The following is a 227,851-nucleotide window of genomic DNA, read 5'->3' as shown; positions in this document are numbered from 1 at the left end:
AATGGAGCCAGTGAGGCGGACGCCAATCCGACCCCAATGAGCGTTATCCCTGTCGACAGAGGCCATACGATGACTGTGCCCAAAAGTAATCGGGCCCAAATAAAAGCTGCGTCCGGCAAACGCTGACCCCCATAGAACCCAGCAACCTGGTGGGATTAATGCTGTGGAGGTGTGTGTGTGTGTGTGTGTGTGTGTGTGTGTGTGTGTGTCTGGGAGAGGGGTGAGTGAATAGGGGAGTTTGGGTGAGCTGGTTACTTTAGTGGCAGGTGGGAAACGTGTCACCCAGACCTGGAAAGTAACTGAGTACTCAAGTACTGCAGCATAGTTTTAAAGCAGCAGCAACTACTTTTTATTTTGTGAGATTACTTTATTTCAACTATACATTTATTTAATCACATCTGATAGATGTAGGAACTGTAGATTATGTCTGTAAATGTATGATGAGCCCATAAAATATGATGCAGTGTCAGTCACTGTGACAGATGGACTTATCTGAAATAAAATAAACAAATGCTGTAACACAAGACTAAATGTTATACATTCATAGTAATAGTTTCATCATTGCTCGATTGGACCATCGGAAATTTATTGTCTGTTTTTACCCTTTTAAAAAGCATGCGTTAACCATTGTTACACAGTAGTAAAAGACCGGTTTGCAGGTAAATATACGCCAAAACAACAAGAGATAAGGGTATCTTCAGCAAATACTGAGCCTACATCAACAGACCTCACAGTGTGTATCTTACTGGCTGAAATCATAACTAATCTTATCTACCTTTACTCTTTTGAGTCAACACAGGTTAATAGTACAGTGAACACCAGAAGATGACCATCTCGGAGTACCGTTGCATTGCTTTAAGTAAAGGAGAGTATTTGAAACCAGGATACAGTTTGTTTACCATAATGGGCTTTTTTTTGGCGCATTTAATTGTAACGTCACAAAAGAAGGGGGCGCTTTGCGTCTGGCACATGTATTTCTGGTGGGTCAAGTTTACTGTAGAAGCACACCAGACACCCTCTCTTTTTCATGTATAATCTTCGTAATGGGACATTTACATGCCTCACTCTTCCTTAATGTCACAAGGAAAATGCTTCTTTTTACCATGGCTACAGTCTATAATTATTTTACTTATTCTTGCACACACAGTATGCATGCTAACAGCATGTGTGTCTTTCAATTTATTACATTTTTGCCCCTCAGAGAGTCCATGCACACCACTGAATGAGAGACAGACAGGAGGGTGAGTGACACGAATGAGGTTCACACAGTTCATGCAGTTCTTGTTAAAAGGTTTGCTGTGTCTATACAGGATGTGCACCATGCTCCTAGACATACACTAATGGAACAAGGTCACCAAATAATTGCCCAGAAAGGAACTTTTGGAACACAATTCTGTGTATTTGGTCTTAATCTTTTTTTTCTAGCGTTTATATGCTCTCCTCTGACTATTGTTGATACCCTGAATGAAAATTTGATTCGTTTTTTGTAAGAGCTGCAATGTGAGTAGTATCTGTTCTCTGCCAAGGAGGCTAGAAGACAGGACCTCTATTATAGTGAGGCTCTTCAATCAAATTACATATCTTCTGCTAAAGGAATAGTTCAAAAAATTTTCCAGAGGAGAGCTAAATCTGAGTAGTTTTAGAGGTGCTGGCGGATTTTGTAGGCTAGCTGTTCCCCCGTTTCTAGTCTTTGAGCTAAACTAAGTTAATTTAATGGTAAATCATGAGAGTGGTATCATTCTCATCTAACTCTCAAAGTGAAGGCTATAAGCACATTCCTTTATCAATATAGGTTTGTTTGTAGAAAATGTTTTAATTTTGAAAATCTTAAGAATATCAGTACCCTGCTTATGAATAACCTGAGGACTTCACAGAAAGAAAAAAAAGCCATAGAGTGTCTTTAACTTTCAATTTTGATTAAACCATCCTGATGTGCATCATATAACTAGCACACATGAATTCTTAAATTAAGTTAAGCAGACTTACTATAAGTGCTGTCTATTTACAGTGGGCAAAATTAGTTTTTGTAGAGTTTACATTAACTCTCCATAGATAAAAGCATATCATAAGTCTTAGCTAACAGTGATTTGGAACTCTCTACAAAAAGCAGTGACTCTTGAAACTTCAAATACATCATACGGATAAGTTTGTATTCCACTCTTGTTCATGTGGGAACTCAAGATTAAGGTTTCTTCAGATTTTGCTTTATGAGGTTTTCTAATGACATGTTGCCTTGTACAACTGGTTTAAGCTCATTCTGCACACAAAGGTTAGCCTAAAGCCCACTCATTTAGCTCAGTCAGAGTGTCTAGTGGGTCGCAGGTTAAAGAAATGAACAAAGCATTGGTCAGTCGTCCGGGGATTTTGGGGAAAGAGGTCACTGTCGTCCTGTTTTAGAGAGTGGGGAGGGGAGCTGTCATGTGATTTATGTATAATTACTAAGGCTGTTTACGTGATGGTTTAAATCCATCAATAGGCTAGAACGCACTGTAATGAGAGCATCGGGAAGATTGTGATCTCGGCATTTAATGTTTCATGTAGTTCTTTACAGTCTCAAACAGGATTAGTCTCTTTAAATTGTTGATTTCATGCAGAGATCAAAGAGTTTATGATGTTTACACAGTTGTTCCTTTGCAGCGATATGAGCTTGTACCTTTTCAAATGAGCTCCTTGTATAGAATTAACAAGGGTGGGATAGTAAACCGGTGAATGAACCGCAGAAAATATGTTACTGGAGCAAAGTACTGAGAGGAAAAACGACTTCATTTGCTGAGACAGCAGAGGGAAGTGGTTGCTACCTTTGGCCCAGAGAGGAGAAAAATCCCTCTGAGATTATGTTGCTTTCTCTTATATGTGTAACAGTGAGAACTAATTAAATGAATTATGTCTGCTTCCCTGGAGTCCTGACAGGAACACCCAAGGGGAGAGCTCTCCGACCGGCTCCTGCTTCAAGCAAATTCTCCCCATTCCCCTCTTCGTCTCCTCATCCTTCACCTATAATCCTCTTTACTTCCTGCACCGTTAACGTCTTGCTCACCTCCCCCCCGCTGTTGGCACACTGTGGTGAGGAGGTGAGAGGTTTGTTCATGTACAGTAACAGTCCCATTACTCCTCTTCCTTTAAAAGCATGTTCCTTTCTCGCCCTTCCCTTTCTGTGCGCATGTGCCCAGCACCAAATGGTAGAAAGATAAAGCCACTAGCTGGTGAAAATAATCGAGCATTTGGCAACTACATAGCCAGAAATAGCAAGAAATTCGTATTTTCCTGCTACTTGTTCAAAACTTCAATTTCAGCAGAACATATCACTTCATTTTAGTGAAGTTTACGTTCTTTCTGCAGCTCCTAAAGCTCTCTATAGAGCAACAAAACAGAAAAAAACGTTTTCTACATGCTCTGCAGTCCAAATGATGAGTTATTCTGATGCCTCTGGGTGTTTCACTGTGTCTCCATTTAACCTCCATTGCCACCATCACCATCTATTCTTCCATTACACTGGTGACAGGATCTTGACTTTTAGTCACATGTTCCACTTTTTCTTCTGCTTTTTCCCCCTCAAAAGTGCCTGACAAGACAAAGAGCTAACAACAAGAGTTAGCTGACCCACAGAAGGTGCTTGTGTGTTTAACATGCAGCTGTGCATTGCAGGGAAGGCAGCTGAGTTCTTTCCCGATGCGTTTCACACGGGCGTCGACTCAAACAGCTGTAAACTCATGGACCTCAGATTTATGTTTATACACTGAAACTTCACAAGGTAATACAGTCCTGTTCCACAAATGTGGCTGCTTCAAAGCTTTTATGGGAGTGATGTTACTGTACACTGATAAAGCGCTTACAGTACAATCCATCGATTGTCCCATTTGGAAATAGACGTTGTAATAAACCACTAAGGAAAAAACTTTGTGGTGGTTTAATAAATCTCACCTGAAGGGCTTGGACAGGTTTTTCCCTGTTTGGGTTTATGTTGCTCAAAGGCCTGTTGACAAGCCACTTGGAGAAAGGTCAGCCAGTGACTAACAGCTTCCGTTTTCCTCCTGCCTATCAGAGGCAGTGGTTATCTCTCCAGTGCATTGTGGGGAAGTGCCTGTTGCCTTCAGCACGTCTCACACTGTCCATCAGGCAAACTTTTCCTGATGGCCTATTGTATTTTTAAGAAAAGTTTCCGAAGCCAATTCCAAACTGTCTGCGCGCAGTCAATGGCGGACTGTAACATCAATTACTTCATGTATACATAGAGATATTGACGTAATCCTGTAGATAAGGACTCAAGGTGGCATTTGGTTATAAATATGAGCTTCTAGAAGAAATTGCCTCTTTGCTTTAGTTGGTTTGCCCTGTTTTAAACATTATGCAGCTCATTTGAATACATCCTCTCAAGAAGTGGTGAACACACACCAGCTATACTAAACACCAAGATATAAACCTGACATTCAGAAGTATAAAGTCTGAGCTTTAGTCACTCAGGTTTCATTCTCTGTCTCTGTTTGCAGTCACATAACTGAAACCAGGGCAGACAAACAGCATAGTCTGACCTTTAAAATATCAACACCATTCAGCCATACCACCTGCAACAGAAGGTCAGTGTGTCTGTATGTGTGTCTGTGTGCATAGTTATGGCATAGAAAACCTAAAAATGTCTTTTCTATTTAGGTCACTTGAAATCTTACTCTGTGCTATCATAAGGAGTGCAGCAGACAGTCTGATGCATTGTCCTGCACAATGTTGTGAATGGTTCTTCCAGCAGGACAGTCAAACTTCACAACACAAGGTGACAGACACTGATGTAACAGAATATACAGACAACACAAAACAGTAAGACATAGCAAACAGAGGTTATTTGGATTTGGTTTAAGTTGGTTTCTTAGTTGTTGTTTTTTTTGTAGAGGAAGTATTGTACCTGTTTGCATGCATGTATTTAAATGGGTTATGTGTATTTGTATATATGCATAGGTAGAGGAGTGTGTAGGTGTATGCAAGGGATGGGGAAAAAGTAAATAAATATATATAATATATTAATATAATAATGATTGCAAGATGATTTTCAAGGGTAAGGTTGATTTTGTTTGCTGATTTTCATGTTGTGCAAATAACCATTAAGCTTACATATCACATATTAGTGCATTAACTGAGGGCTGAGTATGTAAAATGCATTCATTGTACAGTTTCACTGATTTGATTATGTAATAATTTAGTGTTTGAAGTTAGTTTCCCCTCACAGAAGTTCCTATCGCTCTTCATGCTGTGGCCATAAGATAAACTGCTCTGCATGTTACAGTCACTGAGTTCTTTCTGGGGGTCGAGCACAAAGACGGCTTGATGTGAACAAACAGAGATCTACAGCATGCTATTTTACATCTGGTTTAACACAGACACACATATATTCAAGCTCACAAGCATACACACACACACACACACACACACACACACACACACACAGATTTAAAAAATCACCCCATTCTTAACTCCCCCATCAACGTCAGCCCCTCCAGATTACAGATCACATGTCCTGTCACACAGTAGTCATAGGAGGAGGAGCAGATTAGCCCAGCACTATGACGACTTGTGGCGGATTCGGAGCAGAAAATACACACACTTCCTGAGTTTTTATTGCCTAGCAAGGCATTTCCTTATCTGCTTTTGAACAGAAATGCACAAGCATTGACTTATGGACCAAAGAACAGGCAGGTAAACATGCCCATGTGTGCATAAAAGCCAAAGTGGGTTGTAGTGCTCCCCAGGGGAAACCATTGTGTAGGATCTGATTTGTATAGCCTCACTTTAAAGATTTTCACCATCCTTCCTCTGAGCTTTACAATTATTCGCTGGGGTCTCGCTTAGCTTTTGGCAGGAACTCCTGGTGGGACGACTTGAAAAACAGTGATTCTTTGTGGTGTCCTCAAAGGCAAAAATGTATTTCCTCATATACAGTGCGGAGGCCCTTAGAAGTTGTATTTTGAGCTGGCTCTGCAAAACACCAGCTTTCCTAAGGATGTCATTTGAGGTTGACACATTAAGAAGATTCTCAACACATCAACCAACCAACTCATTGTTTATCAAGAATAATGCAAAGGGTTCGACTAAACACGAATATGGCTCAGACTAGTTGGCTTTCTATCCACATTCTTTAGCTGAGCCTGTGACCTCTGACCTCTCTGTGTGGGAGCCCAAAGAGAAAAGAGAATTTAAAGTTTTTTCCCAGTCACTTCATTTTGACTGACTTTAATCCCACTGAAGCAAAAATGTATAAATTAACTGTGGAACAGGGGAAATCATTGTGCCAATAAGATGCAGAATTAAGCACTAACGGCCCCTGAATATTGATGCGTAAAAAAAAAAAAAGATGCATAAAAATAAAATCAGTTGCTAATTTAAATGTTTTAGACTGATTGGTTGAATCCACAGCTCTACACTGCAATCTTTGATCCTAAACAGTGTCCCCTCCTGGAATCCCAGGCATGTCTCTCCGAGTGTTTTGGGGAGATAATAGGACAGCATGCCTCTGTGCAACCAGACAGGGCACAGCTTGCATAAGACTTGTTGATGAAATAAGAGTTCACTCTAAAGTATAACTGGATTGTGAGGTTCAGTGGAAAGAAAGCTTGTTGCACAGCAACCAGCCTCCCTTATAGTTCAGCGGGGGCCTCATCTGACATAGTTCTGTCCAGCTGTTTGGTTGCCCTTGGAGACTGATCTTTGGTCAGCATAGGTGCCATAGGTCCTGTGGAGAGGGTTTGAGGTGAAACTGATGTGTGTTTAATGTTTTGAGTAAATGTGGAGGCATATACTTGACAGCAACTCTCCTAGAGGCAGAGAGATGTATCTGTGTGGGGGTTGATCCCAAGGTCGTCCCCACCCTCCAGAAGAAACCTAAGCCGAAAAACACAAAGAGTGGGAGTGGGATTTGAGTTCTGTTTTTTATCTTAAATTTCCCTGAAACCAAAGGGGTTCAGACTCAACATCAAACCACAGCGAGAAAGCTGACATCAAGTTGTTGTGGAGTTGAAGTGCAGACAGATTTTAATAAATTTACATATTCAGTTACAGTCTTAACAAGGATTTTAAAGCTTAATTTGACAATAAAATGATTAAGAACAACCATAAAATCTATCCAGACAATTAAAGTTTAAAGCTAAACATTTCATTCAGGTCACTTGTCTTGATTTTACTTTTGTTTCTTGAAAAAAGAAACTGAAGTTCATCACACAAGAAAATTCTTTAAAAACTGTTGTCTGTCTAACTCACCTAATCTTCACATTTCTTCAGATGTGGAGTCTGAGTTTGTTCCTAACATTGTTTTATATTTCCTGCGATCCTTGATTAGAAAAAACTAAATTCTGTTCTCCTGCTTTACAGATTAGATTGTTGTGACTACAAATTTACAGCAACCAGACACAGTGATCTACACATCCTCCTCAGTCATTGTGCCCCAGCTCAGCATCCATGAATTAAAGAATGAATGAGTGGCCACATTTAGCAAATGTCTGGCCTTGGAAGCAGTTCCTCCTCAAGCCATGGCAAGTAAATAAAAAATGAATGAATGAATGAAATGAGCAAGTCTGATCAGATTTTATTACTAGAGCAGATTATTTTTGTATGTATTTTTGTGATGCAACAATAAAGGACAGTAAAATGAAGTCATACGTCATGTATGGCATGAGAATTAAAGCTCATCGTGTATCTTTAGCCCTGCAGATCCACTTAAACATGAAAGGTGATTGTGTGTGACAGAGTTTAAGTTAAGGACAAGCAGAGGAAGGGTGTCAACGCTGCAACTCAAGTGGAGCTTTCCAGATGTTATGCAAAGGATGTGAGTTCATTCTTCTAAAGTCCAAGACAATCTTTTTTCTTGACACAAAACAACCCCAGTGTCAACAAGATACCTTTGTCTATCGGGCATGAGAACACACACACACACACACACACACACTCAAACATATGGAGACAAACAGCCGCAGTTTACACTGTGTTAGTGTATGACTCACTTTCAGCAAGATAATGTATATACCACATTATTTATATGTATTTTCTTGTATATGACATTCAGTGGTAGTATGTAACTATGAATGCAATGACATTTACTCAAGGACTGTACTTAAGTACATATTTCAGGTACTTGTACTTGACTTGAGTTGTTTCTTTTCATATATATATATATATATATATATATATATATAAGTATATATTTTTGGGGGGTTTTTATTGCCTTTTTTATTATAGTGACAGCTGAAGACAGACAGGAAAGGGGGGCAGAGAGGGGGGATGACATGCAGCAAAGGGCCACAGGTTGGATTTGAACCCTGGGCCACTGCAGCAAGGACTGAGCTACCAACTGAGCTAACCGGGTGCCCTCAGAGGCAAATATTTAACTTTTTATTTTACTACATTTATCTGAAAGCTTTAGTTAGTTTAGGTTTTTGCATACAAAATATGTGAGGTTGGAATCTATATGTGTATGTATATATACACACATATGTGTAATATATGTGTGTATATATAATTATATGCAATTATTTTGATAATCATTTCAGTTATGTTTCATGCAAACAGATTTCAAGGTTCCTTTTTTGGAGATTTTTTAGGTTTATGGAACGAGCATTGTGTAGGTGTCACTTTGGACCCTATTTTCAGGGTTTTTTTACAGGGGACATTTTTCTGCATTTAATACTTTTACTTTTGATACTTTAAATACATTTTCTTGATTATGCTTTTACTTATGTTACGTTTTCAGTGCAGCACATTTAGTTGTAAGAGAGCATCTTTACAGTGTGGTAGTACTTAAGTAAAGGATCTCAATCTTACACCACTGATAACATTACAAGAAATGTCCTAACTCAAGAACAACAACACTGAATGTCACAACTGCAGTTCATCCTGCGGTCCTTCTCTTCCAGTTAACTCTCAACAGGCTTCTCACTATCATCCTCCTTCCTGAACAGTTTCCTAATTTGCACTCTGAAACCAATACGCTGATGTAAGGTTTGAAGGTGGAGGAAGATCAGGGCCTTTCCTCTCCAGTGGAATACTTCCCCTTCTATCCTGTTTGGCCTTAGAGTATTACTTCAGATAGTCTGCCTCATGCACACAGTTAATGTTTATGGCTGTATGTTCTTTATACGGTCCAGCTCCTACCTATTCAAATACTGAAGCACATACATTGAAGAATGAGTCTTTCTTTCAGTTGTCTTGAAGTTTCCACCTCCACTTCCCTGTTCTGTTTTAAATAATTAAGAAGCACCACAGACCTTCAAATCAAGATGTCTGAGATAAAACAGGGAGGTGGAGATCTGCCTCCTTCCCCACAGTTATCCAAACAAAGTGACGAGGATGCCTGTGGTTCATAAGCACTGCACCTGTAAGTCAATCCGTAGCAGATGTGATCTTTTCTCTCTCTGGCTGTGAGAAAATTATCGTGTTTTTACTTTTATCATGTGCACACAGAATGCTGAGCACTTTGAAAACAGACATTAAAAGTGTTCAGAAGCAGGAGCAGGAGTTAGGAATGGATTGCAGAGCTTTTACTGTATTTATGAAAGCAGCACGGTTTACTTTTAATAGTCAACAAGTAAACAGGACTAACCACCATGTTTTTATCATTTCCGCTACAGGTATGTATTAAAAGCCATCATACTGGTGGAAAGAAACATTTATGTTGACGTGCATCACATTCAAGATGTCCTTTCCTCATGTTCAACAAAGACAAAACAGGATCTCATTTTCACATGTTTGGAGAGTTTGTGGCATGGCCAGATTAAGCTGTTTGGGGGACCCGTATCTGTTGCCTCCAAGTTCCCAAGTACAGTGAACACAGCACATTATTATAGATGAAAGCTTCTGTACATTTTGAAGACCCAGAAACCAACCAGTACTCTTATATGTCAGTTTATCTGAGGTAATTTTCTAAAACACAACTTTATTTAAGGGAATACATCATGTGAGCCCAATATACTAAAACAATGTTGGAACTAGATTTTTTGACTCAGTGCCTCTTAGCAAGACAGGGCAATTAAATTTCATAATAATGTCAGATATTGTACTTTTAATGGTACAAATTCCCCCAATAAATTGGGGCCAGGGCCCTTGAACTGTTGCCAGCAGTGTCCGGTTGGTAACCACAGCAATCATTTCAATGCAAAGTTGCTTCTCTTTTGTAATGGATGAGAATGGGTTAAGTGTATGAAGGAAATTGTACCTCCTTTAAGTGATCCAGTGAAATGTCTTTTGAGGCACTAAAAACACGGCCAATGACACACTAATACAACTCTACACTGCTGACCTTTGCTTGCCGACCACTGTGATATTCTCATCCACTTGGCATCTTCCCAAAAGTTCAAACACTGTACGTCCTCGACTGCCAGCACCATTGTGCACGCAGAAAGGAACATAAGTGTTGGCCCACAGTTCCACCTGTTTCAGCTGTTTTGGCCATTAGGTCCAATCAGTGCTATCGTCTCCCTTTCCTGTCATGGGAAAATGGTTGTGGCCTCTGGAACAATCCCCCCCACCCCCACCCCCCAACACACAAACACTTGACCAGTGGCCAAAGGGTGGGGATGTCTGTGGGGACAACCCGTAATGCTTTCTTAGTTACTCCATGTACGTACAGCTGCCAGTACATGTGCAACGGGAAATGTTCGACCTCCCAAAAAGGAAGAGGGGATACATTTCCTCAATGACCCTTCTACATGATGCTCCCAATACTTATAAAAACAAAAATTCACATTCCTCAAGGAGCCCCTGCCAACACTCATCATACATCATCAGGATGGCTGACAGTCAACTTCTTGACCTTTAACGAGGAAATATGTTTGGATCTCTGTGCTGTCTTACAAAAATAAGGAAGCACAGAGGAACTGTGCAAGCCAAAGTAGCTGGAAAAAGTGATTGCACGGGGAATAATTACAGTAATATTCACCAAGCATGGGAATAAACCATTAAAGTCAGGAAATCAGCTTGTCAGATTAGGTGGTATGTTCCCATTAAAGCACTTTTTTTGTACAGCATTCCTCAGCACGCCCCGATGGTTGGAACGCTTTCAAGAATGTCATAATTAAATCTAGACATTACAGCATTTAAATAAACAGCAGAAAAAAAAAACTATTAAAATTCAATAAACAGACACCATTTCCACAAATGTTCATTTTTATTCAAATCACCGCAACAATTCCAAATGAAACCAGATGGGTCATGTTGGAGAACAGAGGCACAGAAATTTAATTTTGGCAACACAGTGAAGATAAAGAATATGAAGAGCAGAACACGCCATTACTTTTAGTTTGGTATTGTGCTCATTGAACTGAGCCTGTCATCCGACGATAGGGTTGATAAGGGACCCCATCACGCCTCCTTCACATACATCCTCACAGCGACCACGTCTCCCATTATGCATTTCTGTGGGAAAAGAGGAGATCGGGCGTGAAGAGCAAAAGAGGTGCAGTTGTAAAAGACAGGTGGAGATAGATTCCTGCATGTGTTTTGAGTCTAGGTAAGAATTTAGGCTGCAGCTCATCATGCAGAGGTAAATTCTTACATAACTCATAATGTGTGTATAATCTTTCTAGGGTTAATCAGTGTGTTCCTATTGGAGAGCCTGTCTGACTTTATCCTTTACAGAATTCTCTTAATGTCTTATGATGTAACTGTACTCTTCCTCAGGGGATACTTTGGGGGGGGTTGTCTTTGTTTCTACTACCTTACATTGCGCCACCAATGTTACTGTAGGATTTCCTGCAGTACAATGACATTTTAATTCGTTATTTTTACCTATACATGCATGTTTGCTCTCTCAAGTGGAATATGGGAGTTTACAAATCAGGATTTAGACAAAACACAATAACTGATCATGAACATATTACTTTTACATACATCAAAGCAAACGTGAAAAGATGCTGATTTGCTGATTTAAGAAAAAAGGAGTAAAAATTTAAGGATGCTTTTACGTGATGAAGTACTTTTGCACAAACTAATAAAATGTATTTAAAAAAGGTGCCTTAAAGTTGGTTGTTATTATTAAAATTAAAAATAAATAAATAAAAAAAAGTCAGGAGAAACTGAATCCTTACCGCTATCAATTTCCCATCTGCAATCTCCCTCTCAATATTCGTCTCTTTGCCATCCCAGCTCTGTTTCTGCACGAGTTTTCCGTTTTCCAGAGTCACCACGGTCTGCAGGGCACAGAACAGAGACAAGCCGTTAATTCCAGAACAGGAAAAAAAAAAAAAAAAAAAAAAAAAGACCCCCCCCAGGATTTATTTTGTTTTCTGCCCTCAGACCACACTAACCCTTGTCTTCCTATCGTCAGCGGTCGTCTCCTCGAATGGCTCGTTGAGCTTGAACTTGATTTCAGTAGTTTTGAAGGTGCTCTGAGACTTCATGCATACCATCCCTTGCTCGTCCACGGTCACTACCAAATTGGGCTTGGTCCGATTCCCCACCTGCCGGGTCGCAAAACCCACACCTGCAGAGTGGGAAGGGCAAGATCAGCAGAATGCATTAAATATAACGCACTTATGGTTCAAATACACCTGAAAGCTCCGTTTTTAATGTGTAACTAGACCATTAAAGCAATCAGATCAGTCAGGTAACTGGACCAGATTGCAGATTGCAGCCAATGTTACATTAAAAAAAAATAAAAAGTTAGCATAAGTTGCATTAAATTAATTAGCAGCTGACAGCCTGGGGCTTTAAGCACACACTATCCTACCAATCGCCTTCATGTAGTCGTCAAAGTTGTCGCTGGAAATCATCTTCCACGTCCCAACAAACTTCTCAACCATCTTTGCAAGTTTTTTTTCTGGGTGCGATATCCTCAACAACAAAAAACAACAACAACGACCCTGTGGAGTGACTCCGGATTCAACTCTCTTGCAGTGTGGGAACAGACTCGTTTTTAAAGGGCCAGCCCGGCATCCAGCGACGCAGCGGGAGCCAATCACGGCCTGCGACGTCACATAATGGAACGTTGAAATCCCGCCTCTAGCCTCACTGGCTAATAGCATCTGTGACTGAATGGGGATTTCTCATAAAGGGGGGGTTTAATTGTGTTTTCATAATAATTGTCATATCTTCATTGGTGTTTTTTTGTTTATATTCTGAGCTCAATTGGCACCTGCATGATAAATGTCAACATATTGTTAATTTAACCATGTTATCATGCAACAACTACATATGAGTTGTAATACAGTCAAAGCCTCATGGGAGGTGTGGTGGGTGATTAATAATCATTATTTATTAATCACACTCCCCTGGGATTATGAATGGTTATAAATAAAGGTTAATCACAATAATTATACATCTGTTATAAGCCATTAAACACATTTATGTTGCAAGGTTGGAAATATTTATTTCTACAAACATGCAGACAATCTACGATAAAACGAATACAACCTGATGATGATTAAAACCCTTTGTTAATGATTTATTAACATTCATATTGCAAACTTAATGGTTGGTTTAAAGGGGTAAGAATCATTATCTTTTAGTAATGGATTAGTAACATTTATGTCTGTATTATTGTAAAAGTTAGAATGGCTTATAATTAAGAAAAAAAAAGGCACAAATGAATTATTAACAAATTAAGACATTAGTTACAACATGTAAAACATTTTACAGAGGGTGACCCATTAGGTGGTGGTAGCAATTTTACTTGCCAGTATAGTAGAAGACATTAAAGTTCTTTAGCTTAGAATATGAATGCCAAACCCCATCAGGAAAATGCTTCAGCTAATCTGGAAAACTGATGAAAATACATTTTCTTTGTGAAAACGTGGATGTAATAATAACCCATCCATGGAGAAAAGCCATTAAGTTATGGATGCTAATGACACAGTGGGTAGCTAACAGGGGGGACAGGATTTCAGTGATCTGTGACTGGGTGAAAGGGTTTGTTTTCTTTTTTTTCAGCAGGGCTACATTTAAAACTCTGTGCCAAATTACATTTAAGCCTGCTGTGTCAAAGGTTGTAGCTTGCATAATGTTCTCTCTAATGCTGGAATGGTCTCTTTTATCAGTAAAATGGCACATTATGCAAGGACACACCATGACCCTGTACTGATCACAGCACGTTTTTTAGCAGTTAAAGCATTTCAATTGATGTATTTAATACGGAGTAAATAAGCATAGCTGATGGGGCTAATTTCAAACCTATTTCCCCTTAAGAGGGTGCATTGCTGTTGCAGTTTGATTGTAATAAAGTCTGTGTTGACAGTAGAAATCTGGTAGGATTTCATCCTTAAATTTGTGTGATTCAAGGGGAGGAACTCACTCAATACCGTGCGCGTCCAAATTACGTCACATCACTGGAGAGTAGCTTAAGTGAATCAAAGGTCAATTCACACCAGAACCGGCCCGTTTAAATGAAATACTTTTATTATAAACATCCAACAACACACTGATACGTACAGATAAATTCAACACATTTAACATGATGATCGTTATTTTTTCGCTGCTGCCTGTGGATCCTTGGCTGTGCACCGTGACTGAAATGCACTCAGCATCTCCTTGCTGGTCAAATTTGCTCCTTTCATCACCAGCCTCTCTCCATCAACTGTAACGGAGAAAGACAAAAGACACAATGACGTGACTCATAAAGACACAATACTGATCTCTCTGTATAAAGGAGTACAAGAAGGCAAAAAAAAAAAAAAGGTGGAAAGTTAACTCTGAACAGAAGTCAAGTAACACACAATGGGCAGCAGATGCATAACATTCTGCTGACCTATGGCAGACATCTCTACTTCTGGTAAGTATTTGAGTCATTGTGTGTGAGCGATACTTATTGTGAAATATCATGTGTATGCTAGGTGTTGTGACGCACGTACAGAGCCAGCCTTTTTCTGTGTCTAATGAACAAGCTCTTTTCCCCAATAACACCCACCGGTACACCACAGTGGTTTCTCTGCATCAAGTTCATTTACGTATAGATCGCCTCTCAACCTCGACATATCTCAAGGGAAGCTTTTAAAGACTTGGAGCCGACTGCAACTAAAAATTAAAAACAACCACACAGGTTTGCTTCATGGGGATAAGACACATCTCCAGTGGATTAAAACAATGGCAGCGCAAAACTCCAGCCACAATCACAATGTAAAATATATCTTCTCCCACACATTTGAATGTGGTTAGGTAATACTTACGGTAAGTAACATCCACTACAGGTTCAGATTTGTCATGTTTCACCATGGTTACAACCTCACAGTTCCTGTTGGTAGCTCTGGCCTTCTCTGAGCCCACCAAGACGAGGAACTCCCTGTGGGACAACAACAAACACAAGAGCATATTGAAAAGATTACTTACATTACAGCAGTGACGCAAAGGAACAGTTATTAAAAGTACCTTTTTCTGCTACTTTACACTTTGTAATGGAGTTTTTTTTTTAAGAAGCAGAGAGGAACACTTCTTCATCTCCTGCATTACAGGTAGTAGACACGGTGCTTGTTCACATATAGGGCTCACATCATGCATCAGTATAACATTTTTCACCAATACTAAAATCTTTTTATTCTTATTTTAGACTCTATGGTTGCAAACATTGTGACATAAAGCAGGAAACTCGGGAGTATTAATAATTGCTGCATTCCACTTAGGTCCTGTTATTGTGTGTGCTGGTTCAGTGTTAATAAGACAAAACGTCTGCTGTGCAACTATTGACAGTGTGTAACCAGTCCATTCAGGGCGTCTGCAGATAACAATAAGCTCAATGCCCTACACACACACACACACACACACACCCCTGCATTCCACCAACACAGGTGTTTTCACTTATTTTGCCTGATTAGGCCTCACCTGAGGACTGTGGGTGGGAAAGGTTACACCTTAATTATTCTTATTTGTTCATGAAATTTAAAATGAAAGATCTTCATATAATATGCCTTTTTCACAGGAGCCACTTCGACGTGTAATAGTCGGGTAAACACCAGTGCTTCCAATGATACTTGTGTTGCATTCAAGTCAGACAGAGACAGCGTGCTGTTACTGTGCATGTTGGCTCAGTGGGAAGGCTCTGCTACACTAAATGGAACTGGACCTTAATTAATAGTTAGCTATTAATATAATAGGTAACACCTGTGTTTACCCTACTGTTTCATGTCAAACTGGCTGCTGTGAAAAAGCTCTATTCTAACATAGTTCAGCTCACCTGAGCGAAATAATGAGCTAAAATTAAAGTGAAAACACCTGTGTACGTGTTTTAAATCAATTATATTACAGCTTTTCTTTCAGTTTCAGGCCAAAATATTGAAGAAGTTTGGACACATTTCAGACAAACCGTGTCCTATACGTCCATGGAAATAATGGAAGAGGGATATCCTTATGTCGTGGGTATTTAATATGTTATACCACAGACCATAACAAGTTATTAGCTCATTAAAATACAGTTTAAAGTAGTTAATATAACGTTAATGATCTTGTGTTGGCTGCTGTTCGGATGCACTGTCGCTAACGGTCGCCTCGTTGTCAAGTAACGGCTTTAAATCAAACGTCCAGTGACAGAAAACGACTCTCCGACACAACGAGACATTAAACACACACTTCTTACCGTGTGGACCGGACATTAGACTCAAACGGAGAAAACTGAATCGCTATTTTCTTCACAGCCTTCAGCACCACGGTCGCTTTACTGGGAGCCGCCATGTTTTCTGTTGTGACCTCCGGTGTGAGGGAACTTGTCGCCTCTCTTGTCGGCCACTAGAGGGCGCCAGAGGATAAAGAACTGACCAGCGCTGACTGGGAAATGGATGCAATAAGGTACAAAAGTGTCATTAATTGGCACATATAGAGATGAATTAGTCATGCAGGACTAATATATGTAGAATTCTGTGATGATAATGATAAATTAGGTTATAATCTTTATACCTTTTCATTAGTTTAATCTATTTTTAATTCCTCTGCTACTTGTTTTTTTTTAGTGATTTGTATTTTAAACCTCCATCTACATGGTTTCATAAACCTCTAAGCCATTTAAAAATATGTGTTTCTTCCTTTAAAATCCTTCAAAATTCCTTGATAGCATTTGATTTGCATCTTGTATTTGCTCTTGGTCCATAGGGAAGGGCAGTAGTGTTGGGGCTTCTGCCGGTGTCAGTGATGTACAACCATATTCCTGCTCTCTCCTATAATGTCAGGTGTATGTAAGCACACCGTGATAGTATAATAACAACGCTAGTAGTAAGATAACCGGTCTTTATATAGGAATTTTACAATACAACACAGTTGTAGTGGTGCGTAAACAGCCTAATCTCGTTCACAATGACGTGGCAAAGCTCATTAAAGCAAACTCACAGGGAAACCGACTGTGGCACTTTCCTGTAATCATCTGACAAACGATGTCACAGAGCAGAATTACGTTAGCAGAGAACGAGTGGGGGGGGTCTGTCAAGCACTAAGTCAATAAAGGAGGTGCTGCTCTCCAAATAGACAATCAAACAGACACATCTCATAATCAAATAGATGAGGATGGGCAAATGGTCCCCAGCTACTGCTGCTTCCTGCACTCAGCAGATGAAAAAAGGTCAAAAGCCTGTCAGGGTATAAAAAGTCAGAAATGGAAATGCATTTGAATTTTGACTGCGTTAGCACTTCAGTCAAATCTAATCAGGGCATAAATTGCTTCTGTGAAATAAATAAGTGTCTGTGTGTAATGGAGGAGTTCGCGGCATCAAATCAAAACAACAATTATGCACTTTTTGTGAGGGAGGGTTGTCATATTTAATTTTCACAGTGGAGAGCATATCTCTGTGTGTATGTGTGTGTGTGTTTATCTCTGCAGTAAAAGTTAGTGTATATAAGAAATATATCACTCTTTAAATTACTCGTTTGAAAAAGACTCTCCAGAAAAATGAGAGAAAACACTGTATACTAATCACCTCATCTACCCATTTTGTAAAAAAAATAAACAAAAAAAAAAACTTGAGCATTGCGTTTGCACTTCCCTGACCTCTGGTCAGTATAGCTGGGTATTTATAGCCACGCTCTTTTTTGGGGCGTGTGAATAACAAATGTGTTATTCTCAGATCAGCACACCCAAGCTTGTACAATTTATCCTAACTTAAGCATGCCTCCAGTCTCTTTCCTGAACGGCCGACAATCTGACCCAGCCTGTGACAGTTGGACAGTGAAAGCACGGGGCTCTAAATATAGACATACGGCTACTGAGAGACAGAAGCATTTCCTATACACTACCCACACCCACACACACACACAGATACTTCTTAAGTTATTGTACAGTGAGTCCAGTAATAAGAAAGCGGGGGAAGAGGGCGCTCCGAAACAATGAATGCTCAAGGGGATGGTTGACCTCAAAGAAAATAGTAGTATTGTTTTAAGCAGGGTGATAAATTATGAAACACATGACATAATTAGATACACTGGTGTCCTTTTTAAAGCTAAAACACAATACTATAGCCATAACAGTATAACATGTTTCAATGTGTCACAACACTGTCAGTTTAAGAGTTCAAATATTATCTGACATTCATAATTTGGGTGACACCCAGTTTAGGTGTGAGTATTGAGTATAGAAGCTGTGATATTCTCAGCATTAAACATGAAGCAGCTGCTCCTGGTGAACAAACAGGGGAAAGATTGTAACAATGTATGTGAGAACACTCAAGAGTTCTCTTGGAAAATACCGGTGCATTTACTGTTAGAAGAAAGGTATTTCCCCCTGGAGACTGATACACAGTGTGCAAGGAAGTTGGTAGCACTGTATTCATGACTCCAGTCACTATTCGGTTTCTGCATCTCTGAGGAGCTCCTCAGGGTCTCCCCAGGAACATAAATTCCCAGTATCACTGAATATTACTGATAGACTTTGAATTATATTTCTCACGTATGTTGTGATTATTTCTAGATGTGAAATATAACCAAACATATTGGTCATAAATCATAGATTCATTATCAGTAAAAACACAAATGTCATCTGTTGAGCTCCTCGAGGCAATCTGTTCTGTTTAAAGCTGCTGCTGTGAAATACTATAAATGTCTGTTATTGTTTTTATTCTATATATGTACATATTACGTGTGTTTCCTATTGTCATTTATTTTTATTTTGTTTGTATTTCACCAAATCATGTTGTAATTAGTTCCTTTCCTTTCCTTTAGGCCTATCTCTTTTTAAGTTGACAGGAGGATAATTATCTTGTTTATACTGTTGTACACATGGACAAATAAAAAAATCTATAACTAAACTATTGTCTTACACATTCTTTGGTTTCATATTAATATCTCCAAATAATTTCTCCTACGGGGATGAATGAAGGTACATCTTATCTTAAACCCTATATATATATAATAAAATATTAGAATTAAAATGTATACTAAATTATGTGCCAGTAAATAAGGCTCACCCACACATAATTATTTCTATATATCTATCCCTTGATGCAGTGGTTCTCAACCTGGGGTCCAGGGACCCTGAGAGGTCCTTGAAGGGTTTCAAGCGGTGCCCAGAAAATGGTGAATATTTTACTTTATTATTTAACTTTGATTAAAAGTAAGCTCAATCAGGGGATGTATGAAAGTGACTGTTCTTCCTTTACAGTATAGACAGTGATGGAATAACTAAATCAAATCAGATGAAGATCTGTGAGACTACATCTTATTAAAAACAGGTCTGCAGCCTGATGTGTATCAGTTAACATTAAGATTAACACCATCATCTGTGGGCATTCTCAATGATGTATTTCTAGCTTGTGGGGGCAATAAAATTCAGCTCAAAAACAACTTGAATCACATCTCCTAAAAAAGTCCCCATGTGAACTACACTTCCCATGAAGCACCGCAGCCGCAGCTCTCAGGGTCTCCTCCTCCTCCTCCTCCTCCCAGCAGCGTCCTGCCTGGCGGAGCTCGCAGCGGAGCAGATGAACAGCTCCGTGTCTCTCGCGTCTAGAAAAATGTGCGCAGGGTGAAGAAGGAGTAGCAGCTCTGTGTCTCTGTAGCCTCCACACACACACACACACATACACCGCTGACACTTCTCTGCGGCAGCACTGCGAGCTTCACGAGGAGGACGGGCGAAACACACACTCAACCACTTTCTGCCGCTGAATGCTGATTTCTAGCGGATAGTGCTCCTTTCGCTGGTAAGCGCTCGTTTTCTTATCTTCTACATCTGTGCGTAAAAGTTCTTGTTTGGTTATCCTAACAGTGCTGCACCGGGCTGAGGATGTGTGTGTGTGTGTGTGTGTGTGTGTGTGTGTGTGTGTGTGTGTGTGTGTGTGTGTGTGTGTGTGTGTGTGTGTGTGTGTGTGTGTTAGGAGGGAAACTTCACTGACAGACAGACAGCAGGCTATAGTTGTGACTGACTGCGGCAGCCTCAGTGGTCGCAGTGAAGCCAAATTTGAGTAGCGGTGACAGTAGAGGCGGAACACGGGACTTGTTGCCTTAAACTAAAACATTTCTTGTTTCCGGTTCATATTCAACACTGACACTTGGATATTTTGGAAGCAGTTGTCTCTCTCTCTCTCTCTCTCTCTCTCTCTCTCTCTCTCTCTCTCTCTCTCTCTCTCTCATCTGCCTTCTTTATTTAATATTGGCTTGTAGTCTTCTGTCCATCTCTCCAAGCTGCTGCATCAGGTTCATCTTAAAGGGAAGCTGACAATATATTGCTTAAAAACATATAGGTGACAAACCTTAATATCCAGTAATATTAATGGACTTATATCTGTTTATTATCGCCTTGTCTAAAGCGTGTGTATTCATACAGGAAATTAGATATATTTTGACCTTCTTCTTCTTCTTCTTCTTCTTCATATGTGCATTTTAAAGACTCATCACATCATTTATGGGAAACTGGTCAATCTTTATCTTTAAGTGAAATAGACCTGTACTTGTGTGTGAGATGCTAATCACCTTCCCCCATTCTGACACATGGACTGGTTTTAGTCACAGGCATGCTAGCCCACACACACACACACACACACACACACACACACACACACACACACACACATTATACCATAAACGGTATGTTTGTTTGTTGCAAAGCCCTCTGGGTTATCCTCAGACATGCATAAACAGCACTGTCCTCACTGACACGGAGAAGTGTACGCAGCCTCTCCCCTCTAAATGCATGCACACGAGCAAACACACGTAACACGTAAGGTGAAGCACACACACACACACACACACACACACACACACACACACACACACACACACTTGTTCACACATTGTACATCCACCTTCCTCTGTAATTGTAAATATGAAGTTCCTCTCTGCTGACCTGCCAAATAAATAAACACCCCTTTTCACACTCTGTCAGTTCTCCTTGAGCTCTCCCTTTCTACCCCCCCCAACTCTCTTCCACACACACACACACACACACACACACACACACACACAGTAGAAACCCCCTCCCTCAGTCTGTGTTGATGCTGTTGAATAGGAACTGTTGGCAGGCCATCTACCCTGCAGCAGCCTGCCTTTCACAGAAGTTGACATTCACTTCAGCAAACACAATTTGCACGTTGTTTTAGCTTCCCTTTACTTTCAGTGAACTTCCTTCTGTTACATGCTTAAACATTAATGAAATGGCATCTTTTTATAGGAACCTGGTAAATTAGTACCCGGCACAACCATGTTTTGAAGCCTGAATCTTTAACCAAAGTCTAAACTGAGTGCAATGTTCTTTTTTTTGTGCTTAAATAAACCCCCCCAAATCCTCACCTTACTTTGTTTTCATGTCATTGTAATGCGTTTGGAAGAAAGTAGCTGGCAGGCTTCTTTGCAGCTTATAAAACGCACATGTCAGGGTCAGAGCTGGATGTCAGTGTACAACTAAATCTCTGTCACTCTATAAGAGATTGAGTGTGTAGCGGTGAATGTAAGAGGACAGCGGCATGGCAAATGCTTTGTGACAGTTTTAACTTTGGAGTATTCATAGCATGCCGCTAATGCTGGTATTTGGATGGAGACGAGGCCGCGTACGTGCAGCTGTTGCGCGAAAAGAAGGGAGATGAGTGAGGAGCAAAAAGGGCCGAGAGCGATCACCGAGGAGTTTACCGAACCACACCAACAAGTAGAGTTTGTATTGGGTTGATATGGGGGAGCCTTTTGTTCACACACCCCTTCCCTGAAAGGATCGCACTCAAGCTGTCCAAACATTTTCTCATCCAGCTCGGATAGGAGGGTCTAGCCACATCCACACTGAGCTCCGCTGAATCTGAAAGAGCTGCTTATGTTGTCTGCCTCAACTAAAGGTTCCTATGGAGAATGGGGAGTTAGTTCAATGGGACTGAAGCCAGAAGCTGCTTAGCTTAGCTTAGCTTAGCTTAGCATAAAGGCTCGACATTTGTGAAACCGCTAGCTTGGCTCTACCTACCCGCACCTTTAACACTAATGAACACATTATATGTTGTTTGTTTATCCGTACAGAACAGAAAGCGTAAAAGCAACAAGTGGCGTCTTTTGTCAAGCAATCAGCAGAAACAGGAAGTCACTGCTCCAGGCCAACAAACAGTCCGACACGTACCACCACCACCCGTAAAACTCAGCATGACCTATTGAGCTGACAGATATTAGAGGGGTGTCAATCCTCTCCTAATGTAACATACATATTAAGTGTATTTCCCCAGGTATCAAACTCTTCCTATAAGTGTTTGTCAGTTGCTTTCAGGAAATGTTTTAGAGCAAAACTATTCAAATTGGGGTTTTTTTAACCTCACCAGGCCTGTTCAATCCCATGTGTCGGCTTTTGAGTCACAACACCTCGTGGTTAAATTACTTTGTGGAAAGTCATTTGCATGACCTGAACTGTTCTCTATTCAGGAGGGGTGAGGCTGAACAGCTGCCTGTAATTCTGCACTCATTAAGACTGGTCCTAATGTGTCTGATGGAGAACACAGTGATGTTGCTATGTGCTGCGGGCCTGGAGGTCCTGCTGCTGAAAGGAGAAAAGCATAATCGCACTCTGTCTGACTGCTGTGAAAGTAGAGTTTCATCATAGGCTGTCAAGATGTCGTTTAGCAGACTACACACATTTCACACTCACTTAGGCTTTAACAAGCAAGAACCCCATCCCCATCATTGGTAGGCAAACAGTGGAGTGTTTGGCTCTGCCCTCCAGGTTTTGCAATTACCCTGCACGCCCTGTTTTTACACCCCTGTCCATCTGAGACACACACCTCTGGGGATTGGACTGAGGGTTGAGTCTGGAGGAAGCATGCGTTGATGTGACTACCAAGGATTTTTTTTGTTAAAAGCCAAGCTTGCTTTGGATTGAGCAGGATTCTGAATGTGAAAATGGAAAATACTGTTGTTTTTTTTTTTCTTTCATTGATCTGGAACAGAGCGAAAGCGAAATTATTTTCCATTTAGATCTAGTTCCATGCTGTGCTGGTCAGGAGGGGATATTTACAGATTTGAATTTCTGTGTTTTTATGTTATTAGCTGCCAAACTACATGTCTTTCATGGTCATAACAAAACCCATACAATGTGTTCCAAGTTGGCTTCTGCTTTATTTTCACATTACAGCTGATGTTTTGTTTTTAAAATGTGAGTTCTCACCTTATATGTGTGGTTCTAAAAGGAAAGAGGAAATAGCTCATGCAGACCAAAATCATTTAGCAGTCGCACTGTGGTCTAGGGGTGCCTCTGTGGGCAACTGCAAACTGACAAGGAAACACCCATTTGTGTTTCTGTGTAGCTATAATGAACATTTACAAGCATTACATAAATGCAGCGCGATGAGCTACGCCAACAAGGTCTCTGACTCCACTCCCACCTCTGGGTGTACACCACACGCATGTATTAAAGTGATTTTTAATTTAAGGCCCCACTGAGCTGCACTCAGGTTGTGCTATATTTCGCTATGATTTAAGGGCTTGATCATCATTAGCAGGATTTGGCGTCTTTTAGATTCAGCCCTTTCATTAAGTGTGACAGCATGGAGTGATGCTCATTTATCTTCAATCTGTAATCTTGCCATATGAGGTCTGTCATTTTTGAAAGCAAGACGAGCTCACTGCCGGTGGAGAAACGATCATTAACTTTGCACTTATTTGCTCTAGTCGAATTAGTCTCTGCAAAAGCCTTGTCTGCTCTGCTTGTAAAGATTACGGGGTTCAGTGAAACAGGGATTGAAGCAGAGATTAAGCAAGAAAGAAGCACTTAAATGGAGGGTATGACAGAAGCAGAGAATAAAAAATGAGATAGCACTTCTAATAATAAAAACAGCATATTGATCTACAGTGCATCAGTTCGGTCACTGGTGCTCCTCTCTGTCTCCTCAACACTATTGACCCTTGCAGGATTGATTTTTCATTTGTTCTGTACAGTGTAAAGGGCACTTGTTATGCTTTTTGAAATCCCATTTGTGGTAGTTATTAGAGCACCCAAAGCGCCTCTCCTGCAAGTACACAATCTTCAAAGGGTGCACTCGACAGAGTTAACGGATATTCAACAGGTTTACAGCAGTGTTCAGCTCAGAAATGCAAATTCCCGCAGTGAAACCAGCACAGGTTGAGAAAGATAGATGAGAAATGTCTTTTTTCACACCTTGGTAAGATCAGTAAATGCTCCTAGCAGCTTGTTTAAGACAGGGGAACTACCTAATGTGCTGCTGAGCTAAAATGTTACATTAGTTAATCAATGATGGATCGAATTGTTGAACCATGATGAATCTCTTCTCTGACAAAATGCGGAGCTTCAGACTTTGGAAAGATTTATCATCCAGGAGGAGACTTTGTAGTGGAGATAAGCGTTTTACTTCATCACTTTGATGTTATTAAATACATTTAATTTCAGTACAGGGAGTGCTGTCAGATCCATATATTACTTCAAATACCTGTCTATTCTCTGTGTTTATGGGGCGTAAGAAAGTGATCACCTTTTTTTTTTTTAAACGTGTGTGTTTGCGTGTGCGCGTGTGTGTGAGAAACTTCACTAATAGCAATAGGCAACACCTTTTGAGGTAAGAAACAGCTGAGCTCATTATGTAAACATACCAAGCTGAGGAATGCTAAATCTCGTGTGAGTGTGAGTGTGCGTGTTCGCATGTGTGTGTCTTTTTCAAGCAACACGTCACACATTGTTGAAGACAGACTTGTTTGTCCTGACGTACAGTAGTTGGAATCCTGCCTGATCTCACCCTGAAACACACACACTTAGCAGCCAAAAGACACAAAGTGCTAACTGACACACAGCACACATGCACCCACAGGTTAGTCAAAAAAAAAAAAAAAAAAAAAAAAAAGTACAAGTCTGACAGACACACATGCATAACTTAGGAGTCTGTCCAATCTCAAACACCTACACAGATGCAAAACTTACCCAAACACACTCTCCTACACATCAGTTTCCACTTACACACACATTACACGATTGTTTACGTCTTTCATACATACAGTACACAGACCCAAACACTGTTATCAACTCAAGGTGGCCCTTAGCAATTTTCTCAAGGATAACAGTGTGTTTCAGCATGTATTCCACAGTTCTGCTACTCTGTGTTTGTGAGTGTGTTCAGATTCTCTCTCTCTCTACGCTCCAGCACAGAAACAGACTTCAGCTCTGTGCTGCTGCGTGACAGAGCAAAAGAGAGAGAGAGAGAGAGAGAGAGAGGGTAGAGGGAGAGTGTGGAGTGTTCAAGGCAAGTAAACACCGCGGATGCGATTAACTGAGATTGCCTTGGGGAAGCTCTAATGGGAAATCAGAGTCCCTCTTCCCAGGAATTGTGGGTAACACAGGTTGTTATGTATTCACTCCCTGATGTTAGAAGCTGCTCTGAGAGAGAGAGGGGACAGGGTTGAGGAATTTGAAATGACTTGTATTCTGCTACGCTGTCATTGACTTCTTGTGTAAGAAACAATTAAAGCTTTATCAAATGGTCTTCATCAACATAGAAAGCTAGTAAGTAACTCTTGAGTCAGCCATTCAGTCTTAAAGAAATAGTTTTTGGGGGAATTCTTACACGCATTTCCTTTTCTTCTTAGATGTAATGAATGATACCAGTCTCCTGTCTGTATGCTAAATATGAAGCTACATCCAGGAGACAGTTAGCTTAGCTATAGCTCCATCTGACAACTGAGCAAACTCCATCTGTGAAGAAATGCAGAAATGAATGAAAAATGAAGAAATAAGTGGACTTTGAGCTGTGACTGAAATGCCAAGAAAGAATCCTGAAAAGTATTTTCGTGCGTGCGTCTGGTTTGTAGCCATGCAGGTAGCTTTAGATGGGTTTTATCTGCTGAGATGCTGAGATCTGTCTGTGAGATGTCTGTCGCCAACCCAACACAATGGAGGTAAATGGAATTTTTGTTATGGCCCTCAAAGCAAAAAAATTACATTTGAAAAACTCACTAGGAACATTGGTTTCCATACTCCTCTTAGAAAACATAAAACCTACGTGTCCCTTGCTTTGGTGTCCAAAACATTTTAAACTCCAGAAGACTGATGGGCTCTGCGGTGCTTTTACACATCTTTTATTCAAGTTCTACTAATCCCAGGTCCGTGTTAGACTCTTGTTTTGCACTGCTTGTTCACTGCTATCATGGGCTGCTTTCTGCTGCTATTGTTGCCTCTTGCTCTTCAATGCAAATGGAGTGATGCCAAGGACTGGGAGGGGACGAGTAACAACACCCTATGTACCAGAAGCAATGCGGTTTATGGGAAGTGGGGTTTTATTTTTGATACACGCAACTAATGCAACTCACAACACCTTTAAGTGCCCGAAAATGCGCCGTGCATGCGTCGTGTAAAAACACAGCTATGAGATTAGGGTACTCAAATGATCAACTGCATGCAGGGTGCAGTGGAGGGGTGAGGTGAGGTGATGGACAGGCGACATGGGTGAACAGAGTGTGTATAGACCGTCCCTTGTCCTCGGTGTAAAGTGCTGCTGATGCAGCAGACGTTCACACACAGTCACACACTGCAGGGGTGGATGCTGTAATGTTACCCAAGGGGAGGATCCCCGTCTCACACTCTGCTGGCTAAAGCACTGCAGGGAGGGTTCACACACATACGTACATGCACATTAAGCACTCACATACAGCACACACAAAGGTCTGCATACACGTACGCCTTATCTGTATTCTGGGCAGCCTACTCGTTGTTGTTTTTTGTCTTTGTGAGAACAATATCTGTTTCCTTGTGTAAGATCCTTTTTCTGTCTACCTTTCTGTTGGACTCACCTGTGTGGTTTTCTGCATATACACTCAAGCCTTTGCCCTTGTCTGCATCTCTGTGTGTGTCTCTCCCTTAGCAAATTTGCCTACATAAACAATCCAGTTTTTCTAGAAAATAGCAAGCAAGTAATCATTTTTTTGAGAGAAATGCACAATACAGTAAAGCAGTGTTCTGTCAATGTTAATAAAGTCATCATGTGTTTGTGGGGTCAGGTGTTTGACATCATGTGTTTTGGAGAAAAACAGAATATCTGTTCATGGACAGTTTATAACTGGAGCTGAATGGGGGTCATTGGGGACATGATGAAAAGACAAAGAGATGATTGTTGGTGGGCTTTCTGACATCTCTCTGTGTGTATATTTTGTATTTGTCTAACATGCGTGCACTTGTGTGTGTGTGTGTGCGGCCCATGTTTATTCCATCCAGCGAGGCACATATCAGCTGATAGTGTGGTGAAGTGTGAGATTCTGTGCTCTACAGGGTGGTTGTTTGCTCTGTATGAAGGATGGGATGGCCATCGGATTGACTGCCATCCATCACCAAGGACCTCAGGCTGCCTGACACCATTTTACACCTTCTTTCTCTCTATCCATCTGTGTCTGTCGTTCCCCCCTTTCTCCCCCTCCTCTTTCTTTATTTCTTTGGCCATATCTGATATGAGTTTATTCCATTTTCTCTCCAGTCTGCCTTATTTTTCTCACATCCTTTTCTTTCTCCACCTGTCCCTCCTCTTCTCATCTTGTCTTACATGCTGCATACCTGCTCCTCTCTAACCTTCTGTCACCATGTTTCACACTTATTCACGTTTCCCCTTTATCTGTCTCCTTTCTATTCCTCTTTTTATACTTATCACCCCTCTCCTCTATTGTTGCACTCTCTTACCACATTCTCTGTCTCTCAATGTCTGAAAACGTGCATCCCTGCAACTGGCATCAAAGTTAAGCAGAGGCAGTCGTGTACACACACACACACACACACAAAGACAGTCTGTCCTGCTTACAATTAAAGCGTACCTCCCTCTTCCCTTTTCCCAAGCAGGCTCATAATAGGAAATGCCCCCTTTATCTCTACGGGCACCGGCGTATTAATATAAGCCGTAGACAAACAAGGTGTGGGTACATGCTCTGCTATGTGTGCACTCTGATAAAATGCAATAGTACAGGGCTGAAATTACATGGCCAGCCATTTCAAACTGTTTTTCCCAAGTGTTTTGTGCTCGTCAGTGTAGTAATGTGGTGAGAGAATGTGAAGAACAGACAGGTGACAAAAGAAAAGTGAGAAACGTGGGAAGTTAACTGAAAGGTAGAGCTCTCCTGGGTCAAACGTTTGGTTTTTAAAAGTGATTTGGTTTAATTCGCTCTCTGTGCCATTCAGAGTAAGGCTGCAACTAATGATTATTTTCCATTATTGATTAATGTATTCTTTCTTCTTTGATTAACTGCAGTCTATAAAATGAAAATTGTGATATTTTCTCACCATTTTCCAGGGGCCCGAGGTAACATCTTCAAATAACTTGTCCTTTGAGAAAGTCCTGGTAGCTACAGGGTGGGTGGGTGCGCACTGGATGTGACGCACTGGCTCCCATAGAGCTTCCTCTATTTTGGACTCTGCTTTTGATACAGTCACCATTCTTCATCAGTTCTGACTCTCTCAGTCTCTCTGACTGTGATATAATGTCAATAACAATCTTGTCACAGGTGGTAAGGTCACTTGTATCAAATATCTTGTGTTTGTGGGTTGATAATCGATGACACTTCCTTACACCCGAGGTCAGGGATTTTCTGACATTAATTTAACTTTCCTTCACTAAGGAACCAAGAAATCTGCCACCGACTATGAAAGAAAGATAAAGTAACTTCCTGATATTTTTGGTCTTTTTATTCGTCTCTTTGACCGCTGAGCTCGCGTCAACATTAGCAATAAAGGAAGTGATCAGATATGATTTAACTGCGTGGCCTTAGAGTGTACGGTTGTATGAAGCCATTATCTGGCTGGTACAGAGGAGATGAGTGGCTAGTTTTATTAAATTTTCTCTGGAGAGTAGCCTTTAGCCTGATTGCAAATGACTGTTTACTGCAGGGACAGTATTTGTTAATGGACTATGGGGCATTATGTCACCAGAGAGCATGATGTGTGTGTGTGTGTGTGTGTGTGTGTGTGTGTGTGTGGTGTGGGAGGATGAGAGCCGTCGAAGACAGTGTGTGTTTGTGTGGTCGAGTCTGAATGCAACAATTTGCAACATGAGAGTTGAAGGAAAGCTTGATGAGGATGCAATTATAGCCATTAGGACTGTGTGCACATTTTCCTTTGAAATTAGGGGGATTGCCTACTGATATTCAGCAAGTCATCTAGGGAATTTACTCTCCGTCTCCCTGTTTTTCCACACTCCATTCTCCTCCTTCCTTTCTCCGTCTATGTCACTGCTGAGCTCTTTGAATAGGCTTCTTGTTTGGGTCCGCTGGCTGCTGGTAAATATGCTTCGCTATCCAGGAGCAGACAATGGCAATGTCAAAACGTAAAGGAAAGGAGGGAAGAAAAAAAAAGAGGGAGATACGAAGAGAGAGTGACACAGACAGAGAATTAGACAGAGGGAGTTCTGAATGAATGAGTAAATAGATTTGGAGGAAGATGTTTGAGCCAAGTGGGAGAACAAAGAGTTGATTGTTGAGGTAAGTTTGGGGCCTTTCAGTTCCCGGACAGTCAGTCCCTGATGTTTTTCTTAGATTCCCTGATGAAACATTAGAGGGGTTGAGCACGTTCACTATGCTAACAGTCGCACTCCACGCTGTCCATCAAGAAAATGTAGTTTTATTTACTGAAAGAACTGTATAAAGTATAATTTTTAAATGTGTGTGTTAAACCAATACTTAAATAAGGCCTTGAATGATTGCTCAGATTGGTGTTATAAGTAACTAATGTCTTTGTGAATGATTAATAAATCATTTATTGATGCATTATTGGTAAAGTAATAATAAGCAACTCAAGAAAACTATTTTGTCAGGCAGTGAAAAATGCCTTTAGCCAGAGTTCATCCTTTCTCTTTGGTAATAATGCATTATTACCAGTATCCATTAATAAATGCTTCATGAGTTGTTAATAAAGGGATTGCGCTCCAGGTCATCTGAGGCTATTTTTTCAGACAGTAAGTGGTCATATGATCCAGTCAAGCATAGCCTGGCAACCTGAAAGCTGCTCCCATTAACTGTTTACAACTGATCAATTAAGCTTTAGTAAATAATGTAGTAAAGCGATTAGTTAGAACTTATTCTTTCACATTTTTTAATTTGAATAAGGCGAAGTTAGTGTACGCCTGCTTGTGTTTAGACAGCATTTGACATTTGAGTACTTTGGCCTCTTTTTCTTTTTCAATGAACAAAGGGAAGCAGATATGTTCCTCAAAGGAAGGCATGCAAATATGTTTTGTTTTGGTACGGGAACTGAAGCTCCTGTGTCAGCACTAGTTTAAATTAAGACCCAGCCTCGGATACAGTAGCAGAAACCACTTCTCGACTAATAGTCTGCAATCATTTTGATAAACAATTAAATCAATTTTTAAAGTAAAAATGGCCCCACCCTGTCACAAGTGAGGATTGGCTGCTTTCTTTTTTTCTGTGAGAGTAACCTGAACATATTTGAGTTTTTGGACTGTTTGAGCAAAACCTGCCCTCTAATGCAAACATACAGCTAAAAACTGACTACTGCATCTACACTCATCTTTGTCAAATACTTATATTTTTTTACTTGTGTACATTTTAGAGGGGGTTGTGAAGAGAACACTCTTGGCCCAGGGAGTAGCATGTTTGAAAAAAATGCCTATAAGGCTTAAATGCTTAAGTTGCATTGCGGAAGCTGCACCTCTTCTTGTATTGCAAGAGTGACAGTTTTGACAAGAGGAAGAAAAAGAGGGAGGGGAAGATGAAAGTGGTTTACCTTCCAGCTTCGGGTAAAGGAAGGGATCCGAGTGCCAGAGAGGGGGAGAGAGGGAGAGAGGGAGGGATGGACATTTTTAAAAGAGAGAGACGTGAGCTTGTAGAGACCCACCACAGCAGGGTGCCCTGCTGAGCTGTAGTGAACGGCAACATAAAAAGGGTTTGAACCTGAGCCAGGCCCCTGAGCTTTTCTGCAAATACTGAGGGAACAAGGAGAGGAGAGAAAAAAGGAGAGGAAATGATGGGAGGAGAGAAAAGTTAGAGAAAATGGAGGATTAGAAGGGAGGGGTGAAGATGAAAAGAGGAGCAAGGAGACAAGAAGTGAGGAGGAGAGTGGAAAATAGGAAAGGACAGGGGAGATGAGAGAAAAGTGGAACCCTGTGTAGTGAAGTGAAGAAAAGTGGTTTCCAGAGAGTTCTTTCAAGTCGACAAGCATGGAATAGATGGCCGATTTCTACCTTTTTTGACTCTCCGGCATACTTTCTTTTTATATTTAACAGCACACATTATTTGTACGTATGGGGAGACGCGTACATGAAGCCTCCCATAGTGGATGTGAGGGCACAAATGTTTATGAAAGCCTCCTACTTTAGGTGCACGATTGGATATGACTGAGAAATGAATTCTGTCTCTGGATCCAGAGGAATGTAAGAAGGATGGAGCAGACGATAGGGGAAGAAACGGAGAGGAGGAGGTGGAGAAGGAGGAGGAAGAATATGGGGAAATAAGCCAATGGAAACTCTCAGACAGACTAGGAAGTGACAGCAGGAAATCCCAGTTGTAATCAGTCCTACTTGATGCTGATTCACTAGACATAACAGACATAGCATTCTTAGCACTCAGATGTAAAATGTTTCCATCTATGATACCCTTGTAGCCAATTTTCCTAATCCTGAAGGGAGGAATGTAATCCTTTATAGTTTTTGGAAATTTGGATCATCTGTAAAATCTCAAAGCATCAATGAAATGTGTTTGGCAGTGAATGAATGTCTGATTAGAAAACTGGATCCTTGTGTTTGGCTCTAGGGAAGGCCAGACTGAAATCCAGCTCAGTCTCAACAACTATTGTTGGATTGCTATTAAATTTAGCACAGACATTCATGGTCCCCAGAGGCTGAATCCTACTGACTTTCATGACCTATTGACTTTTCCTCTTGCGCCACCATGAGGTTGACATTTATGGCTTTTAGACTAGTAGACTATTACATGAATTGCCATAAAATCTGGTGCAAACATTCATGTTCCCCTCAGGATAAATTGTTAAAACTTTGGTGATCCCCTGAATTTTTCTCTAGCAGCATCATCAGGTCAAAATGTAAATCTTTCATATACTAATATTATTATATAATAAATAGTATGGTAGATTTTCAGACATACATTTACTGTATACCTGAAAAGCTCATTCTTATATTTACTGTCATTTGTGTTTAATACTAATTAGAAAATGTTAGCATGCTAAAACACTGAATTAAGACGGTGAACCTGGTAAACATTACATCTGCATGCCATTGTAAGCATGTTAGCATGCTGATGTTAGTATTTAGCTAAAAGCATGGCTGCAATTATAGATTATTGTCTTGTTTACTGTTGCAACTAAGGATAATTTTAATAATGGATTGATTTGCAGATTATTTTTTTGATTAATCAATTTGGCTATAAAATAAACCCCAAAGATATTTAGTTATATTACATATCATACATAGATACATCAAAACATTTGAACCAGCTAAATGTCTTGCATCTCTGCTTGAATAATGACCGAAATCATTAATCAATCAATCAGAGTAGCCACTGATTTGTTTTTGTTTCTCTGTTTGACTAAAAGATATACTGAAGATTATCACGGTTCAAAAGGGTTATTAATTTAAACTGATTATGAATCTGTGCCTAAAGATGTACTGATGTAGCTGTTTGTAGGTGTTTCTCTTTCCATTGTGTGCTTTGTTGTTGCATTCTCGCTCTGATTTGAATAAATGTTCAGAGAATTGTTCCCTCTCAAGTTGTCAGTGGCAATAAAGGAAGTCTGATGAAGCCTGTTTTTTTTCCTCCTGTGTAGAGTTTGATTAAAAAAAAAAAAAAAAAGAGGCTGCAGTGGCTGCTGCAGTGCTAAAGCAGGAGAGACGCAGGATGGGGGGATTCCACAACAGCTATCACTGTACATTATTTCTCAGTTTGCACCTCTCCATCCCTGCACAATCACCTTTCCCTTTCCTTGTGATAATGCGCCCCCCACACACACACATACATACACTAACAATAAACACACACCCGGTCATAAACCGGTAAATTAAAAGCCTGACTCAGAGCGACAAATGAGGCTGGGGGATTAGCTTCTTTTCAACCATGTTATGAAGGTTATTTTTAGGCTCCTCTCAGCCACACAATGCCTCATAAAAAGACAAAGCGGGTAGGGTTTGGATACAGATCTCTGGCTCTGTGTTGGTTAGGTTTCAGTGGTATTGCAATGCTTTTGACCTCCAATAAATGGTACTGAGCAACTTACATGACGTAAGAGGGAGTTTCTGCCGACATAGCATATACATGAAAATTGATATTTATCCATCTAGTAAACTTGAGTATTTAAAGGGGACCTATCATGCTTTTCCTTTCTGCCACATATATAATGCTACAGTGTCAGATGTTGATATTAAACAAGGCCATTGAGTCAAATAATAAAGTAAACGTATGTAAAAGTAATCCCTGTGAGCAAGAAGCTCAGATTTCAGACTGCTCTGAATGCAACGTTTCCTGTATCTTCTTCAACCTTAGATTACTAACTGATGTAAGATTGTCACAGATTTCTTTATATGGTTATCTGTTCCATGCAGAACACGCCCACACTACAAGGTAAATTCCCATCCATCCTGTATTAAAATGCTCTGCTCAGGAGCCGGGACTAACTAAAAGTACCTTATTGATTGTGGAGGAAAGTTACATATTTCTGGTTTCCCCTCCTTTTTCCTCTAATGTCCTGTGGCATCTCTGCCTCAACTCTTGGGGATTTATTAGTTTATTGATGGACATAATAGCTTTACAAATTGCTGACTGCTGCTAACTGCTAACAGATTGGGAACTCTAGGTACCGGCCCTCACGGCGGTACATAGCTCCTATACTAGAGATGTAACTAAACACTAACACTTCCCCGGTACTCCCAGTCGGGGCAGATTAACCTAATAGCAGGACAAAGTTCACAAGCAGTGGGTGCTGCCTCTCAGCAGGCTTCCACAAAGTTGGCCAATCAGAAGAAAGTGGGCTTTAAGAGGCGGCTTGTTTCAGACATGGATGAACTGAGGGGCTGCATGAAGCGCCATTAAAAGATAACTTAGGATATTTTTGAAGAGTAAATCATGCTTCTCTAGTCTTAAACTAAGAATATAGAGCTGTAAATTAGCATAATAAGTCCCCTTTAAAGAAAAAAGTGGGGTTTTGTGTCTCTGCCTGTTTATCTCAGTTTTACACACACTAATAGGCGTTCCCCTCCTTCCCTCCAAACACACAAATGTACAAACCCCCTGCCTTGTGCACATACACACAAAAATCAGTGTTGGCCCTCAGCCTCCCCAGTAACTAATCACTCAGACAGCATGGCCTTGCCCTCTCATTAAGCATGCTGTACACTGAAAGCAACACTGCTAATGACTCTACATTGCCTGTTACACACACAAGACTCTCCGACTTAATGCCATAATAGCTAGCGTTAGCCTACACAAACTCTACAGGCAGACAGACGACACTCCTTCCCAGCTGTTTTTACCTCTGCAAAGATTTGTTGCAGAGGGATTTTTCCACCATCAGATATTAAAAATAGCTTAATAATAGCAGTTAGATGTCTGGAGAGGAGTGCTGTACTTTTATGTTTTCTATCAGTAAACAGAAGCTATGTAGAGATGGTAACCTAAAGCCCCCTGCAGTGCTCTCCCAACAATACCGTCACTGTTCCAGAAACTTCACATCCCATTTGTTCTGATGTCGGGGCTGCCGGTTCACTCTGAGCTGTTTTAGCACTTGTTTTCCACGCTGTCATCTTGCATCCGCTGATGGTTGGAACTTACCATATAGCTCGCTCATTTATTCTAGCAGAGTTAGCCCACTTGTGCTTCACGAACTTGACATTGTCAGCCAAGCATGCATAGATTCAATCAACAAGAATTTGCAGGGAAGCAGATCACAGTGCTGTTGAATCCAAGTCAGAATTGTACAATCTGCTGCTCCTTTTGCGGAGCTCTCCACAAATATTGGGGTGTGGCTCATAACTACAGAGATTGATTTGGCCGTCACATTTCCTCAACACGGTGTTATTAACGAAACACCGTGTTTTGGCTTTTGTTGAATGGCACAATCTTTTTTTGAATCGTCACGTTGAATTGCATGGATTGTTTAACGGCATCGATTCCTCTTTTCTCAATGTGAGGTAGCATATTGACTGTCTCAGTAACTCAATCACTTGGATAATAGCACAGAGAAACAAGTGTGTTTCTGTACACAAGTGTATACAGGCTTGTGCTTGACATTGTCTATCCCTTTGTGATTGTGTGCAGGTAGGATAGCATGTACCTTATGCATACCTGTTTGCAGGAGGTGTCAGTTCATGTCTTTGCATTGTGTGTTCAGACATACACAATGTGTGTTTTTTTTATGCCGGTCTGTGTGTATGAAAGGTCTACATTATCAGCCTCTTGGCAACAAGCAAATGGAGACCCACTGAGTTCTGTTCTGTCTGTTCATCGTCAAGGCCCTGTCGCCCCGGGTTACAGGGTTGCTAGGGGAGGGATGGACAGACTGGCATCACCTAAGTGCCAGCCAGGCATGTGGGCACTCCATATCCGGCGTTCCTGCTCTTTTTTTCCACCCCGCTGTACCTGGAGAAACCTGTGTATTTATTTTACCTTTGTGAATGTATGGGCACAGAATTTTTAATTGAACATACAAATAGGTTTTCTCAAAAAGCCACTCCAATAATCAATGATCACAGGCGCTAATACAGAGTCTAATACCAAAACGCTTTGGGGCTTAGGAGGCAAAGTTTGTGTGCTTGTGAATATTCGGCTGTCTGTTAAATAAAACTGCTGCACAAACAGAGGGTGTGTTCTGTCCTCGCAAACAGGAAGCGAGCAGGCTGTTTCATCTTCCTCCTCCAGTCAGAACCAACCCAGTGATTTTTATTCTGTCACAATTAGCAGATGAAAAATTGTACACCAAGAATGGAGTTCCTGTTGTTTTTCCAATTATCGAGTTGTCATGGTGATGAATACGCATGTTTGTGCAATATAGACGATTGAATCCTTTTTAATAGCTTTTAATAGACATGTCGTTTATTATTACTGGTGCGTAAATAGTCTTGATGTGCCATGGATGGATGTTCTTTTAAGATATGTTGTGGTTGTAGGGTGTGAATGTGTGAGAGAGAGAGAGAGAGAGAGAGAGAGAGAGAGAGAGAGAGAGAGAGAGAGAGAGGAAAGGAGTGGAGGTTTGAGGCGCCAGCAAAGAGGATATGTCTGGCAGCTGTGTCATTTCGTGGAGTAGAGGATTATGGGAGAATTACAACGAACGAGCAGGAGGACCCACACACATACAACTTTCCCTCTACATTGTGTTGTGTGTGTGTGTGTGTGTGTGTGTGTGTGTGTGTGTGTGTGTGTTAAAGAGTGAGTGAGAATGTGTGTCCTCACTGTATGTTCATTGCTCAGTTGCCGCCAGTGACTCGCTACTGTGGCATTCACAGCAGCTGGCATGGCTTTAGTCATAGTCTACCTGTGACTTCCTGTAAATGCACACACTGACATAACAACAACTTCATCAGTAAACTCCAAATCACAGCGAATGATGAATAGCGGAGCCATTCCTCCGCTGAGCTCTCCAAAGAAGGGGCGACAAAAGGGTTTAATAGATTATTTACTTTACATAAGCCTACCAGACATGAAGGGTAAACACAGGTTTCTAGCCTATAATAACTATAGGATTACTTTTACTGTTACAATAGAATTATTATAGGATCATTTTAACGCTATAGTAGATATTGACACTGACTTCTAAGCCTTACAACCAACCAGTCAGCTCTTCTGAGTGAACATGATTGCAGATTGTGAGCTATTACATTAACTTGTCACAAAACCAAACCCACACAGACATAAATACACACACCCCAGACACACTCCATTGATGTCCAAAGCCAGCCTGTCATCAAGGATTATCGGTGTGTAATGTGTCTGTGTTCTCTTTGTGTGTCATCTTTCATGCCCAATCTTACACCACACTTCCAAGGTTGTTTGATACCCGGCGAGGGATCTCTGAATGTCACAGAGGCTGCCGTTATGTCATTTTTTACAGACCATTATCGGGACACGCTGCTTTGGTGCGACGCGGCCTGCCGAGCAATAACACGACCTGGGGAGGGTGAATGACCTCGCAACATCAAGAGGGGTGTTAACAAGCTTTTCTTCATCTCCGGGTGTTTGTCATACAACACACACACACACACGCTCTTGTACAGATGTGCGGGTACACGCTGATTCTCGCCCATGACGGCATAAGTCAGTTGTGGATGGAGCAAATATAGACACACAATTCAGAATTAATTCACAGCTGAATAGAGGTCAGTCAGAGAACTTTAATATCCTGCAGTATCACAACTACTTGTCAAGTCAAAGTCATGGATTAATTTTGTCCCTACAACTTTTACTGTGCCCTCTGGATTTTAATAGACTGCTCTGTTGTTTTCAGTGCTCCAACTAAATCAATTATTTTGAATATGGTGATTTTTTTATCAATGGATTATTAATTTAGTAACTTAGTTTAGTTTTTAGTAGTAGTTTGGTAGTCAATACATAGTTTTTACTTGATAATTACTTTAAAATAATCCATAATTGAAAGGTTTATACATTAGGATGTCATGCATGATGTGTATTACCAAACTATTACTAGGGCTGCAACTAAAGATGTGTGCATTATTGAGTAATCAAAAGTAAATCAAAAAATGAATTGGTTCGTCTTGTAATGAAAAAGTCCAATTGTATTTTAAGAGATTTCAAGGTGACAACTTCATGTTTCTTGTTATGTCCAACCAACAGTCTAAAACAGAAAAGGTATTCAATGTGCTACCATAGAAGAAGAAGCAGCAGACAGTGAAAACAGATCTACATTTGAGAAGCTGAAACCAGTGAAGCATTTCTGCCTAAAAAATAGACTTACACGATTGTTTGGCTGTCAAAATTGTTGCTATTTCATTTTTGTCAATCGACTAATAATTTAAGCTCTCCGCGTATCTATATGACACACTTAGTAGGACTCCCCATGAGAGGCTATAAGCTGCGCTGTCAGCAGTTCCTCTGCATGGGTCAGTGCCCTAATGAATGCCATGTGTGTTGCGGGTTTGAGTCCAGGTTGTAGCATATGTCACATTTCTGCACATCCTGTCTTTGCTGTAGCTCCTAACTTTTACAACCAATAAAATCAATATTCCCCCAGAGACTGTGTGACGCTCCACTCAACAAATCCCAGGATCAGGCTATGGAGCTCATTATTGAATCATCATATGGATCAACAGCTCCATGTGTGATTAATTATTCATAGGAATTGCTCTGAGGTGAATAACAAGCGTCTGTGTGTTCAGTTAGGACCGTGTACGTGTGTAAAACATCAGCTAGAGATCTCAGGTCAATAACTTTCTATTGAGACTTTTTAGCCTCCCAAATGTGCTGAGATTCTGCATTTTTCTCAGGGGGGCAAAATTGAGTGTCCCAGCAGGTTTTTGTGCTTCAGCAGTCAATTCATGTCTTCCTCTACTTCCCTTTTACTCTATCTCCTTCATTTCCTGTATAAATCTCAGAGGATGAGGTGGGGGCCTTTTGGACTAACTCCAAACATCTGTCATAACTTTCTTTACCTTTACGGATCTTCACATGAAAGCTCTCTCAGCTTGAGACTTTACTGCTGCAGTCTGGATAATTTAATGGACCGTAATGACCTTACAGTGAAATATAAGGCCAGTATAACCACACAAACTGTGTTGTTTCATCATATTGAGTGTCTCTGTTCTCTCATTTTAATTGATGGAGTTAGGGGATCAATAGGGAAGGTACTTTTGAAGCTAATTGATTTATACACAGTAGTCAAGAAAGATTGTTATGATGAAACAAACCATCCAGTCAAGTTTCCACTTTTAGTCTTTTTCTTCAAATCTGGAAGTATCTCTTTCTTCTTGGATTTTAGATTACTGATTCACTAAGAGAGAATTCACTGTTAAAAGTTAAAAATAGATTTCCCTTTTCCTGCTAAAATCTTTTGTGGCTTTTGTATTTCCTCTGATGTATTCTTTTTTTCTCCTTCTCTCTAATGTGTCAGCCAATTTGCAAACAAAACACACTATAAAAGGACTTGAAAGCTGAAATGAACGCTGTTTCTCTCCAAGCTAAAGAAAGAATCTCCCACTTGAAACAATGGGAATCCACCCTTTCAAAGGCAGACAACTTCAAACTGCTGGGTTCCCTTCATTTGCAGCAGTTGTGGCTACTTTAGCCACAGAAACACAGGCAGAAACCAGCTGGTTATTAGTGGCCTGTCAACAATAGCTGCGGTAGCCACAAGCAAAGGGAAAGCTCACTCTGCTAAGCTAAGCAGCAAGACTAACCACAGGACACGGCCAGGAGAAGCAAAAACACAGGAAATTAGCTCCTGTTTACTTTCGCTCGTCTAGACTTGTTCCTACTAATTAAGTGCAAAGAGCCCCCTTGTGGATTTCTGATCTCCAAGGAATGAACTTTCAAGGTTACTGCTGGTTGTTTCATTGTTTGTGCCGCTTTGGAAACGAGGCAGCGTTTGACCCATTTGTGGCCCCCAGGACTGTGTGCTGCGGCGTTAGCCCTACAGTAATCCCCCTACGACCCAGAAAGTCATTTCTAGAGCAGCTGGTAATGTGGGCCATAGGCCTAATAGCACAACAATGGCGTCATATGGCTGAGAAAGTGTAAAAGACAGCAGGGGTTTGGCAACTCTGTGTGCATTATTAGAAGCACTATGTCCACCTCATGTCCCTGACCACCACACTACCCACAAAGTTTAGCTCTAGCTACAAGTGTAATTGATTATAGTCGACTGAAAGAAGCTGAAAGGCATGTTGGGTATGTGGACTGCCCCTGAGGGTTTATTAAAAGGAGAATGGCTTTCACTTATCCGAGCCATGCATAGGATTAGAATGAAGAATTGCGTGTGTGCGCCACAGGGATAATAGGAAGAAGAATATATGCTGTCTGACTTTTTCATTAAATCTAGGTACCCCTGCTTTAGCTTTAGCCTAACCACTAATGTTCTTGTGTGTGGCTGAACGAAGCTGCATCATTTTACACATAATTGTGTAACACTATATACACAGGACGTTTAGTCCAAAACAGGGTGAAGTTTGACGTATTTCCCAGCTTGCAGCTGCATTCTCGTAGCCTCTCATGGGGCGTTTCGGAGGACGGTGCAGGGACAGAGGGGGTAAACCAGGAGGACAGTCCCAAACAAATTGCACTGTTCTCTGGGGCATCTTTTTCCAGATGAGGCCTTCGTCTCACGGCCTCTGATTAAGCACTTTGAATGTGTGTGTGTGTGTGTGTGTGTGTGTGTGTGTGTGTGTGTGTGTGTGTGTGATTTTGTGTGTGTGGGTGGCCTGTTTACATTCCACTGATTCCTCACGGGAATCTCACTCTCTATCCTCTGTTCCCTCGCTTATTTGCCTGGGAAGGTACATGTGTGTGTATGTGTGTGTTTATGATATTTTTAGACTTCTCACTGGAATACAATTGGCAACTGTCCTCACACCAGAGCTTGCCCCTGGTCAACCCGCACTCCCTCACAAACACACACATCCTGACGGACTCTTTAACCTTCAGTGGACTCCTGTTGGAGTTTAAACGGGGAATGCGACGCTCATGTGTACGATGTGCACCTAAATGCATCATAATGTAGATAAAAGTGTCCACCGTATGTATTTTCAAAATAAAGTTTCCTAACTTTGTCGTGTATTTCTAGGAAGTCTTGCACAACACGTTTGTCGTAGGAAGTGACAGGATTGCAGATGTCATTTTTGTGCCCAAGCAGCTTAAGACAAAATCTGCAATCTCTTCTCTGGCTCTGTTCACACTGTTAATTCTCCTATAAGAGATGATTTCATGCTCCTCACTGTGTCAGCTGATGTAAACTGGTTGCCTTTTTCTATCTCCTCTTAATCTTCAGAAGCAACAATCATAGAAAGCTGTTTTTTTTTTTTTTTTTAAAGATTATTTTCATTATATCTGTTTTGTTGGATAGTAAACAGCGGAGGAAGGACAGCTGATAGAGAGGATGCTATGTTACAAAGATCAAGAGGTGGTTTACTTCACTCAGCATCTATTTAAAGACACCATGTCCGCTTTCCTTTAATTGACTTCCTCCTTTGAGAAAACCTTGCCATCTACACCGAGCAACATCCTGTCTGCTCCAATCGCCTGATTCACAGTAATTGATAGGACGCTGATAGACAGTCAGCAAGTTCTTAAGTAACCAAACCATAAAGACAAGTCATTATCACTATAATATGATGTCATATCTTGCATTACACTTTTCACCCAAGGTGACATCAACAGCAAAAAACGATCATCAGCGGCACTGAAGGGGTCAGAGCAGCGTGGAGTGTGTGTTGTGAACAGTGTGTTAAGTGTCCAGGGCTTTGCTAATGGCCAAATATGAGTGTGCGGTCAGGAGCACTGGGAGGTAATTTACAAATGCTGCAATGTAATGGCTCTTGATATCGAGGGGCACTCTGGAAGAGTGTGCGTATGGTTAGAGTTCAGACGTGTGTTTGTGCTGAGTGGTGCACAGTTATGACAAAAAGGACAAACAAATTAAAGTCAAAGTGGTGGAGTAACCAACGAGTCCTCCAGACAAATTATGTTAAACATCAAAATAACCACAGGGCGTACATTTAGTCATTTTGTCTATATGCAAGCACTGTACGTTCATCTTTGCAGATAACCAATGTAGTATGAACAGAACTGCTACTTTCATTGTCGATTAATCTGGCAAATATAAAGCTTGTCATCTTCAAAATGCTTATTTTTTCCATCCAAGTCAGAGATGGGAAGTTAAAAACAAAGAAAAGCAACACATTCTCACATTTGAGAAGGTGGAACCAAAGAATTTTTGCCATTTTTGTTGGAAGTATGACTAAAATCATTAGTCGATTATCAAAACTTCCAAAGACTTTTATGATTTATACCAAAGAACACAGCAGCAACAACACCTTACTAAGACACTGATGGTACCTCCGTCTGCATTGTATATACAGTTGATCAGCACCATTCATTTTAGGAGAGAATTCCACTCTTCCACCTCAGTCCCTTTGTGTCACTCTGTGAATAATATCAGTGAGTGTCCATCCCCCCCCCCCGTCTGTCCTGCTCTCTCCACACATTTTTGCCACATTATCCACCCACTGTGGCAGGATGGATTTGCCTCTGGCCACCTCAGCTTCCTTGAAAGTGTCAGAGTGTGAAGGTGTTTCAGTTGCATTTTCCCCGCAGACCGCTGCCTGCACACTGACTGCTTTAATGTATGCTATCACTCTGCTCACTGCCTCTTTCTCCCTCCATCTCTCTCTGTCACGCCGATGTCTGTCGCCTGCTAATTGGTTCATCTCTATTCGGATGACTTTGTGTGTGTGTGTGTGTGTGTGTGTGTGTGTGTGTGTGTGTGTGTGTGTGTGTGTGTGTGTGTGTGTGTGTCTTTTTCCTCCCTGTATTTTTGTGTCTAAATTCCCGAGTGTGTGTGTGTGTGTAAATAATTGTGTACATGTGTGTGTGACTGACAGCAGATTTTCCGCCACCAGCAGGCGTTCTGTTTGCTGCTCTGATGCACATTCAGTTGGTTCATTTGGTTTTCAGCTCTCCCTTGGGACACACTGAGCCGCCCCCATTAACTCATTTGAGAAGGGCTGTGGCAGCCACCGCCGCTTTGTAAATAAATATTCCACCGTGTTATATATTTATTATACATGATTTGGCCTCTAGTTCATGTAAGTGTTGAATATAGTAACCCGTTTCTAGAAAAGGGAGGTTTAGCTGTGTGAATGTTCAGTTTTTGGCTCCAAAGAGACATCTGCAGTGCATAACTGTTTGGTGTCTTCACTGGCAAACAACAGGTGATAGTAGTGGTAAATAGTCAAACTGTCTACTTTGACTGTTAGCTTAAAGACATATTGAGGAATACGCTTGTTCTCTTTCTTACTGAGAGTTAGATGAGAAGATTGACACCACTCTCAAGTCTGTACAGTAAATATAAAGCTACCGCCTCTGTCTGAACATGACAAAATCTGCCTACCAGCTCCTCAAATACTCACTAGTTAAAATGTTATATCTGGTTTGTTTAATCTGTACAAATGTAAAAATGACATGTTTCAGTTTTACAGGTATGTACAGACTTTTTATTGGCCGGGTGCAGTGACTTCCAGGTCCTCCACCTGGAAACCTCACAGTGACGAGGAAGGAAGTAACTGTGCCCGGCCAAGAAATAGTCCAAAAACCACAACCTGATGGATTTTGTTCCCTTTGGATGAAGGTTTCCAGTCTTTATGCAAAGCTAAGTTAACCGGCTTCTGACTGTACAGATGTGAGAGAGGTGTCAATCTTCTCATCCAACTCTAAAACAATCACATCTATATTATAATATTAAACAATTCCTTTAAAATAGGACCAAAAATAAAAACTGTGCACATTCTCTCCAGTTGCTGCTGGTTTTCGATTGCTGCTGAACACCCTTCCTACTCACCGCCATGAAATATGGAATAACTTCGGCTTGTGAAATGAGAAATCAAATGGAATTGTGAAAAAGGTGTGAGGCAAAGCCGTACCTGCCTCGTGCAATCTTCCAGAGTTGCTCAGGCGTACGGATTTAACCAGAAATCTGAAGATTGCTGTCTGAGGGTTGCCGTGTCCCCCTCCTCCCCTCCCCTCCCCTTCTGCCTCCCTCCTTCTAGCTCCATGTTGGCGTGTATGTTTGGATGCAACCCCCCACAGCCTCCCCAGCCGTCCACCCCACCCCCAGCCTCTGTTTCAGATTGTAGAAATGCCCTTTGAGTCCCTGCAGGCTTCCATATTTTACCATATCTTTATGGGCTTGCAGACGTGTTGAATATGCTATGGTCTGGAATGAGGCTCTGGAGGGACAGAGAGAGAGAGAGAGAGGTGAGAGGAGAGGTTGAGGGCATGAGGATGAAGAGAGAAAGGTGTAAGGAGAACAGACCAACAGAATAGACAAAGAGGAAGAACAAGAACAGAGACACAAATCGTAGAGAAGACACAACAGAGGACAGAGAAGACAGTGAAAGAACTGGTGGTTTATTTGAATTGGGTGGGAAAAGGAGATGTACACCGCCAGAGCCAGACAGGGAGGAAGAGGGCTGGAGGAAGAGTATGTGTGTGTGATATTAAACAATCCCAGCCAGTGGAAGTATGTCTTGTCTGAATAATGGCTCGCACCAAAAGGTCAGAAGCTGCATCAGCACGCCTCAGCCTCCCTCCAACTCCTTCACTTTTTCATTCCTAACTCTTCCCCATCCTCCCTCCTTTCTGCTCCTTAACCTCTCCTCAAATATGCACACACACACTCCCATTAGCACACCAGACTTGTATTCCCTTGTATCCCTCTCAAGCACAGCCACAATGTGTTCTAGTCTAACGCTACAGAGGGTTGAAAGGGTCCGACCCCCTGCCATTCGCCCCGTCTGGGTCGTCTAATAAACCCACCCCTGCTGTGGTTAGAGCCTTGTAAAGATGGATCACATTTCCATTTCAGTTGCTCATCTGCTCACACACATACAGACACACACCGCCTATTAATTCCCCCTATTGCCCTGTGCCTTTTGTCCAAAAGGCTGGTGTCACAGGAGGAGATAAATGAAGTGCTGCGTGGCAGTTTTTCAGAGCAGTGGCGACGGTGTGCAGCCTCCACAGCTTTTTGGGTGTGTCTGCAAGAATAAGGAAGAAGAAAAAGGATCATATTGGTGCTTGTTAAGGCATCTTTGATGGGGAGAAGTATGTGTGTATGTTGTCCATGTGTATTTTAGAGAGCGGGAATGAGATCATGCATGCATCTGTTGCATCTTATTAGCAGCTTGTAGAATGAATTACCTCTCACACACAAGCACACACACATACACATCCTTCATCCTTTTCCATCCACCCTGATAATCCCTTTATCTTGGCGGCTATTCAACACATAAAGGCCAGTGCCACTGAATAATGATGTGTTCGTATCTACTCCTCATTCACTCTAAGGCTAATCTTCATCTCAAGGTGACAATGATAGAGAAATTTTATGCACGCAGTCGTTCAGCGCTGAATAAATCCACCGCTTCCTAATCAGAGGTGTGTGTGCTCATGTGCCTATGTTTATATAAGTGCGAGTTCAGGAGTCCAAATGATACCCAACAAGACACTCACACGGACAGACGGACACCCTTTGTTAACAACCTCACTTCAACTGAGTTCAACAGTTCAGCAACCCCACCCTCCATTAGTGTTTGTAGAGAAGGTCACTTACAATGTGAGTGACAATCCCTGAAATCATTACAACAATCCATCCCTTTTTTCACGCTCCGCGCTCCCATTTACATATTTGGATGACACGCCTGGCTGGTTTGTTTAATCACAGAAAATTGCTCCGCTGCACAATTACTGAAGTTTTTTTGTTTTAGCATTTTATTATTAGCTGAGCGGCAGCGCCGTCACAAAGCTAATCAATTTGAGACAATGACAGAATGCATTTTCCTGCCGGAGACAGGGGAATAAAAGTGCTTTGTCAGAAACAAGTGGCTGGAGTGGAATTTAGCTCAGCTGATTAAATTTCAATTTAACTGATGTTTGCTTGCTAAGCAGCGTGGCAAAAAAACACAAGGGTTAAGGTTGTGCTGGGAAACTTATATGTCATAGTTTTTGGGAGTCATGTTTTTACTGATGGGAGAGGTTCTTAACACTGACACTACTGTACACTTCTCCTTTTCGAGGAGCGGAGGGAGTGTGAAATAAATCGAAAGATTTTTTCATGTGTAATGTAGACACAGCTAAGCCAGCCTGAGAAAGCTGTTTTTCATGAGGACGAAAGAAGGGAGGGAAGAAGAAAAGTGGAACTGAAATTGAATGGCTGTAAGTGTTTGAGGGTGAGAGAGTGAGTATTCTTTCTGTAGAGTGTGTTAGTGCCTCACACAGTCACACACTGTTGAGCTTAGTTGAACAAACGCTCACAGAAACCAAACGATTTAAATGCAAAGCAACGGCCTCGGGCAATGGCATAAAAGACGATAATAGAGTAGATAATGTAGGAAAAAGGAGGGAAAAAACCTACCAGAGATGCAAAAAATTTAAGACAATATGTGAACTATGCTGAAAAATAGTGTCATTTATATCCCAAATATAAGCTTTTTGTTTTTAAAGTGGGGTTGCCATACTCTGTTGCTCTCTGTGTCCTGAGAGTACCCTGAAATTCATAACTTAACATTTTACAACCAGCAGTCAGATAAGCAAATTGCCAGAGGATTTCCAGCCTCAACTGAGTTACAGCTTTGTGTTCATCCAATTAAAATACAGTACTTTCTGGTACTGTGTGCAAAAACATCTGCAGGCCTTTCAAAGACTCCACGGTCATCAGTGTCCTCGGAAATAAAAATAGGAGAGGAAGACAGGAAATGTTTGTTTCCCATGGGGCTGTGTGACATTAACGAGAGGCAGATTTTACAGGCACACACACACGTTTACACAAACCCTGAGCATGTACACAGAGCCTCTGTGTAGTGGGGTCTGCGAGGTCAGGACACAGAAATGCTAAAGGGACGTTGTCATTTATGGTGAAGACATGAGACACATGTTGCTGCTTCTGTGGCGCTGCAGCTGGGAGGGATTCAAGAGAAGAGAAGATGAAGTGGAATTCTTGAAACCAGACCGTTGTGAAGTACTTACCATAAAAAGAAAATATTTTCATTGTGGCACATAGAGAAAACGGAAAAAGAACGAACTAAAATATGTGCAAATGTTCCGTGTGCTTGAGAGTGAAAGATAAGACGCTTGGTTGCGTCGCTGTTGTACTTTGAATCTTCAGGGAGTGAAACATTTATCTGCTCGGGGGGAAAATGCTTCATATTTCGTTTATGTGCCCCCTGTGGGAGATCGATGTGAATGCTGCAGCTCGCAGATATAGTTTCTGTATCTTGTGAGAGAGAGAAGCACAGTCCTGCGTATGGATGAAGATATAACATGTATATCTGTAATATGAGAGGGAGAGGACAGGGAGGGAGAAAACGGGGGGCTTGCTAAATTATGCAGTTTCAATTTCCCCATTTAGGGAGGATAGATCAATTTCTCATGCTAAAACCATTAACCCTTAGGATGGGCAGCGTTGCCATAGCAACACGAATTATGTCCCTTCATCAGAAGCACCTGTTTTCACGCTCGTACAAGCTCACAGACACACGCACCGATTAGTAAATTAGACCACGCAAGACTGACTGGGACTAGATCTACAGTGACCTCTCTCTGGCTTCACACACACACGCACACGCACACACACACACGCACACACACACACACACACACACACACACACACACGCAGAGACACAGCCGTATCTGTTGAATTAAAGGCATCATTACAGAAAAGAAACCTACAAGTGTCAGTTCATAAATGAACAGTGTGTGTTTGTGTGTGTGTGTGTGTGTGTGTGTGTGTGTGTGTGTGTGTGTGTCTGTGTGTGTCTGTGTCTGTCTGTACTTAATTGCATTGTCTCAGTCAGGGCAGGGTCCCTTTTGCACTGGAGCCCATGGGGAGTTGTATTTCATCAACCCTCCCTGGGGATGGGTGTGTGTACGTATTTGTACCACTATGACTATGCACACATAGACACCTCTCTGCTCTCCTCCCAGTGTTTCATTTCCAACTTCTTTCCCTCTTTATTTTTCATCCCTTATTTCAGTCGTCCTCTCTCTTCTTCATTAAATCCTGTTTTCTTCTGTTTGCATTATGGTCTCTGAACATCTCGATGACCCCACCCCTCCTTCTCTCTTTTATCTTCCATTCTCTCCTCTCTTGGCAGCAGTCCCCTATCCTTCTTTTCCCCTCCCCCATTTCCCCCACCCCCACCATCCAAATGGCCCTCCGGTCAGAACACAAGATGGTCAGTGGGTTGTATATTATGTGGTGTATCCATGTTCATTGTTTTTCTGTTCTGTTCTCCCAAAAGCCCTTTGAAAAAATACTATTTGTCCATTTAATTTAAATGTTTATATATATATATATACAGTAAAAAAATCTATTGTTTAGAAGTGTTTATGTGCATTTGTTTTGCTTGTAACTTCTCTGTATGCACTTGTACCTATGTATGCACATACCACTTGAGCTGATTGGCAGGTCATTGATTAACCTTAGCCATGCCCACATTGCCCCATGGGATTATATTGTCAACAAAGGCTCTGACAAACCACTAGCTACTAGCCAACAATGCTGGGACACAATGTTGCATGCTGGGAATGATAAATGGAGATGATAAGGTGAGATGGATGTTAGGCGAAGCTTTGATGTGAAGAATTTATTTTCTGTTTGAATGGGATAGTTTTAGTTGGAATTTGGTACACGGTGTATGCAGCAGTATAGAGACCCTGCAGGGTTCTGTACTGTCTTGGGTGTTTGGGTGGTGCTTAGTCCCTGCTGAACTACAAGGAAGTGTGTATTGCTAAATGTGCATTGTGTGTATGTATGTATTCGTATTTGTGCAGCCCAGAAAGATCACAGAAAATTTTAAAAAGTCGGGCTTACGCATACGGTGCTTTTGTAACAGTAACTCCTGGTAAATTAACCAAACATGCTGCACAAAAAGCACATATTCACATTGTTTGAAATAAACTCCAATCATCACCTTCTTCTCTTCAAGCTCGTTTTAGAAATGTAGAAATGCTACTTTGAGCTTCCTGCAGTGCACCACACTACTGTAGCATGAATGCTTAAAGAAAGTTGAGGCTTTTTCTCCCCCTAAAAACTGGATTATTTATTATTGTGGAAATGCCTCTGGCTCTTCTGTGAGAAGCTTCCTGGGGCTCATTTCTCAGCAACCATCCAGCTGTAAACCTTCCCCGTCTGTGTGCACCCAGAGGACCCTGCAGAGGGAGGTGTCACACAGCCACAAAGGCATTCGCAGAAAAAGTGAAGCACTGCTCTGCTCTGTGGATGTAAATTCTCTCTTTCTCCCTCTCTCTTTCGCTGCTGTCCAACAGCTTGTCCAAGAGATGAAACTCCCACACACACAGGCACACACGTGTCTCTGCCTGGCTGGTATGCTTCACTGCAATGTCAGGTAGGGTCTTGTGCCTGTAGAGCAGCAGGGCTCAGATTGGATTCCTTGGCTCCTTGGCTCCTTGGCTCTAGTTTATTGCATGGAAGGTTATGCCTTGATAGGGCTTGTGGTTAGTCTCAGGTCTGTGTGTGGTGAGTGTGCTTGTGTGTACAGCTGTGTGAGGATAGAATTTGGATTTCTGCCTTTAATTCCCAAAACACATTCCTTTTCAAATGGCTTTTCCAGTCAGTTATTTTCTATGGCATGAAACAGAAGACAGCCATACTGATTGTCTGTCTTCCACGGCTTCTGTTTTTGTTCATTAAAGCCCCGAAAGCGCTGGGAGAAAGAGAATGACAGCATAAGAGAGTACAGTTGTATTCCTTGGCTTGCTGTCTTGTATCACTTGGTGGCTTGTGAGGAGTTTTCCACAGTGAAAAAGATACTCAGAGCTTTTATGTGTGGTATTTATCAAGTATTTAGGAATGAAGTGTGTCCTCAGAGGGAAGAATGGATGGTTTATTCCACTCATATTTTCTGCTCAGTAGGGAAATAGGTCAGCAATGTTATCCAGAGCTGGATCTGTGTTTGTACTTAACAGGTTCCTCATACCATTTGAGTTAAGATAGTGGGTTCAGAGATTTTTTTAATGACATAAAATGTGGTATACCAGAGAGACTGGGAATACTGGAATGAAAGGGGATGGATGCAAGTGCAAGGAATTTGTTGGAGCTCTCTGCCTTAGAGGGCAAATCTAACGCTACTGAAGCAAAACTATGTTATATGTACTAAACAGGGTAGTTACAGGATAATGGTAAAAGCCTAAATAAAGGATAACAGTAGGATAAGTAGAGAAGAGTTACAAAGTGAATAAACTGATTTAGTAATATCGTGAGAAAGCAATCTCTATCTTAAGTTTCCTAATAATAGCTAACATTAGCCACTATGAGCTGCTGGTCATAACAGACCAAGTAGGGTGTAGCTGGATTGAGCAAGGGAGCATTGTATTGATTGTACTCAGTTCAACTTTCATTTCTAAGAGGAAGAATCAGTTATTTTTATCTGTCAAAGGTTACAGAGTCAAAGCTTTTATGGTGCCTTAAGATGTTTTTTTGTCCAAATTATTAAAGTTAACAAAGTAGACAGCATGTAGCACACAGCGACCCCTGTGATCCCAAAAAGTACTATACAGTGTCATATGCAGTTTTTAAATGGAGGGAATTTAGATTACAATTGCTCTATATTTTTAGTTATTGTTTTTTTTTGCCTTCTCAAGTTAATCTTTTTTTTTTGGTTATTTTTTGATTGATTTACATGAACTAAACTAAACTCACATTATCTTGATATGGTGAAACAGCTCAACTGGCTAAATGGCTAAATTGATTTCAACTTTTTAACATTAGTGGCTCCACATGAACAAAGACAGGGGTTACGATAACATTCATGTGACAACCACCTGTTAGCATGTGACCTAATTTACATACCTGGGTCACATGAAAACAACTAACTAAACCATCTCCTTGACAATAGAGCAGCACTATCAGCTGAGAAAGGCCAGGAGATGTGGTTGAAAGCTCTGGAAATAAGTAAGTTGGACACTTTTTCTTTTCAAGACTGTTGAAGTCTAGTAGCAGACCTTGAACCTTTACTTTGACTCCATCATCGTCAGTGTTATCCTGTACAAGTACAACAAAGGCTAAGCTAAAAAGAAAAGTCCACACACACTAAAAAACCACCTGCAGCTTAATCTTCCTCTACAGTAAGAGTTGCAAACATTTCTGTGGATTTTGATTCTCTCTACCACCATAAATAGCGCTGATGGGAAGAAGGGAATGTTGCCATGGTGACACAGTGCTGTGGCAGCCGCCGGTAATTATTCTGGTTTAAGTGCCAGCGGAGGCACACACGAGCTGGCACGCAGTGGCAGATAGTGACACCTGGACACAAGCCTCTCAGACGAGACTGAATCGGGAATTTATCAGGCCAGACGTTAGTCGCACAACGTTTTTGGCTGCGTGTGGAGAAATGTAAAGCAAACTCAGGAGATCAAGGTCAAAATCTAATAGAATAAGAGTGTGTATTCAGATATTTGTACAACGCTGGTGTAACAGCAGAGATTTAGAGGTTTGACAGCAGGTTGGGAGGCTGAAACACGGAAGCTTGTTGAGTGTAAAAGATGTGTGTGTCCATGATGTTATACAGTGAATATCATGTGTTATATGATACAGTGATGTCACCTGGTTATTATCCTCTCAGTTACATGGGCAGACTGGTCAATAAAGTGGACATTGTGTGTGTGTGAAGACACTGCCTATGGCTCAAAGTGTGTGTGTGTGTGTGTGTGTGTGTGTGTGTGTGTGTGTGTGTGTGTGTGTGTGTGTGTGTGTGTGTGTGTGTGTGTGTCGGAGAGGTTGCAGGCAGCCTGTTGTCCAATATGTATTTGATATGGGTATTAAAAAACACAAACATAGGCTACTCACAATTCCCTCACCGCTCTCCCACTCACACAGCCTACATTCATGCAACCACACACACACACACACACACACACACACACACACACACACACACACACACACACACACACACACAACAAAACACTCCTAGGATAATATTCAGCTCAGTGCTTTACTTCCACCAAGCAGTAATCCCCCCCCCTCCTCTCCCCTTCTAATTTTTATCTGCTCTCTTCCAGGCGAGGCCAACCTGACTAATCATCCAAGGTGTCAAGGTAAGGTTGTGTTTGCCTCTCACCAGCCACTCGCACTGATAACAACATGAGCCCCGGTGTGTTTTTCATCCGGGAAAACACAACCCCGGCGTTTCAACAAAAACAGGAATTCCTCAGCGTCCTTTTTGAAGAAGAAGTTAAAATTGGCTTCTGCAGCTCCATCTGATTCGCCACAAAACTTCCTTCAATGCTAGAAGACGGGGAGGAGTGTTCCCCCCCCCCAACTCCCCACACTCCCCACACTCCCCGGTCGCATTAGCATAGGCGAGCACAGAGACACAATGGAGTTTTTCACCACCGGTGCAAAATACACATATTCTGTACACACGCATACACATTGCTGCAGACGGGAGTTTTTGCCTCATGCACACGCCTGGAGAGGAAGAGACGGGAAGAGATAGATTGACATATTTTTGTCACCGTCTCCCGATTCTTGCCAGGTGTGCTGTAGCTGTCTTGTCGGCTGATTGAAAGGAGAAGGGCCTGCAAAAGAGGGCAGATGGATAGATAACCGGAGAGAAAACACTCCTGACTTTGTGTTTTCTTCCTGCTCGCTCTCTTTCCCTGCAAGTCATCTCGCCTGTCACCTTCTCTTTTTCATCACCTTTTCATTCCTGCCCTCCATCCATATCATACACAAATATCCTCACATGCACACACAGTGGAAAACAAACCCTCCACTCCACATTCATCGTTCTGAGTTTTTTTTAGAGTAGCACACAAGCTCATCGCAAGCCACTGCCTCCCCTGCCGTGAGGCACCGCGACACCACACAGTGCCATAAATCACCCATGATAACATCAGGGGTTCCATCAGTTCAGTGAAACCCAACTTTGGCTGTTAGACAGAGACGTGATGAGGTTGCTTATGCTGTGCGCAAAGCCCAGACACAAGTTGTGGAGGCTCTGGTGTGAGGGCCACTGCAGCAGACTCCCTGTCTGCACTGCAGTCTGACTCTGCTATGTGCTGCCACCTGCTGGCCACGTCTGGGCACAGTATGCAGTTGGAGTTGCTGGTTAACAGGAGATTTGACAGTATTATTAAACCCTTTGTTCCTCATTAATTAATCTTAAGGAGGAAAGTGATCAAAGACATTAAAGGACCTGGATAAAAGTAAGATTTCAGGGCATCAGATGAGTAAAACATGTTTTATTAAAGATATCACGTGTAGTTTCTATCCTCTACAAATGGTCAGATTGAAATGTTCATGTTGCTACTCATTGCTGTTTCACAATAGAATTGATGGGTGACTAATGCAGTTTCCTGTGATGAAGCAGCTGAACCAAAATCAACTCAATCCAGTGTTTGCTTGATAAATAAGACACAGTTTGCAGTTTGCCTGGTTGTATCCTTCAGTAAATTGCACTCGTCCTCAGCAAACAATAATCATTTCGGATGTGCTGAAAAACATGCAGATTATCCTACTACATATTTAATCCCACATAAGGTAATACAGTGTGGGGTTTCCACAAGAACTATTTGCATAGTGTTTGTGTCCACATAAAACATGATCTAACAAGAAAATCATCACTTGTATATTATTTAATTTTGTTTGTGGGTTTTCAGTCTGCAAAGAATTATAATAACAAATTTTAATGCGTCTTTGTTTTTTTTTGTTTGTGTTTCCCCAGACAGTACCTGTCAGATGTCCTCTCTTCCCACAGTGTGATGCGTCATGGCTCCAGTGCTGAGTGGAGTGTGGTGGGGGCCGGAGGCGGGTGTCGTCGGGTCGGGGGCGGCAGCTGCTACTGGGGTGGCGTCTTGGCTGGGCAGTGGGCAGCTGGTCCTGGCCATCATCCTCAGCACCCTTACCGCCCTGCTGCTGGTCTCTGTGCTGCTGCTTCTATGTGCTAGCTGCCAGGGGTGAGCACCCTCACACACACACACACACACACACACACACACACACACACACACACACACGTACATGTACTTACATGTTACAACAACAGTTTCTTGGTGTTGTGTATTGACGCATCCTGCAGCCAAATATCTAAGCAGAAACCACTCCTGCTGGAAATGCCGGCTCTGCATTGTAGTGTTCAAATTAGTGCAAATACCTTAGAGGGCATTCTAAGCTACAGTAATTATAGGTACAGCTACAATGAAGAACATTTCTGCTGAGAACCAATAAAGAATGTCCTCAGGGATAATATGGCTTTGGTATAACAATTATGAATGGATATGTGTGCTGTTAAAGGGGGCTGGCATGTAGAAAGTGTTGTATTGTAGTTTTTTTTCTATATACCCAAGAGTTAAGAGCTGTAATAGCCCTAAGCAATGAATACAATCAATAAAAATACCAAGAAAAGTACCCAGGCTAATGCATTGCTGTTATCGTTACTTTTTAAGTGGCAGGAAGAAGCCAGAAACCAGCAGACAACCTGTGACATCTATATTTTGAAACAAATTACCTCTTAAAAAGCTGGTAGCTGATGGAATATAAGTCCCCGTATACGTTGGAGGATTTGAACACCCTTAAACCTGACAACCGGCACTTAAACCCTCATAGTTATTGTTCCATTTAAGCCAAGAGCCAAAACAATAAATAACAGAGTCCTGCAATGATCCGAGGAGAGACGCAGCTTAATTTTCCTTTAGATTCACACAAGACGTTCACACCACACATTGCGATATTAGGGCTGTCTGGTGTCCTCTGTGATCTGTAATAATCCACCTTTTATCCCTCTCTCTGTTCTTTCACTTTCCAGTCAGAAGAAGGCAGCCAATGGACACCCAGCAGGAGACCATGAGAACCTCATGAATGGAGTGAGTAAGACTTGGATAGATTAATGAATGAACTGCAGATGTTGAATAAATAGTTCAACATTATACTAATATAAACAATATTTAAATAAATATACTCCTAGTTAACTTAGCTTAGCATGAAGACTGGAGCAGAGTGGAAACAGCTAGCCTGGCTCTGTCCAGAGGTATACAAAATCCTCATACCAGCACCCTTAAAGCTTGTCAGTTAACATGTTAGTTCTTGTTTGTTTCATCGATGCAAAAAAAAAGCTTGTGGTTTTGTCAGGGTTTATGGGGTGGTCTTTTTGTTGGCCAAGTGCAGTCACTTCCTTCCTCTTGTCCAGGAAATGACCCAAAAGTCAAACATTTCTTTAAGGGAAATTAAAGGCAGGTTTTGATAGCATATTAGAGGGCGGCTTTGATGAAGAAACTGAATTCATTTCTAAAATTGTGATAAGTTTCAAGTTTCACTTACTTTATTTTTGTGTGTGGGAGTGTGTTATATTAGATGTGGAGGAGAACAGCTGTGTGTTTTGAGTAGGCTTGCCACAGTGCATCAGGCAGATTAGTAATTACGTGTGTGAGAACATTCACATTTACATATAGACACATACACACAGACACACACACATACTCTCTCACATATGCAAACAATAGTCTGTAACCAGGTCAGGGTTCTGTAACATCTTGGGATTCTGGGAAAGTAGAGAAAGTCAAATGATTAAATCTAAACGTTGGAAACATCTTAAACAGAAGCACCCACACTGTGATACAGAAGGAAGTACGTGCACACAGCAAGACACACATACTTAACATACAGTCCTCATTACTCCCTGCATGTGTGAGTGACATGTCTGTAATCAGGCAGTGTAACCACTTGTAAATGAAGCTGTGGATAGAGCTTCCACATTGGCTGCATGCCTGAGGAGTAGCGCGCACACACACACACACACACACACACACACACACACACACACACACACACACACACACATCCTCTGACATTTGTCTTCTAACCCTCTTCCATTACACTGACACAGAAACATACACCAAACAAAACCTCCCTACACATAGCTGATTGACAGCCTCCAGTTGTTGGCAAGATTGTTTCTAAATTGCCGGCAGCCGCTGATAGGAAGTGGTTACTACTTCTGCTAAGAGAGCACATGTGGGAAATTCAAGTCATTCCTGTTCACATGTCAAGTTATTATACAATTAAGTTTATGAGTTCAGTTTATTTAGAAAATGGACAGTGCAAATTGAGAAATAAGAACCTGCCAAAAATAAGCCAAAAGGCTATTTTTTATCTGTAGTCCCTGGCCAAGATGTTAAATAGGCTTCCAACACAGAATGGCAGTTTAAAGATTGGAAAAGGACAAACACATTTAAAAACATTTATACTTAAAGCAACTTTAGCAGAATTGTAAATATAGTAGTTGAAAATACATCAAAGCAAAAACTAAACAGTGCATGCAATTTAAAGTATTGTAGTGTATATTTCTTTTTCTTAAGTCATTGAAAAGAAGAATGAAATTAAATTCAATAAGACCATTAAGACTATATATTATTTATAGAGTTGACATTTGCACTTTCTAGGTATGTACTACTCATAATGTCACTATGTGTTCTGCTCCTGACCATCGTGTCACGGGTGTAGATAATAATTACCAACTCCCATAATACTGATGCTTCAGTAACCAAGCAACATTTAAGTGTGACAAATGCCTGGCTTTCAAAGACTAAGTGACATCCACTTACTCTCTTATCCTGTCACTCCCTCTGGGGCTTTGTGTGTCAGCCTTCATACTCCCATGTGCACATACACATTCCTTAGAGCCTTTTAGCATTTGATGGATATCTTCACTACAACCCTGCAATTGCGAGGTGGTCAAATAGTGTTCAGAAGGGGCCCACTGAAATGACGGACCATGTCACAGCCTGATAGGTTAAATGGGGTTCTTTGTCGTTGCGGATGAGTAGATTAGCTCTCCTTGCTCACCTGCAATCAGTCTGACTGTCTTCGGCTGCGACCATGGCTGGACATGGAGGCACTCTCTCCTTCGCCTCCCACGTTTCCTGTTTTAATTACGTTGTTTAAATGTGTCTTTAATTCCATCTGAACGTAGACTTATTAAACTTGTGTTTCCAGCCAAAAAAGGAGTGTGTGAACAATTTTGGTGTCCTGATAAAGTTAACAAAGTGTTGAAAGCACAGGCTCTGTGATTGTATGGTTTATGGGTAGATTTGAACACACGCTATAGATAACTTTGGAACACTAGCCTATTTTCAAAAGTTATCTTTATAATTGTTCTACCATGAGGATCAGCATGTGGATGTGGAATAAAATGAGAGAAGACTGAACTTAGATGAGGCTGAGAGACTAAGACTTTATCTTGCAGCTACTTCTCACCGTGGTCAAGAAAATAAAACAACAAAAGAACAACATAAGAGATATTTGGGGCATAAAATAGTTAAAAGATTACATCATAGACACCAATAGTTATGAGAGTATTTGACCACTAGGTGGGGTTGTGGAGCTTCTGATATGCAACCTTCTTCACACAGAAGGAAAACAACAAACCTAAACAAAGAGAATCTTGACTTGCACCAGTTGATAATCGTTCATAGTGTTTTCGAAGCTCTTAGTAGTGAGTGACGGAGCGACACCTTTGCCTGCACAAACAAGACACTTCATGTTTAAAGTACATTTTGATAAATCGTGCCTCAATGCGGCAGGTGCTCAGCACATGCAGTGTTTATTAATGCCGTTTCTGTTATTTTAAGTGGTTGCTCACTTCTAGAGCCGATTTGGCTGCTGATTTTGCCACGTGATGTAGCAAATATAGAAACAGCCTTCAACTGGAAGACATGGTGTAAAGACTCAAAAATCTGCTTTGCTTAAGTGTCCTTGAGCAAGACTGAACCTCTGCCAGCTGCAGGGTTGCTCTGTAGCTTGGACTTTACTGTAGAGGGCAGGAAGGTAACATAGGGAAGCAAATTTCCCTGTGGGTATCCATACTGTATTATCTTCTAGGGTTTTCATTTGTATTCATGTGACAGCACTAATGTCTGTCATTTTACCCCCCTCAGTCATACTGTGCTATTATTTTTGACTTGGTTTCAGTGTCTGTTGTTAATGAACCACAGTGACATTAAAAACATGAAGTGAGATGTGATCATGCAAGATTTTTAGGCTGAGGAAGGATGAGAAATCAGCCCTACTTGTCAAAAACCATAACTGAGATAAGAAAAAGCAGCATTGCATCTTCATAACGCGTAAAACATTTAACGTTTTTTATTTTTTTGACATGTGAGCTATCTCTAAATGTCTTTTGTTGGTGGGTAAAAATGCACTACATTTAATATGCATGCGTACCATACTGATAATGAGCTTGAATTAATCAGTAATGTGATTGGAAAAGCTAAGAAAAGCACAGACAAAGAACAGGGAAGCCTGGAAATTGTAATCAGTGCTGCAAATATGAGAGAAATCCCCCAAATCCTGAAAAATAACATTACAGTCTGCTGACAGTGGCTTCTGGATTGCACCGAGGTGTGAAAGTCATCTACCCGGTGCAAGCTGACCAGTGCAAATTGATTTCTGTTCTCTTTAGGAATGTCAATGTTTTTGGGGCTGACGTGTAATTGTAATAATGACCTAAGAATGGATGTTTTAAATGCTTCAGTTTTGTTTGCAGCGAGTTGAGCTGCCAACGTCTGAGCTTCGCCCAGGACAAACATCTTGTCGTTTGTTGTGCAGGTGTCGGAGAAAGAGACAATCAGCCAGTCAGCAGACAGTCCAGCGACTGATGTGGCCGTCAGCACCTCTCACAATGGTCCTCTAACCAGCGGTACAAGTAAGACAAGATAGTTAGCATCAGCATGTCATGTCTTTGTTGTCCGTGCAGTATTATGTATGGTTTCAATATATATATATATATATATATATATACACACACACACACACATATATACTATATACTGATATTGGAGTCAGTGCTGGCAAAGTACAGCATGTTTGATATGATAATATCATTTGCTCGGCAGCTGGTGTTATGCAACGTTTTTGTTGTCTTTCAGTCTTAGTTCATGTGAAACCTCCGCTGTTTTTTTACAGCCATATAATATTCTTAGTCTTTCTTCTTTTTTTTTTTACTACATATCAGAGACAGAAAACTAGAAATAGTAATGGATTTATTCTGCAGGGATATCTGACTCATTACAAAACTACTCTGAAATAAATGATAATACCATCTTTCTCTCATAAAAAACAAATGAGAATCTTTTTACCTGCCCTGACTCTTTTTTTCTCTGCTCCACCAGTCCTCACAGACACACAGGACACCAGTCCACAGCCGTCAGAGGACATGCTCTCCAGCCAATCAGAGCTCAGGTCCTCCAAGTGTCCTCAGGACCGTGAGCTTCCCAGCATTCCTCCCAACAACGCCCTTATTGGGGACGGACCCCCAGCCTCAGGGGACAGCACCTATGAGGTCAGTGTTCACCACACAGCAGCCAAATTGTGTCTTTAATTGTACTGAGCTTGAATGTGGCTGGATATTAAAACTTGGTTGGTTGGATTGGTGATTGATTGTTTGATTGATAGAGCTCAGGGTCAAAATATAGAGAGAAATAATTTTTTTCCTTAAGCATTTGATGAATAAATTGAATTTACAATGAGAACACAGAAGCATTAAATGCATTTAGCTAATTGTCAAGCATATTAAAGGACCCAGTGTATGTATCTGATTTCCAGGTGGTGAAAGAGATTGCTGTGGCTTCACGTGACGTCAGCGTCGAAGACTCCCTGTACGAGACGGTTAAGGAACTCAAAGACCCCCCAACGCAGCTCGGCCTCCCCAACGGTACCGTCCAGCTGAGCTCCGATGAACCTCACCATCATCCCTCTGCCCATCTCAACGGCCACCTTAGCCCCTCCACACCTGAGCGGGGGCCCCTGTGCACAGGGGTGGAGTACGCCTCCATCGACCTGAATAAGAAGAGCCGTCACAGCGCGGACATGGAGGCCAAAAGGCGCTCTGATAATGCCAGCGTTCCCTCCCACAGGCCTCTGGAGGAGCCAGAGGAGGACTTGCCTCCACCGGTACCAGAGAAGGTTCTGGATGAAAATGACAACCAGCCTGTGGTGATGAATGGGCTGGCGGGGGCTGGGCTGCACAATGGAGAGGTAAGAATAGTGTGTGTGTGTGTGTGTGTGTGTGTGTGTGTGTGTGTGTGTGTGTGTGTGTGTGTGGGTGTGTGGTCTTACATCTTATGCACAGGACTTACAATATTTAAGAAAAGTTACATATTGTTGCTTTTAGAGGTTGATTTTGAAGGTAGAAGCATTTCTTTCCTTTCTAATTTAAGTTAAATTTAATATTAATGCATAAAAGACTGAATAAACCTACACAAAATGTTACTAACTTGTTCATTCTCATCCCAATCATAATAGCACTGTTTATTCTTCTTATATAAACTTGAGGTGTTGGATCTGCTTTGCAACACGGTGTGTATATGTCAGCGTACAGCTGGCCTTACCATGAGACCACAGAGAACAAAGAAAAGGGGAGTTGTGTCACCACTACAATTATCATCTGCTAAGCTGCCTGCTCAGGGCTGCTTTAGGGAGAGTGACAGACCAAGGCAGAGAGAGAGAAAGGGGCAATGGTGTAGCAGTGAATATGGGAGCTGAAAGAGCAGAAGAGAGTAATAGATGAATAAGAGATAGTGACAGAGAGATGATGGGAGATTGACTCAAAAAGAGCTGAGAGAACTGGGAGGCATAAAGGGTGAAAGAGAAAGAGAGTCAAGAGTGAGAGACAGAGAGAAAAAAAGAAACCCAGCGGCATACAAATGAAGCCATCTGTAATAGAGAGGAGGGGAGAGAGAAGATATGATGATAAAGAAGATGAGAAGGAAGAGGGGTGAGAGATGGAGATGTAAAGGAGAAAAGGCGTGAGAGAGAAAAATAAGAGAAGGAAAGCGGTTCAGTGAAGATCTGCTGCTGCTGCTCTCAGCGTGCTGCCGTCCACATGCGGAGATCTATCAGAAAAACACACATGCACCAACAAACCAACAAACACATGCGCTAACACACTCTCAGAGCTCAGAAAGAATTGCATCAGACTGTTGACAAGCACACAAACATCACGTTGTCAATCTGCCACGAAACGGCATGAGGTGGCAACTGCTCTTCTCTACACACTCTTCCTCTCTTAAGTCGTGTTCATATTTCTTTACTCCTGCATTACTTACTTGTAACTTGTTTCAAAGGATAATAATTTAATAATTTTTTTAGCAGTGCAACTGATGTCTGCCTCTTTGGTCAAACTGAAGAATCTCAATCGATATTGGCTGAATTGGTTGAGGTTTGGTACAGATATCCATGGTGCCAAGAGGATGAATCCTAATGACTTTGTTGATCCCTTGACTTTTCCTTTAGCACTGCCATGAAGCTGAAAGTTATGTTTTTCAGTGAAACGTCTCACGTGCCATGAATTTCGGTACACACATACATACATGCCCCCCTTCGGTGATCCATACTTCCTAGTTGCTGTAGTGTACTCCGTCCTTACAATTGCTTCCCCCCTCAGCTCTGGCAAACCAGTAATTGCTGGTTGAAGTATATCGCTTCACTACCGGTGTGCAGCGAATGTCGCCATAGACACCACATTTAAAACCTCTGATATACTGAAAAACACAGAGAGACTGACCTGCCGGTGACAGGGTTAATTGGTACTTGTTTGGAGAGGACCTGAATGTCAAGCAGTCAGTTGCTGAGATTTGTGAAGGTGGTAACATCACTAAAAAAGTCAGACAGGGCAAGGGACATGAGCAGCCAGATGGTCATACAGAACAAAATCTTAAGTTAGCCAAACTTCTTTTAGAAGAGCTGTCCATTATAAGTATTCATCACAGTCTTCCTGGTCCAACTTTGAGGACCAGAAACCAGAATTATCCTTTATTATACTGTTTTCCTTGGATCTCCTTTCCTCTCTTCATCTTCACCCCCCCTTTCTTTATTTCTCTTCTCCTGTTTAAGTCACATCTCTCTGTTCCTTTGTCTCTGCTGTTGTAGCCAATTAGTTAATCACTGCTGCTCATTTGGACAGCAGGCGAGTCCAGCCTCATCTGACCCTCGTATACATGATGAAATCTTGATCTACTGAGCTACAATATATCTCCCAACAACCCACCCACACACACACACACACACACACACACACACACAAATGTACTCATTTATAAACGCACCCACATGTACTTTGTTGGCATGTCTAGTCAGCATTAATTCTGTTATTTCTCCCCATCCCCCTGTATTACACACGCACTCACAGATACTACGACGTGTGTGTTTACATATAGTCTGGTACACATAGACTCCCTGGGGCTGATTTAAGGTTAACCCTGAATGTTCCCGGCTCCCCGTGGTTTACGCCCGTGTATGACCAGGAGCTGTCGGTGATTTGTCTTGTCAAACCAAGTGTGTATGTTGTGCGTGTGTGTGTGTGTCTGAGCCTAGTGAGCGCCAGCTGGCCACTATCACTATGACAGTTAGTCTGGCTTCATGATGGATGATGCAGGCTATAGAAACTCTCTCTCTTTCTCTGACTTTCTCACACACACACACACACACACACACGCACACACACACACACACACAGTTGCTGGGGTGCCTCTATGTAAATCACTAAGAGGAATCCCCTCAGGTAGCAGCTCGGTAAATGCATTTTTCCATACGTACACATGGTGTCTAGTTAAACATTCACTGCAGTCATACACAGAAACACACACTCAGTCTTTTTTTTGACCCTTCATTCACAGTATCTTTGATCCTGTGCAGTTGTACAGTTATCGAACCGTTATGAACAGCAGTAACACTTGTTTGCAGTCATTTGCCTGTGGGCTTTTCATGTGAGGTGCGTGAAATTAATTTGACCCAGCCAGCGGGCTGCTGGGATAGACGCTGGGGACACGGCCCAGGTAAACTGCTGGTCAGCACTGTTGAGGCGCTAAAGGGAATCGTTATTTCCTATCATTAAGATTTCAGAACATAATATGTGTGCGTGTGTTGCAACATATAATTTGAGTTGGTGTTGATTGGTGGTTTATATATTTTTGCATATCCACAGTTGGTTTAGGGTAAGAGGCAAGACTGCACATAATCTGAGCTGATGTATTCAAACCGATTTCTATGTGCATATGTCAACATGCACGTCAGCATGATTGACACACTGACACCTGAGTCGTCCATCTTCTGAGGCCGCTGTAATCAGCTTACTGTCATACTTGCGTGTCCTGTATGTCATTGTATCTCCTGCGTACACATGAACACATTCCCATAATCCAATCTTACATACACACACGCAAACGTTTCATTGTAACACGTCAAAATATTAATCTCTCAGATGTAATGCCTCGATGTGTAGACACAAAACAAACACACGTCCACATGGTGTTACATGTCTTTATATTAGTTTAATATGCATAAAATAAAGTTTAAATTTGAAGTCCATTTGCAATAACCCAGGGTAAATACTGTGTTTATTGCTGACTGTGACTGACTTAATGAAGATTCCACTTAAGTTTGCAGTGATAACTTGAGCCAGGAAGAAGGAGGCAGCAAATTAGATGAATAAATATTGTGCGACACACTCAGAGGTGCAGCGACTGGGTCAAGTCACCTTTGTCCATGATTCGCACAAAGACTCCTCCGGGGCACTCTGCCTAATTGGTCGACTAATTAAAGCAAAATGAAAAAGGCATCTGCTGCATTACAGAGTGTGTGTCGGATCTATAAAAATAATCATGTCTCCGAACGTGCGTTATCCATAAAGTAATCATATTGATTTACACTCTTTGAGAAAATGCCAGGGAAACATGTATCTGCATGAAGATAATACGACACACAGCCAGGGGTGGACGGCTTGATGGATGATCTCCTTGCACAGTTTTTCATACGCTGTATAAGAACGTAGCTTGTGTGGCAACGTGCCCTTGATAAGCACCAAGTACTGCGCCTCAACAAGTGAACAGCTTTCCATTTTTTCAGATGCATCAACATTAACCTTGGTGCCTCCAGCCAAGGACTTTGTAAAACCGAATTTATTCCCTGCATCCAGTCAGAAAAATAACACAAAAAGCAATGTTTTCCTCTCAGAGAAGTGTGCGAAAATGAAAACTATTTAGTGAACGCTGGCAGCAATATTGAGGTTCTTGTTAGACTCCTGAGGTGTTTGGAGCTGCTGTCAGATGTGCTTTGTTGATTAATGGCTCCCTCATCGATCATAAGGCAGACAGAGGCTGTGCACAAAAACATCACACTCTCTGTCACTGCCTATTGACTTTCACTCAATAATTTTCTTAATGAATGGGTGGTTATATACAACATCAGCTTTGTATGAATTGCAGCAGAAACAGCAAATGCAGCGCCTGTTTCTCTAGTTTAGAAGTTCACTTCATTGATCGGTTACCAAGCACTCTCTTAAGACATTCTGAGAGGTGTTTGATGTTTCTGAGAACTTGTCAATAGTTTACCAGCATGTTTTAGTAATGCAGCTCAATAAGAACTGCAACCATATCTTAATTGCAGTCGTGCAAAGTTATTTGGAACAGCTCTAGCAATACCTTAAGTTTCAGTATTAAAGCTGCTTCTGATTATAACAGAAACTGTATAAAGTCTACATATTGATACTTTTTCCTGTACTTTTTACAACAGGAAATTCTTAAAAATAAGAATGTGTGACAACCCCTCCAACGTTCCTAACTTTCAGGAGAAGTGAGCATCCACGTTGTAGCCTTAGGAGTGTTTTAAACGTCTGATTCTGCACTCAGTCTATTCTTTCTGCCATATCTAAATGTATCTTTTTGTTCTTTCCTCCTCCAGTTACACTCCCCTCTGTCTCCTGCACCAGGGTTCGACAACCACATTCTGTCAGACAATGAGGTAAGTGTATGTTAAACTCCCTTATTCCCCAAACTGCCGTTTCCAGGCTTGAGACAGCAGCACTTTAACTTGGTGAATGCCAATGCTCCGAGCACCAAAAAGATTTTAAGGGGAAAAAAAACTGGTATAATACTCATACAACATCAGACAATACGCTCTGAGGGAAAAACCTAGCAGGGATCTTTTGCCAGAAATGCATCAGTTTATTATTGTGTTCAAATTCCTGTTATCCCAATAAATGTATGGTTATGTTCATGACAATTTTATACAGTTTCGCTAATAACCCAAATAAGGACCATTCACATATTGTCACATTATGTGTCTTCTCTGTCCCTCAGTCAGCAGTGTACTCTACAGTCAACAAAACAAACTGTGAAGATGCTGTGAATGAGGAAGATAAAGAGCACGACTACAGCAGCATCGCAGAGATCAAAGGTCTCGTCACAGCCTCTTCCTCGAGCGACCTCTACGCCACCGTCCGAGATATCTACACCCAGCCCGATGAACCCAAACTGGGGGAAGACCCCAACTTGGAAAGCATGGACCCCGGCTACGAAACCATCCGCATCCGAAAGACTAGTAGCTCGGATGACGACCACAGGGCCGGGGTAGGAGCGGAGGGGTCAGATGCTGGCAAGGCAGAACCCGACTACGAGAGCGTCGGAGAGTTGGGTCTGGGCCGTGAAACGTCCCGCCTCTAAGTTTTCCCCCCTCGTCATCTTCATCCGTGTCGGTTTGGGAGAAGCTTCCTCTCTGACGGCTTACAGACGTCCCTGTAGTGCTTTGAACCGCCTTCCAAGCATGCATTTGGTGCATGACTTGGGTGGGGGAATGGCTCACCACAGCATCTATCATCAACGCATGAGTGTCCTCTTTACAGCTTGGGTACGGTTTATCATATCTGAACTTTTAATTTATCAACCAGGGTGAATGTCATTGGTACTGGTAGGCCTGCTAAAAAAAATGAACTGTAGTACCTCAGTCATTGGGCATTAATCATTAATCATGGAGGAGTGCACTTTGGATCATCATTAAATTCCTCTTTTGTCTTTTTTGACATGTTTTAACACTTGAATGTGAAAAAGTTCAAATAAATAAACTATCAAATAAATATCAAATCAGAGCACACGTGCAGAATTTTAAGGTGTTAAGCCGAGGACACTTATCAGTGCCTGTCATATAAAAATTTTAAAAAAGACACCAAGAATTCAGTGCCATATAATCATGAAATTCATGCACTTACTGTACACACGAAGGTAACATTATTTCCTCCACTTCTGCAGCTGCTTGTGACTTTCTAGCTCGCTCCAGATGACTTTCAGTGTTTTATTGTGTCAGATGGTGAATTTCTTGGCTGTTCTTTGTCTGGTTGGCAGCACCTCCACTGTGGATTCTCTGCTTGAAATTCCTGTGAATGGGTTTTAGGCATCGAAAGCAAAAGCCAGACTTATCTGTGACCAAATGCTTAGCAGAAAACAAACATAGCATTTAATACAAACTGCAAACGCAAGGGTTGAACATGTTACAGGACAGGAGAAATTAATCACCTAGAACCAAAATGGATACCAGAGATGAGAGGAAAGGCTGGCGGTTTCACACGAGTTTGTGGTTTTCACAATACATTTCAAAAAGCATTTTTAGATGTTTTACAGTCCATGTCAAGGTTTTTTGTGAGATTCATATTTATTTGAAGATGCATATTGTTGTGTAATTGTGAAATGTTACAGAGTGTGTTTGTAAGAGAAGAGTAAAATAGGGTTTTATAGAAGTTTCTAGCATTTTTATTAAGATACTAAATGAAAGTGATTTGTGAGATGACAGTTTTAAAGGTACGCTTTCCCCTGGCTTTTTTTATCCATTGTTTTTAAAACACATAGATATGACGAGACCTATGATGAGACCATGTTTTTCTTTTTTCTTTTCTCATTTGCACAGGGGTCAAAACAAATATAAAAGATGTGTAATGTACAAACTTGCATTATTAATGCGACTCTGTATTTTTTGGTTGGTTGTCATGTATTTTAAGCCTACTCCTGGTACAGTATACAGTCTTCAGTTGGCATCCTGGATGATTTTAAAGCACAAGGATTGATATCATGGTACTGCATTTAAATACAGCTTATCAAAAGCATCATCACAGTCTAGTTATATCTGCACAATTTGAACATCGGATGCTTTTGAAGTTAGTAGAAGCACTCTGAGAAAAACATATCTGTCTGCTTGTAGCTTGTACTGACGACATGCCAACCAAGGCTTGTATATAGTTAGAGCACTATTTTAACCAACTGTTACTTGCTGGAAGTTTTATGTAAGCTTTTACTTATTTGTACAATGTCCAGAGTGGTATCATTTTAAACTAAGCCTGTTAAGAGCACTGATGTATGTCTGCATTGTTTTAAGGAAAACTGAAACCCTGCTTTTCACCTTGTATTGTTACTCAAAGCTGTCAAATAGCTTTTGAGCTCTGAGTAGTAACCAATCAAATGTCGGAAATATGGTACAATGTTTTGGTACATGCATTTTAAGAAACAGTAAGTGTGGTACTTTTATTTAAAAAAAAAAAAAAAAAGAATTAATGTCTCAGTACTGTTGTTTGATGTTTGTTTTCAGATTAACAGGGCCAACGCTTTTTGCTGTAAATATCTCTTTTACCGCTACAGTATCTCTTGTCTTTGCAGAAAAAGAAAAAAAATGGTGTCATTTGTTTCCACCCACATCAAAATATTACAGCCTTACAGTATCTCCAGCCTTAGTTCATGTTTCATTAGACATGCAGGAGCTTGTTGCTGGTTCAGACAAACACAGCCAGCTCAAGCTGACTGGCATTAGATTCATAAATGGTATCATACATTTGAAATGCTGTTGATTATCCTAGCAATGCTACTGTGAAAGAGGACTTTAAATGTATTCCACTCCCAGTATTTTAATAACAAAAATGGGTAAATTAAGCCCCCCGAAAAATAATAATTTCTGCATAGAGGTAATTATTATTATTATTACACCAGAAAAGATAAAATACAAACCACTATTCCTACCAACTGATGTGCCTGTGTATCAGGGTGGTGCCATCATTTAGATATAATGGTGTTCACAGAATGCTATAAATGACCTCTAAGGAAATTATCTGTCAAAGGGGGGCGTTTTAGTGCCAAATCTAATCAGGACAATACACACACAGATGCAGTTAATAGATACTTACCTAAAATCACTTATGCTATCTAGCTGTCTGTCTTAGTCACACACACACACACACGCACACGCACACACACACACACACACCCCTTCAGGGAATGGGGGTGTGGTACGGTTTTGGAGATGCTCCCTCACTGCCTCTCCTTCAGCTGTGCTACTTCTGTAATGAGACCATTTGTTCCCCCTACAACCAGACAACTCCATGGTGACACCTGCCTTTGATCACAGGGCAAAGCCTGTTTTGGACTTTATGGCCACATCTGTCACTCCGCTCTGTCCGATTTCCATTCTCTGCATGTAAATATTTTATGACATTAATTGTTCTATTAAAATATATATATAATAAATTGTGTCATTGTGTCTTCTTATTAACTTGGGGCCCTGTCATATAGAAAGATTGTAAGCTGCATATGATTTTCTAAAAACATTAAGTTTGACATTAATTAGGCTATTTGTTACCGGGATAACATTCACTGGTATATTCTCTCTGCCACGCTGGCTGATAATCACTGTGAATGAATTAGTCTCCTGGTAAACTTATTTATTAAAGCGCTGTGAACTTTCTAATGAAAATGAACAGCTATATCCTCTTGGAGAGCAACAACTTGTGTCACGTTGTGAGATCACACTTTCTTATTTAGTAGAGGATGTAGCTTTCATGAGAGTGTTATCTGCCTGTGAGTGTCATTATGTGCAGTGTTGTAATGAAAAGAACAGAAAAAAAAACCAATGTGACTGCTGGCTTATTGTTATCGTTACATTACATACATTTCTTACTGCGCTTATGCCAAGGCTGGCTAAGGTTCACCGATATAAATGTGCATTTTCATACATATTTGGATTTTATTTTAGCTATAGTACATAAAAACACTTCCCCATAGCACTGTTTGTTTGAACTGTCTGATGGTTGCTGGCTAAGAATTGGTTGGCTCTTGCCTGGGCAGATGTTGGAGCATGTTCACCCGAGCGCCTTTAGTAGGATAAAACTGAAAACTCCCATAACAAATAACATAATCTGTTGTGTTTACATTCACAAAAACAGAACAAGCAGTGCATTACTTTTCATTTCAGAACCAGATCATATCATTTAGAAGTCCCATGGCACCTGGAAACTAGGCTACATGCCTTTAACAACTAGGTTATAGCATAAAGGCTGTCTGTCTGGTCGAAGTTTTCCTTTTCTTAGCCTAAATTCCCCTTTTTCTCTTTCTTTCCTTCTGCCGTACCCCCCTCCCCTCTCGTTTCCTCTCCATCCTTGCGTCATTGTTTTGAATGGAGCATCCTCCCGGCTTGCATTACCTTCTGTCGGAGGAGAAGGGGGACCGGTGGGGGCTTGTGGAGGCGTGTGCTGCACCGACCAATTGCAGCCCGCCTTGGCCGCCGGACCGCACATGTTTACAGGCAGCATTCCGCCGGTAGAGGCTCTGCTCGGTCGGAGCCACACACGGACTGGATCTCGCAACGGCCAGAACCGGAGTCACCTAACGGTCGTGTTTTCAACCGGTTTCAACGTCTGCGCGGGGATGGCGATGCACACCGGCCGAGCGGAGTGAAACAGTTCGACGCATTTGTTTCCGCCCTGCTATGTCCAAGTGGTTTTCACACACATGACCCGCCATTTTGTTAAATCGTGTACAAATGTCATCCTTGTTCCCGACAGTGACCGTTAGTCCGTGTTTTCCCGCCGCCCCCTCAGCTCGCAAGGAGCAGTGGGGAAAACAAACAGGTCGAACGGAGGAAGATCGGTAGCCGGTTTAATTTGGAGGTTGTTTAGCGGCGAATGAATCGTTTTCATGTTGCGGGCTTTTATCGGGTGTTAATTCTGAGTTCTCGTTCAGTTTTTCGGTGCTTTTTAAGACGCCGTTTGGAGCTTTCGCCCTCCGAGTATGTTGCCGCTTTCTAACATTTTATCAGGGCTGTTGGAGCGCGTAGTCTATCCGCTGCGGTTTTGTGTTTTTCCCGACGTTGTTTACCGGTTGTAATTCGACGTTTAATGGTTTAAATTCACCGGTTCGCCGGCTCTGAGTTCAACGAGACACTTTTCGACATGCATACGAGGCGTTTAGTGAAGCGGTCGATCCTCGGCAGCCGTGTTTATGCGCCGAGTCCGACGGGGGACGGTGCCCCGGTGACAGGAGTGGTCCAGGCTGTCAAGCAGGAAAACAGAGACGTCTCGGCCGCGGGAGCTCGGCGCAGCGTCTACACTGTGCTCATGCAAGACGGCAGCCTGAAGGAGTTCTACGAGGAGGAGATAGCCGCCGGGTTCAACCACACTACAGCCAAAGTACCGCTCAAGTCCAGCTTGAAGGTGAGTACGAGCGAGCAAAGCGCCTCGGCCGGCAGGCAGCGCTTCACTGTTTTTGTTGTGCGGTGTTTTGCAGCGTTTAACCGCTTCCTGCACGTAGTGGATTTAACGGTGTCAGAGCCGCCGCCGCTGCTGCCACTGATGGCGAATTTAACCACCTGGGACAAAACCAGCGTTATGCAGAATATCCATTATGAATATTTGGTTGCATATTGCATCAAATAACGGACTGTCATGACATTTGGCGACATTACATATATGGGACAAAGGGCTTTATAGGGCCTGCGCAATGTGGGCTAGTGGGTGGGTAAGCCGAAGAAAACAAACACGCTCTGACTGCAGCGTTTTGGATTGATGTAAAGAGCCGGTCCGAGGTTATTGTACACAGGCTAATGATTTATTATGTATCACATTTATTCCAGATAATTCTCTGCTTCCTGCCTTAAATTGCACATTTGCTCTCAAGGAATATATTATATTTTGGACCTTTTTAATTTATATATGATGCAGCTTGTCACCCAGTTGAATATTATGTGACTATTATGTGAAGTGCACAACAGGGCTGTTATTGTTTAATAACATTTAAAAATAGATAAGTGTGGGCTTCCTGTGGCATTAGGGACCGAATAGGAAGTTTGTCCAAATTTGTAATCGTGATATGGGCCTAATTAGCACTGACCTAATTGCCTTCATATCCAACTTGTATGCTTTCGTGTCACATGGTCTCAGATAAAGATTGTGTGAGGAAGACGAGCCAATCTGGATGAAAACACTGTTTCTGGCATTGGGGAAGTGTGTGTGTGTGTGTGTGTGTGTGTGTGTGTGTGTGTGTGATCTGTCCTTTTTATAGTGAGGGAGTGACTGAGGAATGCATGTGACTGAATAACGGCTTGTTTACAGCCTGATTTAGATTTATTTTGATTGGTGTGGCTTTTCTGCCTGCTTGTTCATGTGTGTTGTATTTTGATATGTTACTGATGAAGCAACTTACAGGCTGCAATCGTGAGTCTTATTCCTGTACCAACACGGAAATATTTCGGTCACTGTTCGTTTGCCATCACAAGCTGGACTGCTCTTATTTACACAAAAGAAATATGAGCTATATGGAGGGTGTACATTAACAGATACAGCTGCAACACAGCTGAAATGCTTGTAAATCTCAAATGAAGTTGTAAACTGTTCTTTAAAACGTGACACAGACATATCAAACCCTAACAAAAGAGGAACTTAGCAGCTCTGTATGGAGAGTTGTCACAGATTTGAGTGATGGGAAATGCAATGTAAACTTGGGGTTCTCTTGTTTAGCATTTGCATATTTGTGTATGCGGTGCTGCACTCACAAAAGCTGTTGCACAATACCGCTACAGTCACCGGTTGTGGGCTTAAGTAGTGCAGATGGGGCTGAGAGCGTAGTCCTGTCAGCACAATGGTCAAGTCTCTTTCAGGACTCAGTTCCCACTGAGGTCGAAAAACAAGCCATAAAATGAGGAGGTGGGGTCTGTTGTGTGTTTGTGTGTGCGAGGATTCACATGTGCATCTGTGTTGCTCTGATGTGCTTTGTCCCACATGTGTATTTGTATGTTTAATGAGTTAGAGCTGACTACTTTATATTTTGGAGTGGGGGGGTTGTTTGTGAGGGCACGCCACCCCGTTTGAGCAGCAATTGTACAGCCAACAAAGCGGGCACCCCCAGGTTTGCAATGGCTGGCATGCTCCAAAGAATGTGGATGCCTGGCACATTGCCCAGAATGGCAAACGAATGCCCCCTGTTCCTTAAAGTGGGGGGGGTTGTGGGGGGGCAGGATACCACTTGTTGACTCATGGGTTTGTGCATGTGTGTGTTGTGTGAGCAATGTTACACAGATCTCGCTGCTAACAAAGAGGCGTTACTTGTTTTTGTTTTGGCGGCGCTTTTGTTGCCATTGCTGTTGTTTGTGTTGATCGTATGCTGATGTGGGAGTCAATGAAGCAAGCTTGTTGACAGTAGCTGAGTGACTCTTTGTTCTGAAGCGCTGATCCCAGGCAGGCAGGCCGGCGTCGTCTGTCCTCATTGGTTGGCTGAGCAGCATCAGCATGAAGCCCAGTGACCACGGGGTCAAGTCTGGATGCTGCCCCCACGATGTACAAGTGTTGATGATGTATGAGTAATCTTTCGGGGGTAAAGGAGGTGGTTGTGTTTATGTAGGAGTTATGTACTGTGCTATGAACACACAAACACAGGTTAAAAACACACATATGCACATTTTTTTATAAATATTTTTTGTATGCCGAATAACACCCTATATTAGGCCAAAAAGAAAAGACAGTTAGGACTACCAAACATAATCACAAATTGATCTCAACTTAACATTAAAACAGTCAGATGGAATAATGCAGCTGCTTGTTGTTATGGAAATTAGATTTTTAAAAAAAATAATTATCTGCCAATTTAGCTCGTATTTCGCAATACATTACATTAGTAGAATACTTGATACTACACATTAATATTCAAATATAATGGTTTCTATGATGAATGAGTTTCATGTGGTTTGGGAAACTCATCAGTGTTAATTACTTATTAGCTACAGCTGAGAAAATTTGGTGCCAACAGTTGCACTCCTTGAAATTGTGATTGCGATATAAAAATGATTGTTCAGCCGTAGACTAAGTCATATGTTATGTCAGGAAATCTAATGTAAGGCTGTTTCAGTGCAGCGTGAGATCGCAGATTAATCATTACCGTTCCTAATCCTGATCATATTCCCTGGATGTGCTAATACAAACACTTCCAAGCAACGGAGAACCACATGAGCTAAAAGACACAGTCAGTTGGGATTTTATGACATTCGGTCCGTGGGATTCAATTTATGGTCTGTGTCAGCTTACTTTATTATGACCTTTGACCCATAAAGGTTCAAGAATCTTTACGCTTGACAAACTGCCCAAAGCAAGTAGGTTATGAGTTTTTCTGTGAGTGGGAGAGAGAAGGAGAATGAGAGATAAAGAGGGAGGGGGGCGTATGAGGGACACTTGGGGTATCTGTTCCTGTGAACATGCACGCACACAGACACACACATACACACCAGCTTTGACACATGCAACTAAAATTTCACAACTGATTTGGCATGCTTCACAATTTCCTGGCCCCGTGAAATGCCATCATTCATAAGCCTGGCAAAAGGACGGAATTGCCGTTTGTTTTATCCGAGGAGGACTCTCATCCTACACACAACACCTAATCTTCCCCGCACCGATGTAATCCATCTTGTTGTTTTACCCAAGTCTCTGTTTTCACAGAGCGTTTTGCGCACCACTGACTGTTCGTGTGACCGGCCTCCATCATGATGAGCAGTCATGGGATACTCATATCTCATGTTGTTGTTTTTTTTTTTTTTAACCTCATTAATCAAAGTAAATTGTTCTGTTGGTGTTTGTGTGTGAGTGATTGACTAGGTTGCCGTTGCCTTTTCCACAGTCAAGCCTAATCGTGTTACAGTCCTTTGAGATAAAGATCTAGATCACACACACACACACACACTGTCCTGTATGTCATACTCAATGCTCTTTTGGCATGGGCAGCCGTGTGTGTCACTCTGGCTGTGTTCTGGCGTTTTCTCTGTGTTTTTCTAAGAGCCGGGTGGCTTTGGTTACTTACAGGGATGTGTGTGTGTGTGTGTGTGTGTGTGTGTGTGTGTGTGTGTGTGTGTGTGTGTGTGTGTGTGTGTGTGTGTGTGTGTGTGTGTGTGTGTGTTGGTGCGTGCGTAGGTAGGTACATGCAGGTATTCATGTGCAGAATGATGCCATTCGTTGCTGTTGTGTAAGAGAAGAGATCTTTTTTCCCCTTTTACATTGCTACAGGTAGGCGTTTTCAGAGCGTTGCGATTGGAGTAATGCTTTTCTTTTGTGATTGTGTGTCAGTGAGTATGTTGGTAAGTGTGTGTGGCACTGGAAAATGTTGTCTTGTGTAATGCCGGCTTTCTGTATGAAGTATGTTTGTGTATGTACAAACATGACACAAATACCTTGTAGAAGCACATTTGGTGCCTAGTATAGTAGTATAGTATAGTAATAGCCTTTGATACAATATGTTACATACAACCCATCACCTGCAGTGCTTCCCTGTGACTTTACAGAGACATGAGGTTGAGCTCAAATAGCAGAGAGCACCACGTGCACTTAAGACGGCAACAATAAGAATTTCTCCAGAAAAAGGCAGGGAACAGTTAAGCTTTTTGGCAATAAATGCTGGGAATAATACAAGGTCAATAAGAAAAATTCAGTATTTCAAGTTCTGAAATGTTATGATCCTCTAAAACTGAGGGAGAAGAAAACAGAGTTATAGGATTATAATTTTCCATTCTAAAGGTGGCCCGTCAAATGGGGTGTATCACAGCCGGGACTCTAGCCTGCGATGATTTAGTTGCATTTCATGTCCATTTTTTGAGCCCTACTACAACTTGCAAATATACCACAGTTTTTTTGTTTTGTTTTTAAAATCATCATCATCTATCATGTGAAACACCAGGAGGCAGCGAGAATTGGTTCGGGTGTTAGTGGTCCCACACGTACGCACACATGCCTGTGAACCACGGACTAATTATATTACTTTAAAATTTACTTTTTAAAGTAATATAATCTCGATGCAGAGTTGCAGTGAAATGATAGACGTGTCTGTGCTGTGTTTTCACTCTAAAGCACGATGATTGTGTTAGGGAAGAGCAACTGATTTAAAAGCAGACGCTTTTGCCTCCATTGAGTGAAATCCCGTAGGCTATGACTTAGGGCATTTTCATTGGTGTAACTGGGAACCTGGGCATGCTTGTCATCATAGAAATAGATCATTAAATTAAACTGTTTATTGCAACTTTGGCAATATCTACAGCTCATCCACTTTCTTACTGGAGCAGCTCCAGTCTCTGCCTGTCTGCCAACCTCCAGTGTTGATTGGCTATCACTTGTGACGTATAACCAAAAGGACCAGGAGTAAGACTACAGTGTAGTATTATTAGATAGTGAGATAGTATAATTGTAATCTGCTACCTGTATTATATACATAATATGTGTGTGTGTGTGTGTGTGTGTGAGTATAATGATTTTGTTCCTCTTCAAGTCAGTACTTCACTTTGTGATTTTTCCCTTAAAAGAAAACAGCACATTGTTATTTATGTAAACTGTTTATTTATTACCAAAGCATTTATCAGTAAAGATGGAAAAAATATGAATGTGTTGCCATGTCTGTTTAAGTTGTGTTTTCAAAATTTTTAGATGGTCCTCAGTCAGGAGAGCCAGTTCCAATAGTGGAAAAAGTTAGCCTGGACTCCTGATCGTAGCACTCACTGATGCACAATACAAACAAAACGGGGACCCACTCATAAAAAAATAGCTCAGTAACATTACTGGTGGTCAGAAACTCCAAAGTGTATCTTTGCCATTGGGGATTAATAAAATGAATCTTTATCTTCATCTTTAAGTAATGCACATACTACATTCTTCCTATAAGGTCTTGTGTCCTTAGAAACACTGGTGGCATATGAGTGTGAAGTTTTGCACATTTTGAACAAATGGCTTTTGTGTAAAGTTTAATTTATTATCATTCAGGAGAAGGCAGTTATAGTTGAACTGTCAACAGTATCTTGTGGTTTTTGGTTTTTATAAATCTCATATCTCCAAATTGTCTACAGGAACTAAGAAAAACAGCCTTGTTTTATCACTGACCATTGTGCATTTTTGAGTTTATCCAATCTGTTTTGGAAGGGCTTTTTTAAGCTCAAGTGGCTGGAAATTTTTCTTAAACCATATTGGATCATGTACTCTTTCATTTAAAATGTAAACATGAAAATCCTAAAAAATTTGGGTTACAGGCTTTCAACGGCTAGATTCAGAGCCCAGACCCCAACTTCTATCTGCTGCTGTGTTGAAAAACCTCTCCACTTTGTAATGGTTTTCATTTACTTAAGTAATATCTTTATATTTTAGTAGGTAATTTAAATGTTTTTTTTATCTTTATCTGACATTTCTGTATTGTTACTAACTTGCGTACATGGTTCTCTGTCCCCGCATTGACTTATTCTTTCTGCATCCCTCTCCAGCAGAGCTCCAGTAACGGAGCTCCAGAGAGCCAGAAGGTGGAAGGCGGCTCCCTCAGCCCAGAGGCAGTGGAGGAGCAGCGGATGGCAGACAGCAAGCGTATTGGCCGGGACCCCGATACCCGATCAGTGTCCTTGCTAGAGCAGAAACGCAAAGTGGTTTCCTCCAGCATTGATGTCCCTCACGCCAGGTAGGACAGTGTGCACATGCATGTATAGATGCGTGCCAGAGTCTGATTCCGGTCCTAGAGGGAGTTTGGCTTGACTTCATACAAGTTCACAGAAGGTTTATGACATAGTTATGTCATCTCATTAATAGGACAGAGATTATATGGAGTGATATCCCATTTGTTTTTCATCTGACCCTCATCCATTTTGGCAGACCACTGAATGCTATGTAATTTGTCAGGAGTCCACTTTTATTCCAATACATATATTTTAATTATATGCCATCACAGATGTTAAACGACTAATCACATTTTAAAGGATACGACATCATTATGGTTTCATTATGTTGGAATCCATTGAATGCTATGTAATTTGTCAGGAGTCCACTTTTATTCCATTACATATATTTTAATTATATGCCATCACAGATGTTACGCTGCACATCAATGGTGTCATTATGTTGGAATGAATGTATTCATTTCTGTCCTACGTATTAAAGGGTTGTGTACAGAATGTCATTTTTGGAAGAATCCCATGCTGTTGCCTTAACTTGCTGGAGCAATTATGGTTATGGTTATTTAAATGGCATGCCTCTGGTGGTTTCCCAAATTATAAAAGTGGTGCAACATGGACTCAAGGCCATGAGAGTCAACTAACATAGTAAATCGCATCAGTTACCCTCATGCACGTTTTTCCTGTTCTCTAGCAAAAACAGTATGGACTTAGACATGCAGTAGCCTTATAGCCAAAATAGACTTCTATAGACTTAAATAGAAGAAACATGCTTGAAATTTGTGTGGGAGAACGGCTATCGCTCTCATGTTTTAATGAAAGTGGGGTACAGAATCCATCTGATCCTACAGTATGTAACACAGAGCCCTATACAAATGAAAACAGTTGTTATATTGTGATGCATGAACTGTTCCCTCACACATTCAGCGATTCTCTTTACACCATACACACACACATTTTATTTCAAGGCAGTCAGCATAATCCACCACACTGAAGCTGGTCCACAATGGAGCAATTAAACATTAATAGGCAGCAGTCCATGGCAGTGAAGAGCCATCTAATAAAGAAACAACACTCTTTCACTATTAAATGTGAAACATTAATACCTTGTAAAGCACAGCACCGTTATCGAGCATCACTCCCCATTACTTGTCCTTATGCTGCTGGAGGAGTCCAATCGATTGGCAACTTGCTGAAAAGTACAGTAAAAGTCGCTCATTTGAGCAGCTTTATCACTGCATCTTGAGCCCTGCTTTAAATTTAATAGAGATTTGCTGATGAATCATTGATTAGGTTCTCTCTTGTTGCCCATTAAGGAGGAAAAAGCTCTTTTTAAAGTGAATCTATCCCATGGATTAGACAGAGGTTTCACCTGTCCCACTATAATTACCTCCTTGCATAGGGATTGCCATAATATTGATATTTATATGGTTATTGTGGAATGGCTTATTGATCATCTTACTGCCTTGTACAATTTCAGCTGTTTGCAGAAGCTCAGGGACAATCACTTTATAAACCAAGTTCCTGTTTATCTTTCTAATGAGACAATCGGTCAACAAGAAAGCCATGGGGAATGTCTTAAATCAAAAAAGTTACCCTCAACATGCAATAATCCTGATATAATGGTAAAGAGAAACCATAACCTTTAAAAAGCTTCACATCTTTGCAGTTATTAGTGTGGGCACACACACCGCATTTCAGTTACCCACCCAAGTTGTCTCTCCAGCCAAAATTCCAGCAGGAATGAGTATGTGTTGTTTTATTTTGCCTGTCCAGGCGTTTCTGAAGCGTTATTAGTTAGTGTGAGGATTGTCAGCCACACCTCCCACTTAAGTAGAAACAACAAGAGCTGTGTTTTGGACAGCTATGATAAGAAAATATCCAAAGCCTCTGGAAACATATGATGGTGTGGCATACCAGCTGAGAAGCTATCAGTATATTTATCAGAGTCTTTATTGTGTTTCAATAGTATGCTCTGCTGACACAAGTTGAACTTTTATCTTTCTATTTCTGTACCGCTACTGCTAATTTAATCATCTCCTCTCAGGTAAGAAAGAAAGGAGTAACTATAAGTATGTGAAGGCCATGTTGTGTGTGCTCAGTGCATAATGTTACAGTTCAAGTGTTACATACATATCATATGGCATTGACCTGTTTTCTTCATAAGCATTTATAAGTGTGGCCCGTAATGTAGATTCAGGAACAGAGAATGGGATGTTCTAGAAGTTACACTTAACTCTCTTATTGCATGTTTCTTGCTTCCAAATATCCTCACAGTTCAAGTTCAGCCAGTTCATCCCTTCTTAGTGTCACAGTGTCACAGGCTTTTTCTAGCCAACAACCCAGTCTTGACATCTAATTATTTTGTGTATAGCACTTTAAAGCCTAGTACTCAAAATCCAAAGATCTACTGTGCTTGTCAAGTGCTAAATCAAACCAACTGCAAAACCGGACCTAAAAAAATCAATTTTAGCCCAATTTATGAAGTGTGCTCACACAATCAAGAACATGGAAAGTTCACTCTTGCCACATCTTAAGAGCCTTAGCTGTTTTCTCAAATATCCCTATAGTGATCTCTTCAGTGCACAGCACCATTATTGCCTTGAGATTAAGATCCATAGCTCTCATCCTCTGCACACCTGCGACCGATTTTCAGCCTCACTCCTGCACTGGGGAAGAAATGGTGTTGCCACCGACCACAAAGTAACGTTTATCTGTAATGGAGACAAGGGGAGAGATGGAGGAAGGGAGGGAGGGGGGTTTGGAGGGATCGTGGAAAGGGGACGAGGTAGTAACAAGAGTGAAGGAAATGTATGTGTGTGGAGAGGAGGACAAGAGGGTAACGGAGATGGAGAGAGCATGTGTGTGAGTGTGTAGCTGTGAGGATAACAGCAAAAAAGAAGAGAGGGAGAGAGAATGCCTGAGGATTTTTTTCAGAGCTAGCTCTCTAGAGAAGTCTGACCTTGAGGTTGTTAATTGCACTCTCAAAAGTTCCCTCTCTGCTGGTGATTTACCAAGAAAATGTCTGGCTGTTTGATGGCTCTCCAGGTCCCTTGTAACCCAGATAGAATAGGTTTCCTACCTCACTGGGAGTCACTGAAGTACCTCAATGCCTCGTCTGCAATCATTGGGAAAATAGAGGAAAAATGACATTGTGTCATATAGATGTTAAACCTTCAGGGGTTTTGTGTAGCTACATTTTATGGTTCTGTCAGCCTGTCCAACTCTCATTACTTTATTGAGTCGCCTTCTTCATCGTATTTGTTTACAGCACATTTACTTTGCCTGCATTTCGTCAGATCTTACTCCCAAAATCAATAGGTGTCATTTCATGATTGACCTATTTTCTGCATTGCCCCAACTCCCAAATGCCCAAAGAAATGTTGTTGTTTTAAATGTGCTGTGTCTCAAAATACAGAGGCAGTAATAGCTCTCTGTGGCAGATTTCTGATTAGATTTTTTGTCATATTTATCGTCTGATTCTCTCTCTTTACTGAACTTTCAGACATCTGTACACATTGTCAGACTGTGGTCTTAGCCAGCTGCTGGGCCTTCTCCTTCCTCCAAGGGCTTATGTTTTCTCTATGCAGGAAACAGTCAATTGTAACAAGAGCTGGCGGGGGCAGACCAGTGGACCAGCTTTTGACAAATAGCATTCTGGAGACTAATTGCTAGCAGGGGAAGTGAAGTATAACCTTAGTTGAAGGGGAAATCAAGGGAGTGCTCAGTTTACTATTGCAAAACCAAAAAACAACAGATCTGAGAGTTCAGATCTTCTCCTCTTCAGACTGCACTACGTGTCTAGCATGAACTGAGGTTACTGATGTTTCTGAAAATAACTAGACCCCTTGCCTGCTCCCTCTGATGTTGTAAAAAAAGAATCTTATTCCAACACAACGACCATGTTTAATTTAGTTCATAGTGACTGATGACCATTCCATGTAGCAGTAAATTAAAGCGAAGAAGCTGGTGGGATCGGGCTGACTTCAAAACCCAATTCGATGCCAAAACAAAACTGTTTGTTATTGTTGATCATTTTTATTGTTGATCAGTGTGTTTGCAGTTCACAGTGCTGAGCCAACCATGTGTTCCACACTCGGAGCCTGGTGCTACAGCCAACTCAGACATGGAATGGGGCCAAAGACTCCCTATCCTGTGCAAAAAAGAGGCCCAAAAGGGCTGTCAAATTATCGTTTGTCTTTTGATGAAGGATCGTGGCTTTATAATCTGCTTGTTTTCCCTCTGCTCATGGTTTTGTTTATCTTTATGGTCACTTCTAACCATTTTTGGAACACTGCTACCGATATTACTCCATTTGCACAATGTGTTTTTGTGTTTGTGGCGAAGGAGGGCGTTTAAGTTTCAAAACGAGAAAGGAGGGGAGAGTGGGGCGTGCGCATGAGAGCAGTGTGGCTTCTCCGGAGAGTGAGTGACAGAGAGACAGAGTGAGAGAAATGCTCAGCGTTTGCCAAAGAAAACAGTTTTCCTGGTTTTGATGCCAATGGAGTTCAGAAACCATGCGATTAGCATCTGAAAAGACAGGTCTCATGATCTCTCTCTTTCTCGCACTCATTCACGATCCCACTCTCAAGTTTTTCCTGTAACAGCTTACTTGACCAAACCCAGCGTGTTGACACAAAATTTCTGTTGAACTGTATCAGATTGGCTGAACTACACACAGCTAAAAATACCAAACAGAAATGTGCTTGTATATAAAAAGGACATTGCTCAACATGTGTAATAGAGGGTTCTTGTTTTTTTAGGCACAAAAATGACTCCCAAAATTCCAAACGTTACAGGATTTGTCATAATGACCACTTTAGCAGGCAGTGATTTGTTAAGGAAATTGATTTTGCAGCATTCTTATAAGAAAAATGGCAAGTAAATTGCTTTAAAGCAAATTTTCATATTATTAATGGGTCCTTCCAATACCGATTATTTTCCAAAACAAATTTACAAACCCGTCTGCAAAGAAAACTCAGTATCAAAATCAATAAAGACAGGTTTTAGAGTAGGTTTTAAGAAGGGATTTCAATAAATGTACAGATTTAGATAGCATGAGCTCATTGCAACAGGCTGTTTCATTGTCTAAGAGCCCTGATGGGAAAAGCCTGATGTTGTTTTTAATCTTGGCTTTAGAACAGCCAGTAGGGACTGAAGCTGGGGTCCTGAGTCAAGCTCATACAAGGTTAAAGTGTCTGTGATCATATCTTGGTACCAGGTGCGTTCATGTTTAAAAAAGGATCAGCGAAATCTTAAAATCAATTCCGAGAGTATCAAATAACCAGTGCAAACATGCTAACATTAGAGTGATATGATCAAATTTAGTCACCGTTGCCCGTCGTAATATTAGATCAATTCTCAAACCTCCCACTTTCCATCTTTAGTGTTTCAGTATTATAAAACTCAGTATAATAGGACAAAATTAGATCTTCTCTGTGGTGTAGAAGAATAAGTACACAGGAGAAAACCAGATGAGATAAAAAGCACCATGTGCGGCGTAGATTGTCATTGTGATTTTCTAGCATGAAGGATTTTCTTGAGGGAACATCTCATTAAACAGTAGCCTATGTGGATTACTTAAATATCATATCAGTGTTTATTGGCCCTTTCTGTCTCTCCTTGGCTTGCTCTGTTTAACAGGATTCACTGGCGTTTTCTTTGTTCATGGCTTGAAAACAACCTCATACTGAATCTCTAATCTCACATACGATTGTTGAGTATTCATGGATCCACCCCACCCTGCTGTTAACTGGGCTTCAGATTTATTGCACATAGACTAATCAAAGGCAAAGCCCTCACTCTTTGTCAATATCCGTGGCACACTGGTGGGAGCCGCGTCGAGTTTGGTCTGCGCTGGCTCATTCGACAGGTTCTGGCTTCTGAGAAAACGAACACCTGTGATGCCGCTGGAGTGGAATTGTGAGTTTAAATTTATATGCAAATTGGCTCTTTAATTAAGCATGCTGAACATCGGCGAGTGTGAGTGGGGGAATGGTTAACCGTGGATTAGTAGAAATTCCCTGCGATCTTTTGCCAAAGCAGTGGACCATGGCAAGCATGTGTAGGCAATGTGTGTGTTGTTGTGATCTCAATCGAGGATTTACATTCATTTTAACTGCAAAAGACTTCCGCATTACTTGCAAGTTCACTGGTGTACATCTGGCATGCTAATTACAACATCAGTTATTGAGAATGGATTTTGAAACATCTGTACCATTTTTTACATTGAAGGCTCACTTCATGCTGTACAAATGTCTACAGTTTTTGACAGTCTGAAAGTCGTATGCTGATTACTTGGACGCTGGCAGTGGAATTGACTCATCATGTGTAACATTCATTTAGAAGCAATCAGCAAAAATCTATTTGCCGTTATTGATGTTGTAAATAAACAAAACGCTGCTTCTTAGGAGTTTGAAACACTTTTATGGCCGTCAAGGGACCGTGACAAAATGTGTCGGCCTGACAGTACCAGAGTCATGAATCAATAGACGAATCAATCTAAAGTCTCATAGAAAATATCACTAATATGTTAATTTGTCCTACATCGCTGTTATTGTATCTGTACGGTAGTTTTGTTTTCAATCATTCCCCGCCTGCTATCTATAATGCATAGTGCAGAGCCTCAAAGCCTATGTTTATGTGACAGTGGGCTCTGTGGGCCCTCCGCTGCTTCAGACTAATCCATAGTCCCCAGTTTTAATGGACTGATGGCACAGTGCTACAGGGTGCTACAGGGCAAAAAAAAGCTCTAATTGATTCTATCGACGGACATGCATTATGGTCATCTACGGTATATAAGGTGGCGGTACTAATTAACGGCAGTGTCAAGTGTCACACATTGCGTCCAAACAGACGCTCTAATGAGGAGTCGAAACTGGAACATCCATTCTCTTAGGTGTAAAGTGAGAATCTCACCTAAATGTGCAATTTTATCAGTAGATACTGTGTTAAAGTCAGCTCCTGAAATGACCAGGTACAAATAAAGATCATTCGAGAATTAAATTTACAAGGTTCCAACTATTATCATATAAAAAAAACACCTGTGTGGCACTAGCATGAATACTGAATATGGAAGTCGCATAGTATTTGTGCAAAATTTAAAAAAGTCTAATTATCTTAATTCACACAGATGGCCCTGTCACAATATAGCCTATTTGACTGAAAAATGTATATCATGGCCAGATTGTTTACAAATTTTATTTATTCGCTGCATATAGATTATTGTTTTAACCTTATGGTTTTATTTTATCTTGTGTTTTATGCTTTTTGTATTAAATTGAAACAAAACAGTGGCAAAGTAGCCATTCATGTTTATTCAAGATGCAGTTTTTTTATTTTTTAATTACTGACCAAAAATATTGTTCTTCTTTGCTTTTTTTATTTTTTGCGGTACAATAAATAACAATAAATGTTCTTACAATAAGAATTAAAAACACAAATCTTGAATGCTGAATGTACAATATCAGGTTTGCCAGTTGAATAATTGTGCTCCTCCTGCCATAATTTAGTATTAATATTACTGCACTGACCCAGGAAAAGTTTTGGTTTGGGGCAAAGACATTGTGACACAGTAGGGAGGCGACATGCTTCTCAAGTGTAACCTATTAAAAAACAAACCCAGCCCTGCAGAAGCACCTTCTCCCCACATTATTTCTAATTATGGCCATCAATTTTAAAGCTCCATTGACCTGTCTATTTTAAATTATTGATATCTGTCAGGCTGACAGGCTTTATTAATTAAAATGGAGATGTACTAATTAAGAGCACGGCATGAGGGTGTCATAATTGTAGCCCCGTTTTAATTTGAGTGTCGCTCATCAATTTTATCGCGGTTTAGCAGTGTGGGCGCGGCTTGTCAGAGGGGTGGGCGACGGCAGGGTGGAGGTGCCCTCATGTGACATGTGTGATTGTGTATGTGTGTTTCGGTATATGTGCACTAGCCATCATTTGATACCACTCCGACTTGCCACTTTTTAGATTGTCAGCACTGCCTGCTTTAAAAATCAGATGTTATGACTTCCTTTCTTTGTGCATGACAGTTTGCATGAGGAAGTTAATTATTCTTTGTCATAATCCAAGGATATTAGTGCAAATTAAAATCAAAGACAGGCCTATCCAACAACAGAACATATCAGTTCCTCCTGTGAACTGCTCGCCACATATTTGTAATGTATAGTTGTGTTCTTCAGTAACTTGTCACACAGGGAGGGGTGGGGTAACACACATTGTTTTGATTCCTTTCAAACGGTCCCCCAGATGAGTCTGTTTACTGGACTTGGAATGAAATGTGGAAAAATGCTGTGACGTGCTGTGTAGGGAGGGATACACTCAACTCACATGTAAATACAATTCACTATAATGGGTTCATAATATGATTTTCTCACAATCGAAAATGAGATTAAAGACAATTTATGACTGAAAAAGACAAAAATGTATAAAATATATTTTCTCTTTTCTCTTATATTTTTTTATCAAATTCTTTTTCATTTAGGTAGAGTATAAACTGTGCAAAACATATTTCATTTTCTTTCAGAAAAGAAAGCAATTTGATTCTTTGCATATTTTTATAGCAATTCTAACTGTCTTGTGATATACCTTTACATTCGTAGTACTGAGACTGCCAAACAGTTTAGTATGGCTTGTTTAGCACAGTTCAGTCCATCTTTGTCAAAGTGTGTGTGTGTGTGTGTTCATTTATTCAAACTTGTATGTATTTGCAGGGATGTTAACACACATGTGTTGTGAATAAAGTGATACATCATATGATTAATATATCAGCCTCACCAGTGGCATCTCTCTCTGTCTTTCACATGCTGAGAGCCTGCCCCCCCTCTGAGTCATACAACACAGGTGTCTGTGCCTTAACAAATGTTGGGTTGTGCAACCACTCTGAGAAATCTCACATATTCTCCCATGTCTCCTCTGAGTTCCTCAAGCAATGTTTTGACCACCTTCGATCCTGTCAATAGTGTGTCTGCTGATGTAATGACAACCAAGTCATTGATAATGAAAGGACGCCAATTACCTGCCAATTAGCTATTCAGAAGGACTGGATGTAATGACATCCTGCTAGAGAATTGACCTTGAATCCCCAAATCGCCCTTCAGCATTGTGAAAAGAACCCATTTTGAAGGCAGTGAGTAAACATCAATTGTTGTCAGGATCCTAGCCATGCTGTAAAATGTTGAAGGGTAGCCTATTGAAGCATATCTTCAGTACATTTTACAGTCATAACCACTGAAAACTTAAAGTGGTGTAACAGATTTGTAGACTAAACCATGCTTTCATGTGAGCCTAACTCATGTATTGAATCAAAACCTCGATTCCTGTGCTGCTGTTAATTCCCAGATGTGGTATGAATCCACCTTCTGGACTAACAGATGTATAAAAGATATTTACACCGCGGGAGAGGCTATAATGTGTTTAATGCAGTGGCATGTAATTTCAGCTCCAAGAAAGCAAAAATATCCTTTTTCACACAAGCGGCAATCATACAAACCTAAAGTGGTGATAGTGCAATGTGCATCAGAGGACATTTCAGCACAGATTTGCTCAATTTACTTATTTTGCCAGTATCACATTTAATTACAGGAATCTAGGCTAAAAGACATGATCAAGCTATTTGACATGCAGCATCTCAACAGTTGGCATCCTCTGAATATTGCTCAACACTGTTGAATCTACTGCACAGTTAGATAAGCCAGCCATTTAGTCAAAACTATCCCACAGATGTCTTCCTCAACAAAAGACCTTATGTTGTGAGGAGGGAGCGATAAAGTTAATTGAAAGTTAGCCATTCGTTAGTCTGACATCTAACAGCCATCTGCTGGGGCCGATCTACATAAATTGTTCCCGAACAGGACAACAGTAGAATATCCTTTTACTTCATAATCCAATAAATGGGCTCTGTGGTCTTTGGTGTCTCCAATAAGATCTAAAGCTGTGGGCAGGCACCAGACCAGAACTGTAAATAAGAGACTAGGCACTTCCAAAAGAAAATTTAAAAGGTAATTCATCATGTGTTGGGTTTCCAGCTGACGTACTTGGCCACATATACATACAGTACAGCCTAACAAAGAGAAACAGAGATGGCAGGGTTGGCTTTAGTTGTATTGAAGCATATAGCTTAATATTTAGAAATTGGGAATTTGGTACTTATTTGCTCCTCATCTCATCCTTAGGTCATTTATTGATCTCTGATTTGTTCGTCCAGTTGCCTGCAAGCTATTCTCGACTTTGCATTCTGTTTACACCCTATTGTTATTGTTGTTGTGGCTCATGTGACTTTCCCATTATGACATTTTAAAAGCCTTGAAATACGCGAACCTTTTTGCGGTGCGAAAATTGTCAAACTTTAAATGGTGGACCCCCAGCTGCTTCTTAAACCTACCCAATCATAACTGGCCCCTGCCACAACCCACCCAACCTTTCAAATATGATAAAGCTTCGATTGTTGTCTCTTCTCTCTAGGGGTCCTGTGTAATATTCTGTCTCTCTTTTACACACACACACTTTCTCTTTGTCTCTCCCTCTCTGTGCCGTCCTTTGTTCTTCTAAGACATTTGTCATTAGCTTCACTTGCTTCACCTGAAAGCTGGCTAGCAGTGGCACTACACACACACACACACACACACACACACACACACACACACACACACACACACACACACACACACACACACACACAAAAAACCCCTGAAGGTAAAGGTTAGTTTTTCACTTTTCTGCCTATCTTCCGGTTGTCCCTTGCCACTGTATAGAACAGCTTGTAAGGGGGTTAACACTCAGCATTGGCACTTTTTTGCTTTGGGGGTTGATATAGTGTGTGCTTGTGGGTGGGTGGGTGTGTGTAGACATTCGGGGTGGTATTGGAATCCAGAAGACAGCTGGTACAGTTGCCCCCCACAACCCCTATTTGGAGAGGTTGTTCGGACCGTCTCCTGTTTTCCCCCCCCCCCGCCATAGAGCTCTTAATATCAACAAGGCAGCAGTTTGCCCCAACTACAGATTTGTCAACTCCCTCCCTCCCCCTTGCTCCCACTCTCTCCCCCGCCCCTCCCTGTAAACAATGGGAGCCAGTGGCTTCGGTCACATGAGCTACCAGCATCTGCAGACGAGGTTGTTATTGTTTTAATTTGGGTTCCACATGCCGAATTCGACTCCCATGTGAGGGGATCTGTGTGTGTGCAATCGTTTTAGGGGTTTGGGTCGGGTGGGACTTCAGTCTTCTGCCAAACTCAGAGGCTGTCTGCAGAGCTTTGTGTGCCTGAGTATGTGTTTGTGTGTGTGCATGAGGATCGTGGTAGCTTTGGCATTACTTCATCATGAGCTGGAAATGGATGTGTTTACCAGGGGCTCTCTCTCTCTCTCTGACTCTCTCTCGTTCTCTCTCTCTCTCTCTCTTAAAGATCCCTCTCTTATTTTCTCTCGTGCAGGCGTTTGAGGCTCATAGCCTTGATGGGGGGAAACATAACACCCCCATTAGACACACACATACATAAAAGCATTTTCTGGAGTTTAGGCCTGCAAACATGCAAAAATGCACAGACATACACACAGTACATACACACAAACCATGTTACACAGCCATACTCTTCCATATAGCATGCATAATTTATGACCTCCCATTGACATCTATGTACACACAGGGTGCTTCCTTCAGCTGCTCTGTAGTCGGGTCTTTGTTGGATACTCCTTTAATCAACACCAGCCACACACACACACACACTTCCGTCCAGTAACAACTTATCTCAAGGAAGTCATGTTTAGTTCTTCTGCTGTCTAGTGCTATGTTTCATGTTAGTTAGCACCACAGTTTTCAAAAAATCGGAATACAGTCACAGTTTATTTTTATTTAATGTGCAGCACATTTCAAAAATGATATTAAGATTCTATTTGGAAAGCTGTATAACATTGTCTCTGCACCAGTACTGGGAAAAAGTCAGATTTAATTTTCCAATGTAACATATTATATTGGATTACAGTCAAACTGAAAACCTCTTCCCCTTCCTCCCTTTCTTTCCTCCCACTGTGTCTCCCACTTACAGTACACTTTTCCCTTTCACTGTCCACTTCTTTTACTGTTTCTTTATATTCTTTCCATCCTTCTTTGTTAAAAAACACCTCCTGTTCCCCAGATGGCTGAATGAGTTTTATAATGTTGCTTTCCACCTTCGTTCTTCCGTCGTGTCTTCCCCCCCCTTCTGCTTTCCCCTCCCCTAACTCACTGTATTCTATCTTGCTTTTTCCATCTCTGCTTTTCCCGCTCATTTCCCCCCTTCGTTCCCCCATGATCGGTGTCTCTCCCACCCTCCTACACTCTAGCCCTCCCTCTCTTCCTTTGTCTCCTCTCTCAGCTGCCTGCTTTGTGTGTGTGTGTTTTCTCTGACAGACAGAGAGAGATGTTACCCCACTGTTGAGCCGTTTGCTGGCGCTGTAGAATAGGCAGTGTGGCTAACTTACACTAGTATATGAACTCAGTAGCAACAACCACAGTGAGGCGAGTACAAGTTGTTTTTATGAGGTTCCTCTGACACCAAAGCATCCACTACTGTCTAATTTCTTCCAGTTTTATGTTTTACAAGAGACATGTAGTTATGAAGAAAATAGATGTAATAAATAATCTACACACAAAAAAAAACATGTAGTTTACTGAACATGCATGCAGATTCTTTACCCACACAACACCCCCACACATGCACGTTTCCAATTATGTATGCAAATATGCCAATCATTTGCAGTTAACCCCCCACAGGAAGGGTTAATGATTAATAATGGGTGCACAATCATATATTTACAAGCGATTATGATTCTGGTATCGCAGACAAATAGACAGCAAAGAGGCATCCTCAGCTTAGTTGTGTTTCATGTTATTTACAATCCAAGTTTGTTTAGTTTTGGTTTACATGTTGAATTCAGGCAGTTTTACACAAAGGTGTGTAACATTGACCCAAATCCTAAGTGACAATTGCCACATTAGCTGGCTGAAACTGTCTGTCAATTTGTTGCCTCGCCTGTGGCTGCTCGGGGCGTTAGTGCTGAAGACGTGCATGGCATACTGACACATACACAGGTGGTGGGAGTGCAACTCTGGAGTCCAGATATATTTATGTTGGCCAAATGGTTTTATTTGTGCAGTTTCCTGTTGTGTTGTTAATTTCTGTTAAAGCTTGTAACTGGAGGCACATTCAAAAATTCTTTTTGTAGGATTAAATCATGCTGCACAACAAGGTGTATGCTATGCTTTGAAGAAAGCTGAAGTCCTACACAATAAAGCATAGCCAATAATGTTACTGTAAACACAAAAGTGTATGCATGTATTGTGTGCAGGTTGTCTAATATTTCCTCTCTCTTAACCGCCCCAACATACTTTTAATATTTTAGTTTAGATAAGGGAGGTCAAATGCACTGAGTTGATAAAGATCCAGGTCAACTAATCTGTTTCAACAGACTTTTCTATCTCTAACAATGTTAAGATAAGTAAGCCATGGAGAAATCCAGTATCTGATCTGCTGCATGTATACATGGATTTACAGTAACCAGGTTCCTGCAGGGCAATTAAACAGATTCTCCAATTACCCACATTACCTTGTTTCTCTGATTAACCTGATGACTTATATGCATGAAAACACACTGTAAGTTGACTTTGCCTGTTTCCCTGCAGTGAACAGCAGTGAGCGCTTTATGCCTCTTTGTCCCAAAGTGTCACATTTGATGGAGTACCTCTTGTCAGGCTGCATGCAGGCAGCCTTAATTATACGACTGGTAAGGCTTGCCCCATAGGAGGTAATATGTTATTATAGTCCTAAAAACAATGCCATAATTTACATAAACATAGTGTTAGATATTTGAAGACGGTGCTCTTCGTATGAGAATTCACGAGACAAGAGTCACTGCAAAATACACATTTCATTGTCTAATTAAGTTAAAACAGTGATTAGTGAAGTGTTACATTTATAAATGGAGTGGAGGAGTCTTTGTGTGGACTTGTTGACATGGTTTAGAGGGAAGAAAGACGGGGCGGTCTTTCTAGCTCCCTCTCACCTCTCTGTGTTTTCTGTTTTTTGTCACGGCTGTCTCTTCACGCTTAGTGTCACATCCTCATACCACACAGCAGTAAATTAATCAGAGATAATGCTCGCCTGATGGAGACCTTCCCCCCAAAACACACCCATCCCTGTCTTTCTCTCTCTGTCTCTCTCTCCCTTTCTCACTCCCCCTCTTGTCTCTTCCTCTGTCATTTTTTTCCCCTCTCCAACACAGTTTCCATCAACAAAGGAAGACTCAACATAAAGGTCACCTGAACATGCTTTTGTGACTTGTATTGATTATCTAACCACTAATGAGTGGTTATCTCTGTCCTTTACCAACAACTATTAAGGTGCCAATGGGCAAGACAGGGAAAACCACATAACATTTCACTTTCCTTGGCCAAGACAAGGTTAACAATCGCACAAATGGTGAATAAACTGGGGAGGAAAAGAGGAAGAATGAAAAGGGAAGAGAGGGGGTGAGAGTAAAGGGGGAGGGGGTGTAAGTAAAAGGCCTTTAGGTAAATGTTGAAGTGGTGGGCAGATCCTTTGTCCTGCCTTGGGGCTGTGAGAGGCGATTGGACCAGCTGATAGTCCTTTTATAATGCCCTCCATCAGCTCAATCTCCGGGGCTTTTATGAGCACCTTCAGCAAACACACACACACTCACATGCACGCTGACACACACAGCTACCCCCCTCCCTCCTTCAAGGTGTAATTGGGAAAGAGGCCCCCTTCCTCCAGTGTGTGTATCACTCTCCTGGGAGCTGAGGGGCTGGAGGTGTGTATGGAAGTGTGGGTGTGTGTCTGTCTGTCTGCTGTGGTTAAAGGCGAGGTGTTTATAATCAAACTCAGCAGTGATAAAAGGGTGCTTTTGTGTGTTTATGTCTGTGTGGTTTATGGCTCTTATTGGCAGGTTGTGTCTATGTGTGTGAGTGTGTGTCCAGAGGGCAGTTGGGGAGAAAGAAACACTCAGGGCAAACTGCTGCTCTTACGACCCCCATTATCACCACTGCACTTGCCACTAAACAGTAATGAACACACAAACACTCACACACTGATGAGGTGAAAGGTAGCTGGAGGAGCAGGTTCCCCCAATCCTTGAGGGCAGACGTGGAAAAGAGAGACATGTGGATGTGGACAGAGGAGAACTTTGATTAGAGTTGATCGTTCCAACTGAGGCCGAGGTGGCATTTCATGAAACCTGCTTTTAGCTACAAGGTCATTTTCCACCATTTATTAACTTAGATTATGAGATGAAACAAACAAGTAGAGTCGTAATGACTGAGCTTACATGTCAGCTACCTGTTATAATTGCTGTCACTGAGACTGTTAATAAGCACAGTGTTTGTGCTTAGAAATGATCCTGAAATTGTGTTTTATTACTACTGCTAAGTATTGCAAATGAATGTCATAATGATATTGTATTATATTTTTGTTAATTATACCATATTTATCTTGTCTTGCTTTATGCTTCAAGTCAATTTTCTTTTGTTTTATTCGTGTAACTACAGTGCTCTGAATGCTGCCAAAACATGCGTAACCAACACCGAATACAGTGTCTGAACACATCACATTGATGAAGGACTAAGGTTGCTGCTGCTTTCACTGCACTGGCTGTTTAGACATTGTGTTATACAGTAGTTAAACCAAATTAATTATCAGTTAGTGGTACAAAATCAATTTTGTGCCACTTTTGTAATGAATGAAACATGCTTGTTGCGTCTCATAAAAATTATTTTGTGCAGTATGTGACAGTTATTGGCCAATCTTTTAGAGGCCGCCAGTCTTGGCAATCTTCTTGATCGTTTATGGTATTGTTTATGCTAATATCCATGGATACCATTTGATATTTTAGGTCCCCAGTTATCAGCTAAGACATAACGGTCTCTATTATAAACATCCATTGCTAATGTCTGATGAATATTTAATTAATGTTGAATATCACACACAACATTTACAATCATTTTATTTCAAGGGATATAATTGATTCGGGCCATACCTGTCGCACGATTCAGTCAGTGAGTTCAATAAATTCCCAGAGTCAGAGCTATAATGTAGCCCTGGGTATGTCTTCCACAACGCAAATAAATCATCCTATACCACGCCAGGAAAAACAGAAACATTGAGAAAGATAGAAAGACATCCCCTCATGTCAGACACTCTCAGGCTCTTCATTTACTCTATTTCTGACACAGCGCTCCGATACTTCATTCCTCTAGCCACTTCCTTTTGTTTACTTCAATGTTGCATCATATGGTTGAACAGTGTTGATCCAACATGAGAGACAAATGGAGGTAGGTGACAGACAGCTGAAAGAGAGGAGGGGAAGAGGGACAAAGAGAGAGGGAGATAGGAAAGCGGGATTGAAGAGTGGGAATCAGGGGGGATATTTACCAGCCAGCCACTCTAAAGGTCGCCATGACTCTCATAGCTTCTGCCTTTTGTTCGCATCAGTGGGCGACCCTGACTGCTTGCACTGACTCTCTCTTTTACACACACATTCATATCCATTCACATTTGCCGACATGCATTCGTGCACGCAGGTACTTGCAAGCAGAAACATAAACATCTCACAGAAAATGACACATTAACTCTCAGATACACACATGAGGCCAAATGAGTAGCTTGGAGCACTGAGATCCTGTGTATTCCCTTTGCTCATTAGGGCATACAGCAACATCAATTCAGCGAAAGCCCATCACTCTGTGTGTGTGTGTGTGTGTGTGTGTGTGTGTGTGTGTGTGTGTGTGTGTGTGTGTGTGTGTGTGTGTGTGTGTGTGTGTGTGTGTGTGTCTGTGTGTGTGTGTGTGTGTGTGTGTGTGTGTGTGTGGAAGACCGCTTATCCCTACTCCCACCTCCTACTCTTCTTTCTTTTTCCATCTCCCTCATCATCACACATTGCATTAAAATGTGTCTCCATCATTCCACCCATTGTTACCTGTGTAGAAATATGAGCATTTATTTTTGGACCAGTACCTCAGGGTTTTGGCCGTATCAATTAATTTTTGTGTCATTGCTGCCTTTCTAGTTTGTACTATTTTGAATGCACATGTGTTCAAGTAGCAAGCAGATCCAAATCACTGTTTTTTAAAGCTGCTGATATACATTTGTAAGGTGCACTTTAGCCATAAAAGAGGACCTTCAATATTGCATTTATTGTTCATGGTTTTCCAATGTCTTTAAACTTGTTTGTTAAGGTGCTTATTTGATTCAAGGTTAGATTCAGTTCTGAGAAAAACATGTTGAGATACAACGATAGCTCACGGGGACCAGTGCAGTACATCAAGATACAAGAGGTAAATAAAAAATGAAAAAAACATAACTGTGCAAAAACAACTGGGTGTACAATCATATAACAAGTATTGCATACATAAGCTGTACACTTCATGGGGGCATGGGAGACGCTGGACTTGGGAGATTGGGAGAAATATACCCAAACAATTACATCTAAAAGCTTGAGACTGAAGTGAAACATTTTTTTATTTTATTTTGCTAAAACAAAAACTAGTTTATATACTGTATGTAGGAAAACCTCCCTCTCTAATCTACCTCACTCCCCATCATCTCTGTTTTTGTTTACCAGCCCCCAAGTGTGTTTCCACCTGCCACTCTCCTCACCTGCTACTGTAATACTAGATTAAGGGGAACCCTGTTAGTTGTGTGTGTGTGTGTGTGTGTGTGTGTGTGTGTGTGTGTGTGTGTGTGTGTGTGTGACGTACGTACAATTTGTGTTTGTGTGTTGTGTGTATGTGTGTGTGTGTGTGTGTGTGTGTGTGTGTGTGTTACTGTGTCTGGCCCAGAGGCTGGTACATAAGTGAGACCTCCAACCTATAGCACAAATCTAGGGCATAACCACCAAGTGTGTGTGTGTCTGTGTCTGTGTCTGTGTGTGTGTCTGTGTCTGTGTCTGTGTGTGTGTGTGTGTGTGTGTGTGTGTGTGTTTTCATCCCAAGCCCAAAGGGAAGGCTGTACGCAGGAACCCCAACCTATAGTGCAAATCTAGGGCATGCTACTAAAGCATGTATGTGAGTGTCAATCAAAGGACATATTAAAGGTTAAATTGCGGTAGAGAGGGCGGATGATCATTTACCCTCATCCCTAACGCTCAAGGGGTTAACTCTGTCTTTATGGATGTGAAATGGGAAGAAATCAGGACTTGTATACATCAACCTGACAGACACACACACATTCCCTCACTGAAGATCTTGTTCTCTACCCTGCAGCTCTTTTCCTGTATAAAGACAGACAAACACTACCTGAAGACTTTAGTCTTTCATACCCATACCCATCACTGCACCCAAGCCATTAACGTGTCGCTACGCACAGTCTCTCTCGTCTTTGACGTGACGTGTTTACCTTCAAGTTCAAAGGTTATCCGTTCATGCTAAATAGGTTAACACAGTGGCATAAACAAAACAGTTCTGCATGACTCTTTCTATGGCCTTAATTTTTATTAAAAAAACAAATAAGAAATATTGACTAATTTTATAGAGCTCATTTCGTCAACAGACTCACAGTGCTGTTTATAATTTGCAAAATAAATAAACTGATATAGAAGATACTTGTGCCGCTTATAAGACAACAGTTAGCAGCACCCTTCCAAAGGTTTAGTGATCCAAAACATAGATGAAAATACCTTCTAATGTTTTTTAATAAATAGCTTTTTAGCCCTAGTGACTTGATGACAAGTCTCTGTGAGTGCTTCAGTGCAACTCAAATGACTTAGTGGTCCAGAAGATGATATAAACATGTTTTAAGCTGTCAAAAATAGGAAGAAATGAGCCCAGGGCTTTCTAAACCACAGTTATTTGTGCATTTGTTTATCTAACTGTTACATCTAAGTGGAAGTATTTGTTTCTCCCCTGTGCATGTGTCTCTGTTTACATGTATGATCTAATTTCCAATTTTATGTGTGCGTGGTTGTAAGTCTTGTTTCTGTGTGTATGTGTGTGTGCATGCTTTCCCAGTCTCCCAGCAGTGTAGTGTGTAGATGGATAACTAGACTAAAGAGCAACACAGACGAGAGGCTGTTGTTTTCCCCCCAATGCTTACTGTGAGACTGGAGATCTGCTTTACTCCAAGACAGAGTGAGCCAGGGAGACTGAAAAGCACTCAGTGTATACCTGTAATGAATTGTAAACTGACCATATATGAGAGAGAGGCTGTGTGTGTCGGTAGGTCACTGTGGACTTATTTTATATATTTACAGCATGAAACGTATCTCATCCAGTCTTGGTGCATTAGAAGCAAAAAATGACAAAGGCAAAGCAAAACATGGATAGTGCAGATAAAGCCATGCTCTGTTGATCTACAAATAGTTCAGCGTACGGCTGTAACTGTCTGTTTGCAGACACGTGAAGAAGTAACACACACATACACACAGAGAGTCTTTGGCTCCATGCCCAACTAATGTACGCCACGCCCTGTTTTGCTCTTACCAGAGGGTGTTCACTAAGAAGTGTGTGTCTGAGTCTTGTTGAAAAAAAGGGAAATAGCAAAGACTGTGTGTCTGTTTCCATCTGCACGTACTGTCGCTTACTCATGTGTAAAAATTATTCTGTATATAGCTTTGTATCTTTTACCCGTGTGTGTGTGTGTGTGTGTGTGTGTGTGTGTGTGTGTGTGTGTGTGTGTGTGTGTGTGTGTGTGTGTGTGTGTGTGTGTGTGTGTGTGTGTGTGTGTGTGTGTGTGTGTGTGTGTGTGTGTGTTGGTGTTTGGAGAACAGATAGAAAGAGAGACAGACAACTAAAACGTGCCAATGCGTAATCAGCTAATTAGCTGCTAGCAAATGCCCATGATTAGACACAGTATGGCTCTCAGCAATAATATTGCTGAGTCTTAATGACTTCATCATCTCAGTCAGCCATTCTCTGCACAGTGCATCATAGTAGATTGTACGTAGGATTTTCCTGGCTTTTAGTGGCGGTTCTGTTTGGGGTACACAGGTGGGTTATTCGTGAAGCACTTTGCTCTGCAGCTTGACAGTTAAAAGTGAAATCTACCAATGCCTTGTCTTTCGTAATGTTTGCAGAATAGTCTGTGTTCTTTGGGTTTGGTTGATAGTAATCGTACAAAGCGATTGATTGAACACAATCCTGTTTCCGCGTTTGATTTTGAAATCTTTGAAAGTCAGCAACCATCCATGATGATGTCTTCATTACCCTCACTTCACTTATGAAAGTGAATTCTAGCAGTTACGCAACAGGAATAATCTGAGGCTCCGCTGTTTTTTTTGAATTTCTATAGCAGGGAGGACACCAAAAAGTTGGCTCAACCCATCTACTAGCTTTTGTAGTTAACAAACATCATGTTAAGTTTATCATGTTGAACTATAGATGATAGGCTGTTAGACCTTTGTACTTGACAAAATTGTGGGGGGGTGCAGAAATAAATGTAAACATGTCTTCAATGGCAATCAACAGAAAGTACAGAATTGTTCATCTTAATAGTAGCTGTATTTCAAATTTGACTGTCTTTTAATGGTATTTGGAAAAAATACAAGATTACTTTTTTCATAATTCAACTGCTTTTTCATGTCCATAGCCGTGTCAACCAAACAACCATGACTGATCTTGGTTGGTGGCATATTGCTATAGGGGCTTGAAACCCCATTCTGAGGCAGTGTCTATTATTAGGTTAAAGGGGGATTTCACGGGGTGCCCTGGTAGCTCATCTGGTAGTACGCACGCACGATGTGAGTCCTTACCACAGCAGCCTGGGTCCTTTTACTGAATGTCATCTCCTGTCTCTCCCCCCTTTCCTGTCCCTCTTCATCTGTTCTAATTCAATAAAGGCATGAAGCCCAAAACAGCAGGGAATAACATTGTTTTCTGGTTAGACAACACTCCACCTTTCAGTCTTAGAGTGCCGATACGTGTTGTAATTTAAAACCAAATTCTTTTTGAATGTTTCCGATGTGATTTATCAAAAGTGTACCAATATTGAATGAGGGTATCCTGACGTTTCTAAGAAAAGAAGGTGATCTTTCAGCAGCGAACAATCACTGATCCGGGCTACAGATCATTGTAAAGCTCCAGTTACAGTGAATCAAATGGAGGTTTGGCACTTCTACTCTAAGAGCTGAAGCGGAGTCGTGAAGGGAAAGATGCCCATGGCTCCTATTTCAAGGAGCTGGCTGCCAGGCCAGTGCATATGTTGTTATGGCTAGGAAGATGACTCGGTGTGTGCGCGCGCATGTGTGAGTGGCTTCCAGAGCAGATGTGCAGTTCAGAAACACTGAAAAACTAGTGTGTGTGTGTGGGTACATATGGGTGACACTTTTAGGTAAAATTTAAAAAGTACAGAAACTTGGAGAATTATATGATCAAACAGGTTGCAATAATAAACCAATTATAGAAAAACACACACAAAGCAGTAGCTAATATGTTGAATTTAGATTATTCTTTTATTCATGACAAAGAATGTGATCTCTATAAAAAATGTTGCAATATTTTACTGGATAAATGACCTGCAGGTGGCACTAGATGGAAACACCAAAGTCATTAGGATGGGCTCTGGGCTCCATGGATATCTATGCCAAATTCAGTAGTTGGCATCCCTAAAGCCATACCACTAGTGTAGCTAAAATCAGTTTTCAACACTTCCACCACGGAGGGGGACAGCTTTTTTTCTAGCAGTGCATGTTCACCAACAGCCAGTTTGTGCTTATTTTGTCAGTGTATACATATGGATTTGGCTATTAAAACCAACAGATGATGCCAAAGCAAGATTGTTTATTTGGACATTGCCTCCAAGTGCAGTTAAACTCCTATTGAGTCCATAAAAATGGATCCCTCTTATAACCCATGTGCTCGGCTCTACAATAAGACAAGCTTGCAGCTGTCGGCAGCACCTGTCCAAACCTCACATACACCCTTGTGTATGTCATAGGTCTAGCATCACATACACACCTCTTCACAGGAAATTGAATAGGCAACACAATGCTATAATATGCCCCTTTCTCAGGTTTTATTGAAAGGCAGGTTTTTGAGATGTGTGTTTTCCAACAAAGAGCTGTTATCTGTAACATCTCTAGAGCCCGAATGATGCACACAAGCATGTCAAAGAAAAGTCCTGTGTGTGTGTTCCTTCATACACATCTGCCAATCAAAAGCTGTGCCCTTCATGCATGTTAGCCCCGTGTCATATGCAGATTCCTTTTGTGGTTTTGATGTCGTGTGTGTGTGTGTGTGTGTGTGTGTGTGTGTGTGTGTGTGTGTGTGTGTGTGTGTGTGTGTGTGTGTGTGTGTGTGTGTGTGTGTGTGTGTGTGTGTGTGTGTGTGTGTGTGTGTGAGATCAGATAGACACATGGTAGAGAAGGACCTTTCTGATTTATAGGAGCTTATTGAGGAGGAAATAGGCGTCATAGTCCAGTGGCTGTAATAAACGAGTAGACCTCCCTGCACTGCTCAGCATCAAAGAGACAGGCCAAGCCCAACACACACACACACACACACACACACACACACCTCCTCGATGCTGTCATTCTTGCTCACTTACTTTGCTCAGTGTGATTCGCGGCAACAAGAGTCAAAGCAGCTCAAAGTGTGGGAGGGAAAGTGAGCAAGAAGCAGAAGAGAGTTTAAAGTCAGTCCAGCAGGGGTGAAGGGAGGAAGAGGAGAGAGGACGGAGCACAGACAGAAGAGTGTAGGAGTGAGGGGTGTGCTTGGCAGCGCTGCCCTTTGTTTCAGGGGAATTCCTGTAACCCACCACACCTTTCAGCTGCCTTCATTAGAAATGATTGATAGTTTTTGGGTAACAAACTAAAGCTACATGGGGGTTTGTGTGTGTATGGAGATTGACCTTGGCCCATTTACTCTGAATTATTTTGGAAAGGGAATTTGTTCAGAAAGATTACACATTTTAAACGGCGTATTGCACTGTGGCTACATGTGAACATCAACAGTGTTGTGTCTGAACTTTTCAAGAATTTGACTTGTGATAATTTTGTTGACTCTGGACTGAAGTTTTCCCTCATTAGCTGTAAGTGAAGGGCTGTTGAGTTGTGTGTATGCAGCCAAATATTGTTCAAGGATAAGTAGAGAATTGCAAAGATTTGTACAGCAGTTTCACTTAAAGATTCCTTTGACCTCATTTTAAGGAATGTTTAAATTCTGTTTCTATGCATTTAAGTTTGAAGTTGATGTATTGAGTTGACTTTCTTGGTATGTTAAGGGCTGTGTTTACCATTCACCTTCCAGGTAAAGTAGCAGTTACTTCAATTATTTAGTTTTGTTCTGACCCTCTTTCATTTTGTCCATCTTAAACATCAAACTGAGATTCAAAATGTGATGAAAAAACAAAACCAGGCCCACATTTCATTGGACCACATCTACCTGTCAAACTAAGATAGCCGCAGTAACTTGAACCCCTGTTATTGTCTCTCTCCCTGCCCAGTGTTTTGTTTGAAACTGGACACTGCCTGTCCCCCACAATGGTGGAGACTTAGCGTCACACACACAATCTCACTCTGCCCCCCTCCCCACTTGTTCCCATGCAGGCCCTTTGTTTTGTTGAATTCACTTGTGGTACCTAAAAGCAGTTGGCACATCTGTCCAGGAAAGTACAACAAGTTTCAGCACACGACACACACACACACACACACACACACACACACACACACACACACACACACACACACACACACACACAGCCCATTGGCAGATTGGCAAACAGCCATATCTCCAACCAAACTCATAAGAACCCTGAAGAGGGAGCTGTTGTTTTAGATCTCACAGCGAGGAATCCCAACTCATCTATGATTCTAATTTTAACTCCTTTAGTTTTCTCAGTAGTCAAAGATCTATGTAGAAACTGTAAAACCTATTTTCCATGTTTTTAGGAATTAAGAAAACAACACAAAATTATATATATATATATATATCATAATGTGGCACTGTATGTACATGTAAAATTGTATCATAATGAAAGTGTTGTGTAGTGGACAGTAATATATATGCATTTTAAATAAAAAAAAGCTAAGATAGTTGAAATCCCTTGTACGGTAATTCATACTGTATAGTGATGCTACCTGAACAGAATATACTGTATATATAATTAAAGAGTCAGTGTCCTTTTTTAAAGTCATTTAAAAAACCTTGGAAGTCTTTAAAAGTATTAACAACGTTAGCAGCGTCTGTACTAATATGTTTGTTTTGCCCGTTATAAATAGCCAGCAGAAAGATAAAATTACATGTATGTTTTTCATGTAATCTGCATTAGTAAACAAGCTTTCTTGCGGTACGCCCATGATATTGTTTCTTTTAGGAAGCCTCAGGTATTGGAGGATGTCTTATTGCAAGTTAGTGAAGTAAGAATATTAAAACAACACACACACACACACACTCTGTGGCACATACAGCGACACACAAACACGGCAACATATGAAACTCATTTATCAGAATTCACTTACCAATCCATTAACCATCCCACTGTGTCTCCTGTGTCACATGTATGATTCATTTTAACATGTCTCTCTCTAACACACACACACACATGCTCTCAGTGTGTGTGTGTTAATTATAGCCACAATAAGCACTTGGACAAAAACTAAGTTTGATAAGACCTCTAATGGCAAATGCAATTTGGGAAATTCCCTTTCCCGCTCTGTTTTTCTCTCCCGCTCATACATCACATCTTAATTATTAGTCCTCCTAATGTGTTTTTCTGAGATTTACTCTTTCATATTTCAAGATAGACAAAGCACCCAGTAATTATTGTCTGTCACCATTGCTGTGGAGATAATATCTATAGTCACATGATGGCCTCCCAAGGTGACCAGGAAGTGGTTTTACGGCAACATAGGATGGGGGGGTTATGGCTAAAAGTGGCAGTTGTGTGCACGGCTTCATTTCTTGATTTATGTGGAGGCTGTAATGACATCATATTCAGCAGTGGAAAGGGTAATAAATTAGACATCAGCTAATGGAGGCTGAGGCTCTTTCTTTGTTAGCTCCCGCTCTCCCCTTCGTTTCGCTTCTCTTCCCTTCTTTTCTCTTCTCACAGGATAACCCAATCCCTCCCTTTTGCCTGTGAATTAAGAGTGCTCACATTTATGTTGAAACTGTATAGTTATTCACAAGGAAATTATTGATAGCAAGATTCTAACTTTTAGGACTTTACCCTTATGCAAAGTTACAGTGCTCCTCTATTACTTACTGTTACTATATTATAATATGAATGCTTTGTTATTTTAATATCCGTGGTCTAGTAATATTTCTATTGTTTAGTGTGTATTAGATCACTGTTCTATTATAGATTAATTAAAATTATGAAGATAGTTAAGTCAACCCTTTATTTGTTATCTATTGCCATGTGTTTTTTGATGGGACATAGGGGTCAGTCTTTTTTCACAAATGTTTAGAAAACCAAATTAACTGGAAAAGCTCAAGTTTATAAATTACAACTTCCATTTTACTGATGCAGTTGATTTGTGTTCTGGTTCAGTTTTGTGAAACTGATACAACCTAAAAATAATTCAAAAATTCTCCAAAAGTTTGTTCCCCATCAAAACGACAAAAAGTTGGAAATCCCCTCTTGCTCTTCTTTAACTTGTAGACTGTCACTAGACACTAACAGGCATAAATAAGGCCTGGCTGAATGAATCTGGAGAAACACACAGCTGCACTACGGTCAACAACACCATCTAAAGTTTGTGTGGAGGTGCACAGAAACATGAAAACACGTGTGGTGGAGATCAGGCATCCATGACATGAAAACACTGTTGATCAACATTAGCTTGTTGCTTCACCCATAAAGACCAGATAAACAAATCTGTAATGAATATTGTCTCATCATCCGCACACAAACAGTGAAGCATCACCTCATTTTGTGACAGGCAGGTTGGTTTGGTTGTTACTTGCCATGAAGCTCTGTCAATTACTCATCGCAGCACAAACAATAAACATTTGCACTGAAAGAAAATAATGAGTTGGAGGGGAAAAAGTCAAAAGCATGTATATAAAATATTTAGTAGTAGTTCCATGAAGAGCTGCAGTAAATCCAATAAAAATCCAATTAAAAAGTGTTCACAATACAACTGCACAAAGCTGCTCTGCTTACCTGTGCTGCATTCTTTACAGACTTTGTTACCCATTATGGAAAAGGATTACTCTTTGGATCAACACATAGACATAGCTAGATACAAAGTTGGTTAAACATGATCCATAATTAATACTTCAGTATGATTTTGACAAAGAAAATGTAATTATATGAAAATGTGTCCTTTATAGAGTCAGAAATGTCTCATTCAGTCAGTACTTTGTGGAGTAGGTTTGGTCAGTTTTGAGTCCTCTAAGTCATCTTAAACACATCTGTTTTAGCTTCGCACATCTGGATTTTGGGACTTTCTTTTTTCTATATTTGCTTAAGCTCGGTGAACTTGGAAGGAGACCATCTGTGTCTTAAAGCCATTCTAAAAATAAACATCAGGAGTCATGTCTGGGCTTTCGACTGGGCCACTCAACACTGTTGTTGTTAAACCTCACCACTGTTGGGTTTTGGTTGCACAGTATTCTTTGGGTCATCTCCTGTTGGGGTGTAAATTGGTTCCCCTTTTAAAGAGGCAGTGAAAGTCACTACATGTCTCCTGTCACTGAGTAAATAGTTCTTGATTTTAAGGATCTAATTGAAATTTGCCATGATCAGGTAAGAAAAAGGATGTGCTGATATAACCAGTGTAGATACACTAAATGCTGATGGAGGAGAATAAATGTTGCATCATCTGACAGTTTTTGCATAACTTGTACAATCCTCTACCCTCTACTCTTAACTATTAGGTGGGCTTTTTTTGTTTTGTTTGACAGGTATTAGTAAAGTACAAGATGGGTTATTTATTTCAATAGATTGTTGCCTTGCTGCCAACATACCAATTAAGATGCAGTATAAACTACCATTTGATCTCAGTGGCTGTGAGAACTTAGTGATGGCTGATTGCATTTTTTTCCAAAGCAGCAGGAGATTTCATCATCGTAATAGAATTGACTTTGATCATTTGACTTTCAAACTCACATCAAAGTCTTGCTTGCTCAGGAACAAAACACACACACACACACACACACACACACACACACACACACACACACAAAAACACACACACAGACTGCTTGTTACGTTAATAGTGAGCATGTACCATAGCTTTACTGTCAGTAATAAAGCTATTGACATCTCTTTGATCACAGGGATTGCCTCTCTGAGGAATACAACCGAGAGGATTAAGTCACCTGTCTCCTAGTGTGTGTTTGCTGTGCGCCAATTAGAAGAGACAAATACATGTGTTGTGTGTGGTTACAATCTGCCATAGGGATTGGCTAGTATGTGTACAGTGCAGTGTTCATGTTGATATCACAGGCTTTAGGGATTGAATACAGGACCTTCATCTGTATAGTTTAGTTTTACATTCATTTTTATTTTGTACAGTAGCATTTCAGCTGTTGACAGTTGATTTTTTCCGAAGGTGTTTGGGTGATTGCCTCAGTCGCCTACAAAGGACAAAAAAAACTAAACTTACATGTTATTAGCTGCTCATGTGTCGGACATTGCAGCAGAATGCAAAGATGAGTGAGTTTCAGATCAGAAAGCCTGATTTATGTCTGAGAACATCTGGCCAGGGAAATGAAAAGACAATGTGTTTTTGGGCTACGCACACTTCATGTCCAGCTGTGTAATAATATATAGGGAACAGTTCAGTAAGATGATCCTCTTTTTCTGTTGTGTGTTCACAGACGGTCAGAGGAGGAAGTGGATATGGACAAGGTGACGGCTGCCATGGTGCTGACAAGCCTCTCCACCAGCCCACTGGTCAGGAGTCCACCTGTCAAAGTCAACGGTGAGTATCATAACTATTAAACAACTGATTAAGTAGGGATGTCCTTTTGAAACACTGGGTTCTGACAGTAAAATTGAACAAACACGTTCATCCATCAGTTGCACATGCCCATCTATCATCTATAACCTGTAATTTATATGTTCTGCTGTGCGCTGACTTTTCATCCCCTTGCAGCTGTTATCTTGTGAATGCATATGGAAGCTTAGGTTGATACATTACTGCCACCGGCTGTGCTTTAGGATTCTGTCATCAATGACTTCTGCAAATCCACAGAAAAGCACAATGAGTCTGGATCTCTGCCACTTGTCACAGTGGCGGAAATCCAAAGTGCCCCCGTAACTGCAATCACACGCAACCACTTAGATCATCAGTGCAACCAACTGACTGCCCATTTGCAGCCAACCTTCCAACCACCATGCACGTGTCTATCACAGTCACACACACATGCGCTCAGATGTTAAACGTACATCCCATACATAATGCACACATGCACAAAGTGGGTTTTAAATACAGACTATATAGTTTTATCGTAATGAAGTCATACAGAAGTCACACCCATGTACACATGTTGGAGATGATGCAATGTGCATTTACATCAGTACACATAGTAGGTTCTCATGCACAGTGCGCTGAGCTTCTAATCGAGCCTAACGCCATGACATTCATATCACTCATAATTTGCCAATACAATGGAATTTTCTTATCTTGATATTATTAGCACTTCTTCAATCATAATATTTGCTTTTCTGTACCATAAACCAAATGCATATCAGAGCAGCTTTCTTATTGTCGGTGAGCCACTTTTCTGGGAAACAGAGTAAAGAAAGAAGCGAGACACCCCACCAAGAAGCAGCTTTACTAAACCAAACAAACTAGGTCTGCTCTTAACTTTCTGACTCACTCTTTCTGTCACACACATATAATTTCTCATACACACTCATGTACACACACCAAAGTTTTCCCCAGCCTCAACCTTCACAAAGTGAAATGCCTTTTGTAGCTGATATTCAAAAGAAATGTTGCTTTGATCTAAAAAAAACAAGACCTTGGAAGTGTCTCAGGGGAGTCACAGAACAAGAAAGTAACCTTTATTTTCTTGTGTCACAGTCAACGGTAGTGCGTCTGAGGCTCTTTTGTGTGAAGTGCAAATACAGTTGTCTGAACTTAATTGAGTGTCTTGATCTCCCCTTATTGACAGAGGAACACAGAGATGTTTTGTTCTGTTTGTATCATCTACAAATATGATTATATGACTATGAATAAGTTAGATTTCTTTCAAGGTTTACTCTAATGCTTTACCTTTCTTCATCGCTTACCCTTCCTTTTCCTCATGTTCTCCTTTTTTCCCTCCACATCTCTCCTTTCTTTTCACTTCTATCTCCTTAGAAGGTCTGAGTGGTTCATGGAAGGACAACGGTTCAGCTGGCCCCTTCACTCCGTCCAGCAACAGCTCTTCAGGGGGCTACTGGAGCTGGTCTGCCCCCAGTGACCAGTCCAACCCTTCTACACCTTCCCCGCCACTCTCGGCTGACAGCTTCAAGCCCTTCCGTGTGCCCAGTCTGGGCGGTGTGGGACCCGGCCCTGCAGGGCCTGAAGACCCCAGCCTGGACGAGCAGGACGGAAGCAGCCTGCTCTTTGATGAGCCCATCCCTCGCAAGCGCAAGGTGAATACTGTAGTCCATAATGAAAGGCCAGTTCTGCAGGCAGTAAGAAAACAACAGTTTCTTATTCTTCATCCTCTTTTGGTTGGCAAACATCAACATTGTTCACAACAACCATCATCTGGTTATAAGTGGTACAGGGTCACTTACTCCACTAAAATTCAGCTGGTTAAACCTTCTGCTCTTCATGATCACTTGTCATGTCTTTAAATGTAGCTGAACTTTAGTTCTCATTTACATACTCTGTTTCTGTTCACAGACAGCTGAATTAGCACAAAGAGTGATTTAATTATGGTTTTAAATGCTACCCATTAACTAGGTAAACCAGGTACTTCCTGCGCTGCAGCACTGAGACGTCAATCAAATGACTATTTTAGGATGTTTTTTATTTTGTCATAAAATAACTAAAACAGGTGTAATCCAAGTGTATCCAAATATTCATCAACCAAACAAAAATACACAGAATCAATCTAACCCTTGATTAGTAAGAAGGCTGAATTGGATTGTGTCATATTAACATACACAGTGAGTGTCAAAGATTAGGTTCCATAAGGGAAGAAATTGGGTTGGCTGGTTTGATTGATTTATATATTTATATATTATTTATAGTGATCCCAGTGTGATCATTTATTGACAATAAAAACTTTATAATGTTCAAACCTAAAAATAGATTAAAAAAATTACTCAGAGGGGATTCCTTAAGTGGGATGTGAAAAATACAGTGCAGGAAAGTTGCATTTTCAAATTAAGCTATTTTAGAAGTAGAAGTAGTTTTCAGAATAATGAACCTTAAAAGAGTTATTTTAAAAGCCATTTTCTCTCCAGCTGCAAGTCCCAACTAAATTGTCCAGTTACCACCTCATTCCTCACACTTTCTAGTAAAAGTAAAGCAAAAATGATCATGACCTTATGTGCCCCAGATGGTTTAGAAACAGTTTCAACAGTACTTTTCTTTTATTTCAGTGTGAATCTGTCAGAGTCACATATTAAACTAAAGGCTTTAAAAGAAAATTGCAGCAGTTCTCCTGATAACAGGTGCATTGCTCGATAAGAAAAGGGTCAGGAGCTTGTCTTTGATGTGCTGTCAGATATTCACAAGCTGGTTGAACACACTGTGATATATTAACAGCTGAGGTTATGGATGTAGTTTAGAATCTGACTGACTGATTGGCAGAGATGAAAATGTGACAGGAAAGGACACTCAGCCTTTTGCTCCAGTGGTAGTTTTGTCTGCCCAGATGTTATGACCACAACACACACACACACACACACACACTTTCTTTCGCACTCATCATTTCGACTGGTCTCATTTCCACACACCACTGACAGCTCATCACATCGACTGCTCAGTGTCACTCATTATTTTTTTTTAGATGTATATTGCTTTGCTCTCCCTCTCTTTATTTCTCTCCCCCATTGGCACTCCTACTAGCTGGTTTGTCGTTCACTGTCAGTATCATCCATCTATCTGTCCTTTCTCGCTCCCTCTCACCCTCTCTCCCTTTCTTCCCCACTTCCTCTCTTGCTCTACCATTTTCTCCTGTCTCTCTATATGTGTCTATCCTCCCCAGACATTTGCCCTTCATAATTACTTCTCAGCTTTCACATGCATCCATTCCAGAACGCCAGTAATGATTTTAATACCCGCCACAGCAAACATAAAGATCCTGCCGGCTTCATGTCTCCTCTAAAAAATCGATAAAGACTCTTGGGTGAGCTCCACGTGAGCACGCCACACTGTATTAATTGGGGACTTATCACAAAGAAGGGCATGGAGAGAGAGAGGGTGAGGGAGAGAGATTTAGTGGGAAAGAGAAACCCAGAGGATGATGATTGATGAAGAATTAAAGGGGGGCTTACAGGAAGGAGAACGAGGGAATGGAGAAGGGATGGAGACAAAAACAAATTCTCTAATAGCCTGGATAACAATGCAGTTGACTTACATAAACACACACACACGCTATATGTGCGATGCCAAGGTTTCACATGAAATTATCTACACTCTCCTCTGGTCCTCTCGCTTCTCTCTTGGCAAGACAATACCATTTGGAGCTCACCATTTAATTAACCGTGAAATGCTTCCTTTAAAGGGAATAACACACACTCACTAACACACAGAACAGGCTTTTGTTACCCAAAGACAAAACAATGCACGGGGGACAGATGATTGTTGTGTGCGCGTGCATTTCTGAAAGGAGGAGGAAAATTAAAAAAAACAACATGTTGTCAAAATTAAATCAGTCCCCTCAACAATGGCTTGATAGACAGGCCTATAAAACCGTTTATAATGGCTCCGAGCGGGGAAGCAGGAGGGCAGGGAGAAAGCTCACAGGGTTTTTCTCTCTGTGAAAAACAATGTGCAGTCTCTCTAGGAGGCCAGTGGTGTAATTACAGTCGACGGATAAAAGATACAGGAGCCTCACTAACTCACAACCAGAGAAAATCTTACTGTTATTCAGCCTCACTCGGCTCTGAGATAAATGTGTGTTGTTACAATAAAGCTGAGTGTGTGCGCGCGTTCAAACTATAACAAAGATGAAGGAGTGTGTAGTGTGAAGTTGTTTAATTCCTTTGTTGTCAGTGTACAGTAAATATTCACTTTTTACTAAAGTGAAGTTTGACAGCGTTAGCAACATGACATGATTCAAATGTATTAGTAGAAGAACAACCATTTTTTGGTTCTATTTCATCTTGCTTTTGTCTCTTCAGTTGTTGTCAACTTTCTACTGTGCTCTCGAAAACAGAAACAAAGTATATTAAAAAATACTTACAGGATATATCAATGTCCAGTTTCCCGGTGAAAATCTGCATCATTTTTGTTCCTGAGGCCGGCACGTCCCGTCTGCTGTACCCCACAAGCTTCTTCTGTCTGTATGACACATCTGTTGCTCAAATTCCCATTCACATCAAATGAAAGCTCCACAATGCAATTGATGTGTTTTGCATTTAAGGGTTTTTCAGAGAGCTCCCGGAGTTTCAGCATAGTGAGAAACATTTTTATTTCATTAATTTAAACTAAATCCTAAACTGACTCTTTAAACACAGTCAGTAAGAAAAAAAGACTCAGTTACATTGAGCAATTCATATGCTTGTACTATAAGTTATGCAGTCACTTGAGGTGCTTGAAACATTCTCCTACCTGCCTGATAATGACGAAGACGTGATTTTGTATAGTTGATCAACCCTGGGGGGGAAATACCAGATGTTTCTCCCCTTCTCTAGTTTAGAGATTAATTGAATGAGTGAGTTTTATGCATATATTATGAGACAACAGCCCTGGGAGTTTACTGCACCCTTTGGTGGTGTCAGTGATGATGGTGTCAGATAAGAAAGGTCACGTCCTCCAAAGTGAGAAATCTGGTTGGTTGGGATTTCTTGTCGTTTGCTCTGTGGTTACATGAGAGTATCAGCCTAACACCTAAAATAACCATACGTCTTTCTGTCAACATGGAATTATTTGTGTTATCCTGTGTTTTCTTACTTTGTGTGTTTGTCACAGAACTCCATGAAGGTGATGTTCAAATGCCTGTGGAAGAACTGTGGTAAGGTGCTGAGTACAGCTGCTGGTATCCAGAGACACATCCGTACCATCCACCTGGGGTAAGTCACCAAAACACACACACACACACACACACACACACACACACACACACCTGCATACCTTAGCTACAGTTCACTCAAAACCTCCAAACATCTGTGACCCCTCAATCAGCTTTGTTGCCAAAGCAGCAGATTAACAGCTGATGAATTATCACTATGTTAACACTTCCTGCTCTGGGTGTGAGCAAGGAGGTGACAGGTGAAAGGAAAATGAGCCAAGTGGAGAACAATGATATCACACATTTATACTGACATTCAGTTAAACTGAGGCCGCTCTGTATTACACTGATTAACTGCAGGTGACAGTGTTTTGTTGGTCGGGGAGTGACGTTAATGTTGAAGAAGGGGACGGGGGTTGTGTGTAAATGCACTGACGTGTTTTGCTTTACACCGTACATGTAGAAAACCAGCATTCTAATGGGAATTTGTCCTTATTTCTCTCTAAATATTTTCATATGTTTTTAGGCGTAACTGTGACTCGGACTGCAGCGACGGCGAGGAGGATTTCTACTACACGGAGATCAAGCTCAATACGGACTCGGTGGCCGACGGGCTGAGCAGCCTGTCCCCCGTGTCCCCATCCGTCCTCTCTCCCCCTCCTCCTCCCCCCTCTCCTCTCCCTTCTCTCAGCCAGCTGCCGGACTCCCACAGACCTCCGCAGTCTTCTGACACCAAGGAGCCTCACGCTAGCGGCACCACCCCGCTCAGCCGCTCTGCGCCTAGCGCACTCTACCTCATCCACACGGACCACGCCTACCAGGTAAATCCAGTGTACAGCACACAAGATAAAGGGATCGATGCACTCTGTGGATCAATATACACACCACAACACACTTATAAGGCCACACACAAAATGCACATATTTTCTCTCACACACTACTATCAGGGTCCTCATTATCCTGATTATGTGTCACAGTGTTTACAAAAACACACAGCAGCGAGTTTGAACAAGTAATTGGAGACGGAATAATGACACACTAAATCAATTCTAACCAAGATCTGTCATATTAATCTATGAGTCTGAATGTGACAGCTACGTGTGTATAGCTGCATGTTTTACCAGTAACACAAGTTATTAGTGTTAAATTGAGACACCTAAAGCTGCTCTCAAAATCTTTAGACATTTAGTGCAACAAAACATTACAATTTGTGAATGACGGGAGCAATTTGGAGGCACTCACTTGTGTTTAAACATTTGTCGAAGGAATTGCAAGGAGCAAAATTATTTTAGAGTGACGTCTATTGTTTAAATGAATTAAAATAAAAGGCCTTGACACAGCTCTAGATACTACTCCACAAGCTTTCTTTTTCAGCCACACCAATAATAGAAAACCAAAAACTGTTTGAAACTCAAAGTGCTTCAAACCGAAGCAAACCAAGCGGAGTCGGAGCTTTGAGAATGAAAACTTCTTTGGGGAGGGGAAGAAATACTCAACATACATTCTTCCATTTTGATAATACTGCTTTTTTGACCTTTGACCTCTGCCCTCAGGCCACGGCTCCCGTGTCCATCCCGTCCAGCAACAGTAACTCTGCCGGCTCAGCCTCTACCAGCTTCACTCCCACCAACAGCTCCAGCTTTAGCATCTCCTGGCAGTCACCGCCCGTCACTTTCACTGGGAACTCGGTGAGGAAACTTTAATGCACGTGGAACACCAACCAGACACGGTTCCATTTTAGTTCTTATAATCACAATCTCATGTCTTCCTTCTTCAGGTGTCGCCCAGCAAAAGCCAGAGCTTCGGTGAACAGCGCTCCCAGACCATCGCCGTCCTCTCGTCCCCTCCCAGAGCAACCACCGCCCTCAGGTACTGAATCCTGACTGCTTGCTGAGTCTTATGTGACATTACCTTTATAGCTTCAATTAAAGGTCCAGTGTGTAGGATTTAGTGGCATCTAGCAATGTAATTGCAGATCGCAACTCTCTACTTCACCCTCACCTTCCAAGTGCGAAGGAGAAACTATGGTGGTAACAAAACGCACAAAAAACACAACGGCCCCCATCTAGAGCCAGGGTTTGTCCCCTCTGGGCTACTGTAGAAACATGGTAGTTCAACTCGCCGGACTCGTTGACTGTAGATAAAAACGGATCATTCTAAGGTAACAAAAACAGTTCTTATATTCAGGTGATTATACACTGATGAAAACATTGTTATGCATATTATATTAAATTTCGGCCAATAGATCATCCTTAATGTTTCACATTGGACCTTTTAAAGGCCAACAAATTGAAAGCTCATGTTAGATATTACCAAGAAAGGCATCCAATGCTGGTTTTCTACTTGCATTAAACCTTACTGACTGAAAATAACCTCATGTGAAAGATGGAATATTGACTCTCACAAATAAGCTCAATAACTCTCAATTAAAAAGAAGCTTTGATCAGTTCAGTTCAATGAGACGTTTGATTACTGTTATCATGTCTGTACGTTAAATATGACGCCACAGCTGTTTAGCTTTGGTTTGAGCTTAGCATTATGGCTGGGAACAAGGGGAAACAGCTAGCTCAAAAGGTATTGATCTTCTCTCATCTAACGCTCAGCAAGAAGGCAAATCATTTCTCAAAATGATCTGTTTGTGCATCCATCTCTATGAGAGTCTAAAGTGTCACTTCATTTAGATCTGTTTCAGTTTCTTTTTTTCTCTCTGCATGATTGATGATCATATTAATAATTAAAACATAAGAATTTGCCATTTCATCTGTTATTCTCCATCTCTCCTCCCCAGTCGGAAGGTGCGTGGAGAAGGGAAGAAGTGCCGTAAGGTATACGGGATGGAGAACCGCGACATGTGGTGCACCGCCTGCCGCTGGAAAAAGGCCTGCCAGAGATTCACCGACTGAGCGTTTCCTCGCCAACATCGCAGCGCGCCACGCCAACAGGCTCTGCTGCCTTTTCGCCGGAGAACTGGGGGAGGGGCATCATTTTGCATGCATTTGGTTTTCTTCAACTCAAAGTCGCAACTGTCCATCAAGGTCCAGCTTCGCCCCCTGTCGTCACCCTCCTCAGCTTCACTGAACCATTCCAGCTGTGGAAGGAACCAAAGGACAGCGGAGTCCCCTTTTTACATTGCCGTCCAGGATTCTCAGTACTGCCTCGCCATTCCCATCATTCCCGCTTTTGGGGAAACCCCAGTGCAGCTAAACAGTGTAGAAAAAAGAAAAAAATAGATCTCCTCTTATGTTTTTTATGTTGGGTTCAGTGTTGCATCTTTCTATGTTTTGTAAAGCTCTGGTTTTTAAATGGAAAGTCTGGTCAAAGAAGGGGTCCAGAAAAGAAGGCCAAAAGCTTTTTTGTGTTTTGTCAAAAAACTTTTTTATCCAAAAGAAGAATGGGCCTCTTTGCTTCAGTTTTTGAAGAACTTTATGAAAAAGCATGGAGGTAATGCTCGCAGTTTTTGTTCTGACTTCAACTTGTTCATCTCTTGTTTTATTTCTGGACTTTTTGAGGTGATCTTTTATCACTGACACCACAGCTTCTCCCGGTTCTTTACCTGCTCTTCATTCCTGACAGCCCAGAGGGAATGTACAGCAGAGCCGGGAAGGGTGGGTTAACACATAGAAAGAAAGGGAGGAATAGAGACACACAAGGTGAATGATCAATGCAAAAAAGATACAATTTACAGTCAGGGAAAGCAGATGGACCATGCCAGTGATTTACAACATAAAAACAGCATTCACACACACAATCAAAGCAGAAGACAGGAACTGTTTTCTATGTCACGTTTTTATCCAGTTGATTCATTTTCTTTGTTTTATCAGGGATGTGATTCTAAAGAAAGCAAAAACCAGCAGCTAACACTTGGCGTTAAACTGAATACAGCACTAACTCAATAGCTTCTCTCTCTTGCTTTACACATGACAACTTTGCAACCAAAAACGACTTTATCTTATTCTTTATGTTTTTGGTTTTTGTTAAGGTGCCATGTTTACTGTTGTTGATGTTGTTTTTTTTCTCTCTTTTTATTTTACATTTTTGGCAAAACCTAGACTGTTTACCTACCACCTGCCACAGAAAATGTGTTAAAAGACCTTCCTGACAGCACTGGAACCATGAAGTCAGCAGCGTGCAAGGCCATAAAAAGATACAGAGACAGATCGCCCTCCTCCTCAATTTTACACCTTCCCAAAGGGAACAAAATATCTTTGTGTTTACGAACGCCACAGAGGCGCATCTTGATGATCTGTCAACCAAAGGAGGAGGGCTAAAAACCCAAAGCGAGGCACTTGCACTATATGTGTGTAACAGAGCACTTGGTACATTTGTGGTTGATTTCTAGAGAGTTGAAAATGTTTTTATGTTCCACTAGCCCTCTTTATTTTTAACTTAACTGGTTATAAAAGGAAGTAACAGCAAAAAAAATATCTGACCACCCAGATGTGGCTACTTCCCTTTTCTGAACCATTATTTGCTCCAAGAGTTTTGGAGAAGGGCGGAATAAGTTATAAGCACTTAATTAGGTCACTCCTTCGTTATAAATGTGCCCTGCACATTCCATTCACTTTGCAATATGCAAGCAAAGCTTTGGCTCGACACGTAAACTTGTTACCCTCGAGAAAAAAAGAGGTAAAGAATGCGATTGGTAGAAATAATGTGGCTATCTGATTTGTCATTTGAGTGTGTTCATTTGAATTCCAGCCTCCTTGTTGGCTCAAAGGCAGGAAACAAAATCAAGGCCAAATAGTTTACAGATGTTTACTTCGTAGTGATAAATGGACCAACTCTTGTCTCACCTGGGGCTGTGTTCTACTTTATTACAATTCAGTCCTATTGAAAGAAATGTCCTGTGACAAATGTTTCTACCAACAGGCACATTGTGATTCTGTTTCTGCATTTATTATCTGCATTATATGAAATGTGTTTGAATGCACGCTGAAATCTTTATTGGTATTTCTGTCGCACACACAAGATCATTTTACACCAGAATTATTGAGAACCAACACCAGCTAATAAACTCACATGCTCCCCCATTAATACACAGTACTTCCACACCTGAAAATCGTAGCTCGGTTATGTTTGCTCAACTGTTTCTATTTTGTCTATTTTTTTTTTTCTTTGTCTGTTCATGTATATATGTAGTTCTCATATTTTCTCTAAGCTCCATGTTTATGACCAGTTAGCTCGGTCATTGCATCTGCCACCTTATGAACAAGACAGAGTCAAGTATGACATCGCGTGAGGAAATAATGCACCGTTCAACCTCTCGGGCTAATGTTGTTTTGAATATAGAGATAGCCTTAAAGTCACTCTTCCATGTCATTACATTGATGTTTCAGTAAGAAATATTTAGATTATCTCAAAACTGATTTGTCATTGTATTATGTGAACATATTATTGTTTAAGAAAAGATAAATCTATATATAGGTAAAGAAAAAACATGTTTAGATTCAAAGCAAAAAAAAAGACATTGATTTGGCTGTTTTTATTTTATTTTTTTTTTTCATATGAATATGAATATATATATATAAATATATATATACTGTTTATGAATTTTGTTTTCATGTTCTGCTGAAGGAAATGTTTGTGGCTATTTCAACTGTAAGAGGGAGCCCAGGAATAATTCTCACTGCAAGCCAAGCTTATTATGCTCTTTTCAGTGAGTGTGACCCGCACGCTTCTGCCCGGAGCTCCTTCACGTCGCACTCCCCGCTGCTGGCACTGCTAAGCGGTCCAAAACCATAGTTGATTAAAACCTTTATCTTATTTCCCATTCTCCTCTCCTGGTGTCATGCAAGCCCACTTGCAATTAGTTTGATTGACATCTCGGTGTGTTTTCGCTCACGTGCGCGGTCACATGCTTCCGTGTCTGAATGTGAAGGAGCCCCCCCGGCAAAGTACGCGGGCTGCTACTGAAGCACGGTGCTCTGCTCCCCTCATCCCCCAAGCGTTACTCTCGCTCCTCTCAAGGAGTTACACACCTTTATCAAATGGCCTGTGGCGTTTCCCTGCCAAGGTGTGTGCAGGTCGAGTCCACTGCGGGCTCCTGACAAACACACGTTAGGGGGGTTCAAGGATGTTTTTGTTGCTCCAGACCTCAGTGGCTGGATGTGACTGGTTTTTTATTTTTATTCCATGCACTCCACACTGCCCTTTCTCCATCATTGTGGTGCTTCATGTTTGCGTTCGGACCTCCATTGGTGTGGGGAAAAATCTGGCAGCCAATCAGATTCTGTCAGGGTTCTGTCCAGGAACAAGTCCCGACAGTAGTTCAGACTATTCACAGGTTCTGGCAAGACTGGATATTGTAAGAGGCAGCATCTCCAGGCAGCTAATTTTAAAAGAAGTTCTCATTTGACGCTGATCCTAGCTCAGCGTTGTGTTGATAAAATGGCTTGTAGTAAGATTCGGCCAAAATAAGCTAAGCTCACGCCCTTCTTTAGGGAAAATCCAAATGACCTCAAAAGGATATTTGCTGCCATATTTCTCAAACCTGTACACCTCCTTATAGTTCAGTGAGGAAGTCTGGGATTTGTTTGTGGACTGTGTCCTGACCTGCATTCGTTGTACTGAGTAACACCTTGGTTCCATTCACTGCCAATGGCACAAAGATGGCCTTCGCATTAAAGGGGCTTTTCAAAGACACTCAGCCCAGGTCTGTCTCTGCATACTGTACATACTGGTGCTGTAGCCGCGGCGGGGGAGAAATGGAGGTGCTATATTCCCATACAGTGCTGCTGTTTCTCCCATGTGTCTTCTGATCATATTAACTCCATTTTGTACACAATGTTATGCTGTAGAACATGAAAATAAAAACACCCTGCCTCAAGTTTACAAAGTGTCCGGACACGAGTTAGTGAGTGGGTCGCCCCCCCGAAAACTCTGTTCTCTCTCCTGCTTCCTCATCAGTTTTCATGGTTTTTATTTTGGTGCTCATTACTGTGTCCCCATTTGTTTAACTGTCAGCGCAAAATGGATAATTTAGTGCATTTTGTATTACATTACGACAAAAAGTACAAATTCTTACGTCCGAGCGTGGAAGTACTTTAGGTATATCCCAAACTACAAACTCCAACTCAAGGTTCCTTTAATCGCTTGTTTTGGAGCTTTCAACCACAGTCTTCATCAGTTTTATCAGTTGTCGTGGAACTGTAGATGTTCAGAGTTTCTCTCATTTCATAGCAACTGAGCAAACTCAATCTGCTGATGAAGACCATGTGATATGGCCAAAAGCACCAGAAGAAGCCCTGAGTTAAGATTGTTTTGTTAAGTAATATCCAAATAGTTAAGAATTGTCTGTGCTGGACATAAAACATAACAAACTAGCTTCTAAGGGCGATAAAGTCACCTGCAGTCGTAGTCTAAAATTTTAAATTTGCACCCAACTGACGAGCATGTTGTAGAGATGTTTGGGATATTGGATAATTTACTTCCTTTTGGGCTAAACTGGCAGACAAAGAGGGCTCAAGACCTTTATTTCTGCTCCCAAATTGACACCCTAATGATGCCAAACATGCCATATGGTATCATCCTCTTGATCTGATCATCTAACTTATTCATATCAGAGCGGAAGTGAGCCTTGCGACCGAAACACGAGCTCAGAGACGGGCTGCCATTATAAAACACATGTTTGCACAGCAGAATTAAAACAGTGGAATCAAAGAGCCACAGTAGGCGGTGTCGTTGGTCTACTGAGAGTGATTTAAATACTTATGAGGATTTTTTAAAATTTATTTATTTCAAATGGAGCGGCAGCGGCTGTTCTGCCTTTTTGTTCTCTGGTGTGTTTACCCCCTCCGCCCCCCACCTATTAAAGGGCTGAGCGTGCAGCCATGATTTATAAGCTGAATAAAAACAAGATAGCATTATTCTGCTTACGGACGGTATAAAAATCAACTGTGAGTTACGAGGGACCCTAAATGCATATGTCCTCACTCCCCCTCACACTCACACACACACACACACACACACACACACATACACATTATGTCCATGCACAGTTGTCTAGTTTAGCTACTGAGCAGCGATGGCTTTAACAGCAGTTCATACATTGACGGTTTTATAAGCATTCCTGGTTTATGTACCTGATCCTCATTGAGATCAATATTTTATACATGACAAGACTTCTTTGTGACAAGAAGCTGACACTTATTATACCTTATATCATCCAAGTATAGCCAATATATGCTACAATATATACAGATTAAGCTGCACTACAGTACATCTGAGATACAGTATCATGTGTATCAGTATATTTATGTGACATCCCTGACTTTGATGCTCTCAAAATTCCTACTTACTTCCATTTTTATTTGCACTCAGTTGAAGTCAGAGTGGTTTGCCTTCAGTCAGTAGTCCCCCTCAGCTCTGTGGTTGCAGATATGCTGGCCACCCACTTCTAGCAGGCGATATATGCCCACAGGGTTGTTATCTGCCCCGCTGGCCTGCAGCTCTTTCACACAGACCCTCCTGTGTTTTGCAGAAATACCACTCAACAATAGCCTGACGACAGGTGGCACTCTGCTGAGCCACGTGGAAATGACAGGAAGTGTAAATTAGACTTATTTTGAAAATTGGGCTTGAAAACGCAGAAACGTGCACCGTGGAGCGCACCTGAGTAGTTATAGCATTGCCTCGCATGACCATACATACAGATTGAGTAGCAGCGTGTCCTCAAAAGTGTCCAGCCATAGGGCTAGTTTCCATGGCAACCGTGCCGACTGACAGGTTTTATGTGTCTTTGCTCCTATCCGCTGCCAGAGCTAGGGCAGGGTAGCGTTATTGTCAATAAAAAGAGGAGGGGACCCTCCATCCATTCATCCATTCATTCATTCAGGAATGTGAAGGAGGAAAGAGGGTTGAAAAGTGGTTGAAACAGCTTCTGCAAACACTCTGGGGGTAGTTTTTTTGGTTTGGTTTTGGAACATTAATGATTAAAAAGAAGTATGTGTTTCCAGGAGCTGCTTCGCCCCCATTATGGTTATCTTTGGAGGGATATAGGAGTCCTGAATGTGCCTTGATGAGCGTAGAGTTTCTAGAGTGGACCTCAGCAGTTGCCACATTATATCTAGAAACTCTGTGGAGGTGTGTTGCTGTGATATGCAGGGCCACAGCACCGATGATGGAATGTCTCTGGTGCTGGCTAGTCTGAGTTCTGCTTTATATACCTGTAATTCAAAGATTTGTGATACAAAGAAATGTCCTGTGAGTTGCGTTCAGAGGCCCTTTTGGCCCCTTCTTGGTTCTAGAAAGATGTTGCAAGGTGTAAGAGTGACTTTTCTACTCTTTGCTGTAACTTGTAAACTATTTTTGATCCAAACTTTATGATGATACTGTGTTTCAATGTGTTTTTTTTTTTTCTGTTATTTTTCCGTCTCTTTGTTTTCCCAAACACGACTCCTCTCTCCCTTTTGTACAAGGGCTTGTAGATAAATGTATGTCGATGTGAAGAATCGCTGTTGTGGTGCAATCTAGAAATGTTTGGGAAATCAAGGAAGCCTCATTCAGCAAACAGCACGTGAAACAGTCAGGTGAGATGATCCGTTTTTAGCGCAGAGCTGCTGAGTGATTTCCACAGTGAAATGAAGGTGGGTGAATAATTACAAGCAGATAGAAAAAACACTCTCAACATCCTGAATTCTATTATTGGGTTTAATTATTCAGAATATTAATAGACTAAACATTAAAGGCTCTCTCTGCCACAGCTCCTTCAGTTTAAACTTATGCAACACAGAGAGCGCTGACCCACCCTCTCTTCAAACTGGATCATCTCATTGGCTGTTTTATCTGATTACAATCATGTAGACCTCAAGAACTCAATGACTGTCGCACTGGATTTTTACACTTTTTTCAAACAGTATATATACTATATGCTCTGGTCTAACTGTATTTTTAATACTGCATGTGCATGCAAATAAGGAAACTATGAGATACATGACTTTATATAAATGTGTTTGTGCTTTGGTGTCCATGACAGGGGTTGGTAGCAGCCGGTGTTGCCTCTTTTACTTTATTTAAACGGTTTTCAAATCTCAAGATTGCTATAGACAAACACATGTTTTCAGATCTATACGAGAGTTGAAAGTAACTGTGATTCCCTGCTGGCACGGACCAATTTGCCAGTCTGAAGTGAAGCTCTCTCCATCCTTGTTGTGCGTTGTATTAACAGTTAGCTGGTCCTCGGAGAGTCGAGCGAGATGGCTTGTGGAAGACAGATTACTGTGGAGGAGGCTGAGCGCTAAAGCCCCGCATCTCACAGCGAGTGTTGCAGCGGGGGGAACAGCGCCAGCCGGAAAATCAAGAAGTCTGAAGTGTGAGGTCTCAGTTGCTCTTCCTCCCCCTTGCATCCCCTTGGCCTCTAGCTAGCCTGACTGAAAACACCAGGGAGCTTTAAAAGGATGATATTTCTTCATCTGTGTGTAATCAGATGAGGCCAAATGTACACGGTTCTTGTCAGACATTAATAAACATGTGTAAGGATGAATCTTACCACATTCAGAATGATACTTATATCAAGATGTAACCACACTAATTGTTATTTTAAAAAACGATTCCCTAAATCATTTTACAGCACTCCAGTGTTTTAAAAGCGTATGTATATATACAAAGACTTTTGGCTGCTCTCCACCCTGACATGGCCAGCACAGTATGGTGTGTTTTATATCCGTTTGAAGCCTCTAAATGTGAATGTTTGATTTTTGTCTCCAGACTGTAAACTAAATCGTAGATGCAACACATTGTCCAGATGTGTTCACGGGCAGTGAGTTAGGTTGAGATGTTAATGCTACCTTGTCTGACATAAACAGAGAAGATGGTTTTGGAGATAGTATTTCTGTGCTGAGGCGAAGCCATGAACAGGGTCAGCTGAGCTTTGGGTTCAGAATCAAAGTATTGAGGACATTTCAAGGAATAGTTGGACATTTTGGGGGAATATGTATATTGATACCACTCTCATGTCTGTACGGTAAATATGAAGCCGCAGCAGGTTGGCTTAGCTTTGCATGAAGGCCGGGGGAAACAGATCCTTTAAACGTGACAGACGTACAGAAACATAAGTGGGAAAATAACAATCCACTGTTGTGTGGAGGACTATTTCTTATAGCTGAGCAGTTGCCATCTAACCAGCGGCAACAACAGGAAGTTACTGGTCCAGCCAAACCACAATACAGAACATAAAATTAAGCAAACAAGATTTAACATGTTAATTAGTGAGCTTTAGAGCTACTTATCCCCTTTTGGCAGAACCAGCTGTTTCCCCTTTATGTCCAGTCTGTACACTAAAAGCTAAGCTAAGCTAACCAGCTACATACAGTATTTACTGCACAGCTTTGAGAGTGGTATCGACCTTGTTAACTAACTCTCAGCAAGATAGCAAATGAGCATATTTCAAATCATTCCTATGATTGTTTGCTGTTTTATGTGCCGTTCAGATGGGCAGTCAGTGCAGAACCAAACTGTTTCCAGATGTTGGCAGGTTCCAGCCGACACTTTGGGGTCAGTTCTAAGTTCCCAGGATCATATTCCCCAGATTTATATGAAACACAATGTGAACATGACAAAGGGTTCCTATGTTACCAGTATCATAGGTTCTGTAGTTGTAGGTATTGGGGGTTACTTCAAAGGTTCTGCACTTACATGATCTCTCTAAATTTGTCCTCTCCGATCTGTAACACTGTCGTCAAAGTTCTGATCCTGAAACAACAGGCGAACGTTTCATTCAGAGTGCTGAGTGAGCGCTCTGATATCCCCAGTCAGTGTCATCTCTGATAGGAATACTTGTCTCCCGAAGCCTCTCCTCACCACTCTCTGCTTGTTTTTATATTTATGTGGAGAGCCGTTTTAAAACTGCGGGACGAGCTCCAGTACGAGTCCCATAGGTGTACTTCCTCTGGGTCATCAGGAGTAACAGTATGTTTTCATGAGCCTGGTGCCTCATCATGACTGCAGGATGAACAAGACAATGTTTATCATGCTGGGCTTGATGTTTGTTGGCACGGCTCTCCACCTCCACCAGTCCACCTTTTCAAGCATTTCAGGCAACAGTATTGATATCAGTCTGCAACATTTATCAAGCGGTATTTATTAAGAAAGCATCTGAAAATATGCAACTAAATATCTCAGCTGCGAACACGGTCGCCTGTGTTTTCATTTTTCACCAATACCTTTTGTGCAGGACTTACTTCACTGCGCTCATGCGTGAGCTGATATCACACAAATCAGACCCCCACCAGCCAACAGTGTTAGAGCGTGTCGTAGGGGCAATATGCGCCCGTGCTGCTCAACATATGTCCCTGTGGCTTCAGGTCTCATCCTGTGATGATGTGAAGAGCTCGCTGGTGGAAGCTGCTCGCGTCTCACCAGGCCGCTGGTCCAAACGCACAGCTCCGCCAAGGAGCTGTTAGCATCAAATGTATGTGTGTGTGTGTGTGTGTGTGTGTGTGTGTGTGTGTGTGTGTGTGTACAGCATGAGATGATGGAGTGTGTGTTTCAGATGACCGCCCGAGGTATGTCCCATCTGCTCAATGTAGCATTTACACCTCCTCCTGTTTGTCTGCGTGTTTGTGTGAGGAAAGTGTGAGCACAAAAGCTTAGTGTGCTTACTTGTATTGTGTGTGTGGTGTGTGTGTGTGTGTGTGTGTATATGTATGCACCTCTACTCCCTGATCAAGCCATTCCTGCAGCCATAAATGCACACGTTTCAATGTGCAAGCTGTCATACCTCATGCATTATCAACTAGTACACTGACATGGCATAATCAACCTCCCCCTGCTGCTTCTCACACCAACCAAAGCTCGTTATCATCCCCCTCCATCAGATGAGAAAAATGAAACTGTAAGAAGCTCACAGTGAAGAAATGTCACATGTTTATGATGCTAAACAAGAGGTCACATTACAACTGGTTCTGGCTCGCTGACATTTTACATGCTACTGTGATTGTACTGATGCTCATCCAGGCTGTAGACACAAGCTGTGCACTCCTTTGAGACGTCTGAGCAGCAGGTTGAGGTGCAGAGGGATGAAGGCACCAGTGAGTCAAGCTCACACAAGATGTTTGGGGTTTTAGTGGAGTGCAGGGAGCTGTTTTACGTGCGTGTGTGTGTCCGAGTCATTGAATAATTGATGAGGGCGATGTGCAACAGCACATGTGAACGGGCTCCATCTGTGACCTCAGTTGATAAGGATCGCTGCCGTCCATGAAATCGGTAGCTTCCCTTCACTTTGTGGTGCCGGAAGTTCAAAGCAGGGGGAGGCCGGGGGAGGAAGAAAGAGGCACATATGGATCGGTTTTTGTACAAGCCATATAGCTTTTTGCATCTGAAAACACAAGACAAAGAGAGATTTCTGTAGTTGCAAAGGGAGGATGTGGCTTTGAGAAAGCCAGAAAGTAGAGGAACAGAGTCTGCCAAAACAGATTTTGATGACAGAAATGTCTCCAAGCCATAGGTCACCAAGGTCATAGTTTCACCAGAAGAAGAAATTGGGACTGATTGTGGAAAATTGCATGAACCTCGTTTTGTATCGATATCGTAGATTAAGTCACAAATGACTGCCTGCCCTTTGCGAAGGATTTTAACTTTAAATCACTGGTTTGAAATCTTGGGAAATATGCTTGCTCACTTTTCTTACTGAGAGTTAGACGAGAAGATTGATACCGCACTCTGCTTTTTATGAAGCTACAGCTAAGAGACGTTTAGTTTAGCCTAGCATAAAGACTATAAACAGGGGAGGAAACAGCTAGCATGGCTCCGTCCTAGGGTTATTTAGGGGGCTTTAGAGGTGCTGGTAGGACAGAGCCCAGCTGGCTGTATAGAGAGAGTGGTATCAATCCACTCGTCTAACTATTACTAGAAAGTGAATAAATACATTTCCAAAAACTAATTCCTCCATCAAAGTGCGTGTACACTCTCACTGTATGGGGTGATGGGAAGTCATTTGGGACAATTTCTGAAGGGTTTTTTTTGCCTTCTAAACTCACACACAACCAAGCCATGTTTGAACTGAATGTTCTCTTTCTGCACATTTAAAACAAGGCCTGCTTCACCATATTACACACACACACACACACACACACACACACACACACACACACACACACACACACACACAGTTGTCAGAGTCACACATTCAGTCTTTACATGGGATTCTTTATGAACACAACACAGCACACAAAGCACTTGCAATATGTATGTTTCTGTCACAAATAGTATACTCTGTTGCACCAATGATGTTTTCTTATATTCTTTTCCACGATGTACTCAAATGAATTCTATGAATATATGATGATTTTTCTCAAAGAAGAAGAATCAATACACACTGACTGTTAACTCCTGTACCAGTTTATTTTTTTCTTTCTTATCCGATCTCTGTGTGTAGAAACTGCCTTTGTTCTCGTTGTAAATGGCGTTTACTGACCAATTGTGTTCTGGTGCTGTTGTTGTTTGACTCTGTGTGCAGTTTAGACCTTCTCCAGAGTAATCTGTGTGACTGGAAGACTCTGGAGGCATCTGGTTATAACTGAATAAAGATTTTTTGGCAGCTGTTTGTTAGCCGCTGTCACTGTGTCATTTCTCATCTCTGCTGAGTTACTAGTTACTTTTCAGATGCAGATTTTACATACGAAACAGGTGATTATTTTAACTGTTACATAGTTAATAGTAGCCTTACAAAAATCCCATAATGTAATACAGAAAAATATATCACAGATAGGTCTTTCTGCTACATAATGAGTACTTTTATTTTGGCAGTCTAAGTACATTTTGCTGATTATACTTAAGATTATCAGTGCAGGACTTCTACACCATCATCCATCTTCCACTCAGTAATCATTCAGTAATCAATCAATCAATCAGTTATCTGAACACCTACTTCAACATTACCTCATGAAGGGAAAAAGCAAACTTAAGTGGAACATTATCTCGGCCCATAAGGATGTAATTTATCCTACTTTTGCACTTTTATTTATTTAATAAAAGTGCTCCAATCTGGTTGAAAAGTAGGAATTTTCCTTTCAAAATTACACTTCAAGAGGATTTACATGAATAAGGTTCTCAATTTTAGTTTGTTATTGATTAATTTCCACCCTTATCTAGAAACACGATGATTTTCTTCACTGCTTAGGACTAACAAAATACTTCAAAACCCCCACTTGACGAGGAGTAACTGACTTTCCCTGCCAAATATAAACCACATTATAACAGTGAAATTTAAATTTGTACTTCTGCTTTTGCCACCACTTTAAACAGGATGTTGGCATTCCCCTACAGGCTTTACTCACTCTCTTTTTATAGTATGACATTAAAGTGCCTAAATCAAATCTTTGATGTTTCTCTATTAACATTATTTAATGACCAAATAAGTAAAGAGTTTCTGAAAAACATCCAACCATCATTTACTTTAGATTTAAATCCTGGAGACAGTCCCGCCCACTTCAGACCAGTAAGAGGAGCAAAGACACAAACATATATTTATCTTATATTTATGCTGATAGTAAGAAGCAGATTAAAAACATTTCGGAACTCTCATGTCCTCATTATCCTCCTGGATCTTTTACGGAGAGAGCTACTGACTCTAGGCAGCAGTTATAAATATGAGTAAATCTTGTCTCCTGGTCAATCTGGTCTGGTCTGGATTGAGAAAAATAAAGCCATCCGGTGTTGCTTCTGTTCTTGGCTGCCCTCTTGTGTTTAAAAAAGGTACTGCGGGCGAATATGGCTTTTGTTTTGTCCTCAATCAGTTTCAGTTTTAACCAAAGACATCCAGCTTCTTTTGTCTTCTGTGGTTAATTCAAAAATGTTTTCCCACATTAGACACACTGACGCATTAAAAGTGTCACATCCTTCAAACACAGCGGTACGTTACATTTAAAGGAACTTCCCTCTCAGTCAAACAGGATTCTCACTTTCACCCCCTCGTTGTTACATAAAGACCAAGAATCAGTCTACTTCAGAGGTATTTTTAATTAGAGTACATTTCTTCTCTCCATGGTTCCAATTAAAGAACAAACAAATCCTGTGTGTTGTGTGTATGACTAAATACAAATAAAACCCTCGTGTCTGAGATAAAAGGCTGTAATGAATTCTCACAGTGAACCAGGTCATGGCTGGAAAGTGATGTTACATGAGGACGTGAGATACTGTAGTACTGTTAAAAATCCATTACACTGATGTTCAGCCAGTCGTCCACCAGCGGGGTAAGACTTGTACCAGGACGGTCCGGCTCAAACAAAGACAAGTGTTTGTTTTAAGTCCTTGTGTCCTCCATTTGTGTACCAGAGGAAACCTTGACTGTGTTCAGATTGGCTCTGTTTGCCCTTCAAGTTTTATTTAACTTTCATCAGTAGCCCTGTGTATATTTGTCACCTAGAAAAAGTGTCTGGTGAGAGTAACTGTTCAGTAGTTTAATAGTTTCTAGGATGTAATCACATGAAGCGGTGTGAGAATGTAAAGCCAACCCAAGAGATTGGTCCTGTGATTGAAGATGTAACGCTGATGTTGAACATTTCGAAAAGGTGTTGGTCTGTATGAAAGCAGCATTTTAAGCAAATACTGTATATATATATATATATATATATATATATATAATTCTGCAGTTTGCCAAGACGTTATCAAAAGAGGCAGATTTTGATCGGTTTGTGCAACTTCCTAGAAACTAATCAAAAGAAATAAAAGGTTAAGAGTAACACTAAATCTACAGACATGCGAGCAGCTCTGTGAGGCTGTACATGCTGATTAACCTAGTAAGCAGGTATAGTCTTTATATTATAGTCTTTAGCCCATTAGCTAACATTTACTAATAATTAGCATTAAAAACAAAGTACAGCTGAGACTGGGAACATTAGCTTTCCAACTATTTAGTCTTAAACCATAGAATTGAACAAATTGTGATATATACCCAATGATGGCGCTAGAATGAAAAGTTACGGGACCCCCAAAATTATTACAATTGAGCCGCGGGGGGACATGAATGTTAGTACCAAAATATCAGGCAATCCATCCAATAATTGTTATGATATTTCAGTCTGGATCAAAGTAGTGTACCAACCAACCAACCAACCTATAGTGCCATCTACACAGCACATTATAGGTAACGTTAAGGTAACGTAAACCTTCTCTTACATTAATCAATGTACAAAATAACATCCACCGGAGTCTCCTGCTTTGCTTTTATCTATATTACAGAAAGGGGGAAGCTAGGTGTTAGCTCCCATTCAGAAACAATGGACAAGTGTTTAAATATTGACTCTGGCGCTGAAAGAGACACATTTATTTCACTCTCACCTTGTGTCAAGGCTGAACATTGTGTTTGCTCTGCTTCTGTTCTGCTGATCTTGGCCATTTTCCTGTAGCTATCGAAGCATGGAGATCCTTTTCTGACAGACTCTTAACAATGGGAAAAGGTTGATTTTTATTCTGGAGTGTGTGTTTTGAAATACCAGCTTTGGTATGAGTGGCTGCAGTCGTGACACACTGTTTGAGTAGCTCAGTACTGTGGGTTGAATTACACAAAGTGTTGTACCTATATGACACAAAAAGGCATACATTCATATTCTGAACACTGTGTTAGACTATTTTATGATTGTGCGGTGTCCTAAAATTAATATAATGAAGAAAACGGAAATCAAGGTTGGTCCCAAAATGGAAACCAATAGTAAACCAAGAATGGCCCCAAAATGGAGGCAGACAAAACAAGTGCTTATAATAATAACTCCAACATACTATAATAAGAGCCATGCAGAAGCAACAAGCCAACAAGTGCCTGGTTCACATACAAAGAATAAAGTTTTTAAGTGTAAATCCTTCTCTAAATCAACTTCGTAATTGTAAATCTTTCTCTATTTGTGCAATTTTATACACTCAAAAAAATGTAAAACGGTGTTAATTTTTATAAAGAAAAAATAGGAGCATGTTTGGCATCTGAGCTTTGCTGGTTAGACAAAGGCAGAAAAATAAGGAGTGCGGGAGGGAAAGGAAAGCCATACAACAAGGCAGAGGGCAGGGGGCGGGGGGCAGGGAGGTTTCTCCCACAGCGAGCCAGAATAGACTCAAAAAATATACGACCGGCACGAGACCACACGCCTGCACCCATCCCATGCTTTCAGTTTCCACACTGGTTAACAAGTAAGCACACGTGTCAGACAAAAAAGGACCAGACAATTAGATCACACGGAAGGCTCGGGTAAGTCATTTGTTTCCAATAAAGGGAGACTGGCACACAAAAGTTTAGAGGGCGAGTGTTGACGGCTCAGGGGCTAAAGGGTCAAGTGAGGAGGGGCGGTGAAGAGGTCAGGGGAGGTCAGCCAGGTCTCAGTTCATCGGCGTCTCCTGGGTGGGCAAGCCTTCAGGCTGATCGAGCAAAGACTCGGTGGTGGGACTGCTGCTGTCCTGGTCGCCGGGGTTAGTGGTGGATGCTGATGGAGTCATCTTGGTCTGAAGAGAATAAGGGAGGAAGAATAATGAAATGATGGACTCCCGTTACCCAAGTTAACATGTGAAATATATGTATACAAAAAACAACAAGAAAAAAAGAGAAAAAAAATCTAAATCTGTGGTGAAATATTTTAAACTCAAGGTTCACTTAGTAGATTTTTATAGAACTAAAATGGCGTCTGAAAAAATTACAATTTAGCCTGTAAATTAATCTCTTTAAAGTGAAACTATGAAAGAAAAATAACACAATCTTCCTCTTCTGAATGCAACGTTGAATTCATAAGAAATGAAACGCAACCTCACACCATTCAATACACAGAGGGAATCTGCTGCCACAGCCTTACTTGCTTTGGTATAATCATTAACTCATGGTGGCTAATGTTAGCTAACTGTAGATAACACTGTAGAACTATTATTTCTAGATCTGTTTGCTGGTTGCTTTTTTGGGGGATTTTTAAATTGCGATGCATATTGTAATGTTTTAGGCATTTGTTTGCAATTAATTTGCGGTGGAGAAAAAAAAAACAGTTACAGTTAACTGTTAGAGGTATAAAGTCATTAAAAATCAATGGCAACTTGTCCCAGTGAGAATAAAATCACTAGGAGTTTGGTGACGTATGGCTCAGCGTTTTCTGGAGGGCTATGATTGGTGACAACGATCGGTCGAATCTGAGATTAAAAATTGTAGCAACCGGACAAATGATAGTCAATGAACTATCTGTGACCTCTCAGATAAATCAATAAAGCTATGAATAGAAATATGACATATTACTGATTGAGGGGGCGATGTTTACAATTGAGTTAGGCTAATTCTCAAACCACCTGATCAGGTCGATAGACTTCAATAAGCTGCCAAAGGGCAACATCAAAGTAAAAACACATTACAGCACAAATACAATTGAACTGAATTAGTCACATTTCCTGTATACAGTCCTGGTGGACCTTTAAGTCAAGTGTGGCCATTAGTCCTGTTTTTAATCTGTTACCTTCAAAGTCTCCACTTTCTCCTCAAATGACTTGAAAGTTGGTGCATTCCTGTGTAAGAAAAAGACACAAGTGACAAGATTAGAGACCGACCAACAGCTGATATATCGAACATGCTTATACACTTTTGGGAAAGTGGAGAAGCAGACAACAAAGGGAAGAAGGAGCAGGAACATCCACTGTATTCACACCTTTAGAGGTCATGTTATCTGATACTGAACACAGACAATGCAGGAGTTTCTGAAGTGACCCCATTCTATCCTGTTCTACTGAAAAGGTGCTAAGAGGTGTTCATTTTCATGAAAACGCAATCAAGAGCATGCAGAATGAACAGCTTGAGACGAAGCAACTGTCAACATATTGCTCTAAAATATCAAGTTTGTAGCATTTATTAAAGTTGTGTTTGATTCATACACCTCTGAACACATCTACACAGACTTTAAAAACTACATACTACATTTACAAAGAGCTGTGGAGCTCCGGAAACACAGATGGGTGCTCAGATGTTTTTGTTGGGTATAGATCAGACTGGTTTGTTTGAATTCATGTCATGTTTTGAAGTAGTAATCTTCAGGAGCTGAAATAATTAATCGACTAGCTTATTGAACATTAACAAGCAACTATATAGATAATAGACTAATTGTGACTTCTTTTTTTTTTTTTTTAGCAAAAATGCCAAAAATCCAATGGTTCTAACCTCTCAAATATTGAGATCTTCTGCTTTATTTAGTCTTCTCTGATAAACTAAATCTCTTTGGGTTTTGTAGGTTGGACAAAACAAACAATGTGATGATATCACCTCCAGTTCTAGGAAACATTTTAAATTATTTTCTGACATTTATAGACAAAACAATCAATGATTTAATCAATTAATCATAATCTAAAGATTCATTCATTGATAATGGAAATAATTGTCACTTGCTGTCTGTCTGATCTCACATCCAGACCTGCACCTCATCAAACTCACTAAGATCGGGAGTGCACTGGACAAAACTTATGTCTACTCTAACAGTAAAACCAACCAGAGGAGCCGTTTCTGAGGGTGGGTTCACAGATAAACCAGATAAAATCTTTTGCCGGACTGCTGTAAGCTTTGACGAAACAGAGGTCTGTCCAGGCAAGATTATCAAAGCTGCAGCTTCACTGATAGCTGATTAAGGAGCTCTTAGCGGTGGTCGCCGTTGGCAACCTCAAGGTTACCCTTACGGCCTTTTCATACAATCTATAAACAGGAAAATACAAAACTAAAGCCAAACATTTTCTCCTTTCCCCAGCCCTTACCTCATGACAGGCATACTAGCTGAGTGTTGTAATGAGCGCACGCTATCCGACAGCATTATGGAGAAGAAAGGGGGCATTAGTGGTCATCTTAGCACAGTACAGACAGTTGTACACAGAAAGAACAAGAGAACAAAAGAGACAGGCACACATACAGTACAAACCCTAATTTAATCTACTATATGTTAAATGAGCGAGTATTCTAAGTGCATAAATCCTATTAATCCTGCTTTATCCCATTAAGATCGATTGTGTATTAACACAGTGGGTGTGTGCTAATCCTGTACAACATGGCAAAATATCTTGTCATCACACACAAAAAAACCTGACCACAAAGCATGCATACACACACACACACACACACACACACACACACACACACACACACACACACACACACACACACACACACACACACACACACACACACACACACACACACACACACACACACACACACACACACACACACACACACACCCTTTGACCCCTGTCAGGATGGTCCCACCCCCAAACCAGCTGTGTGTTGAGGCTCATCCACGAGGCTGCATTTCTCAGCACACTGGTGCTTTGAGGGGCCTAATAATCTTGTTTGCGGCTCAGTAATCCAGATAGAAGAAGGGTGACAGGGGAGAAGACGGATTAGGATCTGGGGGGGCAGGGGAGGGATCAACTGGGGTTATATCTCCAATGGAACAATCTGTCATTGGTTTTTTAAAGGCTTATTTAACCAGGGGATATTACCAATAATGTATTATTAGATATAAGAGTAGAAGCCTTTGACACTTTGAAAAGCAAGACGGAAAATCAATCCATTAGATCTATGGCTACCGTAATATATCCCTTATATGAATAACAATGAGTTAATACAGACAGCTGGTGGCTGTAATGTAATTAGAATGGGAATTTAAAGATTATACGAGGTGAAATTGGTTATTAAGGGAGGTAACTAATGTCATCATCATATGACGTGCAAAATGAAATAAAGGCTAGGAAAGACAGGAATATCCATGGCAGCTGGATATTAAATATTAAAAAAGAAATGATGAGAACGATCTAATGGTTCTTCAATGTAAGTCTTGAGAAACCTGCAAAGGTCAAATATTGATGTGTTGTGTGTGCATTTTCAGAAATATGCTCGTTCGCGCTCCCACTGTGAGTTTAAAGGGAAGATCGATACCACTCTTATATCAGTTTGTTAATATAAAGCTAGAGCCAGGAGGAGTTAGCATAGCTTAGCACAAAGACTGGAAACAGGGGGAAACAGGTAGCCTGCCTCAAAACCAAAGGGAACAAAATGCACCAACCAACCCCTGTAAAGCTCCAGAATTAATATGTTATGTCTTGTTAGTTTTATCCATTCACAAACTGAAGTGTAAATTAACAAGTTGCTTTTACACTTAAATTGCCACAAAGTGCTGACTATTTAAATGGATTAAATTGTCAGCACGTTGAGATTTCCGGGCAATTTCTAGGAAATAAATCAGTTATTCAGGTATTCACAAAATGTGCAGTGCAGTGGAACATCAGTGGAATATCATTAACTTCTAAAGTTATTGGATATACCGTCACGCTGATGTCTCATGCCTGACTCACCTGACGTCCTCCAGCTTCCTGGTGATGGCTGAGCCCACATTGGAGAACGCTGCTGTCGCCTTCAGACTCGCCTGAGATAGTGTTTCAGATGTCCTCCTATAGCTGATAGACAGACAGACAGACAGACAGACAGACAGAGTGAGAGAGAAGTGATAGGTCGCAAAAAACAGAGGATATGAGAGTGATGAATACAGACAGAGAGATCTTGGACTGTAAAGAGGCATCAAGGTCAGAACTAAACAATTGAATGTCTTTTTCATTTTGCCAGAAAGCATCAGAATGTTTCTCATTTCCTGTATTGTGAAACCCATCAACACACAGGCAGCTTGTCAAGAGCACTGACATCTCTTTCCTCATTGTTCAGAGGAGAAAAAAAAAACCCCTCTTTCAACAGTGCTGACAGTTTCCAGGGCATTCAGATACAGAAAAAACCCCTCAGCATTATCAAAAGAGCAGAGAATCAGCACAGACCCTTGGTGCATATGTTGGGAAAATGGTGGATAATAAAGCTGTGGGTTTGTGAGGTTTCTACAAAAAAGGTGTAACGGCCTAAAATCAAGAGGCAAAATCTTGATACTGTGGTGGGGGAATTCTTACGCGGTGGAGGTGGTGACCTCCTGCCAGGTTTTGGTGATGTTCTGTTTCAGCTCATTGAGAGGTGTGATGCCCAGCTTCCTCTTAATGTCTGCCAGCTGCTTCTCCTTGGCCACCAGCACCTGGGACAGAGTCTGGATCTCATCCTCAACCTACACACACACACACACACACACACACACACACACACACACACACACACACACACACACACACACACACACACACACACACACACACACACACACACACACACACACACACACACACACACACACACACATTAATTAATTGGTTGATCAACATAAAAGGCAACTAATTTGATATTTTAAACACAAAATGCTAATCATTCTCTGGTTCCTGCTCCAGTGTGAGACGTTTCTGCTCTTTCCTGTTTTTAATATTGAAAGTGAGCATATCTGGATTTTAGACTAGAAACTGACTCATTTCTGACATTTTATAGACCAAACTGACTGATAGATTAACTGATTTTGCAAATAACCGTTAGTTGCTATCCCACTGGCTATTCTATATAGGAAGTAGAGGTTGAGTTACCAATTCTATAATTTGAGAAAGTTTACTTCTTAGAAACGTTCAACTAATGTAAACCTACAATGAATCACAACAGATGGTACACTTCAGGGTTTCCCACCAATATAATCATGGAGAAACAGCTTCTGGAAATATTGTCTGTCATGGGAATTACAAATTGGCAAGTAATCCAACATCTGAAGCCAGGTAAGTGGTTGGATCAGCTACAGGGGCAACAAGGGACCTGAAATGAGCATGTTGTTGTTATGGAAGGCAGTGCTTCTTATATACGTACAAAAAGCACTATGTAAGACCGTCCAAGCATAGGTTACACATGTACAACGTAACACCAGAGTCAAAAACAGCATACAGTTATTTTAAAACTTGAACCCTTCTCCGCAAGATCATGTCCAGCACCTGATCTTGACTTCCTGAACCTCTTGTAATCCCTGATCCCTCTCCTGACCTTGAACAATTCCTCCTGTAGCTCCTGCCGCTCCTCTTCTGTCATGGTCGGGGGAGGGGAAGCGGGTCCAACAGACGTCACTGCATCTTCTCCCATCTCTGGGACTGAGTCTGGATGCTGCTGGGAACCTGGGAGGTGAAATAAAAAGTCAGATACATCCACACCTCCAACATTCCAAGTCATGGGTCCCCTTTAAGGCGCTTTAAGAGTCTCATCTTTTTTTTTAAAGACATATAGGCGCCCATGTTTGTTGTGTGACAGTGAACAGGTGGGGAGAGGGAAAGCTGATGTTGGTTGTCAAACTCAAGCTGTCATGCCGTTCCTGTAGCATGGAAGAAAGGAAGCTGGTAGTTTGTGAAAGTTATAAGAGAGTAAGAAAAAGACAATCAAGGATGCTAAATATGGTGTTTGATGAGAATTGGTAGCCAAGAGGGAAAAGCTTTTTGCGATCCAAAACACAAGTTTCCATTCCTACTGGACATTTGCACAAAACCTTCTCACACACACACACACACACACACACACACACACACACACACACACACACACACACACACACACACACACACACACACACACACACACACACACACACACACACACACACACACACACACACACACACACACACACAGTGTACAGTGTCTTTGATGTTGCAGTCTCTGACAGGGCTGTGCCCAGTAGGAGCACCATTGCATCAATAATACAAAGAACTTTCTAGATGGAGACATCCTGGGCTCAGACAGCGTGAGAGAACACAGGAGCAAAGGGGTTGTTAGGAGCCGTCAGTCAAAAGGACAACAGCGGGTGAGGATGTTGTGAGCCGGCGCGGTGCTGGAATAGGGAAATACAAACGTGTCTCTGTGGTTATTTTCTTTTATCTGGTCTTCCTGAGAATTTCAGGGATTCAGAGCGAAAATGTGACGGTATTAAAAAAAAAGAAGAAACACCCCCCAAGAGTTGAATTAAATGATGTGGGAGGAAGGACACACAAAAAAGGAACTTCTAGAGAAAAGGAAATAGGACTGCACCGTGTCAGTACCTCACGGCACTCAGGCCTTATAACTTCTGAACCATGGTGCAAAACATTAACATTAGCTGTCAAAAAGCATTCTGAATATGCACTGAAGGTCCAAAACAAATATTCTGATCACATTAGCTAGATCTGCAGCAACCAACTGCTGCTCAAACACACAAAAAAACTCAAGTAGGCATTTTCAAACATTGGAATAAAGATGCACAACAGTAACTAACTCTGGTTTAAAGTTGTAAGTCTGTTTTACCTCTGACCACGCTCAGCATCACTAATGGATGTGGTCAGAAATGTGCTCTTTCCATCCTATGATCCCTGACCCCATAAAATATATATTTTTTAACTGAACAAAACCCCACATCCTCTCCTCCCACCTCATTCCAGAACACTTGGCGGCCATCCTCTCTTTCATGTCACACCCTGATACTCCCAATAAAACATTTTAACTGAGACAGAACATTTGTCGAGAACAGAGATACCAAAATCACAAGAATCTTGCAATATATACTCCCACAAAGACAGAGACAGTGGAATGTCCTCAGAACCGTCTGGAGAGCTGCTCGTGAAGCCGTCCAATCACACGGTGTTAACATAAAACTCAGGACTGGGTGGTGCCACTGCTCGTTCTTACACAAAATTAATACCATGGGAATAAGGATAGCTGATTGGATGAAAAGTGAAAATATTTACATGTCAAAACATGCATGAGGTTACATTTAAAGTGAGTAAATCATCTGACACAGGAAATGGAGGTGGGCATTACAGTAATTAGGTGAGAGGAAATGCAGTGGAAATGTCTTTTTCAGCCTTCAGCAAGAAACCACCCCCACGATTTCCTCAGAAGCATTACACTTCATCTGCCCTGAAGGTCTTTTCCCCTCATATATCTTTCTCTGGTCTTACATTTGCCCCCCTCCTCCCATTACTGGTGATACAGCAGTGACACACACTAACCCCCCCCACACACACACACAGAATATACAGATACACACCTGCTTACAGTGACAGAATTGTGTAATGGACACTTCCCCTTATAACGGCTGTGCTTCAGTATAATAGGACAAACTACTTTTATATTTCACCACATTATGCTGCTCGAGTGCTGAACATTTATTTGCCTCCAGAGTTTTTGTAAGATCACAGTGAGGGGTGAGAAGAACAGGCTCTGCGGGCCATCACCTCGCCTGAGTTATCTGCTATGTCAAATTTTGTAACACGTTGCTGCAGGCGGCAAAATGTTAAATCTGTATGTCTGAGTGTGGAGGTAGCTATAGAGTGACTGTATGATTTGTTTCCATCAGTAGATGCATAGAGCGAGAGAGAAAAAACAGACAGTGTGTGTAGGCAGAAGTTTGGCTTGCTACACCAAACTGCATACCCGCCCACATTACTGCCATACCCCTCTGCTGTAGTTCACTTCCTCTTAAGACTATCGTGTTCAAATCCACAAAAACTAATTAGAAAAGTAAAGCTATAAAGCTGAAGCATGCATTTAACACATAATTATCTCTTCTTTTTTACAGTGACAAGCAAACAATGCTACTGTTAAAAAAGTAAAAAACTATCAATGAAAACCTCCATACCTGTATATACCATAACAAAACAATAAAAGCTTTTTCTGTGGCAGTGTGGCAAAGACAAGATAAAAAAAAAGCAGTCACACCAGATTTGTTATGAAGACATTTCTGTTTCTCTCCAATCCAAACTCAGCTGACAATATTAAGTTATCCCTGATTCGCTGGGCTACGTTTCCAGAAAGCTCAAGTTTATTAAATTTTGTTTGTGAGACAATGGAACAAACAGCACATCAGCTGCCACCAAAATGTGGCTCTGACGTACTGTACAACATAATCTTAACTTCACTCAACAGATTGACTGATGTGACGGAAAGCATTACACCAGGGATATTATATGGTCTCTAATTCCTACATTGAAAGACGGCACAATATCAAATATGGGCCATTTTCTAAATGTGGACCCCAAAAGATATGCCAACACCTCCTTGGCATTAAAAAAATCATAACTTCTAACTTTAAGAAAGCACACACAGCAATCTTCAATGCAAATCTATGAGCACACAACACCAGCCTACTGCGTGTGTGACCAAAACATTTGGTGAGCAAAGCATGGTCGGTTGGAGCAGAGATTTGAGCGATGAAATAATCATAAGCATTCCAAAATAGATTGAGTCTCATTTAGAAGTGATGATTTTCTAAAAAAGTAAAAATAAAAAGCAGTTTAGAAGCCTGAAAACTAAATGAAACTGCAAATCTGCTGTCACACACACAGCTCCCAGTTTCCCCAAATTCTTGCTGTCCATTGAACCAAACCCATGTTTTGTCTTTCTGTCTCTCACACACACACACACACACACACACACACACACACACACACACACACACACACACACACACACACACACACACACACACACACACACACACACACACACACACACACACACACACACACACACACACCTCCTCCGCCCAGCCTCTCCCTTTCCTCCTTGTGATTACCTCTGGTTTTGACAGCTGGCGAACTGGGCGGCGTGTCGCTGTAGGCCGGGGAGAGGTAGAGGTAGTTGGTGTTGACTCCTTGTTCAAAGTCAAACGGAGAGTGATATTCCTCCAGCGGCTCCATGTTTATGGCCCGTGGTGTGTTGACGGTCGGAGTGACAACCACCTCCCTACTGTCACCACTACCTAAGCAGAAACAGCCAAATGCTGATTGCCTGCATGTGATCCAGGCGCGTGCTGGCTCTGTGACTCCTTGTGTATGGCGTCCTGGACTCTTGGTGTGTGTGTGTGTGTGTGTGTGTGTGTGTGTGTGTGTACAGACAGGCCGAATATCCAAGTGTGTGTATGTACGTGGGAGGAGATTTTTGTATTGGCTTTCAGGTAGTCAGAAGGTCGGAGTGAGAGAACACTTCTCCCTTGTCAGTTTCTGCAGCAGGCCAAGGGGCTCTGATCCCTCTGGTCCTTTTCTCGCTGTTAATAAGTTACCTGTCCCTTCAAGCAGCTGTTACATCAGACACACTCACACTCTCGCCACACACATACGCACCCTCCCTCTTCCTCTCCACCGTAATCCCAAAGGTCAATTCTCAGTCCATCCTACAAATTTCTGCCGTTCTCAGATGTTGGCCGTCGTTAGCAGAGCTAGTGCTGCAGTATTGCGTGACACTCCAGTTCCAATACTCTCAGGTCTCTTTGTCAATTCCCTCCCTCCCTTTACTTTCCGTCATCAAGCCTGTCATCCAAGGAGGAAATAAAAGAGGTCTCATTTGTGTGGGCTGGTCATGTGATGTGTGTGTGTGTGTGTGTGTGTGTGTGTGTGTGTGTGTCTCTGTGTGTGTGTGGGGGCATTAGATGAAAAGCATAATCTGCAGTGTCCCAGATTACAGCAAAGCGCTAATCCAGGGCGGCCAGTCCAGCTTGGAGTAGCAGTAATGCTAGTCAGATAGAGTGGAGGGGAGAGGATGCCAGAGGCTACACTTGGTATTGTGTATGTGTGTGTGTACTTTAGGGAAAGTGCACTATGGTGTGGTAAGGAGAGCATGTACATGTACACGTGCCGCTGTGTGATGTTTGTGAGTTCATACTAGGCCTGCAATTAATGATTATTTTCAGCCATCAATCAGATTATTTTCTTGATTGACTGATTGATACATAATATGTCCAAAATACCCATCACAATTTTTAAAAGCCTAAGCTGATATATTCAAATTCTTTGTTTTGGCTGTCAACCAGTCCAAAAACCGAAAGATATTTATTTTAATATCACAGAGGAGTAAGAAAACCAACAAATATGCACATTTGAGAAGCTGGAATCAGTAAAATGTTGGCCATTTTGCTTGGATTTCTTAAACATACTACAATTAAGTTTTTAGCTGGTTAATATAAAACACTCTCTATGACCTATATAAACCAAAAAGACCATCAGCGATAGGATTGGCTGTTTCTAGTTCTTCATAACGCCTGGCCACCGGGTCGGATTGCCCTTAAAAATCAGACAAAGAGAAGAAACCTAACCGCTGTTGTCCACAGGGGTCGCCAGGATCAACACAAAATGAAAGTCTCTTGTTGATGCTTTAAATGATAAGCTGATGATCAAAATAGTTGCCAATTAATTTTCTGTAATAATAATAATAGCGCTTCTGGTTCACAAGCAAGTATTAACATCCTTATCACTTGGTCACATAAACAGATTTAAACACATGTAGGCTTTTACACGGTACATTATATATATATATATATATATATATATATATATATATATATGTGTGTGTGTGTGTAACTACCAAACCACATAAAACACTGATCAAATATTTAGAGGTAAGAATTCAACCTGCACAAAGAGAGCAAATATGCAGGTATAAGTCATGTCTCATTTCATTTAAATACATTCATGGAGTGTCAATAGAAATCAGGCTTCTCGGTGTGCGTGCACCTGCTGGTACTTGCAAGGCTGCAGCGAAGTGGAAAAGCAGTCTGGTGACATTCCAGCACTAGTATTATGACTGAAGATGTAGATGCTGTAAAGATTTAGAGTAGCTAAAACAAAATGGAGAGAGTCATCCTGAGCATAAAATTGGTCAGAACATGAGAGTACAGTATAGAGAGCTGTAAGAAATCAGGATTACTGCATGATAACTATTCCTAGAAGGAAGCACGCCTAATATTCTAACGTGAAAAGATTATTGTGTGATACCTTAGGACAGAGCACACAGGTGGCAGAAGGTTGGCAGAAGGAAAACCTATGTTTTGACCAATGTAAACATCAACACATGAAGGCTCATTCACACAAAAACAGCCAAAGTAATGTCAAAGAAAAAAACTGACCTAAACTGTTCACAGTACACTGATTTCCCATCCACCATTCCTCTGCAGTTTAGAGCCAGGCGAGCATGTTTGTGCGATCTTGTACAGGAAATACTTTGCATTAAAGGGAGAACGACGGGGGCTGTCCTGAAGTATTGAAGTACTGGGGGACAAATTCCACAATCATCTATGTCCAAGTGAAGAGAGTGGAGTTTTCAACTTTCAACTCAAGCTGTGTGTACTATAAAATATATGAAAGGGTACATTTTTCTATAGAGAATGATAGAAGTGATGATGTTCTGTACAATCCAAATCACATGTATGCAAGTCCAGCTAATGTAACTGTACTGTGGCTTGATCTGCAGTGTCAGGCTTCATTACATTGTGTTTCCACTGAGCAAGGTCAGCCCAGGAAGTGACACACATACAGTCACTCGTCGCAAACTATCAAATATCAACATGCACTGAAATAGGCCCGTATCAAGGACAATGAATCCTTGCCAGTATCTTTCATTTCTTGCTTCTCATATTTTGTCTTTTGATTCATTTTTGTGAAAAGGCAACCAAAACTGTGCATCAATATTGCAACTAAAAGTCTTACATATCCAATAACAGGTGCACACACAAGCCTGTCTATACCCCCCCATCCATAAGCCCCTCCTTTCACAGTGAAAAGCCAAATCGGTTTAAGTGTGACACATCTGAGGCTGCATTATTCTGAGACAAAATAATACAGTTAAATGTTTATTAATGGTAAGATAAAAAGATAAATTGTTTGTTTTTTACATCTTAATTAATACTCAACATCACTTCCTCCCTGCAGCCCTGCTGACCAGTGGAGCCACTGAATCATGAGTGACACTTGATTCATGTGACATTAGTTAGAAAACCACCGGTGTGCTGAAGTCACAAATTTACTTTTAAAATAATCTCTAAGCCAAAAAATCTCATCATTCTGTTCTTGTATTGGACTGGATCGTTTAATATGTTTGATTTATAAACCGAAACAGACAAGAGCGTGAAAAACAACCCATGGCACCCAGACTGTAACCAGGAACAAACAGCCATTTTCAAGTGGTTAATGAAGCACAGCATGACATCAATTACCTCACTATTCATGGCATACCCTGTCACATGATTAACTTAAAACAAGAATCATGAGACATGGATGACTTGGGATGCAGTGAGAGGGTCCACAAAGTTCCCATGACATGTGCATCATGGGAAAACAGTAAGAAGGGCAGAGAGCGGCTACACCTCAGATAAAACACATATACTGTAAATGTAGTGTGTACAGTAAATGGACACCTGAATGAATGAATGAATGATTTATTCTTTACTATAGAGACGGTGTCGTGTCTTCATCTCTCTAATACATTTTAACAATTTGAGTCATCCCACAAATGTGTGTCTGTGTAACTGAGGCTCTCTGTGGCAGGATTGTAGATTCACATCTAGATTACAGCTGTTTAAAAGGAGCAGTTTGACATATTTTTGGAAATATAATTATTGGTTTTATTGCCAAGAGTTAGATGAAAAGACTGATACCATTCTCATGTCTGTACAGTAATTACGAAGCTACCACCAGAATCCAGTTAGCTTAGCTTAGCTTAGCATAAAGACTAGAAACAGCTAGCCCTGTCCAAATGGAATAAAATCCTACCACCACCTCTGAAGCTCCCTAAACGACACATAAAAACGTTGTTTGTTTAATCGGGATTGTTTAATCCGTGGTTTATACTGTATAAACACTAAATTACCTATTTAACATAAAGACATTAGTGAACAATCTACTCATCTCAGTCTTGGCAAGAAAGCAAACAAGCCTATTTGTCAAAACATATTCCTTCAAACAAGATAGACATACAAAATCACGTTAATTCTTCAAACCTAAGGTCTGACATCTGCAGACCTATCCTGAATATATACAGGACAATGACGTTGAAGAAGAGGCCTGTTTCCGTAGTGATAAGAGTTACCCAGTGACAGTTGGGGGACTGTGCACACAGTATGATGGTTGATGCAGGGAAAGTTGCGTGTGGCCCAGCTCTAAAACAAATTTCCTACATCTCATTCTATTTGGCTCGTAAATATAAAGCTAATGGAGGTTATACAGTATTATCTGTATTTCTTTTTTAAAAATTACTTTTATTATTATTCTTATTATTCTTATTATTATTAAATGCAGTTATAATCCTGTACTGTTTCAATGACATCTCACACAGGCTCACACTCAAGACACTTCCACCGGCTATTATTAATACTATATTAATTAACTGAGAAATATAAAAACTAAAGCTCTGCAAAATTTGTCCAAAGTTATGTGCAACAAACAATAGAGGGATGTCTCTCAGGAATCAGGAGTTAGGCCTACACCAGCACAGTATTTGTACATCTCATTTACCAATATAAGTTAATTTCTTAGGTTATGTTATTTAGGTTTTATACTCTATACACCGACTATGCTCCATCTGACAGTGAGGCCCCAAGTTTCTCTCTACAGTGTCATGTTGGAAGATACTGAGCCTGATGCCAGAGCTACCAGACGGGTGAGACCTCTGCTTGGCCAAATCTCACACGTTAATGACAAATTCTCCATAAAGAACACATATAAAAAAATGTAATAATCATATCATAATTTCAGCTGATCATTTCTGTGGTTTCAAAGTTAGGTAAAAAAGACAATCAAAGACTGCATTTTAGTGCTACATCAGATCATTTACACATACATGACATGTTTAGTACTGACATCTATATTTAGGTTATCTTTGCCTGAACTTGTCTTTTCATAAATGTTTCCATTATCCTCTCTCAGTGCTGCTGGGAGCTGACAGAGCCCATACAGAAGCTTTAAAAGGCTGGCCTGTTCATTATATAGAACATAGGGGACAATTCATCATATAATACCACATTTGCTAACTTTAATTCATGGAACGAGGAGCTCAAAGATCAAAGTTTTAAAATACACAAGGGGATTTCCCTTTAATCTTTGAGATGAAATGTGCAAATCTGGTGACACCAGTGAACCGGGGCAGGTTCTGTGGTTAGGCTCAGAGTTTCAGGTAGCATGTTTTAGCTCAATGATGGCTCACATCCAACCCGTCAAGAGCTCTTTTTGCAACGACTTGTGACAACCACAACTGGTGTGTTTTTTTAAGTAAGTGACAGTTTTGCCAAAAAAAGTGTCCAGTTCCACCTACATGGAACAATTACACAAGAGTTGCAGTTGTATTTGACCGACAATACTCACATGATAGATCAATACTTTAATTTACCCTTGAAATTTTGCCATGACATGATCTTAAATACACGTTTTGAAAGTATGATGTTGTTTCTAACTCGAACAAGTCCGCTGTATGTGGTTGAGGAGATGTGAGACTTCCCCTGACCGTACACACAGCTGAAAGCATCCAGTTGTGCCTCATTGAAATCTAATAAGGCAAAAATGTTGGCCACTGCTCATGATCAATCTCATTAGACAACCGAGTCGAAAAACAAGATAGATTGGTAAGCCTGACCTTCTCGTTTTTGAACATCTGATTTGAGCAAAGGCCATAAGCTTCTATCAAGAAAGCAGCAGAAACCAGAAACAGGCTACACCCAGACAACAGTCAAAAGTTGTTTGGATTATGAATGACATAATCCCACATTCTGGTCTATGTAGACATCTGGAGTGAAATATTCTGGAGGAGTTTAAGTGAATAACACACACTCATGTGTCAATGATATCAACCGCCAACTTCTTCAGAAAGAGATGTGATTTTTTTAGAAATTAGACACTTTCATCAGGCTTTAATTTGGTGCATGAGGCCTGGACATTTAAAACATTTTTGCTTTTTTCCCCAGATGTTCACACTATAAGTACACAAATGTACAAATACTACAAATGCTAGCAAATCAAATAAAGTTTTCTTCAATACATCACATGGTCAAACTATGTGCTTGTTCCCAAAGACAACCTCGAATTCCAGACACTGCACTAAAAAGGAAGAACAGCAGAAACAACGAAAATTCACTCCTGGAAACTCCTTTCAATGCATGAAAAGCAAGCACAAAGAAAGAGATGTTTGCTATCAAAAAGGTCATCTAAGTACACACAATCAGTGGAGAGCAGGCACCACTCCCCTGAAAGCTTCTTTGAAAGCTGCAGTCAGACCACTCAATATGCATACTGACCTCCCTCCTGCTAAACTCTGCTAAACTAACACCTGAACACTAAGTGCAATAAAATGATAACACGATGTAAAAGGGGAAATCGATAATGAGAGGTTTCAAAGTGCCTTTTAGTCTCAAATACTGGTGACTGTGCAGGCTGAAATCCAACAGGTGACAGTGACAAGGAAAAACATTAACAAGGATGCAGGTAGATGGTGCCAGGATACAGCTGACATAGATACCTGCATGAAAGAGTGACAACAACATGGACTTCACGGTCTGTTGTCAAAAGAGTGTGACTATAAAAAAAGAGAACTCATTAGTTCCTATGATGAGGTTTTGAATGAGATACAATGATAACTAGAAGAATTTTACTTCTGCAGGCAAAAGAAGTGAACAAACACAGTAGTCCTGCAGTAAAGTTTGCTTTTTGACTGACAGTTTATTCTATTTTTTGCTGTTTCACTTGATGCACCAACACATGAAACAGTGGCTACCGTAAACCACAAAGGCAGCACGATAAAGTCATATTGTGATTTTGATATCAGTCAGAAGCACTACAGAGGAAAATAATTGTAACTTGGTAAGGGAAAATGTTAAAAGCATGAGCAAAGCACAGGAAACCTACACTACCAAAGAGGAACCATGGTCACAAGACAAGTAGCCCCTAACTAACAGTGACTAAGATACAATTTTCTTAAAAATACCATTAAGATCATGGAACACCTCACAGAGACTAAGAGGCTTGAATTACAAACATAGACCTCATTCAGTGTGATAATAATAAGGATGAACAGGTTACATCTGTCAATATACAAAAAATGCTGCAACTTTTTCTTTTCCAACATTTCTCACTTTGAGGCCAAAAAATACAACATGCAGACATCAGGAAATGACATTTCTGCAGTGGTGGTGGGTGAAGGGAAATGAGGTCAGGGCTGTGCCTTGTTTACCTAGCATCCCCTCCAGGTGAACAAATAGTCACTTGCCTCTTTCTTTCTTTCCACAAGAACTTCAAGATCTTGTAATATGCAAATAAAATACAAGAAAATAGTGTTTTTATCAACTAAACTGAGTCTTACATACAAGCTTTATTTACTTGCACTTGCCTGAGAAGCAGCTGTCCTAAAAGGCAAACCTGGAGGATGGGTAAGGGCAAGTAAGTGGAGCAGAGGTATGAGAGAGCAGATGGCTGCCGAGCAGGAGCGGAAATGTCCAGGTAGGTGGAGGGGAGGAAAGGAAGCAGGAATGGCAGGTACAGTGCATTCACAGCATACCCTGCGGTTCATACACTCGCCCTCCTCTTTTTCTATTAAAATGTTGGGCACTCCCACACCTGTGCTGAGGCCTGCTTGACCTGGTTTACAAACCTCCCAGCCTTCAGACATTGACTGATGTAGAATGGGGCTGTGCTGCTGTCAAACTGAGCATATGCAATCATTGATCTTTTGAAAAACGACCAGGAATGAGGACTTCTAGTGTGACTTGACTAGAACAGGTGTAAGTGGGACATTTAGAGACCATGTGATAAGCTGTCAAACGGGTGTAACCTACTTTTACAGGTTAAGTTCTCAGTGAATATCCCAATACCGACACATGATCAAGTGTTTCATTTGATCAGTTCTACCAAATTAACGTTTAATTTATTTTATTTTTTTACCTGGACAGTGACAACTTCCTCTTTCGTGTTTTTACTGAAGTAGTTAGCTTACAGGCTGTTTAGTACATGATGGAACAAATGCTGTGTAACACTCAACTTCCGTGATATTTCTGGTGAAGATGAACACTCTGTTGATTAATCCGAAAGCTTTATTTTCTTCCTAGAGTCTCTTCTTTATCTCTGTCCAAAAATAAAATGCACTTTATTTGAGTGTGAAAGGTAGCATATGTTCACAGCGGTCTAACTTCACTCCCCAACGCAAACTTAGCTGAACTTAGTTTGCTAACAACTCTCATGTGAGACAAAATCCCTTTACGGTAAGAACAAAGCCACTGAGAGATAAAAACAAATTACCTTGCTCTGTGTCCTCCATTGTACGGCTGAGCGTTGTTTCTGCTCGTTTTTATGTCCAGAGGCTGCAGGTTGTTCACTTGGCTGCAGCAGACCTTCCTGCTTGCTCTCTCTCTCTCTCTCTCTCTCTCTCTCTCTCTCTCTCTCTCTCTCATGTTGCCAGGCAGCACCGACGTGCGGGGTGGGGTTCGCCGTGACGTCATGACGCAGCAGTGTAAACAGAGGCGAGCACGTGGATGAAGTTTTACACCGTCAACAACGCGCAGCTGCACACGGTTTTTTTTTTTTTCTTTTTTACACCGTACAAAACAAACTTAAAGCGTGCATAAATACCATAGCTCAGGTCTATATATTTAGATAATACTAATGGTAGTGCAGTACTTACATGTGTAAATATAATAGAGTATAATAATACAGGGACACACTCATGTATAGAAACACAATCTATCACTAATAAACCTGCTGATTCTGATCCCAAGGAGAGGCAGGGGCAGAGCAGCACTTGTGCAGTATAGCTGAACACTTTGTCTTTTTAAATAAAAAAATCTTTAAAATATTAGTAAACCTAAAACCTAGAAGGGCTCTAGTGTGCCACATATGTAGAAAAGGTATTAACCTGTTGTAATTATATACAGAGGAAACAATATCAGTGGAAATAATGTTAGGAATGTAGCTTTATTTGTCTACTGATATAATTAATATGACTGGATACATTATTGTCACATTTCCATGTTTGCATTTTCTATTTATTAAGTAATGTTTACTTTGGCAGGTGCCAATAATATAAGTCTGGGTTGAAGTAAAACTAGTGCCTATATGTAGTCAGTGATGCCATATAGAATTATTACTTTCTGGGTGTATATGTGTGTGAATGTATATGTATAGCCTATTGTGTAATAAACAGAATATATATTGTTTTATTTATTATTCTATTATAGTTTTATATATTTGCATTATAGTATTTGTATTTGTACATGTATGTGGTTAAGTTCTAAGTGTGTAGTATGGAGAGCATTAACAACTTATTTAATTGTGCAACACTGTGTTTTACAGTGAGAAATAAATGACCTTAATTTCTTGATTTATGTTTAGAAAAATGCCCCACTAAAATGGAAACATTGGAACATGAAGGTGGGGAGTTCATACTGAACTAGAGTATTACTGCACTTATGGTTTTTTTTTTTTAAAACACCAGTAGGAATATATATGATTTATTAGCAAGCTGAAGGCATAACAGTGGCATAAACTCAATCAATGATACCTGCAGGGCTGACTCATTTATTTCATACCTGAGAGAATAGTTTGACATACACTGTATTATTCACTGCAGGAACATTTCAATTTGTCAAATTAATTCAGATCGTTATGTCAAGTTGATAACAAAATGATTGTATGAGCTGAAGCAATAAATAAATACCCTAATCAGACATGGCATGCCTTATTACTCCATTGGGGGTTTAACCATTACACAGGGACATACAACCCCCCACATTATTGTAATCAAAACCTGGGTTAAACCCAACTGTTGTTCACACACTGTGTGCAAAGCCCTTAATTGGACAGAACTGAAACTATACACCCAAGTATGTCAAGCATGGCACACACAAAGAGAGATAGATGTTCATGAAAGAGTGCCACCTGCTGGAGCTAATCCTGACGACACGGAACAGAAACAGACTTAAGACACATGTTGATATGTCAGAATACTTCACTATAGGATATAACACCTCACTGGTCTCTGAGGGATGCCACTTTCACAATGATCACACATCAAATGACTTCAAGTCACACATATATCTTTTTACTTCATAACTGACTATATTCATTTATTATTTCACATATATATAGAAATAGAAAGAGGAAGTATACTATAAAATATGATATCATGGTGTCATACACCATATATAATATAGTGACAGTAATAGCATGGTCTGGACAAAGAAAATGATTGTATTACTGTGATAGAGTGTTTATAGTAATGTAATTTAATATTAATATATTTTAATTAAATACCACAATTAGTTTAGACACATTCATATTTAACATACATTATATTATAAGCTACTTTACAGATCCAAATATTCATATTCTAACACAAATATCTAATTTTATATATGTAATAATAATAAACAATAATAATAATAAATATGCAACAAAGTATAGACACACCACAGGTTCTTATAGAAATATATATATATAATATAAATATCATAGAGTATCGTGGTAACCCCGCTCAGCAGAGGGCTGAAGTGGGGCACACACGTCAGCGTTCACGGACCGAGAAAACAAGTAAAACCAAAAGATGAAAAGCATGCGGAAAATGGGTGCAGCCTTCAAAAGACAAAAGACCCCTTGCTGATCAACAGCACCCCTATCTTCCTTTAAAAGCCGCCCCCCTCCCTTAGCCAACCCCCCCTTTCTCTGGACGAGGTGCATTGTGGGGAGGAAAGTCGTTGCCATTCGACCTCTGCGGGGCCTGCGCGGACGCAGCGAGAACCCTGAAATTCATTATGCGTTTAAAACCTTTATTTATTTCCGCATAACCTACATACTCTCACCGGGAGGGCCAAAGCGGAGAGAAGAAACGACGACGGTCCATCTCTTTCGGAAGATACATTCTATACAGACACATTATTTTTTTGGTCGGAGGGGGGGGGATACTGTTGAGAAAGTGAAGATTGTAATATATATTAAGAAAAAAATGTCCGGTGAGAGAAACCGCAGGTCGCTGGCTTTCCGAGGAGGTGGATTAGCTGGGTTAACTTCCAGCGGTATCGTTGGGGGGAACTGTAACAGCTGGGAGGCCCCGGCCTGTCAAGACCGACAGTTTAACGGGAACAGGCCGGATCAGGAGGAGGACAGGGATCTGGGGGCAAACGGATCATCGCAGAAGAGAGTGGAGGGCGCTGGGTCTGTCAGCGATAGCACGGAACCCGAGGCGGAGGAAGAAGAGGACCCGGAAGGGGGGAGCTCGGCAGCCGGGGACGGCGACGATCGAGTCGGCTCGTTGGAAGCGGAGGACGGGTCCAGGGAGGGGAGTAGCTTGACAGCGGGGAACGGTCCCAACAACGCCGACGACCAGGAGTCGGGAAGCGGCGAGACGGGATCCAGGAAATCTGGTGTAGAGATGAGACCGCAGACGCTGCTTCAGAAACACTCACTATTCCACGCTTCGTGGTTGCAAGAATTTCCATGGCTCAAATTTTGCCAGGAGACGGGACTCATGTCCTGTTCCTGGTGTCACAACATTGCCACTAAAAACAGCGACGAGCTTGTGAAAGGCAGTCGCAACTACAAACGGGCCTTGCTGCTGAGGCATCACCTGTCTTCTGAGCACGGGAGAAATGACCCCACCAAACAGGTAACGTTAGCTCGAGTGCAACCACCTCACCGGAGCATTAAAGTTTGTTTGGTTGGTTGTTGTTGTTTTTTACCTGTCACACGTTTTAATCGTAATGTCATTTTGCGTGTTTTTGTCTTTGTCATAAATCGGGACAGTTTCCACAACTTTGAAACACAACGAAGGCAGAAAATAGGCCATTTCCTAAGCTTTACAATCCCTCCTCCGGGCTGATTAGCTAGCAGCAGCCTGCTAACCTGCGCTAACAGCTAGCTTAGCCAACTAGCCCCCTTATAGCTTCGCTGTCTAGCCGGAGGTAGAAGGCTAGTGGCGGCGGTGGAAAGCCCCTAGCGAGGGTAATGTCGACCAACTGAGTTAACTGAATGGCAAAACGCACTGAGTCACTTTTCAGTGTGAGTGACACGAACCTCTCTTCCTTCAGCCAGGCTCTAAAGTGTGAGTGTGTCTGTCCACTCATCAGTCAAGTTACACGCTCAAACCTGCTCCAGTATGACACCTGCTAGCTACTATCACACCGGAGGCTGTTCCCTTTTTTGAATGAGGGATTAACTGCACGTCACAAATGGCTGTCAATCATTATGAACTGCCTCAAAAGTCATCAACAAGTAATGGACAGTGGTTGTGTTGTAGAATACTCTTTTTTTTTTTTTTTTTAAGATGCACACTGTACAGCATACCCTTTTGTTGCATCAGCAGCTGTCTTGATTGCTAGCTTGCTAGAGGTCACACAATGGCAAGGGCTCGACCCTAGTAGCCTTTGGGGAACCGCACCCCTTACCCAACCCCCCCCTCCTCTCTCTCGGCCTCTCAAGCAGTTCTGCTGGCTCGCAATCCCGGGTGACCTCTGGCGCATTTCTTCCTCCTCCACCTCCTCCTCCCTTTGGGGGAGCTAAATTAGAGGCATTGTGTTAGAATGACCCCCCAAAATCCATAGATGGTGTCACTTGCAGGGCTGGACAAGAGGAGAGGAGAGTAAATCATGTTGCCTGGAGCCTGGCAGCTTGCCTGGCCCATATGCAACCTTTTGAACAAGGCATGAATGAATGAAATAGATGTCAGTAAATGGAATGACACGGCATCACCTGACCCTGCCATCCACATATTTCTGGATTAATGGGCTCTAGTGTTGTACCTTTGGGGCATATCTTATGATTAAGCCCCCATCCTGGGTGCACAAGACTGAACTAACTGGAAAATGACCCCTCTTTATTTAATTGGCATGCAAAGATTATGTGGTCAGCCTACGCTTAAGTTAGGTTTTAAGTTATTGACAGCATCAGTGTATTGAGCTGCTTTTAATTTAGAACAAGAGAGTCAGTTTTATATTTAGTGAATTATGTCTTTATTGATGTGCATGAGGTCTTTTTATTGGTTCATTGTTTTTATTGCAGTGTAGGCAACATTTCTACCGTAGTCTTTCAGAGACCTCATAAAAACAGGGAGTGCATATTTCCCCGAACAATCTGGTGTCAAAGGGCATTTCTCCCATCAATATTTCTCCCATCATTGCTATATTTTGAAAAAAAAAAAAACCACAACAACCTTACTTACTGTTGCCTGTACATTGGCACACACCGAGCTCATACTCTGACAATGGTCTGAGCTGTCAGGGGAATTAAGAGTGGGGTGCTGTTTGACTCTAATTTGTGAGCGAAGAGGATTGCACTACTACATTTAGTTCCTTCCTTTGCACACGCAATCACTAATCAGAATGACTTAAAGTGATCCACTAACTTGTGCACATCTCTAATTGGTGAGGATAGCAGTAAGAGTGGATTAGGGGCTTGGTGTGGCTTTTCCCTAGCAACAAGGACCCCAGACACTGTTCGCATAGGTTATCCAGGCCATTTCCTCATGTAGAATAGAGCTGGGAAGATGGAGTCCCATTGCTGCTCTAGTGGAAATGAAAATGTAATTAATTTTTTGCTCGCCATTTTAATATCATGTTCTGATGTTCCTCAGATTAACGTCTACTCTAAAAACTGCGAAAATTTAAAATGAAAAAACTGCAATCTTAATGTATACAGCACTGTTGAGCTAATGAGCAGCAGTGTATGTTAAGCAAGGCAGCATTGTGAAGCAGTACATTAAAGGGGAATTATGGTGTTACGAGGCAACGTCTTGTTCTATTCACCCATTCCTGACGTTAGTCAGGCCTCTGCTGCATTCGTTAAAGCTAACTCAATTAGCCCTAGCACACCAGGGCGGCTGTGGTGAATGTGGGTCTCCTTGGAGAAGGGGGCCGTTGTCCTTAATTCTCTAGAAGCTGTCTTGTGCTCAGATTGTTCCCTATGCTCACTGTTAAAAGGTTAAGAAAAGGCAAAAGTAAACTGTTGGTTCCCCCAGATCAAATCTAAACATGCATTTCTGAGACATATACGAGTCAATTTTATTTCCTAGTAACAATGTTTTTGTGTTTACAAATTGGTAAAAGATTGTGTTAAACCCACATTGGTTGTCACAGAGTAATCCCTTGTTGTCACCATGTACAGAGACTCAATTCTACAACTGTAGTTCCATACATCATAACACACAGAGAGACTGCATAATTACCTCACTAAGTTAGTTTCAGTTCTCTCCATACACTCCCTCTGTTTCTCCCTCCCTCTACTTCTTGTCTGTCTTTTTTCTTTGTTTAAACATCAATACTAAATTTAATTTCCATCCATAATACAGACACCTGTTCACAAAACCCCTGCAATATCCAAACTGCATTCAATCCAGGCCAGGATGAGGCTTTTAAGCCATGTCAGACGATGCACGTTGTCCTATTTACTTTGACAGCCCAAAAAATCTTTTACTTTCTTCGCTGTGTTTGTCTAAACGGGGTGTAAAATGAGATAATCTAACACTTTATTGATTCCCCCCCAGAGAGACATTCAGATATAAGGGGACCTGTCTTTCACCCTCTTATTTTAGTTAAGACACCACACTCATTAAGTGTCTCCCCGGAATGGGAAAGGGGACCCACCCATTGCGCTCTGGTGTCTGCCGGATAGATGGGATGTTTATTGGGGGCCACAGGTCAGGGGAATGGGGTGGGGTGGACCCAGAGGGAGAATTCTTCTTGTTGAATCCGTCAGTGACCCTACCCTCCCCTCATCCCCCCCCCCCCTTCTCTCTGCCTCTTCTGTCAGAGCATTGTTAGGAGGCCGGGAGACACTCAGTGCAGCCCTCCCACACCTTGGGCCAAACGCACACTGCGGTATTGTTCCAGCATCTGGGGACAGACGGGTTGGGTGAGGAGAGGGGGCTTGAGGGAAGGATACAGTAGATGTAGGGAGTTAGTGAAGGACTGGTGGAGATGGCCTCAGGGTTGGGCTGGTCATGGGATTGGCTTGATGATGGGTGGGGGTAGCTGAGTGAGGGGATGTAGGCAAACATGTCTGTGTAAAAGGTAAACAAAAACTGGCTCCAGTGGGTCATTATGTTGCATGGGGACAGTGCTGTATCACATGATCTGTTGAGAGGTGTGTCTGACTGAGGTCAGCCCTTCAGTAAGTTTGAATTTATGGCCATCTTGGTTTGTTTAATCCACCTGTAAATCAATTCTTATTGGGCATTCATTCCAGATTTTGAAGCATCCATGTTAGATCTAGATCAAAGGATTCTTCCTTCCCAGCACCCTCTTCCCTAGCTCTCTCTTACTGCCTTTCATTCTTCCACCCATACCATCTCTGGCTCAAATAAAAACCCTGCCACGTCATGACTGGGGGAGGCTGATATTGTCCCCACATTCTCTGTTGGCTCAGGCTGGTTTTGCCTCCAGCATCTGCTGTGCAGGGTTGGTCTTCTGGTTCTCTAAGCTCCCAGCTCACACGTGGCACATCTGGAGAAAGGATGATGCTGCTGCTGATGAGGCCAGTATGGAGCAACTTATCAAGTACCAGGCTGTCCTAGCCTGACTCACACACAATTCATATCAGAACTACCAGACAAAGTCTTACCTCTCTGGCCAGTTGCCTTGCTATGTGTAATGGATAAAAGCTGTTGGGGAGTCATGGGGTTTTGGGGTGGGATGGCTAGTTGAGTCAAAATGATGAAACTGGTCTACAAATTCCCCAGTACTAGAAATCTGAGAACACTTGTTGTTGCTGGTTAATATATCTGCTCTTTTCTGGCTAACCCAGCAAGTTGAAAACTTGTTAGACCTAAACCTATCAACAGAGGAGAACAGTGGACAAAAACGAAGCAGCAGAAACTGTGTGCGACCACCGACAATCTAACTCAGAACCATATCCAACTCTTCTTGCTGTGATCGCACCCTTGGCCGCCAATATATTCCACCACAGTACTTAACATGATGACCATGCCCCTCCAGAGGCTTTGATGTGTATATCATGGAATAATTTTTATTTATTCCATGATATTTATTCCTCTCTCTCTCCATCCTATTTGCCTCACCCACATGCACCCTGGCTCCATTCTATGCTTGCGAGTGGGAGATGCTGTGTAATAAGAGAGTGAGTGCCGAGCCTTTTCACAAAGGCCCACAGTGAGTGGACAATGAGCCTCGGGGAGAACACGGGCTATTGTGAGGGCTAAAATGGGGTGACCCAGCTCCTTCTTTCCAGCGCGCTGGCTTCCCGGCTCCCTCTGCTCCACATTTTCTCCTCCACCCTTTTTGTCGAGGCTCAAGGTCTCGCTCTCTCAATCTCTGCCTCTATGCTCTCACTCGTTTTCTTTGTGCGTGTTATCAGGCTTTTCTCTTTTATGCTCTGACCATTTCTCATCTTCTTTTCACACTTAATTCTATCAGCTCTGTTTCGTCTTCTTTTCTCCATCAGAACTGTGCACTTCTGCTCTCTTGCCATTATTTTTTTTGTCCTACAGTCCTCCTTTTATTTCTTCTAGCTTGCAAAGTATGTCGACTTTCCCCCCCTCTCTGTCTCTCCCTCTTTCTGCCTTTCATTTCATTTCATTTCATCTCATCTCATCCCATCTCTCTCCATCTCTCCCCCTCCAGCTGTGGCAGAGGATGATAAGCCCCCCTATACTATCCTGTGTGCCCAGGCTGCCCTGGACAAGAGCTGCAGTGTGGAGGGAGTAGGGGTGGGGGTAGGGGCAGGGTGGGGACCTCAGAGAAATGGATTTAATCTGAATTACTCGGGCTGAAACCCCAGCTGTGTATGTGTGTGTTTGTCTGTGTGTAGGCAGCTTGGTTTGCGTGCATATGTACATGTATGTGTGCGCAGAAGAGATGGTTGTGGGTGGGGGCAAAAATGCAGGGCTCGAGCAATGTGAATTATTCTGGATTAGGACATCTGCTGTGCAATTCTAAAATGAGCCAGAGATATATATGTGTGTGTGTGTGTGTGTGTTTTTTGTGTGTAAAAACTATAATGTAGACTTCTAAACATGCAGGATGTGTGTGATTTTTTGTTTTTTAGTATGCTGAGTCTACGTGCATATAAGTCAAGTCATGTATTTTTTGCATATGTGTATGCATACACACGTGTGGGTGTATATACTCCCCTCTCCTCTGCTCCGTACCAGGCTGGCCCTTTGCCCTGATCAGGGGGAGCAGGGGAGGGGGAGTGGGCCTGTTACAGGGTAGTTCTATGCTTCTGCCAGTTCCCCTCCCATCCTACAGCCACGTTGTGTGTCATGCTTTGGACACTTGTCGGCCCTCCTACAGGTCTAACTGTGGCCTAATATAAAGGGGAATCCTGATGGACCATGTCCCTTACATATGAGTTTCCTTTTATTGTTGGGGGAATTTTTCATATTGCCTCGGGTATTTGAACAAATGTAGAAAAAATAAAACCGTAAGCTTAAGGTTTGCGTAGCAACCCTGTTGAGCAAAGGTTTCTTTCTAGGCTCAGACTGTTTTTATAAAAGCGATAAACAGTCAGATCCAACAAGCAGTGATGCTAATTTCTCAACCGAACATAAACACATGTAAAAAGTTGGAGCACGTTCTCTGTGATTGAGGAAATGCATGCTACAATATGTAGTAAATCATTAATTCAAACATAAATACGTGTGCCACCTTGTTGGAAAGTCTTCAGCAAATGATTTAGTACTACAATTATTTACAGAACATTGTATTCTAATAATATGTAGTTGTACAATACATGGGATTGATTTCTCCTGTATAACTACAGAAGGAAAATACTTTGCCTTTGTGTATCTTTCAGGGTTTATTAATCTTGTCATTGGACAGAGCAGCATATTTTTTGTGCTGGAAGTTGTAGAGTATATGTTTGATGGAGGAAAAGATTTTATTATAGGGCTATGTAATACTACCCAGCCTAAAAGTAACACACCTTCATTGGCTCTTTCTCACCTCCTCCATAACAGAAGCCTGTAAAACCTGTTTCACCCTCAGGGCAGGTGTGTCAGTATCACACTACGAACCCCAAGGGTGTATATGTGTGTATTTTGTAAAGACAGAGTTACAGGAAGGAAAAAAATATTTGTGCAGTTGTGCTTGTTTTTGCAAATTAATTGTGTGCACAAAAATCTTCTCAAAATTCTTTCCCTTTCTTTCTCTCTTTCATGTAAAAGGAGATGGTGAGGCCCTCAGACAACACCAGCCCCTCCACTAACTGCTCAGAGGAAGACTACCGCATCAAGCCCAATGAGAACTCCTACTGTTATCAGCTTCTCCAGGAGCTGGACAAACAACGCAAAAGCGGCATCCTCTGTGACGTCAACATAGTTGTCTCGGGCCAGGTGTTCCGTGCGCACAAGAACATCCTGGTGGCGGGCAGCCGCTACTTCAAAACCCTCTACTGTCTGACCAAGGGTGAGTCCCAGGACCAGGCCACGGTCACGCACCTGGATGTTGCTGCTGGGCAGGGCTTCTCAGTTATTCTCGACTTTCTATACTCCGGGAATCTGCTGCTCACAAGCCAAAATGCCATTGAGGTGATGTCTGTTGCTAGTTACCTCCAGATGACAGAAGTTGTACACTCGTGTAGGGCTTTTATAAAGGACGCCCTGAATATCAGCATCAAGCAGGAGGCTCCTGATTCAGTGGTGGTGGACTACAACAAGAGGCAGATGGTAGCCAAAGAGGGACACAGAGGACCGGACCGGAAGCCAAGCAACTTCTGGGCCACAAGCATCCTGTCAAAGCTGTCGATCAAGGCCAGCAACAACCAAGGAAAAGATGCGATGGAAGAAGATGAAGAAGGCGGAAGGGTTAAGGAGGAGACCAGCGATATAGAGGTGACAGTGGTTGGGGGTGAGGGCTGTGCCCTGGTGACCCCCGGAGCCTCTGGTAGCTGGGCCCACCACAACGACAACTCATCGGATTCAACAGAGACCAATCTAACACAGGCGGGGAGTGCCCAGATGCGGGTATTCGTCTGGAACGAGCCAGCCACAGGTGGCGCTGCAGCAGCACCCTCCGCAATAAAGCGAGAAGCCCCGGACGCTGCGGCCGGAAGTGGACGGAGGAAAAAACAGACCACCACACGGCGATTCGTGTACAACTTTCCACCAGAACCTGAAGAGGGATTTGACGAGGGGATGTTCGTCCAGCCCTCAGCCTCCTACCCCAGAGAGGACTTCTCCTCCCTCTCTGAAAATGCTGGTATGACACACATTTTTACCTCTTATTACACAACACACACTCAGTCCACCCCCAGTCATTTCCTCTATAATATATGTATAGCTTTCACATTTAAATCATGAATTTCTTATTCCTATTAGCCATGCTTTATTCTTGCTGTGAGCTAAAGGAAGAGGCTCCCTTTTTAAGGTGGAGAGGTGCGTGCAGAGTGTGTTTGTGACATATGATCAAGAGATCACTTGAATGTAATATCTGCATGTATGACATGGAGATGCATATTACCCTTCTTTATTATAGAAAGTTCTGTTAGGTGTATTGCATTGTATACACCAATGTAGTGCATTCAGTAGCCTTAGTGCTTATAAGTCAACAGCATGGTCAAGATTGAGGAAAATAGCATTAAGAGGTGGTTGTCTTTGTACACCACTCTATATATCTGTGCATCCTTGTTCTGCTTTTGACATACATTGCTTGTATCTCTGCAGCTTATCTTAAAGCTAAAGTTTAAAATATATAGTTACATGAGGTATCATGGTTACCTTGCTCTTGTTCCAACACTTATTTGATACTAAATGATGCTCACACAAACCATTGTATCACATATTCTAGATGTTTTTTACATCATTTTATTCATCATTCCCCCAAATGTAACCTGTCATAATAATATCTTTGGGAAAAGATTAAAATTCTTCCCCACATCACGCATTTGTAATGAGCTACCTACCAGGGCACTTGGCTTCATTATTTGTTTATCTGTTTGGAAGATTGCACTTTTGTTACTTGGGGGCAGCATTGCCTCGTGTATACAAGTGATCAGTCACCATATAGTGACAGATCTAATCATGTCATACTCGTGATGTAATTCAATGCTAATAAGCTAAGCTGTTGCCACCTGCAGTGGGGAAATGCCATCATGATCACTAGTTTTCATGACCACACCACCAGAAAGTATGGATTTTCTGCTTTTCGATCAATGCCGTTAAATCTAACAGCAGGAATATTTGCTTATGAAGCTTTTAACCTGCCGTGCATAGCCAAGAAGTGAGTCACTCCCAGACGTGATCTCCACTAATCACTCGGGAGCAGGAGGCTTACGAAAGTTACGCCCACCTGGAGTGCTTTGTCTCAGCCCAGAGATGTGTTTTGCATCATCACTGCTGAGCCTCGTTCTAAAGGAAAGATGAGACATTTTGTGAATTCAGTTAAATGATTTTTAATCAATTCTTAACGAGTCAGATTGGTGTAATGTTTTATTGTAGAAAACCGAGATAAAAATAATTTGTCCTAGCCTGCGTTTACTTTTTACCCACACTATATTCTACGGTTGGCAGAAACATTGAATCCCTTTCATCTTTTAAGTGGCTTTCACTCTTTTAATCAATTTTTCAATCTTGCCCAACTTTCACACTCGTCATCTTCCCTTCTTCTCTGATAACTACCTCTCCCTGTCCCTTAATCTATCAATCTATCAGTCGCTCCGTCCATCCTATCCACATGTAGTGTAGTGCTCTTGGTAATCTCTTCTCTCAGCTCCAGCCTTCTCCTTCTGTTGGCCCCATTAAGCGTGGCACTCCATGTAACCATAATGATATCACATATTAAGTGGAGTGGTATGGACGGGAGGGGGTGCGGTGTGTGAGGCACAAATTGTGTGTCGAAAGAGAGGGGGGAGACTACATTTTGTGTGTGTGTGTGTGTGCGCGAGAGAGAGTGAGAGAAGCCATTCCTAATGCAGGAAAATGAAGAAAGCAGGGGAAACATTTCTTCCCCCAGGCCTCCCTAAATGCACTTGAATGCTCTTAGTGCCTCCAACTCCTCTTAGGGCTCTTTTAATGTGCGCACAAAGTGATCCAGGGTGTTGTAATAGCCTAGAGAGGTGCTCACTTTAATACCAAGTTTGTCTGCATGTGCGCTAACTCTCTAACCTTCTTCTCTTCATGTACCTTTTGCTGTTTAGCTCCGTGTCTCTATTTAATGTACACTAACTTTTCCAAATAAAGATATGGTTAAGACTTCAAGTAGGCTGTTAGTCACAGTAAGAGGTTTCAAGGCAACTGTTTATCCCTAAATTATAGTTTTGTGTTCAACAGTTCATTTACCTCCCAACAGTGGACTTCATTCATACAGTATACTGTATGTTTACAGTTTAAATTTAGATCTGTGAATATTTAGTCTCTGTAAGGCCTTAAAAATTGTAAAGATTTGTCGTTGTAGACAGGATCACCAGAAATACCCTTCAGTTACATGTCTGTAACTGATGGACGCCCTGTTGTTTAACATGTGTGAGAGGTGGTGTCTAGAGAATTTGAGGCAGAAACTTTCATCACATTAACCTTACGTTGTTTGATGTCAGGGTGAGAGGAGGGGCTTTTTGCCTGTTTCCCCCCCGAAGTGGTCTAGTTATATATTGAAAGTCGTATTGAATTCTGTGGGTTGTTTATTAATTCCCTCATAGGTAATATGAGTTTTCAGTTCCAGTTTTGGTTCAGTTTGTAAAAAAAGTGTTTTCAAAATTGTTTCTCGGTTGTTCTCAAAATGCTTTCTATTTTGAACAAGGATTTCTTTATTTTATAAATTTTTTTTTTACTCCATCTGTCCGTCTATTTAGACAAGTTGAGGCAGGCAAACAGAAAGAAGAGCCACATGTACTTTGTATCTGCTAGGACAAAATATGAGCTCTCCCTGCTACAATTGGAAATGAGTCAATTTCAGTTAAAGACAGTTACTTAAGACATCCTTTTAAGGGGTTTGACAGAATTTTCTCTCGTTATCTGTAGGTTAAGTGTCCTACATGAAAGCTGCTTAAAATAGAAGCTCTTTAGCCTCGCCTTCAGGTCTTTCAAAAAAACTAGCTGACCTAGTAACCCTGCAAAACCTGTTGTAGATGAGTTAATGAGATGTTGACTATGGTTTTGATATATTAATAAAAATAATACTTTATTTATTATTAGCAGTGGGATCTAGTGGTGTTTATGTGATATTCTGCGTTTGTTTGCTTCCCTGTAGAAAGCTGCTGTGTCATGGAATATATTGCACAGAGTGTCCTGCACGTGTAGCATCAGAACACTCAAAATCATATTTATTTAATCAGTGTCACTCCTCATCTCCTGGAACGCACATGGAAAGATGGTCCAGAATCATTTATAGACAGAAAGTCACTTATCAAGGTTTCAGCTAGTCATGGCGTTTCCCCATAGCCTCTCTCTACTCTCTAGGCCTGATTAGTCTTGTGTTGCACACAGCGCTCATTTGTTGTGACTCTGAATATGTGTCACATGATGTCTAACATTTTATTTACGCTTTGCGGAAATATTGCTTTACAAAGCAAAAATGAGAATGCGTACAATTATTAGTCATGTCTACTGTTGGGTATTAGATTATTCCATAAGGTTGTAAGATACACACAGACACAGTCACACAGAAAAGACTTTTACCATTTTGCTCATGGGCAGGACTAGGCACCAACTCAGCTTTTGCTGTGTAGGGTTGCAGCGGCATTCCGATAGCGATATATGTAGTATTGAATTTTACCATTTAGTGTTATTAAAAGAAATAGGACATAATATTTTGTTCAACCAAAAACCCCTTGTGTTTTCATTCCTTTAAGGGTCATTGTAACTCATTAAAACAATAATAACAGTTGTACAGCGTTATTGTACCATGAAAACCTCATATCGTTGCAGCCCTATTTGGTTGTGAAATGCTGACGTTAAAACTAGATAGCCCTCTTGCACGATTAGTCTTCACTTTGCTTACATATTTCAGTTTGAGCCTACGAGCTGTCATCCTCCAATATCAGCTGTCCCAGTTTCCCACAGTGATGTCACTCGTTTGGCTTTCATTTCGCTTCAGTTTTATCCGTGTGGTCATGCTCCAAGGATGGAGACACAGTATCCCAAATGATGGTATTTTTTCTGCCATGTTGTTTCTCTTTGCTTGTTTTTTAAGTCTTAAGTCTTGTTTTAAAGAGGTTGTTAAAGTAATTAAATGTTTAGGGTTGAACCTAATAATTATTTCCTTTTTGATTCATCTGCTGATTATTATCTCTCTAGTCTTTAAAATGCCAGAAAACATCCTGTCACAATTGTCCAAAATTACTTATTTATATGTCTTGTTTTGTCCGACCAACAGTCCAAACCCCAAAAATATTTAGTTTTTAATTTTATAAAACCGAAGAAATGCAGAAAGCCTTCATGTTTGAGAGGCATTTTGCTGGAAAATGCCATATATTTAAATGACTTAAACCATTAAGTTAATCAAATAGTTGCAGATCATTTTCTATGGCTCAACTAAAAGATTGTTTTAGCTCTGAAATGTTATTATTGCATCTTTTACATGCTTTATTAACATAAAATCTAAAATGGCTGATTTTAGAGATTTTAGATTTATTTTTTTTATTTTTTTCTTGTTGTTTCTTTATGGTGGATATCTCAATTCAAAATTATTGGTAATGGTAGCTGGTGTTGGACAGTTCAAAGAGTCACAGGAAGGCTTGTGTTGTGGAAAATAACAGTTGAAAGTGAAGGGTGGTTCAGCAATATAAGTACTTTGCTATTGCTGTCTGCTCTTACCACCCTGAGCCCACAGCCAAACACTAGTGGCCAATAAATTCTTGGGACTTCTCCAAACAAGACTGTTGGATTGTTTAAAGGGTGGGTGCTACACACACACACACACACACACACACACACACACACACACACACACACACACACACACACAAAGCAGGTGAAATACATTTGCATACACACTAGTCCCTGTTGGCACACAAACGCACCCACAATCGCACATACAATAACTTCCCCCAATCCCTATGAGGTGCAAAGCCACCACGGGCAGTCCCTTCCCTCCCTAATCCACTCTAATGCACTGGGGGCTGTCCTCACTATTCCAAATATTGACTCAGGGAGAATGGTCTCTCTCACACACACACACACACACACACACACACACACACACACACACACACACACACACACACACACACACACACACACACACACACACACACACACTCACACTCACAGGGGTGTGTCTTTAATGGGCTCTAAGCGCTGATGCTGGAGGAACCGGACACACACACAGGTGCTCACGCACAAGTGCTTACAAAAGCAGAGTGTAAGCTGAGCTGGTGTGAGGGTTTGACTCTCGTTCTCTAATTAACCCCCTCCCTGCTGGAGCCCTGGTTACACCATTAGTTTGTTGCTCTGGCCTGGGGAGCACACTGCTTTACATATAGTAGGGCCTTGTGTTTGTTTGTTTGTGTGTGTTTGTTTGCCTATGTTGTTAACTGAAACTTCCATTGTTTCATGTGGGGGTGGTTAGTTGTGTACACGAGGCATTGTGAGGTGTGTGCACCCCCCCACCCCACCCCCACCCCCAGGCTCTCACCATCTCTCTTTCTCCCTCCTGCTTCCTTTGCCCTCCCCCACCCCCTCCTTTCCCAGAGCTGGCCAATCAGATCCAGTATAGCATCATCCAGGACTTACAGCAAGGGGAGTCCTGGGAGAATGGTAAGACGCCGCACTCTTTAGATTACAGCTAAAGAACAGGAATGATACTTGAAATATTTAACTAAAATACATCAAAATGAGTGTGGGCAGTCCTGTCAGTAGGCCTCCTTGATTAAGAGAGTAGACCCCTTATTTCTGTTTATGGACTCATGTTCAACCTGCGCTTAAATGCGTAGTTGACCTGCAGGACCCTTTTACACAAACTTATGATCAACGTTACCCTCATGGTCGGGGCATTAATGGGTAACATCAGTTATATTTATATAGACCACAAATTTGCCTGAAGTCGTGGTGGAGAAGCCGGTGCGTCACAAAAATAGGTGTCCATTGTCTACAGTACACTAGACTGTGTCCCAAATCCCCACTACACACTTATTCTAAGTGTGTGTGTGTGTGTGTGTGTGTGTGTGTGTGTGTGTGTGTGTGTGTGTGTGTGTGTGTGTGTGTGTGTGTGTGTGTGTGTGTGTGTGTGTGTGTGTTCAAAATGAAGTATACTCAAAAATGACATCATGCATACAAAAATGTACACCACTTGGTTTTTTGAGTGTGCTTGTTGTTGGACACCACCTTCCCACAATGCATTGCGCAGAGGTGACAGAGGACCTGCTCACAGCTGTAAAAATTCACAAAAGCTTTGTGAGAACAAAAGTTAAATCTTTGGAAATTCAGTCTTCTGGCATGAAGTTTGATTGCATCGGTGTCCATTGCATGGATGGGTGGAGCTGGGGGTCGAGACAAGAGCTTAAAAGACATGAGGGGGGACATTAGTCAGATTAAGTCCCAGGCTAGCGAAGTTATATCTAAAACTATAGAACAAAAATGATAAAATAAGGTTGTTTTCTTCTTTTTTAAATAATGATTTAGTTTTGAGGCAAATTCCTTGCCTGCTCTGTCTGTATAATGACCGATTGTGAAAATGAAATTTTATCCTAAACCTCTAAAGCTTAAATTAACAGCCTGTTGCACTTCCACAAGGTGCTTCTCTCACACACACACACACACACACACACACACACACACACACACACACACACACACACACCGGGAATACACAGGTGACCTGCTTCTCATCAACCTCCCCCTCTCCCCCCTCCTCCCCCTAGCAACCTGCCCTGACAACGCCTCTGTTGTGTGCTCCCTGGTTCAAACAAAAGGCCCCAGCCCTGTTACCCCACTCTCTCAGCGGTTCAGACTAGCACTCTGTTTCGAGCCTTTTCAAAATCAATAGATTGCTTATTTATTTGTAAGCCCAGCTGCCCTCAGTAGGTTGTTAGCACAAACATCTCAGGAGGTTTAATGAGGACAGTGCTGCAGCGAGGACATCTTGAGTTCTTTCTTTCACAAACTGAAATAAAAACATTTTATACCATATGTTGTAGTTCTTTAGTACAATAGGGATGATACATAATGGTGTTTTTCTCTTTTCTTAATGCATTTTTTCATATATGTATTTTTATATATATATATATATATATATATATATATATATATATATATAAATCATATATTATGGAAAATATCCAGAATCATGTGCTCTTTAGCAGTTTAGTGTAAAATTGCTTCAGACTTACAGATTTAGCATCAGGGTTTATGTACAGTAGCTGCAAATTGACAGTTTCGTTATTGGCTGATTCACTAAATTATGAGTTATACCTTCATTGTTCTGAATGGCAATCGAAGGCAATCCCAACAGTTATACCAATAATAATAATAATTTCCTTTAGTACCTTACGCCAAACTGCATTATTACGTCCATGTAGTACAATGACAGATTCATGTTGCTGCTTTACATTCACGGCTAATATGAATCTGTATCCTTTTCTAAAATTGCCATGGTGAGACCTCCAACATCACTGCAGCCTGGTTCAGACAAGCACCAGTTACCTAGCAACGGGGACAGAGCTGCATGGTGAAATTTACATGACTGCCACAGTAATCAGTTTAACAAACTTCTGTAGCAATCTTTCACTAAAGAGGCTTTTTGTGATACATCAGTTTGTGGTTTCTTATGCTCTCTAATGGTAACCGCATCCTAACTCGGTGATTTGATAAACAGGATATTGGTTCCCCTCTATCATTAGAGGATCAATAGACGCAAATGTAGCTTTTATTAGCATTGTCTTGTTCCATGTCCAGTTTGTTTACATAAATTCCAGTCAAATTACAACTTCACTAAGAACATACAGTTGTGTTTTTTAAACCAGATCTCGCACTGAAACATAATGATATTAAATCCATCTGTTGTTGACCTTGTGTTTTTCTCTCTCTCTCTCTCTCTCTCTGTCTCTCCAGGCGAGTCCTCACACCTAGCCCTCAATAAGCTCAAGTGCCCCCACTGTAACTACATCGCCAAGCACCGGCGCACGCTCAAGAGGCACCTGATCATCCACTCGGGCGTACGCTCCTTCAGCTGCGACATCTGTGGCAAGCTGTTCACCCGCCGTGAGCACGTAAAGAGACATTCCCTGGTGAGTTTGCATATGCACAGGATCCTCTGCTCTCTTTTACCACCACGTGATGTGCACCCACCATCTTCTGCCAAACACTACAGCGTTCTGTCCACCCTCACGTCTTTGCACTGCATCTCACGGACTGTGTCTGGCAGCTTTCTGCGCAAGGGAGTGAGTGCAATGAGATGCTTTTAAAAGCTGAGATTTCTGGCTATGATATCCATTTTCTAATGTAGGGAGTATCTTAAGAGTCTGTCACAAAGTGGTACAAAACAAATGGATTTGAGAGACTCTCTCTCATTTCTTCAAATCAGGAGTTTATATCATTGTACTGGCAGCAAAACTTGAAACCTCAGGCAGAAAATGTAATCTGGCTCCATACTTGATATTTTGAATATATATAATTTTATATGATTGGTGTTTGAAAGAATAGCTTGACTTGCCTATCTGCCTAATAGCTCTAAAACTCACTAATTAACACGCGATATCTTATACTTATAAAAATTGGTTGAAAGAATTATCGAAGAATTCAGTGTTACCTCCTGCTTACAGTCTTTATGCTAAGCTAAGCTAACTGACTGCTAGCGTTAGCATCATATTTGGCGTACAGATGCGTGAGTGGTATCAATCTTGTCAGCTAACTGTTAGGAAGAAAGCAAATAAGCGCATTTCCCAAAAAGGCCGAACTATTCCTTTTTTAAATGTCATATTTACAAATTAGCTGAGACCGGTGACTAACCTGAATCGCCTCCTCTCCTCAACTCTCTCCTCCTCTCCCCCCGTCTCTCTTTCAGGTGCACAAGAAGGACAAAAAGTACAAATGCATGGTGTGCAAGAAGATCTTTATGCTTGCGGCCAGCGTTGGTATCCGTCACGGCTCGCGGCGCTACGGCGTGTGTGCGGACTGCGCCGACTCTCACCAGGCCACTCAGGAGGGCCTGGAGGCTATGGAGGGCATGGAGTTTCCTCGCGATGAAGACTTCGAAGGTGAGGATGGAGAGGACCTGGAGGGGGAGGAACCCACCGACAACGACCAATCAAATTGGGGTGAGGGCAACTCCGGTGCTGCCCCAGAAGAGGACTAAGAATTTTAACAAGCTTGAGAAACAAAATAAAAAAAAGTTGATGTTTAATATATATGTATACAAAAACTTAGCTGGTAAACAATCAACTCCAAAGTGCTATCAAACCTTGAGGTTACTTAATTGTGCAAGTATACGACAAAGAGATGGATTTAAAAAAAAAAAAGCTTTGGTAAAATGGGAACTCCAAGATGTACAGATTTTATTATTGTTAAAATGTGTCCAACTCTGGGCCCAGCGCCCACAAGAGAAAGATTAATAATGATGAATAATATGATAAATCAGGTTTTTGGTGATGTGCTTTTATTTCCTGTTTTTCGGGGGAAAGTTGGGTAGGGGGGTGATAGTAGAGTTGGGGTAGGCCAATCATCTAAAAAAATAAGCGAAATGTTAATTATTTAATTTATGAAGAGAGGTTATTATGGTCTTATCAAATGCTATAATTTTTATTTCTGTTGTTTTTGTCTGCAGGCAGAGGCACAGTAATGGCTGTCGCTTTCTGCACAATCTGAACGTATATTGCTTGGTGCTTGTAGAAGTACACAGAAGAAGAGCATTATTGTCCACAAGAAGATTTTTAACTTGCTCTGTAGATCTTGTTTAGATGCGCTAAATATTATTATATTCTTTTTTTTCTATTTTTTCTTTCCCTGCACAAATCTTGGAACCAAAAAATCTGTTTTGTGACTCTAATGTATCACAGCCATATTTATGATTAATTTAAGAGGGCTGCGATATTGTGCCAAACAGACCGCACACCAAGATTTAGCAGGAAACAAACTACTGAATACGCTTTAAAAAGAAAAAAAAAGACAACGTGAGGTTTTTTTGTTAAGCGGGAAAAAGATGAATTAAAAAAAAAAAAAAAGCGAAAGTACAAGGGGAAATGTTATTGCTAGCTTTATACAAATCACGGCGTCACAGTAACACTTTATTATTAAACAAAAGCATTTGACTTTCACTTAAAGCTTGAATTTTGCCAAATGATGAAACGTTTGGTGCTGTAATGCTTGTCGCAGAATACTGGACCTACAGGCTATATATGATGTTTATAATCATAAAGCTTAAACTGACTCAGTTATACATATGTAATCAGCTCAAACTATAGAACACTGTTGTGCTACGGCGACTATCAGGTATGCTTTGCCATTGTTTTTAAGCTTTTTATTTTATTTAATGCACACACACACACACACACACACACACACACACACACACACACACACACACACACACACACACACCATTTTGTAGAACTACCGGCAGTACTTGTAATTGACGTTTTGAGGACCTAAGTGGACATCAATACCTGTATACGTTTGTTTATATTTGGTACTGAGTTATATAGTAAATACAGTATATATATATTTTGAATCACTTGAACCTTGGTTGTGAGGGGGAAGAAGTGTGCAGAAAAATCATGATGTGTGATGTTTAAAGTCTGAAAGAACTCCATTTTTCTCGTGTAAAAGGTATACAAAATGTCATCGGTTTAATTTGATGTAAGTTTGTTTTTATTTTATTTTAGGTCTGCCAGGTAGAAAAACACTTTGTTCCACAAAAAGTGAAGCTCTATGGCGCCTCATAGACATGCACTTAAGTTTGTGTTCATGAAAATAATTTTCTTTTTATGTTTCTTCGCTTCCCCAAAAGCGGGTCTGAATGGAACTATATAAAAACTGTTGTGTCTTTCTTCCAATGAGCAACTTTTTTATTAGACTTTTTGTTTTTGTTATTTAATATTATATATTGACTCCAAAATGCAATCAAGACTGTTAATTTCTATTTGTCCAACCAAAATTGTTGTTTTTAATTATTGTTGAAATATAATGTATGAGAAAAGCCAGGTGAAAACTTGCTTAGTGTAGAAAATCCTTGCTCGTGTCTGTAATTGTTGAGATTTATAAATGTTTTTATGCTACAGAATCATTCACTTTACCCTAGATACATATTTTGTTTAATTTTGTCCTTTCCACAGATGTTTCCTTTCTCCTTTTGTTATTTCATTAAGCACATATTTTCTAAAGAAACATGGATTGTTTGCGGGTTGAAACCTTGGAACAGCAGTATCTGTTCATATGCAGTGGAATATACAGTATATACTGAAGTGCTAATGATACAGAAGATGTGTAACTTCCCTTTACTCTCAGTGGAAGAAGATATATTTTAAGTCATAGAGATATTCAGCCTCTTCGTGTCACTTTTACCTTCAAATCACTGTGGGAGGGGTTATATTACGGATATATATGTATATGTGTGTGTATGTATGTATGTATGTATATATATATATATATATACACACACATATTGAGAATATATAAGATAAAAAAATTATATATATATATATGAAGAATATATTATTTAACTAGTGGGTTTGCGTAATGGAATACATTGACAGTCAGCTACAGACCTCCTGGCGGGTTGTTTATTTCCGTGAACTTTAACCTTCCGCTTTCTCTCTGTTCACGCTGTGTGCTTGTTCATCACACCATCCTGTTGTCTTGTTTGTTCTTTTGATACTATTTACCATCCTACTGATTTTACTGTAATGAATGAAAACTCAAAAACTATGATGTATCATTTTAGATTTTATGCTGTATTTGTTATATGGACAAAAAAAAAAACAAACACGAAAAAACAAAGCAAAAACACTACAGATGTAAAGCAGAGGTTTTTTTTCCCCAGCTGTATTTTTTTACGCTGTTGCAAAGGGTTGTATTTTTCAATTTCTCTCGAACTTTAACAGTGATGCAAAACTCGGGCCGCGCCTCAGTGCCCACCGAACACAAAGCAAATTCAGGTTACTCTTTTTACGTTTTTATCAAAGGTTTTCAAAGATGGAACTACATTCTCCTTTTTTCTGTCTGAATTGTACTACTGTTCCTCTCTATACTACATTTTAAGAATAAAACTTTGATATTGCTTTAACCTTTTTGTCAACTTATTGTCCTGCAGTGAGACCTTTGCCTTTTCTGATGGTCAAAACAAACTGGTCTCTGTTTGAGAAAAATGAACAAAAATGACAAGTCCCAAACATTTTATTTTCAAAAACCCCCAAAGAGACTATGACCTACTTTTTTCAGGTAAACAACAGTTGACCAAATGATGCACTGAGTTAAAGTTGAGTTGACTAGATGGCTTACACTCTTTTTAGCTGATCTGTATTATGGCTCGATGTGTTTATCACTCTTATTTATGTAAATCCTCACATGCAAAATATTTGATCCAACTGTCAGAACCGTTCAATACACATTTCAGTGCTACGGTTTTCTATTGCGATAAAAGTAACAATTAGTAACATGTTCTTACTCAGATTGTAGGGAAAACTACAGAGGGTGAAGTTTTACTTTAGTGAAACCTGGAACAGACAGAGAGGGACAGCAGGCTGCTCATGCTGTAGAAAATGTGCAAGTAGACTGTATTTGTGTGCATTGAGTGCTGCACACTATAAATGACGTGGGGATTGCTCTGTGTTGTGTACGGTCTGAAACTGTGAGAGTGTCCACTAACTGCAGATACGGCTAAACCAACAGTTTGCACAGTGGCACAGTTCATACTGACACACCTGTGGTTAAAGGATAACAACAGGGTGACATACAGCAGACAGTCAGTTCCTGGTGATGAGATGATATTTTCAGAGATTTTCTGACAGCTGCACAGCTTCAAATCAGGGCAATTTACAATGTAATTAGTGGTTTGTCAGATTTACACACATCTACAAATAAACCTTTGGAGTAAGAAAACAGACTCTGGTGGTGAGCTGTCACTTCCCCTCCAACAACCTCTGATGTTTCGTAGTTTCATCAGTTTAATCGTGTTAAATGTGATTTTCTCTCTACATAATCCTAAATGTGATTTCTGTTGATTTCTGGATTCTGTTATCACAGGATGGATGGGTGAGTGGTTTTAGAAGACCATGAACTCACCCTGAAAGCCAAAGTGCTGCCATCTGCTGTCAACTCCAAGATTAAAACTTAATGTGGCTTTTTGTGTCAGCTGACACCAGGTGGCAGTACTTCTCTTTCCATTTCTCCCTGCAACAGCTCCTGCCCTTTCCCAGTTGTTTAGTGAGCCCACTGATGGAAGAATCGATTGATACGTTGATGAAATATAGGCCTGCTAACACTAGAAAGATACGTATGGTGACTGTGTGTTTGCCTGAGGTGGTGATGGTGCAGTGATTCTAATGTACAAATTTGGAGCAATGTTTGCCAGTGGATGCTAGCATCAGTTGTATGTTATTTGATTTAAAGGCATGGATCCTTAAATACAAGCAGTGATTTGATCCCGGCTTAAATAGATAGGTTAAATCGTATTCGTTGGTGAGTAGTTTAATGTGATGTGCGTATCTAGAGACCAAATGTGACACAAACTGGCATAGACTTGGTTTAATGAAAAAAATGGCTAACATTTGCCTTGCATCCTTGTATTCAGACATTCGAGACGTACAGCAAAACCTTTTGTGCTTCTCAGGTAGATGGCATAAAATCCATGTTAACAGATTAAATCTTCCTATTACCAAGCATGCATGCAAAGCAGATTAAAAACCTGGGCGTTTCAACATGCACCATACGCTGGTTCACAGATTAATATATCTGATGTTAAAATTTTCTGTGACAATTTATCTGATATTATCTAAACAGCTGACTGCTGTGAATTCCACCAATTCGGCTCTTAGACTGAAAACAGACTGAAACAAATGCAAAGAATGCAGTAAAAGTACAATTTACTGATGTGTGTTTGTCACACTGATTTTCTGTGGTACATGCTGTGCTGTAAGTCTAAACTGTGTACAGGCCTCAGTTTATTATAGTGTGTTTATTTCCTCGTGGGCATGAGCACTGCTGTGTGTTTGAGCGTACACACACAGAAGCAGTCATCAAACATTGGCCTTGTGGGCAACCACACACTGCTCTATTCTTTTCTGTGTATGTGTGAGTGTGTGTTTACGTGCATGTGTGTGTGCATGAGCCTCCTTCCCATTCACAGGCCCTTTTGTGTGGGTGTCTGTCAGCGGTGTTGTCTGCAGGCAGGCCCCCATTGTGTTGAACCACTGCTCCTTATTGACACAGGGCCTCTGGCGCTTCGTGTTCCCATGGCCCCCCAGCCACGGCGGACGGAAGGCTGAAACCGGAGCCCCGGACCTGGGGAGAGTTTGTTTGCACTCCCCTTTCTCTCCCCTGGTGCTCCTGGAGCTCTTGTCCATAGTGTGTGTGCGTGTGTGTGTGTGTGTGTGTGTGTGTGTGTGTGTGTGTGTGTGTGTGTGTGTGTGTGTGTGTGTGTGTGTGTGTGTGTGTGTGTGTGTGTGTGTGTGTCTTTGTGTGTCTGTGTGTCTGTGTGTGTGGTGGGTTGGACATTAAAAATCTAAGGTGGAAAGACAGGTAATCATGTGGTCACAGCTGCAGCTGTTAACAGGGGAACCCCAGTTGCGACCATTGTGCGTGTCTGAAGTGTGTGTGTGTGTGTATGTGTGTGTGTGTGTTTCACCTTCACATCATATCGGTCCTTTGCTCTCCTCTGTAAAGACTTTACCCTTCACAGTGAGGCACTCAGAGGTCAAAAGGAGAGCAAACATTAATGGAGAAGATTATTCTCTGATCACTATTATCTCCTCTGTGACCTGCTGTGACCCGCCACTGGTGTTGAGACAAATCTGGTTCTCATGTGCAAAGTGTTCTCAGCAGGATGGCTTAATACTGCACCGCACGTGGCCTGCATTTACACTGCAGCATTGAAACGGACTTTGATGTAGAACAACAGTTTGTACAATTGAACAATTGACAACAAAACTTTATGTTTCTGTCTTTCTGACTAATCTTTCTCATTGTTCTACTTTGAAGGGGCACTCCACTGGTTTTACACATAAAGGTTAGTTTGTTTGTCATGGAGATCCTGTGAAAATAGTTGTATAACGTCCTTTGTGGCTCTGGCAGCTTTCATGAAGTTTGAAGAAAGTCTGAGGCTTGAGACAGGGATTAAAACTTGAGGGCATTTAACACGCTGGCAAGTTCTAATGAAGCATGCGTATAGGATCCAATGTTTTTGGAGCTTGACCCACAGCTAGGGAGTAAAAGTGAGGGTAACTCAGCCTCTGTTGCTTGATTTTAAATGTTCTTTTGTAAGACTTGTCTATGGTAGTATTAAATTACTGGAGTCCCCTTTAACCTGTTGAATGTAACAAATAAACATCAAGCATATTTTAGTTTTTCAATTGTTTTGGGTTTTCATTTCTTCTGTAAACATGAAGTTAGAGTTAAAGGACAAACAGTTTATTCAGTCCTTCCCAGCTGATGGATTTCTTCCATAGTGTTCTGGTGTGCAGAAAAAATCACTGTTGAAAATATCCAAGTTGTGCCAAAGTCCTTAATTTACACAAGATGCTGTTAAAATGTTAAAACCGCAAGTGAAATGTGTGAAATGTGTTTGCTCCTCAATTGAAAAAAAAAAAATGTGTAAACTCCAGTGTGTAGGATCTAGTGGAATCTAACGACGTAGTTGCAGATTACAACTCACACGCTTCACCATAACCTTCCAAAGCCTTTTGTGGCTCAGAGGCAGAGTGGGTTGTTTCCTAATCGGAAGGTTGTGGGTTCGATCCCTGGCTCCTGGTGCCACATGTCAAAGTATCCTTGAGCAAGATACTGAACCCCAAATTGCTCCCGATGCCGTGCATCGGTGTGTGAATGTGTGTGAAAGGGTGAATGTGGCACGTAGTGTAAAAGCGCTTTGAGTGGTCGGAAGACTAGAAAGGCGCTATATAAGTACAGGTCCATTTACCATTTACCATGAGCGAGAAACTTCAGTCGCCATGGTACGCGAATGTGCCTATTTTGTCCCTTTTGGGCTGCTGTACAAACATGGAGGCCTCAACAGAAGGCGACCGTGGCATCTGCAGATAAAAACGTCTCACCCTCAGGTAATGAAAACACAACTATATATAAACACATTGCCATTTCTGCCAATAGATCCTTCTAAATGTTGAATTAATTTTTTTATTTTTAGTTTGTGTAAATATTTTTAAAGTAAAATCAGTCTTGACAGAGACCTGACCCAGCAAAAGAAAAAGTACAACCCAACCTTTGCTCTCATTGCTTTCACTTTGTTGAATTCAAATAAGATAGAGTGACTCAGAGACTCACACACTTTATGAACCTGAGCAGGGGTAGTTGGGGGTAGTTGGGGGGGGTTGGGGGGGTTGATGGGAAACATCAGTTGATGAAATAATATGGGTGCATGTGGGGGTGGAAACGCTCCATCCATCCTTCCATCCGGCTGTGTGTACAATGGAGCTCAGGGCAGCAGAGTGTGCGTGTGTTTATGGCAGGAGGAGACACACACACAGACGCACACACACAAACACACACACACACACACACACACACACACACACACTCACACACACTGTGTTTGCTTGGCGGGCTTTGCTGTGTGAACCTGGCAGGGGCACACAAATAAACACACACACACACACACACACACACACACACACACACACACACACACACACACACACAAGGAAAGGCATTACCATGTGAAAACGAAAGGGCAATTAAGATGTGGAGAGTTTACTGGCTTGTGGTATGGTGGCCTCTCTTCTGTTCTCTTTTTCTTTTCAGCCTCGCTTTATTTAGGGCCACCATCTCCAAGTCAAGGCCAACACGATCAATTCACACACACAGTAACACGCATGCACGCATGCACGCGCGCACACACACGCACACACACACACACACACACACACACACACACACACACACACACACACACACACACACACACACACACACACACACACACACACACACATACACACAATGTGCATGGCAGTGTTTGTGCCAGGTATAAACTTGCCGCCTCAGGCTTCCCCTCTCTCTCTTGTGTCAACAGAAATGTGTGTGTTTGTGTTTTTAATCCTTTCTGTTTACACATGAGTATCTGTGTTTATGATTGTGTCTGTTAATCCAGCCACACACACACACACACACACACACACACACACACACACACACACACACACACACACACACACACACACACACTGTCCTGTTGTGTTCATGCTTGCTTTTTATTTATGGGATTGCATAGTTTTTCTTTGATGTCAATATTTGTGTGTGTGTGTGTGTGTGTGTGTGTGTGTGTGTGTGTGTGTGTGTGTGTGTTCCTGAGGGTCTGCCTGCATCTGTTCATGACCGTGTGTTTGTTTATAAGTGGTGCATGTGGGGTAGAGCATGTGTGTGTGTGAGAATGTGTACACATACCGTATCATCTCAGCGTGTGTCCCAGCGCGTCTATGGTGTCAAAAAGTGACAACACGTGTGTGTGTCTGTGTGTGTGTGTGTGTGTGTGTGTGTGTGTGTCTAAGGGAAGGTGCTGGTTCCCACAGCTCAGATCTAATTCAGCTGTAACTCAATCTCCGTGTGAGTGCCGCTCCTCCGGTGCTCTCCTCTCCCTCTGGAGTGTGTGTATGAGTGTATATACGTATGTGTGTGTATGTGTGTGTGTGGTGGGGAGACATTTCCCCTCTCAGACCCCTTAGTATCATTTTACTGTGTCAACGCCAGGAGCTTGACGGCAGCAGCAGCCACGTTCACACACACACACACACACACACACACACACACACACACACACACACACACACACACACACACACACACAAACACACTCGTATATACAAGTGGGACACCCTACACCTACCATTCAGACATCTCAGAGTTTATGGGACACTGGTGATGTGTGTGTGTTGTTTGTGTATGTATATATGTATATATGTGTGTGTGCATGATTTTCCGGGGGATGAGACATGACATAACACACGTCCTTCCAACAAGCAAAGGACCGACATTTTGTCACTTTCAGGCATGTCTAAGGAAGCAAAGACCCTTCACCAGTAGGCTCAGTTATCAATAAATGTGTCTCTCTTTGTGTATTTATAAGTGCTGCTACGTTTTGGACCAGGTCCTACTCTGCAGCCTTATGTTACCACCAGGTCTCAGATCAGGGTTTGTTGATTATTCCTCGATCTAGGCAGAAAACTAAAGGAGAACGTGCTTTTGAGGTTAAGGTTCCTAACATTTTTGGGCTTAAGATCTGTGTAATTCACTCTTATTTCATTTTATTTTCTATTTTATGGTGTTGTATTCTTCCTATGTTTATGTTTGTGTTTATGTCTGTTGTCTTATTTCTTTTGTAAAGCACTTTGTGATGCTCTGTAAGTTACTTATTATCTGTTATTATTACTATGTTAGTGATTAAGATGATTTTTTAATTAAAGTACAGATGAGACATGAAATATAGTCAAATACAGTCATTCAAATTACAGTAAAGGTGCCCTCTTGGATGCCCTTATGGTAGATAAAAGGTGTTCCCTCTAGGCTGTATAGATGCTATAAAGTGAATTGGCCTCTACATGCTTCTAAATGGTTAATAGTTCTCTGTGAGTTTTTATACTTAAAACTTGAGTCACGTAATAAAACAGTTTTAATCTTAATCACGGTTTGGAGCTGTTTCAACATAAATGCGTCTTGACTTTCTGCATGCCGGTGCCTCACCGCATGCAGAGATAATGGACCTTTTGAGCATCTACAGTAAACCTGTCCTGAAAACAATAAGTCATGGCTGGCTGAGACATGTAGTCACTGTCTCCCAAGCCTAGAAATAAAGGAATCAAAGAGTCGTGTAAACAGCCTCAGGTTTAACGTGTTAGTGTATTAGAATTCTGTCAACACTTCTCTTTAGGCTCGTTGCGTTGGTGCAGGTGGAGTCCTCATTCCCACCCAATATGTAGATATGAACACATGATGCTGATGAGGCAGGATGGTAGTTATTGAGCTGGTTAATTAATCATAACAAGCCTCTTTTCGTTTCATGTATTTGACACATTTTAATGATTTATATTTGTTAATTAGGCTCTTTGGATTTTAATTCTGCCACAAGTATTTAGTCATTTCTGAGGATGAAATAAATGTACTAAATGTTTTTGCTTACAAGTAAATGCTTGCGGCCTAATTATGGTTCAAACGTATTACAAACAAACTTTACAAAATGAATGACGTTTCCATGCTAACTGCAATATAGCCTTAATATACATGTAATAATACTAATACTAATAATCTAAAGGGTCCCAATGTCCCAGTGAGTCATGGCCTCCACCTCGTCCAACATTTGTCTTATATTGAGACAACTCACTGGGCAATATGGCTAATGCTCAACAATTCAACAACTGAAATTAGTTTTATTATAGCAGAATTTACAGGAATAACCATTTTAAGATGTAAGGGAAGACGTAACAGGCAAACCTGAAAAGACTTGGGTACTAAATGTTGAGAGCATGTGAGTGTGATACCCAACAACAGAGAGAGTAAATTGTGTAAAGTTTCCTTTGGCCTGCCGTGGCTACTGAGGAAAGAAAGTAAGGATGTGAGGAGGGAGGGAGAGAGGGAAGATTTGATGGATGGAGGGGGCTGCTTCAGACAAAAAACAAATCCAAACAGATGTGAGCGAGTATGGGAGTGCTGTGTGAGTGTGTGTGTGTGTGTGTGTGTGTGTGTGTGTGTGTGTGTGTGTGTGTGTGTGTGTGTGTGTGAGAGAGAGAGAGACCGAGAGAGACAGAGTGTGACTGTGTTTGTGTACGTTTGGAGCACAAAAAAACAACAGAAAAAACATCTTGAGGGATGAGGCAGGCCAGGAGGGTGTGTGTGTGAGAACAGCCGAGAGCATGTGGGAGTGTTTGTGTGAAAATAAATGTGTGTGTGTGTGTGTGTGTGTGTGTGTGTGTGTGTGTGTGTGTGTGTGTGTGTGTGTGTGTGTGTGCGTGCCACTGTTCATGCAAATGCTGGTGACCCGTGACTTTTAATGTTCAAGTGTTTATACCGTCTCTGGTGTGCATTCAGCACTTTGTTATTGTTGCCTTCATGCAAGTGTGTGTGTGTGTGTGTGTGTGTGTGTATTGTGCAATCTCAATAGCATGTGGTAGACCAGGCAAACGGAATTTTTGTTAACTGTGTGTGTGTGTGTGTGTGGGTGGGTGGGTGGGTGTGTGTGTGTGTGTGTGTGTGTATGTTTGTGTGTACTCCCTGGAAGTCAGGTTGCTACTGTGGCTAAAGGTGTTTCTGTTCTCTCCACCCCTCTGTACACACACACACATGCACACGCACACGCACACACACACACACACACACACACACACACACACACACACACACACACACACACACACGGTTCCGCTTGTTATATAAGACGATGTCTCACTGTCCCAAACAAAATGTCCACTGACATATTTACTGAACTGTGACATCAAACATTCAGACTTTGCTCCGCTGGCCTTGTTTCACTTCACTTTCATTCCGGGATTAAGTTTATTGGCTACAAATATATATATATTATTTAATCTGAAAAAATCCTCAATACTACAACTAAATACTAATACTTTCTTTTAATTTCCTTGGAAGTTTTATTGAAAGCACTGCTGTGTGTTATTTGGTACTAATTGTAGGAAAAAAGTGTCCTTGGAAGAAAAAGCAAGCAAATTTGTAGACAAATTTCACATTTTTGCATGTTCAGCTGACCTTCCATGCACTCATTAAAAGACTCTAGTTGTGCATGCAAGTAACAGAATGAATTAATTGGAACTGTATCAATTGAACACTGTGCCTTTTCCCTATAATTGGGACCAAATTCCATAGTTCTTTCCAGGAAACTTTGTAAAAATATGGAAGCATCAAATACAGTGTTACCAACAACACTTGGAGACTAAGTGTTTGCTTTGTAGGAAGAACTAACACTCTTCTGCTTCTGAATATATAGTTGAATTAGCAACCAAACACACCCTTATTCATTTGAATACATATATGACATCACCAGTAGCTTATAGTGGCTGTAACAAACTGTTACACTACATTTGACATGTGATGTCCCTGGTAAACTTTTTTATGACCCTAAAGCAAGAGATTCTCAGCAAATGGAAGCAAATTCAATGAGACTTGATCTTGTAATAACCACTTGTTGCCACAGTGGCCGCTATTGTTGAGTAAAAGTTGCTCTAAAGACAGCTTCCTTCCTCATGCACCTTGCAAGTAGGTGAAATTGTGCCCTTAACTGCTAATCTAATACATCTTTCAATGGAGTTTTTAACCTTTTTAAATTATAACTGTGAGTGTTAGATGTGTATTTCTTCTGATAGAAGTGTTTGAACGCAACCCGAGATGACTCCCTCCTCTCTGTGTACAACTTTGGAACAACACCCTACATCCTGAGATACACGCAGGCCACTGGCCAGCTTAAAACAAGGGCTGAAAGTGTGTGTGTGTGTGTGTGTGTGTGTGTGTGTGTGTGTGTGTGTGTGTGTGTGTGTGCGTGTGCGTGTAGGGACTTTCAGTTGTATCTGGTCACAGAGGCGACGTTACTGTAGCACCCAACAATGACAAGAGCCAAGATGTCTGCTTGATTGGTTTTTAAAAGACCCACCCAAGTGACTGTTGTCCAGCCCTATTGGCTCCCAATTGTGTGTGTGTGTGTGTGTGTGTGTGTGTGTGTGTGTGTGTGTGTGTGTGTGTGTGTGTGTGTCGCCAGGCTCAGTATCCCCTGGGTCACCAAGCCCTAAATTCAGGCCAATGTTATCCTGCATGGCACTGCTTCCTGCTGCAGTTGTTCATTATAGAGCAGCAGCCACTCAATACAGAGTCGATTATTGAACAGAACAATCAGACAAATGAAAGGCCGACAACATGCACGCACGGGGCTGACACGCACGCACACGCACGCACACGCACACACACACACACACACACACACACACACACACACACACACACACACACACACACACACACACACACACAAAGAAACATGGGTAAACAATAGTGTAAAGCCTTTGCTCCTGCTCTTTTCCTCTGAGTAAGAACAGAAACATCACAGACTCTCTCTTTCTTACAGAAACTTATGAACACATAGACCTACATCTACAGCTCATAAAGATAGAGGCTCATACAGATATTGAGCCAATTAATCTGACAAAGGAGAAAAAAGGAGAAACTGTAAGGAATCGGAGAGATTAAACGAAATTGATTGAGTTGGAAGCTGCAAAAAAGCACAATTTGAAAGAAAGTATATTAAAATATTATATTTCTTCCTGATTGAACTTCAGCTAAGCTTCATTTTTCTAACAGAAAAGTCCCAGCTGAGTGACTGTATCTGGCATGTGTTGCCATGGTGACAGGCTGCTATGTTACAGGTGTAAAAATCTTTGGACCATAACCCACCTCTTCATGTTTTCAGCTCATATTGCATCACGCTGCACTTGTCAGTAAAACTGAAACATTTAATTGTTTTAACATTGGTTATATGAACAGCTATTTCCCAGAAATACCTCCCATGAGGTTTTGAAAATGTGCGTATGGCAAAGACTCATGGGAGGAGTTTAATGCAGGGAAATGGTCGTTATGATGTTAAAAAAATCCTTCAAAGTAGCACTACACACTCTCAAACCCACAGCCACACAAATACACTACATGCAAAATGTGACTGTGATTGAAAATAAGAAAGAAAAAAGTTGAAAAAGTCAAATTTTCTGGGAAAGCAGCACAGTCTCGTGTACGTGTTGTTTTGGCACACGCTCTTACACCCTGTACGCCCTTCTAACACTCTGTAACATCACAGGTTTAAGTCTGCCAGACAATTATATTGACAGGAGGAGGATTAATGTTGTAAAGTCTTGGGGTGAAATCAAAAGCCACATGTAATGAAATATTTTTTTTTCCCTGGGAGTGACGGAGGAGACAGAAAACATAACAACGTTTCTACTGAACACTGAGTCACTCGTTTATAAGTCAACTTGTTTCGTTTCTGAAGGCCCGCCGGCTTCTTTCCCAGTGCCTGCTCCATGCCAGCTGTCCTTACACACACACACACACACACACACACACACACACACACACACACACACACACACACACACAAATAAACACTAACACACCTACGCATTTACATATGCAGACATGCATAACAGCCAAGCAAACACATACACACACCTTCACATGCTCAGACACAGGTACTCTCTCTCTCTCTCTCTCTCTCTCTCTCTCTCTCTCTCTCTCTCTCTCTCTCTCTCTCACACACACACACACACACTCAAGTACAGATACATGTTGAGGAGCTCCTGTTTTCCCACCAGCTCGAGCTTGTGGGAAAATCCTCACTGGTCAGTAATTGATTCCGCCCTGCCAGCTCCATTTGTTTGCAGCACAGTCTCACACACGCACACACACACACACACTCTCTCTCTCACACACACACACATACACACACACACACACACACACACAGATACACACATACAGGGCAAGATAAAGGACGTGCTCTCCTCCTATTTGTCATGTCGCTTCTCTCTTTTTTAACTTTCTCGTTTGTTTTCAGACTAAATTTTTCTTTCTTTCCAACACTATCTTTATTGAAAATGTCAATTAACACTGTTGTAAAATCAAGTTAAATCATGTTGTTTCTCACAAATTACAACTGGACACCCTCTAGGAACATAAAAACACAAAATAAAAAACACATAAACAAAATTTAAATGTAGACTAATTTGAATAAAAAGAAGAAGAATACAAACAAATAAGAAGTCTGATTTTAAATCTAATATCCTCCACCCTGAAACTATGAGGCTTTCACACAAACGAGTAATCTACTGTTTGCCAAAAAATCTAATTATCAGATTTATTTTAAGATTAAACATTATTATTCTGAAGATTTTGTGCATCGTATGCCTTTTTTTAGACATACAACATATGGCAGGAAATGAAGGAAGAGAGATGAAGAATAACATCCATAAAGGATGGATGCAAACAGGGACGCTGTACATAGTTCATGATCAGCTCTTCAGCAACATTATTTCTTGAAAGCCATATATAGTACGAGACATCTGCTTGAGACACACTGAGGTGAGATCATCCGTCTCATACTGTAGCAAAACATTTGTTTCTCGTCCCTGTTAAGTTTTTATCTATTTATCTCTTGTTCCCCTTCTGCACTCACATTTTTCTCCTCTTCCCCTGATACTCCCCCGTGTCCCTCCATATAATCAGAGTGACAGTGTGTGCCAGTTTGCTACCATTCAACCACCTGCTACAACCCCCAAATCACATGCATGCATACAGACACACGCACTTTGACCTTTATACCAAATCCCCCCAGCAAGCCCTGCACAACCACCAGCACACGTCACACACACAGTTTCCATTTTCTTGCACACAACATGTACTGGAAGTGTACACCCACAGACACACAATTGCCACTTTTTCTTATCATCGCCGTTCCAACCCCTCCCGTTTATTATCACACAGCCTCGAGGCTCGGCAGCATCTAGTCTGGCTGCCATTCAGCACTTCCTATCCCCGATGAACAGCCATTTACCATTCAGCTCACCGTTATCAATTACCATCATCACCATTATTACCGCGACTCCTCCACTTCAAAGGCCTCATCAAAGCCGTGTCATCAGGGAGAACTTTCACATGGGATAAAGATTTTATTTTGATGTTTTCACGTACAAAAACAGCAAACAACAAAGATAACTGTTTTGACTTTGGCATTAATTTTGGGAGTTATCTCTTGTTTGAAACATGTGACGCCCTAGTCTTGTAAGGAGATTATGTACTTTAGAAGAAAGACACTTTAAAGTTAGACTTAGAGTAATATGTCACACAACTGACGGAGGTATCGTGACAGAATCTTTCTTTCTTTTTACAAAACGTATTAACTCTTTATGATATTTAATGTGAGGTTTTTTCTGTTGTGTTTTGGTGGAAAGTCTTAAATGAGTTTTCATTTAAGAAGTTCACTATGTGAGTTGACAGTACTGTGTACAGGGCTGGGTATTAATTCTCAGTATAAAACTCTAACTTACTGTTTTGGTACCAAAATGTATCCATAGAAGTGAGAATCAAAATCTGTCACATACTAACAGATGGCATTAAATGTCTGGCCAAACAATGTCTTGTTTTCTTACTCTCTGATCAGAAAGTAATTTATTTAATTCATAATTTTTTTGATACATATGTAGAAAAATGTTTTTATTCCCCAGAGCAAAAAAAAGTTTTGTTTTGAGTCACACACCACTAAGTCTATAGCCATGCTAGCAGTTCTGTGAGGCTGTCCTTAGGGACTGCAGTGCTTTGAGCTACATGCTAACCGCAGCATGCTAACACTTGTAACTACAATGTAACTAAGTACATCTACTCAAGTGCTATACAAATTCAAGGTTTTTACTTTTATGCAACTTTATGCTTCTCCACTACAAAAGGAAATGTTGCAGGCCCTACTTCTTAACTCCACTACATTTGTATGACAGCTTTAGTTACTAGTTACTTTTAAGATTACAATTTTTCATATATACTCTTCTTGTACAAACAACTTTGGTGATTCTGAATGTGATTTTTTCTGATAAACTGAAGGATTAAGTGTTCCTTAACATTTTGAGGGTCTGTTGCTCTAACCTAAAAAAAATAACATAACCCTACCACCTTCACCATCATGTGATAGCCTAATATAAGGCAATATTTGTATTCATAGGGAATCCTATTGTTTATCCCATTTGTTGTTAATCAGTTCAACAACTTCAGAAGACTCACCCGGAGCCCTCACACGACAGCAACAATAAAGCTGAGATATAGTTATTTCTTATAAATTATTAGCCAATTGTGTCATTTTCAAAGTTTAACTTGCATATGTATCCCATTCAGAAGCACTGTTTATGATACTTTATTTATCAGTAGCTGCACAGTGACATGATGAGTGTGTGTGTGTGTGTGTGTGTGTGTGTGTGTGCGTGTGTGCGTGTGTTTGGGCACTGGGGTGGGATAATGTGGTCACTCCTCTACATGTGACCGTTATACATATATCAGTTTAGACATGTGAACATACATAGTAAAAGGTGTAGAGTGCTGTCCGTGTGTGTGTGTGTGTGTGTGTGTGTGTGTGTGTGTGTGTGTGTCTGTGTCTGACAGGGTGTGTGTGATGTTTAGGGAGGGTGGGTAATTATGTCAATTATACTGCTGCCATGGCCAGGTTACACACACACACACACACACACACACACACACACACACACACAAAAAAAAAAAAGGCCTGGCTGTGCTTTCCATTTGTTAGCTGTGAAATATTAATCACAGTCAGCTGTCAACCTGACAAGGAAAGGATGCAGGGCATGAAACCTTCTATGCCACACACGCACACACATAAACCTGCATCGCACAGACATGTACACATTCACATGCATATCAGTAACAGGTTCTTCACTGCACACGCACACACACACATATACACACACCCTCCATTCCTTATCAGTCTCAACTCCTCTCGCCTGGGCATCTGTGAGTCTGTGGGTCCCAGCTGTCTGAGGGATTATAACAATCGAAGGATGATTCTTGAGGGCAGTGTGTTCATTGACCCGTTATATCTAGCCCGATGAGAGTAAAGAGCTACATTTATTTCTTTACTGTAGCCAAACACCATTATGTCTTGTCAAATCTAAACTCAGCTCTGCTTTAAAGGAAAGGGCCATGTTTTTAAACTTTATGATGAACCACAGAATTCATGCTTACATAAATACAACCAGTCCAAACAGATATTTTTTTTCAACCATTAACCACAAATTTGCATATTCTTTACATGACTGCTAACCATTTTACAAAATCACACCATAACCATAAGCTTTTAAAGCCATCAAGGGTTTTTTTCCTCTTGCTTGGGGGCAACTGGTTTCACTTTATACCGATATCAAAATCAACTTGCAGAGACTTGAAAGATGCTTGAGATCAGTAATCCACTCGGCTGCTTAATCTGTTAAATTAGGTGCAGTTCCACTGTAATAACACCGTCTTCCTAGGAATAACTAACTAATTAATTAATTAATATTCCACACCTCACGATTTACAACAAATGCCAAAATGTTCAGTGCCAATGTCAGAATTAGAAGGCCAACTTTAGCTGTGTCAAATAAGGGTGTGGAGGTCATGGTGGTGGTTTGGGTGTGTATGTGCCACTTGTTTACTGTCTCAACCAGGCACAAATACATTTACTGGTTTTGTCACAGAATCCAACTAGGAAGCTAAACAGCAAGCAAACATAGACACTGAAACATAGATAATATGAATTCAGTAGTTTCTCACATTAAAAACTTGGCGGTTTTAGCTGCATTAAAACTACTTTGAATCTTCTGCAAGTTGGCTTTAAAATATTGCTGACGATGAACTGAAACCTGCGGTTAACTGGAAGGTAGGAAAAACCCATTTGTCACTCCACAAACCAACACTACACTTTGGAAAATGGTTTGCAGTAATGTTCACAATTTGTAGTTAATGGGCTAAAACATTAAACATACTGCTGTGGTCCCTTGAAGTGGAGCGGAGCTACCCTAGGTGACCGACTCTGCTCCACCTAAAAAAACCCACTCAAATGTTGTACCTCCACATGCCCCCTTTCACAGCGTGTGACATGGGAACAACCAGGACTGTTTTAAATCACGGGCCTAACCACTGGCTGCTCAGCCGGGGGTGGGTTCCTGGATACTTAGCATTCCTGCAGTGACTGAGGACTGTGAGAACCAAAAGACACAGGCAGAAATATTCTTAGTCTTAAAAGGCTGGAAAAAACTGACGCAGTGTGTGTGTGTGTGCGTGCGTGTGCGTGCATAGATACATGCCAGTCTCTTACGTGTTTGCCTGCACATTTGCATAGAAGTTAGTGTATAATTGGTAATTTGTGTGTAGTACTGCGGCTACGGTATTCAGTAAAAGTATTCAGTTGACCACTATACATGTGTACAAGTGTGTATGTGCATGTATATATTTGTGTGTCCTTGTCACTGAGCCTCCACCCTTAGTAGTTACTGTGGCTACGCCTGTCAAGATTTCCTTTCTCCAGGGCACATAATGCAGTGTACAACGATAACGGCGGCAGATATACTACTCAAAATACTAAAAGCAGTATATTTGTAGCTGGAGACTCTTCAATGTGGAAAATTAAGGGACACACCTTGCCAGTGGCTCCAATTTCAAAGTTATCTAATCTCAACACATGTGTAAAGGAGATTAAGAAGAGTAGCATAGAGAGTTGCATCAATTATATTAAGGATTAAATCATCAAATCATAGACATGGATATCATGTTTGGTCTGTCAAAATGACTCAATTCAACGTCCTCTGCTGCTTGGACGTAATAGTCCTCTGCTGAATGCTGATTCAGGTCAGACAGTCAATTATGGGCGACAGAAAATACTGTACAGTTGTTGCCTTGTACTGAATCTGGAGTAACATTGGCTGGGGTTGCTGGAGTGTAAATTCTACAGTGCATCATATATGAAGTAATCTTTTTTTGTGTAAATCCACATACTAATGTGTGCTCCTTTGCTTTGGAAGTAATGCTACTCTTACTGTGGGTGTAATGTTAACAATTGCAGCTGACACTGAAACAACCAGTTTAATCTATTTCTTAGATCTATCTCTTTCTTTTGGAAAGGCTACAAAAAGACACCAGATGCCAAACTCTTTATATCATTTTATTGTATTGATTATTTTAGAGTATGCCTCTTGCTACAGTCTCTGACAATTGCTTGCTGACAATTTCAGGATGTGGATAAATCAGAATTTTGACAGCCCAAGTTACGGTAACTAAGCTGTGATTGGACACTTGCTTTTCGGGGGAGGGCTTTATAGAAAGGTCAATTAGACTAATGAGTGGAGTCTTTTGCTCTTTTTTGTCTCTTTGTCATATTCAACACTAACTCATCATTACAGCACAGAGGCAGGACAATGATCTAATGAAGTGTGTGTGTGTTTGTGTGTGTGTGTGTGTGTGTGTGTGTGTGTGTGTGTGAAATGCTCAGTTGTTTCTTTTAAGTGAGTTTGTGTACACTTCGTCCACTTATAAGCATTTACGACATTCCTCACTGAGCGTTGTGGGTGTCTTCCCATTGATGTCTAATCATCGTTTAACCATTACCGAGGGGGGTAACTGGCCCACTGGGGTCCTGACAGCTGAGTGCGCCCACTTTCCCATGCTGTCAGGGGTTAAAGGTTGCCGTGCAGCTACTGCCGCAGTTGTTACGACCCCTCGCACACAAGGCATCTCCTGTGTGGCTGTACGCATTACTGGTTGCATGCGCCTGAAACAGGAGAGGCAATGAGGGGCCTTGTGTGTGTTTGAATGAGTGTGCGTGTGTGTGTGTGTGTGTGTGTGTGTGTGTGTGTGTGTGTGTGTGTGTGTGTGTGTGTGAATGTAACACAGCAATGTCTTGCTCAAACCAGTGCCTTCCGATGGTTTGGACATGTATGTGTATGTGTATGTGCAAGGCAACTGGTAGCCTCAGTAACCGGCCTTGTGAGGGTCTGTGAGGCCTCCTGTTTGTTTAAATTGAATGACATACTGTGTGTACGTATATGTATGTGGGTGTGTGAGTGTGTGTGCAACCCTCCCCACCTTCCCTGCAGCTCTTTGAACTGTTGGCATTTGGCGTTCAAAGCTTCCTGCTTTTCTTCCAGATGAAAATACACCGACCTTCATTTGTTTTTCTTACCAGCCTTGTTTAGGTGGCCACATCTCCACTCCTGGGGCGAAAAAACAATTTTCAAATCCCGAAGTTCAAAAACAGACGTCAAAAGAGTCTTGACACGGCACACTTGAAGTCTTTTCACTTCTCCTTCCGTTCCATTGGGAAAGGGTTTGAAACAAAGAGGGGGGATAATCAGCACAGGTGCAGGTGAGGTTTTCGTTATTGGCACCGTGTTTCCTGCCAGGTGGACGGCAGTATGTTGGTGCTGATGAGTTATAAGTTCTTCTGTGTACTTTGTTAAGCTCTTTTGGCACCCAGGAAAGCAGTTTGTGTGGAGCTTTTGATGTTGCCACTCCACCCAAAGGGCAAACTATCTGGACCCAAAAGCTCCCTCACCTCAACTCTGCTGCGGCTGCATGTAGGATCTTGAATCAGGTTGAAATAGTTTTCTTTGAAACTGCCAATATGTTGAAACTTAAATGATGACAAAAAAAACAAACATATATATCGCTCCAGGCTGGATTTGGGTTATTTAACTGAATACCTTTTATTACCCTAGGATAGAACACCCATTGATAAAACATTAATACAAACGTATGGGTATGAATGGTTAAATTGCAGCTTTATTACGTTATCAATCACTGACTTTGAGAGATGGGTGGCCTTTGGCAGCAAAGCCACACCACACGTCAGTTCAGACGGATGCGAAACGGGTTCATTGTTAACGTGTTGGGAGGCTGCTTCAGAAAGGCTGTCAGGCCTAAGTCTCAATGCTTCAGTGTTAAACCGTGTTGTAATCCCACAGTGTTTAGCTGTGATCCTGCAGGATTTAGTCTGCTAAAGCTGAGCAGCGGCGCAGGTGCCGGCTGATAAGACCTGGGATTCACACAGATAATGAGAAAGTTGGGGGATGAGCGAAAGAACAGGCTGGACCGGAGAAAAGTTATATTACTTGGGTGTGTTATTTCAGTTGGAGAGTTCAGATCAAGGCCAGTATTTGTCAAGCTGCTAATAGTAATGATAAAAATAATAATCCTTCACTTTTAGTCTTACATGCAAATAGGAATCAACACTATTCATGAAGAAATCATTAATTGATGTTACAGCATCTGCTTTTTTGTGTGTCTTTTTTCAGTGGTATTTATTTCAAAAATATAACTCACATATTTGTTGCAATATAATATACATACAATGTAAGGATGTTTAGGAAAGCGAAGAACAATATAGCAGATGTAGGGTGAATCGCTGTCTCTGATTGGCTATTCAAGCTCAAAACATACCTGGGATTAAATATGCAGTCACTTGAGAGTTTCTCTTAGAGTCTATTCTTATGCGTTTAACTTGCTTTCTTATGTGTAACCTTTAGTTTGATAATTACAACCCCAGGTTTCTTTGTGTAAAGGTTTTTCAGTCTCCAATATATCACTTGCATCTCCATGAGCCACTTTAACTTTCTTTTTTTTTATTAAAGAAAACAGCCCTGGCAGAAACCCAAATCTTTTAAGAGAGAGTTTTAAGAACATTTATATTTGCAAAAAGGTTTTATATCTCAAAAATAATTCACACAAATCACACAGGCTTTGAATCTCTGAAATAACTCAATACAAAATCCTTCCAAAGAATTTAGACATGATATGATCTTGGCCTTGGCCTCTGTTAAATTAGAGGATGTGATAATCTTCACTCGTTGAAAGTCTTTGATGCAAGGTAACAAAGGAAGAAAACTGGATTAAAAACAAAGAGGGCAAGTCTTTGTAGTCGTTAAGAATGAAAAATGGGGGAAACTGGAAGTGAACTGAAGTGGAACTGAAAGAGTTCCAAACGTATCAGAATAAAAACTGAATAATACAAGTTTACAATCAGATGGATTTAAGGGGTATTGCTTGCATATGCCAAAGAGAATTTAGGATAAAAGCCTTCATTTATTTTGTTTAATAAAGAATAGGAATGTAAACCGCGAAGCTCTGGAACACCAGAGAGGATAGAGGAGGAAAGGAAAGGCGATAATGGCCAATAAACAAAAAGTGCAATCTGAGAAAACTGAGAGGACAAAGACGGAGGAGAAGATTGAAACTCCAGGGCATCTTTCCCATCCCTTTGAGAAAGTCTATTGTAGACAGTAATCCTATGTTATGACAGTGACATAGTCCATCTCTCCCTCCTTCCCACAGGTTGGAGGGATGAGTCAGACAGAGAGGAAAACAAAGCAGCAGGCAGGAACCTGCAAGGATTACACTCTCATCATGTGGAAACTAGACACCGCAACCGGAGCTACTGCAGCCTGCTCAGTGACAACATCCACTGTACTACTGTACAGGCTGTGTGTGTGAGAGTGTGTGTGTGTGTGTGTGTGTGTGTGTGTGTGTGTGTGTGTGTGTGTGTGTGTGTGTCTGTCTGTTTCTGTGTGTGTGCAGGCATACTGCCAGTCGTCTGTGTATTTTCTCTATATTGACATGCTTAAAAACCAAATCAGCCAACCAAAAACAACAAGTAAGCAACAATAGTGACTCATACATATAGATTGGACTGCTGTTAGGTCAGTAATACCACCTTAAATTATTACATTTTAGTAGACTGGTACTGGCTACATTTGTTAACTTGAACCTGCTATGCACAACTCTTTTTACACAAACTTACCTTGTTATAGTTTTTATATCTTCTATTATATCTTTATTATATCATTCTTTTATTGTATTTTTACTCCTCTACTATTTGCCTTACATTCCCTGTGCTGCTGTGTCCCACAGGGGATCAATAAAGGAACATGTCTCTTTCTTTCAGCTTTTTACTTTTTTGTTAAAATCTTAAATTAATCTGGTATTTTTAAAATGATTTTCTGACTGTCATCAAAACCAGGAATGAATTGATTATAACAAGTAATATGTGTGCCATAGACCTCTTTCTTTGACCGATGGACATGGGCACTGTTGTTTATTTTGAATAAATCCCACAATCAAGCTGCTGTAAATGCTAAATATAAATCCGCAGCTGAAAATAGTCCCTAACAAATGCTCTACTTACTCCTTTTAAGTAACATTTGCATTTTGCTGAAGACTATAGTGTCCAGATGGTTTAGGAAATACATGTTTCAATTTCCTAAAATTGAAATCAATCTATCTATCTATCTATCTATCTATCTATCTATCTATCTATCTATCTATCTATCTATCTATCTATCTATCTATCTATCTATCTATCTATCTATCTATCTATCTATCTATCTGTCTATCTATCCTGTTTTTAGAGATCCATGTCTTCAGGAGAAATCAATGGGCTTGGGGGTTGAGTGCCTCAGACAGAGCAAAGAAATTGGAAAGTACTGAGAGACAAATTGTTGGTTTTGGTCTTTTCAGGGTAACTTTTCTCAAGAAGAAAATCATACAATAATGGCAGCCTTATTATTTAAACTCTCTAGAGTAGCCGTAACAGCATTACAAATGTAATTTTAATTTAAAGTAATTTGTATGATTATTGTGCCTGCAAATCAGACATGAAGGGTATTTTTGTAAAACTTTAATAAAAAGCAGGGTCTCAATTAGACGCAGGTCCCCTTTACTAGCTTGGTGTGGCTACCCACTTTGACACACATACACAGGTCTCAATTTGACACCTGGTCTGGATTTTATACAAATTCCTTGGATGTATAAAACCTCTTAAAGCCCACCAGGTCGCCCACTTGAGCGAGTTCTAAACGTCTTAGATCGCCTACACAAATATCAATGTTTTGTCAATTTCACTTTTAATATGGACATCTGTTAGATTCTCCAAAATTCAATCGTTCAAAACCACAAGCAACAAAGTATCAAATGATTATGTTATTCGGCTGATTTTTTAAAGTACTATTCATTCTGATTTGAATGAACAATTTGAAAGTATTTCCCATCTTTGCTGAGTTTTGTGCAAAATAAATTAAGCCATTTATTTTCCAAATAAAGGTTGAGTTCAAAGACTGAAGCAAATAAAATATTATTATTATTGTTATAGGGCTATTGACTGAAGAAAAAACAGTCCCATTTTTGGTACATGAATGTATGTTGAATGATCCTTATACTACAGTGGATAAAGACATTTAGATGTCTGTGGATACTTCACCAGAGTAAAAGAGATAATTGATGCCTTTTCTCTCTTAAACACTGGGGCCAGCCTCGCTACTGACAACACTGGACAAAACAATACAAGAGAAACACAACAAAAACATTCAACTTTCCCGAACCTCCCTGTGAGAGAGTAAACCTCTGCACCAACTCTCTCAGGTTTCCTGCTTTCTTAAACGCTGAAATAACTGGGCTCCCAGAAATAGCTGAATAAACTATGAGACAGCAGCTCTGCAGGGTTTGCAGACCCACATGGCTTTTAAGGAGCGGGGCTTTCCAGGGTGGTTTGCAAAGTGGACACACACACACACACACACACACACACACACACACACACACATTCTCCATGGTGCATGAGGGTCACGCTTGTCTTATGTAAAACACAGCTACCCACAGAGAACTTCGGGGCCTGGGGCCAACCTGCTCTGATGTTCGCATGTGCTGAAGTGGAGCGTTGTGTGTGTGTGTTTTCAGAAGTTTTTGTGAGAGCTTGGGAGTGTGTGGTACTTTGAGAGTGATTGTGTGTGTGTGTGTGTGTGTGTGTGTGTGTGTGTGTGTGTGTGTGTGTGTGTGTGTGCGTGTGTTTGTGTGTGTGTGTGTGTGTGTTTTGTTTTGGTGTAATGTGCTTGGCCAGTAAAAGAGCTGTGGCGTCAGTAATTAGACGGTGATGGTTTATCAAGGTTCCCACATCACCTCAGTCCCAAACTCTCCTAATATGTTCCTGGAGTCCTCCGCAGTTTGGACTGTCTTTGTGGTCTGTGTGTGTGTGTGTGTGTGTGTGTGTGTGTGTGTGTGTGTGTGTGTGTGTGTGTGTGTGTGAATCTGTGTGTTGGAGAGAAACTACATGCACTCCTCTGTCCCCCTGTCTCCTCCTCTCAGCCAGTGAGTCTGGGACCCGAAGGAAAAGGCCAATTATATAAAAAAAAAAACCCTCTCTCCATCTTTGTTCTGCGGGCATAAACCACTTCTTTGCTTTTTTGTTTTCATTCTTTCCCCTTCTTTGGCTTTCTGACATTCCTCATCCATTCCCACCGTCCCTAAAACCCCCACTCTGCCCCGTTACTCACGCTCACGCACACATGCGAGCTCACTCTTTCGGCTTAAAATAGCCACCACACTTCCTGGTCCTTCATCAGCACCATATCTTATCATATTTGAAAGAAAAGCTGGGTGGAGCTGCTTGTTAGACTGTCTGTTGCTACGGCAACGGCTTTATCCCAGGGCTAAGCTGCTGTTTACGTGCGTTTTCTGATGAAAAAGTTATATTGTTTCCATATTGCTTAAGTGACAATTTCTCCAGACCCACTGCTGTAAAGCTCATAGAGTAGTAAAAGTATAATACAACGTAACATTTAGGGCCATTAGGAAAAATGAATTTAATGATTTAAAACTTCTGCTGCTGTAGCCTACTTTTCTCTGCTTAATTTCCCAGCTGCAAAACTATGGATTTGTTTGTGACCTTTGAAGCGTGAATTGATGCCGTTAAGAAATCTTGACAGTATTGACCTCTGAAGGAACCAAGGAGTCCAAAATGGAGAAAGCTATTGCAGTTTATTAGCTGTATGCTACAGACACTTTTCATATGCTCTGTCGGAGCTTTAAGGGAACCAGATAGGAGAAGGTAATATAACAAATGTGCCTATTGAATAACCAGCGTGAACTTCTGTCCACATAACAACCAAGCTAACATGCTAGCTCAGAGAGCTTTTATCCTTCTTAAGTCTTTAATTTTACATGAAATTATATACAATCCTGTTAACAAAATGCCAGAACTGGGGAGTAAACAGTACAGAGAAAATGGAGAGTCTGTAAGTGAGTGAGTGCTAGCCTGTTCCCAGCTGGCTAGTGTCTTGGCCGTTAGCACCATTGAAATGACAGCTCCCCAAAAGTGAAGCCAAACCATCTTGATCGCCCCCTGGTGGCTGGTTGCAGTATAGGTCATAAACCTCATCCCCTCCATGTTAGCAGATAGGACATGTGTCAAACTAAAAAAAATTCCGAAGATGTTTTCTGTCATTTTAAGTTGTTCTTATCACACTGATGTTCAAGTGTTCATTTTTCTGATACGTTTGGTTTTAATTAGTTATTTGATTCTGTAAAAAAGTGGGTTTCATGTAATGGCCGACAGTTGTCTGGGTTGGACCTCGATACCTTGGCTCCAACCCCGCAGTGGCAGTATTCGGGATATTTTGACTTCATTTTTGTATGGTGGGAAGAAGTGGAGACGTCCTTTATATGCAGTCTATGGTTGCTGGCTGCATTAGTTCACTAACTAACAAAGACATGGATGAATTTTGCTGTACCACTCTCTTGACTTTTAAACTAACTCTAAAGAACGAAATAGTGGACCGCTCTGACGTTCCAGCTGCTCTCTCACACTCCCAGACAGATTTTCACACAACTACACTGCACGTCTGCATGGAGCAGTCTGGCGTATCTCGCACACACACACACACACACACACACACACACACACACACACACAGCACCCGGCTGTGTGTGTCATATGTGAGGACACACTTTCTCTCTCCCACACTCAGACTAGCTCTCCTCATCTCTCTGTCTCAAATAAAAACACACACACACACTCTCACAGAGCTAGAATCGCTGCTCAGTGTCCAGCTCTGGGCGGTGTTCCCATCCTCATGGCCTTTCCCAGCACAGACAATGCTTTGTGTCCCACAAAGGAAGCTCTCATCCAGGCTCTGGGGCCCTGTTTGGCCCTCGGCGGCCCCCCAGACCCCAGAAAGGCCCCCTGAGCCGCCCCACCACAACCTGCTGAGGTGCCAAGAGGAACATCTGTGTGACTCGGGTGAAGAGACCTCGCTGAAGTTCTCACACTAAATGTTGCTTATATTCCTCTGTGTGTGTGTCAGTGTTCATGTGAGCACAAGCTCCTGGGTCCTGGGAGTCTCCCAGTCCAGATAATAAATGGTGTGAGAGGAAAGACAGAGTGTGTTGCCAGACCTTCCCAGTCAATGAACCACGTGTCCCAGCAGCCCGACTGCCAACCATAGACTCTGAAACGGGGTCACACTAACAAGAACGGATAGATGAGGGGAGAAGTGGAGGATGGAGAAATGATCAGAGAGATGGAGGGATGGAAAGGTCGAAGGATGGATGGATGGATGGACGTTTGCCAGATTTTTAGACATTTATTGTTAGTAATCTGAATATCACTCTTTGTTCATATAACATTCAACCAATCAGCCTTTGTCCTATTTCATCATGGTATCACTGTCAGAACAGATTCCTCATACTTGTGAAACACCTGTCTTATAATAACATTACACTTACTGTTCTTTTGCCTTAATGAGTCAGCCACATTTCCTTCTTTCCATCATACTTGTCAACTCACTATGACTCAGCTTTTTCTGATGTCCATTCATTATTCTCTGCCATGTCCTTTGAGTGATATAGCCTACTAACCCGACTGAGTCTCACATAACCGTATACAAAACCCCTTTTTCTTGTTAAGGAAAATTACAAATTACTAATGAAGCCTAATTGACATAAATCCTCCACCTTCTACTGTCTTTAGATAATAATGAACAATGACTGAGTGTGTGAGAGATTTTTCTGCTTTTATTCAGATTCCTGTAATAACGCCTGTCCTTTGTTCTATGTGAGTGTGTTAGTTACATTCTTTTGGCACAGACAGTTGGGAGCCCATTGCAGCTGGGTCCCAGTCCACACCCTCACACACACACCCTCACACACATACGCACACACACAAACACACACACACTTACGCTATCCAGCACAGGAAGTGACATCATGTACTACTGGCCAAAATACAGGAAGCATGACGACAACTTTTGAAGGACATGAGGGACACATCAGCTCTCTATAATCCACCAGCTGCTGCTACAGATCCCACACCCATGAGCGCACACATACACACTTACACACACACAAACACTTTATTACTGTAAATCAGTGAGACAATTACGTTCAACCCAGTCTGTTAAAATAAAATTTATGACTCAAGCAAATGTCAGTATGAGTACAAGATTGTTAGTTTTATCATCATCTGCAAAGTGAGATAAAGTGTTTGCTTGTGTTATGCCCCGCTAAGGGTACAAAGCTCACACACTGCAGCCCTTTAAATGGAGAAAACGTGATGCGGTGCCATATAAGCTGCCCTACATGCTAAACAATGAATAGTATTTAAAGAGGTACTGCACACTTAAACGTGTTTTATGAGCTGTAAACTAAATTGTATGACTATGTACTGTGATGAAGCACATTGAAACACACTGAGAGTGTCAATACTGACATTCTCCTGTAAATGGCTCAACATGCCATCACCCTGAACGGACATCCCGAGTCCGTGAAACCGCTGCGCTCACTTTCAAATGCATAGTGATCAAGATTCATCATTCACAGGAGTTTATGCTATTTTTTGCACTCTACTCAAATTTTTTGTACAGTGGTTCCGGAGAACTAGCCTCTCTGAGTGTTTAACTGTACTAACTTAACTTGGCGTTGAATGTGCTTCTAGTGACTGTAAAAGCTCCAGTGGACTCCAGTGTTTCCAGTACAGACATGGAGAGTCTGATGGCAGCTCACTCAGAGGCCATGGGCCTTACATTTGTTGAGAAGGAGAGAGCTAGTTACACTTTAATAGTTCTGCTTTAAATCTTTAAATTTTGAATTTTGAACTGTATCATGCCATAAATGTATCATCATGCATCATGATTTTCTGCAGACTGGTGCCCTTGCTCCTCAATTGCAATGTCTCATATTTTTGTGGAAAACCAATGAAATACACTGTCTGTGAACATTTTGTGTCGACATTTTTGTTAATTGCCAAATAAATTACATTTCCGACTCATGATCATGTATGTGTGCATTTATATTAGTAACATTTGTGAATGTGTCTCTGAGCAGATTGGGTTAAGACGGTGATCGTGCTCATGGTTTCCTGTTGTTATGTTTATGGCTCCGTGTGGCCCACGTTCACTCCGTGTTCCCACTAGATCAGGTTGCCAGCGTATCAAACACACACACACACACACACACACACACACACACAGGATCACTTCCTTTCTTTCCCGCTGACTCTCTAATTTGCCGTCTTAATCACACACATGCAATCGTTATGCTTTGGCGTGTCTCTCTCTTTGTCTTTCTCTGTTTAACCTTTAACTCTGCTCTGTGCATTTCTCGCTTCCTTATTTTCTCTCTGTCTCTGTGTCTTTGTCTCTCCTCTCTGTCTCGCTCCCACACTCTCAACACACACAACAAACACACCACCACCCTCTTAACTTCTGCCCAGCTCGTAATGCCGTGCCTCATAACAAGTATGCATCGATAACCACAACAGTACTCACTCACACACCGCACTCACGCAAACATACACAGAGAGGAACCCGCTGTCGCCCAAACAACATGCTCCCAAATATTCATGAGAATCACAAAAAAGCTACAAAGCAAATATGTGTGGTGAACACCAAGCATTAAATCTGGGGTCTGGAATCATTGCATGGATGTCACAACTTTGATTTTTATGGAGCCTCATCCTGTCAAGTGACTTTGATTATTTCTCTTCTTCTTTCTTTTTTCTTTGTTTTTTACAGTAGTCTCTGATTAAAACCCTCTGAATACTACAATACCTCTTGACTGAACCTGATCACCATCAAGAACTCAGCTTAAAGTATATTATAGGAATACATCTCACATCTTCCCCCTGGTTAAGAAAACACAGAAATTACTGTATTTCTTAAGGAAACATTTTATTCGTTACCTGAAAATAAGAATCGTTGTGTTTTTGTTACCTTAGAAGGAGCCGTTTTTATCTGAGGACGGAGCGGGTCGCCTTCCACGGAGCCTAGAAGGGACAAACTAAACACTGGCTGTAGAAAGGGCCTTTCAGCATTTTTTCAGTCCAGTGGTGTTCAGTTAGTTGCAATCTGACACTTCAGATGCCACTAAATCCTACACACTGGTCCTTTAAGAAAGCCAAATTCATCCACCAAGTGCTTGTTAATTTAATTTAAAATTTAACATTTTATTAGTGGCAATTCATGACAAACGTTATCTCAAATAGAGAAGGTCTGGACTGTAGTCCTTATAAAATTGTTTACAATGGAGCACTAGTAAGCGCCCTAACTGGAAAAAACTGGCAGGTGAGGTGCCTGGAAAGAGGGACAGGAGCTTCTGCTGCTGTACCACCAGACAAAGGGACAGCCACTTCTCTGTGAGACATCCTCAGCACTTCATCATGTAAAATAGTTTTTATTTTTATTACTTATCAATTAATTTTACTGTAAATCATTTTTGCATATATATATTGTTTTTACAAGTAACGTAAAGTAAACTGCAACCTGAATTTCAATATACAACACTGCATTGTAAAATGACAAATTGCCTTGTATCCTTGTATCAGTGCAGATTTACAGATACTAACGCCTGCAGTGACAGCTCTCAGTGCCCTGGTTGCCAACAAAGCCTTTCCTGTGCCTGTGAAACTCCAGCCTCTGTCTATTTCCATCTGTAGGGATAACAAACACAGCGTAAAGCGCCCGATACAAACATAAACATGGGGAATATTCCTGAGTCCGCTGCATGTTTTCACATGGCATGTCCGAAATACCACGAGGCCCTCAACAAATAACTAAAATAGCACAGTTTCTGCAATCAAAACATTTCCAGAAGAGAAACGGACACTCTTTGAAGGGATATGAACATTTACGTAACATATCTGTTTGTCTGGACAACACACACTTGTGAATGACAAAACATTATAACGAAACATGTTGTGGCACATTTGACGCATCTTTATATCTGTTGAAAAAGAAGATGTGTTAAATGGACAAATCCTTCTTAAAAGCTTACCTACTGCCCGTGAGGTTGGCTGCCCATTGCTTCCTGTTGAGACTATGGTCCTGTTTCCTGTTAACTATGAACAATTTCCTAGTGACAGAATGGCAGCCCACTCACTTTGTGCTGACATTTGTTGAAGTCTTATTGAAGTATTGGGAAATGTAGGACCATTTTTAAACCTACATTCCTTATGTTAAATGTATCGTTCAGCTTCATAAAACACATGCAAATAGACTGAATTAAGAAACATCTTCAACAATTTAACAGCATGTGTGCAGCCTTTAGAAAAATGACAAAATACAGAAAACAGACAACACAGGGGACACTAAAAAGTCATGAACCCGCACCAACATGGTAGGGACACTCTTGGTGTCTCACCAAAAAAGAACAAACTTAAATTTTAGCTTATTTTTAACACCACTTTCAAACAACCAGCTTCAATAACTTTCTGAGTAACAAACCACGGCAACACAGCGTGTCCCAGCCACGTTCTTCAACAGTTTCCATTGTTGTCTGTGCACCTTACAGCACTTCTGTACTTGGTTGTGTTTTCTCACTTTGCAGCATCAGGGCCTCTGTACTTCAGGCAACTTTAACTACATTTAGAGGATCATGGTCATGGATAAAACTAGAGAAACAATACCTTCGTGGTTAACACAATAACTGTGATGCCAACTGAGATCTCCAATCTTAATGTGAAATCTTAATGGCACTAAGGCCCTGCACCCAACCATCCACCTCAAACTCTTTCTTAAAGGTCAAGTGTGAAACATTATAGGGATCTATTGGCAGAAATGGCATATAATATTCATAGGTATCTTTTCATGGGATCCACCATGTTTCTACAGTAGCCCAGAGATTGTAATTTGCTGTGCGATGTGCCAACATTTCAGTTCACTTTTTGGTTTTACCTTCAAATAAAGTGAACTAGTTAAGCTGTCTGACCACTTGTTATCACAGTGTTTCCCATTTTTCCCAGACCTCAGCCGTTACTTTGATTTCAAATGCAGAAGAAAACCTCCCCTCAAAAGGATTAAAAACTTTATTAAGTTTGACTTGACTTAACATGCTCATCCAAAAACAGAGTACAATGTTAAATGCTTTGGTGCCAGAGAGCTGAAGACTTATTAACGTGTTGTTGTTGTTTGTGTGTGTGTGTGTGTGTGTGTGTGTGTGTGTGTGTGTACGTATGCATAATGTTTCACGTGTGGTTGCTGGTGTGTAAGTGTGTGTGTTTGTGTGTGTAATCCTTTCCAGCCGTTTCCCCTCCTTTCCTTTTTCTCCGTCACAGGCCTGGGAAGCAATCGTGGGGGGGATCTCTCACAGCCGCTCAGTGTGTGTGCGTGTTTGTGTGTGTGAGTGTGTCTAGCAGACAGCTGTGTGGACGACCGGGAGCAGCCGTTACAGCAGGGATACACACACACACACACACACACACACACACACACACACACACACACGGCCGGCCCATCTCGGCATCCCACCACCCCATCGCCTCTCCTCCCCCTTTACTCTCATCACTTCTTCTTCTCAGTAAAGGGAGATGTCAGCTGTGTGTGTGTGTGTGTGTGTGTGTGTGTGTGTGTGTGTGTGTGTCAGTGGTTAGGTTGGGTGAACAGACAGACATTTTCCGTAGTGTGTTGGACAGTACAGGTTATTATATCATTATGTGTGACTGTGTGTGTGTGTGTGTGTGTGTGTGTGTGTGTGTGTGTGTGTGTGTGTGTGTGTGTGTGTGTGTGTGTGTGTGTGTGGTGGGGGTCTGACCACCAGATGGCAAAGCGATGACCTCTTTACCAGTGTGTGTGTGTGTGTGTGTGTGTGTGTGTGTGTGTTGGCTGAGACCGGGTCACATTACATGGTTGACTAAGTGTTCATGTACCATATACCATCTTGAGCATGTCAGCATGTGTAAGTGTGTGTGTGCAGGGGCTGAACCATGACAAGAGTGAATACGGTTCACAGACGTTTCAGCCAGAAAATCAAGGCATTTATTTGCTCAATTCAATTTTGCAGACTGTGAAAAAACTCAAATGTTAAAGGAAAATGTATTTTTTTTACAACCTGGTTATTGGTTTTATTAATCAATAATTTATGTTATAATTTAATTGTCATCTCGTAGCTGTCATGGTGGCTTTTTTTAATGTAATGTTTGGCTACAATATTGTGTATAGTATCATTTACAACTTGTTACAAATTTATTGAAATGTATTTATTGAAATGTATTTAAAGTTTTCTGGTACAGGACATAATATGGACACATAAAAGGTGCCGGTTCCACTTCCTATGCACTGCGAAGGTGCCCTTGAGCAAAGCACCTAACCCCTAACTGCTCCCTGGGTGCCTACGGCTGCTCACTGCTCCTAATGTGTATAGTAATGTATATGGAAGGGGTCAAATGCAGAGGACAAATTTAGTTTCATGTACAGTATGTAAAATGCTGTAAACGTTGTATATACTGTGAAATGACAATAATAAGACTGATTTACATTTACATTAAATCTTCCATACCAGATTCAAACAACCCTAACCCTAACAAAAAACAATCACTTTGTATACTACTTGCTTCTAGGTACATTCGCCTGTATAAAAAAAAGGTTCCAGTCGATCAATCAATCACTCCCTATTACATGGTACAAAAAAATCACGAGTCTCTGTGCCAACTCTAACAGATGTGTATCCTTTAAACTTTCTCCTTTGTTTCTGTTTTTCAAATATTCCAAATAATGTCACATCCCAGTTAGTAATTTAGTAATTTAGTTAATGAGGAAAATGTAACCAATTGGAACAATGCCCAAAACTATGAAAGTAAGAGTCCAGTTGCAAAATAAACATATTTTTTTCCCCCTCAACATTATGTTTTAAATCAGCATGACAGATGCGTGTTGTTAAAGGAATAGCTCATAATTTTGAGAAATATGCTCATTTGCTTTATTGCCCAGAGTTCGATGAGAAGATTTATACCACTCTCAGTTCTGCACAGTAAATGTGAAGCAGCCGATTAGCTTATCTTAGCTTATCTTAGCATAAAGACTGAAAACATGAGGAAATAGCGAGCCTGGCTTGGTTTCTGTGTGGATTAAAGAAAGAAGGTATAATTATAGAGGTGCCGGTAGACAGATTTTGCTGCCTTTGTCAGGCAACCTACCTGTTTCCAGTCTTTATGCTAAGTTAATCTAGCTTGATACTTAGTGTGCATGCGAGTAGTATCAATCTCTTGGCAAAGAAAGCAAATAACTCTAACCAATATTTGCCAGCTATTCTTTTAAAAGGTTGTGAGCCTCGTCAGCAATCAAAATCAGCCAATAACACTGTTTAATATCCCTTTAGACACAGTTTCTTTATCAGCATTTTCCTCCACAATTTTGAAAATATCTTCTTGTAATCAAAATAATTTACTGTATGTTATTTCGAAGCACAGACAGGAAGCTTGGTGTGGGAGTCTGAGGGTGCGGGGGACAGAGGGAAGAGCGCGACCCCAGTGTTAGTGTTGGTACGGCCACAGGGACCCAATAAAAACAGAGCTGTCAGTAGCGCTCCTGACTGCTAGGCTCTGTGTCAACCCACAGACCAAATAAACAGCAATCAGCGCTGCGCTAACCACTCTGTGACAAAACACACTCATATACACACACACACATACACACTCACATTGCAAAGCCAAAGCTTGGTGAGTGAACCCAAACCACTTGAAATTCACAGAAGAGCATGCATGTGTGTGCACACACAAATACGCACATGCTTGCATGCACACAAATGCATACACACGTCACTCACAAGTCCAAAAGCAAACAAGCCGGGGAAGTCTGTCTAATTAATGTTTTGAATTTTGCCTCTGAGTGATGTAATGACAACACGTAAGTCATACCCTCTCAGCCTGGTGAGCGTGTGACTTCCCACAAACCTGGACTTGACTTGTGTGGGCACGTAGCAACATCATGTCATCTGCTAAGTAATCATTATTTTATATATATGTATGACATTTTGTTATATTACAGTATCAACTATTATGTTGTGTTGTATCATTTCATAAAGCAATCCCTTTTTATGACTTAAACATTATATTATATTGATGTATATTTATTAATCCATAAAATCATCACAGCGTTACCATCGTAATCAACCAATGCTGCTGCTAAATGTAAGGAATAAATGTGACATCATATACATGAAATATAACCATCAATTAAAAACACAGTTTTTATATTTCAAGTAATTCTTTCTTCTAACAACTTTTGCCTTTTAGTTTGTCACAAACTGAACAGTTCTCATTTACAATTAAACAACCTGAAAGTAGAAAATTATTATTTGGTTCAAGAAAACAGCAGAAAAACAGCTACACTAAATATTATACTTCATACTGTAATGTGGCCAGATAAGACCGTTTTAATATATATAATATGTTTCTGTTATCAATCACAATAAAATCTGCTCATGGTTCATAAACTTTTGCTCAGCCTTTTGTATACTGGAAGGAAATCACATTGTTGTATTTTGACTCTTTTCTCCTCCACTGCTTTGTTTCTTTGTAAAAGAAATGTGCAAATCTTTCCCCAGTTGGTCTGTTGGATGTGACACCTTCTGTTACCATCACCATCCTTCACATTGCAATATAGTGGAATTCAATTCTTAAAGACATTCATGGCTTTGCTTCAAAGATTATGACTGGATCCATGACAAATTTTCTCTCTTTCTTTTTTAGCAAACCTCAAGGAATTTCTGAACGGGGTGTGCCGCATTTCCACGACGGCCCCATGTACAGCGGAGGGATCAGACATCACAAGTCCCAACTAATAGATCTGATTGTTTCGAAATGTCTGTACAAAGCCTCGGAGAGGGAGCAGCCAGACAAGAAAGCTCACAAGATCCCTCTCTGATTGAATAAGCACAAGGAGGGATTGGTTTTGTAGCTGCCATAACGAGCCTGCAGATATGACTGAAGTGGTCGCATCTAAATAGGCAGAGCAGACAGACAGTGGAGGTTTGGCCTGAGAGCTCTAAGAAGAATAGCAGATGCTGAAGATGAAAGAGTAGCTAGGCCTTCACTGGAGGGGTCTGTCTCACAGATAATGACACACACACACACACACACACACATACACACACACACACACCACACATCAAAACAAACTCTTCTCATGTGTTGCTCTCTTTAACATGACCTCTTCCCGATTTGAAGCCATTTTAAAACTGCTTTAATGGGATTAGACAATGCATTCACACTGCTGAAGCGCGAGGAAGACAAGATATACTATTAGATTTATGCAGGCATGTACACCAGGACAGTGGAAGAGGAAGTGCTCAGGTCTTTTGCTCCAGTACAAACAAGTACAAGTACAAATAATACTTGACAAAACAATCTCACAAGGTTCATCAGTAGCTGTTCTGGAGCTCCTCTCACTTGATCTTCCTCAACAGATTGAGTTGTTGTCCCAGTCACGATGATATTGTAGATGTTTTGTCTATGTTGGCTTTAATGTTGAGAGAGAGACTGAAGGGTCATTCTTGAATAGACTGGTCTGCAAATTTACTTAAGTGAAAGGACGTCATTATGAGTGTTAAATCGACTTAAAGGAATAGTTCAACATTTCTGGCAAAATATGCTCTTTCGCCTTCTTGCTGAGATTTAGATGAGATGAGAAGATAAATAGGCTTCCACTGCTGCAGCAAGCAGCTGGTTACCCTGTTGAATTACTGCTCTCAGAAGAAGAAGTGGCATTTTACCCCCCGTAAAACCACAACTTGTAGCTTTTACACAATTTCTATTTGCAATAAACAAATCAGATGTGTTCATTAGTGAGCTTTAGAGGTGTTTGTAGCCTCTGGACAGAGTCAGGCTAGCTGTTTCCCCCTACTTCCAGTCTTTTTGCTAAGCTAAGCTAAGCTAAGCTAACCGGCTGCTGGCTCCAGCTACATGTTTACCATCCAAACACAAGAGTAGTATCGATCTCCTCATCTAACTCTTGGCAAGAAAGTAAATAAACATATTTCCCATAATTCCTTTCTTTATCTGTTGGCTGTTTGAGATTGATGGGCTTGTGAGACATTTTGGGGGCTTTAATCAGCTTCTTTCTCTATTTCAGGCGAGACAGTGAAGCGTAAAGTCGTCTCAGCCGAAGCTTTTCCTTCACCGTCTCCTGTCATTCCTACTGCAGACAGGCAGGCAGACAGGGCACCCTGGTCACGGCACGACAGGCCAACCACTGGGATCTACGATTTCCGCTGGTGTGTCTCCTGTCGCGGTCGCTCCCCTCATACACACACACATGCACACAAACACAGCCACCACACATAAAAATAAATACACACCACTGGTCCCCTCTGGAGGGATCAATTTCACGGGATCACACGGCGAGCTCTGGTTCCCAGGCGCTCCTCACGCGCTCTGCAGACGTAGACGGTTCCTTCACACAACCTGACTCCTGACCCTCCATCATTACTGAGGTCAGAGGACCAGCAACCCCTCGCTGCAGCAGGAGAGAGTGGGAGGGGTGAGGAGTCGGGGGGGAACTGCTCTCTCCCAAGACTGCAAAGATACTGAAGGGAGGTATATTTTAGCCTCTCTTTCTTTTTTTCTAAAGGCCAAATGTCAAACGTTAAAACATGTTTCAACTGTTCGGGCTCGTTATCGAATTAGTGAGTAAAGATGAGTGATTAGAAGTTTGTGTGCAATAGGAGTGTGTGTGTGTGTGTGTGTGTGTGTGTGTGTGTGTGTGTGTGTGTGTGTGTGTGTGGCGTGCGTGTGCACATTTGACAAATGCATGAAGCCAATGTTGTTTTTCGCCTCACATTTCGGCATACCTTCATGTCAGGCCCAGAGATCACACTGCAGCCGTATCAAAGGATCAAATTTAAGGCAGTCTGAGTCCGTCTTCAGGCATAAACCATGAACTTCTTACGCTACTCGTGACTTCTGTCGCATGCCAGCAGTTTCTCCTGGCTGCCACTCTTGTTCTATATACTCTTCATTATATAAAATGTCAAAACAGAACAAAATCAACTGTTTGCCAGGGGCACAAGGCCAGTTTAAAAGTGTGACTGGGTCAACCTCAAAGCGAATAATTACCTTAAGCTGAGATGAAAGTCAAATATCTGCCTTTGTTCTCTATGACTTTTTGTCACTCTCTCCGCACAGTGACCACCCACCAGGAGTTTCCCCGAATCCAGACATGAGTCACACCCAAACCCCCACAAAACCAGTCGCTCCGCTTCCCACTCTACCTCCAGGTTAAAGTCAGACGGTGCTGATTATGACATCCTGTGAATATTCACCAGCAGGTACTTCTGGCTGCAACAAAAGGGAGTCAGATACCGAGTTCTGCCTCCCATCCACCTGTTGAATTTAGATATCAAATGTACCAGACTGAGGATTAGCAGACCATTTAGAAGATCAGAGACTTGCAGATGAAGGGGGTGTGTCGGGTCGTCTGAGTTTCCTGTAGCCAAAAGAAATCTCAGCCATGATCCCTGGAACATATGTCCATCAACTCTGCTGTCTGGGAAATGCTACAGGTGCCTCCCAGCCCTCACATCCAAGAACAGCTTTTACCCTGGTGCTGTTGGGCTAAACTCTATCTGCATACTTCATATGTAGAGTATTTTTTGAAAAGATTCTGTTTTAAAGGATATGACTGGAAATATTCTTTATTTTTGCCATGACAAGAAGAATGAACCTAACAGATAATTGATCTGTAACAGTTGGTGTAACTAAAGCCTGGTGTAGCTTATTCGTATGTGCCTTTGTTGTCAAAAAATATAAGAAACAAAATAGTGTAACACATTTTTGGTTTTGGACTGGATTTGGTCTTTTCAGTGATGGTATTTTTATGTAATGTGTTTACAGTCCAGAGTAATGCCAACCCTTTCCTTTACATCTGAATTTATCCATGATCCTCTCCTCTCTCTTTACATTCTAGTTTATCTAACTGTTTGCAGGTTCTTTATTATATTATGTAAGAGCATTTCACTACTTGGCAGATAGGTTCAACATTTCCTCATTATGTAAAAAAAAATAATAATAATACAGTTGACATTACAACACCAAAATGTATTTGGTGTTGCAGAGGAATTCCTCCACGTTGCACCACGAGTTGCTTTACAAAGCAATTAGTGATGATTGCCAGCTAAACAATTCAAGTTTAACAGAAACCAAACTTTGAGTAAAGTTTGGGGAATTAGAGAAAATAATATATAATCCTAGTTTCAAGAATCATAATCTGGACTTTGAAATAGATTTTAAGAACTGCTAAGAAATATACTTGAGTAAAATAGGATTATTGTAGAATAATGATAATTGAGAGCACAAAATGAGAAAAATAAGTATTTCTGCAATCATCTTCTTGTGTCATCGAGACAGACTCAGTTTCTCCCTCTCTCCCTGCATGTTTCTGTGTGTGTGACAGAGAAACAGAGGGAGGCCCTTGAACACTTCCCATGGGGAGACAAGACAGAGATGAGTGTCAGCGGGTCAACTTTGACACGTCCTTCACTTCCTCAATACACACACACACACACACACACACACACACACACACACACACACACACACACACACACACACACACACACACACACACACACACACACACACACACACACACACACACACACAGAAATGAACCAGTGTGAGGGAGTGGACCCCGTTAACAAAACTCACAGGGGAACTGTCAGTGATAGACACAGGCAAACAATGAAACCACGTTCAAACCCCCACCCTCCTAAAGGACAATACTAGGGTGTCTCTCTCACACACACACACAAACACACAACCCTCACCCCTGCCTCACAAACAGCCCACCCTCCTAAAGACACTCACATTCATAAACAATGTCTCTCTCTTTCTTTCTCTCTCCCTCAACTCCTCTCTCTCTCTCTCTCTCTCTCTCTCTCTCTCTCTCTCTCTCTCTCTCTCTCTCTAAGGCACAATGGTCGGGTGTCACACACGTCTGGAGCAGAATTAGCCATCGCTTCCTCTCCCTGTCAGGGGAAACAAAGTTGGCCTTCCTCAGTGCTCCACATAGCTCTATTTATAAACAATAACAAGGCTCGCCCTCCGCAGGGTTTCACCAGAGAGAGGCTCGCCGCATTGTTTTGCGCGGATGAACATCTGTCTGTGGCTAACCTGCAGACGCCGCTCTCAGTGTCTGAGTATTTGGTTTTTATCAAAACCAAAGATAGGCATGTTAAAGAATAATATTTAAAGCCAAACTCCACTCAAAAATGTATTTTTCTGAATATTCCTTCCCTTAGACGTTTGAGCTTCACTGTGCAGAGTTTGACCCTAGAAGGATGTTTTCACGTTCACCTTGAATCTGGGTATAATCTTATGACATCACAAATGGATGTCAATCATTGCCCAATATGCACACTTCACAAGAGTGACGTAGAAACTTCAAAACCTCCAGCAGACACTGGTAAAATATTATATAAGTATTATATTATATAAATATAATATAAGTTAGTAGTTAAACTTTTGAAATGGAAAACAATTACATTCCTTGTTTTTAAATGAGAGATTAAATATGCTTTTAAGAAAGTTTTTTGAAAATTTTGCAAAAACCTTTTTAGATGTAGATTATTATTCAAAGCAGAGTATTAATTTATACGTTCAAACATTTCTGGAGGGGTTTGGGAAACTTGCCCTATTGTATTTGATGTCTGGTACACTGTATCTGTGTTTATCTACTGAAATGTTTCTATGGAAAATGTCTATTTCACATTCCTCCAGTCCTTTTAAAATGAACATTTATGTTATTGTCACATTTTCCATCAGATCAGAAAACAAAAACTGTATTTTACTGTGAATTAGTATTTATAAATTAAGGTTTGAACATACGTTGTATGGATTGTAAATCCCTGAGGCAAATTTGTGATTTGGGGCTTTATGGGCTAGTTTAGTGGCAGATTACAAGCCTAAAAAAACATCAGTTTTATCCTTTAATGTCAGTCAGGATCTGATTCATCTGACCAAAGAGGAAGTGGTGAGCAGGTTTAACTGATACTTTGTGCTGATTTCCCTCAGTATTATTATTCAGAGCTGGTTCACATGTTGTACGGTCCTGTTTATTTCTCAAGACGTGACCAGATTTATTTCCTTTGTACTGGAATTACAGTTTACCCTCATTTTGACCCAGAAGCTTTCATACATATAATTAACCTTAACAATGAGTGATATTCTTTGTGTTTTTTTGTGTCTGCAGATAGCTGACACGAAATGTGAACCAACAACGAATGTAAATGTTCACTTGTATCGATAAATGTTTGATAAATGTTGGAAATCAGCCAACATGAGTCAGACACCACCAAGAACATTTGAAGCAGTTAGCAGTTTAGCGTGACTTTGTTAGGTTAACGATTAACAGAGAGTTCCTGAACGTGATATCAACATCGTTCATCAAAGTCACTCCGTCAACACTGCAGGCTAGCTTAATTTACACTCGCGTAGATCCACATAGGCTCTTTTCAGGAAATTGGATCTAAACAAACTCATACAACTAAACACCTGATGACATGTGGACCATTGTGTAAATATGCAAAAATAATATGGACTGTGTGCAGCACTGAAGTGAATTTATTGAGTCCACATTTAAAATTACTTCAAGCATGAGTGTGTACACATAATTCCTTTAACCAATTCATTTCCTTCTGGTAAGGAGTTTAGACTCAATTTATGTCCGGACTGATGACATGTTATTACTGACTAATAAACTGAAATTCAAAACCCTTTTTCTATTGTTGAGTCCGAGTGGGCAGAGGACGAGGAAACATATCAATTTCTGACAAACCTTCATTTAATGTCTACATAAATGTCATAATGTCTCCCCTTTGAACTGACCCTAAACCATGTGTATCAATATTCAGTGTCTGGCAGCTAAAGAGAGGGTTTGGGGGTTCAATCTCATAGCAAAACCCTGATTGAGAGCGAGGACACGATTCAAGAAAACAAGACAGAGGAAAATATGTGAAAACAGGAAATTAGACATGAAAGAAAAGAGAGAAATGAATAACAGAGTGGAGAGAGCAATGGAGGTGAACCGTCACTGTAACCCTGATTATTTTGGCTTCTGAGTTTGAGTCGTTTTGGTGGCCTGATTTGCAGCGGGAGAAGAGGGGAGGAGGAGGAGGAGGAGGAGGAGGAGGAGGAGGAGGAGGAGGAGGAGGAGGGGATTTGATGATTTCGTGTTGCGGGCCCTCACCTTCAAAGGGCGGCCCCTGAAAGGCCCTACTAATCACAACATGTGATGAGACCGGTAGAACAAAGACAGCCGTGCAGAAAATAACAGCGTGGGAACTCTGGGTGAACTTGAAATACAACAAGAGGGCTCACCCCCACCTCCCCCCTCCCCCACTCCCCCACACTCCCCCTAGTTACACACACACACACACACACACACACACACACACACACACACACACACACACACACACAAACTGTCAGCAACTAATGTGGATGCACACCTGTGTTTATTGTGACAAAGGCTTCAGGTTGCATGAACTCAGACACATGTGAATGCAACTCCCACACTCCCACTATCCAGCACACACACACAAGCATACACACACACACACAAATAGAGCTCACCAATAATCAGTTTGACGAATGTGTGTCTGTCCTGCTGCAAGCGTAGCCTTGGACAACAATAAGATGAAAACAGCCCTAAGTGCTTCCTCTCATTCATATAAACCAAACAAGGCAGCCTTCTCTCTCTGTGATGACTATTACGCCTCTGGTTGCTTCCCACTGATAAGGATCACCATACTACTGTGTGTGTGTGTGTGTGTGTGTGTGTGTGTGTGTGTAATAATTTAGTGTTGATCTTTATTAGCAAAGTAACAGTACATTGCTTCAGAGAATGAATGGTGGTGTATCTAATTCATTTTACAATATTGTTTTCATGTCAGATGAATCATGGTTTTGTTCAAACAGTGGAAATGTCTGTATAAACTCTCAGTTTTTTTGCTGGAGGGGACATTTTACAAGAGGCATTATCTTTAAAAAAAAAAGGGGACTTTCACTGACATTTTGAAACATTTTCTTTTCAGACAGTTGGGGATTGTTGAAATCTCAGAATGAGTGTGGATGGTGAACAATGTTAACAAGCTGATGTTGGGATAAATAAAGTATCTATCTATCTATGTTTGTTTTTTTATTAAATGTCAAATTCAGTTTTGTGCTTTTAAAATAATGCATTGTTAAAGTTTTAAATTGATGAATATATACATGTCTTTCTTCTATTTCTTACATAAACAGACATAAAATACTTTTACTACTACTTTTTAATGGATGTTACAATATATTATTACCATACGGGATAATGTCATTGTTTTTAATTGAGGTAAAGTTGTGATAAATATAGCCCTCATATAATATAGATAACAGATCTGGGGAGCATTGTAAAATGAATCTGCACCAACTTAAAATTATAGTTCGAGGATTTTGGAAAAAACGCTTTTATTCTTTCTGGAGGAGAGTTGGATGAAAAACATGGTAATTAGTGGGCTTTAAATATGGCAGACATATTTTGTAACTGTTGGATGGAGCCAGGCTAGCTGTCTCCCCCTGTTTCCAGTCTTAATGCTAAGCTAAGCTAACGAGCTGCTGGCTGTAGCTTGATGCTTAATGTACAGTCATGAGAGCGGCATCAAACTTCAAACTCTCAGCAAGAAAGCGAATAAGGACATTTAATAAAATGTCAAACTATTCCTTTAAACGCTGACTGTTGTAATCTCACAGTCTAACCCACTACTTCATTTTTACTGAAAGGTATCTTCTCATCTGTTCACTAGAAAGCAAACAAGTGTTTCCCCAGATGTTAAAATATTTCTTTAAAAATTAATAAAATACCTGATTTAAAGGCCTATAGTTAATAGGACTCTGCATAACTATAATCATGTTGATTATCACTGCAAACATATATATTATAATAATAATGATAATCATCATCATCATCATCATCATCATCATCATAATGATGATGAACAAACTTTGTAACAACATTACAAGGTCCTTTTAAGAAACGAAGTGCTTTTATATGTCACTGTACAATTGATTTTGAGTTATGTAATAGCCTATCATGTATAATAATATTTTGTATTAATGAATGATGATTTAAATATGCCACAGTCCAGTCTGAATCCCCGCAGGAGGCCCTCCACTGAAGAGCTCCAGCTCCACATGCAGTAACATGAGCCCTCCATGTATACAAACACACACCGGCAGCTCTGTCAAATTATTTGGGGAGTGTGACCATTATAGGAGCCACCAGTCTTGTGGTGGTGATGATGTGGAAACTCGGCTTTGATTGCATTATGCTCTTTTGTTGAGTGCGCTCACAAAAGTCCTTCAAGTCCCCACAGCGTCTTTACCGTGCATGAGGTCTCTCTGTGGGGTAAGATTAGACTTGGTGGCTTCCTCTGGTTGCGGCAGTGCTCCCTGTCTCTCCTCCCGGGCTGAGTTAGTATTGGATTACAGGTTCACACGCTCGCTCGCAGACCGCCCGTCGCCCCGACCAATTGCTCCATTCATTCCAGCGCCGGAGACGGCCGTCGGCCTCTGATTGGTTATCAGCGCCGGTTAGGGAACTTTCCCACGGCCAGCGCGTGCTGACAGCCGGCCAGCCACTCCTCATCACCACCGGGACACACACGGGGGAGGAGGGGGAGGGGGTGGGGGAAGGTTGTGGAGGTGGAAGGGGAGGGTGGGGGGAGGATAGTCACGGACCGAAAGTCCATTGGACCACTGTCAAAGTTTCTCCAAAGATCCTCTATGTTTCATAAGATGAATCACTCCAGTGTCTTAGTGTCACAAAAACCCCAGTGAGATTCAACTTTATCAGCAGGAGAGCAAGTCCAAGTTTACAAGAACAGGAAAATAACCAAAAGCTTAGGATTTAAAAAAAAGACATAAACACACCGTTGACCATGAACAGATCTCCCCATGTACAGATAGTAACAGCAGTCAGGTTCTGGTGCAGGACGGTCGCAGGAACATCTCACGCTGACATGAAGAAGCTACAGGTGACACACATTGTTCATTCCTAATGAAGTCACTGTACAGTTCAGTGTGTGGTGGTCACTTTTAATCCACAGCTTTGACGATGTTTGAGCCCTTTCAGGGAAAAATGTGATGTGTAATTTTTTGGGATATAGACTACAAATATATGTTGACTTTGGCCAATGAAGATATCTATAGGATATGAGCAGGTAGCCTGTACCTGCTCGGTATGTCTACTTCTAAAAAAACAACACAGCATGTCATTATGCATACATCTTCTTTGTGTCTCTTGGCAGGTTACATATACAGAAAAAATTAAGTATTCCAACAAACTGGAAATAATAGCGAGACTACAAAGATGATCAGTGCAAAAATCCATTAGCATGACTTAAAGAAGTCAGTTTTTCAAGTTTATTCTTGACCTTGGAGGAAGCAGCGAAACAATCTCATTACAAACTCCATTCAGAGACAGTTCTGGGGCAGACAGAGTTACACAACGATGTTCCTGACCCTATAACCCACCCTGGATGTGAAGTGCTCTGAAAGGTCAGATCTCATTAACAGGTACACTTTAAAATCTCTTCCACTACTTCCAGTAATATCCTCAGAGTGAGATGTCTTGACTTCTTTTCTCCTCTCTGACTTGCCGAAGCGCACTAAGATGTGTTTGGGCCAACTGCGCTGTCACTCAAACCCACTACCGGTTTGTGATTGGCTGGCTCGGCCCGAGGCCCCGCCCCTGTTGGCCGGCTCCAGAGTTGAAATGACACCGTGGGAAAGCTGAGTGCTTCAAACGGAGGCGCTCCGGGCAAACCTGGACAGACGCACGTCAGACGCAGACACAACAAGCGCATTGAAGGACTATTGTGAACCAATTTAAAAATGAAAAGGAATCACGATTTTAGCTCCTCGGACAGCGAGCTGGATGAGACTATTGAGGTGGAGAAGGAGAGCGCGGACGAGAATGGGTAAGTTATTTGGCCCTGAATCTTATATTTTCTCTTATTCCTCTTTTAAAAGGGATTCAGATCAGCGGACCAAACGGCTGTAACACTAGCTTCAGTATGTATTAATCATATCGAAATAGTCAACGGGATATTGACTGAGCCTCCCTTGTTTCATCTCTTTTAAGGAACATGAGCTCTCCTCTCGGGTCCATGTCTCCCACAACCTCAACTCAGGTGCAGGCGAGAAAAAGGCGTCGAGGAGTAAGTAAAGTTATATTTAAACTGTGCAATTGTAGACCTCGTGTGTGATATCCGCGGTTTGTGTTCATGTGCGCATGTTCTGATAATAACCAGATAATATGTGTTGTGTCTTCGCTCAGATTATTGAGAAACGGCGCCGTGACAGAATCAACAACAGCCTCAGCGAGCTGCGCAGGCTGGTTCCCAGCGCCTTTGAGAAACAGGTGAGCAACAGGCAGCACGACTTTTAACTTCACTTCAGGGTCTATACAGCAATATGAAAACCCACTTTGTTCGTTTATGCTCTCTATGTCTAAATGGTTCCTTTTCTGCCTCCCCCCACACTGAAGGGCTCAGCCAAACTGGAGAAAGCAGAGATTTTGCAAATGACTGTTGACCATCTGAAGATGCTTCATGCTGCTGGAGGCAAAGGTACGACTGGGAGCATTTAATGGTTGAAGAAAAACACTTTTTCACTCGTTGAAGAGTCATGTGCTTAGAGCAAAAAACTGGACAGTGGATACTTTTGTGACCAGTTGGTTCTCATTCTTCAAAAGAATAAATAAATAAATGAAAAAGAAATATCTAGATTATACATTTATAAACTAGTTTGACTGGTTTGGCAATCATATGCGTCTGATTATTTACTCTTTCACAGGCCCAAAGCCAGGGGCATATTGATTCATGTCAGACAGAGCTCCTTCAATTCTGGACTAACTTGTTTTGTGGTGTGCAGTTCAAGTGACTGTTTTTTTTACTAATCTTCTGTCTTCTGCCGTCTCCTTCAGGTTATTTTGACGCCCATGCCCTGGCGATGGACTACCGTGGTCTGGGTTTCAGGGAGTGCCTGGCTGAGACGGCCCGCTATCTGAGCATAATCGAAGGCTTGGACAGCACAGACCCTCTGCGGCTCCGTCTGGTCTCCCACCTAAACAACTACGCCAGTCAAAGGGAGGCTCACTCTGGCCTGAGTCACCTGGCGTGGGGCTCTGCGTTTGGATCCCCTCCTGCCCACCTGACCCACCCCCTCCTCCTCCAGCACCAACAGCACCAACCACTGGCACCTTTACCCCGCAGCGCCACCAGCAGCCCACAAACTCCCCTGTCGTCTACATCCACTTCATCCGCCTCTTCCTCCTCCTCTTCTTCATCATCCTCGTCGGCTGCAGAGACTCACGTCCCAGGCAGGCGCAGCGGCAGCGTCACCCCTCACTCAGATCAAGTCCCGATCCGGGTTCCCCCCACCACTGCCGCTCCTACCACCGTCCACCACGCCTTGGTCTCCTCATCAGCGTCCAAGCTCTCCCCTCCTCTCCTCTCCTCCCTCTCTGCGTTCCCCTTCCCCTTCAGCGCCTTCCCCCTCATCTCCCCCACCACCACCATCAGCGCCCCAGCACCAACATCCAGTGTGGGCAAACCCTACAGACCCTGGGGTATGGAGATAGGAGCTTTCTGACTGAAGTGAAAACCTACACAATGTAGACTCACTACCCAGCTGAGCTGGACTTTCAAGGACAAGGACTTTTTATTTTCCCAACTAAGAAAGTACTATTTTTTCTATGATGTTGACATCCCACAGAGGATACACCTAGCTATAGGAGTTTTATTTTCTTGCTAATGTATTGTGTTTTGTATAGAAGAAAAAAAAACAGTGAGGAGGGAGACGATGACTAAAAAGCAGCAAGAGTGATTTATTGTGATTGATCTCTGTTCCTGCCTACCCCTTTAGAAGTTTCACCCGCTGTTGTCAGCCTATCAGGAATGGCTTTTCCAGATGGTCAAGCAGTCGCCGCCCGTCAAGTTCCTGGGCGAAATTGCCCCCCCCCTTTGTTTTCCCTCTGAGCTGAAACACCCAGTGTTGGTGCCCTGGTTAAATACAGAGAGGAGGGGGTGTGAAAGGAGGGACTGAGGTGGTTGGGAGTCACCCCCTTTTTACGGCATTTTATGGGGTGGAATAACCGAAACCAGGTGTTTGTTTGACTAAATACTGGGAACAGAAGTTATCTACCAGCTTGGTTGAAATAAACTTAACCATGATTTACCCACGATCTCCGATGTTCATATGGCGCTCCATTGTTTAAACTTGCTTCCTCAAGTTATGTTTCCTCTCTACAGTAAATCTTGTCCTTAACAGTTGAGGCTGCACATATGTTTTACCAGTTTTCTACCAGCTTTTACACATTTTTTTCATTCCTCATGTAACTGATGCTTTTTTTATTACCTTGTTTGTTCCTGTTCAAAGTAGCAGCATTTTATCGAGTCAGTGTATTTGTATCCGTCACTGCAGTTGCAGTAAAACAAGGCAACACAATTCAGTTGTTTTTCCTTTAGAAAGACCAACTTCTGCTTTGCACCTGATATTTTGGTGTCTCCTGGTAAACCTCACTGTGAGTTTGTATATTTTATGGTTGTACAAAGCACAAGCAAGCACAGACAAATCAGATTTCTCAGCTTTTCAAAGTCATTGCTGGTGGTAATGACAACTTCCCTGTAATAAATGAGTTCAGATAAATCACCTGTGGCTTTATCGGCGTCTTTTTATGTGTGTGAGTGTGCATTTGCATGTCTGTTTGTTCAAGCGTGTTTGAGATTGTGTGGGTATTAATGTGTTTCTGTGTGCATGTATGGTTTGTGTGTTTGCTCATTGATGCCTCGAGATGTTTGTGTGTGTGTGTGTGTGTGTGTGTGTGTGTGTGTGTGTGTGGCACGCTCGCAGTACGTGGCGACGCCTGGTATCAGATGAGGCTGCCTGTTTCTCTCAGCAGCCCTCTGTGTGTGCACAGGAAGCCATTAACAAGGAGGGGATATCCTGGACAATAGCAGCCCGGCTGGCCCCATGTGCTGCGTGGGAACTAGAGGAGGAGGAAAGGAGGAGGGAGGGAAGGTTGGAAGAGGATGAAGAAGGAAAGGAAGGAGGGATGCAGCATAGAGTAGGGTATAGGGGGAAAGAGGGTAGAAAGAAACGGGACAGTGGCATCAAAGGAGAGAGCAGGAGAGAGGGACTGAAAAACTGTGAGAAAGGAAGTGTGCAGAGAGAACAGTTTTGTCCCTTTGCCACCGTTTCAGCTCGCACCAGCTGCACCTTCTGTTCTCTGCTCCACATACCGTCCCCTCCTCTTCTGATCCAAAAGTTTACTTACTCACCAAAATATCCCTTGACTCTTTCATCTATTTCTTAAAATATCCCCCCCCCCTTTAATGTCCATCGTCATTCTCCTAAACCTTTTTCCTTTATTACTGAGGATGATGCAGAGCCAGGTAATGATGTAAGCTTCACTGCAGCCAAATCCACAAGGTCAATGAGATTTTTAGTGGAGACAACTTGTCTTTTGTCTCCCCCAGCTGGTCATAAATTATATTTCATCAACTGAGACCATAGAACAAGAACAAGGACAGTGGTGGAAGAAATACTGATATTCTACTACAAGTAAAAGTCCCACATACAAAATGTCACTTACTTGAATGCAGAACGACACCTTTAAACCGTTGAAAGTGTATATTATTAATCAAGGTGGAGCTACTTTGTATATTATTAATCAAGGTGGAGCTACTTTGTCTTGCTGTTAAATAACATATTTTATATACTGATATGTTTTGTATGTAATATTTGAATCTGTTAAGTAACCAGTAACTACACACACACAGTTTAGTGGCGTCAGCTAATCTTTTGAGATTAACATTCACTTCTATGTATATAATATATATTTATACTTACTCTTCAAACTGTGAAAATGCAAATGTATGTCCATTAGTGTGACTGAAACTGTGAGCTCACAGTTTTAAAGGACCACTGTGTAGGATTTAGTGGCATCTAGTGGTCAAGTTGCAGATTGCAGCTAAAACACCACTGGTGTTTGTATTTCACGACCTGGAAATGAGATCACGGTGTAAAACTATGCTGGCTGCAAAACTCACAAAAAACGCAAAAGGCTCTATCTACAGCCAGTGTTTGGATTGTCTGTTCTGGGCTACTGTAGAAACATGGCAGTTCAACATGGCGGACTCCATGGAAGGAAACCTGCGGCATCTGTAGATAAAAATGTCTCATTCTAAGGTAAAGACAACACAATTCCTATATTCAGGTGTTTATACACTAATGAAAACATACCTATGAATATTATATTCCATTTCTGCCAATAGATCCTCCTAAATGTTGCACACTGGACCTTTAAGAGAGCAGGGGGTGCTTATGTTTCTACGTTAAACCAACTTACAATGTTTTACAGTGACTAGCTGTAGTGAAGTGAAAAATGTTGTGGAGTAGATGTATAAAAAAATCTAATGGAAAGTATATAATGTACAAGTAGTAAATGTATTTAGTTTTGCTCTACTACTGGTAAAGGACTGGATATATAAATATGCAACCTTGTTGATAAAAAAAAGTCTTCTAACGAATAAGTTCTCACACATTTCCTATTAAATGATTAATCAATATTTCAGGTTCAATATTTGATGCTGAAATGACTAGTTGATCGGTGGATTACTTGATTTACAAAAAAATCAATCAACAGCAATTTTGATATTTGGTTAATTGTGTCAGACATTTATCAAAAAACTCACTAGTTAGAGCTTCTTAAGTGTGACTATTTTCACATCCCTTTTTTCAGTTTGTGATCACAATGAATGGGTTTTTCACCGCACGAATCTCAACTTGTCATTCTAGGAAAGCACAGGAAGCGTAATTGATACCATTAACTATGGCTTCCATTTAAGTGGGTCAGTAAGCCATATCAGTGGGACAGCATTGGCAATGGAGCTGGTAAAGCTGAGTGGATTGCAGCCTTGCAAATAAATATGAATTGCTTAAGATGTGATTATTATTAAGTGTGACATTGACCCTTGGAAAATTAGGATGGGCATTTTCTATTGTTTTCGGATTTTATAGACTCTTACAAACCAAATGAATAAATGATTAATGGTAAATATAATATAGTTAATCTACAATGAAAACAACTGTCAATCTGATATATTGTTTTAGATTGTTAAGGAAATCAAATGGCACTACCTGAACGCTCTACTGGAAACATGCCTGATGGCAGTGTCTGAAAGAAGTCACTCTCAAAGTCAGTTTTATTCACTGAACCCCAAATCTTTATTAACCACTGCTTGCTCACAAAGATATATGTGGAGAGGGGGAAACACACAGATGGACAGAGGAGAGAAAGAGAGAGCGAGAGAGGCAGGTAGGATAGTCACTGTCTGTGATGTACTTGTGACAGCTGTTACACACTGTAGTGGTGTTGGTTTATACTTCACCGGGTCAATTTCACATGGCACAAACATTCGCTTATCTACCCGTCCTTTCTGAAATACACACACACACTCACACACATCTATGGGCCAATACCGTGCGTGTGTGAGCGACAGGGTTCAACCTCAGGCTTCAACACCCCTGGTAAACAAACTATTTGGATACTTTAATACACTCATATACACCTTTACAGATGGCAATACTGTGTTCATGAATCATTGTTGCAGCGATACCTGTTATGGCTTCAATATCTTTCTTGTGCCAACCTTTCAGTGGCATTTACAGTGTCTTGGAGTGAAGTGCAATGATTCCAGTAGGTGCTGATGATGTTGAGCACTACTCTAGCCTCTATGAAATGGAGAACGGTGGCATTTATTTGTATTTTCTCCAGTGTAAGATTCACAGTCTGATCTCAGGTGAAGTTTTTTTGCCCTCCATCATTCTTCAGATGCACTTTAATCTCAGTTGTCTTGTATATTACAGTAAAACATGATTAGAAATGTGTCTGGAAGCTTGTTTCTGAGGAATATAAGAGGCCCGCCATTGGTAAGGGATGTTATGTGAGCTTTCTGGTGCCAGATGGACAGAATTTAGCGAGCTCCCGCTGAGCTCTGTGCTATGATTGGCTAAATGCCTGCCCATGTGGAGAGCGTGTGAGTGAGTGCTTCTACGGTATGTATGTATGTGGAGAGATGGAGAGGTTGCAGACGGAGGGAAGGAGGATGGGGATGGGCTCATTAAATGCTATAGTGTTCTCCTGTGGTACAGTCACCATCTACCTCACAGGAGTGTATGTGCAGCGATGGCTTGCAGTCCCCACAGAAAGCAAACTGTCCCCTTTCCTTGTGCCAACTTTCCTGCACATGTCCCTTGCTAATTGGAACATTGGCATAAACTGGATGGAAAATCACTCCGACCAAACACGGATCCAATTTTGTTTCCAGATCCGCAGGGTCAAATGAGTAAGTGCCCACTTGAAGGGATGAGGGAACGGAGCCAGGATGCAAGCCTTATGAGGACGCAGCCAGTCACAGCAAACATCAGCTAGCTGGCAAACTCACAACAAACACCTACGCCTGAAATGATTCTCAGGCTGAAATGAACAAACATGAAAATTAACAAATCATTACATCCATATATATGCAAGGAGAGGAAACTTATATAGAAAAATGGCACACTGCAATCAATACTTTTGCTGCTTGTATCGTACTGTATATAACAAAAAAAGAAGTATTTACAAAAACCAACCACTGTCGCTTGTCAATTTGATTTTTTTTCCTTTTTTTCTCATTTGAAACAGAGCAAAAACATTCTTTTTTGGGAAGAGTGGGTGGGAGACATTAATTTTTCTTTTTTGGAATTATTTTTGCTTTTTTTTTGTCCACCCCCAACCCCATTTGAACCTCCCACTGTCTCGGGGTGGTGTCTCAGGTTGTGGTAGTTTCATAGTAGTATGGGGGAATATGGCGAGGGGGTGGAGGGATGGGGACATGTGGGATAAGGTGGGGGGAGGGGTGTTCCTCAGGTTCGGGGGTGGTGGCGGGTTGGGGGGGTTTGGGGGTAGGACGTAGAACCTGTTGGGGCTTCTCACGCTGTCACTTCTTCTCTCAACTCCTTGTTCCTGCGCACCTCCTGAGCATGCCTCTCCTAGAGAAAACACAAACACAGCTTGAGGATATCGTGTTTTTCTTGACATTTGTTTCACTTCGCCATTTCTCTTCTTTGCCCTTTGCGGTGACAGCTGACTTCGTTTCCCCGTTCTGCCTCATGTCCTCCTCTCTCCAACTCACATAATAATTCTTTAGCTCCCACTTTCCATGCACAAGACTGTACCTTTGTCTCTGTCAAACCCGTCTATGCTTTCTATTTTTCCACATCTTCTCCTGAAGGGTCAAGCAGGTGAAAGAGCCTTTCCTAACCCTTTCCTCCTCTTGTCTTCACCTGCAGTTCCTTCTTTTCCCCCTTTTTTTTATCATTCTCCTGTCCCACCCTCCTCTTCTGGAGTCAGCTGCACCAGGACTGCTTTAGTTCAGACTAAAAAGCAGAAGTGTGTGCCGAGTGGAGAATTACGGATCACTAAAAGCTAATGTTAGCTTGCTATTATATGACCCGTTCAGAGTGAAGAGTAAAAGAGGTGGCTAATGGAATAGGGCTGATATATCTGATCTGACACTAATGATGTAAACTGCAAGCCCTCTAAATCATAGTTTTACAAATAACATTATATAATGACAAAACATAAGACTAAATGACTTACTAAATAACATCAGTTACGTTAGCATAATCGGATATTTCCAACTCATTCTAACCTGCATGAATACTACTAACTGTGAAAGACATCCATACATAAAACAGTCATAGTTAGTAGAATAGCATGTTGCATCTGATGCTTCAGTGTCTTCCTGTTTAAATACTTGATTGCTTGATTGGACGCCACTAAAGATTGATCAGATCAGTTTGCACATTAAAAAAGTCTTTAATGGTGCAACAGAGTCAGTATTAATTTAGCTGTTGCAATCATATCCAGGATTGTACTGTATCTACCAATAAGGATACTGAGGTCATGTCCTCATGTGAATTATGAAGTATCGAATAGAAAAAACTGAATGGAAAGGGTAAATTTCAAAATAAGGGACATAGCTTTTGTCATTAAATTATGAAGAAACTAGAAACAATAACAATATCCAAAGCTTTCACACTGAGATCCGAGGCACATTAAGATACATGAATATTCATAATCATTGTGGTAAATAGCTAAATGATGCTGGTTTCAGTTACTACTGGTGGATAGCCAGTTTGAGTGGGAGGCTGCTGGAGTACAGTCAAAGACTATAGCGGTAAAGATGGCTGTTGTCTCCAACTAGATATCAGTCTGGCCCAGATCAAGTCAGCACTTAGCCTAATTCTACCTGGTTATTTGATCAATTATGTATACATGTCCAGATAAGCAATATCTGGCCACTGAGTTAAAGTAAAATAAAAATCCAAATAGAATAATTTTAGATCAATTTATTTTCCAGTTCTTGACTGAACCTGGATCAATGACCTCAGTATATATAAAATCACAGCTACACCTATGCTCCTCACCCTTTCTTGCAGGCGCTCCATCATGGCGGCCAGGTAAGCCATCCGATTCTCCTCATTTTGCTCCATCTTCATCTGGAGCTTCTCCTCGGCCATGCGGCTGAAGTTGCTGTTCTCCTCCATGGCCTTCAGCAGGACTTCGCGCTCATGCTCCCGCTTCTCAGCCAGGGCCAGGAGTACCTGCGCCTCCTGGGACTGGAGGAGGAAGAGCAATGGAAAGAGGAGAGAATGAGTCAGTGAGCAAGGGTCGACAGCGATGCACTGATTTACTGAACACCACCCATTGATTTTTGTTAAAAATTAAGAATGAGTCAGAGTTGTTGCAACTAATCAGACTCACGCATTATGTTAAGTATTAATAAGGCTGTAGAGCATTTCTCTCCTTTCCACCCTTCTCCTGACATGTGCGATGTATGTTTGACCTACGGAATTGGACATCTGGTGTTAAAAACAATCTGTCAAACAGTGTTATTGATTTGTTGGTGGGTTGCTGGATTTGTTAGCTGCTTGCCTGACTCTATTGACACTGGAATCAATGAGATGCAGGAATTAGCCAATGTCAGATTAGATTTTTCATGGCAGTTGTGCAGCTGCAGTAGTCAATGTGACGCACAATTAACTAAACAACCAGACGTCAAATTAGACGCCAAGGGAAGTCAAGTAGAAATTGTAAATGGCTTAGTTTTGGTATCACAACAGGCTTTATTACAGCTTTGTGACTCTTGGCACGTAGTAAAGCAAAGTGATACATGGCAGCTGGTTGCAATGAAAATGATTGGAAATATCCTTACTCTCCTCCGGTCCTCAGCCGCCTCCAGTTTCTTCTGGATGTCCTCCAGGGAAAGGTCTCTTTTTGGGGGGGTGGTGACGCAGTGGGCAACATCAGACACAGGGGAGGACGGCTTCAGGATGACCTCAAAAGCCTGGCCTGAGGCTCGCTTGTTAATAGGCTTGATGTCCATGTCTGCATGTATGTGTGTTAACATGAAAGAAAGACAGACAGATGGACAGAAAAAGACTTTGTTGTCTCTGTGTGACTATTCAAGTATGTTTGATAAAAAAGATACAAATTGAAGTCTTGAGTCTTAGTATCACGTACCTTCAAAGTCACCCATGATGTTTTTGCGGGTCTCGGGATACAGACAGGAGCAGATGAGTGAGAGAACTGAGATCTCCTTCATCTTCTCTTTGTAAGCTGTGGAGGAAACATGACTGTGTTACACGTACAGCTGTATATAAACTCACACATGCACATACTAGACAAAATATCATTAACCTACTAACATACAGAAAGATGAAACATCATTAACCCATTTCTACCACCACAGGAGGGCCTTGATGTAAATATCCAGATTTTTAGAAGAATAATTATTCATCAGATCTTCCAAAAAGAAACCCCATCAAAGGAAATCTTGTGGAGCTGAACTGCTCTGGGTTTTGTAGGCATTTTTTGGCCTTTGTTTTCTCTGAGCCGGGAGGGGAGCAGGCTGGATGTGTCCTTACTTGGCCTAATTTCCCCAACAGCCAAGATGCTGCCGTCCCCACAGGATTCTCCACACATCATTAGCTATGCATTTCATTTTGGTCTATTATTTATTAACATAGCCAGACCAACGCCCTATTGCCTCTCAGCTGTTTTGTGGCTAGCACCAAAAAAACAGGTAATTTTGAAAGCAAAGAAACCAGGATTTACAAAAGATATTTGGATAATCTCTTGGTTGATTCTTATCTTCTCTGACTGTGGCTTATGGATAGAGGCTAACAGCCGAGGGTTTAGCTTATCAGCATAACACAGCAATATGACTGCCCACCCCTGGTCCATTTAAAGTCCAAAAAGTTAATAACACTGAAACAAAGCTCACATCAAATCATACTGCCTATATTTAGCAACCTGCGCCCTACTCAATAGGGAGGAACAAAGTGCCCCAAAGGCCAGACAGTGAAAAAACAGAAAAGAAAAGAACAACCAACCTTGTCTAACCTTGATTTCTTTTTTACTCCTGTGCTTTTGGCACCTACTACTTTGTAATGTGAGCCCAGAGTTCAGCAGCAGTCCCTGCAGGGAGAACGGCAGAAATATCTGCAACACACTGCAGGTTGGGAAATATTCTTCTTTTGCACATGGCTGCGGTGTTCTGTCAACGTACACTGCCTCGTAGTGGAGATTTGCATGCCAACTGTCATACTATAGCATAATCCATCACCCAGAGCACAAGGCCTACAGGGCTGAAGTGTGCCACGTTGATTCATGATTTGCAGCAGGCTACAGTAGCAAAGCCAGAAATGAGATTTACTGTGAAAGAGCTTCTCCATGGTGGGGTACGGTGTACAGCATGATTAATCCAAATCCTCCTCCTTACTCATATTCCCTGCTCACTCTCTCCCCTTCTTCTCTCTGTATTTCGCTTTCTGCCCTGCAGACTGGCAGACGCCACAGTAATGTGATCAACTCTCAGATGTAGCTCTCACTACTCTCTGATGGCCTTGTTAACCCCTTCCCTGAGGAGGAGGTGAGAGAAGGTGGGAGCATGGTAGGGTGTGCAAAAAACTGAGAAATGCTGGAAGAAAGGAGAGAGGGTGGAGTGGGAATGGGGATAAAGGTGGAGTTGGTAGAGGAACAGAAAAGAGTGAACATTTTTTACAGATGAAAAGGAAAAACGGATGGGGTAAGATGGATAAAATATCAGGGTATGGCTTTACAGTCATGGTAACACCTTTCTGATATAAGCAGACAGACTGGAGGATTAAAAGAGGGCAGCTCCCATTGGGACTTATAGCCGCCATCAACTGCCCCCAGGACAGCTAATGGAAGCAGCCACCTCAGGTGGATAGTGCTTTAATTTATAATTAGTGGACCGCACCATTTCTGCTGACAAGAGAGGGGGTACAGGGCTTTTGGAGGGTTGTCACTGGCTCATTAAGTGCTGTGTCTATGTCAAGACCCCAGCAGCCATTTTCTCCCACACACAAACCCACTTGACAGCTGAAGACTCGAACAGTTAACACTTCAGCGGAGCAGGTAATTTGGGTTAAGTGCTTATGGAGCAGATCAGCAGAGATTCCTGTTTGGTGGTTGCCAAGTTCCGGGTGGGGCCTTTTCTTGTGTTCAAAAATGTTTTCAAACAGTTTATCTCGATCTAGACTAGTTTAGGGCAGCAAATTAAAATTGTTTTTATAATCTATTCATCTGATTATTTTCTTGAAGTGTCTGTAAAACATAAAAAAAAACTTTAAAATCCCCCCTCACAGTTTCACAGTCAACAACCAAAAAGATATTCAATTTACAAGGATAAAAAACTGATAAAAGTAGCATTTTACATATCATATTTAAGGAGCAGGGACCCTCAAATGTTTTGCATTTATGCTTAAAATATGACTAATCCTTGCAGCTCTATTCCAGTTTTATTTGAGGTGAGTAAGCTTGTTTTTCACTTTGACTGTATCAGTATAAGTTTCAGGTCTTTGTTATCTTGGAAGATAAGCGCTCGCTGGAAATTGAAACAGCTCTCTAACTCAGGGCTGTGGAGATTTTTCTTTTATGGCCCTAATCAAAAATATATGAGATTCTCTATTGTGCAAAAATATGAAATTGCTGCTGTATTTCCCCTGAGAGAAAAGATCTTCTCCTTCTGTAACCACTGTAGTAATAAGCTCACTCCCAGTGGATCAGGCACATAAAAATGACAAATGATCCAGAATGGCATTCCACAGCAGGAAGTGTCCTAACACTACCACATACTGGCTGAGTTTCAGGCATGCTGGTTCAGGTTCTGTCTGTCAGTCTGAAATGAGACCAAATAATTTCAGACAGAGACGAGTCAGACACTGCTCCCACTCCACTCCAGCAGGCTGGTTTCAACCAGTCAGCTCTGCATCCTCTCAGAGAGCTGCTCCTCCTGTCCCGACCACAGACACACAGCCAGCAAACTGCACTTCCTCTTTCAATCCATCAGCCAGAGCACAGATCATCAATATCTACTGTACCTCCTCCCCCGCAAGCATTCCTCTCCACCAGCACCTTCTGCATCCCCAATCCTCCATTTCATCTGTTGCTGATGTATTCTCCCTCTCAATCCTATCTTCTGCCACCACTACCACACCTCTGTTTGGTACTATATTTCCCTCCTCCTCCTCCTCCTCCTCCTCCTCCCTGTTTTCTTCTTCTTTTAAAGGCCCAAATCCCAACTATGAGAATTTAAACAGAGAATGAACAATTGGCAATAGACTTTATGCCTATTTGCTTTTTGAAACTGTTGACGAGGGTATGAGCAAACTGCCTATTAAGAAATCAAAAATGAAATCAAAATGTGACCCAGAGTTTTCTGCCCTCCTGGCTGCCATAACCCAGCAGCAGAATGGGTTTGGCATCGGTGTTCAGCACATACAGGCCCTTTACAGGCCACCCAGCAACAATATAATCACAAAATTATGACGGTGTTCCTACAGCAGAATTGGCTATTAAAACCAAACATTATGGCCCCCAGATGATCATGGGCAGGTCCAGTCATTTGATGTAGGAGGGATGGGCTAAACCGCACCCTGTGTCCGGCCAAGGAGATCAGTGCAGGGCTGCAACTGAAGATCATTTTCAATAAATCAATAAATGTGTCGGTTTATAAAAAGTCAGATAATTGCAGAAATGCCCATCTCAGTGTCCTAAAGCCCATGCTGTGGTGTCTTGAAATGTCTTGTTCTATCAGTCTAAAACCCCAAAGATGTTCAGTTAATTATCACATAAACCCAAGAAAAGTAGCAAATCTTCACAATTGAGAAGCTGAAACAGATTTTTTTTAGGCATTTTTGCTTGAAAAATGATTTAAATAATTGAACAAAATAGCCACCTATTAAATGTCTAAGCTCCAGATCAGTGCACCAAAACTGCAGAAGGATACTGTGTCACAAATTGAGTTTGATTTGAGTCTATTGTTCGTATAACCTGAGGATAACATGACATTTGCCAAGCCAGGACACAAAACTCTCCTAGCCAGATGTTGATGATCACAAGTGATGAACAGATCATGAGCCTACAGCGTACCATCACTGCTGGATTGATGTCACCTCTTCCTTAAAGAGCAGCAGTCATCTGAACCAGTAATGGGAGTGTGCTGCATTGATCGATGGGACTCGTGATAAATCAGGATGAATTATGGGTCCAGGAGACTGTGGAGCTTTATGCACATTACCACAATAGCGATGCAGATGATAAGATGAGGAATATGTGCGTGGACACGACTAGTTTACTTGCCTGAGAAGCTTCTGTTTCTGTACACAAAGGAATTGATTTTAGGGAAGCGGCTGAATGACCACACCTAATTGGATATGACAAGTGTGCATGATAAGGATCAGGAAAAGTGCTTGGGAGCCTTAATGCACACGGGAGTGGTTCTGAGCACGAGTTTGTTGGCGGTAGATTTGATGCATCTTATAATGCAGAGGCTTTAGGGTGTCTCTATCCTCAGCTCTCCTCCGAAGAATTAAAAAACAACAAATTTACATATTTTCTGGGGTATTTACCCCGCCTTAAAATACACGCCTTAAATAATAACAGCCAAGATGAACTCAACGACCCTGCTGGGTGCTGACTGGCATGATGACTGCTTTTCTCCTAGAGTGTCTGCTCCCTGCCCATCCCATTCTGCCTGTCCACAGCTCAAATCATGGAGGAAAGAAGAGGAGGCGGAGGAGGAGGAGGAGGAGGAGAGGGGAATAAATATAACAGTCAGGGTTTAGTTGCCGGCATCCCTTTGCGCAAGACACCAGGACCCTTACCGCTGTCTGTCTGCATGCCCCTCCATCCATCAAGTGCCTAGTCAACCATAAAACAAACAGACTATCCCCTAGACTGGCCACACACACACACACACACACACACACACATTGCACTTTACATACACACCCCTTAAAGCACTCTCCTTAATGTTCGACAGGCTTCTTTCTGCAGGTCACAACCAGTGTTTATGGGCCTGACACAGCTCACAAAGTGCTATGTTCAAATGATTAAATATAATAAATATATCAAGCCTTAAAGGTTGACACAAATACAAGGGCCTACCACTTGCCATAGCATGCAATCTCGTTTTATTTCTCCACATATTCCTACCAAATACTGTCACATTATACAAATGTGGCCTGATAATAATACAGTTATCGAACATAATAGGTCACATTTACAATGTCTATAGCCTTCTTAATAGGATTGGAGTCTGATCTTCCTGAGACGACATTAATTTTCATCGCCAGTCGTAAATTCTTCTCCTCGACTGCAAAGCAATTCTGGAAGAAAAAAAAAGGGATGCTCTTTTCTCTCCACCCTCTGTTTCTCTCTCTCTCTCTCTCTCCTCCATCTCTCGCTCTCTCTTCTCTCATTCATGCCTTTAGCGGTCACCCACAGAATAGGTTCAGCAGGCTTTACACTAACAGCTACATAAGATGGCCCAGTTTTCATAAGGACATTTGTCACGGTGAAAATATTGCACACCCCGGAGAGTGGGCTGGCGCGCTTTGAAGGGACCGGGGATGTTGGGTGGGGTCGCTGGCGCTGCATTATGCTGCACGGCTCTGAGTCAGGCAATAAGGGGCAGGTGCGGCAGGCAGGCATCGACTAAAATGCTGCTGTGTGAGGAGAAACAATTAAAAATCAACTCTCTTGTGTCGATATGGATTCATTCTCTTTAATTATCTGGATTTAAATTGAATTAAAAAAATATATATATGCGTCACTGATATGGCAAACTGAATCCATAAAACTGGCTCACACTGATCGGCACTAATTTGGATTTAGGATCAAACAAAAACCTACAAATGACTTTTATTAGATGATATAAAGGTTGAAGAACATGGAAATGTTGCTTCAATCGCACAACTTAATTTTATAGACTTGCAGAGGAGTTTGGCCGCTCCCTCCCATCAACCCTCAGCATCCTTTTGTGCCATGGGTGTCGCCACAGCCTCTCAGCATCCCTCAAACCTGCGAAGACTGCTGATATCTAAGAAAGAAAAAATTAAAAAATAAAGGATTAAGTGCAAAAAAAACTCACCGATTGCGGTCTTAGCCATTTCTGTACGGTGGTGTCGGGGCGGGTTGACCGGAGGAGTGTGCGTCGGTTGCTGGATGCTGTATCTCGGGGTGAAGGGACTGCTGGTAAGGCACAACTGAGTCAGCAGAGAAGGTGGCTGCCGGTGCGCCTGGTGGTCTGTTATGAGCTGCGTCAAGTCAGTGGGAAATAACTAGAACACAGCCGGAAGTGTGCAGACTCAGCCTTCAGAATAAAATGTATAAACGTTACAGTTCAGCTATCTTTATTATCACGAATGGGGAAACTTGACGTGCAGTCACGGGGAACAAACAAAGTAAAAAAAATAAAAAGAAAGCTACACAAGTACAGAACACAAACATGGTTCCTTCAATATATAACATACAGTAAACCATAATAAAAACATCA

The 227,851-nt window shown here is 41.3% G+C and overlaps 8 protein-coding genes and 2 long non-coding RNA genes across 16 annotated transcripts; 5 read left to right on the top strand and 5 right to left on the bottom strand.

The window, feature by feature from the left end:
- Window positions 1-11,118: 11,118 nt before the first annotated feature.
- fabp4a (fatty acid binding protein 4a) lies at window positions 11,119-12,885 on the bottom strand. Its single transcript, XM_051391430.1, has 4 exons — window positions 12,698-12,885; window positions 12,276-12,451; window positions 12,057-12,158; window positions 11,119-11,385 (listed from the first exon to the last, which is right to left on the bottom strand). Exons 1-4 carry the CDS (start codon window positions 12,768-12,770, stop codon window positions 11,332-11,334), a joined length of 405 nt encoding a protein of 134 aa, XP_051247390.1. The 5' UTR covers window positions 12,771-12,885; the 3' UTR covers window positions 11,119-11,331.
- Window positions 12,886-14,343: 1,458 nt separating this feature from the next.
- On the bottom strand, window positions 14,344-16,688 carry mrpl53 (mitochondrial ribosomal protein L53). Its single transcript, XM_051391439.1, has 3 exons — window positions 16,529-16,688; window positions 15,129-15,241; window positions 14,344-14,539 (listed from the first exon to the last, which is right to left on the bottom strand). Exons 1-3 carry the CDS (start codon window positions 16,621-16,623, stop codon window positions 14,427-14,429), a joined length of 321 nt encoding a protein of 106 aa, XP_051247399.1. The 5' UTR covers window positions 16,624-16,688; the 3' UTR covers window positions 14,344-14,426.
- Window positions 16,689-19,810: 3,122 nt separating this feature from the next.
- pag1 (phosphoprotein membrane anchor with glycosphingolipid microdomains 1) lies at window positions 19,811-68,342 on the top strand. Its single transcript, XM_051391404.1, has 9 exons — window positions 19,811-20,072; window positions 52,071-52,106; window positions 53,738-53,969; window positions 54,818-54,875; window positions 58,615-58,711; window positions 59,178-59,347; window positions 59,611-60,042; window positions 64,744-64,803; window positions 65,142-68,342. Exons 3-9 carry the CDS (start codon window positions 53,782-53,784, stop codon window positions 65,502-65,504), a joined length of 1,368 nt encoding a protein of 455 aa, XP_051247364.1. The 5' UTR covers window positions 19,811-20,072; window positions 52,071-52,106; window positions 53,738-53,781; the 3' UTR covers window positions 65,505-68,342.
- Window positions 68,343-69,397: 1,055 nt separating this feature from the next.
- Window positions 69,398-114,917, top strand: znf704 (zinc finger protein 704). 3 transcript variants are annotated; one of them, XM_051391397.1, is made up of 9 exons: window positions 69,398-70,303; window positions 76,372-76,556; window positions 104,303-104,406; window positions 105,793-106,070; window positions 109,567-109,667; window positions 110,133-110,427; window positions 111,160-111,294; window positions 111,384-111,475; window positions 112,395-114,917. In XM_051391397.1, the coding sequence occupies exons 1-9, from the start codon at window positions 70,043-70,045 to the stop codon at window positions 112,507-112,509; spliced, it is 1,566 nt and encodes a 521-aa protein (XP_051247357.1). In that variant the 5' UTR covers window positions 69,398-70,042; the 3' UTR covers window positions 112,510-114,917. The 3 variants fall into 3 exon arrangements, with proteins under 3 accessions (XP_051247357.1, XP_051247359.1, XP_051247356.1); XM_051391399.1 differs by having other exon boundaries at window positions 76,369-76,556; window positions 105,796-106,070; XM_051391396.1 differs by having other exon boundaries at window positions 69,400-70,303; window positions 76,369-76,556.
- Window positions 114,918-125,542: 10,625 nt separating this feature from the next.
- Window positions 125,543-145,643, bottom strand: tpd52 (tumor protein D52). Of its 4 annotated transcripts, none has more exons than XM_051391426.1 (7): window positions 145,504-145,643; window positions 133,479-133,606; window positions 132,485-132,633; window positions 131,888-131,989; window positions 130,295-130,336; window positions 129,016-129,064; window positions 125,543-128,029 (listed from the first exon to the last, which is right to left on the bottom strand). In XM_051391426.1, exons 1-7 carry the CDS (start codon window positions 145,520-145,522, stop codon window positions 127,907-127,909), a joined length of 612 nt encoding a protein of 203 aa, XP_051247386.1. In that variant the 5' UTR covers window positions 145,523-145,643; the 3' UTR covers window positions 125,543-127,906. The 4 variants fall into 4 exon arrangements, with proteins under 4 accessions (XP_051247386.1, XP_051247384.1, XP_051247387.1 ...); XM_051391424.1 differs by lacking the exon at window positions 145,504-145,643 and adding an exon at window positions 137,031-137,693; XM_051391427.1 differs by lacking the exon at window positions 130,295-130,336.
- Window positions 145,644-147,922: 2,279 nt separating this feature from the next.
- On the top strand, window positions 147,923-168,356 carry zbtb10 (zinc finger and BTB domain containing 10). 2 transcript variants are annotated; one of them, XM_051391394.1, is made up of 5 exons: window positions 147,923-148,861; window positions 155,372-156,404; window positions 161,831-161,896; window positions 164,189-164,364; window positions 165,141-168,356. In XM_051391394.1, exons 1-5 carry the CDS (start codon window positions 148,202-148,204, stop codon window positions 165,429-165,431), a joined length of 2,226 nt encoding a protein of 741 aa, XP_051247354.1. In that variant the 5' UTR covers window positions 147,923-148,201; the 3' UTR covers window positions 165,432-168,356. The 2 variants fall into 2 exon arrangements, with proteins under 2 accessions (XP_051247354.1, XP_051247355.1); XM_051391395.1 differs by lacking the exon at window positions 161,831-161,896.
- A 32,975-nt stretch (window positions 168,357-201,331) lies between these two features.
- Window positions 201,332-204,088, bottom strand: LOC127358394 (uncharacterized). The gene is made up of 3 exons (XR_007882424.1): window positions 203,961-204,088; window positions 203,696-203,857; window positions 201,332-203,431 (listed from the first exon to the last, which is right to left on the bottom strand). It is a non-coding gene; the product is annotated as an uncharacterized LOC127358394 (long non-coding RNA).
- Window positions 204,089-211,664: 7,576 nt separating this feature from the next.
- Window positions 211,665-214,589, top strand: hey1 (hes-related family bHLH transcription factor with YRPW motif 1). Its single transcript, XM_051391408.1, has 5 exons — window positions 211,665-211,855; window positions 212,020-212,095; window positions 212,215-212,298; window positions 212,425-212,506; window positions 212,863-214,589. The coding sequence occupies exons 1-5, from the start codon at window positions 211,770-211,772 to the stop codon at window positions 213,528-213,530; spliced, it is 996 nt and encodes a 331-aa protein (XP_051247368.1). The 5' UTR covers window positions 211,665-211,769; the 3' UTR covers window positions 213,531-214,589.
- A 675-nt stretch (window positions 214,590-215,264) lies between these two features.
- On the top strand, window positions 215,265-215,656 carry LOC127358393 (uncharacterized). Its single transcript, XR_007882423.1, has 2 exons — window positions 215,265-215,585; window positions 215,616-215,656. It is a non-coding gene; the product is annotated as an uncharacterized LOC127358393 (long non-coding RNA).
- A 1,486-nt stretch (window positions 215,657-217,142) lies between these two features.
- On the bottom strand, window positions 217,143-227,614 carry stmn2b (stathmin 2b). Its single transcript, XM_051391431.1, has 5 exons — window positions 227,447-227,614; window positions 221,509-221,604; window positions 221,201-221,373; window positions 220,413-220,604; window positions 217,143-218,972 (listed from the first exon to the last, which is right to left on the bottom strand). The coding sequence occupies exons 1-5, from the start codon at window positions 227,463-227,465 to the stop codon at window positions 218,913-218,915; spliced, it is 540 nt and encodes a 179-aa protein (XP_051247391.1). The 5' UTR covers window positions 227,466-227,614; the 3' UTR covers window positions 217,143-218,912.
- Between the last annotated feature and the right edge of the window lie 237 nt (window positions 227,615-227,851).

Source organism: Dicentrarchus labrax, unplaced genomic scaffold (genome assembly GCF_905237075.1).
Source record: "Dicentrarchus labrax unplaced genomic scaffold, dlabrax2021, whole genome shotgun sequence".
NCBI classification, from domain to species: Eukaryota; Metazoa; Chordata; class Actinopteri; family Moronidae; genus Dicentrarchus; species Dicentrarchus labrax.
The sequence above is the reverse complement of the archived record's forward strand: the minus strand, read 5'-3'. Positions and strand labels throughout refer to the sequence as shown.

Coding starts and splice junctions, on each gene's coding strand:
- fabp4a (XM_051391430.1), bottom strand. CDS start 12,770: ATGGTTGAGAAGTTTGTTGGGACGTGGAAGATGATTTCCAGCGACAAC. Junction 12,452..12,697: donor CGACTACATGAAGGCGATTG/GTAGGATAGTGT, acceptor CCCACTCTGCAG/GTGTGGGTTTTGCGACCCGG. Junction 12,159..12,275: donor CTGACGATAGGAAGACAAGG/GTTAGTGTGGTC, acceptor TGTGCCCTGCAG/ACCGTGGTGACTCTGGAAAA.
- mrpl53 (XM_051391439.1), bottom strand. CDS start 16,623: ATGGCGGCTCCCAGTAAAGCGACCGTGGTGCTGAAGGCTGTGAAGAAA. Junction 15,242..16,528: donor TCTAATGTCCGGTCCACACG/GTAAGAAGTGTG, acceptor GTTGTCCCACAG/GGAGTTCCTCGTCTTGGTGG. Junction 14,540..15,128: donor TGTAGTGGATGTTACTTACC/GTAAGTATTACC, acceptor TCTCCGTTACAG/TTGATGGAGAGAGGCTGGTG.
- pag1 (XM_051391404.1), top strand. CDS start 53,782: ATGGCTCCAGTGCTGAGTGGAGTGTGGTGGGGGCCGGAGGCGGGTGTC. Junction 53,970..54,817: donor CTATGTGCTAGCTGCCAGGG/GTGAGCACCCTC, acceptor TTCACTTTCCAG/TCAGAAGAAGGCAGCCAATG. Junction 64,804..65,141: donor ACATTCTGTCAGACAATGAG/GTAAGTGTATGT, acceptor TCTGTCCCTCAG/TCAGCAGTGTACTCTACAGT.
- znf704 (XM_051391396.1), top strand. CDS start 70,043: ATGCATACGAGGCGTTTAGTGAAGCGGTCGATCCTCGGCAGCCGTGTT. Junction 104,407..105,792: donor TCCACCTGTCAAAGTCAACG/GTGAGTATCATA, acceptor CTATCTCCTTAG/AAGGTCTGAGTGGTTCATGG. Junction 106,071..109,566: donor CCATCCCTCGCAAGCGCAAG/GTGAATACTGTA, acceptor TGTTTGTCACAG/AACTCCATGAAGGTGATGTT.
- tpd52 (XM_051391424.1), bottom strand. CDS start 137,154: ATGGAGCCGCTGGAGGAATATCACTCTCCGTTTGACTTTGAACAAGGA. Junction 133,607..137,030: donor GCCAGCTGTCAAAACCAGAG/GTAATCACAAGG, acceptor TTCACCTCCCAG/GTTCCCAGCAGCATCCAGAC. Junction 132,634..133,478: donor TACAGGAGGAATTGTTCAAG/GTCAGGAGAGGG, acceptor GTGTGTGTGTAG/GTTGAGGATGAGATCCAGAC.
- zbtb10 (XM_051391394.1), top strand. CDS start 148,202: ATGTCCGGTGAGAGAAACCGCAGGTCGCTGGCTTTCCGAGGAGGTGGA. Junction 148,862..155,371: donor GAAATGACCCCACCAAACAG/GTAACGTTAGCT, acceptor TTCATGTAAAAG/GAGATGGTGAGGCCCTCAGA. Junction 161,897..164,188: donor AGGGGAGTCCTGGGAGAATG/GTAAGACGCCGC, acceptor CTGTCTCTCCAG/GCGAGTCCTCACACCTAGCC.
- hey1 (XM_051391408.1), top strand. CDS start 211,770: ATGAAAAGGAATCACGATTTTAGCTCCTCGGACAGCGAGCTGGATGAG. Junction 212,096..212,214: donor CGAGAAAAAGGCGTCGAGGA/GTAAGTAAAGTT, acceptor GTCTTCGCTCAG/ATTATTGAGAAACGGCGCCG. Junction 212,299..212,424: donor CCAGCGCCTTTGAGAAACAG/GTGAGCAACAGG, acceptor CCCACACTGAAG/GGCTCAGCCAAACTGGAGAA.
- stmn2b (XM_051391431.1), bottom strand. Junction 221,374..221,508: donor CATCATGGGTGACTTTGAAG/GTACGTGATACT, acceptor ACATACATGCAG/ACATGGACATCAAGCCTATT. Junction 218,973..220,412: donor TGGAGCGCCTGCAAGAAAGG/GTGAGGAGCATA, acceptor TGTTTTCTCTAG/GAGAGGCATGCTCAGGAGGT.